The following is a 257,641-nucleotide window of genomic DNA, read 5'->3' on the forward strand; positions in this document are numbered from 1 at the left end:
AAAAACAGTATTATAAAATCTATTTTCAAAAATACAAAAAAAAAATTATTTTTTTAAAGCTGAGACAAACAGACCTTATATTTATTTTCAATTTCCACGATCACTTTCCTAATAGTCCGCATATTACAGGGTCACATCCACATATCTCTTTCAAAGCACACCTGATTTCATTTAACTTTTTTCTCATGATAAATTTAAGAGCAATGTTAATCGGTATATATGCATTGACAATAAACTTTAGAATCATATGCCGTCCATATACATATCTTCATAAGTTTTGGAATTAATATCATATTTTTTGAGAAAAGAAATCATTACATATATAGATTTTGAATCATATATCTTTATGAAGTTGTGAAGTCTCAATCTTAATATAAGGGATCGCCCTCCTCTCAAATTTAAATATGAAAATTCCACTTGTCTTGTTTTGTGATATTGCATTGCATGCGTGACAAAGAAAATTATCCGAAACAATAAAGTGATTGGACTTGTTAAATTTCTTTTGATCATCTCCTACCAAAGTTGTGGTCGTGATATATAGATAGACCAACATACCATATCCTTAAGTTTGAACGATATAGGTATAAAATAAATAAAAAATTACTATTTGTTTGAATGGATATATGTAGGATTTGGATACTTGTAAAAAGCGTTGAATCAAAACTTAGATGGATTTTTTAAAATAAATAAATGTAAGAGATTTTGATTTATGCCTTTTTTTAACAGCTCTATATAGTGACAATGGGAGCAGCTGCCCCACTCTTTTAAAGAGATTTTGATTTATGCCATTTTTTTAGTTTGTATATAAGATTTTGATTTTCATAATATCATTGGATTGCCTTTCTTCATGAGTGGAGAACATTTTTTTATTCTTTTTAACAAATGACAACTTTCTTTTTTTAAATAGTGAATCACTCACTTTAATGGTGTGTTTGGTTATGAGAAGAAAATGAAAAGAAAGAAATAAGTGAGAAGAGTGTATAAGAAAAGAGAAATAGAACAGAAATAGAGTAGATTTGATATATTGATTGGTATAAGAGAAAAAAACGAGAATTAGGAGAAAGATAAATGAGTTTAATATTTAAAAAGACAAAAATGTCCTTACATTTTAGTAGTATTTTTTATTTTAATGTAAATGTAGTAATATAATACATGTGTTCTTGTTCGAGAATCCGCTTCCCAGTCAACTGTGAGAGTGAAAAGAGCTTACGACGAATAGGCAGACTCTTTGATGAGGCATTATTGAGCCACTATAAATATCATACACGAGAAGAAAAAGGGTAAGTAAAAGAAAGACATACTACTATGCATTAATGACTTTTTAATACAATTTTTTTTTCTCTCATGCATTTCTCCTCAAAAGTGAAGAGAAAGATAAAAGACATCGGACCTATCACTTTTGTTTCTCTCTTCTCAATTTCTTTTTTCACTATCAATCAAGAGAATTCTTCAACTTCTCTTCTTTTTCTCTCTTCTCAATCTCTCTCCCCTCTATTTTTCTTAAACCAAACAAAGGCTAAAGGACTTAGGATCCCATTATTTTTGGCTGGGTAAAAACTCCAATTCCAGTAAAAACATTCAGGCAGGGGTATTTTAATAAAACTGCTATTCAACGCATGTGCAGAGGTGCGGGTAGCTTTCCCTTGCCTCCCCATTCTAATAAATATTAGAGAAGAAATGTGAGAATGAAATGTCAAAAAATTCTATTCCCACTCCCGTGTTTATTTTTTACCTCCAGTTTTTATTTTTGTTCTTGTATAAAAAACTTCGGAACGTGTTTTCTGAAGTTTTTCTAGTTCAAATTCGGGAAAAAGATTCCGAAAACATATTCCGAAGTTTTTCCAAGACACACAAAATCAAAAAATGTGTTCCGAAATATTTATCCAAATACAAAAATAGAAACCAGGGGTAGAAAAAAAATACGGAGGATGGAAAGAGATAAATTCATGAAGTCAACTAAAGTTTTCATGAGACAGACTAAGGTAATTAAGGGCTCAAATGGAAGTAATACGTGGGCTGTATGTGTATTGTGAACACTATCATTCTACCAATTTCTTGTGCACCATATAAATTTTTATTTTTACCCTTTTTAACATAAATATCTCAAAAACTATTTGTTTCTTTTTTCCAAACAGATTTTTTTTTTCTTCCTATTTAGCATTAGTTACAAGGCCACATCAACAAAATTAACCCCAAAATGGGATGGGGGATCAAAACTCAAAAAAAATGGAAAATAGGGGGACAAAAACACTGATTTTTTAAATAGGGGGACCAAAACTTCATTTTTTTTGAAAATAGGGGACCAAAAGTGCATTTAAGCTTTTCTTTTATTATTATAAGAATATAAAAATAACTATGATTATTATTATAAAAAAAAATAATATTGCTATGACACTTTCCACTAAAAATTTTCCTTTATTTTTGGATTAATTTATAATTCTTTTTTTTTTTTTGACACAATAATTTATAATTCTTTGGTATACTTAATTAAAGTATAATTTAATTTTATCATAATATATTACAATAAATTTAATTTATTTTTCCATTTTTTAAAATATTATTTTAATTAGTCATAAATTTATCAACGTCCTTCTATTTTTATTGAAAAACCATTTCCAAGAATTAATTTTAATTTGCCCCGTAATCAATAGACTAAAGTTACACTACCCATCCTTAACTTGTGAAACTATGGAGAATGTTCGGGCATGGTAGTATATTGCTTTTTTGGTTTTTGTAGATAACAAATTGACAAGCTATTAAAATATTGGGGACCGAGATTTGAATCTCGGTTATGACTAGGGCCGAAAATGAGTTGAGTCGAGTTGAACTCGCTTAAACTCGCCTCGACTCATTTATTTAATGAGCTTAATTTTCAACTCAAGCTCGACTCATTTTGTTTATGAATCAAGTTTAACGAGTTAATTATCGAATCGAATCGAATCGAGTCTCGAACTATTTTCGAGTTGGTTCGATTCTTATTGCCAATCCTAGTATAAACATACTATCATATATGAAATAGTGGTTTGATACATAGATCAACCAACCAATGCTTTCATTTTGTATGATAAAGTTGTAGTGTTATATTGTGTTTCATCCGGATAATATTGGAATGTGGACTTGAATTGTCCACATATATTAACAAATATGATAGTCACTAATCACTATGAAAGTAATAGATACATTGTGTATATCACTATCTCTTATAAGAGCTTTTTATTGGTCTCATATACCAAAAAAAAAAAAAAGCTTATTATTATATATATCGAGTTGCTCATGAACTAAACTAGTTAAACTATATATAGTTCAAGTTCAACTCATTTATTTAATGAGCTTAATTTTTAACTCAAGTTCGACTAATTTTGTTAATGAACCATATTCAACAAGTTAATTATCGAATCAAGTCTCGGACTATTTTCGAGTTAGTCCAGTTCATTGTCAGCCCTAGTTATGACGTTTAATTTAATAATTTTAACATTTTCACAATTAAGTATGGATTTATGGACATATAGTATTGCTTTTTATTATAAGATTTGGTGTTAATATTGTTAGGTGATCTTATAAAAATTTAAAAAAGTTGGTGATGATTTAAGTTAATTACTCAGTCACAACACATGAAAAAGAAAAAAAAAACTACTCCTCCGATCCTATATATAAGAGAAAACGTTTAGATACATTAGATTTTTAATGAATCTAAAAAATAAATTTTCTCTTATATATAAAACCGGAGGAAGTACATATTACAATATATCCTTGTTTATTTTTATATGGTGTTCCTTATTGTTCTGTATAATTCTCAATATATATAATTAAAAAAAAAACTTAGCATGTTAATTATTATATTTGAATGGTTTTAATTAAAAACGAATTTTATATATTATTCGGTGTACATTTTTTATTCTAACAAAACGCAACAACTATATAGTGGATTCTAGTCCGAATCAAATGTATAATGTAGGAACTCACACTTGAAAAAAGATTGTTAAATATCAAGTGTGAGTGATTAAGATACTATTTGATCCAACTTTTTTTAGGTGTAGAAACTATTTTAATCAGAAAGTTAGAAATAATAGCTTTAAAACTAAAATTAAAATTGTTTGGTAAATCTTACGTTTCTTAAATAAAAAAAAGGTTAAACTTTTTATTATTATTATTATAAACAGTTTAGAGACCCGTGCGATACTATTCGGTGTACATTTTTTATTCTAACAAAATGCAACAACTATATAGTGGATCCTAGTCCGAATCAACTATATAATGTAGGAACTCACTTGAAAAAAGATTGTTAAATATCAAGTGAGAGTGATTAAGATATCGTTTGATCCAACTTTTTATAGGTGTAAAAACTATTTTAATCATAAAGTTAGAAATAATAGCTTTAAAACTAAAATTAAAGTTGTTTGATAAATCTTACGTTTCTTAAATAAATAAAAAAAGGATAAATTTTTTTTTATTATTATTATTATTATTATGCTTTAATGCAGTTTTGGTCCCCCTATTTTCAATTTCTTGAAGTTTTGATCCCCTATTTTAAAAACCAACTTTTTGGTCCCCCTATTTTAATTTTTTTGAGTTTTAATCCTCCATTCCATTTTAGGGTCAATTTTGATGACATGTCAAGGTCATTAATGACATGACATTGTACACTTGGCAAAAACATTATCCATGTCATTAATTTTTTATTCTATTTCAATTTAGAAATTAGAAAATTTCTAAGAAGAAAAATAAAAAATGATTATGAATTACTATATAATAATAATTTATTTGTTTTACAAATTGTTATTAAAAAAAATTCATCTCAAATTGTTCATACCATATTATCGTTATCACGAGAGAATCATCATTGATTCATCATCTTTGTCAAAATTTCTAATCTTTGTTATTCAAATTCAAAAAAAAAAAACCTTAATTGATTTATTCTCAAATTGATCTATTCCCAAATTGATGTTGAATCTAAGAAAAAATAAATTTGAAAAATCTTAAGAACCCATACAACATCATCAGTATCAGACTATCAGTATCAACATCAGCATCGAAAATTACAGATCGTTCAACCCATTCACTCTCCCTCTAGAAGTCTTCGGCATCCCCTCATCCACATTAATGTCCTCTTTCTAATCGATACCGACATACAACATCATCGTCATCACTCTCTTTTTTATTGTTGTTATTCAATTTGGTATTTATCTTGTTTTATGGATTAAGGTTTGTTCTTCATTTATTTTCTGCAACTCAATATTAAAAATGTGATCTTCCATTATTTGGGTTTTGGGTTTGTTGTTGTTGATGAAACTTATTTTGATGGAGTGAATGATGGTGTTGATAGAAAAATATGATGAAGGATGACGATGGTGTTGAATATGATTAAAGAGAGAGATAAAAAAATATCAGTCACTAATTAATATATTTAACTTTTTTTATAAATTTTTTTAATTTTCTTAATATTTAAAATATATTTATTGAAGTGTAAGAAAAAGTTTAATGACATGTATATTATTTTGGCCAAGTATGCAATGACATGTCATTAATGACCTTGACATGTCATCAAAATTGACCATAAAATGGAGTGGTGGACCAAAACTCAAGAAAAACTAAAATAGGGGGATCAAAAAGTTGATTTTTGAAATAGGGGGATCAAAACTTTAAGAAATTGAAAATAGGGGGACCAAAACTGCATTAAAACCTTATTATTATTATAACTAGTTTAGAGACCCGTGCATTCGCACGTGTCTATAGACTTTTATCGATATTTTAGTTTGTCACTATATTAATGTAAAAAATTCATTTAAAATTAAATATTGAAATATTCATTATATAATATTATTAAAATATGTGGAATTATTGTGGTAATTAGTATTTCTCGTAAACTTATTTATTCAATTTTTTATGTTTCAGTAACAAATAATGGTCCCGTGTATATTTTTAATCAAAAATTAGAATTTTTATTAGGAATATTTATGATAATTTAGTAAGTTTGATAGGAATAAACTTTATTATATTATTATTAATGATTAGTAGTAAACTTTATAGTAATATTAGTTATGTTTCGTTTATAAAATAAAATTATGTCGCTTTTCTTTTTTTTTTTATGAAAAATATTGTATTGTTTATATTTTTTTATATTCCTAATTTTATGCGGGTTTTTTTCTTCTATAATTTTTTTATTGAATTAACTTTCTATAATTTTTTATTGTTGTATTGATTGTTCTGTTTTGTTCCTATTTTTAGGCATATATCATCTTTCTATATTTTTTTAATATATTTTTTAGTAAAATTAAAAAGAAAGATATAAAACTTACAATGTGGTTAAAAGTAATAAGGATAAATTAAGAACTTTGGTGGTAATCGATTTTAATATATTAGTAATAGATAAGGTTAAAAAATATATTTGATAATATATTATAATTTTTTTTTAAAATATAGAAGCAGTTTTGTTTTTCTTTTTCTTACCAGAGCTTTTAAAAATTGTTGTTTCACCTAACTTTTTGGTTCTAAAATAAAAGAAGAAAAAAAAAAGTCATGTCAAACAATACCTTAGTCTGGGAAAGAATATTATAGTCAATGGAAAAAATATCCTCTCTTATAGTTCAGGAATGGATGACCTGACAAATATACACAATTTTAAATTTTTAAATAATCGTTTATGTATTTTTTTTATATAAAAAAGACAACAAATTAAAATTTGAGAGCAAAACCAATAAACTTGCAAAAGCTTAGATTTTTTAAATTTAATTTCAAACATCAACAAGTCCATATTAACAAAACACAACTTATTAGGCAAAGAGCCATAAACCACATTATATATGTGCTTTCATTTCATGATCATTTCATAATGATCTTTATTACATTACAAAAGCATAGGGAGTAACTTAATTAATATCATAATTAAGCTATCTCATGATCCCATACTTATTTTTTTAGTCATCCATGCTCAAGTCACACCCAAGAGGTGGTGCCATGCCACACCTCATAGGTAATTTCTTCACCTCCATCTCCATATCATCCATTTCCTTCTTATGCACCTTGTCACTCAAATTCTCCATTATCTCTTGCAAAGCTTGACACCTACAATCCAACATTTTAACTTCACTAAGCTGAGAACAACACATCTCCTTAAGATCTTCTTCGCGGTTTCGATGAATATAGTTGATTCCCCTCATTTTCAGAATATCTTCATCCTCGTCTTCATCTTCGTCTTTTTGAATCCTCTTCATTAGGTGTTTCTCACAATGTTTTAGGTCTAAACTATCGAGTTGCTTGCGGCAACTTTCTGGCATTTCTTTTTCCCTTGAAGCATTAGTGTGAGCAATGAAGAGAACTAATGCAAGAAGAAAAGCTATGAGGATAATATTGTGTCTTGCCATTGTTTTGTGAAGGTTTGAGTTTGTGCTATTACTTTTTTTTTCTCTTATTTGATTTGATGAGTAATAAAGAGGGATAGAGGGTGGTATTTATTGATGAATTGAGGTGTTTGCATGTTACTAAGTTAGATATACGTGGAAAGGAAATGGGTGAAGGAGGGTTTTGGTGTCCATGTTTGATGCATCTTGGCATATTTTATAGGCTTCCACGTATGACATTTTCATGCCATGGGTCAGGTGGTTTTCTTTGGTGCAAACAGCTAGATTGCTTCATTTGGATTTTTTTGATAAACCACACCACCCAAATTTAATTAATAGCATGGATAAAATGTATATAATTAAGTGTGACAAAATTAATATATATTAATATAATTGAAATACATATATCTTCATATTTGTAACGTTGACACATTAAATTATTGAGTGACTCATATTTTTTAATTTATTCAATTTATTAAATGAAGGTTATTAAATGAAGATACTAATGAATTTATTATCTACCCCTTCCTAATTTTTTTTATTTTTTCTCATACATATTTAAATTAAGGGGCACAATTGTATTTTAAAAATATTTCAAATCAATAAAATATCATAATAATCAACTAAATTGTTATAGTATCTCATGAGTATTTTGAGTGTATTTCATTTATAAGCTTCACAACCGGTTTAGGTTTGCTTAAGCTTAGAGCCAAAGAAACGTTGCTAATCTTTATAAAGATCTTACTCAATTCAATTTGTTATAACTGTTTGAGGGTACATTGGTAAGGTAAATCAGGTTGTGATAGCTAGATAATTTGTGATCTTGGTTTAGATCATAAGAGGACTTTTTGATATTGCTTTAGATCAAAGGAAGAATTGTAATATGGTAACTTTTTTTGGAAATTTTATTTTATTTTTTATGAAAATTATATAATACTAACTGTATCATGCACCTCATTCAATCCATTTTATCTAATGAATAAAAAATATAGTACATTGGTGAGAGACTTATTATGATCTTCTAACAATCTGCCTAATTTGCCATCCACAACTTAAAATTTGGCAAACATGACCAAGCGTTCTTTCCAAGCTTCTCTACTCTTCCTTTCTAGTACTTAGTACTATCACGTATTGACATTTCTATCCTTATACAAAAACGTCACTCCCACCGTCTCAACCAAACAACTGAACCCCACTCGCCAAAGTTTCACCACCATATTTTGGGCCCCACCTACTAAAAGCTAGCGCGTGAACACCCTAACCCATTTTCGCAAGTAGAAATCTCTAATCCCCAAATTACCCCTTCAATTTTTCTCTATATTTTCTTCTCTCAAAATTTATCTCCCCTACTTTCTCTGCTTCCAAACAAATCAATCTCAACGAGAGAAGGTCGTTCCTTATCCAATTTTAGGGTTTCTATTCTTCGCAAATCGCCTATTTCTTCACGCATCGAAACCCTAAACTAGGATCAGGTAAAATCAGATCATTGTTCCTTTTTGTCTTATCCTTTTTAAGATCTAATTTTTCGTTTTTTAATTATAGAGTTTGGTTTAGGTTTATTCGCGATAAAATTAGTCTCAATTTCATTTCAATTCGTCTAAATTTTAGGGGTTTTATTTAGTTTCGATCAGATCTTGTTTCTTCCAATTGTGTATTTGGTTGGATTTTGGATATTTGATAATTTTTTAAGTCTCGGAGTTTTTCCTCTGTAAGTGTTGTGATTCAGATCTCGTCGATTATAGCTGTTAGCATTCAATCATAAATTTTTTAGTCGCGAATTGTAATTTTTTTTTGTCTGTGTCAATTTTTAGGCATGTGGTATAACATAATGAATAATTTGTTTTGTAATTTTAAGATTGTAAATGAAATTTGGGAGTAATTTGTTTCAAAGAAATATTGAATTTGATTTCAATTCATGTTAGTGAATACTAATTTTTTTGTTTTTGGGTACTGTTATGATATTGTAGATGAACTTTGGGGATAATTTGTTTTAAATAAATGTTGAATTTGATTGAGTTATTTGATTTCAATCATCGTGTTCAGCCCAGATTAAGGCTCTGTGATCTCTCTGGATACTGATTTGTTCAGGGTGTTTTTATTCCATTGTGTTTATTAGTGTTGATAATGATAGATATATTGTTTGATTGTTTCAGTTGGGTTTGTCGATGCTTATTGACAATGGTTTTGATGTTGTGTTAATGTGGAGCTTATATTGTTATTATTATAATTATTATGCTAACATTTTGATTCTAAATTCAGGTGTGAGCTATCTAGTTGGTGGGATATTCTGTTTCTGGGAGAGTTAAGTTTCATGTCTGAATTAGACGCACAAATTCCTACTACCTTCGGTAAGTTGCAACATCTTGACCTCTTTGATGAGTGTTGTCTGTCAGATTAATTGTTTTGTTGATGATATGCATTCTTTCGTGAAAGGGTAGTCATGGGTTGTGCAATTTTGTTGTGTATGGTTGGGTTCTTTGAAAATACTGGCTCAGATTAATAAAATTAGCATATTTTTGTTTTGAATTTTTAGTCAGTCAGATTATCTTTAGGTTTCATTATATATACATCACAATTAACTAATAAATGCTATTTGCTCTTTTATGTTAAATGTAGATGCTTGTTTATTGATATTTCTGTCACTTAGACTTCTTTGACAGTAGGCTGAGCTTATTTGTCACATTTAACTATTATCAGAGAATTAATATTATTATCCTGGCAAATGTCAATTAGATAACATTTCATCTTTGAACAAGAGGCTTGAAAGTTGCCATGAGTTGTACAGAGCTTTTCTCTGATATAGTTTTTTCGGGGTGCTTAAGGTGGTTGAAGATTGAGTTTTAATGCATTGATACTTTGGGTTTTAAAGTTTGTGATCGTAGTGGTTAACATGTAAAATTGATTCTTACAACCTCACAACATTTATATGTAGATGTGGAATAGAAATAGATGATTGCTGTGATAATCTGGTTTAACTGTTGATTATTTTATTACTATATAACATATTTATGATTCCTGTGTGGGGTGTGTGCCAACAATTTTAGATCCTTTTGCTGAGGCAAATGCTGAGGACTCTGGTGCTGGGTCATCAAAGGAGTACGTGCATATTCGTATACAGCAGCGAAATGGTAGGAAAAGCTTGACAACTGTCCAGGGATTGAAGAAAGAATTCAGTTACAACAAGATTCTTAAAGACCTTAAGAAGGAGTTTTGTTGTAATGGTACAGTTGTCCAGGACCCAGAGCAAGGACAGGTCTGTGTTGACACCCTCTTGTTAGATAATGATCTATCTACTCCTTGTTACTTCAAATAACATATTTTATCATGTAGGTTATTCAACTTCAAGGCGATCAGAGGAAGAATGTATCTACCTTCCTAGTCCAGGTAATGAGTGACTCCACATCTTTGGTTTTATCCTGTATGCTGTCTGAAGTGCTTATATTTTTTTTAAGACAAAAAATTTGTCCATCCTGAACTCCATGTGTATTTCTGGTTAAGTGCCCATCCTCTCTTCTAATTTTTCTGTTTTACCTGTGGCATTTTCAGTGGTGTAATTTATCCGAGTGGTTTTCTGAGATTAAGAGTCTATTTCTATTAGTATAAGAAGAGTCTGTTTTTAAAGGCATATAAGCTTGCTGCCTAGCTTATTGGAATTGGAACTAGCTGATAAACTTGTTAACCAAAATATAGAGGTGTTTGGGAAATGAGCTTATCCTACTATTTTTTAGCATATCTGCTAAGTATGTTTTTTCTCCTCATTGGAAATGATCTGGTAATGAAACTACTGTATGTGTTTTTAAAGGACTTAATGAGTTGTTTGATACTGCGATTTTTATCTTTGTTGGTTAATCTTTTGTGTAAATAGTCTTTTGATGGGAAAAGGGAGTGACGTGCCCATAAATTTATATTTAGTGGATGTATGCCTCTATAGTAAAAACTGATTCAGATAAATTGAGTGAACCGTGTTGGGTATGGTCCACAATGCTCTGTTATATTCTTATTGATTATTGATGGCTTCTCATATTTTTTCTGCCCTCTAGCGGCATACATTTATTCATGTCTTTTTTTGTATGGAAATCTGAATTTGAATATATCAGGAACTTTTTTTTGTATAATTGTTGCCTTTAATTTTCCTAATCAAATCCTTTTTCTTCTGCACTTGTCAACTTAAACAGGCTGGAATTGTGAAGAAGGAGCATATTAAAATTCATGGTTTCTGAGCAGCTGGAAACTTGAAACTGTTAAGTTGTATCTGGCTCACTTCGAGCTGGGTATATGATATTGTGATTGTGGTATTTCTTGTGTTCTGGTTTTTTCCGACAGTTGTGATGTGGTATTATGGAATTTATGACATTATGTGATATTTCCTTAAATAATATGTACCGATGGATTTTAATAGAGTTTTATAAGACTTCATTTAACATTTCTGATACTTGGTTGCGTTAGTGTATGTTTGGTTATGAGTTTTTTTACCCCCAAACGTGAGTCTGGTGCTAAACGTGATTTCAACCTTTTTATGTTATGTTTGGATAACTGCAAAAGTGAATCTCTAACGTGATTATGTAGCCCCAAATGTGAGTCTGCTCAAAGCTACAAATTGGAGCTTTTGTGTCAAAGCAAAATCAATTCCAAACAATTAATTTTCAATGACATGTATACTTACCTAAATACCCATAGCTTCTCCGATTTTCCTCACATAAACAACTTTCTTCTTCTTCATCACTTCAAGCTTTTGCAGATTTGGGGTGGAATAAAAATTAAAGTGGAATTGGAAGAGTGAGGAAAACACTCAATCCTCACAGAAGCTTCAACCAAATAGCAATGAGAACACAAATGAAAAATTTATCACCCAGATTCAAGTGCATGTTTTTCTTTCCCTCTCAAACCCACAACCATGTATATATGGGTCTTTCCCCTTTGCAAGCTTGTGGTCATTAAAAAAGTTCTGAGCAATGAAGAAATTGTAGAAATGAGAAAATATTGAGATATGGGAGGATAGAATAATGACAGCAGAATATTAAGAGATGAGGAGAGAGATCAATCTCCACAAATATAGAATGTTCTAGTTAGGACCGATAAATTGGATCGAGAATTTTATAGGATTTTTTGTTTTGTTTACTTACTATTGGGTTTGGGTTTTTGTTAATTTTGTTTTGTTTTTTTTTTACTATATTGGGTTGGATTTTTTTTGTCTCCCAACAAAACATGCATGATTGATTAATTTTAAAAATCACTGATTCATTATTTTTAAAAATTAAGGAGTATTTTTTAAGGATGTGATTATATTTAACTATCAATATTTTTTTTTGTTTTTATAATGTTACAAAAATGATCAGTAATTTATTTTTATGAAAATATACATATTAAAATTTAAAACCCAATATGGTAATTATGCATTTAAATGTGATTTTGGTTCAAATTGTCCAAACAACATCAAATATTGAGAATCACTTATATGTTAATTTATCCAAACATAAATCAATTCTACCAAACTCAATTTTATCAGAATCAATTCTACCAAACTCAATTCCGTCAGAATCAATTCTAGTCACCACTTAACCAAACACACACTTAGTGTATAGGTTTACCGTGCTAGGGCTTTTGTTGTTACCAGTCTCACCACATTCTACATTTCTACAATCCTTTGGAAAGACTTCTATTTTTTGATATAATTGGAAGGATTTTTATTGTTTAACAAATTAAAAAGTTTTATATGACCTAAAAATACTGGATTGGACAAATTTCATAAGCTTTAACTACAAGATCAGAACGGGGAAAAAATATGATAGAAAGTCCTCAACATGGATATCCATATGGGGTGGATAGTATGCTATTTTTGTCTCCCGTTGAATAAATATGATGTTGATTAAATATGATATATGTATCTGTTCCATATTTTTTAAGAAGCAAATAGATCTTTTAAGTACAAGAAATTTTTTAAGAAGCAAATAGGATATTTTTTAAGAAGCAAATAGATCTTAACTACAAGAAATTTTTCAAGAAGCAAATAGGATCTTAACTACAAGAAAAGAACGGAGAAAAATATGATAGAAATAACTTTATTTCTCAAAATAAATAGTCCTCGATAGGATGTAAGTGGGTAATTCATAAGCTTTGAGGTATTCGTGAATATTAACACAATAATTAACAGATATTCATGGATGATTATTTTAATTATCTAAAATTTCTTAAAAAAAGTAAAAAAACATTAACACAATAATATTCATAATGTTTAATTTAACAACAAAGTCTATTTGACAAAAAAAAAAAAATAACAACAAAGTCACCACATTTATTTTCCTTCTTTTGTATATAATAACTAACGATATTTAAATAATTTTATTATTTATTAACGGGTACAGATATCCGCAAGCGTGGATCCCATTAAATCCGCATCCGTATCTATTAAGTAACGGGTAGTTGAAATATCTATTTATTTCATCCGCGAATATTTATTAAGTTATCCATCCCGTATCCATGACGGGTTTTATCCGCGAATATCTATAGGTATGAATATTTTGTCTTCCCTACTCCTCAATTACTAATGTCCGAGTGAACAATTGTTTTTCTTTAAAAGGAGTGTCATAAAAAGAGCACATAAAAGTTAAGTTAAACAAAAATATGTCGTGAATTCTGAAAGAACATTACTATTTAGAAAGAAAAATTTAAAGAAGAAAGAGAAATATCCTTAAAATAGAGAATTAGACTAATTAAAAATTGGCTAACCTGAAAGAAAGAATAATTATAATTTGTTAGTGTTTTCTTTTTTTTTTTATCTAAGTAATTTGTTAGTGTTAAATATTGATTTTCTCTTTCTTAAGTTTCTTAGTAGCATTTTTCATTCTAAAAATATTTGCATTTATACACCAAAGTCCAAACACATAAACAATGAATGGAGCTCTATTAATTTCTTTCGGAAAAATAGATCCTAATTCGAGAAAACGACATCGTTTTGCTCAAGTAACGACTAATTAACGAGCACAGTTAAGACATTAGAAATCAATTACGAAAGAGAAAGAATAAAAACGAAAGGAACGAAGAAGAAGAACAACACAAACCGTTTCGTTTCGTTCCGTTCATTTGCTTCAAAAAATGGATGAACTATTCGTAGCAATACTATCGATGCTTCTGGTAGCAGCACTAATCCCACTCTATCTATGGAAACGCCATCACGATTCTCAATCTTCTTCTTCTTCTTCTCACGATGAACCTCAACAGGTTTGCAATTTCCAATCCAAAACCCTAATTTCACCATTTTAATTAACAAAATTCGAATTCTTAGTTCATTTATGAATGAATCATTAGGCTCCGGTAAGAGAAACTGTGGTACGTGCCACTGCTACTCGCCGCATGCGTCGGAGACCGGCTGCATCTGGTGCTAGCACTTCATCGGCTCCTCCTGCAACGCAACAAGGTTCATACTGAACTTGTTTGATTTAATTTGATTTTTTTGAAATTTGATTTTATTTGCTGTTTATCTTGCGTGATAATGTTGGATTCGAAAATAAATAATTGAATTACAGCTTAATTAAGTCCTTTTAGCATAACTGCTTATTTTATAAGTTCCTAAGTATAAGCTATTTTGATAATTAAGTGCTTGTTTTCATTTTCATATAAGGCATAAGCTGTTTTCATAAGCTATACTGAATTGCTCATGGAAATAAGCTAAAAACAATTTATGAGTTGTAAAATGGTTCCATAAGCTCTTTCAAACAGTCTTGCAAATGCTTATATCGGTATCTAAAATCAAATAAGTCAATCCAAACAGACGCGTAATTTGTGAAATATGCTTGAAGTTATTGAATTTGTATTAGTCGGACAAATTAATTGAAATTATGAAGATAATGGATTAATTGAAATTATGTTGATTTTGCTGGTCAAATTAGTCTTCATGTTAGGTGTTTTAAAGACTAATTTGAACAATGAGTATCAAATTCATGGACTAATTTGATGTATAAAGTGTAATTTAGAGAATTTTAACATGATTTCCATGATTTAGGGACTAATTTGAAAATGTTGTACTTTGGTTTGAGTATTATTTTGTAGATTTCTATGTTTGATACAATGCCTTGGTAAATAAAAATGATAAAAGATGTAATTTAGGTTAAGATGTGTTGTTTTCTACTAGAAAGGGTTGATGGACGTGAAAATTAAAACTACGATAGTTTGGCGGATCTTTGTGCATATTTCTTTAATTTGTTATTTCACTAGATATTTTATATTGTGGAGTCAATTACTTGCCATTGTTATATTGCTCTCTGTTTTTGTTATGTGGAAGTACTCTTGAACTAGAAGGTGATGTGATGTCAAAATATTAAATATATGCTGCCCAGTGCCTTGTGGGAACAATGTTAATGAATTGCATCTTGAAATTGAAATGCATCTGTGAAGTGATCAATTGCATACATTTGACCAGATTCTGCAGATGAAAGTGACAATGAAGCTGCTGGTGAGGAGTATGAGGCCAAAGCATCAAAGAAAAAGGAAATCAAAAGGCAAGAGAGGGAAGCTCGGCGGCAGGTATTCTTTCTTTATTACACATTTGCAACTGGTTGATTTTTTTATTGGTAATATTATTAATTATTAAAGATACTAGGATATACATTTGGCTGGCTTCTTGTTATTTGTAATGTGTTCATAACCTCTGTGTAATGTGTTTCTCTCAAAATGGAGGGTTTGTCTCAAAATATTTTGAATTTGACTAACCAAAATGGAGGGTTTCTCTCAAAACGAAAGGTGTAATGTGTATATAAAGGTTTAATAAGGATACTGACATTTATAATTGTGTAAACTATCAAACTATTGTTTAAACTGTCATGCACATGATAGGGTTGCGTTGATGAATAGTTGATGTGATATTCAGATATCACTATTAGTGAAAAATTTATCGTTTAAGGCATCATCCGAAAACTGTAGTGGATGGCTAATCGGCTTGGTGACCGATCCACTTATCCCATAGAGTTACCCATGAGTGCCAGCAGGAACCTCTTCTGCTCACTCTCGAGCTAAAAAACCAATGCCATTTTGTTCCAAAGCTCATCACTTGGAAGCAAGTGGGAGAGAGCTACAAGGACATTAATATTTTAATTTTGGTCATTTTTTTGAAAGGCTGAAGAAGCTACTCGAGAATCAAGGCAATCAAAACAAGACCGTTATTCAGAAATGCGGAGGCTGAAGGATGAAGAGCGTGAGGCACAGGAGCGTAAGTTGGTGAGTCAATATCCTTGTTCTGATTTAATATTGGGGTTGGCTTTCTTATGGTCTATTGATTGGCAAAGCTCATGTTCATATAGGAAGAGGAAGCCAAAGCACAAAAGGCTAAGGAAGAGGAAGCTGCTGCGTTAGAATTTGAGAAGTGGAAAGGCGAATTTTCAGTTGATGATGAAGGTACACTCGAAGAGGAGCAGGACAAAACTGAAGACTTGCTTACCAATTTTGTTGAATATATAAAGGTTATTTTCTGTTTTGCACTTTATCCTTACTTTCCTTATTTTGCCTTGATAAGTTGTCCAAAGTATATTTATTTCCAAATGGTATTGAAACCTATTGGAAATTAGCTAGGGTTATAATTTAACAATCTGGGAGGTTTTATAACTGTTCTAATTTAGGCATCAATTTTGTGTAATCATTCAGAAGCACAAATGTGTTCCCTTAGAAGATCTTGCTGCAGAATTTAAATTACGTACACAGGTATTCTTTTCCTTTATCTGGATCAGCCAATCTATTCCCTCTGTCACCTCTTAATTTTTTATTTTGTTTGTTGCTGCTTGTTTATGCGAGCAACAGTGTAACAGAATAGTAAATTCTGCTATGCTAGTATGTTTTATGATTTATATGCAAGATATTTTGCACCTAGTTTGATTTTTCTACTCATATATTTAGTCGGAGGATTTTTTAGTGGTGCTGAAAGAATAAATGTGTAAAGAGAGAGAGAGGGAAAACAAAGGGAGATGTAATAGAGAGCACATAGTATTCCACTATTTACAGAGATTGGTTATATAGATGACTTGTCCCTCTGTTTATATTAACAAATGTGACTAATCTTATTTACACACGGACTCTTATACTCCATAAGCGCCTGATAACTCACCACCATTCCTCCAAAATCTAATTACTTTTCCCAAAAACAATGGAATGAAAGTCAATATAAATTAGAAAGATCAGCCTACCCTGAGGACATTAAATATTTTTAAAAGTATTTTGAACTTTTTTATCATATTGTAATGGGAGCTGGGGAGAATCAAATGTTCAAGATAGATGATACCACTGATATCTTGTAGACAAAAGTTTACTGAGAAAGGAAAACAAAGGACTTGTGTGGCAGAGAACATAATAATCAATGGCTTAATTCATGGGTGATCATGTATTTATATTTATACTACGGAAAATGCTAACAAATGCCCCAAGTACACTTGTTAAGGAATCAATTATAGTAATAATATCTTGGAAATTGTGTAGTCAAGTCATAAAACGTCTAAAAAAGTGATCTTTTCAATACAAAACTTTATGTTTTGCTTCTTTAACAAGTGCCCTTATGGCAAAGGAACAAGTGCCCTTATGGCAAAGGGCACTTGTTAGCAGCCCTTAGGGCAGGGCACTTGTTAGCATGACCCTTATACTAATACTCTAGCTATGCAATGACTTGTACCATTTGATTTTTGTGTTCTATGAGTAACTGATAGTCCCAAAGCACTCCCTTGATTACTAGCAAGTACTTTAGAATTCAAGGATACCCAACGAGGATACAAATTTGGGTTGATTGCCAAATGCAAGACCAGGGTTTCCGAATGAGAAAGCTTTGGCACGTATGAGTCTGAATAATTATCAATTTGATGGGTGTTAAACTGACTTGGTCAGATCCTTTTTTAACGTTTCTAAGTAGGAACCATATTTATACCTTCCTTGGCACATCAATTTATTTATGTATCAATTTCTTATATGTAAGTGCTAGATTTTTCATCCATGGGCTTCCTTTTTAATGACACTGTAACCTCTGATGCAGGAATGTATCAATCGCATCGCTTCTCTGGAAAGTATGGGTAAGAGCCTTTCGTGTATCCTTTCCTTTTAACAAATGTGACTTGTCCCTCACTTTGTGCAAGGGGCTAACATAAATAACGATTTATTTATGTGTCCAGGTCGGCTTTCGGGTGTCATGGATGATAGGGGGAAATTTATTTACATCTCACAAGAAGAGATGAAAGCTGTTGCTGATTATATTAAACGGCAAGGGAGGGTTAGCATTTCCCACTTAGCTAGTAAATCAAACCAGTTCATTGATTTAGAACCAAAGACTCATTATACTGAGGACTTAAGTAACATTGAGGAGATAGCTGTGAACTAACATGGTTTTTGGCTTATGAGTGAAGAAAAATCATGTGATGTACATACCAAAAAGAATGCACTTGATTAGGATTTGGTACATGACTTTGAGCCTGCCTTAGCATATTACTCCAAAACTATACTTGCTGTATTTTATGGGAACATATATTAATATCCCAAGGCACTATTTTTGAAAGTTATTACATATCTTTGGCTTCACAACAATTTTACCACTTTCAGGGTGTGCCCGTACCATGTAATTTCTCAATTAATTTGAAACTTTAGACGGATGGAACTAAGAGCATGTTAAACAACAGACAAATTTAAACTTCAGTTCTTAACCTGATTGCTTGTACCTTTTCTCACTTTTTAATCTTGATATTGGTTTCGGTCTTTTAGGTTGTTAAGAAAATTTTGTGCAGTCACATTAACTATGAAGATGGGGTTTTAATTTCGTCATATGTTCTGTTGATAATTTAAGACATGAACTTTTTTTTTAAAATAAATAGTTTAGTGGTTAGAAATTTAATTTTTGGCAAGTGAGTAAGTGGAGAATCTCGTATTCGAACCCTGACCTTTGCATATAAAATATACCATATCAACTGAACAATACTTGAAGATGGGGTTTTAATTTCGTCATATGTTCTGTTGATAATTAGAGTGACATATTCCCTAAGAATAAATTAATAAACCAAGGTTAGTTTTGGAATAGATTGTAAAATTTTAGAATTTTTATTAAGAAAGATAAGGTTTCTTGGTATGTGTGTTTTTACCAAATTGTTCCTTATAATAAGGACCGGAGGGAGTAACAGATATAGAAGTGTACTTTGACCCAACTTAATGACTTTTTTATGATATTATTTCTACGTGGAAACAACAACTTCTAAATTTATCAGTTATGTAAGTGCTATAGAGATTGATGACAACAACTAAAAATGGAGTTTGGCTTTTTAAAGTGAGGAAAGTGTGTAGTTAAAAAATTTACAGTTGTTTTTCCGATAAACTCATAATTTATTTTGATTTATTTTACAATGGTTGAATATTTTTTAATGGCTGGTGATACTTATAGACTACTTTTTAATTATATATGGTAATAATTATATGCAACCTTATTTTTATTAAACTTTAGGATTAAATTTTGATTTTTTTTTTTAAATTAAACTTTAGATTAAATTTTATTAATTAAGATATGTATTAAGAACATATATTGATTAAATTCCTTTCATAAAAATTAACTTAATTTTATTAACATTGATATACCCCACTTAATTATAAATATAATTAAGAATCATAGAATATGTTTGATTATAAATTAAACCTATTTTGTTCTTTCATGAACAACTAATTATTTTTTTCTTTGATGAAAAAATAACTAGCTAAGTTTAGCTTAATTAATTTATACACAAACCACAAGTTAATGTTACCTTATTTCTGGAGAATAGTAGTTAACGGTTTAAACTAAAAATCACCATATTTTAGTATTTCACATAAAAGTGAAAAAAGTTTATTACTAACTTTCTTTTCTTTCCTTTATTGTTTCATTATAATAACTAAAAAACAAGTTATTATTAACACAAACAACCTTGTAAACACAAGTGTTTCTCATTAATTTCTTTCCTATTCTAAATATAGCACACACTTTTACCTGCCCTTCCTAAACAACCGCTAAAACTAGAGGAACATATCTTTCAGCTTGACCTTTCTTCTCCAATTTTCCCTCTCCATCATATAAATAAAACATAACAATAACGTCCTTTTCAGTTTCCTTTCCTCCTCAGCCGCGGCGTCTTACCGCGGCCGCAACATTCTTAATTATCAACCTTTTCTTCTCTCCATACAAAAGCAAAAGAGAAATAAATAAATAAATAAATAAATAAATAAATAAAAAACAATAGTTGCTGTTGTTTGAAAGGAGAGACAAAGCATGAAATTGTTTAAGGAAGTAAAAACTTCCTCGTACCAAACATTTCTCTTATTATTATTATTGTTGTTTATCTTGTCCGGTTTTGAAATTTGTCACGGACAAGCTGATGATGACTATGCGGCGCCTCCACCACCACCAGCTGAACTCGAAAACTGCGACGGAATATTTCTAACCTACAGTTTAACCTCAAGGGAAAAAGAATATCCGCACGTAAAAAATGTGACGGCACAGGCGTGGGCGTTTAAATCGGAAGCTACATTGATGAATGTTGGGGACGAGGAATTGAAAGGTTGGAAAATGTTTATTGGGTTTCAGCATAGGGAGATTCTTGTTTCGGCCGACGGGGCTGTTCTGGTTGACTCAGATGATTTTCCGGCTGAGGTAGGAAATGGGACTACACTTGCTGGGAGTGCTGCGACGGATTTGAGGACCGCCATTGAAACGGCTGGTGATTATACTCAAATGACTGTTAGGGTTCAGATGAGTGGAACTCAGTTTGGACTTGGTGCTGGTGGTAAACCTATGCCTAAAACTATTAAGCTTGTTAATGATGGCTTCAAATGTCCCGCAGCTAGTCGTCAAGGTATTTTAATGATATATATATATATATATATATATATATATATATATATATATATATATATATATATATATATATATATATATATATATATCTCTTATCTCTTCATGCATGCATGCATAATCTCATATAATAAAGATTTGTCGTTTTTTTTTTGAAAGATAAAGATTTGTCGATTGATTGAGGGTAGATCGTAGATTTGTCAATCAACCGGGGGTTGATCGATTGATGAGCCGCGTCATTCTTTTTAGATATAACACATTAATCACTTGTGTCCAATATGATAGTTGTCTTATGAATTTTTGCTCATGCATATATATATTACTCATGAAATAATTTTCTTATATAATGTGTTATGATTTTATTCTGGAATGTGTAGAAAGGAAATAGAGATTTTTGGACCATTTTTATGTTGGTTGATTAAAGGGATCATGTGTTAATTTTTATTAAACTTTTGTCATATGAAAAAAACATGTTACTAATTTTTTTCTTTCTCTTTTGACTATATTCTCTTAAATCTTAATTGTTATTTTTTTTTTTCCTAAGATAAAAGAGATTACTTCAATTTCATTGGTGATGTTTAATTTTCCTGTGCATAAGTAATGTCTGCAAAAGACACTACTAGCTATAGTGTATGAATCCTCCATGATCATTCATACTGCTGCAACAAAATCTCAGTTGTTGGATTAATTTAATGGTGGAGAGATCAACACTCTCAGTCGTTAAATTAATCCAACGCGTGAGAAAAAGTTTAATCCAATATTTGTATGTAGAAATATAAAATAAAATTTTATACCAGTGAAGAGAAAAAGATTTTGTTCACTTATTTATAATGTGGATTATTATGCAGGTCAAAGAATGTTTGTATGCTGCAAAAAGGACCCAAAATTCAAAGCCAAACTTGACAAGAAAACAAAGTTCCTTCCTCGTCGCTATGGCGACCTAACCATAGCATATGACGTACTTCAATCCTTCAAAACCAGCTACTATGTACAAATAACCATGGATAACAATCATCCATTAGGTCGTCTTGATCATTGGAACATAACATGGGAATGGCAAAAAGGCGAGTTCATTAACACATTAAAAGGTGCTTACGCTCGCATAAAAGACCCTTCTGAATGTTTATATGGTCCTGCTGGAAGATACTATGGTGACTTAGATTTCTCACAAGTTGCAAACTGTCAAAAAAAGCCTATTCTCTCTGATCTTCCTTCTGAAAGAAAAGAAGATGAAAAAGTTGGTAAATTACCTTGGTGTTGTAGGAATGGTACTGTTTTACCACCTATTATGGATAAGAACAAAGCAAGATCAATTTTTCAGATGCAAGTTTTTAAAATCCCACCTGATGATAACAGAACAGCACTTACACCACCAATGAAATGGCACATTGATGGTGTTATTAACCCTAAATACACATGTGGACCACCAATTAGAGTTGATCCACAACAGTTTCCTGATCCAAGTGGACTTAAAGCAATCTCAACAGCTTTTGCCAGTTGGCAAATAGTTTGCAATATGACAAAACCGAAGCCGAAAGAAAACCGTTGTTGTGTTTCGTTTTCGGCTTTCTATAATGAATCTGCTATCCCTTGCAACACATGTGCATGTGGTTGTGATGATACAAGAAAGTGTAATGCCAATGCTCAACCTTTACTTCTTCCACCTGATGCACTTCTTGTCCCATTTGTGAATAGAACATTAAAGGCGCGCGCATGGGCGAAACTCAAACACATGCATGTTCCGAATAAGTTACCTTGTGGAGATAATTGTCCTGTGAGTATTAACTGGCATGTTAGTTCTGATCATAAGGAAGGATGGACGGCTAGGATGACAATTTTCAATTGGGAAGATTTCTCTTTTGATGATTGGTTCGCTGCAATTAAGTTTGATAGGCATTTTGAAGATTTTCAAGATGTTTACTCGTTTAATGGAACGAGAATCCCCGGTATCAAAACCATTTTCTTTCAAGGACTTAAATATTTGAATTACTTAGCAGGAGAGACTAACGGAACTCATATTGGCGATCCAAGGGTGCCAGGGAAACAACAGTCTGTGATTTCTTTTCATAAGAAACACGCGAAAGATTTCAATGTTGTGCGCGACGCTTTTCCTTCTAAGGTTTACTTCAATGGAATGGAATGTGCACTTCCTCCACATAGACCTGCTAAAAGTTTAGGGCATAAATCTTCTATCAGTGTCATTACAGTCATTTTCACAGCTTTTATGACATTCTTGCTCATGACAGATCGCTTTTTCTAAGTCATTGTTGTTATAGTTATCATTTTGCAACCGTGGCTTTCGTAAAAAACTGCACTTTGAGTCTTATCATCAAGATGGTTTGTGTGCCTATGACTGAATGCGTGATGAGTGATGCAGCTTGTTTGTGTAAAAAGTACATAACAGTATATATGATCTGATATAAGATTGTGTGGAACTAATAGTTCATTACATATCTAGTTCATATTACAAATTAGATGTCCTTTTTGTGTATCATTAATTAGTTTAAGTTGATCATATGTTTGATCATATGATTTGAATTTAAAATTTTGGGGGTGGGGGGGGGGGGGGGGGGGGGGGGGGGGTGGAGGGGACTAATATTTCCTTTCTTTGGTTTCAAAAGTTTATATTATAAGTCAGATAATGAAATTTGGAAGAGAGCATACAAGAATAGAATTATGGAGTGATTTTGCTGTTGAATGCAAATGATATGCTGAGTGAAAGAATTTAGTGCATAAACATGCATTTTTTATGGCACAAAATGAGATTTTAGGATACATGATGCATTATTATGTTTAGGAGACACCCCACAAAATCAGTGTAGATTGGGATTACATGAACTTGATTTGGATCCTCATAAAGTCAGCAATTCACTTTAGAAGCTAAAATAATTTGAAATGTTAATGAAAAATTAACAGCCAGTTACCCTATACATCTAAGTTTCTATGCATGTGTATACTATATACTATCGATCGATGTTTGGTTTCATTAATAGTTCAGATTTACTTACTTTACCTTCTAAAGTAAATTACTCGTCTAATATACACGTTATCAACTTTTGTTTCTTATTTGATCGACGGAGTGTGTTGATATGAAATGCATCTTTATTCAATTGACCAATCAATGGTATGGAAGGAATTTCCTCTGGTTTATGTTTTCTCCTTTTGTAATAATACAACATAAATATGTTACAAAGTACATAGTTTGTACAACATTATATTATCTTACACAATTTTACATGTTCTTTTGGATACACAAGAAGAAAAAAAAATGAAATTAATTTGACATACAACAACAATTCCCCTCAGGGAATTTAATTAATGGTTGAAAACTTGGATCCTTTAATCAGTTATGCAAATCACAGTCGAAATTTGATGAACTCCATTATTGTCTCCCAAGGAATAATATTGACAGCATGCAAGAAGCATCACATCATTTAATCATCCCAAAGGGAAAAGAATCAACAGATATATTTGGTTTTAGGCTTTCTTGGCCTGCAGAAATTAGAAAAATTCTTGTATATTTAGAAGATAACAGTCATAAGCAATAAGGAGGCAAACATGCCATATGGTTTAAGACAGTAAATGCGGAGATAAATGCAATGCAAGATACAGATCCATGTCGTGGCAAATGGTAAAATATAGTATGTTTTGTTCCTGATCACTGTAATTAATGATCAATACTTAGATCTTGATTACAAATTTAATCATGCTAAAGAGGCTAAAAAACTAAGAAATATAAATTTTTTTATCGAAATGTACATTATTTAATAACCTTCACTGTAATATTTTTCATTAGATTTTTTGTGTGAATTCTTAACAAGTGACCTTAAATGCTAATTAACATTTTGCCTTAAAGGTTTATATAACCAGTCTAAGCATTTGCCTTAAACATATTGGAGATTATGACGTATCGAAAACATATAATAGGTCTGTGAGAGAATATTTGCAGCAAAATATACTGGCTATGAATAAATTTTCTTTTCCTCTCATTGTTATATAGAAATACAAAGATATGTAAAAGGAGGAAAAGTTGTAGAGAACACATCACCTTTCTTAAATATTTTTTGTGAAGCTTCACAGCCTCCATGCAAGCTTTTTTGGCATCTAGATTTCCTGTTGTGTCATTCAATATCTGCGCAGAATTATATGAAATTAACAAAACATAAGAAGAATTTTTCATCTTTCTTACAAAAAATCACATCTTAAACACAAATGTTATTATGAAATAAATGAAGTAGCACTGAATTTCATATAGATTGTTCACCAAATATGGAAAATAAATTTTTCATTTTTTTTGTTTGTTTCAAATTCAATGATTGCTACACATCAAATTCAATGCAGCTTACAGTTATGTTACATGACTAACCTTGACAACATCGTCCAAGCCTCGCGCTTCATCGAGTAGTTTTGTACTTTTATCTTTCAACACACTAGCAACAAGGAAAACAGATATAGGAAGAGGAGATTCAGAATCCTTTGCTCCATTTCTCATATTTTGTCTCTCGTATTTTCCACATTGTCGTATTGACTTTGCTTTTCCTTTGAAACCCTCAGCTCTTTCAGAAACTGATTGAGCTTCTTCATACATCAAGAACATGTGAGGATCATATTCTAGTGCCCACATCATCTGTTAAAATTTCAACCTATTATTCATCAATCATCATTTTACAAAGATTCTTAGAAAGTTGAGGTATTGTTGTAACTAAACAAAAAATAAAGTCAAATTGCTTTCATATAAGGTGTGGAGTTGTTTTCATAAGCTATCCTATAGAGCTTATGGAAAAAAGCTGAAGCTTATGGACATGTCATAAGTTGTGTCCATAAGTTCTCCAAAACAGTCTCACAAATGTTTGTGCCAGTAGATAAACTCAAATAAGGCAATCCAAACAGGAGTGAATTACGTAAAACTATCTCATAATTTAAGATACTACAAAATATATCAATTATTTGATCCAATAACTTATAATAGAAAATAATGTAAACAATAACTAAGGATGGCAAACCAAAATTAGAAATCATATCATATAGTTTGCACATCCATAATCCATGATTGCAGAAAGCAATTCAATGATCCTTCGTTCAATAAAATGTAATAGTATATATATAAAAAAGAATCCAAACATACCTCCCATAGGTACAATGAATCACAAAAGGAAAATTCTCGACGAAACAGAACCATTAGCATCCGAAAAGCAAATACATAGTCACCTCCACCAATATGTTCTGTGCTCCAAAATTAAAAGACAACATATGGTTACTTTCCATTTGAAATGAAAATTAAAATGGTCATATCATTTTCATTAATAATTTCTTGCAAATCATATCTTTAAACAACAATAATATAAAACCACCCGATTAAAATTGGAAAATCTCTTCTATTTTTCTATAGTTCACCATAAATAAATACAGAAGCACATGTGCAATAAAATACCTATATGTTTATGAAGCTTTGGATCAACTACTTGAGTAATTGAAGCCAAATTACTTAGTTGAGCCTCCACCCCGAGAGTGCGACCAATGCATCTGAAATTTCCTCGCTTGAAAATTGAAGAACATAAATCGTAAGAAGTTGAGAAAAGGCTGAATATCTGAAATATTCTTAATAAAATTTGTAAAAACCTATAGTGCAAATCAAAGTACTTAATTCTCTATAAACCCTGTGAAAGACGGAATATCTGATAACTGAACACTTGAATTACTTACCCTTTTTCCTATCTTTACAAGAAACCATTGCATTAAAATGAGCTAAAGAGAAGTAAAGATAAAAGAGAGCATCAAGATAAGATGCTTACATATCTACGCATTAGGCGTTCAAAGCACCAAAATGCGTCTGCTTCATCATCAAGAAGAATTATCATTGGAGAGCATAGGTCACTCATTCCTGTTCAGAATTATGAATTGTTAAAACTCTAAGCTTAGAGAAGTTGCAAATGGTGCATGAAACTTGCAATTATTTGTTACAAGGTTGCAAGAAAAAATGGAAGTAACATTAATGCATAATGAGTACGTTCTCGATATATTATATCTATTTTCCTTCAATGAAAATATGCTTCAAGATCTTATTTTAACTAACCACTTAAAAAAATGGATGAAGTAAAATATCAGAAATTGATATACATATAGTACTGGTTTATGTAAAAAAGAGGTCAAATATGTAACATTTAATGGATTAGTCGTGTTTAACCGACCTTGACCGTACCCAACTTCTTTATCTATCCAAGCATAAACCGCAAGAATATCCCATAATTTTGACAAGTTTTCTTGCTTCTCATAAAAAACCAATGTCCTATCAGTGCGAACCACATCAAGACCTGAAATGTGTTATATATATGCCTGAAAATTAATTACCATAAAATAGCAGAAATATAACACACAGTGCACAACAAAAAATTCACAAACCTATTTGATGGAGAGTTAACATCCACTGGATTAGTTTCTTGTCTGCCACATTTTCTAAAATATTTGCGGAATTTATACTTGAAATCCTATTATTATCTTGAGGAAGTACAGCCAATCCATTGGCTGGATTTGTTTCTGGAATAATCATGGGGTCTTGAATTGGCTGGCCATCATCGGTAATTACAGGTGATGTGATAAATCTACCACTTCCAACAAGAGGAAACAATTGGCGACATTCTTCTTTCCATGTAGCATATTGTCTCCTGATGACATAAACATAAAAGTGAAATTCAAGTAATGATCTCTTCGATCTAGAATTCAGAAACAACGGTTATAAGTTACACAACATTATGCAATGTTTTAATAACTGAACTGAACTAGACGGCTCAACTAGTTAAACTATGAACCGGTACTGTCAATGGTTAGGTTATTTGAGTGGTTCAACCGCAGTGTTGTTCCGGTTGGAATGGTTTAAAGCAGTTGAACCGTAACCTAGAGGTCTTGCCGGATCATATCTAGTTTGGTTTTTAGAACTTTGGTATTATGTATGGTCCCTATATATAGGATTTGGATGCAATTCTTGCTATATTTTTTAAGGCGTATCAAGCCCGTGTTAAAAGGAAGATCTATGCAAACGAAAAGTAGCACAACACAACACCCTGAAAATCATATAATGCTTTAGGATTTTGTGATATGTGGTGTGACAACAATACAAGGTGAAAAAAAGAGGATTCGTACAAAACAATTAGGAAATGGAGAACTGACTACCTTCGGTGTTGTCTTATCCGATCTCTTTCATCAAATGTACTCTTGGGATCGTAGCAACCAAGTAGAAATTCCCAAACTTCTCCCCTAATTGATGGATGGACTCCCTGTATGACAATTTTAATAAATTAACAACAACCTCACAACAGCACATACAGATAAATTCTTGTCTTTCTACACATGTGCACACAAGCAAATCATAGTCGTCTTGGTATAAAACCAATAATATCATCATTTTCGCACATGCATTGCTAAAGATCAGACATGTTTTTCAATAAAAACACAAACATTCACCATTTCCTTAAATCCTCAAACATAATGAACCAGGATTTTAACTGTATAAGAGAGAATACCCCTCGATAGATTCGTCTCAGAGTCCTGCCTATATCCAGATACCCTTCTTGACTCAACGCAGCATGCCATTTTCTTGGACTTAGTGTTTTACCAGCCTGGACAATGTAATAAAAATCTAGAAGTTAAAAATAAAAGAGCAATACACAATCATTATGAGATTGAAAATCCAAATAAATTTAGAACTCGTCATCTGAATACAAATGATTTTGTGTTAAGGTGTAATGTAAAATCATCGAATTGAGTTACACCATTTAATGTTTCATAAATAAGATGAAAATCCAACAAGGACAGTCATATCATCAATAAGATCAACATTCAATTTTGCACTTGAAATTCACGAACATCAAATTTCATTCATGAACTTCAATACTTAACAAGACTGCAATTGAAATTCATAACATGCAAATGAGACACTATCTTAAAGATCAAGATATCTTTCTCCGTTAACAAAGTAGCATAATATCACTGACAATTGGTAAAGGTCCACAACCCTTTTTACACATTCACCCTCATATAAATTTTCGGCAATCAGTTACCGATTTCCATGTGCAAGGAGGACTTCATGAACCCAACTTCACTACGCCCGATGCGGAACTCCCAGCTGGGTTCATGAAACCCTCCTTGCACATAGAAATCGGTAACAAAAACCACAATCTATCCCTCAAATGAACAAAAGTTTCTAAGCATGTGATTACATTGCATATGTCATTTTCTGAAATCATTACCGGTGTCTGTGCATAGTCTACAAGTTATCAACTTAACAAGCTAAAAATAGCTAATAAACATGGATAAACTATTTCTGGAAAAAATTAAACTTTTACATTATGAAATGAACAAATGCATTAACAAAATTTCATTACATACATTGCACTAAAAGACCAACAACAATTTCCATAAATCCAATAAATACTCTTCATAATTCATATACCCAACAGTTAATAACTTCATACCAAACAAAATTACAATAAACCCAGAAACAAAAAAACAAACTTGAGAGTAAAAAACAAACCTTGATCTTAAATCTTGTAATGGGAACATCAGTGCAATCAGGTTTGGTTTCATAGAAAGAATCAGCTGAAACTCCTGGATCTCTCCACATCACAAGAAACTGAAAGAGTTTTCAGGAACAAGAACAAGAAGAAACACAAGAAGGAACAAAGAAAAAAACAATGATTTTATAGTATGGAAAACGTGTTTGAGAAACAAGAAATTGAATCCTTTTGAAAAGATGAAAGCAGACCCAGAAACAAAACCTTGTCAACTCAAGAAAATGGGGTCCCTATACACTTAACAACAATGCAAAAGAAAAAAAAAAGAAACTTTTTTTTTTAGTATTTAAAGTATTTAATTATTGTATTAATTAATTAGATAATATGGCCAATTGGCCTGCTTCAAAGAAATATGAGACAAACAAAAAAACTACAAACAAGAAAAATATATAAGAGTGATTAATAAACTTGTGAAATTATGAATCGTTTGGGAGAATTTTTGTTTAATTTTTTGATAAAATTTGAATTTTTTATGAATAAGTTTTTTTTAAAGAAATTTTAGAATATTGGGACACTTTTCTTAAAAATTGGAGATTTAGAAATTAGTTTCTGTAAAAAAACAAAAGAAAGAAAAACTTTTTTTTAATGTTTTTTATTTGATTATTGATTAAAATTAAATATGTGGTTTGTTGGATGGATATAGATGAAAATTGAATGTTTGGTGGGGGCTTATGAGTTATGACAATGAAGAAAATGGATGAGTTCAAATTAAGACTCTTTCCATTTGTCTTAAAATATCAAAAGATCAAATTTCAAGTCATTTATTACAGAAAAAAAATATAAAAAGTAGATATTTTTGGTCAAAAAAATATAAAAAAGTAGTAGATATTTTTTGGTCAAGGTATACAAAGTAGATTTCATCAGAATAGGCATACAAAGTAGATTTATTTTACTAAAAAGTAGATAATATTTATTATTGTACTGTCTTATATGTGAAAAATTAGATCGAAGGCAGTAGTAGTATTTAGTTCTAAATTTTCAACCAAACATATCAAATTTTATTGATCCAATGCTTTTATTATTTATGACTGAAGGTAGTATTTATTAAAATGATCTTAAGATAAGATTTTAAATTTTAGGCAAATGCTAAAGAGTGTTCCACGAGCACTTGTTAAGGAGTTAAATTTGGAAAGTTTTGTTTTGAAATAGTGTAGTCAACACAACAAAGGTCCAAATTTTAATGTTTTCAATGAATACTTTTTTATTTATTTCTTCTTTTGGTTTCTTAACTAGTGTCCCGTGGCACTAGTCAGCAAGACCCTAAATTTTAATATAAAAATGTTCATATTTAATGACTGACATATATATTTTGAATATGATTTATTTTTAGGTTAACATTCTGGTATGCACTCTGGTATGCATATTATGTGAATATGTACCGGTATATGATTATTTTAAATATCTACCGGTATATTATCTTAAAATTATTTTGAATATGCATATTAAGGGAGTATATTATCTTAAAATAATCTTAATTATAAAATAATTTTAAAGTTAAGGGAACAATTTATAACATTAATTAGTTAAAAGATCAATTTATAACGTTAATTTGTTAAGAGAACAAAATGAAAACAATAAATAAAAAGGGAGTAATTATTTAATCTAGCCATTATTTGTAATGCAAGAGGAGTCTATGAGAAGCCAATAAAATAAAATACTCTTAAGATTATATATATCTTTTAATCTATTTAAAGAATTAAGAAAGGAAAGTTAGGAAAACAATTAAATGTTTGAAATAATAAGTTTATATATATATATATATATATATATATATATATATATATATATATATATATATATATATATATATATAAAAAACCACAGACGTCTCACTTGTTCCCGATCTCATGAACTCATCGACCGCCATCAAGATGTAGCCTGGCTCACGGTGTTGCGATAGACTCCTTGGGGGTCGCGATGCCGCCATGGGCTACTCCCATTATGTCGGTTTTCTTTTCGGCGAGGTTCATTGTTTCCCTTTTCGATCAGAGCCATTCTGAAAATTAGAGGGTTGTTTCTGTTCTGTTCGAATATGTTCGGAGGTGGTCTTTCTTCTGTTTTGGTGTAGATGCTGGTGGCCACTGTTGTCAGTTTCAGGTGACTATTTGATGGTTACTGTTTGTGGTACTGTTCGTGGTATTGTTGTTTTACTATCATTCAACTGATGGTTTAGTAGGAGACAAACAAATTTGGTTGCTCATACTCTTGCTAGGGCAGCCAATGTTTGGGCTAGTTTCCATAGATTTGATATTACTCCCTTATGTATTGAACATTTATTAGTTAATGATGTGAATTAAGTTTGTTTGGTTAAAAAAAAAATGATGGTTTGGTGGTTCTGTTGGTGTTTCAGACTTGTTTGGACCTGTTGTTGTCTTATCAGGTCGATTCAACAGATTGTTGGGCTCAAAAGAGTTGTTATAACTTGTTACAAGGAGTTTTAATTGGATCGTTATTGTGTTGATAGTCGATTCTTTCTACTCCGATACTATAATGGTATGTGGTAATGTCTATGCGCTGTTTTGTTGGAATCTTTCCACGAGATGGATTTATCAAGACTTGCTTCAACCTGATAATGCTCAAAAGGGCTAGGTGCGTAATACTATGTGTTGGCAGTAGTAGTCGATCATCGTGCTAATGGGTTTGTGGGGTTTTTTTTGGTAATTTTTGTGGTCGAGGGCTCAGTCCCGTTGATTGACCACCTTCGATCTGGCTTTCGACCAGTTCTAGGTTGTTTTGTATTCTACTATTATTCTTTGATTTCGGATTGCTCAGCTTGAAAAACTTTCATCGCTTGATGCTTGTTGCAGGGAGTAGCGGATACGTGAACTGTTTATGTGTTGACAGTCGGTTCATTCGACTCAAATTATTAAAGACTTCTATTTTATCTTTTTGGATTAATTAGAATTTAGAAGTTGGTATATTTTATTGTCAACGTGTCTTTGTGTGTGTTCATTGTGTTAAGTCTATGTCCGTCCAGTTTTTGTATATTTTTCTTTTTTCTTTTTTAATATAATAAATAGATATAAACAAAGGAGGGGGACAAAGTCTGCTTTATCCCCTGATGTCTAGATGCTCTTCGCCTTATAATTTTTTTTTTTTATAAAAGAATAAGTTTTTGTTTATTAAAATTTATTGTAAAATAAAATTTGCAAGGATTTAAGTACAAATTTTTTTATATAAAAAACAAAAGACTAGGTCTTAGACAAAGGACGTTTGACTCCACTTGGACCTAACATTTTTCCACACGTAATGATGGGGCACATGTTGGAAAGAAGTATTCAACTAGTTTGGTTTTTACATTTAAACCGATTTAAATAAAGGTTAAATATCAAACATTAACAAAATTAATTAAAAATCACTCAAGCAGAAATGTTGCACAAAGTTGTGTTTTTCTTTGTTCTGATTTTCCAATTTTTTATTTTGTTTTGTTATAACTCCAAGATGTTGGTTGGTATCATATTATTGAGAGAGCTGGAGAACATAGAGCAAGATGTTGGTATCACCAACACCAACTAAGCAAGCAATTTGTTTAACACTCACAAGTGTTATGCAACCAACAATGATGTTGTGTCTCTTATTTTGATTATTTTTTTTTACAAGTGTCTCTTATTTTGAATTAAAACTCATAATTGAAGCAAATATGTTGAGAACGATGGAGGAAAATGTCGGAATATTTTCTAATATTTTGTGGTTACGTTGTAAATTTTGGTTTTAATAAAAACAAGTTGATGTTTTGTCAAAAAAAAAAAAAACGGATTGATGTTATTGTGATTTATAATAATGGTCTTTGAACACTAATTTTGATTTGTGTAGAACACAATGTAGACCCAACCTCTAAAATCCATGATAGATGACACTAGGGTTATGATCTTATAAATAGATTGGCTAAATTTCATTTGTCGCCACTTTAAAATACGCTTGTTTAAGATTTGTCCCATTGGGGATATCCAATCCTTAAGCACGTACGTGATCAAACAAATGAAGACCTGATCTAATATATTGATAATTAGATATCGGCCATTTTGGTAAATATGCTTGTTGCTTCAACAAGTAAATTATTTTAAATTCATATAATATCGATCTCTAACTTCAATCTTACAAAAAAAAACATCAATGGACAAACTCATGGATTAGAGGGAGAAATAGAGAGATGAAGGGATCATAAATATCATCAATCGATCAACTCACATAACGTGCGCATGATGGGTGACTTGACTTCCTTAACTGTTTCATGTATTTGGTCTCTAATATAGACTAAATACATTAATAAAACAATAAACCTAAAAAGGAGTTTTTTTCTTATATAGTGTCACGGAGGGAGTAATATCTCCCTTGCGTAGTAAAATGTTCCCGTAGGAATATATAATGCCTTGATTCACCATAAATAAAAACTATTAAAGTTTGATTTCTGCCTCATACATATGGAGAAAATTCGGTTGGAAGGAGATAACCCACCTTGTATGCCGCGCAAATTCCCTATTGGAAATTAGTCATCGCCAACCACAGTCAAAACTTAGTACCAATATCATGGTAAAAAAAACTACCATCTCATATAGTTGTAGGTAAAGGTTACAACTACAATTGATGTATCAGTCGCAGGCCTATATGAAAATTGTAGGTAAAGGTTACATCTCATTTTTGTTGTGAAAATCATATCAGTATGAGACGTTGAACCGATTAAATTGAAAAATGACTTATAATCACAGTTTATTTTCAACCTCCTACAATCAAATCAAATTAGGTTGAATTTGTTTGAACCATGGTTCAAGAGTGATTGGTTCAATTGGTTTGTTGTTTTTTCTTTAAAATACTCTTAATAGTTTTTTATTTATTAATCGTTTGTTCAACCGTAGTTGAAGTGATTAATTAATTGATCCATCATGATTTGGAGGTTGTTTTGGTTCTATCAATGATCCAATGCTGCCAACATTGTTGAGAATAGGCTGCAAAGTGCAAACTAATTACATGGCAACATAATTAGGATTCAATGTGCATGCCAATTGCCAAGTTATAATATCATGTCATAAGTTTAATTTATGAAGATGAATGTTCCTTGTAGCCTAAAGTTTTCAATTCTCATTTAAAGATATTTTAAATCAGAAAAAGAAACATTTTCATATTAACAATGATTTAAACAACTAAAAAACTTACACTTTAACAATGACTATTGTATGACAATTGACACAAAGATACTCCTTGTTTTTATTATAAAAAAAAATTAATTTTTAAATTTATTGAATAACAAATGTATCTGATTTATAATATAGATCTCAAAAATCGAAAGAATTATAATATTTTTTCTCTAATAACAAGTCTCAGAATTTCACACCTCTATTTTCTACACCCTCTGGACATAAATATAAGGAAAAAATATCCGTTTACGCGGTGTTTAAGAAATTTAGTTAAGTGTAGTTAATTTTCTTGATTTAATGCAAAACATGGGTTAAATTTACTATATTACCCTTTGAAAAGTGATTTATGCATTGGAAATCACATAAACTTTTAAAAAGTGAAATGATTAAATAAAGGTATATTAGGAATAGTAGTATTAATTAGTTTAAAAGTAGTTGACTTTTGCTTATATTTGTGTCCAAAATTTGAAGTGTTTTTTTTCTTATATTTGTGTCCGGGGAGTATATCTTTTCTCCAATCGTGCAAGAGCATGAGATTTATACTAGTTAATCATTGACAAAAGTTAATGACATTTACGAAGAGGTGTCAAAAAGGAGAGAAGGCTAAAGGTTACGACTCTTAAAAATGTTCGAACAAAAAGCACAGAAAAATGCTTACATAGTGTTAATCTACCACCTATATAAGTCAAGCACAAAATGAATGAAATTGGGGACCCATCAATAGTCATCATTGCTGGCAAAGAGAAAGGCATCATGTTATTATTCCCATTCATATAAAATTAAATACAAAAACATAATTTTAGTCCCTCTATTTCTAAATCGCAATTTTAATTCTCTTATTTTTCAATTTAAGCAATTTTGATCCCTGTCCATTTTGACATTCAATATTGATGATGTGGCAGTATGATGCTGATATGATAAGGTGACGAGATACATAATGTTTGCGTGAGCTAATAAGTCATCAAACACGTGGAACTTATGTGACATTTTTAAAAAAAAAATATATTAAAAATTACTCGTAAATTATCATATGAGGGGCTTGAATCTATGACCTTGCAATCACAAAAAAAGTTCCGCGTGTTTGATGACTAATCATCAGCTCACGTTAGCACTATGTACAATGTCACCTTGCTATATCAGCATTACATTACATTGCTTAAATTTAAACATAGAGGACTAAAATTGCAAAAAATTGAAAATAAGGTGACCAAAATTGCATTTAAGTTAAACTTAAATGGAAAGACATAAAAGTTTTTTTTTACTCAAAGAGATGATAGTTTAGAAAATACAATTATTTTTTTATTATATAAAAAAATTAATGAGTCAACCACTATTTTTAATTATAATTATTTTTGTTAATAATTGAGTCAAGAAGAAGTGCATATCTTTCATTAGGATCGGAGGTCCTCTTGATCTTGTAACATGTTTGGAAATTGAAATTAATGATGAGATGATCTATAAGCTCTGCATTTTCTTTTATTTTGTTTTTTCTAAAAAGATGTCTATAAGCAAAGCATATATAAGTGAAAGATTCAAAGAGACTCAAACTCTAACAATGAAAGAGAACTTATGCTTTGCACCATAATCAAAGTAAACCAAAGAATAAGAAAAAGTTCCATAAGCTTCACTGCCACATTTTGTAAAGTTTTCATGCATCTGATACCTACAAAAACCCTTATCATGGTTCAACTTATTGCATCAATCTAGCTTCAACATTTCCATCATTTTGTTGCTATAGTCATCTTCTCAATTGATCCTTTCCAATGGCTACCATAGTTCAATATGCATTGGCCTTGTTTTGTCTCTTGGTGTTGATGCAAAAGGGTGATGCCTATGAATTTGTAGTTGGAGGCCAAAATGGTTGGAGTGTTCCAAGTGACCCTAATGCCAACCCTTACAATCAATGGGCAGAAAAGAGCAGATTTCAAGTAGGAGACTCCCTAGGTGAGTTTTTACTAAAGGCAGGGAGAAAATGAAACCATTTTAACTAGTTTTTAAATTATTATTTTAGATATGCAATTAACTATTTTGCTAAAACCATATAATTTTACTATCCTTCATTATTTATCTTGTTATCGTCTGGAAACACGAGTCAATCTCGAGGGAGGTCAACAAAGGTTGATTTGTCGGCGTGGGTAGCTTATGTGGTGGTGTAGGTCCGAGGAGAGTTACCTGCAAAAGACACTCTGATGCTAAAATCAGTTCTCAACATAATATGAGAATGAGAGATACCTAAAATAGGGTAAGTGATGCTCCTTATATGGTAAGTGAATGGATTCCCTCATGGACTTTATATTTTGGTCCATATGAATAATGGGTTCACATATTCGTTCAACTGGTCCAACGTCGTAGTACATCATCTTCATGCTCAGTCGATTATTAGCGGATTAACTGAGTAATTTAGTACATACATAGCCATTTGAGTAGCAAACCTTAAAAGGTGAATGTGTTTGCTAACTCCAACCGCAAACTAACTCAAAGGCCTGTGTGTAGCGTGATAGAGCACTCGATCTTTCAGGATGGAGTTGGTCTACTAATCGGCTGAGCCTAGAGCTGATGTACTAGGACGCTGGACCAACCAGAGGAATATCTAACCTATTATCTCCCTATGGCCCAAAACATAAAGACCACGAAGGAGCTTGTTCACTTCCTATAAAATGAAGCATCATTTTCCCTACTCGAAGTTCCTACCATTCCTTATTCTTTGTTATCTTATGTTCAAATTGATTTTGTTATCGGAGTAATTTTTGTAGGTACCCCTCTCAAACCGGTACCACGACCAGAGGCTGTGCACACAGACAAATCTATTTTCATTGAAACAATGTGTTCTTAAAGCTTTCCAAGACTAGAATGCTAAAATTCTAATAAGTAAAACAATACAATCATTCAGAAAAAGAAAAGAAAAAAGTTCATTTGTTTATAAAAAAAATTGTGCACTAATATTTCAATTTACACATATTTCAATTGCAGTGTTCAATTACCAATCTGGCCAAGATTCAATAATTCAAGTAAACAGCCAACAAGACTATGAAAATTGCAACACTGATGCACCATCTTCTGCAAAATCCTCTGATGGCCACACAGTAATCAAACTCAATAAATCAGGACCTCACTACTTCATAAGTGGAAACAAAAACAACTGTCTCAAGAATGAGAAGCTATTGGTGATTGTACTTGCTGACAGAACAAACAAAAACTCAAACACAAACCAAACAACCACTCCTCCTTCTCCTTCACCATCTGTTTCTGTTTCTCCTTCTCCTTCTCCATTATCCTCACACTCATCAGATGCATTAGTTCCTATACTGCCACCTTCTCAGCTAGAGGGTTCATCTCCACCGCCCTTTCAACCAGTAGGTTTAACTCCACCACCTATTCAGCAAGTAGGTTCATCTCCACCACTAGGGACTGATGTGACAAATCCAATTATTCCAACTTCAGCTCCTGTTTCTGAACCTCCTCCTCCTCCTCCTCCTAATACTGCTTCTTCAATCTTGGTTAGCTTTGGTTGTTCTGTTGGAGCACTCGTGGTTTCAGTTCTGGTTTTTTCCAAGTGAAAAGTATGAGTGGTTGAGTACGATTTCTATAACTTATTTATTTTTTCTTCTCATAGCACTCATGGAGAAGTGAGAAATAAGGTGGTAATCTATATAGTTATGTACCCTTTTGTGTGCTTCTTACAATGTAAGAATATTCAATAAGTTGAACTTGAAATAAATAAACATATTTTATGCAGGAGTTAGTGTCAGTGAATATGTCAGATGTTATTTGTTTCTTTTCCTTCTTTATCTTGGTGTTTTTAAATATTAATGGTATGTCAAAAGCAAAAGAACAATAAAAATCAAATCAGAAAACAATCAAAGCTGATATAACCAATAGCAGTAGGAATATAGGATCTTGAGCTAATAATGTATAAACAATGTCTTATAATCTCAACCAATTTCGCTGAAAGTGGCTACTATAGCCACAATGGAGTGACTAATCATTACTATGTAAGTCCAAAGATTTCATGATTGATTATTAAAATTACTAATTTTTTCTTTTCAAAATTAATTATAATATTGCTTTAAAATACACGTTTATCTATTTCAAACTATGTTTAAAATATAAACATAGATAAAATCTGTCATATAAACATGCCATTGCAGCTTATGATGGCACTGCCATAGTTAGCATTGCTTGACAAATTGCCTATGGTGGTTGGCAAAGATTTGTCACGCCATACCACCATGGCGTTGGCATTTACTAACACCGGTATCAGCTCTTAATTATTCTATTTACCAAAACGCTACCAAGTACAAAAATATGGTGGTGCTCGCAATACATGTCATGATCATTTTACCAAATGAAAAGAAAAACACTAACGCTACATTTTTATGCTTTATATATAGCGTATCTATAGATAACAATCTTCCGAAAGACCTCCTCATTGAAGTAGGTTTAGTGAATCAAGAACCCTAACCTAGATAAAAAATCCAACTATCTATCAAAAATTCTTGCCCAGCTCAACTTTTTTCATTAACCTAATAGTGTTGTGCAAAATCGATTCCGCAATTCCAGCTACCTGAAACCACAAGGAAACAAATAGTGAATAGTACAAGTATAGAGCCACAACTTGGTATATTGATAAAAGTATAGAGCCACAGTATCTGAGATACAAACCGTGAAAACACCCCCAATAATAGCACAAACGTTCGTAATAAAATGTGAAAAAGACTTCTGCTGTTCTGTTATCAAGACCTGCTCAATAAAACACAGTAAATCAACAATAAATTTAAAAGAGCAGAAACTCAATGAAACCGATAATCTTCGTATGCAGACCTGCATGGGGGAAAGCTCGAGATGGAACCTCGCAACAGGAATGTGTAAACTGTGTGCTACACTGCTATGCGCTGTGTACTCGTACTCCTCAACTAATTGATAATCTTTTCTAGTAATCACTTCTGTTTTAACTATCTGAAGGTAATGCTCCATCTGCACATACAGAAGTTAGATTAATGTGCAATACTTTGACATCAATAAATTTCCAAGTGTTGGAGATGCTCATATTTCTGTAGTTATCAGCCTTCATACAGAAAAACATTTTAGAGGTCTTTGCAAACTCATTGCAACTGCAATTGTGGCGGCATTGGTTGCATTTTCCTACACTTAGCTGCAAAATCAAGGTTCGCAGCGTAACCGCAACCACGACTGCAAGCACAGTTTAGAACCATACAGCGGAGAGGATAAGGGGGAAGACCCAAGTTGTCGTACAAAGGTGTTGGGGTTGGGATGGCATGAGGTATAATTTTAAAGAAGGGATTAGAGGACTATAATAGCCTCCAAAACTAACTAAAATATTATTTGACCCTATACTTTCATGCTATCTATTGCATCTCGCTCTTACAGATGCATGCAGTTCAATACAACCTGCCATTAACAATATGGATTCCTGATGCAGACCATAAAAAGTCATGGTCAGATAAAAAAGTTATTAAATTAGATTATTATGCAAAAATGTTAACTTACAGTAATATTTGCTCCTAAATCATGTGAATTGATGAATGACAGACCATTCAGCCTGTCATGGCTGTTACCAATATAAGGTATCAAACGCTTGAGATCACTCATAGCCCTAGGTGTCAATTTCCTTCCAAAAGATAAATGGTGTACGACATGCGACATGTTCATTTGAGAAGCATCAAAGGAATGGGTATCAGATCTTGCTGAGACGATCAAGTTTCCTGGAACCTGCAGAGTGCAAAACAACTTACATTTCAGCATAACATTTAAATTTAAAATACAGAAAGAAGGAAACAGAATAGGTTATATGCCTTTTATCATTTATATCTTCTGTTACAATATTGATAACTGAAACTTCTATTAAAGAGCAAAAGATAATTCAAAAACAAGAGCAATGTAAAGAATCCTGATCAACACTCACATCTGAAAACTAGGAAGCAAAAAAGGAGTTTTCCTTCCACATTACACTAGAAGGTTAATTTTATCCCTATGGAAGTTTACCTTCTTGACACGTACATATCCTTCAATTCGACATCCTCCAGCTGATGGTGCTGCTCTTTTTGCATTCTCAACATTTAATTTATCCTCCAAAGCTAGCTTCTGAGACTCTGAAGGGAGAGATGCTACTAAATTCTCCATTGTCTGCAGTGGAAACACTTCATATCAGGTATGTTGTACTTTAATGATAAACAGTGATGTTCAATACATTTAAAAGCATAAACACTTCATAATAGAGATCATGCAAATTTAAATTAAATACGTTTTGTACCTTAACAAGGCTATCTGTATCACGATCTCCATAATAGGACTCATGTTCATGATGTCCGTGATCACTTCTGGAATTGGATAAAGATTCAAAATACTTAGATATATTAAGAGATCCAAAACTTTAGAAACCCAATCATAGATCAAAGTGGTACAGGATCCAAATATAGAAAAACTATCCAGATATTAATCATATAGATCTTACTAAATAGTATTGACATTGCTTATCAAATTGATTCACTTGCTAGTTAGTGGAGGAATAGTAATGAAACATCCCAAAGTTAAGGTTAGGGTAATTCACATCCCATATCTTTCTTTCATTATTAAGCTGATCGACCAATAATAATTGCATCCTTACATCCTCCTAATGTAGCTGTCACTAAAATGCTTTTGATCACTACTCCCATTCTAGACACAATTTTGACGACCACCCCCATAAATTATTTTGAAAAGTAAAGGAACTTATATCATTCTCGTGGGAAAATGTGATATATATTAGAGATAATAAAGCACATGATATCCAAATAGGACAAGTGTTAATTCTTCCCCCATAAAAAGGATTTTTCATTGTACCTGATATCACTTCCTTTACGAAAGATACGAATGGACGGATACCCTTGTATGTGATGCCTGGATATTGGTAACAAGATACAAAAAATTAGTAAATAAGTAGCACAGATGAAAAATGAGAAAACAAAAATAGCAAAAGAAAGAAAGACCATAAATTTCTGGCTATTGTTACAAATTTTTCAGGCAAGAAAGTGAACTGTTCAAAAAACATAAGAAAAAAGGCACCTCCGGCACAAGTCTCCTTCTTGAGTGCAATCTACCTTCCCCATAAATATTCGACCATCCATTTCCGGATCATGTCTAAATAAAAATGCAATTGTACAAACAAAACACTGAATCAGTAAAGTGATGCCGAGTTAGTTACAAAATTTACGAAAGAGACAAAAGGTAGAGTACCTCTCTCTTATTATTTTAGCTGCCTTCTCCCATGAAGGTCTCTGAAAAGAAAGAGATAAAAGAATGATATATAAACAACCATCTTCAATCATTATACAGAAGTGAATGAAAGGAAAGAGATAAAAGTATATTATATAAATAAACTCCTTCAACAACCATTATACAGGAAATAATCCACTTTCAAGCATTGTACATGCATCTGAAGAACCTTATCTCCATAAAAAGAAAGAAATATAGTGTTGTTGCAAGGTCAGCAGCAGAAGCAAATTATGAAGCTAATTAAGTTGCCATGACATCAGCTATTTAAGCTCAGTTGGCTCAAATAGTTACTTTACGAGCTACATTGTGGAGAGTTTACATAGATAACATAACACTCATGTAATAAGCAAACTGCACTGCAAATTGTCTCAAATCCAGTATTTCACGGGAGTATATGCATATTGAGACAAACATAATTTCATTAGAGAAAATATTTTATTTGGAGACACTATGATAGGCCCCTGGGCACTAGCTGATGTCATGGTTCATGAGAATCAGGGGGAACAAAAGTGTGGAGGGTATATGTGAGAAAGAATAGAAAGCAAGGAAAAAAGGATAGGGGTGGTAGGTGGAGAGATTGGGCCGGGGGATGTTGGTGGAATTCTGTTATATGGGATAATTTGGTGAGAGAGGAGGTAACAAAAAGTATCATTTCTGTTCTGGCAGAAAATTGCATTTTCTCTGAGGAGCGTAGTTTTGTGGGTAGTATGGACTTGGGAGTCTTGTTCCCTTCTGCATTTAGCTTTTCATCAATAAAACACTGCATATTATCCATTCTTGATGGTTTGCAATACGCTACCAGCCTACCACTACCTTTGTTAGTTCAAATCATCAACTGGTAAATATTTTCACCAAGTAATTGTGGGGTCATCGCACAAGCTACATTTGGAACAATCATGGTGCAGATGATCTATATGGTTCAACTTCACAGAGAGTGATTGAAATATTACAAATACCGCAGCTATGGTTTTGGTACAGTAACATGTAAATATTGTAAAGTAAGGTAATGGTAATCTTTGTATTTATTGTAATCCATCATGTGTGTGTGTATATAGGAGGAAGAAAGAAATGAAGATGAAATAGTTACCAATCGTTGACTCCAGTAACACCAAGGAGCATAAAAATTTACAGCTGTAATTGGAAATCTGCCAAAAGATTATTGAAAACAGTGTAAACAATGTGCAACTATTGTGCAATTTGAGAGGAAAATAACTCTTCAACTTCACATAACTGAAATTCATAAAAATTGAATGAAATCGAATGAAATCGAATGAAATTCATAAAAATAAACTCTTCAACTTCACTTACTGATGAGCATATTTATCAAAATTGTCTGACGTGAATACAAAAGCACCTTCAAGGGATTCTTCATCCACTTTCTCATCATGCTTAATGACGTTGGTAGCCGGGCCTGGTTGAAACTCATGCCCCGTGGGTCTTAAATTTGGATCAATAGAAAACTTGCGAACTGTTTTTGTTAGATTCAGCCTGTTCTGAAATCAAGAAGTAACAAATTAAGGACAAGTAGCAAATATATTTTTCAAACCAGAAGTACAAATATATGTTTGTTAGCGACGATCAGATGGAATAATAGAAACTTACTGTTCCCAGCACATCACTCACATCGACCGATGCAAACTCACATGAGAGTGCAGGAAAACTACAAGATAACTTGATGCCATTAGCAAGAAACAACAGAGAGAGAAAAGGAGAGCTTATAAATAGCCAAAATTGACCAAACGTACTTAAAACAATACTACAACTAGCTACATGAATTGATCAAGGAATTGAAACTCAGAAAATAATCATGAATATGAGAAATGAAATTATCGCCTTGGCAATCCAGGATTTCATGTTAATTTCACAAATCATCGCAATACCGAACAAAATCTGGTTTCTAGTGTTTAAATATCCCATCGACTCCCAGTTGAAATAACCTTTAAAGGGAGAAAGAAGCTAACTATATCAACATCATTAATACAGAACAGTAAAGTTTTAACCACTTCCTTGATGATAATAATTTCTATCAAATAAGAAGTCTTACAACCATTTTCTGCAATGTATTAACCAATATTTACTTGAACAAACTTATCAAAACACCTAAGCAGGTACCCATCATAAACTTTCGAATAGAGTTATTTTGACAAAAAGAGCCACCACTCGTGAAGATTATGTAGCCCAAGGTCTATGCACTATGCCAAGCTCATTTTAGCAAAACATGAAGCCACAAATAATTTGGATGTACAATCACATGTAGACACCTTACGGTGTTTGGTTGAGGGTTTTGGAAGGAAAATAAAGGAAGGGTAAGATTTTTATTTTTGAATTAAGAGGGGTACAAAGTATTTATAAAAATTAACAAGGGGTCAAGGCAATAGGTTTCATTCTAAAAAATTCAAAATTTATACCATATTTAGTTGTAGTGATATATTTAGCATGTTATCCATCCTTTGATTTTTCTCCAAAACCCTCTCTTTCAAGCATACCCTTAGAGAAACATCATATTCAAATAAAGATCAGAATGACATATATAGACTTCTACCTGAAATTGAAATCTATCCTTAAAAAGTCTCCATCAGAACTCTTGTCAACAATCACAGATGTAGTGGTGGTGACAGATAAATATTCATTAAGTTCCTGCAACAAGTTTACATGATATATATCAATATGATATAGTACTTGACAACTATTTATGCAGTAAACTTTGACAAAACGAAATTCAGGCATAGAGAGTGTATATCAATCCAGAGCACATGCATTCAAATGTTAAGGGTTGACATGTCTCACAAACATAAAACAAAAGTTGTAAAAGCTACTGACCATTCCAAATAAAAACACCATGGCGAGAGCTGCAACTATGGATAACCCTGCTCCAGATAATGATGCCTCAGTTAAATCTCTTGGGATTTTTCTGTAAACAGAAGAAAAATGTTAAATGACTTATATCTATCCATAAAAAGATAATGTCAGATGAGCATTCCGAAATCAAACTTTACTTATTTTGAGTCCTTTCGCATGGGTGACTTATTATTTTCTTATTCCATTCTCCCCCAAAGAATAAGATATATATCATTCACAACCTTTCTTTTTACAATTTCAATATATCTGTCAATCTTAACCAATCATATCCTCTATTTCAGTCTCAGACATCTCTCTTTTAATCTATATTGTCCCAAATTCCAGCTGAATTTAAAAATAGGGAAGAAGTACAAATGACAGGATATTCACATATTGAAATTTAAATTGCTTCTAGCAAATATAGAGTGTATAGAAGTGCTAACAACACACATTTTCCAACAGAGTGTTGGTTAAAATTCATATGGATCCCACCAAATCTTGTGGGTCCCATATAAATTTTAACCAATGATAAAAGATACTCCCTCTGCTCTAAAAATGGACTAGATATATCGGTTATTCAATAAACCTATAACTGAATTTTTGCTTATATACACGAGACTGGAGGAGTTTGTTGAACATTATTTGTAGAGTCCTTTCTTTCCCAATTCTAAATATAATCACAATAGTAAATAAGCCATTTGATTTTATTTAATTAATAAGCCATTCATTAAATGAATGTAGATTGATTCAAAAAAAAAAAAAAAAACTAAATGAATGTTAGAACATGGTTCAGTAACAGTGTATAATCAGTTTATAGTGATAGTATATGAAAGATCAAATCGTTACTCTACCAAAAAAAAAAAAGATCAAATTAAATTAACGATAAATGCAAAAACCTTTAATCCATAGCAAGATAAAAAAAATCAAATTAAATTACAGACACAACGAAACACACGCAAATGCAACCAAGATAAATGGCTTAGGGTTTATGATAACCAGCAATCAATGAAATGCAATCAGAAACAGCATGATATATGATCAAATGATCAAATTAACGGCATTATAATAACTGAAGATTCGCAAGTGCATTGATCAGAAAATGATCCATAAACGCGAAATGAAAAAAAATTCGAAAATAATAATAATGATGATGATGATGATGATGATGGGGATTTTGATTGTGACCTGTAAAAATCGACGGATTTGAGTCTGCTTGCAGTGGTCATGGTTACGAGAAAGTGATATTTTCCCAGGAAAATGAAAATGAAAATGGAAATGAAAACTCAAATCTGAAGGAAGGAAGGAATGAGATTTGAGTGGTGAAGAATGTGAATGTAATGATAATCAATCGTGATTCGTGATAGATAGATCGAAGGAAGGAAGGAGAAGAATGAGCTTTTAGCTTAACTGCACACTCCGTTTGCACCAACGAACGAACATGACGTACTACTATTTTATTTATTATTTTTATTTTTTACGCAATTTATTATTTTATTTTTATTAGATTGCGTCACTTTGTCAAAAACAATTACTTACTATAATATTTTCCTAATATTTGTTTTGTAAGCTTAGCTCAGCTGATGGAGACAATATATTAATATTATTAGACGTCTTGTCCGTGCGTTCACGCACGAGTCATATTAGTCACATCAATGAATTGTGAATTTATTATAACATTAGAATTTTTAATAGATTAGAGGGGTGTACGTGGGCCGGATTTGATTGAGTTTGGTCAAAATCAAAACCCAAACCATAAAGTGTTCTCCGGATTGGGTCGGATTAGAGGGGTGTACGTGGGCCGGGTTGGATAAACCCACTAATTTTTGGGTTGGATTGGATTGGGTAGCGGGTTACCCAAATTATTTTTCTATTTTTTTATATTAAATATATAATTGTCGAATCATCATATTTTTTCATAAAAATAACTCAACCATTCTATTTTCTTGAAAGATAGTGTAAGTTTTTTTCACTATAAAAAATAATCACCAATTTTTTGTGTAAACCGATTAATTTATAGGTTGGATAGTGTGTTATGTTATCCAAATGATTTTTTTTTTTTTTTACTTTTTTTATTTAATATCAAATGACTAAATGATGAATCATCATATTTGTTTATGAAAATTATTCAATCTTTAAAAAAAAAAATAGTGCGATTAATTATCATATTTGTTTATAAAAATTATTCAATCTTTTTATTTTCATAAAAAATAGTATAATTTATTTTCATTATAAAAATATCAAATAATCAAATGACAAAATCTTTAATATTTTTATAATTTTTTTTTTCAAAATACATAGTACTAGTGGGTCAGTGAGTTTCATGGGTTGGGTTCAGTTTTAACCGAAATCCGATATTTTTTATGGGTTTTTCATTTTTGAAATCCATGTCCACCCACTAGCCTGACCCAACCCACTTTTTGGGATTGAATTGAGTGAGTTTGACCGGATTTGCCCAATCCATGTACACCCCTAGTTGCAATGTTCCAAAGTTTCTCCATGATTGAAGATAAAGATAAAGATACATGCAGAAGAAGGTCGGGTTTCAATCCCAGTCATTCACTTATCCATCTTAAGGTGAAATTTCTAGCCACTACGTTACTTGATAAAAAAAATAAATTCCTTAAGGTGCGTTTGATCTGCTAAAAAATATGGGACTGGACAGGACAACTTATGTTGTACCCTGTTTGATTTGCAACTGATTATGAGACTGGACAAATTATTATAGTCGGTTTAATTAATTTTTATAGTTTTTTCTTGCATAATTTGAATCAAATCAAAATAAGGAAGAACATGTTGGTTTGATTCGATTCAATCGAGTTGAAATAGTCGGTTAAAGTGCAAACTTTTTAACTTTATATTAATTACCCACAAACTGAAAAATAAATTATTATGTTATGTGTGTTAAATTTGGGAACAAACTATACTATTCACAAAAATTAAGCATGTTTGACATGAAATTGGTTTAATCCACATGCATTGTGTTTTTGGATTTTTAAAATGACCACTTTAGCAATATATATATATATCCCACCTAAAAACATGAAGGTCTATTTTAGTAAGGTGCACCTTTTCACTTTAGATCAAAACACCATTTTTTACTATTTTAATATAGTTTCAAGCCAAGAGTAGTTTAGTAAAACTGATTTGATGTTTTAACATGAAAATTTAAGTTAGCAAGGTGCACATTTTCAAAGTTGAGTAACATGTTTTCTTAAGTTGTCAATTTTTTGATTTCCTATGTTGTTTATTTAGATTGCATATATTTATAATTAAGTTGATGTAAATTAGTAAATAAGTGCACCAACATTTAATGAAATTTACCTAACTAACCCTTAATTTTCTAGTATAAAATAACTAAATGTCAAGATTTTTTTGTCTAAAAGTGAAAAGATGCACCTTGCTAACTTAGACCTTCATGTTTTTAGGTGAGTCTAAGTTAGCAAACCCCATATATATATATATATATATATATATATATATATATATATATATATATATATATATATATATATATATATATATATATATATATATATATATATATATATATATATATATATATATATATATATAGGCTTAATTACTTAATTGGTCCCTTAAAGACATTTATGGTTTCAAATTGATCCCTAAATTGGTCCCTTAAAGACCTTGCCGTTAAACATTTTGGTCCTTTCCGTCCAGAAACTGTTAATTTTTACAGGTGGGGAACTGGATGCTTACGTGGCTGCTCACATGGGTGCTTACATGGCTGCTTACTAGGTAAATTATTTAATTTTAAAATAAAAACTTAAAGTTAAAATTTAAAATAAAAAAGATTATAACTTCTCTCTCTTGTTTTTCATCTTCATCATCAACTTCATCAAACAAACCCCAAAAAAGAAACCAAATCCTCAAATTAGAAACAGAAATCCCTAAAAACACCCAAAAAAACCCCAAATTCACTCAAACCACTTTCTAACCATAAATCAAACCCCAAAACCTGCAAAATAAAAAAATAAAAACAAAACAATTTCAAAATAAAAAGCTTAGATCCATTCTGATTTCTTATTCTTTGCCACAAATCCAACTCAAAACCAAACCAAAATCAATATAAACATATGCACAACTTTGCCACAAATCCATTCTGATTTTATTTTTTTTGTCTCTGTTTCTCTTATTGTTTATGTTTTTTCGTTTGATTTGTGATGGATGTGGAAGATGGTTGTTGTGATTGTTGAAAGTGGAAGATGATTGTGAGTGAATAGGTGAAAATGGAGGTGTTTATGGTTACTGGTTTTTGTTCTCAGTTTCCTTTCTTTTTACTCTTTCAATTTCTCTGCCCGTGAATTTGTTTTTGAGTTTTTTTTTTGTTTTTAAGTGTTTCAAAATCTGGATTTGTGTTGATGAAGTTTATGAAGAAGACGGAAGGAAGGAGATGAAGAAAGGAAAATAAAACAAGGTGTTGGTAGTACATTATTAGATATAATAGATATTCAAGATCCAATGGTTTTTCTTTTGATAAGGAAATCCAATGGTTAATATTAAAAAATTATTGAAGTCTATGGTGGAGCACCTGAAGTGTTGGTCCACCTTATACTTTTGGGGTTAAAAGTTAACGGAAGAGACTAAAATGTTTAACGGCAAGGTCTTTAAGGGACCAATTTGGCCCTTTTTTTCTTTAAGGGACCAATTTGAAATCATAAATGTCTTTAAGGGACCAATTAAGTAATTAAATCATATATATATATATATATATATATATTAAAATAGAGTTGAGGATCAAACCTACGACCTTTAGCATCCCGTGACTTAGCAAAATATATTTATGATAGTAAGAGTATTAATAATAAAGCAAATATTGTACCAAAAAATGAACTCCGGGTACAATGAATTAGGACAGATTTATATTTATTTAATACAAGAAAGAATTGAAATATTTGGGACAGAAGTTTGTTTGTTTGTTCATATGCTCCAAGTGTAGCACCAAAGTGAAATGACAGAAGGTGAAAGTGATTGTGTCTTTGGGTGCAGCAGCAGGGTGCAAAATCAAATATTCAAGGGGTGCAAATTCTAATTAAAGTAGACTAGTAAGAATACTTTCCAAAAGTCAGGGTTGCACACCCTCAAAGGTGAATGGCTCCGCCCCTGCCGACGTCAACCACGTTGACAAAGGCTGGAGGAGGTTCAAGGAGCATTTGAGCATTAGCAAGGTGTGGAAGCTCTCTCGGGTTCCTTGCGTTTAGAGGTGGGAACAGGCCAGGCCGGCCTACATGGCCTTAAGGCCTAGCCTACATAGGCTCAGGCCAGGCCAGCCTATTTCTTTAAATAGAGCAGGCCAATGCTTTTTTATAAGCCTATTTAGCTAAAAAGGCCAGGCCGCAGGCCATTAAAAAAGCCTTTGAGGCCTACTAGGCCGGCCTATTTAAGTTAACATGAATAATATTTTTATTACGATTATTATTTATATATTAAAATTTATACTTTGATTAAATTATAAATCTATTAACTTTTTAAGTAATTTAAGTTTATTAATCTACATTGATTTTTAACATATATAAATGTATTATTATAAACTAGAATTGAAATATGATGACATATATAGTCAAATTCTCTAAAATATCAAATGGAACATTATTTTATTAGTTCATAAGTATATTTCAAAATAAATATAATTATTTATTTAAATATGTTCATATGAAATAGGCTTTTAAACAGGCTAACAGACCACATCAGACTTTCAAAAGGCCAGGCTCAGGCCTAGAATTTAAGCCTATGATAGGCCACAGGCCAGGCTCAGACCTTCGATTTTTTGACAGGTCAGGCTTAGGCTTGGCAAAGCCTAGCTCGGCCTAGCCTATTCCCACCTCTACTTGCGTTATCGTTTTGAAAACTGAACAATAACTCTTCATTACTCACCTTAATTAGCACATCTATTTTTTTTTTTTGGTTGAACATTAGCACATCTATTTTAGAAGTCTTCATTACTCTTCATATATTAAAATCTAGGCTTAATTAGTAAAATGGTCCCTTAAAGATATTTTTGGTTTTAGATTGGTCCCTTAAAGAAAAAAAAGGTTCGAATAGGTCCCTTAAAGACATCTTCGTTAATCAGTTTGGTCCCTAAAAAAGGTCCGAATAGGAACAAACTGATTAACGAATATGTCTTTAAGGGATCTATTCAGACCTTTTTTTCTTTAAGGACCAATGTGAAACCAAAAACATCTTTAAGGGACCATTTTACTAATTAAGCCTAAAATCTATTACTCCCTCCGACTTTATTTATAAGCAAAAGTTACTTTTTAGATACATCGAACAATTGATGTATCTAGTTTAAGAATAATACTAGCAACACACTCTTTAACAAACACACTCCAACACACTCTCCATATAAGTGCTAGGAACATTCATTCTAATACTTTATTTTTAATACTTGAGTAAGTGTGGAGAAAATGTTGCAAATACTTTTCAATAATCTTATTGTACCTTGTATATTATGTTTAGTTTTGAAATAGAGTGACATTTTTCAACAAAAAGCGCATCTGGTGTAGTGGTATCATAGCACCCTCCCACGGTACTGACCAGGGTTCGATTCCCTGGATGCGCAAATTATCTATTTTTTATCATTTTTATTATTCTCTCATTTTTTTTGGGAAAAGGTAAGCAACAAACCAGGAAATTTTTGTCTTGCTGTGTTCATTTCCATTTTATTTTGCATGCTTTGTCTACAGAACATTCTGAAAATATTTTAACTTTTATAGTTTACTAATTTTCGTTGAGAAATATGATTTAAACATATTACTACTTAAACCAATTCATCGTTAATTTTTACCTTTTCATTTAGTTGAATATGTTTGAGCATGTATGATGTGTGACTCACAATACGATTTTGATAAAAATTACACTTTGAAATGTCAACAAAATAACATTTTTATTATTTCAAACACACTAAATTAAAAAATTCAAAAATCGGTTAACTCCACCCACATTTTAATTTTATACATGTCATGTTAAATCCGAGAGGAGAAATTGGTAACAACACTCACACATCATGCATGTTATTTAACATATAGTTGTTACGAGTAGTACGCATGGTGTGTGAGTAAATTTTAGATTATCGATTGAGTTCAATTTTCAATTATATATATAAAAAAAGAAATTAGAGTACACAAAAATAGTACTACTTTGGTTGCCGGAAAATGTGACAACGAAAAATAATTATTCAACTCATTGTGTATATACAAAGTGCAAGCATGCACTAAATTAAGAAAAATGGTTCATCAGAAAGAAAGGAATACATATATGGTGGTGTTGTGTGATGAAAGTTATAATCAACCTAAATAGTTCATAACCATAGACATAGGAACTAAGCAAAGCCCTTTTTTATTAAGTTCTGTGTGGTCACTAATACTAGTATCCATTTCATTAGACCCCATTTCCTTCCTCTCATCTTTTTGTCCAAGGGTATTTCCTTTCTCCTACAAAAACAAAACACATTAAAATGACAACTTGTTTTTAGTAGAAAAAATGAGTAGTACTCAAATTGGGTCTCGAGCCGAGTATCTCGAGATTGAAGGGTGGATTCCTCAACCAAGTGACCTCTCGGAAGACAGGCATATGAGTAATACGTACCCTATTTCATTCTATATTAAGAAAAGTGGAAAAAGGAGAATGACACACCAAAATTCTAAGGATTAAATTTATATACATGATTAATTAGTGTAAATATACTTTAAATTGTCAACCGATTATAATTATCGGACGATTCAAAATGTTTGACTTTAGTTATAACTATTTCTAAAGTCACATAGATGATTGATTGTAATTTATTAATTGTGCAAGTTTTCTTTTTACATTCATATCATAAAAAGAGCACAAAATTAGTTGCGGTTTTTATTTATATGAATTTGGATGTGAATACAAACGAGCACAAGAAGTACTCAAATCCAGGTGACAAATGACAAAGTAGCCAAATGAAAGTACAACTTATATGAACACCAAATGATAAAAGCAAAGAGAGGAACAAGATATCAATCATCATGTCACCAAAACCAGCAGACACTACTTTTTACAAATATACAAACAAAGCAAGAGGGTCTACACATCATTAATATCAATATAACATAGACAAGGACCACACTTAATTATAGCCAAAAACCACTTTCAAACATACAAGTTTCAATGTGGTTGAACAACTTCAATAGATTAAGCAGCCTAGAAAATAATTATCATCAATGCAAATTGAATATTGATCAAACTAACCTGATAAAAGTGGTCTATTTCTTCCTTCTCTTTTGCCTTGAATACCTGGTTGTTCATATATAAAGCCTAAAATATTAATCATAAAATTCTTTTTACATGAACAATTATAAATATAACTAGGCAAAATCACTTTCATAGTCACTTAACTTAATTTTAGATAACGATATGGTTCTTTATCTTTTTTTTTACGTCATTTTTGGTCCTTCATCCCTGTTTTCATATGGTTTTTCATGCTTCAAATCCATGATTATCTTTTGAGACCAATCCATATCCAAACATAAAATGACTAGAATGTTGAGAAAAAAAATAAAAGACTAAATCGTTACTTAAAATTAAGTTAAGGGATTACAAAAATAATTTTTCCATATAACTATTTCTAATTCAAATTTGATGTAATTCATATATACAACCAATTAATCATAACCAAAAAATTATTAAAAACATTTAACTTAATCGTAAAAACTTCTAAAATCGCACATAAGATTAGTTGTCAGTATAAAACTTTTACATCGACACAATATCTAAATTAAACTCATCTAAAATTAGGAAGAAAAAAAAAATATTATATAGATGAAGAAAAATATATACCTTGGGGCTATTGATAGGAGAACTTGCAGTATCTTCCAAATCATGATCAACCAAACTAGTTATGATTTTCTTCCTCTTCTTGAAACTCAATCTCTTAATATACTCCATACCACCTTGTGCACTTTGATCAGCAATTGTTTTTTCAGCAGCATCAGGGACAAGGGAATAAGAGCCATCATCAAAATTAGAGAAAGAATTAAGAGAATATTTCTGATCATTATAATCATCAATATTATTATTATGATCATCATTGTTAAAGAAATCCTCAAAGTACTTAGTCCAACTACTCTCCTCTGAGGATTCAAAACTTAACATGTTATTTGATGGAGCTTTGCTTATTGAACTCATTGAAGCAACAAGAAAAATTAGATGAATGAATATGATGTAGTTTATTGAGTTTTGTGACTATTTTTAAAATGGGAAAGTCTCCAATATATAAAGCACATAAAAAGAGTATATTCTAAATTAAATAATATTAGAATATTATATTAATATGATGATGAAATATATGACGACTTTGGAATCTTGAAATGGAAGTTGGAGAAGTTAAAATTAGTTGAGAGTTTGACCTTTAATTATGGTGAGTGACAGATAGCCAACAAAGATTGTATGCCAAAGTTTTCTTTATGGTACACTTAACTTTCCACTAATGCTTTGAATTAGTCATTAAATAATTAATTTAATTAGTTATCATAGACTATAGAGAAGTTTGGAAATATGTTCTTTCCTTTAACTTATTCCCATGTCTCAAAGTCTAAGGAAGTTAATTTAACAACAAAAAAAAGTCTATGGAAGTTATATTCTAGTTATGATAATGGGGTTATAGTTATATTCTCACCATCATCAAATTCTAATTTCTATACCATGAGTCAACAATATGAATACTTTATTGGTTAAATATATACTACATAGTGACAAATATGAAAGATACTTGAGTCCCTCAATTATATTATGTAGCGAGTGTGAGAGGTTAAAAGTCTTGCATTGTTATGATTGGTGATGTACTTGGTAGGAAGAACCATTGTTCGATCCCCGCAATTGCGATCGGGAGGGGCTGTAACCACTTTGATGCCAAAACTGACCATGAACCAGATTAGGCGATCCAGTGGGTCAGATACTGGTGGTGAAAAAAAGAGACATAAATCTAAAGCTAGACAGACAACAAGAGGACCTCGAACCAACCTGAATCACCGAGACTTTAACTCCACACCCTAAGCAAATTCTAACAAGTCCAATATAAAAAAGGGTGCATCCCCCATCCATAGAAGGAACATGGGGTGCCATGAATTTTACATAGAAACCATTTTTAAGATAAAAGTTTCACCTTATCTATCGGATACTCAACATAAAAGGTTCCCTCCAAAATATTACATTGTTTCGAGAGTTGCAGATAGTCCACACAATAACATGTCAAATTAGTAACCATGTCAAATTAGTAATTGATTATATAACTCATTTTTAATATATTTATTATATTTATTTTAATAACAAGGAATTTTAATGTATTAATATTTATTATTTAAATAAAAAATGTTCCACCCACGCCTCTAAAAGTCTATGTATTGTGTATTTCTATTTCTATATATCATAAGATAAGAAGGAGGAAGAGGATAAAATCTAAAGCCTCGGCATCATCCTTTTTTTCTTGAAAGCATCTTGAAAATTTAACATGTATTGTGTACTTCTTGAAAGCAGCTATTGCCTATTGTATCGAAAAAAAATAAAATTAACTATCTATTATCTATATTAACATGTGTGTAAGTGTGTAACTTCTTAAAAAAACATGTGTGTAATTTTTTAACTAAAATGGCATATCTTAGAATAGAGAATATATTTAAGGATAAACTTTTAGGCACTTTAAAATTTAGTTAGATACCAGTATTTTATTTTATTTTATTTTATTAATTTTCACTATCAGTATCCGGTTCATTGGACTGTCTAATCTGATTCGAGGATCAGTTTTGACATCAAGAGTTTTCAGCCCCTCTCGATTGAAGTTGTAGGAGATCGAACCGTGATTCATCCTATTAAGTCCAACGTCAATCACCAATAAATCAACTAACGATTGGTCGGATACCGATATTTTGTAGGCAACATTCATTTAAAATTTATTTATTTTTTAATAATAAATCAACATAAAAATATCATTATAACATTACTTTTATCAACAATTAAAATACTTGATGACTTTGGCATTTGTCGTTAAACCATTTGTTTAAGGACTTTTTATCTGTATTAGCTGACGTTACTCTATTATTGTTTCATTATCTTGGCATGTCTACTCACTCTGTTGGGAGTCTCCACACGTAGTATTTTTTTTTCATTTCATTTTGTGAAACTAATGTTAAATTTTACAAGTTGATTGTTTTTATATTTTTAATATGTGGTCTAGATACGATGTATGTACCAATTCCCCAATTTAGTAGAGACATCTAATTTCTATTGAGAATCTATTGGCTAAATATGTACCAATCATATTAATAGAATATTTGATCAATTGATTGGAACAACTTTTATATGTGGCACCATACCAAACAAAAATTATTTGGGATCGAGTATACACTAGGTTTGGTATAATAATGAGTAATTTGAGTAGTCTGTTAGAGGTTTAGAGTTCGATCTTCCGCTCAATTGTAAACAAAGTGTAGATACATAATGGGTAGAGGACATTAGATATTCACTCATTCTAATTAGTAGAATACATTCGATACAAATACAATTTTAATATCACTAAAAATGAAAGCGGGTTAATTTGTGAAAAAAATTAAAATATCAAAGTTAATAGCATAATATGGAAAAATGTCTTCAAATAATGTGAGAAAATTAAAGTAGTAAGAATATTCATGTCTTCGGATCTATAATGTTGACGAACTAGTCATTAGTTGAATCTATATATAAGTATATTGGTGTATCAATCTGAATTAAACGAACATCGCAACAAAACAAAAAATTAAAAAACACCACTCCAGGATAAAAAAAAAAAAAAAAACTAAAACCAACATTTTCGGTGAATGAAAAAGAAAAAATTTAGAAAAAAATATAACATTATAAGAAAAATTATGGTCAACTCTAGAAGTATGAATAAAATAAAATCAATTCACTTAATATCAATTTGGATTGATACGACAAATTCAAAAACAAGATTGACCTTATATATTTAGTATCACGGTGAATATGTCAGAATTATATTGATTCACCGTAATTTTCCAAAAACTATACTATATAATTTATGTAAAATTACAGTTGATCAACGTGATTCTGACATAGTCACCGTAAAATTAATCATACATGAAGAGTTTTAAAGTATAGCGCATGAGTCCCCAACTGTAGCACTACTATAGTTGCATGGTAGTCTCTGGCAAAATGAAAGTACCATTACCAAAATTTATGAAATATTCATAAAATGATTCAATTTGCATTGAAACAGTTTCACTGAAATGGAGGAACCATCTAGAATTTAAAATAAACTATGTACAAAATAAATTATCACTTTATAATATGATGAAGAGGAAAAAGTAATTTGGCCAAAAAGAATTCATGGACCACACAACACACATGCAAAATTTCTTAAAGTCAATATTGAGTAATCATTTTGTCAAGAAAACAAAAAGCATGACAATGTTTCTTTGTCATTGAGTATTTCATGTCTAACACTTTTATTTTTTGGTGGAATCCCACTACTGTTCAGTGTAAGCTAAAATATGACACCAATGCCAAATGTCATGTGCATTTTAATGCATTAATTGGGGCATTAAATTAATATTTCAACAGCCATTGAACTTTAATTTTATTTTTATCACTCAATTCCTATTTATAATGTCCAAGGAGATGTTTTAAATATAAAATTAATATAAAACATAAAATGGTCATCTTGATATTAACATAAACATATAAATTGGTCAGATGTACAAAAATAAAATAGAAAATTTTGAAACGAAATAGAAGAAAAACTACACCAAATCTTGGTATCCCATACAAATATAATTCAACTATCAGATAACAGATTAAAGAATTGTAAATTAAATAATTTAAAGGCTTAATTACATTATTAGTACCTAGTTTTACAATTTACCATTTTTACACTTGCTAGTCCCACATGCACATTTTTACCCAAAAATGATGATATGGCTAATTTACTCTTCATTCTCCTCTGCTCCACACACCGTCGTGGCGTATCTCCGTCGCAGATTCTCTTCGTTGCCACCGTGTCTCGCCGTCATCTATAAATTGCGCAAGACAAAATCAATCTCTGAAAATCAATAGTACCTTATAGAAACACTTGAATTAATGTGATTTCAGTGAAAACTTCCTTGTTCATGTTTAAGGCTGATGTATTGATTTAAATGAAGTGAAAATGGAGCGAAAAACCGTCGGCGTTGTGTCTGGAGAACAAGGAAGAAAACCACCGCCGTTGTAATTGCCGGAAAGAGCGGCGGCGAGATGAAGATGAAAAGAAGAAGATGACGACGCGGATATTTGTTCTTTTGTTATATTTTTAATTAAAATATTTGATGCTTGCTATCTTTTAGGGTGTGTTTGGTAAGTCCAATAAGTTAGCTTATAGTTTATTGGACTAACTTATTAGCTTGTTTGAAAAAAATAAAAGTATTTGGTAAAAAGTTTTTCTCACGAGCTTATAGTTTTTTTTAGATGCTATTTCAAGTAGCGTTTGAGCTTATAGCTTATAGTTTTTTATGATTTTTTTCCATTTTTAACCTTTAATTTAATTTTATTATTTTTTATAAAATAAAAAACTACCCACTACATATAAATGTCTTTTTATGTCTTTATATTTATCGATCATTTAAAAAGCTAATTTTACCAAACACTTTAATTTCAATCAGCTAAATTTTTAGCTATCAGTTATAAGCTAGCTTTTCAGCTATTAGCTAGCTTATCAGCTATAACCTTAATTTTACCAAACAGAGTCTTAATCTCAATCATTTGATATATTTTTGCCACATGTCAATGATCTATGTAGTGAAAAGCAATAAAAGGAATTTCAAGAAAAGGAGCAAAGATGCACTCTAATTTTAATGACATGCGCCTTCATGTATATATCAATTGTAATTGTTATTTTATTTACAATTCAAAATTTAATTATCTGCATTATTACAATCTATGGTTGTGCTGTCTATTTTATTTTATGACCCAAGCTCGATCTTGAGGCTCTCCAATTTCTCTTTTTTATGCGTAGATAGGGTCCGTTTGAGTTTGGCTTACTTTTTAACTTATAAAAATAACTTATGCAAATAAATAAATTTTACATATAAAAGTTGTATTTTTTTATAAGTTGTTTTCTCATAAACTATCTTTAAAAAGCTTATAAATAATACATAAAAGCTTGTTTAGTTGTATAAGCTGTTTCGCATGAGCTCAAAAATAAGTCAATCCAAACAGACCCATATTTGAATATTTCTTGGCCGGCCACTAGACTAATAGAAAAATAAAATAAAATTTGTTCGCAAATTCTAACTCAACTAACAAACTGCTAAAATTGTTAAAAAGAGCGCCGTAATTGGGGTTCGAAAACCGATTTCTATGTGTGTGACTTTCTGGTGGCTATTGCCATTTTATCTATCTACCAAAAAAATTAATTTTTATATGATTTAATTATTTGATTTGATTTTTATATGATTAACTTTTCAAAAAAGAAAAAGAAAAAGAAAGATTAGATATGATTTAAAATTTAAATTAGGATTGTATTTGTTTTAGTACTGTATAGGGCCTGTAGTAAATTTTGATTTGATTAGATATAGTATTATACTGAGGCCATGTATCCTTATAAATGTATTACTGACGGAATGAGATCCTCCGCAGTGTAAAGTGTCTGCGGTGGAATCTTAACCATTGATATTTTACCGTTTTAATAAGTCCCACAGAATTAGATGGTTGTGATTACAACTGGACACTCTCCGTTGGAAAACACACCGGAGAGGATCCGTTCCCATTACACATTTACCTTCCTTTCAAAACACTGAATATAGGATCTTCATATTCAAGAGTTGTCTTTTTACCACCAGATCAAATCCTTGATTTCTTATTTGATTTTTATTTTTATTTGCTTTAAATTTATGATTAAATTATATTATTTGATTATTTAAAAAAAAGGAAATTTTTTTGCAATAACCAATTAACACCCTGATTAAAAAGAAGAATTGGAAGGGAAAAAGTTTGTTATAAATAAAAGGAGATTTCTTTGCTACCCATAACAAAAGTTGTGTATAGATGGCTCGACGAATGCTTCCGTAGAATTAGTAAAGATTTGACATTTAATTTTTTTTTTGGTATATTAACATTTGTAATATTTTTTTTTGGTATTAACTATCAGGAAGGGTCCACTAATCTAGAGTTCAATATGTTCTGAGTTTTTTTTTTTTTTTTATAACAGTAAATATTATATTAACCAGATCTCTACACATTAAGAAGATTAGTCAGAGTAAGAAGGTAAGTAAAACCTAACAAAAATATGTTTCTATGAGAGATAGAACTTAATTTTCAATGGTATATATATAGGTTAAAATAAAGTGGATGATTTTTGAACCCAGAGCATCGGAGTTTGTGAAAGTTTAATATTTAATTTTTTTGGTTTATTGATACCAACAAAACTCTAGGGTATTTTAGGGTTAGAAATTCAAAACTTTGTGCAAAAACTCCTTCTCCATGGCTTCACTCAACATGCCACGAGCAAGTGACCTTCTTCTTGGAGTCTCAATATTTGGTGAGCCAATCAAGACTAAAATCATTGATCGTGCAAATTCAGCTATGGAAGAATTGTGCAGGCTAGGGATTGCTGCTGGAGAACCTATATGGCATAAACATAAAGATAGATACGAAATTCTTGATGATGCCGAATATTTGAAAGCATTTGGTCGGGTTGATTCAACGTTAATGGATATCATTAGGTTGGCTGAGGTTGGAGAGCTGCAAGCTTTACCTAGTTTTGATTCGTGCCGAAACATGAATCCAATTTCGACAAATCAATGTTCCGGACAAGGTTTGCAGATCGAAGCTACACGCGATATGGAACTGATTAGCACCAGTCCAGTTAGTGTTGCTGAATTACTTATGGATGTGGTAGGGTTTTCGATCGGTCACTTTGTTTATACTTTTTTTTACTTTTTTTTTGCAGTGTAATCTAGGTTTAAAATCACACATGCAGGCGGTGGTGTGAATCATTGTCAAATGTTTTCGAAGCAACCACAATTGTAGCTGCACTGTGGTTGCAATCTAGGTTTAAAATAACACATGCGGCGGCACAATTGCAGCTGCACCGTGGTTGCAATCTAGGTTTAAAATAACACATGCGGCGGCGCATTTTATGTGCAAATATTTTTTATGCAACTTCAATCGCAACTGCGTTGGGGTTGTGAAGACATTAAATAAGTTGAAGTCATTGTTCAGATCACATACATTCATGAACTATTTTATTTTTTTTAATTTTTATAAATCTAAAATATCCAAAAAAAATCTTGAGTGTAACTTGAATAATTAACCATAATGATTAAAATCTCTCTATAGAATCAATGGTCGATGACATTTCACAACATTGTCTCAAGAGCAACGGTTCTAGGAAGCTTTTCAGATGGAGTGGAAGGAACCTATGATGGAAAATTGCATGTGGTAAGTTAAGTACTTATGGTATTAATTTTCCTTTAAGTATACACTCTTTTTAATAAAGAAAATATTGTTTCGTTCATAATAGGTGATGTAATTATTATATAGGGAAAACAATTAGTTGCAGTAAATGTTTACATTACATATAGGGAATTAAATATCATCAAGAGATTATATGATAGTAGTTTGATTCCATGAATTAATGCATTGCTATTTGCGATCAATGAGATTTTCATCCATTGATTTTTTGATTTTAATGATTTGGGTTGCATAATATTTGGGAGATCTTTATTATACTTTAAATTTAATTCCGTGAGAAAGGTGGAAGTGTTTGCGGATCTGCAATCACATCATGATATATTGTGTTTGAAGATTCTTAAAGCATATAATCAAGAGTTAATTATGTCTATAGTCCACCAACAATAGATTGGTATAAGTGGTCAGGAAATTTGGGTCCCTTAAGTAAGTTGTTATACATTCGATTTTCGACTCTTACGTAAACAACCAAGACATTTGGTTCAAGTGGTTAATTAATGAGCGCCCTATAGGATGGATCATTCGGGGGAATCCGAGTTCGATGTCTGGTGGTAACAATTCTTGGCTAGGCTTTCCTCACCTCGCGGCCGAACTCTGGATTACTGGAGGGCCCTAATTCCCTTAGGAACCAGAGGGCTAATGCCAACAAAAAAATACATTTTTAGTTGGGAGGGAAGAATTCACCTAGTGTGTCGCACAGTTTCCTCGAAGGACATTAGTCACCACTAAACAGCTATGGTTATAACTTCGTACATATATCATAGTAGAAAAAACCAAAGTTTTTGGTCCTATTAAATTACGTATCTTTCTGTGTCAAAAAAAAAAAAAAATTACGTATCTTTCAAGTTTAGTTCCGATAAAACTTTTGGTTATTTTGAGTTCATAGTTTTTAATCTCTATCTTTCATAAAAAAAATGTCGAGTTCATTTTTTGGCTTTTTGCTCTTGAAACATTGTGTTGTGTTGGGTTTCTGATGTGAAAAATTCTTGCTTTAATTTATTTGTCTTGTCCTCTGCATGTACTGCCAAATTAGGATCTCTTGTACATTTGTTTGGCTTTTCAAAAAGCATTCAACTTTACATAAAAATTTCAAAATTAACATAATGTTAATATATCTACTTTAACTTTATAATATATATATCCTTTTGTTTATTGTAGATGACTGCAGAATTTCATTTACCTAGTCCTGTTATACCTACTAGGGAGTGTTGTTTTGCAAGGTACTGCAAGAAATTCCCTTATAACAGATGGGCTGTTGTTGATGTATCGTTGGAAGACTTCTTTCCTTGTGCAACAAGCAATCTTCGAAAAAGACCTTCAGGCTGTGTCATTTTGCCAGCGGATAAAGGAGGCACCCAGGTTTTATTATCGCGATAAAATCTTTTATTCTTGCTAGCAAACAGTAGCCTTTGGATTGCCTGCAATCAGCAATCCACACATTCAGGTAGTCAACATAACAATGGTCGTTGAATTGTGATTAGATGAAATCTCCGATCTATGTCCAATGACGACTGATATGTTAACTGCGTGAATTGCTGATCGCAGAGAATCTAAATGATAATACCTTGGTTTGATGTTCTAACTTCTAACTCATTTAGGTTATATGGGTGGAGCATGTGGAAGCAGATCATAGTCAATTGAATGATCTTTTCAAGCCATTAGTTACCTCTGGTTTGGCTTTTGGTGCCGCACGCTGGATTGCTTCTATTGTCCGGCACTTTGAGTGGTCAGATGTACTGACGGCTACAACTCTTGCTGCAGATGCTGGAGGTACACACAAAAATTCTACTACTTGTTAGTTTTAAACTTTTTCTCTAGGTAAAGGATTATGGTTATTCAGAGTTCGACGGAGAGATAAGTAAAGTTTAACTATAGATTATTTCAGTTATGATTTGAACTCAAATTCTTTCAAACGACTCGTCTGTAACCTATGAAGCACTAACACGAGCACCAGACATGACACTGACACTTGACACCAAAAATAATTAGAGAATTGAGAAAATGACATAGTTAAATGTCACATGTATTGTTGTCGGACACTGACACGTAAATGTCAGCGATTGTGAAAAATCACCAATCACAATTTCTGCAACTTCTTGCTGCGTAGCCTGTGACTGTGTTACAATTTTTTCATCTCTTGATTGTCTTCAGCAAATTCCTCTGTCTGTACAAGTGATTGAATTGCGATGCCACTGCAACAACAATATTGCGGTTGTGGACCGCAATTTGAAACCATGAGCCCTTGCATTACTTTTGCACTAACCTCATGGAATTGAGATCCTCTTCCTTTTTAAAAGAAATTGTGATTTGCATTCGTGGATCTCATTGCCAATACGTCGTTGCGGCGCATCACTCAATATGACACATCACTAGCATGGCGAGAGCAGAGACGACTACTGGAAGGACTAATTTAATCAACATTTTGATTAGTTAATGACTATTTTTTATTTTACTAAATAAATAGTCAATTATTATTTACTTTGGTAAAAAATTTGTTTATCATAATAAAGCATGTTAAGTGCTTCCATTATTTATATTGTTTCTTTTGATACAAACAGTTATTATACCTCAAACTGGAAGGACAAGTTTCTTGAAGTTGGCAGATAGAATGATGAGAAAATTTTGTGCTAATCTTAGTGCTACAACTAGCAATCCATGGATGAGATTGGTTCCTTCTCATAATTCAATGGATGTTAGAGTTATGATTGATAATAATAGGAATGGTGGTACAAATAATCCTCTTGGAACATCAGTGGTTTTTAGTACTACTATTTGGTTTCGTGTCTCTCCAAATCGATTATTCAACTTCCTTCGTCATGAGAAATCCAGAAACGAGGTATGCTCAAAATTTCTATATTTTTCGATCAAAATACCATAACACTAGTATTTCACATTTGTTTCAGAAAACCACTAATATTTACATTCTTTGTTATATTGAATAATTATAGTGGGATATACTTTCAAAAACACTTTTTATTCAAGAATTTGCCTGCTTGGTGACCAGCAAACATCCAGAGACTCGTGTTTCTTTGCTGCGAGCAAGTGTAAGCTTAATTCTTATTTACCATACAGTCAGCGACATCAGAGTCGTGATCAAAGATCAGACAGTTCAAATTTCAAAGTCAGAATTCTTATATTTTAAAAATTTAAAACTGCATTAAAATTTGCGCCGTCTGACACACAACTCTGATCTGCTGACAACTGCACAACGGTTTACCTATTAAACTTTTACGGTACAATCTAAGCTTTGCTTCTTTGGTTTTTCATCCATAGAATTCTAAGGACAAGACAGAAATATTTTACCTGCAAGAGAGTTATGCAGACTCATCAGCTTCCTACGTGATTTACGCGCCACTAGACGAATCAGCACTGGCTTATCTTGCAAAAGGATCAAATCCAGATAAGGTAATTGCATATCCATCAGGATTTGCAATTATTCCAGGAGGGTTACACAGAAATGGTGATCAAAGCAATGGCAATGAAAGTCTTCTAACTATTTCATTTCATCTACTTGATAAAGCCATCACCAATGATGGAGCTATTCCTCCTGAATCAGTTCAAACAATTTATGGGATCCTTACAGACACTGTTACTGCTATAAAGGATGCTTTGACGTATCATACTCGACACAACAATTGGGCGCAAGATGAATTGAAAAATGGCTCGACAAACAAAAACTTTAGTATGTAGATACTATATATACATTGTGTTGTGACTCATTTTTTTAATGCATGTATTCAAAGCTAAATATTTCACTAAGGGTTATATATCATGGGGGGCTGCTTGAGCCATAACCCAAGTTATGTATGGCGTAGCATCTATGCTTCACAGGTTGTCGTTAAATTGGATGCAAGATGGAGAGTTCGTAGGGGCGAAAGTATTCCGGTTTGGAGAGCTCCATGGATAAGAGGTGGAAATTCATTTTTTGTAAATCATGTTGGATAATAAACTTGACTTGGTCCGTTGGACTATAAGTGTTAGGCCCATTTTGGTTTTAATATCATGTCCAGTCTTTAGGACTTTAGGTTAAAATGTAATGTTCAACTCTACGTATATTTGCTCTTAATCAAAAGTGAATGGTCCCCTGAATTTAACAGTAGTATTAGAGTTAATGGTTCAAAATGCCGGCTCACCTCGTGACCTAACAAGTGGCAGAGGGATTTAATTTACAAAAGCATAGTCACAAGTCACAACTTCAATTCAATAACAAGAAGACAAAACACAAACGCATGCAACATTTTATGTTACAGTAGCATCTCACATTTTTATTATTAAAATGCATAAAACCTGCATCAATTTGCACAAACTGTACCAACAATTTCTGTCACAATATAAGGTGTTTGCAAATTGCACTTATTATTTTGGTATTAAACCTTCTGGTTCCCAGGAAAGAAGATTCTGGTAATCCAGAGTTCGGCCGTGAGGTAAGTAAATCCTGGTCAATAATTGTTCCCACCAGGAATCTAACTCGGGTTCTCCTTGTTCTATTGGAAATTCATTAAACACTTTTGAGCTCAATGTCTTGCAATTATTTTGTATATGATCAGTGATCAGATTGAAATGCGACAACAATATAGCAAATCTTGCATATATTTAATTTAACAGCTTACAATTAAGACAAAATCCCTTCTTCTGATACATTTCCACCTTTCCCTGCCCACTACTACACATACACAAAATCAAAGCTGTAAAGCACATGAACCATAGTGAGCGCAAAGCAAAACTTTACTAGCAAGATTCATTATCATTCATTGTAACTTAAAGAGAAAATCATAAAGTTTTTGACAGAAACTATCAACACATGAAGATTCTAAATTACTGCTTAATAAAAATTTCCTAATTTTCTCATGATTTGTTCTCACTTCTCTTCCAACTTCATTCTCCTCATCCATCACAATCTTCACAGCTTTACACACACTTTCTTTTGTAAACAATCCATCTTCATCACCTTTCTCAACTTCCACACCAACCTTCAAATTTCTACTCATCATTCTTGCATTTATGATATGATCAGAACCTATACGCGGCAACAAGACCAACTGACACGTGTTAATGAGTCCTTCAGTTATAGAAGCAGCACCACAGTGTGTTATGAAACATCCAACAGAAGGGTGTTCTAAAATCACCTGTTGTTGAATCCAACTTCCATAAACAATCCCTTTTCCTTTAACTCTTTCATTGAATCCTTCAGGTAATGCTTCTTCAATAGACTCGAATCCATTAGGTGGCTTAAGTGCTGCAAGAAATGGAAAACCTGTTAATTCAAGGCCAAGTAACAACTCTTCAAACTGATTTTTTTCTAATGGACCTTCACTTCCATATGTACAAAAAATCACAGAACCATCTTTGAATCCTTTAAGCCATGAAACCCATTTTTCCTCCAAAGTAATTTTTGTAGGCTCAGGTAAGAGAGGACCTGAAAGCAGAACAGGTTTACCAAAAACAGTTTCAAGATAATCAGCATATAAACCATCAATTTCTCTGCAACCTTTGAAAGCAACTGCATCTGAAAGCCTCGTGCCTATGTCAGCACGATCATATAATAAAACACCACTTCCGAATTCTAGCTTCCTTGTCGAAGCTAGGAATCGAAGTTCGTGTGAATGAAACTTGATGCATGAATCAGGAAAACCTGCAGGTGGTTTCATGAGATCAAATTCAGTTAAATCTTTTCCTTGACTATTTCTTGGTATATTTCCAAGATAAGCTGATGATATTGGATTCCATATCAAGTATTGAAGACTTTTGATGCCAAGTTTTTTAGTCAAATTTGGTAGCCAATATTGAAAATCAAAGAAAACTATTTTTGGGTTTAGTTCCCTTAGAAGAATTTCAACTTGTTTCTCTGTTTGATCCATGGCAGTAGCTATAAGAGGGAATAGAGAAAAGGGTACATCTGAAGTTGTTTCAGCATTATGAGGAAGGCCATTAACATGAGGAACTGTGATAGGGACAAAGGTGATAAGATTTGGATGAAGGTTGAGATGTTGCAACTTTTTGAGTGTGTTTTTAGGGATAAAGAATGAGATTTTGTGGCCTCTTATTGCTAATTTGTTGGATAGCTGAAGATAAGGGGTTAAGTGTCCCATAGCAAACCATGGAAACATTGCTATGTGCAAAGGAGAAGGAGCATCCATTGTTGCTGCTACTGAATGTAATGAACTATAAGGACACATATATGCATATAAGCTGAAGGTAATAAAACTAAATTCGATTTTTTTGTTGCTTCGGTGGTGATTGACATTGGATTTGGTAGGGAGGAACATAGTTCGATCCTCCGCAACTGTGATCGGAAAGAGCTGGAACAACTTGATGTCAGAACTAACCTCCGAACCAGATAAGGTGGTTCAGTGGGCCCAATACTGTTGGTGAAAAAAGAAAAAGAAGATAATAAAACTAATCAAGTGATTAAACTCAAGTGGTTAACGAGTTTATTTAAGGAACAAATCGGAAAATGGAGTTTAATTCATAGAATAAACAATTATATTCCCATAACCTTTTCCCATATGAACTAAGAGATTAAAGAAAATTAATAATGTCCTTTCATTTGAAAATTTTGGTGTATTGAAAATGTTGTAGATATGATGGTCTACAAATGAAAAAGACTGAGATTAATACTCCAAAATGTGTTACGTCTCTTTCTTTAAACCTTTTTCACTCACACAAAAAGGATAATATTTTAAGGAATCAAATTTTGTTCTTATGATTAGGAACTAGCGAGAATTGTGAGGTAATAAATATATCTCTCTAGAAAGTAGGATTGTTGTCTTTTGGTATTTTTTGTGGTGTTAAAAGCAAAAGAGAAAAAATGAAAAAGAAAAAGAAACAAATATAGGCTCTGTTTCATAAAAAAAAATAGCGGATACATTTATAGCGAATAATCAATATGCTAATTTTTAGCTTATTGCAAATAAAGTAGCTGATTAAATTAAAAGTATTTGGTAAAATTAGCGGTTAAACTAACTTGCAAGTATGATATGACGTAACAAATATGTTTAATTAATATTTAATTATTTTAATGGACCGTGCGTATAATTAACAAGTGTCTTAAAACCAATTGTAAAAAAATAAAAGTCTCGTGAGCTTAGCTCAGTTGGCTGGAACATTACATTATATATGTAGATGTTAGGATTCGAATCCCGATCACTCATTTATCCACCTTAATGGTATGTTTAGTTTTGTGGACAAAAAGGAGAAGTAAAAAAAATTACGTGGCCACTTAGCTATTACTTGCCTCTTATTCTCACCAATTGGAATGCAAAAGTTCTGAAAATTGTATTATATCGCCTTTGGAGATTATTGTATAATTTTTTTGGTGAAAAGAAAAAAGCTGCATATTGTAGAAGACAATGAAATGAGTCCTAATAATCAAATTTGTTAATCAAACAAATCCTCCACTCAAAGATTTTCTCAAAGCATTGTTCTATACAATAGCTAAAAATTCAAAAGCATTTTTAATAAAGTATTGTTTAGCCACGATTTTCAGAAAAGATATACATCTAAACTGAAAAGAGAAAAGATAATCTCATAATAATATTGTATAGTACCATAATTTATTTCATTGCCAACATTGTAGAATACAAAGTCATAATTGCAAGGTCCATAAAATTATAAAACGAAATATTAAAGAAATACATTTATTGGGTGCAAACCAAATTTATTTTAGATTGCATAGATTTATTTTATTAGTATATCAACTTATTTTTCCCTGAATCACATTTGATTTTACAATCATCATCAATTTGGTACTAATTTTCTAGTGTCCCACCTTTAATAAGATAACATCTTTTCTTGTAACACAGATACTTATCAGGAATATCGGGTGTATCAGTTTTTGGACAATCATCATCAGTTTCACATCTCTGGAAACTTGCTGTAAAGAAATATGATAATAAAATAATATTACTGAAATTGATACAATATTGTGGATGAAATACAAAGTAAAGAAAGAAACATTAAAATGATGAAAAATGACTTACCATCAACGGTTTTTGTACCAAGTAATAGGGAAATAAATAAAAGCATGACATAAACAAAGTTGATAATTTTAGCCATATTTTTATCTCTTTAACAAAGAATATGTTTTTATCACTTTATAGTGTATAATGCTTATGTTATACTAAAGAAACTAAATATTTATAATGGTTCAGATATTGTAAAAATACTTTTATAATTGCAGACATTATTAAATGCCTCTTAAGTAGATTAATGTGTTGCTTCAAAAAAAAAAAGTAGATTAATGTTTTGTGTTTGCCCCTTTAGCACAAAAAGTATATGGGTAACTTAAGAATCTTGCGAATCATTAGAATTCATTAATTTTTAATTAAATTTTTAACCTTTGATGATAGAAGGGGTAAACGGTAAAACTAAAACAATTGTTGGACCATGAAAAGCTATTTGTACAAATAATTTTTTAACCGGCATGACAACATAAGTTAAGCACATGTGTCTAACATATTGTATAAGTTTTTAACCAACATTGACAACATAAAAGAATAGTCTAGGTCTTTACTGACCTAATTATATTTTTATATAAAGCCTACTACAAGGCTACATCAGTATATGACTATAATCTGACAAGTGCATCAGTCTGTCGTCGAGTAATAAATTCTTAAAATGAGTTCGTCTTCATAGGGATCGTGCCAAAACAATTAGTTTTGTTTAGGAAACTTATGTAGTTTGCTTTCGTTTTGGTTTTTGAAAATCGTTTTGAGATAGAATCAGATAATGTAAAGATTATGGAAGACAAATTAGAAGAATAGGTTAAGTGCTTTTGAATTCCTCCTCTACCCCTACTTGGTAACTTGATTTTATATTGCCTTGCTATTCTTTTTATTATTTGGCGGATTAATTTCTAAGTTGTAAGTTCTGCTATCGCATCCCTTACCCTATTGCAATTAAAGACGCTATTACTAAGTCAAGATAAGAGAACTCATGTTGTCACGTATTAACCTTACCATGTTCTCACGTTAGCCTTACCTTAATTGAATAGCTGTAAACATGCAAAATTTAGGGCTCGTTTGGATGAGCTTTATTTTTGAGCTTATGCAAACATCTTATGCAATATAAATTAGGTTTTATGCTATTTTATAAGTTCACACTAGTGAAAATTGTATTTTTATAAGCTATTTTATCATAAACAGCCTTGATAAACGTATAATAATACATAAAAATTGCATAAGCTCAAAAATAAGCTAATCCAGACGAGCCCTTAAATCCTTATAACCCCTAATATCGGGTACTAGCTTGTACTATCGTTCCTAGTTCTTACTAGTTATATTATCTTTTTAGTTCGAGATTAAAGTGGTGTAACGATATCACCTAATCCTATTAGTGCATCCAATAATATGGGCGGTATTACGAATAAAGCATTATAACAAGATAATAAGAGATAAAAAATTGAATAGTAATTATTTTATTTTTTTGAACAAGCAAAAATGATATATATATATATATATATATATATATATATATATATATATATATATATATATATATATATATATATATATCAAAAAAAAGAAATCTCCTCAGCACAAGACGTGCCAAGGGAGACTAAGTAAGGTTACATGAAAGTCAAAATACAAGAACCATAAAAAACTATACAAGGCCCAAATAAGGCATAGGGCTAGACCACCAGCTATGACAGTTTAAAGCTAAAGTACTATTCGTCGCTTTCAACCACCTATAGGAATTGAATAGTAATTAATATAAACTTATAAAAATCAAATTACATAGTATCAAAAATTCATAGAGGAGTTCATCTACTCGACCTAACCTAAAGATATTTTAACTACTCATATGCATATTAAACGTACAATAAAGGAAATATGCATAAAGAATAACCTCAATGCCTTGCAGAGGAAGTTTCATCTTCCTATGCTGTCGGGGGGGGGGGGGGGGGGGGGGGGGGGGGGGGGGAGTTGCCTTCCCTTCAGAGTGAAGGTGTGAAAAACACAATAAGGGGGGGGGGGGGGGGGGGGGGTTTTGAATTGTGTTTTGAAAAACTAAAACTTTCAGTCCCCTTGCACTTCCAAGGGAGTTAACAAAAATCACAAAAGATTACACAAATGCTCAAGCACACAACAAGAGACTTCTAATGTTCAAGTTACAACTAACAAGAGACTTCTCCAAATCTTACACAAAATAAATAAGAATAAGATTAACACTTAACAATCAGAGGTGCTATACAAATTTCTAAGCTTTTCTAAGACTCAATAACACTTAACAGAATAAAGTGTGTATAAAAAATTAAGAGCTTTCAGAATTTGTGTTCATAGTATATAGCTTAGAGTGTTGTGTGTTGTAGCAGCCAAATCTCTTGATGAAGTTCTCTATTTATAGCCAAAGAAAATAGAGACGTTCTAGATAGATAGCTGTGATATGCCATCCTTGAGGTGTAAAATTGAATTTCTTAACCATAAGAGGTAATTCAATTCCACAAACTTGTCCTTTTAAAATACGCTCTACCATTTAGGGTAAAGATAGTACAATAGTACTATACGCTTCATTTGTTGATAAGGTTAAGGATAAAGATGATGTACTATTTGATTATTCCTCAATCATGAGCTCTCATCATATAAAGAATGTTCTTCAATCATTTGCAAAGCAGAGAATCATATTTGAATAGCAGACTTATCAACACTTCAGATTCTGGCTTCTTCAGAACTTCTGGAAGTCTTCAGCTTCTGAGGTCTTTAAGAGGTTCTGAATGTCTTCAAATATTGTAACTCTTCAGAACTTGTATACTCTTCAGAACTTCACATTTCTTCAGAGTCTTGAGAATTTCATTTCTTCAAAGCTTGTATTTTCAGAGCTTGTAATTTCAGGACATGAAATATTCTCTTCTTAATAAGATGTGATCAGAGTGTACATAAAATTTTGACTTATAGATCTGCACACTAAATTTGAGTACTACCAATTTTACATTTAATACTTTTGTTATCATCAAAACTTCATGGGGTTTTAATATAAACACATTTTATTCCTTAATATAGTTGATTCCTTAATATGTTTAGAACATTTATTAATTTTTTTTTCAAATAGCCTATTTCATGGTTTTGTAGGTTGATTGACTCTCCATCATGGATTTAGTGCAGTCGTCCTTGATGCGGTTAGTGTATCACAGTGGTTTGATTAAAATTCAAAGGTTCAGATGTAAATGTCGTTAAAATATAAAAGTCTTATTTAAATATACATCGTCTGATTTCGATCGAACGGTCTTGATCTCACTAACTATATGTACATGTATGTACAATCATAGATGCTGACTGCACCCAATCCAGTTTCATTGAAGAAAGACGAGGAAAGTTACAAAATTAGGGGCCACTTAACTACTGCTTGCCTCCTCTTCTCACCAATTGGCATATGCAAAAGTTCTGAAATATTGCATTATATTGCCTTTGGAGATTATTGTATCATTTTTTTTATCATTTGGTGAAAAGAAAAAAGCGACATATTATAGAAGACAATGAAATGAGTCCTAATAATCAAATTTGTTAATCAAACAAATCCTCCACTCAAAGATTTTCTAGTTATTTTATTCCTACTGATTAATACCTGGGATCTACCGAATTATGTCACCATATAATTAATTCAAAAGCATCCTTAACAAAACACAAATTGTCTTATTAAAAACATACTTAAAGCTTTGTTCTATACAATAGCTAAAAATTCAAAAGCATTTTTAATAAAGTATTGTTTAGCCACGTTTTTCAGAAATTTTGAATGCCAACTGCTGAGTAAACATCCATTTAATTCGAAGTAGATGGAAGAGAGGGGGAATGGATCTCTCCAGTATGATTTTCATTGGAGGGATTAATGTCTAGATCTTGACCTTCCATTCCTTTTTTTAAACCATAGTGAACTTGCAACAAAAAAAACATGTGGCTAGGATTTTACGGGATCCACTTTCCAATGGAGAGGATCCTCTCCTGCAGGGGAGGTGAGGGGGTAATCTTCACCGAAAAATATTTTTTGTTTATTAAATCATTTTTGTTGACAGAATTAAATATTTTTTTATAAAAAAAACGTTGAATATTTTAAATTCAAAGAATATTTCCTTAATTTATTATTTTTTTTAAGAATAAAAAACGTTTTTTTTTTTAAAAAAAAAAATGATTTAATAAAAAGAAATTTTTTTTGGTCAAGATTACCCCCCTCACCTCTCCTCGCCTCCATCTACTTCAAACGAAACAGACCCTAATGGAACAACTAATTACTAATAGCGCAGTTACAAGATAAAAGAACAAGAAAGAACTTGGTTAACTTTCATATATATATATATATATATATTCATTCCTAGTTTACTCCATTTAGCATCAACCATCATGGATACTCCTCCTCCTTTGCATATAGCAATGTTTCCATGGTTTGCTATGGGACACCTAACACCATATCTTCATTTCTCCAACAAATTAGCAAAAAGAGGTCACAAAATATCATTCTTCATCCCCAAGAAAACACAAACCAAGTTGCAACATCTCAACCTTAATCCAAACCTCATCACCTTTGTCCCTATCAATGTTCCTCATGTTGATGGTCTTCCTCATGATGCTGAAACATCTTCAGATGTACCCTTTTCTTTAGTCCCTCTTATAGCTACTGCCATGGATCAAACTGAGAAACAAATTGAACTTCTTCTTAAGGAACTAAAACCTCAAATAGTTTTCTTTGATTTTCAATATTGGCTACCAAATTTGACACAAAAACTTGGTATCAAAAGTCTTCAATATTGGATATCTAGTCCATTTGCAATATCTTACTCATGGAATGGACCTAGACAAAGCCATGGAAAAGGTTTAACTGTTGATGATCTCCAAAAACCACCTTCAGGGTACCCTGATTCATATATTAAACTTCATCAACATGAACTTCAGTTTCTTTCTTCAACAAGGAAACTTGTGTTCGGAAGTGGCGTATATTTATACGATCGTTTACATATAGGGACAAGTTTAGCAGATGCAATTGGTTACAAAGGTTGTAGAGAAATTGATGGACCTTATGCTGATTATCTTGGAAGTGTTTATGGAAAACCTTCTCTGCTTTCAGGTCCTCTTTTACCTGAATCATCAAAAGCTAGTTTAGATGAAAAATGGGTTTCATGGCTTAATGGATTCAAGCATGGTTCTGTGGTTTTTATTGCTTATGGAAGTGAAGGTCCATTAGAACAAAACCAGTTTGAAGAGTTGTTACTTGGTCTTGAATTAACAGGTTTTCCATTTCTTGCAGCACTTAAGCCACCTAATGGTTTTGATTCTATTGAAGAAGCTTTACCTGAAGGATTCAGTGAAAGAGTTAAAGGAAAAGGGATTGTTTATGGAAGTTGGATTCAACAACAGTTGATTTTAGAACACCCTTCTGTTGGATGCTTCATAACACACTGTGGAGCTGCTTCGGTAACTGAGGCACTTGTTAACATGTGTCAGTTGGTTTTGTTGCCGCGTGTAGGTGTTGATCATATTATGAATGCAAGAATGATGAGTGAAAAGTTGAAAGTTGGTGTGGAAGTTGAGAAAGGTGATGAAGATGGATTGTTTACAAAAGAAAGTGTGTGCAAAGCTGTGAGAATTGTGATGGATGATGAGAATGAGGTTGGAAGAGAAGTTCGAAAAAATCATGATGAATTAAGGAAGTTTTTGTTGAGTGAGCATTTAGAATCCTCTTGTGTTGATAGTTTCTGTGAAAAGCTTCAAGATTTGATATAAATTTCTGAGTCATTCCATGTAATTGTATTGTGGCTTTTTTTTTTTATACTTTTGTGAACTTATTATGAACTTCTGTGATTTAATATAAACAGAAGAAGTGAGCTAGCTCCATAAAGAGCCAATGCACCACCACTGAACAACAACTAGGCCTAATAAACTGTCATCTGTTTACACAAATACCAGCCTCCCAATTCCATTCAATCTCTAAAATTTCAAAAGGGTCCATCTCTATACAATTGAAAACCTTATTATTTCTCGCTCTCCAAATAGACCAAAGTACCGAATGCCACACCAATCCAAAATGTAATCTGGCACGCAGTGAACACAATGCTGCACAAGATGCTATAGCACACGTTGCAGCAAGACAGTCGCAGAACACAGTAAATAAATAAATAAATTGCAGAACAATAAATAAGACAGGAAATTGTTAACCCAGTTCAGTGCAACGTCACCTACTCTGGGGGATACCAATCCAGGAATGAATCCACTATAATAGCTCTAGTTCAAAGCCCTCGACCAACACCCGGTACTTGACTTATCGCCTAGACACTACCCGTGCAATCCTACCTAAGAACCTCTTAGATAATGAGACCCCGTCCCAAATTCCCTCTAACAACACGTACCATGTTGCTGTCAATAATAATAATCAGGATGGAGACACTCTCCTAAAAACTAGACCACACTCTTGCTTAAAAGCTTATGAGTGAATCACACATACTAACTCCGTGCTTAAAAGCTTAGGAGCAGCTTACAATAAACAACACAAACACAGTCCTAAACTTGCATCAGATTGACACAAGAAAGGCTCACAAAAAGGACACACTAAACCTTAAAAAAAAACTCACGCTTTAGTAATACACGGTTTAGAAAATACATGAAAAAAATAGCTTGAGGCTTCACATATTTATAGTCTTCAATGTCTTGATGGGCAAGCTAGGGTTGCAGACAAAAACCCTTGCAACAGCTGCGGCCAAACCTAGATTAAAATTGAAAATATGTTTTGTGTTGTACCAAACAAAAAAAACGAACAAAAATATAATATAATTATATTTTTGTTTTTAATAACTTTCCTTAGGCCGACTTGGACAATTCTTGTGCAGTAAGTCTCGTCTTGCATATACACACGTGCTGGAATTAATATTTGAAGCAAATCTTGAACGAGATTGACAGAAAAAATTCTGCACTTAAAACAGAGCATCAGGATGCTGTACGAGGATGCTACAGCATCTCAGTCCAGCATCTGGCTGGTTGGCTTTTGCAAAATGTAGCCAATCAAAACACCAACAATCTCCCCCTTTGGCAAATTTTGGCTAAAACAACCTTAGGCCAGTGCATAGAGAGATACAGTCTAAACTTCCCTTCGAGTCAACATAAGCACACAACTAGGAAAGAAAGTAGAACGATGCTAAGCTATTTTAAACTTTCCTTCGAGTCAACATACGCACACAACTAGGAAAGAAAGTAAAAGAATTCATCAGATGAATAGATAGCTAGCACGTAAGCATCAGAGGCATGCAACAGCGGAACATAACACATCTTAGCCTCAAAGTACAGACAGAGAGAAATAAACTCTCACATAGTGGATTCAAGATAGGAGAAATAAACTCCGTAATATTTAAGCAATGCCACAGAGAATAGGAAAAATAAATTCCTATATGAATACTTCAGACATGCATATCATAAGTAGTAGAAAGATAAATTCTACTCCCCCTCAATACATGCGTAAATTCACTCTTCCTCAAAACATGCATGGACTTCACTCCCCCTCAACATATGCATCATAAAACAACATGCTATACTAGATGCTATAGCATTCTTCATCACATCATGCACAACAGATATTACTCCCCCTTTTTAGCCATAAATTCTGACAAATAAAGTCAGTATCACACAGTAGGAGCAGAACTTCCACAGAGTTATCAGATCATAGAGAAACATAGAGTGCAGAGAGAATCAGAGCATAGGAACTCATAAAGTGCATATTACAGACCATCATGGCAAAGAGAACCTGGAGTGTCGGAGCCAAAAGACATGGATTGTGCATGTTACAATCCAGAGAGCATCAGGGCGTAGCCCAACAAATTAAAATCCATAAGGACATGCAAATAAAGCATAAGTAGGTCACATAGAAGGACTTGAGTCAGAGTCCTCCTCCTCTACCTCAGTATCACCACCTTCAATGTCATTAAGAACACCAGGATTGACATTGAAAAAAAACACCTTGAGGTCAACAGTCATTTGCTTCCTAGGCAAAACATCAGTTTGACTGGTTGACAGATGATGCAGCACAGTCTGCAGCATGTGTACCCTCAAACAGTCATGTAGAACAATTTCATCAAGAATATGGAAACCAAGGTCAAGAGGTGATCTGGTCCCTACAACATTTATAAACCGAGCCAAACCTGTAGCCACAGTATTGGAATGAGTAGTTGAAGCCGGTTGCAGTTTTCTGCTTTAATCAAATCAACAAGCTTTTAGCATTGTAAAAAATCTTCACTTAAATTCCTTTCCACATCAAGCCTTCTTTAACCTCCTAGTACTAGAAGCAGGAGTCCTCTCAGTAAGGTTGAGATTGTCCACATAAATAACATTTGAATCTTTCTCAGCAGATTCATCAACATTCAAAGGAACAAACATAGTTTTACCACTATCATCAACATAAGGGATCACATAGATATCATGAACAAAAACATTATCAGTAGTAGTTGCTTCAGAACCCTTTTCTTTGTCAGGAACAATAACATCATCTGGAGACTCGGGTATCAAGATGTTATCCAAATTTTCCCGTGCTGCAGATGTTGTAGCATCATGTGCAGCATCTTTCTCAGGAACACTCTTCTTGACATGTTCCAACACAAAGTCATCTTTGACCTCAGTTGGAGCGCTAATATCATTACCAACAAATGTTAAACACAGCAGGGGGGAACACCACATAACTTTCTCTGACACATACTTTCTCACCACAAGAAACATCCTTATCATCAACAAACACACAATTCTTACCAAATCTTCAGATGTTTCAACATTACCCATAACAGCGTGCATTACTAAATAAGTTGAAGAGAAAACTGCACGCCACACTTGCAATAATTGCTATAACTCTTCAGATAGGCAAATCCCAAGTTTGCCTCGCAATTTTTCAAATTGGACCGCATCTAGAGCCTTAGTAAAAATAGCAGCCAGTTGTTCTTCAGTGGCAATATGCTCAAGAGTTATAATACCTTCTTCAACAAGATCTCTGATGAAATGGTGCCTAATATCAATATGCTTCGTCCTGCTATGTTGGATAGGATTCTTTGAAATATTGATGGCACTAAGATTGTCACAGTACAATGCCATAGCATCTTGTACCACATTGTACTCCAGCAACATTTGTTTCATCCATAATAGCTGGGAGCAGCTACTACCAGCAGCTATGTACTCAGCTTCAGCTGTAGATAAAGATACACAGTTTTGTTTCTTGCTGAACCAGGATATAAGATTGTTGCCTAAAAAGAAACAAGCTCCTGAGGTGCCTTTTCTATCATCTGCACAACCTGCCCAATCAACATCACAATACCCCTCTAGCATAGACTTGTTCTTGTACACCCACTTGGTACCAATCACATTAGTATTTTCTGGTCTAGGAACTAAGTCCCAAACTTCATTCTTCTTGAACTGATTTAGCTCTTCTTGCATAGCATTTATCCAAAACTCATCAGTGAGGGCTTCCATCACATTTTTGGGTTCAAACTTAGAAACAAAACAAACATTAGGAACTAAGTCAAGTGTCCTTCTAGTAGTAATTCCATGATTAGGATTACCAATAATCAGATCTGTAGGATGATTCTTTTGAGTACGAATGGATGACCCTTTCTTTAAAGTAGCAAAGATTGGTTCAGGTGTAGTAATCTCTGTATCATTCTTGAATTCGTCAATAGTTTCAGAATCTATACTACCTGGGATAGATGCTGTAGCATCTTCTGTATCATCTTTCACAACTTCACTTGAAATATCATCTATTACTACATTTATAGATTTCAACATGGTTTTGGTTCTGTAGTTATATACTCTGTAGGCTCTGCTATTTGTTGAGTATCCCAAGAATATGCCTTCATCACTTTTAGGATCCATTTTAGTTCTTGGTTCTCTATCAGACAAGATATAACATTTACTTCCAAACACATGAAAGTACTTAACAGTAGATTTTCTACCTTTCCACAATTCATACAGAGTAGATGTAGTTCCAAATCTCAAGGTGACACGATTATGAATATGACAAGCAGTGTTCATAGCTTCTGCCCAAAAACCATGAGAGAGTTTCTTTACATGTAACATTACTCTTGCAAACTCTTGTATAATTCTATTCTTTCTTTCTACTACACCATTTTGTTGTGGTGTAATGAGAGATGAAAATTCATGGATGATGCCTTCAGAGGCACAAAAGTCAGAGAATCTAGAGTTTTCAAACTCCTTTCCATGATCACTTCTGATCCTTAACACAACATTGTTTTTCTCTCTTTGAAGTAGAATACATAGATCTTTGAATACGTCAAAGGTCTCTGATTTCTTTCCAATAAAATTTATCCAGGTGTATCTAGAAAAGTCATCAACAACAACATATGCGTACCTTTTTCCTCCCAAGCTTTCAGTTTGCATAGGACCCATCAAGTCCATGTGTAGAAGTTCAAGAACTCTGGTAGTGGTAAGATGCTGCAGCTTTGGATGTGGCATCTTGGTTTGCTTTCCAATCTGACAATCTCCACATATGCTACCTTCTTCAATTTTGAGATTTGGCAGTCCTCTGATGGCTTCTTTAGATATTGCTTTCTTCATGCTTCTTAGATTAAGATGACCAAGCTTTTGGTGCCATAGTTTTACTTCATCTTCTTTAGTGATTAAGCATGTTGACATATTTGCTTCTTCTTGGGGAACCCATAGATAGCAGTTGTCTTTTGATCTGACACCTTTCATCAAAATCTCACCTTTGTTATTTGTAACCAGACATTCAGATTTGGTGAAGTTTACTTTCATTCCTTGGTCGCATAGTTGACTAATACTTATCAAATTTGCAGTCAATCCTCTTACTAACAGTACATTGTTTAGTTTAGGCAAGCTATTACTTCTGAGCTCCCCTATCCCAACAATTTTTCCTTTTGCACCATCACCAAAGGTAACAAAGCTAGCTGAATAAGACTTTATTCCAACAAGAAATTTACTTATTCCGGTCATGTGTCTTGAACAGCCACTATCGAAATACCAGTCTTCCCTTGATGAAGCTCTAAGTGATGTGTGAGCAATCAGAGCAGTAATCTCTTCTTCAGGTTGAGTTGTATCACTTTTCTTCTCATTTTCTCCTTTAGGTTTCCATTCTTGTTGAGTAGGAGCAGTTGTGGAAACAGGTTTGTGCTGAGGACGTCTGTTAGGGTACCCATATAGCTTGTAGCAGTAAGGCCTTATGTGCCCTTTTCTACCACAGTAATGACATCTCCAAGCATGGTGCTTTCTTCTATTTCTTGACATGGGATGCTGCTGATGATGCTGCGGCTTCTGATAAGGCATCCTTTGCTTTTGAGTTTCTTTAGGCTCCATGTACATGAGGTTAGGACTGTAATTTTTGAATTTGTTGACATTTTCATAGCTAAGCCCAATATTTCTAGGCTTTCGAACATTTTTCTCTAAGATTTCCTCCAGTTGTCCATCAGCCTTATGAAGTTTGTCAAGATGCTCATCATCTTTATACAACATGTCAGAGAATTTTCTCAGCCGCCAAATGTCAGTATTTAATTTTTCAATGACTTCTTTAGCTTCTTCAAGATCAGAGGATAGATAGTTTACCTTCTTTTGAAGTTCCTCCATCTTTGAGGTATTCTCAAACTTTTCTGCTTTTAACTCATTGATGGTTACCTTTTGTTTCTCAATAACCCTGCAGATCTCAAGATCAGAGGATAGAAAATTTACCTTCTTTTGAAGTTCCTCTATTTTTGAGATATTCTCAGATTTTTCTGCTTTTAACTCATTGATGGTTACCTTTTGTTTCTCAATAACCCTGCAGATTTCTTCACTTTTAAGACAAAGTTCCTTGTAGGATGCAGCAAGCTCTTCATAGGTTACCTCTCCATCATCAGATTCTGTATCAGATGTAACAATACCTGTTAAGACTGAGATATGTTTAGCAGTTACAGATGCTGTATCATCTTCTGAGTCATCATCCTCAGACCAACTGACAGTTAGTCCTTTCTTTGCTCTCTTCTGATATGTTGGGCACTCAGGTCTGATGTGACCAAAACCTTCACATTCGTGACATCGAATGTTTCTGTTTAAGTTTGATTTTTCATCACCCTTTGGTTTTCCTTGACTCTCATTGCTGCGCATAGTGCTTGGAGCATTGTTTTTGAAATTTGATCTGGGTCTCTTATCCATTCGTTTCAGAACTTTGTTGAATTGTTTTCCCAATAACACCATGGCCTCAGAGATACTCTCATTAGATTCTTCTTCATCCTCCAGTTCTTCTTCATTATTTTTAGATGAGAAGGCAATGCTCTTATTTTTCTTTTCACTTCTTCCATTTGCAACACTTTCATAAGTTTGGAGTGATCCAACCAGTTCATCCAGCTTCATCTTAGATATGTTTTTGGCTTCTTCCATAGCTGTGACTTTCATATCAAATTTCTTTGGAAGTGATCTAAGCATTTTTCTTACTAACTTTTCTTCGGGAATTTTCTCCCCCAAAGCATCAAATTGATTATCATAGTCTAGAATAGTCATATGAAAATCTTGAATTGTTTCCTCCTCCTTCATACGTAAATTTTCAAACTGAGTAGTAAGAATCTGTAATTTAGACATTTTTACCTGAGGAGTACCTTCATGAACAGTTTCAAGAATCTTCCAAGCTTCCTTTGCTGAGACACATTTTTTGATTAGTTTGAAGATGTGTTTATCTACCCCATTGTATAATGCATATAATGCTTTTGAGTTTCCCAAAGCAAGCTCATCCTCTTCTTTAGACCAGTCCTCCTCAGCTTTTAGTTTAAGTGTTGGCTTTCCATCCTTGTCAATGACCACGGGGGGGTCCCATCCTTTCAGAACAGCCTTCCAAGTTTTGCTATCCATAGATTTTAGGAAAGCAATCATGCGCGATTTCCAATAATCATAGTTGGAGACACCAACTAGAAGCGGTGGTCTGCTTACAAGCCCTCCTTCCTTTTCAATGTTGCCAGACATTTTCCCTGGAGCTCACCCTATAACCAGAAAGGGTGCCTGCTCTGATACCAATTGTAATCTGGCACGCAGTGAACACAATGCTGCACAAGATGCTATAGCACACGTTGCAGCAAGACAGTCGCAGAACACAGTAAATAAATAAATAAATTGCAGAACAATAAATAAGACAGGAAATTGTTAACCCAGTTCAGTGCAACGTCACCTACTCTGGGGGATACCAATCCAGGAATGAATCCACTATAATAGCTCTAGTTCAAAGCCCTCGACCAACACCCGGTACTTGACTTATCGCCTAGACACTACCCGTGCAATCCTACCTAAGAACCTCTTAGATAATGAGACCCCGTCCCAAATTCCCTCTAACAACACGTACCATGTTGCTGTCAATAATAATAATCAGGATGGAGACACTCTCCTAAAAACTAGACCACACTCTTGCTTAAAAGCTTATGAGTGAATCACACATACTAACTCCGTGCTTAAAAGCTTAGGAGCAGCTTACAATAAACAACACAAACACAGTCCTAAACTTGCATCAGATTGACACAAGAAAGGCTCACAAAAAGGACACACTAAACCTTAAAAAAAAACTCACGCTTTAGTAATACACGGTTTAGAAAATACATGAAAAAAATAGCTTGAGGCTTCACATATTTATAGTCTTCAATGTCTTGATGGGCAAGCTAGGGTTGCAGACAAAAACCCTTGCAACAGCTGCGGCCAAACCTAGATTAAAATTGAAAATATGTTTTGTGTTGTACCAAACAAAAAAAACGAACAAAAATATAATATAATTATATTTTTGTTTTTAATAACTTTCCTTAGGCCGACTTGGACAATTCTTGTGCAGTAAGTCTCGTCTTACATATACACACGTGCTGGAATTAATATTTGAAGCAAATCTTGAACGAGATTGACAGAAAAAATTCTGCACTTAAAACAGAGCATCAGGATGCTGTACGAGGATGCTACAGCATCTCAGTCCAGCATCTGGCTGGTTGGCTTTTGCAAAATGTAGCCAATCAAAACACCAACACAAAACATTTTCTAGACTTATTTGTTTGTGCCACATCACTAAAACAATCAAAGAGATGAAAAAGATTTGACGGCATCACGATCATCACACATAATCACTTAAGAATCTCGCACCAAACCAAATGGGCCACTTTACAATGGACTATACGATGAAGCACCTTTAGAGTGTCAGAAATGAGAATGCTTTTCAAGTCTTCGAGAGTAGACTCTCAAATTGACATATTGGAATCATTATTTGAACTCAATTTAGTAAACAAAATTGCACTAGAGTTGCCTTATCTTAGAGAATGACAGAGTGTGACATCTCAATCCAACTTCAACATAACACGAATGGTAGCAATGACTGCGCATAGCAGAGCGGAAAGGACTACGGCCCTTATAAATGAGGTCCAAAATAATTTGAGAGTCTGAATATAATAGTACATAATACAATCATAACCAAGGTCTCTAGCAATCTTCAAACCGTGATAGATTGTCATAAAGTTCAATAAAAGTATTATCCACAATATCGAAGAAAGTACCATTAAATCCAATGATCCAACTACCATCCTCTTTTCGAATCAAGCCACCTAAGCCTGCCAGAAGACAGCTCCTGTCAACATTCAAAATATAACCATCCAAACACGAAGGGTTCCAACAGATCCATCTAGCAGACACATTAAAAGGAACCGAAGAGGGAAAACAAGCAACAATTAGCGAGACAAGTCTGTTCACGTTGATCGATTCTTTTACTGAAGTTATTTTGAACACATTTCCTCCAACCCTTTTAACTTGAAATTATTTGTTTTTATATTTTAGTTAAGTCCTTTCGTTTTTATATTTTAGTGTATTATTAAAAATTTTGTACCCGATGGATCTCTATATGAGAAAGACAAAGCATGCAACAAATAATGTGTTGCATGGTTGGTTCCATTACACAGCAGTTGGCATTAAAATTTTCTGAAAAACGTGGCTTAGATATATACTATCAGTGAGTAGAGCTAGGTACATGTGTTACAACCAAGATATAGTAAAAAAATGATACAATAATCTGCAAAGGCAATATAATACAATTTTCAGAACATTTGCATGGCAATTGGTGAGAAGAGGAGGCAAGGAGTAGCTAAGTGGCCCCTAATTTTGTAACTTTCCTTGTCTTTCTTCTATGGAGAGTTAAAGCAACATAAGTGGACCTGACCCTAGTTAATCCTAACAAATGAACATTCGTAAAGAATGTGTGAACACTTATAAAACAACCGGAGTTTAAAAGTTTGTGAATAATTTGACTATTAACATAGAAACAGAATCCCATACCACAACTCCCTGCAAAGAACGGTAGCAAGCAAAAGGCTCTTTCGAACCAAGCAGTAACTGAATTCCACTTCCGGCACTGAAGCAAAATCATACACCAACCATTTACTATGAACAATAGCAAATTGAGGCTATTTCAATCCAACCACTCCTAATCTGGTCACAAAGGATTGAAGCGCATGATAAAACCTCAGAATTGCTGCCGCGCGCATGATGGGTCCAGAAGGAGTGAATCCAACACGGCACCAGCCTATGTAAGAATTGAATCCCTTGTCTTATTCATTGATCTGATTTCCAATATATACAATGTCTATATTCGGAAGCTAATAATATACAATTATGATTATAGTAAATACAAGGATATTCTAATATTCTAATACTCCCCCGCAGTCGAAGCGGGAGGTGGACGAATGCTGAGACTGTCCCGAAAATCTTGAAATAGAATGAGTGGAAGACCTTTCGTAAAGATGTCCGCAATTTGATGTTTGGAAGGAACATGGAGGACTCGAACTTGACCACGAGCAACCTTTTCGCGAACGAAATGAATGTCCATCTCAATGTGTTTTGTTCGTTGATGCTGAACTGGATTGCCTGAAAGATATATAGCACTTACGTTGTCACAATAGACCATGGTGGCCTTGTGAATGGGGCAGTGTAACTCGAGCAAAAGGTTGCGTAACCAGCAGGATTCGGAGACTACGTTTGCGACGCCACGGTATTCGGCTTCGGCGCTAGATCGTGAGAGTGTGGGTTGCCTTTTGGACGACCAGGAGAGAAGATTGTCACCAAGGAACACACAATAGCCGGAAGTTGAACGGCGAGTGTCCGGACATCCTCCCCAATCTGCATCAGTATATGAAATTAAAGAACTGGTGGAGGATGGATATAGATGTAAACCGTAGGGTGTCGTGCCCCTAATGTAGCGCAGTATCCGGCGAAGAGCGTGCATATGAGTGTCCATGGGATTGTGCATGAAGAGACAGATTTGTTGCACTGCATATGAGATGTCAGGCCGTGTAAATGTGAGATACTGAAGAGCACCTGCAAGGCTGCGGTAGAGAGAGGGATCGGCATAGGGGACACTATGTGTAGCACTGAGCTTGGGTTTGGTATCCACTGGAGTAGGACAAGTTTTGCATGAGGACATACCAGCGCGGGAGAGGATTTCTTCAGCATATTTCTTTTGAGACAAAAACAGGCCGTGTGCATGGCGTTGCACCGCGATTCCTAAGAAATAGTTGAGATGCCCCAAGTCTTTCATAGCAAATTCAGAACTGAGGAGAGATATGATGGACTGTCGCAATGTATCAGAGGAGGTGGTGAGAATGATGTCATCTACATAAAGGAGAAGGTAGGCAACATGAGAGTCTTTCTTGTAGATGAAAAGTGAATTATCACACTTGCTTTGACAGAAACCGATGGAGGAGGCGTAATCTGCAAAGCGTTTGTACCACGCTCTAGGAGCTTGTTTAAGACCATATAGTGACTTGCGAAGACGACACACATGATCAGGATGTTGAGGATTTCTGAAACCCAATGGTTGGTACATGTACACAGTTTCCTTGAGCTCGCCATGGAGAAATGCGTTCTTGACATCTAACTGATGAATATGCCAAGAATGAGAGATAGCAATGCTGAGAACGGTGCGTATAGTGGCCGGTTTGACAACTGGACTAAATGTTTCTCCGCAATCAATGCCAACCTGTTGACCTGCACCATCACCTACAAGTCGGGCTTTATGCCTCTCAAATGAACCATCAGAATTTTCTTTATGTCTAAAAATCCACATAGATCGAATAACATTAACATTAGGTGGCCGTGGCACTAAATCCCACGTCTCATTTTTAATTAAAGCATTATATTCATCATGCATGGCCATTTTCCAATTTGGATCTTTTAGGGCAGACACAGGATTCCTAGGAAGAGGAGATTTAGTGACATGGTTATGTAGGCCACAATATTTTTGGTTAGGTTTGAAAATTCCATGTTGGCTTCTGGTGACAGGTTTTGAGTTGGTTTGTGAGGTTGGTTGATATATAGGGGGAAGCGGATTCGGTAAAGGAGGAGGTGATGGTGGAGGAGGTGGTGAGGGAGGCCGAGTTGTTGTGGCCGAGGTAGGGGCTGGAGGAGGTGGAGAGGGATTCCGAGCATTATTGGCCGAGGTAGGTGGGGGTTGGTCTAGAGTCGTGATGTGGTCAATGAGATATGGTGAAATGTCGTTGTCAAGGAAAGTGTAGGTAGGTGGGTGATGTGTGTGCAGCTTTGCATACGGAAAATTTGACTCATCAAATAGAACATGACGACAGATAATGATTTTGTGTGTTTTCATATTAAGACACTTGTAGCCACGATGGTTAGGCGGATAACCAAGGAAAATACACGGTGTAGAACGAGGTTGGAGTTTGTGAATGGTGCTAGCAGGGAATAGAGGAAAACATAAACAACCAAAAGTACGTAGGTGCATGTAAGAAGGGATTTTGTTGTATAACATATGAACAGGTGACCTAGACTTGATTGTTTTGCTGGGCAAGATATTTGAAATATATGTGGCCATTTCTAAAGCATGGTGCCAAAATGATGGAGGTAATGAGGCATGAATTAGCAATGTGCGCATAATATTATTAATAGACCGGATTTTGCGCTCGGCTTTGCCGTTTTGAGAGGAGGTGTAAGGACAAGAAAAACGAATGGAGATGCCATTAAGTTCACATAGCTTTTGAAAATTATGAGATGAGTATTCACCACCGTTATCGCATTGTATTGTTTTAATTTCCCGTTGAAATTGTGTTTTGATGTATGCTCTTAGTTTTTGAAAAATAGGATAAACTTGAGACTTATTTGACATGGGAAAAGTCCATAAAAAATTTGAATAGTCATCCAGAAATAAAACATAATATTTGTGACCTGTAGAACTTAAAACAGGAGATGTCCATACATCACTATGTAAAATATCAAATGGCATCAAACTAGTATTATTAGAGCTGAAAAATGGTAATTGGATATGTTTACCAAGAGGACACGAATGACAAAACTGAGAATTTAACTTATTCGGTTGATTACAATCAATCAACTTATTTTTGCAAAGAAAAGATAAAACATGTCCGCCAGGGTGTCCCAGACGATTATGCCAGACAGACGATGACAAAGCTGCAAAGGTGGATGGATGCTCGGTCTTATCTGTGGATGTGTGATTGGTGATGGGATATAGGTTGCCTTGGCTTTCACATCTCATGATAGGTATCCCCGTCCGAAAATCCTTCACAGAAAAACCAAACGGGTCAAATTCAATGGAGACTTGATTATCAGTAGTAAATTGACGAACTGATACTAAGTTTTTGATTAAATGTGGAGCATGAAGGACATTGTTTAGGACAAGTGGTGGGTGAGGTTTTGCTAAATGTGTACTACCAAGACCGTAAATTGGAACGGAATGACCATTTCCGACAATGATTTTATTATGATTGCTTAATTTAAAATAAGACGAGAGATTACCTTGCGAGGATGTCATATGAGATGTAGCTCCGGTGTCCATGTACCAAGAAGGGTCTGGCTGAGCAAGGTTGAGTGTGTTGAAGGCACTTGCAATGTCTGTTGGACTGGTGGTATTAGCATTAAACGCAGCCTGTTGTGGTCCAGGTCCAAGAACTCCATTTTGTTGAGGCTGAGTATTGTTGTTAGGCCGAGCCGATGGGTAAGGGCAGGGAGGTAACATCCAAGGAGCGATAGTCGACCAAGCCTGCCAATTTTGCGGATTCCAATGTGGCCAATTCAATTGACCACGATAACCGCGACCACCATAATGCGGAGCACCGCTGTTCCTGCTATTTCGTCCAGAGGTGCGACCGCCGGACTGCTGTTTCCTGCCCCTGCCACGACCGCGATGGTTCGACGGAGGATTGGTCCTTCCTTCTCCCTCGTCGGCAGTAACACGTTTGGTGTTATCCGAGTTCACTGTGTTGGTGTGCAGCGCGGTCGGCACGGAAGAGGAGCGCGATTCACGCGTCGCACGTTGGAGCATAGTGGATTCTTCGAGTTCAAGCCGAGAACGAGCAGCAGGAAACAGAGGGAGGGGGTCGTGCTGCTGGATATAGGTCACGAAGCCAGAATATGCTTCGGTGAGTCCGGAGATCATTTTGAGAACAAGCCTTGTGTTCGATACGGAAGCATCAACGTTGGCCAGTTGATCAGAGAGAGTTTTGAGACGATCGCAATACGCCTTGGTGGAAGGAAAGTCTTCAAGGTTTGTATTGGCGAATTGATTTTCAAGTTGTACCGCGCGGGCATGTTTGTTGTCATTAAACATGGCAGCGATACGCTTCCAGCATGCTTCGGCAGAGTCATCGGCGACGAGAATGGATTGAAGTATATCGGTGGAGATTGTTGCGTACATCCATTGCAACACAACAGCATCAAGTCGATGCCAAAGGTTAGGATCAGAGGCTTTGAGGTCGGCAGATGCTTGAATGGACGGTGCATCGGTTGGCGTGATGATGTGGTCGAGCACGTTATGAACACGTGCTTGGACTTTGAACAAAGCAGACCAGGAGATGTAGAGATTAGAGTCGTTTTCCAACGTCACAGGAATGATAGTTTTGACGTTGTTAATAGCGAAAGCAGAGTGAAATTTGTTTTGCGCCGCTGGTGTAGGAGAGGATTGGGCTGATGAAGTGTCATCAGAGGTTGTAGGAGGGATGGCTGCCATGGTAGAGCAGTGGGTGGGCGGCGGCGGCAAGTAGTATTCTAGGGTTTGGATCGAGAAGGTGATACCATGTAAGAATTGAATCCCTTGTCTTATTCATTGATCTGATTTCCAATATATACAATGTCTATATTCGGAAGCTAATAATATACAATTATGATTATAGTAAATACAAGGATATTCTAATATTCTAATAGCCTACTCTATAGAGCCCAAAATCCTTCATGTCAAAATCTATAGTCAAGTTATCAAAAATTTACAAAATTACAAACTTAAATGACTTATTTGTTACTTAAAAAAACTTAAAAGGATCTTTCTGTTACAAACGTAAAACTTAAAGACCTATGAATGCATTTTTCCATTTATATAGCTTTGTCCACAGTTCATTCCATTCAGTGTCATCCATCACCATGGATGCTCCTTTGCACATAGCAATGTTTCTGAGGATGATGTTGGATGTTGATGATGTTCTTGATGTTTACAGGGATTTTTATTTTTATTTTCTTTTAAATTAATTAAAATGAATATAAAAGGTCTTTTAAATTAATCTTCTTTAAAAGATAAAATAAATATTATTATCTGACGTGGCTTAAAAATTAAATTAAAATTTTAAAAAATTCACGTATACATGTCAGGTCACCAAATATGCCAAGTCATAGTCCAACTTGTTCACCTAGGGGGCAAAAGCAAAGAATCTTGAGATTGCAAGGGGGGAATCCAAAAAAAATATTTTATAGGGGGTAATACAAAACTGGGCAATTTTGCAGGGGGGTAAAAGCCTATTTACCCTAAATAAAATAAATAAATATATATTATGCGGGTATGGGGCGGGGTGGGTACTAAGGTACCCGTACCCGCACTCATACCCGTTCATTTTTGCGGATAATTAACCATACTCGTGCCTGTATAAAAAATGCGGGTTTTTACCCTACCCATTGTGCGTAATTTTTGCGGGTACCCTCTGGGTATGGGTCAAATTATCATCCCTACTAGGCTTTCCTATTTGATCATCCCTATTCTTTTTCCTCTTTTCCATGACAATAGGCTTCAATTGGAATAAATAATAATCAGTCACAAAGTAATTAGTTTCCTGGTACACACGGTTTCCTGGTATATCAAAACGAAGCATTTTTGTCGTATTAGTTATTACTAATTTTCGTCAAATGCTTATAGTAATATCAACTCATGTAATGTTCTAATGGTTCAATGTCAATACAAATTATTATTTGTTTATTTATTCAGAATCATATTCTAAATAATTATGTGCTAGTTCATGCTTGTTCATGACATGAAGTTTCCTTTTCCTATTCAATGTTGGTTTTGGCCTAAATATTCAGGCTCATTCAAAACATACAAAAAACCAATAAACTAATTTCAAAAACCTAATTACCAATTTATGAAACCAAATCATGAAAAAATTGGATGAATCTTCAAGTTTGACGAATCTGAATGTTGAAGGTTGAGCGAACCTTGATAGATTGAAGACGAATTTGAATACTAAACGTAGATCTTGAAGGTTGAACGAAGCTTGAGGGCAGGAGTGAAATGTGTTGGAACGAAGCTCGAGGGTAGGAGTGAAGGTTGAACGAATTCGAAAAAACATTGGAATGAAGAAGATGAATTCATCGTTGTTCATTATGTTGGTGGATTGCTTGATAGCGCAACTGAGTGAGTGAAATAGATGGAATTTCAAATGGGGACAAGAAGATAAAATTAAGGTTAAATTTGTCATGGGTTTTCAGGCTCACACAATGATTTTTCAATTTGGGATTTAGGGTTTTCAATTTTGTCAAGTATTAGTTTTTTTTTTGCTAATGCCAAGTTTCGAACCAAGTATCTCTAGGTTGCAAAGTGACTCCCCAACCAAGGGGCTGAAACAGTCTGGTCAAGTATTAGCTTTACTTGATGCTAGAAAGGAAATAGATCGTTGAGGCTTATCACATTTTTTTTTACGCATGATTTGTTTTAATTGAAATAAAATTTGTTTTTTTTTTGTAATTTGTAAATGAATATTTACTTGATGGGGGACTCATATGCAATAAATAAAAGTTTGTTAAAAAAAAGGACTCACCATGGACTTGCGCTGATGTGGAATTAAATTGAATTATATTGGTAAAAAAAAAAGGATTTCACCAAAACAGTCCAAAAAGGGAATGCACCATAGAATCTCCCGTTTTAATTATAAACATCTTAAATTTTGTTTTTAGTTCTTATAAAACTAGACCCTTACCCGTGCGATGCACGTGTGTTATTATGCGCTATTTTATATTATAACGTGGAAAAGTTATAACTAAAAACAACAATAAAAACAACAATAAAAAATAATAATTATTATTATAATCTAAATATAATATATTGATATAAAATATGTGTTTATACATTTCGAAAAACTTCTCTATACACTACATTTGAAGTTACATTAGTATTTTCTTAATCATCATTGCTTTAAATAATTATATACTATACTTTGTGTAGCTAAATAAAAATAAACGATTATTGATTAAAGAATGACCTAAATGTAACTATGTTGCACAGTAAAAAACAATGTTCCTATGTTGCACCGTAAAAAAATAGAAAAAAAAAACTTGAAAAATAAATGTGAAGAAGGTTATTTACAAAAAAAAAAAAAAAAAAAAAAAAAAAAAAAACTTGAAAAGTTATCTATATAAATGTTATTAGTATACTAGCTGGACACCCGTGCGTCCGCACGGGAGTCGCGGCGTTGCCGCTCCTCACTTGCTAACATGAAATAATAATTTACTAGAAAGTAATTCAAAAGATAAAAAATAAATAAGAAAGGATATAATTTTTGGTAAAAAAAATAGAAAAAGAACAATGGTAAAACCATCACAAAAAAACCTCAGATATCCGTATTAGTATAATATGAATTTTGTTAAAAAAAAATATAAATATAGATAATGGAGAAATCATGAAAAAATAGGCTACCTTATTAATATATTAGTAAAAACATCGTCTTGTAAAAATAACCAAAAACTTATGTCTGTGTATTCAATATATGAGTATAAATATAGTCCCGTAAAAATTATTAGAAAATAGGCAACCTTATTAATATGTTAGTGAAAATATAGGTCTCACAAAAATCATCAAAATAATTAGGTCACCGTATTAAATATTAAATATGAGTATAACCCGTAAAATTGTAAAAAAAAAATAGACAACATAAAAAATAAGTTTACATGTTAATATATGAGTATAAATATAGGTTCCGCATATATTATAAAAGAACATGCAAGCTTATTAATATGAGTAAAAAACATAGGTCCCACAAACATTACACAAAACATTAGGTCATTGTATTAACATATGAGTATAAATATAGATCTCACAAAAAATAGTAAAAAATTGGAAACTTTATTAATAAGAGTAAAAACATATAACCCTGCAGAAATCAGACAAAAGATTATATCCTTGTGTTAATATATGAGTATAAATATATGTCATGTAGAAATTATGAAAGAATTGACAACCTTATTAATATATTAATAAAAAACATAGGTCTCATAAAAATAAACAAAATAATTAGGTCCCTGTATTAATATATGATCTATTATAACCCGTAAAATTATAAAAAATTAATTTTTTTTATTAAATTATGATTAAAAATATAAATCTTGTAGAAATTAAAAACAAAAAAGGTTCTGGTATTAATATATGAGTATAAATATACGTGCTACATAAATTATTAAAGAACGGGAAACCTTATTAATAAGAAGAAAAATATAGGTCCCTCAGAATTCACACAAAAGATGATGTCATCGTATTAATATATGAGTATAACTCGTAAAATTAATAAAAATATATACAACTTTATTAATATATGAGTAAAAATATAAGGCCCGTAGATATAACCAAAAAAATTATGTTCCCATATTAATATGAATATAACCTGTAAATTATTAAAAAAAATAGACAACATAATATATTAGTAAAACACAAGTTCCGTGAGACTAAATATAAATTCTGCATAATGTATTGGTCAATCTATTTCAAAAGAATGATCAATGTATTGATGACAAGTGAATTTTTTGTTCCGGTAAAATAAAAGGGAATTTATTTCTCAAAAAATTAATTTGTCCTTATATCAACAACAAAATATCTTCCAAAACAAAACTTCTAAAAAAATGTCATTTATTTTTTAACTTTGTATTTAATTTTTTTTTTTAAACTAAAAGTATCATCCGCACAACCCTGCAGAGACCAATCCCCTCGAGATGACTAAGAATTCTTATTATTTTAGTCTCAACATTTTTTCGGGAGTTTTTCAATTATATTAGTAAAACACAAGTTCCGTGAGACTAAATATAAATTCTGCATAATGTATTGGTCAATCTATTTCAAAAGAATGACCAATATTCTCATATTAAATTAATTAAATATAGGACAAAACTTAGAAACAGTTCCATAGGTACTATTGATACTGTTCACCAATTAAAATGCGACACCTGAATTAATTTATTCGTCATTAATAATTTATTAAACTCCGTCAGTTCACCATTATCTAAAAATCTAAAAGTGAAACTGGGTTTTTAATTTTCACAGTTGTTATCAACATTGATTGTATCATTGAAAGTGAAATCAACAATAACAACAATATAAACATGCCAATAACCCCCAACCATGGAGAGACTTTGATGAAAGGCCAACAAAGCCCGATTTTTTCCCGGGCTCGGGCCTTGAAAATCCTAGCCCGAATTATTTCCGGGCTTTTTAGCCCGGCCCGACAAAGCCCGATTAAAATATGGGCTAGCCCGAATGGGCCGCGGGCGGCCCGCAAGCCCGAAAAAATTAAAATTAAAAATAAAATAAAATATAAATATAAATATAAATATAAATAATTTGTTTCGGATGATTTGAAATTAGTTTGTAATATAAATTATAAAATACCGTCTGCTACTTAAGTAGCAGGAGTAAAAATAAGGCACCCAAGAAACTCGTAGGTAGGGGATGAATAAAAATAGGGCGCGCGAGAAACTCGTACGTAGCGGATGAGTAAAAATAGGGCGCGCGAGAAAGTCGTAGGTAGCGGATGAGTAAAAATATGACGCGCGAGAAAGTCGTAAGTAGCGGATGCGTAAAAATAGGGCGCGAGAAACTCGTAGCTAGTGGATGAGTAAAAATAGGCGCGAGAGAAACTCGTACATAGTGGATGAATAAAAATATGGCGCGCGAGAAACTCGTAGTAGCGGATGAGTAAAAATAGGGCGCGCGAGAAAGTCCTAGGTAGCGGATGAGTAAAAATATGATGCGCGAGAAATATAACATTAATATTTTATTCTTTTTAAGTAATTAGTATTGCCGGCTTATTGATGAAAACTTTTCATATAAAACTTTTCAAAAAATAAAAAAACGGAAACATAAAATAAAAGGACAACTATTTTTGTTTTAAGTAAGATGAAAAAAAAATATGTGTAGACAAATATAGCATTAATATTTTATTCTTTTACGTAATTAAAAAAATGGATTTGTAGATAAAAAGAAAAAAAATATGGGAGAAGAGGTAATTTAGATTAAAAAATAAATAAAAATAAAGTGATGTAATTTAATTTGGGTTACATACAAAAAATTGGATTTGTAGGTAAAAAGAAAAAAAAATGTAATCTACCTATATTAACAAAAACGTGGCAAGATGGTCGATGCCCATTTAATAAATATGTATAGGATATATCGATGCCCAGTTAATAATTGATTTTTATTTACTAAAAAATTGAATTTGTATAAAGTGAGGTATTTGAATTTGGGTTACATACAAAAAATTGAATTTTTAGATAAAAAGAAAAAAGCGTGAAAGAAGTAACAAATAAAGTGGAGTTTTGTGGTTATAATTGGCCATTTAACTCATATTGATTATATGTTGGTTCCAAAAATATAACAAATTAATTTATATGGCTTAATGGTAAATGTAATAAGAAGTGTAACTAAAAGGTTAAGGGTTCGAATCCCACGAAAAATTTTTTTTAGCAGTTTTCTACTAACTTTTTTTGATAAAGACAAAAATTAGCCCTGAATTGATTATGTGTCAAAAAATGAATAAGGGGCAAATTGGGAATTTCATTAGTATCTTCTTTTCTTATATAGTAGATGGTTCCAAAAATATAATTAATTAATTCATATGGCTTAGTGGTAAATGTAATAAGAAGTGTAAGTAAAAGGTTAATGGTTCGAATCCTACTGAGAAATTTTTTTAGCATTTTTCGACTAACTTTTTTTGATAAAGACAAAAATTAACCCTGAATTGATTATGTGTCAAAAAATGAAAAAAGTGATTTAATTGAATGTAAGTGGATGATGTGAATTAGGATTAGATTAATAGTTCCACAACTATTTAGGTTTTGGTCTCAAATATTTTCTGTCATGCTCCTTTATCCAAATCTTATTGTAACATCCCAAACTGCTTTCAGGATGACCGACTGACCCCACAAACCAACACAAGTCTTTTCAGCGTGTTTTGTCCTCACTCGCACGCTTTCCGGGAAAACTTCCCAGAAGGTCACCCATCCAAAGACTACTCCAAGTCAAGCACGCTTAACTATGGAGTTCTTATCAAATGAGCTACCGAAAAGAAGATGCATCTTGTTGGTATAGGTAGTACCCATCAATCCTTATAAGCCTTCCTTCCACCATGCAATCTGAAACCTGCACAGCCTCAGGATCCCTCTCATTCCGATGTGATTCGTTTTTGCCTAGAAGCTGCCAGGAGCCGCTAATTGTCATGCATCATGCACCGACAACCACTCCCCGCCCTCGTCAGACCCGGGCGTTACATGCCCACCAACTTCCGCTTGGTTCGTCCCCGAACCACATCGTACTGGGAGAGGTCTGCTCTGATACCATTTGTAACATCCCAAACTGCTTTCAGGATGACCGACTGACCCCACAAACCAACACAAGTCTTTTCAGCGTGCTTTGTCCTCACTCGCACGCTTTCCGGGAAAACTTCCCAGAAGGTCACCCATCCAAAGACTACTCCAAGTCAAGCACGCTTAACTATGGAGTTCTTATCAAATGAGCTACCGAAAAGAAGATGCATCTTGTTGGTATAGGTAGTACCCATCAATCCTTATAAGCCTTCCTTCCACCATGCAATCTGAAACCTGCACAGCCTCAGGATCCCTCTCATTCCGATGTGATTCGTTTTTGCCTAGAAGCTGCCAGGAGCCGCTAATTGTCATGCATCATGCACCGACAACCACTCCCCGCCCTCGTCAGACCCGGGCGTTACACTTATCATCTTATCACCTTCATCCAAATCTTATCACCTTTGCTGCCGCACGCATGATGGATCCAGAAGGAGTGAATCCAACACGGCCCCAGCCTACTCTATAGAACCCAAAATCCTTCGGGTCAAAATCTATAGTCAAGTTATCAAAAATTTACAAAGTTACAAACTTAAATGACTTATTTTATTACTTAAAAAAATTTAATGGACCATTCTTTTACAAACATAAAACTTAAAACATTCCATTTATATATTTATATAGCTTTGTCCACAGTATCCATCACCATGGATGCTCCTTTGCACATAGCAATGTTTCCATGGTTTGCTATGGGACACTTTACCCCATATCTTCACCTCTCCAATAAATTAGCAATAAGAGGTCACAAAATCTCATTCTTCATCCCTAAAAACACAATCAACAAGTTACAACATCTAAACCTTCATCCAAATCTTATCACCTTTTTTCCTATCACAGTTCCTCATGTTGATGGCCTTCCTCATAATGCTGAAACAACTTCAGATGTACCATTTTCTTTTTTCACTCTTATTGCTACAGCCATGGATCAAACTGAGAAACAAATTGAACATCTTCTAAAGGAACTAAACCCACAAATAGTTTTCTTTGATTTCCAATATTGGCTCCCAAACATAGCTAGAAACCTTGGCATCAAAAGTCTCCAATACATGATATTTAGTCCAATATTACCAGCTTACGTAGGAAATATACCAAGAAAGAGCCAAGGAAAAGTGTTAACTGAATTTGATCTAATGAAACCACCTTCAGGGTTCCCTGATTCATGCATCAAGTTACATTCACATGAACTTCGATTTCTAGTTTCGACAAGGAAGCTAGAATTCGGTAGTGGTCTTTTATTATTAGATCGCATCGACATAGGCACAGAGTTTTCAGATGCAATTGCTTTCAAAGGTTTCAGAGAAATTCATGGTTTATATGCTGATTATCTTGAAACTGTTTTTGGTAAACCTGTTCTGCTTTCAGGTCCTCTGTTGCCTGAGCCAACAAAGACTACTTTAGACGAAAAATGGGCTGCATGGCTTAAGGGATTCAAGCATGGTTCTGTGATTTATTGTGCATATGGAAGTGAAAGTCCATTACAGCATAATGAGTTTGAAGAGTTGTTGCTTGGTCTTGAATTAACAGGTTTGCCATTTCTTGCTGCACTTAAGCCACCTATTGGATTTGAGTCTATTGAAGACGCTTTACCAGAAGGGTTCAATGAAAGAGTTAAAGGAAAAGGGATTGTTTATGGAAGTTGGATTCAACAACAGTTGATTTTGGAACACCCTTCTGTTGGATGTTTCATTACACATTGTGGAGCTGCTTCTATAACTGAAGGACTCGTGAACACGTGTCAGTTGGTTTTGTTGCCACGTTTAGGTTCTGATCATATCATGAATGCAAGAATGATGAGTAGAAAGTTGAAGGTTGGTGTTGAAGTTGAGAAAGGAGATGAAGATGGATTTTTTACAAAAGAAAGTGTGTGTAAAGCTGTGAAGATTGTGATGGATGATGAGAATGAAGTTGGGAGAGAAGTGAGAGCAAATCATGACAAAATCAGAAACTTCCTCCTTAGTGATAATTTAGAATCTTCATGTATTGATAGTTTCTGTCAAAAACTTTATGAATTGCTCTAGAATTTTCAGTTACAATGATAATGCATCTTTCTAATTAAGTTTGATTATAATAAGAATGCTCTATCAATTGTTCATGAAATGTCAGCTCCGTGGTAAGAGTTTGACCATTTAATTTTAAGAAACGGAGTTCAAATCTCAATGATCAATTTTGTGAGCCATACTTATAGTTCTCTTCCCATTTCATTTTTAAATCTCAATAGCTATATTTGAGTTCAATAAAATCATGTGTTTTCATCAATAAAAAGTGTGCGTGTGAGCGCGGGCGTATATGTATATAACTCTTCCAAGTTCAGTGAAAGGGTTAAAGGAAAAGGGATTCTTTATGAAAATTTGATTCAACAACAATTAATTTTAGAACACCCTTCTGTTGGATGTTTCATAACACATTGTGGAGCTGCTTCTATAACTGAGGGACTCGTTAATACGTGTCAGTTGGTGTTGTTGCCACTTGTAGGTTCTGACCATATCATGAAAGCAAGAGTGGTGAGTAAAAAGTTGAAGGTTGGTGTGGAAGTCGAGAAAGGTGAAGAAGATGGATTGTTTACCAAGGAAAGTGTGTGCAAAGCATTGAAGACTGTGATGGATGATGAGAATGAATTGTAGTATTTTCAGTTACAATAATAATGAATCTTGCTAATTCAGTTTGCTTATAAATAAGAATGATCTATCAGTTCCAGTGTATTCCAATTCCACAACACTTTTATGCCTTGTATTTAGACACTAAACAATACAATATTATGCATTCTCAAATCTCAATTTACGCTTTTTTTAACTGAAATCTTATAATCATACAACAAGAAATCACAGTTGGATACAGTTTCTAATAATTAGAAAATTACCTGACTAATTCTTGAAACTTCTCAAACAAATCATCAACACAGGATGATTCCAAATCATGGCATAATAAGAGGTTCCTCACTTTGACATATGATTATTCCTAACTTCTCGACCAATCGCATTCATTCTCATCATCCATCACAATATGAACAGCTTCATAAACACTTTCCTTAGTGAAGAACCAATCTTCTTCACCTTTTTCACTTCAAATCCAACATCCAATTCCCTACCAATAATCAACATGAAGGATGAAATAGGGTACCCTTTTGGGGGTTTCATAAGATGAAATTCAGTCAAGTTTGAACCTTTACAAATCTTGGATGGAGATTCAGTATATGAAATTGTTTCTAGACTAACAATGAAGTATTGAAAAGATTTTATTCCTAAAATTTAGAGCAATTTTTGGTAGCCAAAAGGTGAAATCAAAGAAAACAATTTTCTTATCTTAACGATTTTAACTCAGACCATAAAGCAAACAGTTTATAGGCAAATCAAATTTTCTTCAACTTCTCTTCTCGTTAGGAAAACTGAATTATGGTGCTCTGTAAAAAAAAAAAAGGAAGGGATGAGGTAGAGCACCTGCCATCGCTCAGAACCGTAATTCCGCCGCCGGCATCCGGCACTCCAAGGTTGTGTCTCCATCGTGTGTGGATTGAGGTGAGGATTGAGGAGTGTTGTTTCATGTTTCCGGCACTCAGAACAAAATAATTTTGTGACCAATCGTTAGTTGGTTCAATGGTGATTGACGCTTAACTTGGTAGGGAGAACCACGGTTCGATCCCCGGCAACTGCAATCGGGAGGTGGCTGGAAACACTTTATGGCAGAACTGACTCCAAACCAGATTAAATTTGTGGTGAAACAAAAAATAAATAATTTTGTGAGCCATCTATAGATTTCTTTACATGTCATTTTCAAATCTTAAAAGGTATTGTTCTGATGCAACACACTTGGGTTTAAGTTTTTACTTTTTATCCAAAAATAGAACACTTATGTGTCATATCATAATCATAAGTTAGGATCATGTAACAGGTTAGAAGAAGTACACATAACTTTTATATCAATCCAATCAGATTAATCAAAATACACATTTTTTATTGAAACACAGTCATTCAACATACAACAATAAATTACAGTTGGAAACATTTCTACTAATTAGAAAATCACCTGACTAATTCCTGAAGCTTTTCACAAAAACCATCAACACAAGATGACTCCAAATCATGGCTCAATAAGAGGTTCCTCAATTTTTCATGATTAGTCCTAACATCTCTACCAGTCTCATTCTCATCATCCATTACAATTTTCACAGCCTCACAAATACTTTCCTTTGTGAACAATCCATCTTCTTCACCCTTCTTCACTTCAACTCCAACCTTCAACTCCCTTCCCATAATCTTTGCATTAATGATATGATCACTATCTAAATGTGGCATCAACACTATCTGACAATTATTTATCAACCCTTCCGTCAACGAACCGGCTCCACAATGAGTAACAAAACAACCAACCGACGGATGTTCCAAAATCAACTGTTGCTGGATCCATCCACTATGAACAATCCCTTTTTCCTTAACCCTTTCTTTAAACCCTTCTGGCAAAGCATCTTCGATCGTCTCAAAACCGATAGGAGGTTTAACAATTGCCAAAAATGGAAAACCTGCTAATTCAAGTCCTAACAATAATTCATGAAACTGAACTTCTGACAACTTCCATTCACTTCCAAGTGCACAATAAACTATAGAACCATCCTCAAATCCACTAAGCCAAGAAGCCCACTTTTCATCTAAAACAGTTTTCGGTTTTTCAGGTAAAACAGGTCCTGAAAGAATAACAGATTTACCAAACTCTTGTTCTAAGTAATCAACATAAGGCCCTTCAATTTCTCTACACCCTTTGAACCCAATTGCATCACTTAACCTCAAACCATTAAAAAGCCTATCATAGAAAAGTATCCCACTTCCAAATTCAAGATTTCTTTTTAAAGCAATGTACTTTGCTTCATGAGAATAGAGATTAAATGATGAAGTAGGGTACCCTTTTGGGGGATTCATAAGATCAAATTCAGTCAAATTTGCACCTTTATACATCCTTGATGGAGATGCAACGTATGAAACTGTTGCTGGATTAACAATTAAGTATAGAAATGATTTGATTCCTAAATTTTGAGCAATTTTCGGAAGCCAAAAGGTGAAATCAAAGAAAACAATTTTAGGGTTTAGTTGAGTGAGGAGAAGTTCAATTTGGGGCTGTGTTTGATCCATAGCTGTCATGATGAGTGGACCTAAAGAGAAAGAAACATCTGAAGTTGTTTCAGCACCAAAGGGTAGGCCTTGAATGTGTGGAACATTTAGAGGGTAAAATGTGATTAGATTTGGGTAAAGGTTGAATTGTTCTAACTTGGTTTGTGTTTTCTTGGGAATGAAGAAAGAGATTCTGTGTCCTCTTTTGGCTAATTTGTTTGAGAGGTGAAGATATGGAGTTAGGTGACCCATTGCAAACCATGGAAACATTGCTATGTGTAAAGAAGAAGGTGAATCCATGGCTTCCATGTCTGAACTTTCAACCCATTTGCAATGTCTCTTATGACGTATAAATTGTGTTCAGTGGACTAAGAAGATAAGTCTCGTCCACAAAATAAATGATAAGTGGTCCTACAGAAGTTATTAGGTACAGTACAAATTAAACATGTTTGTCACTTTCCTTTCCGGAGTGGGGTATGCAGCCTATTTTTAGCCGAACCGATAGAATTTGTCGGAATGTTAAGTTAGATTTTTGTGAGGTATGGTTGATTGGAGGCCTCATGTGTCTCTCTTTCTTGGTTGCTAACTAGCAGGACACCCGTGCGTTCGCACAGGAGTCGCGGCGTTGCCGCTCCTCATTTGATAACATGAAATAGTAATTTATTGAGAAGTAGATTAAAAAATAAAAAAATAGAAAGAATATAATATTTGATAAAAAAAATAGAAAAAGTACAATGGTAAAACTATCACAAAAAAACTTTAGATCTTCGTATTAATATATAAATATAAATATAGATAATGTAGAAATTATGAAAAAATAGGTTATCTTATTAATATATTAGTAAAAAGATAGATCTTGTAAAAATCGCCAAAAACTTAGGTCCCTGTATTAAATATATGAATATAAATATAGTCCCGTAAAATTATTTAAAAATAGGCAATCTTATTAATATGTTAGTGAAAATATAAGTCTCACAAAAATCATAAAAATAATTAGGTCACCGTATATTAAATATGAGTATAACCCGTAAAATTATAAAAAAATAAAATAAAAATAGACAACTCAAAAAATAAGTTTCCATATTAATATATGAGTATAAATATAGATCCCGCAGATGTTATAAAAAAAACATAGGTCTCGTAAAAAATTAACAAAATAATTAGGTCTCTCTATTAATATATGATCTAGTATAACCAGTAAAATTATTAAAAAAATATAAAACTTTATTTATATATGATTAAAAATTATGAAAGATTAACTTGTATTAATATATGAGTATAAATATATGTCATGTAGAAATTATGAAAGAATGGGCAACCTTATTAATATATTAATAAAAAAACATAGGTCTCGTAAAAATTAACAAAATAATTAGGTCCATGTATTAATATATGATCTAGTATAACCCGTAAAATTATAAATAAAAAAAACATAAATAATTTTATTAATATATGATTAAAAATATAAGTCCCGTGTAAATCACACAAAGAAAGGTTTTCTTATTAATATATGAATATAAATATAGGTCCTACATAAATTATTTAAGAACAGGAAACCTTATTAATAAGAGGAAAAACATAAATCCCTCAGAATTCACACAAAAGATTATGTCCCTGTTATTAATTACATAATCCGAGAACTTTATTTTAATATATGAGTAAAAATATAAGGCACATAGATATAAACAAAAAAAAACTAGATTCCCATATTAATATCAATATAACCTGAAACCCGTAAACTTATTTAGAAAAATAGCCGACATAATACATTAGTAAAAGCACAAGTTTCGTGAGAATAAATATAGATTCTGCAGAATGTATTCACGATCAATCTATTCCAAAAGAATGGTCAATGTATTGATGACAAGTGAATTTTTTGTTCCGGTAAAAAAAAAAGGGAATTTATTTTTCAAAAAATTAGTCCTTATATCAACCACAAAAAATCTTCCAAAAAAAAAATCTTCTAAAAAAATGTCATTTCAACTATTTTCAAATTTGTATTTTATTCTTATTGTTTTTTTTTTAGTAAATTAATGGTATCATCCGCGCGTAACTGCAGAGACTAATCACATCGAGATGACTTAGAATTCTTATTGTTTTAGTCTAACCATTTTTTTACGGGAGTTTTTCAGTTTTTCTCCCACCATAATCTCATATTAAATTAAATAAATGTATTTAGTTGAATTAAAAATTAAAAATTAACTTAGTTGAATATTGGATTGAAGTCCATAAATTAGGTATAATGGAAGAAACCACCTAAGAAAAAATAATAAAATATTAAAATTATTTACTAACTTTCAAATATGACACAAAATACCTTTAAAAATGATGATGTGTAAGATTAGATCCTTGTATTAATATATGAGTATAAATATATGTCATGTAGAAATGATGAAAGAATGAGAAAACATAGGTCTCGTAAGAATAAAAAAAAAATTAGGTCTCTGTATTAATATATGATCTAGTATAACCCGTAAAATTATAAAAAAAAACTTTATTAATATATGATAAAAATATAAGTCTCGTATAAATCACAAAAAAAAATTCTCGTATTAATATATGAATATAAATATCTACATAAATTATTAAAGAATGGAAACCTTATTAATAAGAGGAAAAACATAGGTTCCTCATAATTAACACAAAAGATTATGTCCCCGTTATTAACCACATAATCCGATAACTTTATTATTATATGAGTAAAAGTATAAGGCTTGTATATATAAATAATAAAATTAGATTCCCATATATAACCCGTAAAATAATCTACTATATAAGAAAAAAATATACATATGATCTACTATATAAGAAAAGAATATACATATGAAATTCTCATTTTACCCCTGCTTAAGAATGTGACACATCATCCATCAATCCTATGGTTCTCAAATATTATATTTTTTCTTTTTTTTTAGAAACTCTAAAATATTTTTTATTCATGGAAACTCTCTCAAATATATATAAATGTCTTAAAATCCAATAATTGATAAAAAAAAAAAAAAAAAGAGAATGTCTTAAAATCCCGTATAAATGTCTTCAAATAATTGTACTATTTTCCTCTTCTTTTTTTTTGAACAATTCTCTTCCTCCTCTTTATTATTGGTCTTCTCTTCTTTTTTTTTTGGTACAAATTATTGGTCTTCTCTAAATAAATAAAAAACTAATACATAAAATAATCTTAACCTAATCAAATAAATTTAATCCACTCTAAGAAAAGAATATCATTGATCCCGTCAAGTTCTATCGCAACCAACTTGGTATTAATTCATTCCTTTCATAGTCTTTCTATACATCTGCAAATAAAATATAATAAATAATTAAATCCAATATAAAACATTGCTTTGGATATTTTTACGGTACAATAAATATAATAAAATTAATGTTTGCAATAAAAAGAATATTCCTTAACGATGTGAATTTTCTGTACAACTATTAATAGAATGTTGCATCGCCTATTTCATTATAGAATGTTTTTAATAACGTCCAATTTGCATATTATTAGTATTAATGGTACAGCTATAAATCATCAACTTTCTATGTAGAATTTGAATTTTTGGTTTCTCATGTGAATTATGTGGATTAATTGTCAAAGCCATATGAGAAGAGAAGCCTTTTGGACATGGCATGTGTACAAAATTCTTTGAAAAAAATGACTCAAATCACGGGTAAAAACGTGTTTGTAAATTCTTTTTCCCATGAAACTTATTTCAAGCAAGTAAAACACAAAAATTCATATTTTAAATTATTCTATTTTACTTATCTTAATAAATATGAATTTTTTTATTTATTTATAATATAAGACGGAGGAAAATTTCAATACTACTATGAATTCTTTTCCTCAAATTTAACTTCCCGTTTATCAACTACTTTTTTTTACTGATTATATATAGTACTTTTTTACTAAATCTCTTTTTTAAATACTTTTTCTTTCGTCATTGTAGTATTTTCTTACCAAATATTTTTTTTTTAACCAATCCTTACCAAATATTTTGAGAAAGGATTAATACTCAAATTATAGCATTTAAAGCATTTAATTATATTAAAAAATATTATATTTTTTCTCTCAAATATATTTGGCTTATTAGTAATTTTTTGTAAAAAATTGTAAAAAAAAAGATATATTATTAGTAAAGATCAATAAATTGCAGCGTTTTACATTGAATGAGATTGATATTGCTTACGTGAATTTATTGTCAAAATCATATGAGAAGATGATCACTATCGAAATGCCATGTGTATAAAAGTCTCTGAAAAACAGCTATCAAATAATATATCAATAGATTTCAATAGCAATTGACGTTGCAATTAGAAATAAATGACCATTGCTTATTGTGAAATTTGAATCAAAATGTATAATGATAAAATAAATGATCATTGCTCTGTTTCCTTTTATTTTTTTGAAGCATATTAATGATAGAAAGATCAACTTTGTTATTAATTTGATTATGATAATAATGTCAAAATAATGCTAGAAGATGATCGATATGAGTGTGTCATGTGTACATTAAACCCTAAAAAAAAGTCCAAATAATATAATATATCTTATATTAGTTAATTTTCACATCAATATCCTCCGAATAACATAAATATAGAACCTAGTATATATTATAAATAAAAAATATGTCTCTGTATTAACATATGAACAAACATACGGTTCCTATAATAATTTTTTTTTTTTTGGTATTCGTTTACCAAAAATATATACTTTTTGGTATTTACCATCTTGTTCTTATGGGAAGAATTCTCTGATAATTAATAGTTCGACCGCCGTGTGCATATATATATCCCCAAATAATACATGTGCAAAATTCTCACATAAATAAAAAAAATAGATCATATATAAATAACAAAATAAAAAGAACACAGGCCACATAAAAATACAAAAAAATAAGTCTATGTATTAATATATGAATAAAAGTATAAAATCCCGTATAAATGTCTTAAAATAAAAGTATAAAACCACGATAAAAAATATAACAAATAAAATAGATAAAAAAAATAGGAAAATTAATAAAAAATAGGAGAATGTCTTAAAATCCCGTATAAATGTCTTAAAATAATTGTACTATTTTCCTCCTTTTTTTTTTGAACAATTCTCTTCCTCCTCTTTATTATTGGTCTTCTCTTTTTTTTTTGGTAGAAATTATTGGTCTTCTCTAAATAAATAAAAAATTAATACAGAAAATAATCTTAACCTAATCAAATAAATTTAATCCACTCTAAGAAAAGAATATCATTGATCCCGTCAAGTTATATCGCAACCAACTTGGTATTAATTCATTCCTTTCATAGTCTTTCTATACATCTGCAAATAAAATATAATAAATAATTAAATCCAATATAAAACATTGCTTTGGATATTTTTACGGTACAATAAATATAATAAAATTAATGTTTGCAATAAAAAGAATATTCCTTAACGATATGAATTTTCTGTACAACTATTAATAGAATGTTGCATCGCCTATTTCATTATAGAATGTTTTTAATAACGTCCAAATTTCATATTATTAGTATTAATGGTACAACTATAAATCATCAATTGTCTATGTAGAATTTGAATTTTTGGTTTCTCATGTGAATTATGTGAATTAATTGTCAAAGCCATATGAGAAGAGAAACCTTTTGGACATGGCATGTGTATAAAATTCTTTGAAAAAATGGACTCAAATCACGGGTAAAAACGTGTTTGTAAATTCTTTTTTCCATGAAACTTATTTCAAGTAAAACACAAATTCTAATTTTAAATTATTCTATTTTACTTTTCTTAATAAGTATGTATTTTTTTATTTATTTATAATATAAAACGGAGAAAAATTTCAATACTACTATGAAAAGAGAATAATTTAATATCTCCTAGTACCCAAACCCGTGCTAAGCACGGGTAAAAATGTGACTATATAAATAATATTTAAATATTAAAATTTTCATAAATAAAAAATAAAAAATTAAAAGTTATAATTATAACATAAAAAGCGAACATGTTTAATAAGTCACACAAAATACCCACATCAGTAAAAATATGCTTAATACTTGTTATCATTTTATTAATAAAAAATTGAATTAAATATAAAACTATTATTTGAGAGAAGAAAGAAATACTCCAATAAAAACATTAAATTATATTATGATATTTGATTCTATTCAAATCTATTTAACTAATTTTTTATTTTATAATAATACATGTATTTTATCTCCAAAAGTTTTTATAGGTTAAAAGACATCTCAAATTCAAACTCCATTAATTTATTTGTAAGTGTTCTTTCGGTCCTAAGACATTCATTATCTTAGAATGAGGTTTTCAAATACATTCTTTTTTCTACTTTACCCATTTTTAGAGCACACTTTAAAAATTCATTTATTATAGGGGCTTTTTAAAAAAATTGTATCATTTTGGTTTAACAAAATTAAATTCATTAAAACAACAAATCGTTCTCTATATAAATTCATTTGCTTGGAACAAAAACATTTGCAAATGCCTTTGGAATTGTAGTGTTAAGTCAAAAATATAATAATTTGAGTATCATTTCTTTTAAAAGCTTAAGGTAAGCAATATATCATGTATTATGCCCAGACCCGTTTTTATGATTTTGGTGGCCTATGGATAAACTTATAATTGGGCCTAATTTGAATTCTTAAAAAATATTGAATTCAACTGCTAATTTTTTTTTAAGGAAATTACTCTCATGTCAACAACCACCAAAAAATAATTGACTCTAAAAATTCTTCGGGTGATTGTATTCCTCGTCATTATCATTTTCGTCACATTGACTTTTTCTAAAGCCACAATGTTTTGTTGGCATATATAATATTAATATACTTCCGGATACTAAAAATCCGGATACTAAAAATCATAATTGGATGAAAGTTCATAATAAAAAAACTTAAGGATGAAAATTCATAATGAAAAAACATAACAATATCACATGAATGTATAATGTAATCATTCAACCAAAACAACACAACTTGACTGTCACTTAAAATTTACAATACACATTACACTTTTATGTAAAAATAATAATACACATTACATCTTTAAAACCAATTTACAACATTCATAATTATGTGGCAAAATAATCTTCACTTAAAACTAATCAATTTTAATCAATAGTGTCAGATCCAATATCTATAGAGTTCAGATACCATATTCTTCATCTAAGATCCATTTCTGCAAAAATTAAAAAGAATGATGAATATAGATTAAGATGAATAATAAGCGGAAAAGAGAAGGGTACAAAAAGTTTAAGAATTGTACCCGTGAATTTGAGACTGTGGCCACTTGGCAACATCCATTGTCACTGGATTCCTTATGTATTCATGTCAGCCTATGAATTTTTTTGGGTACAAAATCAGCATATAAGTTTTACTTGAGTTGTGAAATCCCAATTAAAAAAATGAATGTAACGATAGCCATAACCATGAATTTTCAAAAGTGAAGAATATGAGAGTGCATACATATCTATATATATTTGAGTCATTCTCATTCATACTCAGACTAATATGCTCATAACCTGATTTATTTGCTGTCATAATTAATATGTATTAATGCAAATAATACCAATATTTTATGATTAGATGTATTTGATATGGATGCAAGAATTAGGGGTGAAACATATTGTTAATCAATGAGCATTAAAATATTAAAATAATGGCTAAAATGAATTTCTATTGGAAGAATAAATTTGACGTGATTTTATGGGGAATGGTAAAAATTATTAGTCATTAATATTAGGTGTAAAATTTCTATGAAAGTGATTGGGATGGACATGATATGGACAAATTATTAGTCATTAAGTGATTCCGTTTATTAGGTGTAAAATTATTAGTCATTAATATTAGGTGTAAAATTTCCTTAATAATAGTAAACGATAACATGATATGGACAAATCCACTATTAAATGGTAAATTGATGCGATCCTTAATAATAGTAAACGATAATATGATATGGACAAAATTGAATAGGGGAATGAGTAATTGGACAAATCCACTATTAAATGTTGAATCAATTGCCATAAACGTAAAGACTAAATAAATTTTGCAAAAGAAACATTAAATGTGAGAAATGAGGTTGAATGAGGAGAGGAGAGAGAAAGGGAAATATGTCTGGCTTAAGAAAAGAATATACATATGAAATTCTCATTTTACCCCTGCTTAAGAATGTGACACATCATCCATCAATCCTATGGTTCTCAAATATTATATTTTTTCTTTTTTTTTAGAAACTCTAAAATATTTTTTATTCATGGAAACTCTCTCAAATATATATAATCACCAATAGCATCATGCATGATAACTCCGTTATTACACACTAAAAAAGTTACTCAATTTAAGAGATTTTGAAGGACAATTTGATGGTTCTAAGCTTTGGAATAAATGGAAAATTGCATTGAAAATAGAAAGAGAGTTTGTGTCACAATAAGAAAGGTTTTGTTGATGTATTGAGACTTTGTCATTGAGCAACATGTATGTTATTATCAAGTGGCTCTCAAAAGGCTACTTGGTGACCATTTGTCTTGCTGCTACATGCGTTTCACGTGAGCAAATATTAAGTGCCACACAGCTGCTTGTTTCTTGCCTTGATATGCTCCAGATTCTTGCGCAAAACGTGACGAGCCTGCGCATAGCGCAATTGATATTCATTTTGCCAAGTGGGTTGCTGTCTCTTGCGTTAAACGCAAGACTTGCTGCGTTAAACGCAGCTGCTGCCCTGTTTCTACTATAGAAGCAAATTCAACTCAGTTTTGAAGGGGACGAAATTTGGAGCTAAATTGGTTCTTGGGAGCTGAGTTCAAGGATCAAGAAGGTGGATCCAAGCAAGGAATCAAGTGTGGAAAGACATCAAATTCCTCTTGTCATGAAGATTGCAACCTTTTTCATCCATGTAATTTCTTCTTTCACTATGTTTGTATGTTTCTACCATTTGCATTAGTTAGTCCTTTCCGTCAGTTTTTCCACTAACATCGTTTAAACTATATACACATGTCCACGTGTATGTCCACATATGCAAATCGTCTGCCACATGTGACAAAACTGACGGAAAGAACTAATGCAAACAGTGAAAAGATAAGAGACCAAATTGAAACTTTTTAAACCCAAATTAAAAACTAAAAAAAACGTAGGGGACCAAATGTAGTTAAGCCTTATTATTTGTGTCTATCTCTTTCAGAAATAGAAAAAAAAACATGAAGACTAGTAAATAAAACAAAGTCACACTCACTATTATTGGTGTCTTAAGGTTCGAATCTCGGTCCTTGCAAATTACTCAGAATATCTCTATCAATTGAAAGAAGCGAAAATAGGAATTACATAAAAACTATAAGAAATTCTTTAAACATAAGAATAGCAAATTAAATGCAATTTGTATTTAATTTTATAAAAATAAATCTTAAAAATAATAAAAGTTAATAATTTTACTTATAATTTAGAAAGAAAAAAAAAGTTTATAAACTATAACAAAGATAGTAGGGTTGAGCACTGGGCGGTTACGGACAGTTTCGGGCTGGAAAAGCTAAAACCGACGAACCACCGATGGCCATAATAGTGACCCATCTTCGACCATGTGCATGCACGGTTTCTTCGGGTGCGGATTTTTCGGGTGGCGGGTTAACGAGCGAGTGGACTCGGGTAGCAACAAAGAGAAAGAAGGAAGAAGATGGTGTATCTGCACCGTCTCTCCAACAGCGACTTCCACATTCACACCCCTCTTTTATCAGGAAGAGGAATAAACAAGTTTTAACTAACAGTTTTATAGTTTTAACTAACAACAATGTCATGGTGCAGCTTCTCTCATGGGGAGGCGGAACGTAGAGAATAGAGGAGACCATTTTGCTTTCTCACAAAGAAGAAGGCTTGAAGTTGTTTTTATTTTAAGTAAAAGTATGAAAGCAATCAGTACTTCCTCCGGTCTTTAATATAAGAGAAAATTACTTTTTAAATACATTAAAAATCTAATGTATCTAGTCTATATTATAGGTCAGATACATTAGATTTTTAATAAATCTAAAAAGCAAACTTCCTCCAATATTAAGGATCGGATGAAGTACTTGGTAAGTGAAAGTAATTATTACTAGTATTAATTATTAGTAATATACTTGTGGGAGGTTGATTTTCAACGTGTCTGTCTTGTAAATGAAAATAATGGTTCGTTTGGTTTGAGGGAGAGAAAGTGCGAGGAAAGAAAATTACGCAAACCAATAAATGAACTTAGACTAATTTTAGTCAAAATTCATTCATTGGTTTGCGTAATTTTTTTTCCTCCCACTTTCTTTCCCACAAACCAAACGGACCCTAAGTGAGTCATAGGTATTAGGTGCTTTTGTTTGTGGGTCTCAAGAAATATAGTAATATATTATTATAGGACATTGGGACAGAGGAAGTTACGCTGGGAGAGGAAAAAGCATATGAAAAAACGAGACAAGTCTACTCCAACAGTATGACATGAAGAATAGTCGCCAGTCTGTGACGGATATCACGTTCTTCTTATGTTGTGTGTATACTTCGGGCGGGTTTAGACACCGGGATTTTAATTTTTTAAATCCGGACCCGACCATATTAACTCACTGGTAACTGAACTTTGCAATTTTTATACCCGAAATCCAAACTGCATTGCATTATTATTTATCGGATTTACCGGGTTACGGGCGGGTCCAGATCTTTTGCTCACCCCTAAAAGTGAGTACGATTTATCAATATTCAACTACTCAATCTTTATATATTGATCCTATAATCTTACCGAGATTATGCATGCATGCCATGAGGCTTACACATTTTGGAGCATTAATGATAAGTGGCCCTACAAAAGTTATTAGGTACAAATTAACCTTGGTTCTCCTGTTACTTTCACCGTGTAGGGTATGCTGTCTATTTTTTGCTGGAGGAGTGTTATCTAAACACAAAATTTATGGACACAAAATTGACACACATTTTTACCACTCACATGCACGGAAATCGATGAATATAAATAATATTAAAAAAAATAAAAAATGTATATTTGTTGTATTTTTGTTTGAAAATTGTGTTGGAATAACATTTTCCTTTTTGCTGGAACCGATTTGTTTGGTTGTAGTGAAAATCGACAAGTGTGGAATGAAGTCGGAATGAGAGAGTTTATTGAGTCTATATTACGTCATAACAACAGTGTGGAATGAATAGGTAGCCGTGGCAGGAACCATTGCTATGATTGTGTGGTGTATTTGGCACAACAGAAACAATTGGGTTTGGAACGGAATTAGAGACACGGCAAAGGACGTGGCGATGTGAGCGGCTCACATGATTAGGGAATGGCCTGCGATCAACATGAAGCAACAAACCAACCGTCCGACAGCTGCTGTTACACAGGGAACAGTGCTGCAGCGTTGGCAGAGGCCTCGCGAAGGGTGGTGGAAGTGCAACATCGACGCGAGTTTATCACAAAAAGTTTGTTACAATGTAATATGAACTTTAAGATTAAGTTCACTTAGCTACAAGCGAATATGGCGGCTCACACGTTAACTAGGTTTGTAATTTTTTGGTCTAGTTACACTTACTTTAACAATGTCCTCATTGTGTCCTCATTGTATATTGAATTTTTTATTATTAATGAAATGAGTTTATTGGTTTTGTGTAAAAAAATAAAAATAACAGAAACAGCAGACACATTCTGCAGTATTTATTGTAGACCCATCATGTACAAAATTTTCCCAACACATCAAAATATAGAAATGAAAGGACTTTATTATTTTTTCTTTCTTTGTTTGGTTAACCCTTGGCTTTAAATCATTTCATTGACTCTATTACCTGTCATTATATAATTCATTCCATTTCAGTAGCAGCAATGCCAACATCCACACATTTTGGAGTATTAATGATAAGTGGTCCTACAAAAGTTAATCAGTACTTCCTCCATTCCACAATGAGTGAGTCAGTTGACTGCGTCACGCATGCCACTACATTACTTTGACGATTAATATTTTTAGGAACAGCAGACACATTCTGGAGTATTTATTAGACCCATCATGTACAAAATTTTCCTAATACATCAAAATTATAGTTCACATTTCAATTCAGTAGCAGCAGCCATGGATTTACCTTATCCTTTGCACATAGCAATGTTTCCATGGTTTGCTATGGGACACTTTACCCCATATCTTCACTTCTCCAACAAATTAGCAATAAGAGGTCACAAAATCTCATTCTTCATCCCTAAAAACACAATCAACAAGTTACAACATCTAAACCTTCATCCAAATCTTATCACCTTTTTTCCTATCACAGTTCCTCATGTTGATGGCCTTCAACATGGTGCTGAAACATCTTCAGATGTACCCTTTTCTTTAGTCCATCTTATTGCTACTGCCATGGATCAAACTGAGAAACAAATTGAATTTCTTCTAAGGGAACTAAAACCAGATATAGTTTTCTTTGATTTTCAATATTGGCTACCAAACATAGCAAGAAACCTTGGCATCAAAAGTCTCCAATACATGATATTGAGTCCACTATTACAAGCTTATGTTGGAAATATACCAAGAAAGAGCCAGGGAAAAGTGTTAACTGAGTTTGATCTTATGAAACCACCTTCAGGGTTCCCTGATTCATGCATCAAGTTACACTCACACGAACTTCGATTTCTACTTTCGACAAGGAAGCTAGAATTCGGTAGTGGTGTTTTATTATTAGATCGCATCGACACAGGCACAGAGTTTGCAGATGCAGTTGCTTTCAAAGGTTGCAAAGAAATTGATGGTTCATATGCAGATTATCTTCAAACTGTTTATGGAAAACCTGTTCTGCTTTCAGGTCCTCTCTTACCTGAACCTCCAAAAACTACTTTAGAGGAAAAATGGGTTTCATGGCTTAATGGATTCAAACATGGTTCTGTGATTTTTTGTGCATATGGAAGTGAAGGTCCATTAGAAACAAATCAATTTCAAGAGTTGTTGCTTGGTATTGAATTAACAGGTTTTCCATTTCTTGCTGCACTTAAGCCACCTATCGGATTCGATTCTATTGAAGAAGCCTTACCTGAAGGGTTCAATGAAAGAGTTAAAGGAAAAGGAATTGTTTATGGAAGTTGGATTCAACAACAGTTGATTTTAGAACACCCTTCTGTTGGATGTTTCATAACACATTGTGGATCTTCTTCTATAACTGAGGGACTTGTTAATACATGTCAGTTGGTGTTGCTGTCACGTGTAGGTTCCGATCATATCTTTAATGCAATAATGATGAGTAAAATATTGAAGGTTGGTGTGGAAGTTGAGAAAGGTGAAGAAGATGGATTGTTTACAAAAGAAAGTGTGTGCAAAGCTGTGAGAATTGTTATGGATGATGAGAATGAGGTTGGAAGAGAAGTGAGAGCAAATCATGGCAAAATGAGAAACTTCCTACTTAGCAACAACTTAGAATCTTCATGTGTTGATAGTTTCTGTCAAAAACTTTATGATTTATTGTAGCTAGCATTTTCAGTTACAATAATAATAATGAATCTTGTTAATTCAGTTTGCTTTATGAATAAGAATGATTTAGAATCTTCATGTGTTGATAGTTTCTGTCAAAAACTTTATGATTTGCTCTACAATTTTCAGTTACAATGATAATGCATCTTTCTAATTCAGTTTGATTATAAATAAGTATGCTCTATCAATTGTTCATGAAATGTTAGCTCAGTGGTAAGTGTTTGACCGTGTAATCTTCAATGAAAATGTGTGTTCATGCGCGTGTATATATATATAACTCTTACAAGTTCAACCTTTACCTATATTCAAAAGTTAGGATCATATAACATCTTATCAATACACATAACTTTTATACGAATCCAATCAGATCAATCAAAACACAGATTTTTTATTGAAACCATACAATCATACAACAATAAATTATAATTGGAAAAATTTCTACTAATTAGAAAATCACCTGACTAATTGTTGAAGCTTCTCACAAAAACCATCAACACAGGATGACTCCAAATCATGACTCAATAAGAGGTTCCTCAATTTTTCATGATTAGTCCTAACTTCTCTACCAGTCTCATTCTCATCATCCATAACAATTTTCACAGCTTCACAAATACTTTTCTTTGTGAACAATCCATCTTCTTCACCCTTCTTCACTTCAACTCCAACCTTCAACTCCCTTCCCATAATCTTTGCATTAATGATATGATCACTATCTAAATGTGGCATCAAAACTATCTGACAATTATTTATCAACCCTTCCGTCAACGAACCGGCTCCACAATGAGTTAAAAAACAACCAACCGACGAATGTTCCAAAATCAATTGTTGCTGAATCCATCCACTATGAACAATCCCTTTCTCCTTAACCCTTTCTTTAAACCCTTCTGGCAAAGCATCTTCGATCGTCTCAAAACCAATAGGAGGTTTAACAATTGCTAAAAATGGAAAACCAGCTAACTCAAGTCCTAACAGCAATTCATGAAACTGAACTTGTGATAATTTCCATTCACTTCCAAGTGCACAATAAACTATAGAATCATCCTTAAATCCATCAAGCCAAGAACCCCATTTTTCATCTAAAACAGTTTTCGGTTTTTCAGGTAAAACAGGTCCTGAAAGAATAACAGGTTTACCAAATTCTTGTTCTAAGTAATCAACATAAGGCCCTTCAATTTCTCTACACCCTTTGAACCCAATTGCATCACAAAATCTCAAACAATTAAAAATCCTATCATAGAAAAGAACCCCACTTCCAAATTCAAAATTCCTTTTTAAAGCAAGATACTTTGCTTCATGAGAATAAAGATTAATAAAGGATGAATTAGGGTACCCTTTTGGGGGTTTCATAAGATCAAATTCAGTCAAGTTTACACCTTTATACATCCTTGATGGAGATAAAGTATATGAAACTGTTGCTGGACTAACAATTAAATATAGAAAAGATTTTATTCCTAAATTTTGAGCAATTTTTGGTAGCCAATAGGTGAAATCAAAGAAAACAATTTTAGGGTTTAATTGAGTGAGTAGAAGTTCAATTTGGGGATGTGTTTGATCCATAGCTGTCATGATGAGTGGACCTAAAGAAAGAGAAACATCTGAAGTTGTTTCAGCACCAAAAGGAAGGCCTTCAATGTGAGGAACATTTAGAGGATAAAATGTGATTAGATTTGGATAAAGGTTGAATTGTTCTAGCTTGGCTTGTGTTTTCTTGGGAATGAAGAAAGAGATTTTGTGTCCTCTTTTTGCTAATTTGTTTGAGAGGTGAAGATATGGTGTTAGGTGACCCATTGCAAACCATGGAAACATTGCTATGTGCAAAGAAGAAGGTGAATCCATGGCTGCTATGTTTGAACTTTGAAGTTTGAACCCATTTGCAATGTCACTGCTTATTAGGTATATATAATAGGAAAATGCTAAACAGTGCCCCCGGGGCGGGGGCACTAGTTAAGGATATAAATATAGAAGTTTTATCTCGTAAATTGTGCATTCAATGTTTTAATGAAGTGAAAAGTTATTCTCTCTCATCATTAACTTTATCATTTGTTTCCTTTTTTAGTATGCTTAACTAGTGCTTAGGGGCACTGTTTAGCATGACCCTATATAATATAAGATACAACAAATGGTGTCATTTGTTTATATTTTTGTATACTTTCAAAATGGATGTTAAGTAACGATAATCAATGTACCATTAAGAGATTTGAACTATTTAACCAAGATATTGAGATTACATAGTTAATGAGATTCTTTTAGGATAAATCATTTGGAAGAATTCGAGTTCCATTATTGGTGGAAATAATTTTTTGTCAGATTTACTTATCTCGAGGCCGAATTTTAGATTATCGGAGCCCTTCACCTAGAAACCGAAGGGTTAAAAAAAAATATCAGTGTGTTAACACATTTTTTATTTCATTAATAGTTGTTCAATGTAATAAGATATATTAATCAAAATTTAGAACCAGATACACATGTAACCAAAAAAAATACACATGTGACCGAGAATTCTAATCATATCCTCTTTAAATAATTTTAATGTCTAAAATTGTACATTATTCTCTCAATTTTTTTTTTAACAATTGGGAGGATCTCTCTCCATGTGACCGCTTCAATATTGCATTTCACCAACCTACTGGTCTCACCAGTCCTAGCTGCGTGGCAGCCACTAATTCAATAGTTTACATCAATGCTTATGATGCATATTACTATAATTTAATCTTTCCGATTTTTTTTGGATGAAAAAGTGTCTTGTTATTGAGTATTCCTAGAACATTATTTAAGCATTTCATTTAAGAGAATAATATATATAAAAAGTAAAACATTTCATTGCCTTCACATATTTCCATAAAAATTTTACAAAAATTTATTATGTTAAATGCTTAAAGAGTATCTAAAAACACTCGTCAACATTTTCTATATTTATTTATTGAATTAGAGATTACAAACTTCACATGATTTTTTGCTTGATCTATGGTCTCAAATCTGATGCACCACGTTCTCATTTATTTACAATACTCTTTTTTTTTTGTATATATAAAAAAAAAATCAATAAAAAAAGCACCACGTTCTCATATATAAATATAAAGCATCCAAACATGTGAATATTTTTTGTTATCATCTTTAAGATTTCTTTGTGGTGGGTTCGGTGTATTAGCTTTTTTATGATCTTCTCGAAATATTTTAAAAGCTAAAGTAAGGTGTAATGACATTTTGGTCAAACATAATTAGATGTACCGAAATGTATATTTTATTTTGGAGGCACTTTGAGAAATGACAATGGAGTTTGGATGCACAATTTTTTGAGTTCTTGTGCAGAGTGTCCAATTGAACAACTCTTCAAATTGCTAAGATTCCAAAATAATATACTATTTTTAGTTTGGATACACAATTTTTTGAGATCTTAGCAATCTGAAGAGTTCTTCTATTGACTTGAGATTTTGGCTATACATCTATTATTTTGGAATCAGATGTTAAGTTAATATTAGATTTGATTAATTCAGTGTACGGTTTTCGAGCGATAGATCATCGGTTAGTTCTTTTCATTGAATAAATGAGACATTAATGAATAATTGATTCATTCTTTTCATCTATTTTTGGTCAAGATTACCCCCTCACCTCTCCTCCCCTCCATCTACTTCAAACGAGACAGACCCTAATGGAACAACTAATTACTAATAGCGAAGTTACAAGATAACAGAACAAGAAAGGACTTGGTTAACTTTCATATATATATATATATATATATATATATTCATTCCTAGTTTACTCCATTTAGCATCAACCATCATGGATACTCCTCCTCCTTTGCATATAGCAATGTTTCCATGGTTTGCTATGGGACACCTAACACCATATCTTCATTTCTCCAACAAATTAGCAAAAAGAGGTCACAAAATATCATTCTTCATCCCCAAGAAAACACAAACCAAGTTGCAACATCTCAACCTTAATCCAAACCTCATCACCTTTGTCCCTATCAATGTTCCTCATGTTGATGGTCTTCCTCATGATGCTGAAACATCTTCAGATGTACCCTTTTCTTTAGTCCCTCTTATAGCTACTGCCATGGATCAAACTGAGAAACAAATTGAACTTCTTCTTAAGGAACTAAAACCTTAAATAGTTTTCTTTGATTTTCAATATTGGCTACCAAATTTGACACAAAAACTTGGTATCAAAAGTCTTCAATATTGGATATCTAGTCCATTTACAATATCTTACTCATGGAATGGACCTAGACAATGCCATGGAAAAGGTTTAACTGTTGATGATCTCAAAAAACCACCTTCAGGGTACCCTGATTCATATATTAAACTTCATCAACATGAACTTCAGTTTCTTTCTTCAACAAGGAAACTTGTGTTCGGAAGTGGCGTATATTTATACGATCGTTTACATATAGGGACAAGTTTAGCAGATGCAATTGGTTACAAAGGTTGTAGAGAAATTGATGGACCTTATGCTGATTATCTTGGAAGTGTTTATGGAAAACCTTCTCTCCTTTCAGGTCCTCTTTTACCTGAATCATCAAAAGCTACTTTAGATGAAAAATGGGTTTCATGGCTTAATGGATTCAAGCATGGTTCTGTGGTTTTTATTGCTTATGGAAGTGAAGGTCCATTAGAACAAAACCAGTTTGAAGAGTTGTTACTTGGTCTTGAATTAACAGGTTTTCCATTTCTTGCAGCACTTAAGCCACCTAATGGTTTTGATTCTATTGAAGAAGCTTTACCTGAAGGATTCAGTGAAAGAGTTAAAGGAAAAGGGATTGTTTATGGAAGTTGGATTCAACAACAGTTGATTTTAGAACACCCTTCTGTTGGATGCTTCATAACACACTGTGGAGCTGCTTCGGTAACTGAGGCACTTGTTAACATGTGTCAGTTGGTTTTGTTGCCGCGTGTAGGTGTTGATCATATTATGAATGCAAGAATGATGAGTGAAAAGTTGAAAGTTGGTGTGGAAGTTGAGAAAGGTGATGAAGATGGATTGTTTACAAAAGAAAGTGTGTGCAAAGCTGTGAGAATTGTGATGGATGATGAGAATGAGGTTGGAAGAGAAGTTCGAAAAAATCATGATGAATTAAGGAAGTTTTTGTTGAGTGAGCATTTAGAATCCTCTTGTGTTGATAGTTTCTGTGAAAAGCTTCAAGATTTGATATAAATTTCTGAGTCATTCCATGTAATTGTACTGTGGCTTTTTTTTATACTTTTGTGAACTTATTATGAACTTCTGTGATTTAATATAAACAGAAGAAGTGAGCTATAATTCCATAAAGAGCCAACGCACCACCACTGAACAACAACTAGGCCTAATAAACTGTCATCTGTTTACACAAATACCAGACTCCCAATTAGTGGAATCACTTATAGTGATTTGGGTCACTTAGTGCTTTGGGGCTAGTAGAATCTCTCTGCTAGTTTGTTACTTTGTTTCTTCATTCTGTTTTCATATTGTATTTGCTTATTTTCATCAATACAAACTCTATTTCCATTTCATTCCTTATTCATTTACTGTTTGATTCCATAATTCATACCCAAACCCATCAAGTTGTCCTTAGCCCAATGTGATGATTCCACCTAGTGAGCTCCCCCTCACGGCCTAATAGCCCGGTTCAACTTGATGGGGAGCCATAAGTGAGTGGTGTGGTGTCAAAAGTCATTTATGTGTTGCTCTTAGCCGAATGCGCCAATCCGACCTTATAGTTGTGTGAGTGTCGGTTGGTGTTTGTCACTTAGTACCCGTTTGGATTGGCTTATTTTTTAGCTTATTTGAAACAGCTTATTCAAATAAATAAGCTTTTATGCATTTTTCAAAGCTTTTATGCATTTTTCAAATAAATAAGCTTACAATTTGTTTGGTTCCAAAAAAAAAAAACTTACAATTTTTTTAGTGAAAACTTAGTAATTAACATAAAACTTTATTTATTTGCATAAGTTATTTTCGTAACCTCAAAAATAAGCCGAATCCAAACGGGCCCTTAGTCTAATGACAGAAAAAGATAAAGTTAGAGAAACTTACATGTCTCTTGTATCAAATCCAACTAAATTGCCCAATTCAGTCATAGCTTCCTGCCAGCGACCAACTTTGTTTACGTCATATTTGAACTTCTTAGCGTGTGGATTGTATGCATCTCTGAAAACCCCAATCTGCTTTCAAACATGAGACGGATCAACATCATAGAAAACTGGAATAACAGTGTGATTCAATTCACTGCGACATTCTGCAATAGTAACCATTTCATCCAAACACCATGACGATTCAGTATAATTTTCAGAGAAGAACCAACTAAAGATCGGTAATGAACAGTTGATTTTTTGCTGTAAAGTGTACACCCAATTTCACCCAATAAAACATCTCAGTCGTTGATTAAAGATTAAACAATTTAAAATTTAACTCATTTTAAACAATAAAATGGACCAAGACGTTAAGAAACTTTTCTCTCAGACCAATGTTTTTATTTATCAGAGACTTAGAGAAGGGAATTAATATGCAAAATTTATTTGCTAAACTTGGAGTCTCCTCGGATGTCAACTTCCATTGTTTCATATATTTTCACTTAAAAATGTGTTATTGTGTGCACCGAGATGCAGTTCTCTTAATGCATAAATTCAAGATCGAAACGTTGCTTGATCTTTATGTAGAAACATAAAGTGACGGTGGCGATATTTTTACTAGGGTTGAATGTAGCATAATAGGCTAGACATTTATAACATGGTGAAACAAAAGTTTGAATCTCAATCGAGACATTTATAACGATACACTTTTTTAAAACATTACATTAAAGTTTTTAGAAAGAGTTTGCCTCCCATTTAGGTGTCACAAGGCTAGAGGTATTAGTGTCTGCACTTTCGCGCAAAGGATACATCATGTACGAACACACCGAATAAAATGATAACAATTCACGCAAATAGAAAATTGAGCGAGAACATTTTAGTATAGTGTTATTGTTTATCTGAACTCCAAATATGCAGACTGCATGTAGACTGAAAAAATTGTTCAGGCAGTGATAAAAGTATTGGCTCATAAATTCTCAGCCTTTACTAATGGTTTCTGGTTTTGTTTACGTTGTTTGGCCAATTTGAACTAAATACATTAACTTTGTTTGACCAATTTTCCTTTATATTTTGTGACGGATGGAGTAATATATTGAGTCTAGAGAGATTGAGATTAGTACTTGAAAGTAAATAAACATTAATAAATAAACTAAGTACTTTCAATAAAGTAATTTGCATAAACAAACCCTAAAACCTACTTCTAAGAATGTCTAACAACTTTCTTTCAAGCTGTTCGATTTTTGGTTCATCGGCATTATCATCATCGTTACCGTCAAGTGTGATTTGATATTCCTTTGGCAGGAAGGTTCTGAATGTCTTGATCAAATGTGTATGCCCTCTAAGCAGCTTCTCCATTCTTGCTTTTATACCTCTTAAATTAGTGGCGCTGCGAGCGTCCTTAAGGATTGTAAGAAACTCATTATACTTATCTCTATTATCAGCAAACTCCATTCTTACTTTGTTCACAAAATCTATTACCTCATATAGAATTGGATCTTCTAATATAGAATATGCAGAACTCTTCATCAAAAGAAAATTATATAATTTAGTTTAATCATATTCAATTCAAAACAAAACCAAACATAGGAGGTAAAGGAGGAGGAGAAGAAGAGGAGGTACGTAGTAAGTACCATTGTATTTTGCACGGCGGTGGTGGCGGCGGCAGATCAAAGAAGTTCTTCAGAGAGGGAGGTACAGCTTTCGATGGATTTCTTTATGCCTTTCACAACAATACTCTTTTTTATAGCAACTGTTGGTTGGTACGTGGAGATGTAGTTTGTTATAAATATCTCAGCAATTATTTATTTTTATTTTTTAAAACAAAAATATTTTATTTCACTTTGCAAAATTGTTTGATGTTCCTCATTTCCAAATAAGAATATTATACAATAAAATGTGAAAAGTAAAAATGATTTATCATGAAAGTTTATTATTTTTTTATAAGCAATGTTAGTTGTTAATATTACAATGTTATGTTAACTTTTTCTCCTTTGTCGAGACCTGAACCCTGGATCTCCTGCTTCTAGTTGAGCTACCAATCCCTCTTCCTATCATGAAAGTGAAAATGATTTATCATTTTTCCATACAGTCGTTTAATAACCGTCCGATCGTGATCGGACGGTTTAAACAAATACAGTCAATATATAATAGTTTAAATCATAACCGTCTGATCTTGATTGGACGGCTATAGATGTCCTGACTGCACTAAAAAAGCGACCGCACGGAATCCGGATCCCTTTAACAACAATACTCCTTACTCTTTTTTATAGTAACTTTTGGCTGCTAAGTACATCCTTATTTTATTTTATTAATTTCTTATTTTTTTAGGTGATGATTTAGTTTTTTTTTTTGGACAGGAATGATTTAGTTTGTTATAAATAGCTCAACAAATATTTGGTTTTATTTTTTTAAACAGATTTGTTTTCACAAAATAAAAAATCCCTCAACAAACTTATATAACTTTGATTCTTTTCACTAAATATATTTTATTCTACTTTGCAAAAAAAAAAAATTAGTCAAAAAAAGAAGTCAAACTCATGGCATGACAAATATTGTTGGAACTGTTTTTTTTTTTAGTATTAGCCCCTCTGGTTCTCGGTGGAAGGGGCACAGTAATTCAGAGTTCGGCTATAAAATTAGGAAAGTCCGGCTAAAAACATGCTTCTCTTTTTTGTCGAAGACAAGATATTTCATTCATTCAATAAGCTAAAATAGCCAAAGATTACACTATGACCAAATCACTACCCACTTGATCACGGCAAACTTGACAAGCAAGAATGAACAAAGAAAAACCACTAAAACAACAACTATGTACTACTACCAAAAGACAACAAAGATACACGTAATTAGATCTAAACTAAACACTAGAATATCAATACTTTCATTTCTAACAGTAACATCTCCATATCATTTGAATCGATCAATTGGTCACTGAAGAGCAGCCTCAAAAGCCGTGTTACTGCCACAGCCTGGATCGATGGCCTTGGGGTCAGATCTGAGACTGTAAAAACGAAGAAGTACCAAAAAGTAAGAACATATGCTTGAACTAATGAGATGTTACAACACATTCAAAAAGGTCCTTCATTTTTGAAAATTATTAATAAAATGTTAAATGGTTACAATTCAACATCCCTTCGTATAATTGGAACTCACTTCAATGAAGTATGAAGTGATAAATCTTTTAATCACCTTTTCGTGCGTATAGGAAGTGGCGGAAGTAAACAAAATAAGTCATTGTCTGTTTGGTTCAAAATAGGGGGAGGGGAGGTGAGGTATTTTTATAGAGGGGAGGGGAGGGAAGGGGAGGGGAGGGAAATTTTTTAATTACATATGTGTTTGGTTCAAAAGAGGGGAGAGGAGGGGAGGTGAGGAGTTCAGGTTCCCTCCATTATTATCTTTCCATTTATTCTCCATTTAGAGAGAGATAGACACAAGAAAAAATTAGTGGGGTCCACAAATTAGTGTGACCCACTTTTAATGGTCCCACTAATTCTTAATGTGTCTATCTCTCTCCAAATGGAGAATAAATGGAGGGATAATAAATGGAGAGAACCCAAACTCGGAGGTGAGGTATTTTAATTAAATATATGTTTGGTTCACAAGGGGAGGGGAGGTATTTTAAAAGCAATTTACTTTTTTACCCTTAAAATCTTATAACACTCGTATTGTAAACATACGTATAAACATATATAATAAGATCAATATACAAACAACACACATGAAGAGTGAAAACGTGATGTTCCAGACATAAGGCATATGATGATATGAATATATATAATCGTGATGATGTTCCAGCAAGAATAAAAAATTGAAAACACGGTGTTCCAGAAGTAAGCAAAATTGAAAACGTGATGTTCAACAAGCAGCAGTAGAAGAATAGAGAACACAGTATTAATGTTCAATAGTTAGAAAAAACATACACCGGGTACAAGCAAGCAGCGGCAATGATAATGAGCAAGCAGCGGCAATGATGAGCAAATAGTGGCAGACAAGGAGTATAGGTAATACAGACAACAAAGACCTAATAATAAAAATGGTAATAAGGATAATATTGGAATTTTAAAATATATTGAGGATAATTTTGTCAATTTAATAAACTTTGAAAAAGCTTCCCTCCCCTCACCTCCAAATCCCCCCGATTTGGGGGGAAGCAAAAATTGAGTTTATGAGGGATTCTGCTTACCTCCCCTCCCCTCCTATCCCCTTCTAAAAATTGAACCAAACACAAAAAAATTAAAATATTAACTCCCCTCCCCTCACCTCCCCTCAAAAACCCCCGAACCAAACAAACCCTTAGTATTAGCCCCTCTGGTTCTCGGTGGAAGAGACTTTTGAGGTAAGTCCTGATAATCATCGGCTGTGGTAAGGCCCATATCCGAGAGATGACTTTGTTTAACATTCACTTCCCTATTCTCGATTTCCTCATCCTCAGTAACATGCCAGTTATAACGAAGCTGGACTTTAGGCTTTATCTCTTCCACAGCTTCATACCAATTATAAGGAAATTGGATTTCAGGCCTGCTGCTGCTGCTGCTTTCATGTACATGATCTAGGCCAAGATATTCTTGTTTATGAACTCCATTTATCCACAAATCAAATGGATCGATAATATCATGCTCCATAACCATGCGCAATCCCCATTGTGTTATCACCAAACCTGGGCGAGCTTTAAACGTGATTTGTGCTCCTGTAGTCACAAAATGGCAGTGGGACCTAGAGATATAGATTAGCCATAAATATTCTGCATCTGAGCCATCAACATCGTTTCGGTCTAACCGAATTGGTATATCAAAGGTTTCTTCCATTTGTTCACTTTCGAAAGAAAGATAAAGAGGATATGGAAGTTGTGATGAAAATGGATAATATGAACCAGAAGTTGTTGAATGAAATTCTACAAATGTCACACAAAAGGAAAAGCCAAGCCAATTGTCAAACTCATTAACACAGTCTGTTATCCTTATTCTTGAATTTGCCGTAAATTGATGAGGTAACCATTGTGGAATTGTGTTACCGGGAACAACAATGTCAAGGCCACACCGGAAATGACAAGGACTCTGGAATCAGAGATAAAAAGTAAAAACTATATCAGAATTAGTGAAAAAGAGGATGAAGGACAGGGGAAGCAATGTAAAGCGAGCACCTTAAGTAATTTCCTAAGCCACGAAAGTGCCAACTTATGACCTTCTGCAATCTCCAAGAGGGGGCAGTTGAAAAAATAAAATCCTGACCTATGATCGTGAGATCCGGATACCATTTTGAAATACCTTCCCCCAGATGTAGAAGTAGCACAGTCTTGGAGCTCCGGCAAATATTGAAGCCTGCTGCAATGCGCCAAGTTTAAATATGCTAGACTGGAAAGCCTCCCTATTGAAGATGGTAGGGAAACAAAGTTGTTTCCTTCAAGATTTAGCCTTTCTAAATGCCATAGATATCCAATAGCATCAGGGACTATACTTAGATTGCAGAAGCTCAGGTCCAAAAAAATCAAAAAATTCAGATTTAAAGAAGATATAGAGAGATCAATATTTTCTGCAGTTGCAAATATGATGTCAGTACTTTCTTCAGAGAACGAGGTGTTTGCAAACAAGGGTAGATTCTCTAGTTTTAAGCAGCCACATAAATCTATAGTTACAAGAGAAGGCATAGAATTTAAGATTTTGAGTATACTGACAAGATTCGTGCAGTGTCTTAAGCTCAAGAATTTAAGTTGTAGAAGATCCCCAAAAGAATGATCAATTGTTGATAAACTCGCACATTGATCAATATCAAGATACTCCAGATTTGAGACCCTGGTAAAATCTGGTATGGTTTCGAGTTTTGAGCAGCCAGAGAGGTGCAGAACTTTGAGAGAATATAAGTTAAATACAGTGTCACCATCAAGAACTAGCCTGACCAAACTGCTGCAGCCTTCCAAACTCAAGAAAGCAAGTTTTTCAAGAAGTCCAATGGACGGATGGACATACGACAGGTTTACGCATCCTGTAAAATCTAGTCGCTCAAGTCTTCGGCTTCCAGCAAAATTTGGAGTCTCTACAAGTAATTTGGAGTTGCTCAGATCCACCCTTTTCAAACAAGGGAGATCCTGTGAATACAGAATGAACAATCAAGTATTAGCATGTTGTATTCAAACTTGAATATCATTAACTGACTTTGGTGCGCTTTAATTTTCACGTGATATGTAGACACGAGTTCAAAAAATTATAACCAAATCATTTTAATAACAACAAGAGAAAATCATCATTTTCTCTGCAGTAGTCTGTGTTTCCTGATCATAATTGTTTAATTAGCTGTTAGTATAGAGTTTTTTATCTTGTAACTTAACCATGTATTGAAACAAAATTGAAGAGTGTGACCATGATAATTCACTCAAAAGTAAAAACCATTTAATAACTTGTCAATACATAATTGAGACTAATATTGTAGTATGCATCAACCTTTTATCCTTAATCCTTTAAAGATGAAAATTACACGTAAATTACAATACCTTGTGACCGTCCCAAAGTCGCTGGATGCTGCTACAAGGCATGTTCAATTCAACAAGACAATAAGGCTCAAAATTTAATGGCAAAGAAGCAAAAGGGTAACTAAACCACAGAAGATACTGCAAGCTGTTAGAAAGGAAATTGAGACTTCCTGAAAATTTTGTATGATACAATATAAGAATTTTAAGTCCCCTCATTATTGACAATCCTTCAGCCCTCAACCGACGATGTTCAGAGATATGCACTTTTTGGTCTAGAATTATGGCATTAACATTGTTTGTTCCCTGAAAACATCGAGAATAAATGTTAAAAACGGGAAGAACAAAAAATCAAACTGCTTGAATAAATTTAATCTATCTGATGGAAAAAGAAATGTTAATTTTTTAAATGTAACTTGTTACCGTTTCTGTCATCATGACAGAGTAAAAATCGTCATACAGCCACAATCTACTCCATGATCCAGGTTGGAAAGGAAATTGTTGCCGAACAATTTTCTTCCCCAAGTCTTGCAACATTTCATGCATAAGAATTTCTTGATTTATAACGGTTATGAGTGACCTCTCAATCAAACTTGGAATTCCAATGTGAGGGTGCAACCCACAAGCATCTAGAATTCGCTTCACATAATCTTCCTTCTCTCCTTTAAAGAAACAAGCAATGTGCAGAAATATTTCTTTTTCTTCAGAATGCAATCCCTCAAAACTTACCTGAAGCACTTCCATAACTTTGTTGTCTGGATTTTTCCTCAATCTGCTCAAAGCATCTTTCCATTGGTCAGCATTTCGAGTACACAAGAAAGAACCCACTACTCGAACTGCTAATGGAAGACCTTGAGCATATTTTAGTACCTCAGGAGTCAGCTTCACACATCTGCTCGAGGGACCCTCACCTTTGAAAGCATTTCTATAAAAAAGTTCGCGAGCGTCATTACTATTCAATAGTGGAACCTCATACACATCATATGATATTGGTAACCGTGCTCCAAACACTCTTAGAATATGCATATCCCTGGTTGTAATGATCATTCTACTTCCTTTACCAAGCAACTCAGGATTTATAGTCAACTCTTCCATCTGCTCTAATAGATCTACATTGTCAAGAACTACAAGAAACTTCCTGTTGCGAAGTCTTTTATGTACGATTCCAGATATTTCAGAAGGGCTGTATGTCTCTAGGTTTTTCTCATCTATGGTTTGCCGAAGGATTTGTTTCTTTACAGCAGTAGCACCACCGTCTTTATAGATTTTGCTTACATTCTCAATAAAACAGCTTGCATTAAACTGATAGGAGACTCTATCATACAAGACGGAAGCAAGAGTTGTCTTTCCAATTCCAGCCATCCCCCAAATACCTATAGCTCGAAATTCATCATCCTTTGAGTTTAATTTCAGAAGGCTTTCTAATTCTTCTACTCGTGGTTGTATCCCAATAAGGTCCTCAGCAAACCCTGAGAACTTATGACCCAATAATTTTATTACCTCCTGAACAATATTTTTAATCTCTCGAAACTCTGGCCTGAAAGAGAGGGGGAAATAAACACCAAATTATTACCTAAGAAAATAGGCAGAATGTTATGTAAAAAATATAACAGAATGAATATCATAAGGATTAATTTATATATTCCGACATGTTACTTAAATAGATTTGAAAAAATAACATGTCGATGAAATGAGTCAGTAACTTCTATTCATAATTAACCCATTTGGGTTGGCCTAGTGGTGTTGGCTCTGGACCTTGGAGTGTGCTCCTCTCAAGGTCCTAGTTTGAGCCCCCGCAAGTGGATGGTGGGATTGGACCTCTCGGATTAGTCGGTTCGTGGGCCGAATACCGAGTTTTCAAAAACAAAAAAATACTTCTATTGATAATATTCTACAATTTACTTCACATGGGCGAGAATAAAATAAACAGGCTTGATTTGTAAAGTAGTGTGCTGCACAAGAAAACTCGATTGAATACTACAAATTCATGTCAAACAAAGGGAGGGAATAGCATTAACACTTACTTGTTCCTAACATCCCAACCAACTACTTCAGTTAAATCAACCATAGCTCTCGACCATCTCAAAACTTTATTATGATCATGTTTGAATTTTTTCATGTGTGAAAGAAAAGCATTCTCATACACCCCAGTCTGTTTTCGTACAAGAGATGGATCGATATCATAAAAAACAGGGAAAACAGTCTGTTTCAAATCTTTACGACATTGAGCAATAGTAGCCATTTCTTCCAAACACCATGTTGACTCAGCATATCTTTCAGAGAAAACAACTATAGAAATCCGAGAATTTTTAATTGCTTGCAGAAGCTGCGGCGAAAGGGATTCCCCTTTCTCAAGCCTTTTATCATCCTTGAAGGCAAAAATACCCTTTGAAGTTAGATGAGCATAAAGATGATCAACAAAAGTATTGCGGGTGTCAGGACCTCTAAAACTGATGAACACATCATATTTATAGCTTTGATAGTTATTATAGTCCATGGAGGAATTGGAAGCTTCAACTCCTTGCCTCAAATTGGAAAACGACAAACGACTCAACAGGGCACGAAACGGTTGCAGGACAAAGGTTCTCAGTGAGAGTAAAGCATCTACAATACAATTGAAAATTCAACAAAAAGAAAAAAAGAATAATTATAAACAAAAGAAATGTGTAAATTATTAAATTTTGATAGTGGAAGCAGTATCTGAGTGAAGGATCAGCAGAAATTGAGGCCTAGTTATTCAACTAAATAATTAATAATCCAGCAAAAGTAAAAGCTCATGGTGTGGAACTAGTTAACGTTTTTACCTGAAATATTGGTGTTTGAATCCATCTTGACTCACGTCAGAAATTTGCTGCAGCACAGCCACTAGATTGAATGAGCAAGAAAGAAGAATTCATTAAGTAAATTTGTATGTTGAAGGAAGATGAATTAATACATGGTAAAAAGGAAAGTCAACAAACCGTGTGGGTTCCATGTACAAACCTCATTGCAAGATTATTTTGTTTTTGAGAATTTTTCAACAAACACAAGGGAGAATTTGGAGGTAAGGGGAATTTGCACAACTATTTCCTCTTGTTCATATTGTCCATCGAGGAAACTTCAGGTTGGAATTTCTCATAAAAATTCTATTCAACTTTGAATCCCAAATGCACCGCTGGTTCATTGCGTGTTAAAATTGGAAATTGCGTGTGTTGAAGTTTTTTCATACTTTTCATTCAACTCTTGCATACCATTTTAAAATTGGACAAAACTTACATGCATTTCCATACATGCATTTCTTACTTTTCCACTCACAAAGAGGTGGTTATTTGTGTTTTTTCATTTTGAAAAAATAAAAGAAAATTATTTTTAATAAAAAAAACTACCTCTTTGTGAGAGAAAAAGTAAGAAATGCATGTATGGAAATGCAGGTAAGTTCTGTCCTTTAAAATTTTATATTTGTTTTCTGCGGACATTGTTTAGTACTCCTTCCGGTCCTTATTATAAGAAACACTTTGACAAAATCACACAGACCAAGGAAGGTAAATTTTTTCATTAATGATTCTAACATTTTATGTTATATTCCAAAACTAACCTTTGACTAGCATGGGAAATAGACTTCTCTAATTAATGCACTAGCATTATAATGAATTATTTGATTGTATTTAATAAGGGTACAAATGGAATTGTGTCAAAGTGTTTTTTATAAAAAGGACCAAATAAAAATTCCAAAGTGTTTCTTATAAAAAGGACCGGAGGGAGTACATTATATGAATCTATGTTACAAAAGTTTAATATGTTTTTAACAAAAAATGAATTAAATATGATTTTTTTTAGTTTTTTGAACATAAAAATTCAAAAATAATTTATCTTATGTTAAAAAATTCTAAATTTTTATCATATATGTTCTTACAATATTATAAACATGAATACAAAAAATCATTCAAAAATGTGAAAGTATACACGAATTGAATGAAAAGTATGGACTAAAAACATTGACGAAAAATATTTAAGGGACTAAAAACTATGGAAAAAAAATTTCATAAACTAAAATAAAAATTTTGAGAAATTATAAGGACCAAAAATATATTTAATCCAAAATTCTATAAAATAGACAAAGATTACACTATGAGCATATCACTAACCAATAAAGTATAGAATTAATGCACAATAAAAAAAGTACCGGATTTGCTCCTGACTTATATATTTACTTTTTTATTTTTCTAAAAATATATATTCATTAATTCAAATTGAAAATACATCGATCTTTACAAACATTGTTAAAAACTGAAAAAGGTGAATCCACAAACAATCTTGCAGAACATAGGTTAATAACATATAACGGCATCATAAAAGTGACTACAAATATGACAAAATAAAAGTAACTGGAATCTTCATATTTCCGGATCTGTAACATTGACGTTACAGTCTTCATCAGATCTGTAATGAGTTGAGGTACATATGTCAATTTGAATCCACGAAATACGATACTAAAACGAAAAACCAACAAACGTCGCACAAGACGACGACAAACTTAAAAAAAAACGAAGAAGCAAATATACGTGGATAATCACTTATTTAAATGAAAAGGAAAAACAATTTAGAGGGGTGATTTGGAGTAAAACATTGACCCCTAAAACCACCCCTCCATGGTGGATGATCAAAAGAATAAACTAGGGTCAGGGGGAAAGGGGCGGCGATCGTGAGAAGAAGAAATATGTGAACTACCTAGTTTGACATGACTCATATATTTACTTGATCACGACAAACTTGACAAGCTAAGAATCAACAAAGAAAAACCACTACCACTCATCTTCGGCCCTCGAAGTCTACCTCTCCGTACTCCCGAAAAATGCTTGCATCCAATTGCCCTTGGAGTTTTAGGACAACCATCAAGCTACATCGTACCCTCTTTAGCCCCCGGATTGTAGCTTTCCGTCCTTTGAAAAATTTGCTTGCCTCCAACAAACCATGAAATTTTAGGTGGTTCTACAAGCTGTAACATCAAACTCTTCTTATATCCAACTACCTCCAGTAGTCCTACAAGTTACTAAGTCTAATCACCCTTGCTTTTAATTGCCTCCTTGAAGATCTTCCCAGTTTTGCACTTCTCATACCGCACTTATCAGTGTTGTTTAGTCATCATGATTGGGTGCGATATGGTAATCGACGATTGAATTGCTTGTAGAAGTTGTGGCAAAAGGTATTCTCCTTTCTCAAGCCTTTTATCATCCTTGAAGGCGAAAATACCCTTTTTTAGTTAGTTGAGCATAAAGACGATCAACAAAAGTGTTGCGAGAGTCAGGACCTCTAAAACTTATAAACACATCGTATTTATAGATTTCATAGTAATTATGATCCATGGAAGAATTGAAAGATTTAGTTCCTTGGCTCCAAATGTTCAAACTAGAAAACGATAAACAACCCAATAGGACCCGAAACGGTTGCATGAGAAAGGACCTCATTGAGATAAACATATCTATGATACCAGTTCAAAATTCTGCATTAAACTTATAGTCTCTCAAAGTTCTGCATCTCTCCGGCTGCACAAAACATGAAACCATATTAAATTTTACTGGTGTGTCAAATCTTGAGTATCATGATATTGATCAATGTACGGGCTTATGAACGACCGATCAATCTATTGGGGATCTTACCCAACTTATATTCTTGAGTTTAAGAGACTGCACAAATCTTGTCGGTATACCTGAAAGCATTAATTCTATGACTTCTCTTGAAACTCTAGATTTATGTGGCTGCTTAAAACTAGACAATCTCCCCTTGCTGGGAAACATATCAGTATCTTCTTACTATCTGGATTCTTTGATTTTTTTGGACCTAAGCTTTTGCAATCTACGAACGGTCCCCGATGCTATTGGAGAGTTGAGGAATTTAGAAAGGCTAAATCTTGAAGGAAACAACTTTGTTTCACTACCATCGTCAATGAGTAGCCTTTTCAGTCTAGCATACTTAAACTTGGGGCATTGCAGCAGGCTTCAATCTTTACCTGAGTTCGGATTCTGTGCTACTTCTACATCTGGGGGGAGGAATTTCAAAACGGTACCCGGATCTCACAATCATAGGTCAGGACTATATATATAGGTCAAAACGGTATCCTCTTTATCTTTCTTTTGAAAATGAACAAACAGAAGAAACCTTCGATATACCAATTCAGTTATACCTGAACGATGTTGATGGCTCAGATGAAGAACATTTATGGCTAATCTATATCTCTAGGCCCCACTGCCATTTTGTAACAACAGGAGCAATGATCACATTTAAAAGTCACCCAGGTTTGGAGATGAAACAATGGGGATTACGTGTGGTTTTGAAGAATGATATCTATAATCTGGTTTGGGAGCATGATATATATATAATCCATTTTTGTCTTCGATATATGAGGTTCATCGCTTGGATTATGCACATGACAGTAGCAGAAGCAGCAGGCCTGAAATCCAGCTTCCTTATAATTGGTATGAAGATGAGGAAGAGATTAAGCCTATATTCCAACTTCATTATAATTGGCATGTTACTAAGGAAGAGGAACACGAGAATACAGAAATAAGCGCTCAATCTATAACGGGAAATTTGTATTAAACTCACGATTTGCAAACACACTAACAGTGCACAACAATTAAACTCAATATTGTCCCGTGAGCTTAGCTCGGTTGACAGGGACATTGCATTGTATATATAGGGAGTCAGGGTTCGGTCATCCCACTTTTCAACCTTAAGGGTAGAATTTCTAGCTACTAAAAACTCAATATTTAATTACCCGAACTAGCTAGCAAATGTGGAATGCAATTAACATAAATCTGACGGCTAGACCTAGAATCTAGATTCTTCTTTTGATGACCTAATCACATCACATCACATCACATCACATCACATCACATACATGTCAATACTAACAAATTCAATCCAATCGCTAACTCTCACTCTCTTTATATACTCATCATATCCAACCCTACTTTCACTCACACCTCTCTAGCCGCTGCTGCCTTTACTCTCAACTCAACCACTTCCCAAACCCATGTCACATAAAGACTGTAATAATTGAAAGTTTGTAATAATTTGTATTTCAATTTTAATTAAGATCGAAACCGTACTACATTGCTAGGATCGAGGGGATCGAAGTTGATTCATGTTTGCTGGTAAGTTAGAATTTAGAAATAACATGTAGAAATTTTTATATTGGTTTCACAATCCTGAATTTTTCTCTAAGCAAAAAACCTCTAAGTATAATATATGCTTCAAATGACGCAGGATTTTTCAAAATAACGATTATTGAAGAACAACTGATAAATTATATTTGTTGTTTTTGGTCTCCCTCATTCACTATTCTTCTTTAAGGTTTTTTGTCACTCTCATTTCATAACCATGACTAAACCAAAAGCTCCAAAGCGAACCCTAGAGTCATACCTAGTCAAACATATGAACAAAAATTTCTTCCAAAGTTTGTCGCTCAATTTTCTATTTGCGTGAATTGTGATCATTTTATTTGGTTTCTTCATACCTGATTTTTACTTATGTGTCCATCTAAACTTTCGAAACCCTCATATGTTGCTAGGATCGAGGGGATCGAAGCTAATTCACAACGTGCTAATGTGAAAAATCATGTCGTTTTTATCGGCGGAGGAGTCGATCGGTGGCCGGAGACAGTTTCATTGTTCAAAGGAGGTTTTTCTATCGGATCAATTTGATGTTCAGGGCGATGATACAATTGAATGGAAGTGTATCAGCACTCTGAACGTCAAAATGATCTAGAGAAGATCCTCCTTTGAGCTATAAAACTGTCTCCGGCCACCGATCTCCTCCTTCGGCCGATAAAACCAGCGGACAAGAATTTTCACATTAGCACCTTGTGAATCAGCTTCAATCCCCTCGATCCTAGCAACGTATGAGGGTTTTGACAGTTCAGATGGGGATGGACGCATAAGCACACAATCAGCAGCTAAAAAAAATCTGGTATGAAGAAACCGAATAAAATGATCACAATTCACGCAAATAGAAAATTGAACGAGAAAGTTTTAGTTTTAGTTTACTGCATAGACTGAAAAAATTGTTCAGGCAGTGATAAAAGAATTGGCTCATAAATTCTCAGCCTTTACTAATGGTTTCTGGTTTTGTTTACTTTGTTGGCTAGTTTCCTTATCCTGTTGACAACTTTAAAGTGGTTTGAGTGTTTATGTTAGCATGTGAATAAGGATCAACGAATGACAACCTCGTCTGCTGTTTCCTCACCAGCATCATGAGAATTTGCAAGCCTGTTATCTAATTCTCGTTCAAGATATGGTACAGTTATCGAAACTTACGCCTCTCTTCTCGACCTTGCATTTTCTCTTGGATTATTTTCTGTTAGATAACAGGCTTTAAGTATTAAGCTTTATATGTAATCTAGTCCATTAGGTATTATTATAAATTCTCTTGTGATCGTTGTTTTATTATTGAAACCCTATTCTCCTTCTCTTTCTCCTATTTTATATCTCTGTTGTTAACAAATGGTAATCAGATAATTTCAACATTTACGAAGTTAAGAATGAAAAATTTGCTATAACAACACTGAATTTGGCCGGTGCAGATTGCTGAGCCTAGGATTAAAGTCATTATAAAGAAGCAACTAATGGTTCTTGTCATAACCGCCTATATGCTCAAATCTATCAAAGTACTTAAGTACACTACCAGAAGCATCACCACCGGAAGAATGCTTCTGGTAAACCCAATGTTGGCGGATTGAGAAACGGTCAGAAAAATTGAAATTAGTAATTGAAAGTAAATAAACATTAACAAATAAACTCAAACCTAAAACCTAAATCCTACTTCTAAGATTAATGTCTAATAACTTTCTTTCAAGGTGTTCGATTTTTGCTTCACCAGCCTTATCATCATCGTTACCGTCAAGTGTGATTTGAGGTTCCTTCGGCAGGAAGGTTCTGAATGTGATGATCAAATGTTTATGCCCTTTAAGCAGCTCCTCCATCCTTGCTATTGTGCCTCTTAAATCAGTAACACTCCGAGCATAATCATTTAGGATTGTAAGAAACTCAGTATACTTTTCCCTATCATCTGCAAACTCCATTCTTACTTTCTTCACAAAATCTATTGCCTCGTCGAAAGAATGTGCGAAACTCTTCATCAAAAGAGAATTATAATTTAGTTTAATCATATCCGATTCAAAACAAAACCAAACATGAGAATAGAGTAAAAGAGGAGGAGGAGAAGAGGAGGTACGTACCATTGTATTTTGCATTGCAGCAGCCGCGGCAGATCAAAGAAGTTCTTCAGAGAGGGAGATACAGCTTTCTATATATTTCTTTATGCCTTTCAGCTTTCTATAGATTTCTTTATGCCTTTCACTACAATCCTCCTTACTCTTTTTTATAGCAACTTTTAGTTGGTACGTAACATAACATCTTAACAAATATCTTTTTTTTTTTTTTTTACAAAATCTTAACAAATATTTGTTTTTATTTTTTCAAATAGATTTGTTTTCTTTCTATTTAGATACGTCTAAACAAAGTATTCACAAAAAAAAAAAAAATACTCAACAAACTATTTATATAACTTTGATCCCGGCATGTTTGGATTGGCTTTATATATATATATATATATATATATATATATATATATATATATATATATATATATATATATATATATATAATTGGATTGAATTATTTTTTAACTTATGCGAAATAACTTATGCCAATAAAAGTCACTAGGTTTGGTCTAATGGTGAGTGGTTTGGGTAGCACGCTATAGGTCGTGTGTTCGATCCTCAGTTCATTGTAAACCAAAACTTATGCAAATAAATAAGTTTGTAGGTATTATTCTATGTTTTTCAATGCAGTTTATGAGAAAATAGCTAGTAAAGATACAATTTTGTCGGTAAAATCTTATGAATTAACACAAAAATTTATTTATTTGCTTAAGTTAAAAATTAAGCTATTACTTATAAGCTACTTGAAATAGCGTCTGAAAAATAAGATATTGCTCTGTTTGACAACACCACATTTTGAGCTTATGGCTTATAGCTATAATATGACGAAAAAAGACCCATTTGGTAAAGTTTTTTCTCGTGAGCTTTTAGCTTATTTTTACTAGTGTATAGTTTATTTTGATAAGCTAATTTAATTAACTTATAGCTAATAACTTATCATTTTTTTTCTTCCAATTTTACATCTGTCATCTTACTTAAATAAAAATTAAATATTAATTAAACATATCTTTTTTATGTCATTTCATAATTATAAACTAATTCGACCACTAATTTTATCAAACACTACGAATTCAATCAGCTAGCTTATTCGCTATAAGCTAGCTTACCAACTATTCACCGTTGTTTACCAAACAGAGTCTATAAGTTAGTAAAATAAGCTATAAGCTCGTGATGAAAAAACTATTACCAAACAGGTCTTTGAGATTATAAGCTATTAGTCAGTTTTTTGGTCTTGCCAAACATACCCGAAATATGATTATGGAATGCTTAGCTTATATAAAAGGACTTCTGATCATTACTTCAATTGTTTTGGGCAGAATTTCAAAACTAATCCATCTTGAGGTGGATTCTAACATAGTAACATGGAACATCATTTCATTGAATTCATAATGGTTCATGAAATTATAAGTTGAATACGAATTTTTATTTTGCTAACTAGCCTGTAACTACAAACAATATTTAAATACTACTATTCATAATTAATTTCATTGTCTACTGTAAACCATTTTATATCTTATGTTCTTACTTTCCAGTCAAATTTAATTTAGAGGTAACAGAAACATTGACAGATCTTGAGTTGAAAATGATATAAACTCAATGTAGGTGTGGAAGAGAGCGATATATGCACAATTAGCAACACCACATTATGATGATTAATTAGACAAAAGCATTCCTAATCCTTGTGATACTGTAATATAATGTCCTAAATCATTTAATCACCTTTTCGTGCATATAGGAAGTGGCGGAGATAAATAAAACAAATCATTGAAGAGACTTTTTGAGGAAAATCATGATAATCATCGGCTACGTGATAAGGCCCATGTCTGAGAGATGACTTTGTTCCACATTCGCTTCCCTATTCTCGTATTCCTCTTCTTCGGATACATGCCAATTATAACGAAGCTGGACTTTAGGCTTCATCTCTTCCTCAGCTTCATACCAATTATAAGGAAGTTGGATTTCAGGCCTGCAGCTGCTGCTTTCATGAGCATGATCTAGGCCAAGATAGTCTTGTTGATGAATTCCATTTGTCCACGAATCAAATGGACTGTAGTCATCGATATCATGCTTCATAACCATGCGCAATCCCCATTGTTTTATTAGCAAACCTGGGTGAGCTTTAAACGTGATTTGTGCTCCTGTTGTTACAAAATGGCAGTGGGTCCTAGAGATATAGATTAGCCATAAATGCTCTTCATCTGAGCCATCAACGTCGTTCAGGTTTAACCGAATTGGTATATCGAAGGTTTCTTCCGTTTGTTCACTTGCAAAAGAAAGATAAAGAGAATAACCAGAAGTGGTTGGACGATAGTTTTCAACAAATGCCACACAAAAGGCAAAGCCAAGCCAATCATCAAACTCAGTCATATAGTCTGTTATCCGTAGTCTTGAATTTTCTGTAAATTGATGATAAAACCACCGTGGAACTGTGCACCCAGGTACAACAATGTCAAGGCCACACCGGAAATGACAAGGATTCTGGTATCAAATAAAAAAGTTAACAAATATATCAGAACTAAGGAAAAAGTGGATGGGGGAAATGGGAAGCAATGTGAAGCACACACCTTAATTAACTTCACCAGCCACGAAAGTGCCATGTTTTGACCTTCTGCGATCTCCAAGAGGGGGCAGTTGAAAATATATAATCCTGATCTATGATTATAAGATCCGGATACCATTTTGAAATACCTTCCCCCAGATGAAGAAGTGGCACAGAATCGTAGCTCCGGCAAAGATTGAAGCTTGCTGCAATGTGCCAAGTTTAAATATGCTAGACTGAAAAGACTACTCATTGAAGATGGTAGTGAAACAAAGTTGTTTCCTTCAAGATTTAGCCTTTCTAAATGCCTCAACTCTCCAATAGCATCAGGGAGTATACTTAGATTGCAAAAGCTTAGGTCCAAAAAAATCAAAGAGTCCAGACAGTAAGGTGATACAAGTTCACCATTGGAGAGATCAACATTTACGGAAGACACTGATATGAAGTCATTACTTTCTTCAAACACTGGTAGACTTTCCAGCAAGGGTAGATTCTCTAGTTTTAAGCAGCCACATAAATCTAGAGTTACAAGAGAAGTCAAAGAATTAATGCTTTCTGGTATACTAACAAGATTCGTGCAGTCTCTTAAACTCAAGAATTTAAGCTGTGTAAGATGCCCAATAGAATGATCAATCATTGATAAACTCGGACATTGATCAATATCAAGATACTCAAGATTTGACACCCCTGTAAAATCTAATAAGGTTTTAAGTTTTGTGCAGCCGGAGAGATGCAGAACTTTGAGAGAAAGTAAGTTAAATACAGTGTCACCATCATGAACAAGCCTGACCAAACTGCTGCAACCTTCCAAACTCAAGAAAGAAAGTTTTACCAGCATCCCAATGGATGGATGGACATACGATAGGTTTATGCATCCTGTAAGATCTAGCCGCTCAAGTCTCGGGCTTCCAGCAAAATTTGGAGACTCCACAAGATATTTGGAGTTGCTCAGATCCACCCTTTTCAATAAAGGGAGATACTGTGAAGACCGAACAAGAAACCAACTGTTAGCAAGTTGTATTTAAACTTGAATATCATCAATCGACTTTGGAGCGCTTTCATTAATTTTCAAAGACTAATTTGACCGACAAAATACAAACCTCGAGTATTTTTGTGATAAGTTTCGTCTTTTGGTATCTAATATGATAGTTTAACAAAATACTAAATGTTTGGCAACTCAACCTGATATCGTAGCAAGTCCTTAGACTTTTTTTTTTTTTTTGACAAAATAGTATGTCCCGAGATTAATCAAGTTATGTTACAAGTCCCTAGAATTTGTCAAGAGTTCCACATTGGAGAAAGATGACTTGAACATAAGTTTATCAGTGAGGGTGATTCTCAGTTCACAAGCAGGATTTGTAAGTTTAGAAGAGTTTTATTCAGAAAAAATAATCTACAACAATTCATGTTTTTAAATTATTCTTTAACTAAAAAGAGAGCATGAGAGACATGATTAAAATACCTTCTGACCATCCCATAGTCTTTGAATACTGCTACAAGGCATATTCAATTCAACGAGACAAAACGGCTCAAAATTTAATGGCAAAGAAGCAAAAGGGTAACCATACCACATAAGATACTGCAATCTGTTAGAGAGAAAACTGAGACTTCCTGAGAATTTCTCGTTGTATAATATAAGAATTTTAAGTCCCCTCATTATTGACAATCCTTCAGCCCTCAACAGAGGATATTCAGAGATATGCTCTTTTTGATCTAGAATGATGGCTTTAACCTTGTTTGTTCCCTGAAAACATTAAGGATAGACATGTTACAAAAGGGAAAAATATTAAATATTGTGAAGAAATTGGACTTTCTTAGAATTGAGAGTTGGGCCTAACTCAACCCTACAAAATCAGCTTGTAGGGTGTGGATTGTCTCTTACTAATAAAGTCATATTTAGGCCATCTCACATCCGATGTAACACTTCTTAACACACCCCCTCACGCCCAGCACTATTGGGCTTGGTGTGTAGATATAAATTGTGGGTGGCCCAACGGATGTTGGAGAAGATCTTATACTAGCTTAGAATTGGGAGTTCGGCCTAACTCAACCCAAGAAAACCGGCGTGTAAGGTGAGAATTGTCTCTTACTTATAAACCCATATTCAGGTCATCTCACATCCGATGTGGGACTTCTTAAAAGACTTTTTCAAGTTAAAAATAAAAACATTATCGATATATCTTTATTTTACGATAAACCTTTAAACCATCTAATGTGAAAAGAAGTTTTGATTATTCGAAAGCTATATTGTTACCGTTTCAGTCATCATGACATGGTAGAAATCATCATAAAGCCACAATCTACTCCAAGATCCCGGTTCATCAAGAAACTGTTGCCGAACAATTTTCTTCCCCAATTCTTGCACCATTTCATGCATATGAATTTTCTGATTTCTAATAGTTATGAGTGACCTCTCAATCAAATTTTGAATTCCAAAATGAGGATGCAACCCACATGCATCTAGAATTCTCTTGACATAATCTTCCTTCTCCCCTTTAAAGAAACATGCAATATGCAGAAATATTTCTTTGTCATTTGAATGTAATCCCTCAAGACTTACCTTAAGTACATCCATAACTTTGTTATCTGGATTATTTCTCAATCTATACATGGCATCTCCCCACTGGTTAACATTTCGAGTACACAAGAAAGAACCCACAACTCGAACTGCTAATGGAAGACCTTGAGCATATTTTAGTACCTCATTAGTAAGATTCACACATTCGCTAGTGAGATCCTTGCCTTTGGAAGCTTTTCTATAAAAAAGTTTGCAAGCCTCATTGTTATTCAATAGTGGAACCTCATATGACACGCATCTATCATGAGATAAAGATAACTGTTCTTCGTACACTCTTAGAATATGCGCATTCCTAGTTGTAATGATCATTCTACTTCCTGTACCAAGCAATCTAGGATTTATAGCCAATTCTTCCACTTGCTCTAATATATCAACATTGTCAAGAACTACAAGAAACTTTCTGTTGCACATTCTTTTACGCACAATTCCAGATATTTCAGAAGGGCTGTATGACTCTAGATTTATTTCATCTACAGTTTGCCGAAGAATTTGTTTTTGTACAGCAATAGCATCACCATCTCTATAGATTTTGCTTACATTCTCAATAAAACAGCTTGCATCAAACTGAGAGGATATTCTATCATACAAGACAGACGCTATAGTTGTCTTTCCAATTCCAGCCATCCCTAAAATACCTACAACTCGAAATTCATCATCCTCTGAGTTTAGTTGCAAAAGACTTTTTACTGCTTCTACTCGAGGATTTATCCCTATAAGGTCATCCGCAAAGCCTGAGAATTTATGACCCAGTGTTTTTATCACCTCCTGAACAATAATTTGGATTTCTCGAAACTCTGGCCTGAAAGAGAAATAAAAACATACATCATTGTACAACTTACTTCCATGGGGAAAAAATAAAATAAGCAAAGCTTGATTTGGAAAATAGCTTGTTGCACACTGAAAACTCAATCGAACACCACAAGTTCGTGTCAAGATTGTAAAACAAGAGAAAAAAATTATCCTCAAGACTTACTTGTTCCTAACATCCCAACCAACTAATTCAGCTAAATCGGCCATAGCTCTCGCCCATCTAATAACCTTATTTGGGTCATGTTTGAATTCCTTCTTGTGTAAAACAAAGTCATTCTGGTATACCCCGGTCTGTTTTCGTACATGAGATGGATCGACATCATAAAAAACAGGGAAAACTGTTTGTTTGAATTCTTCCCGGCATTCAGCAATAGCAGCCATCTCCTCCAAACACCATGTTGACTTGGCATATCTTGCCGAGAAGACAACAATAGAAATCCGTGAGTTTTGAATTGCTTGTTGAAGTTGTGGCGAAAGGGATTCTCCTTTCTCAAGCCTTTGGTCATCCTTGAAGGTGAAGATACCTTTTCTTGCTAGATGATCATAAAGATGATCAACGAAATTGTTGCGGGTGTCAGCACCTCTAAAACTGATGAACACGTCATATTTATAGTTTTGATAGTTGTTATAGTCCTTGGAAGAATTGAAATCTACGTCTCCTTGCCTCAAATTGGATAATAATAAACAATCCAACAGCGCACGAAATGGTTGCAGAACAAAGGTCCTCAATGAGCATAAAGTATCTATGATACGAATTGAAAATTCAAAAAGAAAAAATGAATAATTATCAATGAAAGAAATGTGTAAATTATTAAATTTTGATAGTGGAAGCAGGATCTGAGTGAAGGATTAGGCAGAAAGTGAGGCTTAGTTATCCAACTAAATAATTAATAATTAAGCAAAAGTAAAAGCTAATGTATGGAATTAGTTTAACGTTTATACCTGAAATGTTTGTGGTTGAATCCATCTTGACTCAATTAGTAAGATAAGGTCTCACTATTCTGACAAGAAAGAAGAATTCATTGGATTCATATGTTGAAGATTGTAAGAAGGAAAGTTAACAAAGTGTGTGTAGGTTCCAAGTACAAACCTCATTGGAAAATTATTGTTTTTGAGAATTTTTCAACAAACACAAAGCTTATTATTGGAAAATTATTGTTTTTGAGAATTCATAAGTTGTCATGGTACGTAGGGACAAGGTAGAATTTGGAGGTTGGGGGAAACAGGGAAGTTGACTTTTTCTTTTAGGATACTTTTTTTTATTGGTCTATAGAAGATAGGATACTTTATTATTTAAAAATTAATTTTATCTCTACTAAATCCAAAGCTTATTTCGAAATGTCACTTTGAAGACAAACCCATGAGAAATCCAATTTCTAAACATTTTAGATACAAAGCTTTTGATCAATTGAGTACAAAGTCTCTAAAAGATCTGGTTTTCTTTTAAAATATTTATTAGAAGCCTTGTTCAAACCAAGAACTTCATTCTCTACCATAGCTTATGATCATACTAAGTTATAGGCACCGGTTGAAACACACTTGAGATGCACCTCCAACTTTCTTCTAACATGTTCAAGTTCATGTTTTAAGTATAAAAAAGAGACAAATATTCCAAAATGACTCACAGTTGGACTCTTTCCTGACCAGGCTTCCTTCTTCAAGTGTGAGTGTGACTGCCTTTAGTCTCTTTGCTGATATTTCCTCACCAGAAAAATAAATTAGGCCCATTTCTTTCCTTTTCATCGTATTTCTGACGATATACAAAGTGTTCTATTCCTTTGCAAGGAGCATTGAGGCTCCATGGTCTGAATTATTATATAGACATTTGCATGATCAACTTCCTGCAAACTTTGGCCAATAGAAACTCCTACCATTGTACTATCAATAGCCAACTCAACAAATAAGGTTCCCAACTCACTTGTGAATTAGTTACCAATTCCATCATTTACTAACCTCAACATAGTACCTTGAAGATGAGCATAAGTAGGCATTGATATTCGGTCAAGAATAGCAACACTAACAGTAGAGATGGCTATCCAAACAGAGTTGTGCCACTGTGACATTTCATCAAACAGTTGGAGGGAAGTTTGCAAAAATGAGAATGAATATGCATTTGTAGGTTGGGTTTCTGCAAAATGCTTTGCGGTGGTAACCAACAAAGACAATTTGAATGACAATGTCATAATGGCTACCCAATCGGGTGGTTTCGGTGGCTGTGGATGCTCAACAAATGTGGCTCAGAGGGTGGAAGTTTGAAGTATCTGCCCATAAGGAGAACATAGTGTGGTAAGAGTTGAGAATTTATGAGCCAATGCTTTTATCACTGTCTGAACGTTTATTTTTCAATATCTGAATCCTACATATTCTTGCCTGAAAGAAGGATGAAATAATAACACTAAACTAAATTATCATCAAAGTGTCCCGTAAGTGTAGCTCAAATGATAGCCACCAGGGACATTATTGGAGTGGCCGAGGTTCGAACCCCGGATTCCACATTTCTCCACAAGTCCAGCCACTAGACTAATTGACAAAAAAAAATATTATCATCAAAGTTAGAGGTGGGAACAGGCCAGGCCGGCCTACATGGCCTTAAGGCCTAGCCTACATAGGCTCAGGCCAGGCCAGCCTATTTCTTTAAATAGAGCAGGCCAATGCTTTTTTATAAGCCTATTTAGCTAAAAAGGCCAGGCCGCAGGCCATTAAAAAAGCCTTTGAGGCCTACTAGGCCGGCCTATTTAAGTTAACATGAATAATATTTTTATTACGATTATTATTTATATATTAAAATTTATACTTTGATTAAATTATAAATCTATTAACTTTTTAAGTAATTTAAGTTTATTAATCTACATTAGTTTTTAACATATATAAATGTATTATTATAAACTAGAATTGAAATATGATGACATATATAGTCAAATTCTCTAAAATATCAAATGGAACATTATTTTATTAGTTCATAAGTATATTTCAAAATAAATATAATTATTTATTTAAATATGTTCATATGAAATAGGCTTTTAAACAGGCTAACAGGCCACATCAGACTTCAAAAGGCCAGGCTCAGGCCTAGAATTTAAGCCTATGATAGGCCACAGGCCAGACTCAGACCTTCGATTTTTTGACAGGCCAGGCTCAGGCTTGGCAAAGCCTAGCTCGGCCTAGCCTATTCCCACCTCTAATCAAAGTTACAGGAATGAATTGTGTATAATTTTATGATATGGTAGTTAAAGACAATAAAAGTATGTATTAAATGGAAACTGAACAAAGGCTCTTACAACAATCTGCGAAAATGCGCGGACTCCCTAACAGAATCTATAACAGATTCTCCGACGTAACTAACTAATTCTTTTTCCCTCCTACTGGCTCCACCCTACAAACCTTCTGTAAACCGGCCTTCGTTTATCGGTACGGTGCATTTTCAAGAACTGATTTACTTTGTTATCCACTTCCGTATTCTCGTTTTCCTCTTCCTCAGTAACATGCCAATTATAACGAAGCTATATTTTAGGCTTTATATCTTCTTCAGCTACATACCAATTATAAGGAAGCTGGATTTCATGTGTCCTTCTGCTGCTACTTTCATCTACATGATCCAAGTCCAGATAGCATTGATGACTAGCATCATCTGTCCCCAACTCAAATGGTCCAGAGATATCCTGCTCGAATACCATGTGCAATCCCCATTTTTTCAGCTCCAGGTCTGGCTGAGCTTTAAATGTGATTTGTGCTCCTGTTGTTACAAAATGGCAGTGTGGCCGAGAGATATAGATTAGCCAGAGATGTTCTGCAATTGAACCATCATCGCCCTTGTTCAGGTCTAACCGAAGCGGTATATCAAAAGAAAGATACACTGCAGATTGTAAGAAGGAAAGTCAACAAACTGCATGGGTTCCACGTACAAACCTCATTGCAAGATTATTTATTTTTTAGAGTTTTTGGACAAACATAAATTTAAAATGTAAGTTGGTTCGAGTTGGCTCCTACCGCAAGTGCGTGGATTCAACTCTCGTGTTCAAATTTGTTGGTGGATGTAGTTGCGTATAATTTGGTGATCAGGTAGTTAAACACAATGACATTTTTTCAAAGAATGTACAAAAAGCTGTGAGAATTCTTCATCAAACTCAATGTCATAGAATTCTTCAATCAATAAACCTTGCCTGGTTTGTCTTTGAATTCCTCGGTGTGAAGAGATAGATCAACATAATATAAAACAGTGAAACAGTTTGCTTCAATATTTAGTTGCATTCGTCAATAGCAAGAATCCACGAGTTACTCAAACTAGCATTAAATTTATACAACAACAACAACAACAACAACAACAACAACAACAACAAGGCGGAAACTAGTACATCTTGGTGCAGACTACTTCATTGATTTTGTTTTTCCTCGATTTATTTACGAGCAATTCTATAATCCTTCCTTTTGCAGGCGTTAATTTGAAGATTAAATAAGATCATGGAATAGATGATTCATAGGGAAGGTTTTCATACTTTAATTGCTTTAGGCAGAATTTCAAAACAATCAAGCTCTATGCAACTTGAGGTGGATTCATACTTGGACAATTCATGTGATGCAAAATGGTTCATGATATTAACTGCAACTGGCAGTTAACAGCAGATTTTTTTTTATTTTGCTAATTAGTCTGTAACTACAAACTATATGTAAAAACAAATTCATAGTTAATATCTTAATGGTAATCCATACTAAAATCCACCTCAATTTGATGGTATATTTTATGTTCTTACTTTCCTGTCAAAATTAATAGAGGTTACAAAAACATTGACAAATTTTGTGTTGAAAATGAGATAAACTCAATGTCGGTGTCTAATTTGAAGAGATGAATATATGTATAACTGAAAAGCGGCAACACCAATATGACCAATTACACAAATGCATTCCTAATCCTACTTAATGTACAATGTTATGTCCTCAACTATTTAATTACTTTTGCATGTGTATATAAAGAGGAAGGAATAAACAAAAATCATTGAAGAGGTTTTTTAAATGCATCAGCTACGTGGTAAGGCCCATATTCGAGAGACGACTTTCTTTCACATTCACTTCTCTACTCTCGATTTCCTCTTCCTCAGTAACATGCCAATTATAACGAAGCAGAATTTTAGACTTTTCCTCTTCCTCAGTAACATACCAATTATAAGGAAGCTGGACTTCAGGCCTCTTACTGCTGCTACGCTCATGTACATGATCCACGTGAATATAGCCTTGTTGTTGATGAACCTCATCTGTCCCTAACTCGAATGAACTAGAGATATCATGCTCGAATATCATGCGAAATCCCCAAGTTTTCAACTCCACATCTGGGTGTGCTTTAAATGTGACTGCTGCTCCTGTTGCCACAAAATGGCAATGGGGTCTAGAGATATAGATTAGCCAGAGATGTTCTGTATTTAAACCATCAGCCTTGTTCAGGTCTAACCGAAGCGGCATATCGAAGGTTTCTTCCATTTGTTCACTTTCAAAAGAAAGATAAAGAGGATATGGCAGCTGTGATGAAAATGAATACTGTGAAGAACTAGAAGTTGCAGGACGACAGTTTTCCACAAATGCCACACAAAAGGCAAAGCCAAGCCAATTGTCAAACTCGGTCATATAGTCTGTTATCCGTACACTTGAATTTTCCGCAAATTGATGATCAAACCACCGTGGAACTGTGTATCCAGGAACAACAATGTCAAGGCCACACCGGAAATGACAAGGATTCTGGTACCACCGATTAAAAAAAACAAATGTATCAGAACTAGAGAAAAAGAGGTCGGGGAAAGAGTAAGCAATGTGAAGTGCGCACCTCAATTAATTTCATCATCGATGAAAGTGCCAAGTTATGACGTTCTGCAATCTCCAAGAGGGGACAGTTGAAAATATATAATCCTGACCTATGATTATGAGATCCGGATATCATTTTGAAATACTTGCCCCCAGATGAAGTAGCACAAAATTGGAGGTCAGGCAAATATTGAAGCCTGCTGCAATGCGCCAAGTTTAAATATGCTAGACTAGAAAGCCTCCACATTGAAGGCGGTAAGGAAACGAAGTTGTTTCCTTCAAGATTTAACCTTTCTAAATGCCGTAACTCTCCAATAGCATCAGGTACTGTACTTAAATTGCAAAAGCTTAGGTCCAAAAATATCAAAGAATTCAGATAGTAAGAAGATATGAGTTCACCATAACAGCGATCAAAGTTTTCTACAGACGCAAATATGGCGTCATTACTTTCTTCAGACATTGACATGTTTGCCAGCAAGGGTAGATTCTCTAGTTTTAAGCACCCACATAGATCTATAGTTACAAGAGAAGGCATAGAATTAATGCTTTCGGGTATACTGACAAGATTTGTGCAGTCTCTTAAACTCAAGAATTTAAGTTGTTTAAGATCACCAATAGAATGATCAATTGTTGATAAACTCAAACATTGATCAATATCAAGATACTCAAGATTTGAGACCCCGTTAAAACCAGATATGGTTTCAAGTTGTGTGCAGCCAGAGAGATGCAAAACTTTGAGAGAATACAAGTTAGATGCAGTGTCACCATCAAGAACTAGCATGACTAAACTGCTGCAGCCTTCCAAACTCAAGAAAGCAAGTTTTTCAAGAAGTCCAATAGACGGATGGACATACGATAGGTTCATGCATCCTGTAAAATCTAGACGCTCGAGTATTCTGCATCCAGCAAAACTAGGAGTCTCCACAAGATATTTGGAGTTGCTTAAATCCACCCTTTTCAAACAAGGGAGATCCTGTGAAGACAGAATGAGCACCCAAGTATTAGCATATTGTATTTAAACGTGAACATCATAGATTGACTTAATTCATGTTGTTAAATTATACTTTAACTAAAAAGAGATAATGAAAGTCATCAATACAATACCTTGTGACCATCCCATAGTCGTTGGATGCTGCTACGAGGCATATTCAATTCAACAAGATAATAAGGCTCAAAATTTAATGGCAAAGAAGCAAAAGGGTAACCATACCACAGAAGATACTGCAAGCTGTTAGAAAGGAAGTTGAGACTTCCTGAAAAATTTGTATGATACATTATAAGAATTTTAAGTCCCCTCATTATTGACAATCCTTCAGCCATCAACCGAGGATGTTCCGAGATATGCACTTTTTGGTCTAGAATTATGGCATTAACATTGTTTGTTCCCTGAAAACATCAAGAATAAATGTTAAAAACAGGGGAAAAAATCAAACTGCTTGAATAAATATAACCTATCTGATGGGAAAAGTGTTAATTTTTTAAAGAAATCTTGTTACTGTTACTGTAGTCATGACAGAGTAGAAATCCTCATAAAGCCACAATCTACTCCACGATCCTGGTTGGAAAGGAAATTGTTGCCGAACAATTTTCTTCCCCAATTCTTGCAGCATTTCATGCATAAGGATTTCCTGATTTATAATACTTATAAATGACCTCTCAATCAAACTTTGAATTCCAATGTGAGGGTGCAACCCACAAGCATCTAGAATACGCTTCACATAATCTTCCTTCTCCCCTTTAAAGAAACAAGCAATATGCAGAAATATTTCTTTTTCCTCTGAATGTAATCCGTCAAAACTTATCTGAAGCACATCCATAACTTTGTTGTCTGGATTATTCCTCAATCTATACAAAGCATCTCTCCATTGGTTAGCATTTCGAGTACACAAGAAAGAACCCACTACTCGAACTGCTAATGGAAGACCTTGAGCATATTTTAGTACCTCAGGAATTAACTTCACACATCCGCTAGTGGGATCCTCATTTCTGAAAGCTTTTCTATAGAAAAGTTTGCGAGCATCATTGTTGTTCAATAGTGGAACCTCATACACATCGTACGACAAACATGTATCGTGAGATACCGATAACTGTGCTCCAAACACTCTTAGAATATGCATATCCCTGGTTGTAATGATCATTCTACTTCCTTTACCAAGCAACTCGGAATTTATAGCCAACTCTTCCACCTGCTCTAATAGATCAACATTGTCAAGAACTACAAGAAACTTTCTGTTGCGAAGTCTTTTATGTATGATTCCAGATATTTCAGAAGAGCTGTATGTCTCTAGGTTTTTTTCATCCATGGTTTGCCTAAGGATTTGTTTGTTTACAGCAGTAGCACCACCCTCTTTATAAATTTTGCTTACGTTCTCAATAAAACAGCTTGCATCAAACTGATAGGAGACTCTATCATACAAGACGGAAGCAAGAGTTGTCTTTCCGATTCCAGCCATCCCCCAAATACCTATAGCTCGGAATTCATCATCTGTTGAGTTTAATTTCAGCAGGCTTTCTAATTCTTCTACTCGAGGTTGTATCCCAATAAGCTCATCAGCAAACCCTGAGAATTTATGACCCAATATTTTTATTACTTCCTGAACAATATCTTTAATCTCTCGAAACTCTGGTCTGAAAGCAAGGGGGAAATAAAACACTAAATTATTTACCTAACAAAACAGGCAGAAAGTTATGTAAGGATGAATATAACAAGGATTAATTTATATATGTTGACAAATTACTTAAATAGATTTGAAGAAATGATATTTTGATGAAATGAGTCATAACTTCTATTGGTAATATTCTGTGATTTACTTCCGATGAGGGAGAATAAAAAAAAAAGGCTTGATTTGTAAAATTGCTTCTCAGTACAACTCAATTCAACACCACAAATTCATGTCAAGAATATAAAACAACAAAGAGAATAGCATTAACACTTACTTGTTCCTAACATCCCAACCAACTACTTCAGTTAAATCGACCAAAGCTTTCGTCCATCTCACAACCTTATTCGGATCATGATTGAATCTATTCCTGTGTAAATCAAAGGCATGCTGGTACAACCCAGTCTGTTTTCGTACATGAGATGGATCGATATCATAAAAAACAGGGAAAACGATTTGTTTCAAATCTTTACGACATTCAGCAATAGTAGTCATTTCTTCCAAACACCATGTGGACTCAGCATATCGTTGAGAGAAAACAACAATAGAAATCCGAGAGTTTTTAATTGCTTGCAGAAGCTGTGGCGAAAGGGATTCCCCTTTCTCAAGCCTCTTATCATCCATGAAGGAGAAAATACCCTTTCTTGTTAGATGAGCATAAAGATGATCAACAAAAGTGTTACGGGTATCAACACCTCTGAAACTGATAAACACATCATATCTACAATTATGAACACGGTTGGAATCAATGGAAGGACTGGAAGAAGCTGAACCTCCCTGGCCCAAATTGGAAAATGAAAAACGGCCCAACAGAGCCCTAAATGGTTGCGGGAGCAAAGACCTCCATGAGAGCAATATGTCTGTTGTATATGAAATGAAAATGCATTTCAACAAATCAAATAATAATAGGAGTAAGAGTGAACATTCATTTTAGTCACTAACTATCACTATAGTCCCTAAATTATTCTCAATCGATCAAGTATGATAGATTGAGAATAGTTTAGGGAATATTTATTACATTTATATACTTCAGGGACTAATATATACAAGGACTAAATTGATAGATTGAAGATTCAATTTGATAAATGAATGTTATTGTGCAAATTATTAAGTTCAGTTTACTTCGTGAGAACGTTTTCTATTTTCATTTCCTAAAATATGTGTTCATTTTTAACCTGTTAATAAGAGATGTGAGATTCTTGAAAATTGAAATGAACCATTAGAATCAAGAGAAGATGAAGTGTCAGCTAGGGATGATGCATTTTTCTGGAAATAATGAAAACAGTTCTTTTGCATTTTCATTATTTCCAAAAAATGCACATAATTGTTCCCTTAAAGAATCTACTTTAAACTTTTTGTTACCAAGTAAAATTTATTGAAGTTGTTTAGAGTTTGTTTGAAATCCTACATTGCTCAGGTTCTCGATACTAAGAGTCTCACATCGGTTACAAGATGGCCTGGATATATGTTTATAAGTGAGGACAATTATCATTTAACAAGCCGATTTTGTAAAATTGAGTTAAACTCAACTCCCAATTCTAAGACTCGGGTTGTTGGATGTATAAATGTGATCGGGGAAACTCATCTGAGTTAGCTTTTGGGATGTGATTCAAACCCATTTAACAAATGTTAACACAAATTTTAAAAAATGAAAAAATAAAATGTTTTCGGCCCACTAAACCGCCTAATCTGGTGTGAGTCACTTCTGACATCAATTGGTTTTGGCCCTCTTGCGATTGCAGTTGTGGGGAATTGAAGTGTGGTTCTCCCTAGTCCCAACTAACGATAAGTGTAAACAAGAGACTTTGATTATCCAATTAAAAATAATTACAATGAATTCTACATAACCAAACAAAACATGGTGATATGGTATGGTATGAAGTTAATTTTACCTGAAATTTTTGAGTTTGAATCCATCGTCTTTGAATTCCTTGACCTCAAAAATTCACTGCAAAGCTAGTTCCTGGAAGAATGATTCTGAGTATTCAGAAAAGATGAGAATGAAAGAAACATTTAGTGGGTTTGTTGAAGGAAGAGAAATGAATATATAATATAGTGGAGATTACTATTGTAAGAAGGAAATTCAACAGTGTAGGTTCCACATGCAGACCTGAGTAGCTTCCTTCTTGCAATTTTCAGACGACGAAGTGTAGGATAATTGTGTGACTTTGGTGTCTCTTAATGAGCTAAAACTACTTTACTAGAAAAATGTAAAGAAAAGCAACATAAATAAAAAAAGTGGCCTTCACTCGGGATTAAGTTTTCATTGACTTGCTTAATAATTCAATATTGGCATTATATTTCTTCAATCCAACCGTTGAATTCAAAGATCTTATTAAGTAGATCAACTCCACAATTTTTTATAAAAATTCAAAAAATATAGTTATGTATTCAAACTATTGAAATTCAACGGGTTTTTTTTAAAAGTTTGTCGAATGTTCAATTGATGTTATCAGAAAAAGTGTCAACCGGTTTTGAAATTCAACGGTTAGATCAAAGAAATATAATGTTGATATCGAGTTATTAAACGGAGTAAATCAATGGAGTAAGACTTACTCCTGGAGTCAACGAATTCGTCCTTTGAATAAAAACATCTTTATCTTTATCTCCAAGTAACCCTAATTTAACTCTAATCTAATCCTATTTTAATTATTAAAAATGCAAAAAAAATGTCCTCAACAAGAATTGAACTCATATCCTTTCTAATCCTTTCTAAATTAATTTGGTGGATTTGCCAATAAACTACATCAATCAATGTGTTATAATTTGGTAACCAACATATATTAATGGAGTATCATCATTAAAAGCAATGAAACTGGTGAGAAAAAATTACCTTAGCGGCGAGATTAACTCTCCGGGGAGTATCATCATTAATGGAGATTATGTACAATACTCTCCATTTGCTACTTAGCTCTGAAGAAGTACGATTTCTATGAACCTCTCATTAAATTGATGGTTTTATCGGCCGTGAATGCAAGTGGATCCTTCCTCGTGATAAAGCCGATCCATGTTCTTGAAGCCATCAGAATCATATTATGCTGGGGGATATTCACCGGCTTCATAGTTTATCTCATGATTGTAAGGTATAAAAACGGTCCAACCAAAGTCTGATCATCGTGGATACACGTCGGCGGTCATGGCGGCGACAACACCTAGAATTGAACGTCGCAAAGCACGCATCAATTTTATTTTCTGGCGCCTTTAGTGTTAGTTGTTAATTTCGTTTAATAAATTTTTTTGCCGGCAGTGTCTACAACACCGTGGTGGAATGAACGTCGTAAACATAGCGCCACAAATTTATTTTCCGGCATTATGCCTTTAGACTAGATTGTAACGGAATCGCCTTATTTCCATTTAATAATAATAACTCTCCGGCGAGTATCATCATTAATGGAGATTATGTACATACTCTCCATTTGCTACTTAGCTCTGAAGAAGCACGATTTCTATGAACCTCTCATTAAACTGCTGGTTTTCTCGGCCGTGAATGCTAGCGGATCCTTCCTCATGATAAAGTTGATCCATGTTCTAGAAGCCATTAGAATCATATTATGCTGGGGAATATTGACAGGCTTCATCATTTATCTCATGATTTTAAGGTATAAAACGGTCCAACTAAAGTCTTATCATCGTGGATACACGGCGGCGACAACACCTGGAATTGAACGTCGTAAAACACGCATCAATTTTATTTTGCGGCGCCTTTTGTGTTAGTTGTTAATTCCGTTTAACAATTGTTTAGCGGTTAATCGCCGGCGGTGTGTACAACACCGTGGTAGAATGAACGTCGTAAACATAGCGCAACAATTTTATTTTCCGGCCTTATGCCTTTAGACTAGGGGTCTGTTTCGTAAAAATAAGTTAGAAGCTAGCTGATAATTGAAAAACCTAGCTAATTGAAATTAAAGTGTTTGATAAAATTAACTTTTAAAGTGGTTAATAAATATAAAATGACATAATTGATAGTGGGTAGTTTCTTTTTTAGAGTAGGTAGTTATTATATTAAAGGGTAAAAATGAGATAAAGTGTAAAAAATTATAAGCTATGAGCTCAAACGCTACTTTAAATAGCATCTGAAAAAAAAGCTATAAGCTAGTAAAAAAAAGTTTGTTACCAGACACATCTAATTTTTTGAAACAAACTTATAAGCTCATATAATAAGCTATAAGCTAGCTTATTTGTGTTACCAAACACACCCTAAGGCTCTATTTGGTAAAATTAAGCTATAAGCTGCTAATAGCTGAAAATTCAAGTATATGAATATCATCTGGCATGTCAAGATTTGATTTAGCATAACTAGAAAAATCATAACTCAAATAAATCCAACTTGTAATCTTAGATGTTGATTCAGAATTCCAAAAGAAATAATAGTGTTTAAAAATTCAAGTGTATGAATATCACATGACGTGTCAAGATTTGATTTAGCTTAACTCGAAAAATCATAACTCAAATAAATTTTTACTTTTTCAAAAATTATATCCCACATATTATCATTTATTGCATCAACAATTATATTTTAAAATTATATCAGCGTCAATCACCACTGAACCAACTAACTATTGATCTAATTTATTGTCATTTTGATACATGTAAAAAATGATAAAATTTTTTTTTGAAAAATTTGGTATCCGGCCCTAGGACCGACTAATTCAAGGGGACCAATCCCACCGCCCACTTACGGGGGGCCATTTACTCTGTATGGACTTAGCTCACTGAAATTAGTATCAGGGAGAATCGAACCTGAGACCTTGAAATGAGCATTCCAAGGACCCAAGTCAACATTACTAGATCTATACCAACCCCAAGTAAATTAAAAAATTGATAATTAAAAGGAAATTTAATACACACAAGCCATGAATTTGATAATTAACTTCTGAACGTAAACAAAAAAATCTCAAAAAAATTAACAGAAAATAATTCATCTTATTTGTCAAATAATTTTCAATAAGCGTATTATATGGTGGTAACTAAAAATAAATTAAAAAAGGGGTTTTCTAACTTAGACCCTAGTTAGGTCTAAGTTAGCAAGGTGCACCTTTTGAGTTGGACAAAAATACCCATTTTTTTTTTTTTTAAACAATAGAGCAACTGGGGCATGTATGTAATTTGCATCATAAAATAGCGCGCCCCCCAAAATAGCGCGCCCCCCATGCAACAACAACAACTATTACATTTTTTAAATTTCTTCCAAATTTCGACCTCATTTTACGTGCGAATCGAACGCCGATTTCAAAAACTAATACCGGAAACCTTTGTAAAATTGAAAAACGATCAAAATCCATATAAGGAACGTCGAGTTTCGTTGAGTATTGAGGGAGATCGAACCGGGTCAAAAACCGGGTCGCGCGACCCGTTTCTGCATAAAACGGGTGGGGGGACGATGAACAGTGCGCGTCGCCCACGCCCACTCTCACCGGAGGCGCGTGGGGGCGCGTGCGGCCTCAGGGAGGCTCTAGTTTTTTTTTTATTTTTTCATAATAAAATATTAGATAATATTCTGGAAATTTTGGTATATTGTATGAAATTTTTGGAGACCTAAAACTATTTTTAGTTAATTAAATGATTAAAAAGGTAATTAAAAATATTATAATTCCATAAAAAATTTCCAAAATTTTATGTAAAGTACTGTGAATTATTTAAAACCCTCTTGTGTACCTCACTCTCCCTAGTTCAAGTCATGAAATTATTTTCACAAATTCCGCTGATTATTTAAAACCATTTAACAAATAATAATAATAATTTCATAGATTTGTACTCTGAAACCAATTGTTTTTTTATTTGTTTCTAATAAAATATTAGATAATATTCTGGAACTTTTGGTATATTTTATGAAATTTTTGGAGACCTGAAACTATTTTTCGTTAATTAAATGAGATAAAACGGTAATTAAAAACTATTGTTTGCTTCTGAAACCATTTAGCTGGTACTATGGTTTCTGAGAGTTGTACTTTGAAACCATTTTACTGGTAGAATGGTTTCATTGAGTTGATTCTTAGTTATTTGCTTATGAAACCATTTAGCCGGTAGAATGGTTTCAGAGAGTTATATTCTGAAACCATTTTGCTGGTATAATGGTTTCAGTGAGTTGATTGAGTGGTGCGTGTTAAATTACAACACACAAGTAACGTACTTAGTACGATACACATAATTTAAAATGCAATAGAACATATAAATAACGAGATTAAGGAAGTGAAAAATTATGTTTATATATTACTATGAAACCATTTAGCTGGAAGAATGGTTTCAGAGAGTTATACTGTGAAACCATTCTAGCAGTAAAATGGTTTCAGAAGCAAACAATTAAGAATCAACTCCCCTGAAACCATTCTATCAGTGAAATGGTTTCAAAGTACAACGCTCTGAAACCATTGTACCAGCTAAATGGTTTCAGAATGGTTTCAGAAGCAAACAATTAAGAAATTACTCACTGAAACCATTCTACCAGTAAAATGGTTTCAGAGAGTTATACTGTGAAACCATTCTACCAGCTAAATGGTTTCACAGTATTATATAAAGATAATTAAAGGTAGTGAAAAATTGAGTTTTTTTTTTGTGTCCAAATCAAACGAACCAAGTCTCTATTTGTAGACAAAAAAAAATTATGAATTTTGGTATAAAAATAAAAAAATAAAAAATTAATTTACAACGAAATAATTGAGTTTAAAATATTAAATGAAAAAAAAACACGCCAACCACCCAGCAGTTGACACGTGTCCTGCTTTTTTTAAAATAAAATTTTCTCTCTCCAGGCGCAGATCTAGTGTGGTGCACGCGCTGGCTTATCATGGAGCTGGATGATCTAGACTGTCTGATTGATCCGACAGCCATGATGAGATCATCTCTTGGCCGTCTGATGGAAATCAACGGTCTGTAACGGTGGTCCTGCGGTAGGCGCGCGACACTGGATCAGCGCCAATATGTTTTTTTTTTTTTTTTTTTATAAAAAGAAAATGTATTTTTGTCCAACTCAAAAGGTGCACCTTGCTAATTTAGACCCAACTGGGTCTAAATTAGCAGCCCCCATTAAAAAAAAAAGTATGGTTTTTTTTTATAATAGAAATAAATATAAATTATAAAAATAAATTAATAATGAATAAATAATTATAGTTGGAATAATAAAAAGGAGAAAAGTTTGGCTGGCTATCTACACGATCCCCACAATCCAGCGTGTGTGCATCCATTTTTTCGCAACGACACTTCTTTCTTTCTTTCTTTCTACTCTCTTTCATTTCAACAACAAAACAAAACAAAACCCTCAAAATTCAACTAATTTTCCAATTTCAATTCTCCCAAATTCCCTCTCATTTCAACACCAACATCAAAATCATGGCTGGATACAGAGCAGATGATGAATACGATTACCTTTTCAAACTTGTTCTAATCGGTGATTCTGGTGTTGGTAAATCTAATTTACTTTCTAGGTTTACTAGAAATGAGTTCAATTTGGAATCTAAGTCTACTATTGGTGTTGAATTTGCTACTAAAAGTTTGAATGTTGATTCCAAAGTTATTAAGGCTCAGATTTGGGATACTGCTGGTCAGGAAAGGTATATCTTTCTTTCCATTCTTTTAATCCTTCTTTTATTTTTTTGCTTATAATTTCATCTGTGTGATTGTGTTTGTTTGTTTGTTAGAATCGTTATTTTCTGATTTATTGTTTATATTCATTGATTATATTATTATATCATGTTATTTCAATTGCTTCAATTTTAGTTTTTTGTTGCGATGTTTTATGATTTGTGAACTTCCAAGGATTTCTCTAGTCTAGAATTCCAAGCTATTAATTAGGTTTAAATATAATTGTAGTCACTGCAATTGGATCCGGCTTCTGCAAATTTAAAAATTGTTGCTTTTACTCTCTGCGGTCAGCTTATTGGTCCATGTAGGATGATTTTATTGGACTACCTATGACATCAAGTAAAAGTAACGTATTTTGAATTTGCAAGGATTGAATCCTGACAAAAAAAACTCAATAGGACCTAAACCCAAAAACGCTATAATTGCAGAGGCTAAAGTAATTTTAAACCAAAGCCACTAGGTTTGGTCTAGTGGTGAGGGGTTTCAAGTTTCAATTGTCAATACCCGTCTCATTTGGTCAAAATTTCTTTTTGGTTTGTCTTGTGTGAAAATTCTGTCTGTGGCAGCGAAAGGCTGAAAATAAGTAATTTTGGACAGTTTGTGATTTAAGCTAAAGAGTGAAGAGGGGTCTGAGGATATATACTTTGGGGAATTTGGCAGTTTGTTTAGTTTAAGTAACATTTCACGTTAATGCTTAATTTACTAGAATGAGTGTATATCTTCCCAAGCATGCCTAAAATTAGTGCACCACATTAACTTTGGTTGCAGCACTAGGCTCCACTGATGTTTACTTACATCCAAACTTGAACTGTCTGTAAAATAGGCAGTGTTGTCAAATATCGGTCATGGCAGATTGCAGTGGCAGATTTGTGAACAATGGCAGAGCCATGACATTTATGGCTTTCATTTCATGGTTTGCCATCCGCAATCGATAACACCGAAAGGAGGTAAACGGTGTTATATCAGGTCTTAACCTAAAGTTCCTACCCCACTCTAGTCAAGCTGAGGTTCTGATGAAAAATTAATTTTGTCCAACATTAACCAAACATTTGCATTTTTTTTACTAAATTTGTGTTTTCTAGGAGGAAAAATCAATTTTGATACTCTCGACCACAAAATTAAACACAATATGTAAACTCTCGTTTTTAACAACTTTGGATTGGACCCACTTACATCTCTGCAATTGCACTATCTCATCTTTTATTATGTCATGCAAGTTTTATAACTATAACCAACCTTGACATGTTTGTGAAGGAAAACTAAGACATACAATCTAAAATAGCTTAGTTATCTTATCTGAAAATATGCAACTACTACTACCAGACCCTTCTTTAGACAACAAGCTAAATGTTAAGAAGTCTCACATCGGTATCGGTTGCGAGATGATGGTATCAGAGCCTCTCCACGATCAGCTGGGCCGCCTGCTTCCGGGTATCCGATCGGGCCATCCACCATTTATATCCGCGTACCAAGCCCAATAACGCTGGATGCGAGGGGGTGTGTTAAGAAGTCTCACATCGGTTGAGAGATGACCCGACTAAGTGTTTATAAAGTAGAGGCAATCCTCACCATACAAGTCGGTTTTGTAAGGATGAGTTAGGCCCAAAACTCAATTCTAAGATGGTATCAGAGCCTCTATGACTAAGTGGTCTAGAGTTCGATCCCTGCTGCCCTCACTTTCTAATTAAAAAATGGAATTTAAGCATATGGTAGGTGGGCCTATGCATTATCCATGCTTCAAGCCCAAGTGGGCTCTTGCGTGAGGGGGCGTGATAGAAATAATATAAAACCATGGATATGGCTCTATCCTAACAGTTTAAGCTTGTGGGATAATCGGTTATTTGACACTAAATCTCCTTATTTTTTGCAGTTGATTTTGTGAACAGTGTCTCAGTACTCTATAACCAAAAATACTTTTTACACTTTTTTTTGTATTGCATTCTATTTTCTTATTAAAAATAGGATTCTTGTTGAATGTAAAACAGTTGATATTATTAGTGATCCATGCTAATTTCAAGGTACCGCTTGTACCATTTTTAAGGAAACTCCCACCATTTTTAGTGATCCAGTGGCTTAAAATCCACAAATGAATTGCTTTGTATTGATGAAGGTCTTGATCTCATGATGCTGTTTGAGTTATCTGTAAAGAATCAAGTGCTTTATTTATGTACCTTTTTTTACTGCATGAGTATTTTGAGCCTAGCCATCTAATTTGTTGTCAAAATTTGTGTTAAAATATCACTTCTCTAATATAATTAGTGAATCTTAAGTTGTTAATTATGTACTAGTTACTAAACCCAACTGACCCTGAATATGCACCCTCCGTTTCAAACCTTATCTTTGTTATTGTTAAGCCATGTAACCTTGGTGAACTTGGCTTTAATAGCTAATACTACATAGTGCTTATGTGGTTGGTATGCTGCTGATTACTTGTTTCTTGTGTATTTTGTGACACCATATATCTACACTTCCTAAATGTATAGAGGATAGAGATAGGTCTGGAGTTGCTAAGAGCCCATTTGGTATCGATTAAAAAAAAGTGATTTTTACTTTGTATTTTTAAAAATGATTGTCATGAGAACTTAATAAAAAATAGTAAAAGTTATTTTGAACTCATTTGTTGTAAATTAAAAGAGTGGGGGTGGGGGGTAGCTCAATTTTTATTTTTATTTTTGCTAGCTAAGGGTTAAGAGTTAAAGGAATAGAGTGTTCAAGTTCTGGTGAAGCAGAAAAATGCTAACATTAACAACTAATTACTAGCTTTGGCCATTTAAAAAAAATAAAAATTTAAGAGGGTAATTTTGACATTCAGTACTTATATATTCATGGTTAGAGATTTTAACTTAATAAAACTCACTTTTTTAATAACAAATATTTCTCAAAAATTATTTTTTATGTGAAGCTATTTAAAGTAGCTTCTTATTTTAGAGATTTTTTGAAATTTTGTTATCCAAAAAAAGTTGTAACAAAATAATGAAATACTTAAACTGACTATATATGAGAAGTTATTTAAACCAATTTCTCATTTGACACTTTTTTTTAAAAAACAAATTGTTAAATTATTTTAATAAAAAGATGATACACTTTAAAAATCATTTTTAAAAAAACTAAAACAAACGGTCCCTAAATCTAGTTGCAATGACTTGCAGTAATTAATAGGAAAAAAGATAAAAGAAATAACAATGATAGTTAGCCAGCCATATGGGTCTGCTATATAATTGGTTTAAATTAGGAATAGGAAGTTCTATTAAGATCCCTAGCCCCAAATTCAGTGATGGATTCAACCATTGGAAAGCCATGGCTGATGCCCCTCCGACTTATCAGAAACTATATAATTGGTCTTGTTTTATTCTAGTGATTGGCTGGTTTTGTTTTGATTGTCTTACCTATATTCTTGTCTAGATATAATCAATCTAAATTTAGGAAATATATATCATTGACCAAGCTTTATCAATAAGTGTACATTAATATTATATAACACACACACAACAACATATTATTTAAACATTCACATGTTTTATGTTAATTTAACTATTTCCTCATATCTTCTTCACAATTTTCATTGTGACCTTATCGGCTAACATAGCAAAATTTGTCGTTTACCTTTTGCAATTTACTACATATCATGTAATTATTATAATTAATTTTCTTTTACTGGAATTTTTAATATTTAATTATTATTAATTATTAACTTTTTGGCCCCTGGTACGGCCGTAGCGCTATTGTGGTGCCACAATCACGGCCCGTATTGTGGGTGAAATCGTGGAGAAGAAACGCAGCATTGACTTGACATGCAAAAAGTCTAAAATACCCACAGTTTTTAACAGTTTAGAATTTTTTTTATAGGGGTTTTTGGTTTTTTTACTGTGGGGTAATTTGTTCAAGTCAACTGACTCACAGGCATGACCTTTCAACCCTCCTCTGTTTTGGAAATGCGATAAAACAAATACAACTGTGCCAATCCCTCAGTTTTTTCTTTCCCTTCTCAGCAACTCAGTGTCCCTTCTCGTTCTCTGAAACTCTGCGACCCTTTTGCTTCTTCTCTACAACTTTTCCTGACGGTATCCTCTTCTCCCAGTTTTCTGCAACTCTGCGACCAATCCCCTGTTTTTGTTCTCTGTAACTGTGGAGCTCCTCTATTATATGGCATCACCTCAGTCTCAACCAACACAATCAATACCTTTGCTATATTGCTTTATATATATATATATATATATATATATATATATATATATATATATATATATATATATATATATATATATATAGTTTTCTAGCTTTTGTATGGTATGGTATGGAGTGCTTCAATGTAGCGGCCATACTGCTACTGCTATAGCATTTTTGTGGGTTGGCTGCTACGTTACGCTATCTGATACTATAGGATGTAACAATAGTCAGTTACACTTCTTTTTATGTACAATAGTCCCTTCACCCCCTAACTACTTCAGAGTTCAGAGCCCATTATCTTCTGCACTGCCCCTAACACTCTTTATTTTCATGCAATTCCAATCTGTATGCAACTTTGCCAATCCTTTCTAACTTTGTAAGGTAAAAATGAGGGCTGAGTTTCCCATTAGATTTATTGATCAAGGAATGCAATTTACAATTCATATTGCTAAAACGTTAAAAAACCCTATACTGCATCTGAAACTCCAATTCTCTTTAATACATGTACTAGTTAGCTTGAGCTCATAACTGATCCTGAGCTTTTAACAAATTGTTTCTCAATTCTACTGCCACCAACTCATCTCTTCATTCCCATCATGTCCCAAGGTTCTCCCATATTACTGGAAGTTCTGGTGTTTCAATTCAAGTCCTAGCTGCAATTTGTGTTATGACTTTTCTCTCCTTTTTGATTTTTGTTGCTTGTTATTTGCCCTCATCTACATGCAACCATCAAGAACTCAACTTGTATAAAAGGAATATATGTCATAACATCTTATTGACTTCTACGAACAACTGCACATTTGGGTATGGATATACATTTGCATTTTGCAAACCTTATCCTTACCAATATAGTAAATGCACCCTTGGTGAACTAATGTTTATTACCTAGGTGTTCTTTAGCTATTTAGATGGCAATAGTAGTACGGAAATAAGGATATGGCTGATTACTTGTTTCACGTGTATCGTCCGTTAATTTGTATCTATACCTATAACTCACATGCATTTGACATGTGCTTGATTATATAATGTCACATCTACTCAATGATAGTCTTTCACAGAAACTTGTTTCAAGCTAAATATATTCGGCTTCTAATTTTGAAGCAGCTTAGTCTGTCTTGTTGGCTATTACTTGTTAGAATTCCTCAAAAATTTTGTAATGGATTTATTTGAAGGAACTGAGTTGGTCCATGCATTTCCGTGATATGTACCAGAAAGAAATTAGTTATGTCATTACAAATGGGTGGAGGAATTCTTTATTTATGTGCCAGTTACTTTATTGACTCACCTGAACTGTGTGTTTCTGTAATAGATACCGTGCCATTACCAGTGCATACTACCGAGGAGCTGTTGGTGCCCTACTTGTCTATGATGTCACACGACGTGCTACATTTGAGAATGCTGCCAGGTGGTTGAAAGAGTTGAGAGATCACACAGACCCCAACATTGTGGTCATGCTTATTGGAAATAAGTCGGATCTCCGACACCTTGTTGCTGTACCAACAGAAGATGGAAAGTCTTTCGCAGAGAGGGAGTCTCTCTACTTCATGGAGACTTCTGCTTTGGAAGCAACCAATGTAGAAAATGCATTCAGCGAGGTTCTTTCTCAGATATACCACATAGTGAGCAAGAAAGCAGTCGAGGCTGGCGAAGGTAGTTCCTCAGCAGCGCCATCTATAGGACAGACAATAAACGTTAAAGAGGAATCTTCGGTTTTGAAGAGATTTGGATGCTGCTCAAACTAGATGTTTCATGTATGGCAGTTGGTTTGGATAGCCTGTGTCATCTTGTAAATGTCTGCATGTGAACCGGGATTTCAACTTGTAGCATAAGGCCTAGTCTTACATATGGTTTTGGATAATGTTTAAAGCATCATTATTTGCAGGATTCGTTTTTCTTAATAGCGGTATTTTTAAGGTTGTACTTGAACAAATAGAACTACCCAAATTCATACAGGTCAAGTTTCATTTGCAGGATTTTGATATTTGCTATGGTGCAGCAAATAACAGTTTGAACCTTGAATCTCAATTGTGTTTATTTTGTTATATTTTTGAGAACATATAGATGTACTAGTTATTAAACTTAGCTTGGTAATTAACTTTGTCACGGTATTGAATCAATGGATTTATCAACAAATTATTTGTCGAACAATATGAATTATAAAACACAATGTATTATCATCGGTATGCAGACGAGTTAAAGTTTGTTTCCGTAACGTAAAAAGCAAGTTTTAAATTTTATTAGATTTTTTTTTTTTGAAAAACAAGAAAACTTGATTTCTGAGCTGAGCGTCCAAATAGAATTAGAATACCTTTTCTACCTATGACTAAAACTACACGTGCTAAACATTCTAGTCATCAATTGAATGTTATCAATTTTCCCACAGTCAAATGTTGTTCTTTCCTATCCAAAACACTAACAAGTAGTATTTGACAATACGATTCCAAAATCAGACGCAAGGAAACAACACTGGTGAGCAAACTCCATTGCTTTCTGCATCGCCGTTGCTTATGTTGTTGCATCGGCAAAGCCCTTTACTTTCCAAGTTGCTGCCATGATGGTACCATTAGCATCTTGGATCGTCGCCCCAAGCCCTAAAGTGTCGTTAACAGTCAAGTTAACATCATTGTTTACCTTATAAACTCCAACATTAGGTTTGCACCATTTCTGATTGGTATTACCTCTGAAATCTTGACGTCTGGTTTGATTATTCTCATTAGTTTGAATCATATCAGAATTGTTTAATTTTGCAAGTTGCTGATACTCGTCTAGTTAGCCGTATTGATAACAATGTCATCGCGCCAATGTCTTGATAACAATGTCATCGCGCCAATGTCTTGATTATGAATTTTTTGCATGTTCCTAGCATACCAAATGCCGTCTATAATGGTGGCCACCACTTCCATAATGTCCTGATTGGAATGATGCAATATAAAAATTAACCACTCCAAAAAATTAGTCTCCAGATTAGTAGAAAAATTTGTACCCAAATGTGAGACAAATCATATTTTCTTAACCCTAGGACATTGCATGAACATATGATTTATGCTATCCACATTGTTGTGACATCTATCCCAAGAGTTGATGAATTTTCTATCCATGATGTCATAGAACTTTCAAAATTTCGAAATTGTTAGATTTGGCTCAGAAATTTACAAGAAATTCATGTCATAGAAATTTCTATAGCCGGGAATTGTTCAGTCAATAGCTGGGTGGATCCTTTATTGCTTATCAACTTTTAAAGGTGAAACAAAATATCTTCTTAAAGCTCTCTAATGATAAGAGAGCCAAAAATGTTTTATTTTGCACAAAATTATTAATTGTCTCTATGAACCTCTTAACTATGTTGTTAGTTTTGTTAACGGTTAGCAAATGATGTAGCTCATTCACAAATCTTAGTTTAACTGATAGAAATTTCAAAATTGTTAGATCAAATACCATGATCGGAGTTTCTAATTACTTATCATTCCTTCTATCGAAATAAAAAATAATGTAGCTCATCCTTCTTCAACGAAGCGGCATTTGTTACAAATTCCCACTATTTTTATCATCGATCACATTGTATTCCCAACTTATTTTGAATAAAATGATTTAATCTTCATCGTAAAAAAATAATGCAACATCCCTATTAAATTGAAATTCTATTACTAGATCATTGTTTATTGCTGAAGGAATCTCAAACCAGTAACAGTACACTTTGAATTAATGCAATGCATGTGAAAGATTCAAATGTATTAATGTACAAAACAAGAAAAATCAATAATACAGAAATGTAGCTGCTAATAATCAATTATTTATTCAAATGTACAAAAAGCAAGATTATTAAAAAAATATCCATGATCTGTAAAATAAACATATTTAATTCTTTCTTTCTAATAATTCAAATTTCTTTAATACCGCACGATTTTCATCCCCTGAATATTATATTATAATAATATAATCACAATACAAAAAGGGTCCACAACATTATCCTGTGATGCCACTACACTGAATGGCACTCGGAATATTCCTCTTTCGGAAAACCGTTGAACATTCCGGCAACTCACCGAGATCGGCGAAAAGCGATTCATCTTCTTCCCTGATCGTCAGCGTCACGTCCTCCACTCCGCCGCAGATCGGACTTACAAGAACGCCGGTGGAAGCCACGTCGTCGAACCATCCAAACACGGCGTGGTGTTCGCCGGCGAAGTCGAAGTCAGGATGGGCGGCGAAAACAGTTGGATTCTCTGGCTGAGGAGGAGTAGCGGCGGTGCATTCGGCGGAAGAGTCATCGCCGGGAGAGTCGACGGTGGTTGTTACGGTGGCGGTTACGGCGGAGGAAGAGGAGTGAGATTTGGGGAGAGGGAGGGAGTGGTTGTGATCGTAGGCGTAAGTTACGAGGAGGTTGGTGGGGTCCACACGGCTTCGTTCAACTTGTTTTCTAGCGGGGCATCCTTTTGAACTGCTACATCGGTAATAACCCCTGCAATTTTCAGATTCAAGTTAATTAATTAATTAATGATTAAGAAATGAAAATTTGTAGTATTATGAAGAAAAAGATTGGATTAGAAAATGTTTAAGAAATACTTTGTGTGAATGTGATGTTGATTGGGATAATGATCCAAAATAACAAAGGAAAATGACACTTTTGTGGATCATATGTTACATCTTAAGCGCGTGTTTGTCAATTACAGTATAATCATAGATATTTGTTGAATATTTTAAAGAGGATATTTTTACATCCAAAATTATAAGTTCCATGCAATATTAACATCTGGTATCAATTGTCCTAATCCTTCACATATTATTTTTCTATGTTGTTTTCTCTTAAAAAGCAAAACAATTTAATGAGAAGAGACTAATCTTAATCACATTTTGTACTAAATATAGGTGCCTAAAGATATACCTGATTAACTTTATCTAACAACAGATTTTGCGTCAACAAACAACAACAGATTTAAATAATCCATCTAACTAAAACTATTACTTTCAATTACACTAGTATGTAGTGTATTTTTTATTTTTTTTATGTAGCCCTTTGATTCTCTGAAGAATGGGATGTTGGAATTAATTTAGCGTCACCTTTAGGATTCAACGAGTTTAACATTCCAACTCATGACGTTTAGGTGCAATTCTCTTAAAGAACTCTATACTATAAGTATTTTAAGTTGCGCTTTCACTAACAACAATTGTTTTTGGTGTAGTGGTAGGTACTTGGTCCTATAAATGGTATCAAAGCAAGCTCATAAATTTGAATTCCCCAACTGATACTAGGGAAGATTGTTGGAATTAATCCAGCGTCACCCTTAGGATTCGTTGGACTTAACATCTCAACCATGAAGCTTAGGCGCAACTCCTTAAGTTATGTTTTCACTAACGACAACTGTTTTTGGTATAGTGGTAGGAGCTTGGTCCTACATGGGTCTCGATAGTCTAAAGTTTGGTCGTGAGGTTAAAAAAATCTGACAAAAAATTATTTCAATCAGAAATCGAACTCAGGTTCTACTGAATAATCCGTCTTAGAAGGAGCTAATAATTAAACTAAGGGTCATGCTAAACCGTGCCCCCGGGACACTTGTTAAGTTTACCTAAAAAGGAAATAAAAAATAAAATTTATATTGAAAAGACAACTTTTTATACTTTTGAGGCATTGAATGCACGCATTTCGAGACAAAATTTCTATTTTAACATGCTTAACTAGTGCCCCGAGGACACTGTTTAGCATTTTCCTTAAACTAAATCAAAAGTATAATAACTAAACTAGCAATATAAGTGTGAAGAAATAAAAATTTAAACTTCAATCCCTTTAATAACGACCCTAATACCTATCAACTATATTCTTCTAGATGCGCCTGTTTTTTGATAGGTCAGTTCGATGTCCAACACCGAAAAAGAGACCGGTATATTCTTCTAGACGATAACATAAAAGGTCATGCTAAACAGTATTCCAAGATACTAGTTAAGCATATCAAAAAAAAAAAAAAAGATAAAATTATTGATATAAAAAAAAGACTTTTTACATCTTTAACATACTGACGCACAAATTTTAAGATAAAATATTAGTATGTTTAATTAGTACTCCGAAACACTGACATTTCCCTAAATAATAAACTTTAACCACAACAACAAAAATGGTTTCTTTGAGAAATTTAAATAAATCAAACTTAGAAAATGACAGCTTGGGGTTCAAGAAATTTATATTCTCTTAATTATTATCAATGCGTGACACCAACGCGATTTAAAGCCCGCGTGAGCCATCACAATAATCAAAGTTCCTAACTACCACCACAACAATCCATAATCTATAATGCGCATTTTAGCACAGCCGCCCATAACCAGCTTTTCTACGCTTAAAGGTGGCAACAACCACTATCCTTCACACAATTCCTCCATGCACTTCCAATTCAAGCATAATACATGATGAAACATTAAAATTCTAAATTTAATTCATATTCCAAAACACTATATATTTAACATTCTTCACTACAATTAAATTTCCATATATTGCCATAAACTTAAGCTAACACATGACTCAATTATCTAACTTTTTTTTTTTTTGACTAAGACTCAATTATCCAACTTAAAAATAACAATTATGAAAATCAATTAATTAAGATAAAAATTATGAACAATTTATGAGGTAGAAATAATTAGAATATATAGTACCTTGGATATGGGGAGCCTTTAATGGGCTTTTGACCGTACTTTCTCCAAGCCCATGAATCCGACGGTGGAAATGTCTCTCCTTTGCTCTTAGATCCTTCCACGTCACCGATCGGTATAGTAACTACTCTTTTCTTCATCTCCCTCCTAGAACATCAACGGTTAACTACTTTAACTTCCAAATTCACAAACCCAAAAATAAAAAAAATTTGAAAAATAAAAGGAAAAAGTATAAAACCTTTTCTTGGGTGATGGTTCTTCAATTTTTGTGTCTTCACAAGAAGAAGGAGAAGCTGGCCCGGCTTCTGAGATGAGCTCGAGTTTAGGCTCAAGCTCGAGCTCATGCTCATCTGGGTCAGCGACATACACTGGTTTGGTGTTGAATCTACGTTTGTACATGATTGGTTATAGAAAATAATTTGATTTTTTTTTGGTGTTGTTAACTAGTGTAGGAAATGGTGATAAGAATATTGGGCTTGCCGGAAAAAGAAGAGAACGGTGGTGGTGGTGGTGGTGAGGGAATTAGGAAGGTGAGATTGAGAGAGAAGAGAGAATTGAGATTGGTGTTTAATATGAGCCGCCATGGTGACAGATTGTCAATGTAACTAGTTTATTGTGGACGTGCGAGCAAATACATCAATTTAATAAACATTACATTAATGTAAGGCTTTTATTTGATGGAGTAAGGTTCATGATAAACATATAAGCTTCTATTCATTCATTGGTTGTTATGTCATGACTCTATTAACAATTGAGCCCAATGTATATAAAATAATCTAATGTGTAATGCATCATTAGGATTAGATGCAAGTATATGTCCCACATAATTAATGTATTTTGGCCATCCGATTTAAATCATGATTAAAATTAATTTCAAATCAATAGTTATGATTGCTTTCGGCGTAAACTATGTGTTGCAGATTACTGTAGATCTTTGTATGGTTATGGTTAATAGAAATCTACATATATTTATGATTTTATGTAATTAGAATTGACGTGGCAATAGTGTTCCTCTTCAATACGATGGTAGGTGAAGGGGAGAGGGGTTGGTGTTGTACCTGCAGATACTTCGACGCTCAAGTTAGTATTTGTGCAAAGTGAAAGTTTTAGAGAATGGGTAAAAATTTCCTAAGCCTTTTACATCAGAAAGGTTTATGTAGTCCCTAGCATAGAGCCACGACCATAAATATGAGGACGTCCTCGATAGTCGGCATTAATGGTTGTCAGATTAAATGTTGAGAAACCGTGATTGACAATAAAAATGTCAATCATTCTAATGTTGACCATTACAAAAGGCTAACTTCCATTACCTTTGGATAGGAGAGCATGACCTTGGACCTGTATTGTAATGGGCCGAGCTTGACGTACGGACAAATGGGTTCCTCAAGATTGGGCATTAGGCCCAGACAGAACAATTTATATAACAAAGCTATTATATACATATCTCATAAGTATAAATAAGATGGTAGGAAGGTGAAAGAATATTTGATTAACTAGTGGTAGACTCGGATATGTAATTTTCTACTTATTTATTAGAGTTAGAAATATGGTAGGCTGAGCTAGGCTTTGTCAAGCCTGAGCCTGACCTGTCAAAAAATCAAAGCCTGAGTTTGGCCTGGGCCTATCTCATAGGCTTATATATCTTTTAGGCCTAAGTCTGACCTTTTGAAAACCTAATGTGGTCTGTTAGACTATTTAAAAACTTATTTCACATGAACATATTTAAATAAATAATTATATTTATATTTAAATATATTCATGAACTAATAAACTAACGTCCTTTTGATATTTAACATGATATTTTAGAAAATTTGACCATATATGTCATCATATTTCAATTCAAGTTTATAATAATACATTTATTTATGTGAAAAGCGAATGTAGATTAATAAACTTAAACTACTGAAAAAGTTAATAAATGTAAAACTTAACCAAGTATAAATTTTAATATATAAATAATAATAGTAGTAAAAATATTATTCATATTAACTTAAATAGATCGGCCTAGTAGGCTAAAAGACTATTTTAATGGACTTGCAGTATGACCTATTTAACTAAATAAGCTTATAAAAAACATGGACCTACTCTATTTAAAGAAATAAGTTGGTCTGCCTGAGCCTATATAGATTAGGGCATAGACTCCTGTAGGCCGACCTGACCTATTCTCACCTCAACTTGGTGTAAATAAGTTTTACAGCTATAACAAACTCTTTGAAGAAAGATAAAAAACTAATGTGATGTGCTTTACTCCCTCTGGTCCTTAATATAAGAGAAATTTGACTTTTTAGATTCATGGAGAATCTAATGTATGTAGTCCATGTTATTGACTAGATACATTGGATTTACAATGAATATTAAGGACCGAAGAGAGTATTTTTTTTGTAAAATAATAATGTGATTGTCATTATCTATTGTCTTTTTTCAAATAATTGCGTACATAATATGTAGGTTGTTTTTGGTGGCGGGGTATCTAAATTGAGAAAACAATCCGAAACGACAATACAAAATTAGAAATGGTGTTTATAATGATGACAAATTATGTAATATGCAAAGCTTATTTGATTTTATATTAAAAAATGTTTGGATAAGATATTTAGTGTCAATCTCTTTTAATTTAATCAAAGACTTTATGTTTAAATTGAGTTCTAAAAATGTAACAACGTTAAATCTTTTGAGAGAGAATTTTAACGCCCATTGTAGTGCAGCTCGGTTGGATGAATTCTGTAAATGTGAGCCTGATAATATCTTATTAAAATAAAAAGTTTATTGAAATTTATAATTGCTTTTCCTCAACAAGACTATAATCAACTAGCTCTAGGCAGAAAATCTTTTCTATATATATATTTACGCATGACGTACAAATAATGAAAATGAAGCATTCCAAAAGTAAAAGCACGTTTTATTTTAGCAATTCACTAAAAAAGAGAACACATTTTAGCTTAAAGAAAACCATGTACGTCAATTATGCAGACCAAAAAAGAATGACCATGTGAATAATTTTCATCTTTTTTATTTTAGAATTTTAATCTATTATTTATTTATATATTCATTAATTTTTTAAGGCAAAAAGCACTTTTTGACTTTTTGTACTCTATGTAGAAAAACAAATCATACTTTTATTTAAAGTGATTTAAACAAAAGATCCGTCTTTCTCATGGTTTTCTTTTTCCCACTCTGATTGCTCATTTTTATATATAATGTAAAATTTATTATCAAAATTAGACGTAATGGTTAGGTAAATTTTTTTAAGTAGTAACCAATGTTTTAAGAACCGGACCGGAGGTCGAACCGTTGTGATAACTGGTTTAAGGGTCAACCGGTCGGATCGGTTCAACCGTTATTGAACCGTTTATATTGAACCGTTCATATAATTTTTTCACGTGTTTGAGTCTATGGTTGGAAAAGAAAGATTTTTGATTTTTTAACCTTTCAATTTCAATCCATCGTTTTTTTTAATTAAAAAATCAGTTTTTTTTTTTTTTTAAGTGAGAGAAAAATCGGCCGGTTTTTCCGGTTCACCGGTTCACACCGGTTCATACCGGTTCACACCGGTTTTTGACCGGTTCCACTGACTAGCGGTTCTTGCTAGTCGTCCGGACCGCCGAGGGCACCGGTTCGTGGTCGAACCGGTCGGACCGGCCGGTCCGGTTCGGTTTTTAAAACATTGGTAGTAACTTTAGAATTTGAAATCCTACTATTATGTGATGTACTTGCTACCTAAGATTATTCTGATTGCATCAATTATGTCTGGACATATGAATGTTTATTTTGATTATTTGCAAAAAAATAATAAAATTGCTACCTAAGATTCTCATAATATCTATATTAGAAATTTTTTAGGGCATTTGGTCCGTTAGAGAGCCTTCGTCTTTTTAGACTCGACGCTCGAGGTTGTACGTGTTAAATGCCTAGTACCCGACCAAAGAGTTCAACCAAATTTGTGTATGAGGACGATGCCACCATAATCAATGGACTAGAGGTTGATCAAATCAAGTGTTATAGTAGTTGTCTCACCTTAGGCTGACTACGCCTCAGGTAATTAGGCCTCAGGTAATTAGAGAAAGAACCCTGAAAGTGTCAGACTCGAGATTCTTATTATTATCACAACTTAAACAGTTTCCTTAATTTCTTTTGAAGAAAACATGATTGTCAATTTTAATTTATTCCCTTCTCATTCAACTAAATTGAAATTTACTCCACTTAAAACGAGTCTAATATTAATTACTCTCCAAATTAAATAGCCTCTTACTCGTTTATCTCACTTAATTACACACTCTTGTTATAGCTCATTTGTCATTATTAGTCGATATCTCACAATATTCATATTCGCTGTGTCATAACTCAACCGATAATAAACTTTTTACATTGTTCGCAAACTTATGTGCGTTTCTCTACACAACGGTGCCTCTTATGTGCCATGGTTTGGTTTCAAAAGCTTGCTTTGAATTTCAAAATATAAATGTGAAAAATATTGTCGGATCTAGTAGAATTTATTTTAAAATATTTGATAAGTTGTATGAATATTTATAAAACGTAATTGAATTGTTTAAATAATTAAGAAGTGTGAGGAAAAAAAAAATCAAATGGAACCCATTAAAGAACCAAGTGGGGCATGGAGGTGTTCTTAGCAAACTGTTCTTAGCAAACTTCTTCTCATGCAGCACACACATGTTTTGTTTTAATTAGCATCACATTCCTTTTTTCCATTTACTCATGATTTATGCAATGGTCATGCTAAACAGTGTCCCTGGGGCATTAGTTAAATATACTAAAAAAAGAAACAAATAATAAAGTTATTAATGAGAGAGAATAACTTTTCACATCATTAAAACATTGAATACACAATTTACGAGATAAAAATTTTATATTTGTATCTTTAACTAGTGCTACGGGAGTAATGTTTAGCATTTTCCTTTCTGCAAAATCAAACTTTCCGTAGCTTAATTTAACTCATCCACCGTTTTGTTGACCACTCACTTAATTTTACACTTTCAACATTAATTCATAACAGTCTTCAAAAAAAAAAAAATTAATTGATAACATTTAATTCCAAACAAATTATTTCCACCAATTTGCTTCCACAATATTGAAATTTGAAATTGAAGGGTTTGAGACCCCCCAATATTGTCACGTGAGTCAGTTATCCAAATATGACATTGGTGTGACACATCCCTCTCAGGCTCTCACCAATGCATTGAGTTGAAATTTTTTAAATATCAACAACACATGTTAAATATGATGCACTTTTATTTGGGTATGCAGCCATACGTTAAAACTTTTAGGGAAAATTTATCATTTATTTGGTTCTCACAAAATTTAAGGGATTGGTCTCTATATTTTCACGCAAAGAATATATGGTTTACGCCAAAATACATAAATAATTTATATATTTCCTCCGTCTCAAAATTATTGTCATAATTTGACTGTGTGCACCATTCATACAAACTACTTTGACAATATTTTTTTTATTAATGTATAGAGATAAATGTTAGCATATGAGATCTTGTTAGATTTGTCTCAATGAGTACTATCAAAATATCATATTTTTTTTCAAAATTTAATAATACACAACTAAAGATAATGATCAAAATTGTGTATCAGCAAATGTGCAGTAGTAAAATGTGACAATTATTTTGGGACAGGAAGTAATAACTATCACTTGTTAAATAATGATATTTTTTTTAGAATATTATTTGAGTAGTGCATAGAATAAACAATATTATATTTGTATTAAAACATGTCATGAAGATTTTAGAATGTAGTATATTGGTCGTGGAAATGTCATCCATATATTTCTAATCAAGCCCTCTTTATTAGATCATATACTATTTTCAATTTATCAATGGTGAAATTTATGATTTTTAGAGCATTTCAAGAATATCTAGACATCAGAAGACAATGCAGTCATCACTCCCTTTCTTGTCTATATCTCCTTATTATATTATTATTATTATTATTATTATTATTATTATTATTATTATTATTATTATATATACAAAAATTGGGGGGACATAGACCTAACCTAGTGAGTCCATACAAAAATGCATAGGACAATGACAAACTTCCTTTTAATCCTAAAAGACAAAATAAAAGTTCTAAAAATTTAAGGCGAATGAAACGACTGTCAACATGAAAACGGCTCATGTACACACTACTTCTTGCAGCAAGCAACAAATGATGATTGCTTTTTCAAGCTAAACAATCCGAGATCAAAAAATGATACGTATATTAAGATAGATAAATACTGAAAATTTGTGGGACATTCTACACGAAGATTCACTATTTCCGTAGTTAAAACCCCAATGTAGCTCAGAAAAGGATAATAAATAGAAAGATCCAAAGACAATGAAAGAAAAGTTTTAAGACTTTTAAGACTAATTAAAGTGTTTCAAAAAAAAAAAGTTTTAAGACTAAGAAAAACTTTATGGTTGAAGCAAGCTCCTTGAGCTCTTATACATACACTCAATTGGAGTGTGGTATATAGTAATAGTAGTTGATTTGTTTGTGTTATTGAGCGTGGTTCAAAATTAAAGTTTGAATCTATAGACTCAAACACTCAATCAATGATAGTATGATACACTTTTTTTTTACAAAATCAATGATAAACACTTTAGTTTCTTTGTTCCTTTCCATTTTCATCACAAACTCGTTTGTTCTTCTTTTTATTTTAAGATTATAGATGTATTTTAATCTTTCAAATTCATTATTGAAATTTTTATACTGATAACAAATTAGTCCATAGTTCGTTATAACAGAGGGCCTAATTTATTCTTAGTATGAAAATGTTATAGATTAACTTGAATTTTATTTCTGTTAGAGACTGAAAGACTAAAATGAATTTTCACTTTTATTACTGCAAATAATATGTGGTGATTTGACCAAATGATCGAGTTCAAACGATTAATATTGAGACAAATCTCGTAATCAAGTGCAAACTATGTGATTAGAGAGTTCACACCAAAAATAAAAATAGGTGTTAATTTTTGTCGGCAACATAATTGAAATTTCATTTTTACTATATATGTGATTCCTTTCCACTCGATCTAATATTTGTTTAAAAAACTAAATTTGTTCTGATTGTTTCCTTTGCTTGAACTTCAATCCATTATTGTATGTATGTCCTTTAGTTAATTAGTCTATAAGTTTTATATATTTATTTAATTAGTTTAATATATACAGTTGCAATCTTATCTTATAACTGTGCCAGCTAGTTGTACAAGATCATACATAATTTTCCTTACGTACTCAATAATAATATAATAATAATGCGTATGCATAATATATACATATGCATAATTAATTTAATTAAAATATCAAAGTCTTGGCTTTTTTTATTTATTTACTATTCACTCTAATTAATGAATCAAACTTGTGATATATATATAGTAAATACGACTAGCTATAGTACGTACTCCATTATTGTAATACTAGGTCTGACATTTCTTATAGAAAAAGTACTAACATGAATGGTTTTAGTTGCTTGAGATTTGGAGTTTTTTAAGAGGACTTGTGATTGGGATTAAAATAGTGATTTGCTTAAGTAAGAATGTATTTGTCCTTTTTCCTTAGACAGGGTAGTTGGCAGAAATTAAATAAGAAAAATAATTATTCTAAATTATTAAAATTGATAAAAATTGATATAATTCTGAAGTCCACCTAATTCTGTTTGAAATGACTTGCACAAAGAAGTTAGAAATGAGCCAAAAGTGATCCAGACTTCCTCAAAAGATAAAATGAGGAAAAATGTGTAGCACAATATGCAATGCTTCCTTTTATCTATTTCAAACTACATTATATTAACTTGAACATCAAATTGTTATATCATGTATATATCACCACTTTGTTATACATTTAAAATGATATTTTAGCAATCAATCGTTAATTCAATGATGATTGACGCTGAATTTGGTAGAAGCATATGATTCGATCTCTGCAATTGGGATCGGGAGGAGACTGAAAAATCACCTGATTCCAGAACTGACCTCTAAATCAGATTAGACGGTTTAGTTAATCAGATACTGATGATTAAAAAAAAGAATTTTTAGCGACTAAACTAAAAAAATCACATTTAAAGAGGAATCTACACAAAATACTGAAATAGTGGTTGTATTAATCTTACAACTTTATTAGATGTATTTGCTGGACATTTATACATCTCATTTAAAATATTTTCTCTTTATAATATTAGTGAGATTGATTAGTTTTTCTACAATTTTCTACAAATATATTTAAAAATTACCACAAAAATTATATTAATGATATTGATTATGTTTTTTCTTGTACCACAAAGAGTTGGTAAGTTTGAATGGAGGAAAATATGTTTATGGCTTTATGCAATAATTTAGTGCGTTCATCCACAAAGTTCACGTGTTGGCTAGGCCTTTCACAAAGCAAAAGATTCGACAATAATTACGAATTTGCGATTATGTAAATTTACTCTTAATATTTTTCTATCACGTGCATATTAGTATATGAAAAGGATAATTAATAAAGAGAACATGTGATTAATATTTTTTTATGGTTACTTTAATAGCAAATATTTAGACTGTGTTACTAATCGTTAATTGATTTAGTGGTGATTGACGTTGAATTTTGTAGGGAGAACCACGATTTGATCTTCGCAACTGCGATAAGGAAGGGGCTGAAATCACTTGATTTCAGAACTGACCCTCAAATCAGATTAAACTGGTGGTGAAAGCCAAAAAAATAAAATATATTTAGATTGTGTTTGGATGAAGAAATATTTTGAGGTACATTTTTTTTATTAAAAGTTACAAGGAAAAATTAGTATTCCATCCAAAAATAATTATATTACCTCAAAATAATTCCCCAATCCAAGTACACTCTTAAAATAATCAATACTAACTAACAAGTGGTAAGCGGTTTGATATATATAACTTCGTGTTTATATGACAAATATTCGGTCAAGAGTGAAGAATATATTTCATGTGCTACACAAATTTTTTGACAGAAATTAGTCACTGCTAAACGACAGTGAAAACTTCATATCAAGATAACGAAAAATACAAACTTGTATCCTAATTAAGATTATTTTTCACAGATCAATAAATGACTTAATTTTAATTAATAAATAATCTTGTCTCATAAAGAAATAATTTAGTTTTGATTAATAAATAAATTCTAAACATATCTTTATCTTTTGTTAATTACTTTCTTTATATGATTTTGTTTTTCATCTATGTGATTTCAAAGAAAAACAGTTCTAACTAGAAGTGTCAATTTATGGAGTTTGGGTTTCCTCCGTTTGTTATTCCTCAATTTATTCTCCATTTAGAGAGGGATAGACACAAATGAATATTAGTGGGGTCTACAAATTAGTTGGACCCACTTTTAATGAGTCTCACTAATCTTTAAATGGAAAATAAGTTGAGGGATATCATAGATTTGGCGGTAAAACGTTAATAGCCCTTCCAAGGCATATGGGAAATGGATTTGTTGTTGTAACTGCGTGACACAGTTACAGTTGTGAACCGTCCGATTTGAATCTACGGATAAGATCATTTAACTTATATTTAATTTGATCCGTCTGATCTAAATTTAATGGTTGAGATTGAAAATGGTGGGAAAAGCAACAATAGTAAATCCTAGTCCAGGCATATGGGTTACCCACTAATTATTATTCATTAAAAAACATATTCATGATGTAAATGCTACCCCAACATAAATACTTTTATTCATGAACCCTTAATCACAAAACCACCAACTAATCCTCTCCTCTCCAACCTTCTCACATTTAATCACAATGTCAGCAGAACAAGTTTTGAAATTATTTGATATCAATTGGTTTGAAACATCAATTTTCACCAACAACAATAAAACTTTACATTCAACAACACTTCTAGATTCAACAGCCTCAATGTCCCAAGTTGAAGAACAAGTTTTTCTAGACACAAAACTCCTAAAAATTCCAACAATTCATGTAAGGTCTTTTAGCCACGAAAACTTAGGTTCAAAAATTGGTTCTTTCTATGATTCTCTCTCACCAAACTCTGTCCTCACAACACATAAGCTGAAACCAATTCTCTCAGGCAAAGAAGTGGAACAATTCACACTAGAAAAAGAATCAACTGATGCGAAAAAGGTGAGTCGTCATACTCAACGAACGAGACTCAGAAAAGGGAAAAAATTTACTAGGAGTTTATCGGAGCTCGAGTTTAAGGAGCTAAAAGGGTTCATGGATTTAGGATATGTTTTCTCCGAGGAAGATATGGATTCAACATTGATTTCTTTGATACCGGGATTGAGCAAAAAAGAACACAATGTTGATGAAAATGTTATTTCTAGGCCTTATTTGTCTGAGGCTTGGGGTCTAAGAAAGCAAAAGAAAGTTGTGAATAAATTGAATAATTGGAGGGTACCAACTCTTGGCAATGAGATTGATATGAAGGATAATCTTAAGTTTTGGGCTCACACAGTTGCATCCATTGTAAGATAACAATAACAATAATCAAGTTTTTTTCTTCATTATTTTCTTTTTCTTGTGGATGTTCCAAGTGCAATCTTCTTGATTTTCTATGGAAAAGTCTTCATTGTACATATATTTGATATTTGATTAATATGCATTTCCTAAGTTATTTTTTGTACCCAATTTGTATTGTTTTTTCCCAAGGGTAGTTTTAAATCTTCTTTCATAATGTAGCATACGATATTTAGGGTAAAATATACTTTAGGTTAAAATTATCTTTGCAGTCACGGTTGTAGATACAATTAATATAGACATTTTTATTGTGGTAAAATGTGGTCGACATAGTCAAAATTGTGGTTGTGATATCGCTGCAGATTACGACTAGGGTAAACTATATAGAGTATTTAGGGTAAAATATATTACGACTACAATTGTAGCTGTCAGTCGCAATTTAAAATCATGCTTCTGATTAATTGGATAAGAAACTTCCTATAAAGAATTTTGTTTTGGTTAATCCAAGTGCATTAAGAAACTTACCTTTCATGCTTAGTAATTATTTGTTTTCTTAATTCTTGATAGTTGAACAATTCAATAGGGTAAACATAAGGGTATCAATGATATGGTTGACACAGTCTTTTCATGGTACCAACCCAAATTGGATAAATAATATTTTTTTTAGTTAATAACAAGAATGGTTGGGCCTAAAGGATAGAGACATGAAGATAGGAACAAAGGTCACTAGGAATTATTTTCACTTGAGTGGAGGCTACCACTTATAACATAGTGTTCTACTAGCTAGTAGCAAAACTTAAGATCCTTTGGATTTGCACTTTAATCAAATGTGAAAATAGCACCACTTTCCATCCACTCATGTGCAATTCAAAGGGAAAAATGGGGTCTAATGATTGCATGGGGCAATATTGAAAAAAACAAATTTTTTAAAGTTGTTACATTCAAACTTTTTAATGATTATGTTTTTGAATTTTTTTGGTGGGGTTTAGCATGCACAAATTGTAGAATTTGTGCATGAATGCACAACTTTATACAATTAAATGTGGACCATTGATATAATATAAATATATTTTAATGGTTGAGATTTATTTTGCTTTTTGACTTGTTACTTTTTTGGTGACTTATTGTTGATAGGGAAAAAAAATTGCGACCCCACCAATCCATTATTAAAATGACATAAAATTCTGTTTTTTTTTGTGTGTGTGTGTGTTGGGCTAAGAATTTTTTGAGCCCAAATATTTTTATGACGCCATAGTTTATGTTTGTTTTTAATCTCAATTAAATTGCTATATAATTATATGACTAAAAAAAATATATATATATTATTGTACTGTTTTTCCATATATTCTACGCCGCCGACGAGGGCAACTAAATTTTAAAAAATCATCTATAAGATTGTTTATAATATTTGGTTGAAATAGTTTAATTTTCCATGTCACATTAAGAAATTGGAGTGCATATTCATTTTTCTCTAATTTATTTTATTATTACTAGCGGGCTATAGCATGCATGTGTCTAACTTATATCAAAAAAAAAAAAATCCTCTAATTTATTTTGTTATTACTAGCGGGCTAGAGTCTGCCTGTGTCTAACTTGTGTCCAAAAAAAGATATGTCTTATGTTATGGTGAGTTTGTTAATAAAAGATTTTTGCTATTAAAAAATGATGTGTTATGATGAACTTGTTAATAAAAGATTTTTATTGCTAAAAGGAATAAGGATATTGTTGGTATTTTGAAAAATCGACACCAAAAATATTTGTAAGGATTTGTTGAAAGTACAAAAGTAAGTATGTTTTTATCGTCTCCACAGGGACTGATGCGATATCGATGTCGTTCAACGATTAATATAATTTCAAGTAAAGGATTTCAAAGATTGGTTGATTACGAAAGTTGCGAATACATGAAAGTAGTAAAGATGATTAATTTGACAGAGAGATTAAATTGCTGGGATTAGATTTCAATTACTCATTCATACATATTCCCCTAATCAGTTACACAGGTTTTAGTCATCTATCAATATTATCACGTATCGCTCGTCGAACGTTTCCGTGTCCAGATAACATTGAGATATCTATTGCATCTATTAACATCCGATGTCTCGGGTCATCAATCAATACAATAGCATTAAGATTCGATACTCTAAGTAAATATTAAACCTAAATCTATGTCTAGAATTTAGAGTTCAATAGATATTATCCTAGTTCTTAGATTCAAAATGTATATGTCTATAACAATTCAAATCAAAGATTAAAACAATGAAAACAAAGATAACATCAATATTGAGAGACAACTAAAACCATATATAAAACCATGATCAATATAAACACATACTAATAGAGTAATTTACACCTAATCCCAACAAAAGAGAGAATTAGTTATACATAATAACCTTACAATACATAGCTAGAAGAGATGAAAAGATGATAAAGATGACTCCTCTGCTCTTCTTGGTAGCTCTCAATCTCCTCTGCCTTCACCCTCTCTCGTGAAGTTTTGTGTGTTGTTATAAGAGTGAATGAATTGCTTTTTCCCTTAAGCTCATGGCCTCTTATTTATAGCAATTCCTTCACCGCCCCATTTAGTTTTCTTCACTCTTTGGGTTTCCTTAATCCCAATATCTTAAGAGACATAATCATGAAGCTTTGGGTTGGTGCATTGGTATTGGCTTGGGACCTGGGAGTGTGCTCCTCTTGAGGTCTGAGGTTCGATTCTCTCTGGCGCCAATTTGGGTGGGCTAATTTAGCTTCTTCAAAAAAAAATTGGTTCGTTATTACAATCAGTCTATATATTCGAAGTCTGGTTATCAAAATTATCATTCTCATTTGTCTTTCAGTCCAATTATGTGATATTTAACCGTCACATTGAAAAAATATTTTAACCAAATATTATAAACGACCTAATTAGGGATGGCAAAAAAACTCAAACCCGAGAGACCCACCCGAATCCAAACCCAAGTCAACGGGCGAAACCCGATTTGACTGGGTTTGGGTTCGGGTGACACCCGATAATATGGGTGTGGGTTTGGTATCAGTCAAACCCACACCCGAAACCCATACACCCACCCGAAATATTTTATAATTACCTAATTACCCCCATAGTCTCCCTCAATTTCCTTGAAAGACCTTAAATTTTAGTTGTAATTTAATTTCTTGAAAGTCTATGTTGTAATTTCTTGAAAGTTTATGTTTGAATTTCCTTGGAAGACCTTAATTTTAGTTGTAATTTAATTCAAAGTCTATGTTGGAATTTAATTTCTTAAATTTGCAAATTATTTTCAAATGTGCTGCGGGTTTGGGTTTGGGTGGAAAAAACCCGAACCCAATAGGCGTGGGCGTGGGTGTTGTTTTGCCACCCGAACAACCTTTGGGTTTGGGTGATGATTTCGGGTGTGGGTTTGGTAAGTGTCAAACCCGCACCCATGGGCGCCCGTTGCCATCCCTAGATCTAATAGCTAATTTTATTTTGAGCCCAAATTCATTTACGTGGCCATTTTTTTTAAGTAAAACTAAATCAATTCATTTCATCATATCATATATAATAGTATCAATACAATGAGGATGATAATAAAAAAATGTTAGGTTAACTAAAATATAGACGCTCTAACTAGATTATGAACATTTCTACGTGCCCACTTTTTTTTACCGTACTGTTTGTCCATATATTCTACGCCAATGATGACAATTAATATAAAAAATAATATTATGTCTGAGTTGACTTAAGAGTGGTTTAACTAGAGTTATGATAAATTAGTACACTTAAAATTAGCTCAATCAAATTATGCAATGTGGCAGTGTAAAGTGTTATTTTTAAACTCAATTAAATAAAAATAATTTATTTTTTATTTTATTATAATAATTATTATTATTTTATTAATAATAATTATAAAAAAAGGTAAATATGAAAAACGTGAAAAAAGGGGCAAAAAGGTAAAATATAAGTAGGGTATGTATTACTTCTTGCACAGACAAGAGAGGTAGGTTTAAATAGCAAAAGTTAAATTTTTTTTATAACCGGTAATAAAAAAGTGTGCACTAACACGTGTCCTTCAAAAAGTTTTTGTGCACAGTGCACAAATTGTACAATTTGTGCAGGCTAAATGGCACCAATTTTTTTTCCCACTTTTAAGTATTTTTGCAAAACTTCTAAAATTACAGATAACCCTATGTTATAATTAAACGAAATATTTCTTCTGAGTTTCGTATAAGACAAACCATAAGATTTAGAGAACATTCACATAAGTAATTAGAAATTATCCATTAAGGTAGTTCCCATTTTTTTTTTTAATCAATACATAGTTCTTATACTATAATAGCTGAAATTAAACATACATTCTTGCAAAGATTGAATCAACTTCTTACTAACTAAATCAACATTCGTTTGATATTTCTCAAGAATTTTAATACGTCTGAATTCAAACTCGAGATTATTTGTTAAGTTAAAAAAAATTGTAAACCATCTTATCAAGCATCATTGAATATGATATAAACAATCCTGTTTTTCAAGCCTTTCAACTTAATCAAAGAATTAAAAAGAAAAGGTAAAGTGCTTTTAACCTATGTTAATATGTTATATATATATATATATTACATGATATAACACTTTTGGACTTGGTCCATCCATACATCAATGAATGTTACTGTATATTATGAAAATTGTAATTATAATTGTTGAATGTGTGTGATATGAATCTTTGACCGAATACTCTGTCCCAAAGGATGCATACCTGCCATGGCCAACTTAATAGAGTGTTTGTATAATTTAAATTAGAAAATAAATGAGCCAAGTTGGTTTTATATTACTCTTCATACCATGTCTCTTTTACTAAGTTCCATACATAAAAATCAAAATTTGGACGTCATTGATGGTGACATAATAATTACTATATTATTTTTTTTGAAAAATAATTAGTATATTATTTCCTTGTTTGCAATGGAAGTTTGGCCTGCATAATTGAAATTTGAAAAATAAATAAAAGAGAACCCATTTGAAATTTATTTATAGATCATGGAGAGGAAGTCAATGCTAGGATACTTGTCAATGGTGATTTTGCTTCCATAATTCAAGATGAAGCTATCATATAAAAATTTAATTATGTGCTTAAATAAATTAATCAGTTTGAATATGTATTATTTTATGATTTTGCTCATGCCATAGAGATTTATGAATATCATGTGCTATGCCCATCCATTCACACTAGTCTTATCTGTATTAGCAAGAAGAATTTACTATTCCATATGTAGTGGGTCTTCATATTAATAAAATTGTAATAACGTTTAAGATCATTGCTTATGTATATATACATATATATAAAAAAACTTAACCAAGACATCATGAGCATCCCTACGACGGATCGTTCGGAAAAACTCAAATTCAATTTTTGGTGGAACAATTCTTGATCAGACTTTTCTAATATTGCGGTCGAATTTTGAATTACCAAGTTCTCCTTCCTCTGAAAATCAGAGGGCTAATGCAAAAAAATAATCAATACAAAATCAACTTTAGGTACTAAGATTGTGTTTGGATAAGAAAATTTTGAGGCGATAAAATTTTATCGGGTAATTCAAATTTTTGTAATTTAAGTTATATTATTTTAATGATGAATTTGGTGAATTTTTAAAATGAAGAGATTTTATAACATATTTTTAAAATTTAGGAAATTTCAAATATCATTTAAAAATTTGAAATTCATTATTTACTCTATAAATTGTGAAACTCAAATTAGGGGTGTACAAGGATTGAGCAAATCCGGTCAACCCGGTCAAACCCACCAAATCCAGCCCAAATAATTGGGTTGGGTCGGACAATTGAGTGAATATGGATTTCAAAAGTGAAAAATCCATTAAAAAAATCGGGTTCCTGGTAAAATCCGAACCAACCCAAAAAATCCACTGACCCACTAATGCTATGATTTTTTGAAATATTTCAAAAGATTGAATAATTTTTATAAACAAATATGATAATTATTGCAAATTGGTTTGTATATGTTAATTTTAAAATATGCACATTAGTCCTCATATTTAAAACATTATTTTATAGATTAGTCCTATAAACTTGTAAAAATTTGCATATAGGTTTTTGTTTCAGGTCCTCAACTATTTTGAAATTTCAAAGTCGACCCAATTTTTTTAAACTCTCATTTTGAATCTCTTTTCATTATATATTTATGCTTTTACTGCCATAGCTCATAATCCTCGCAAAGTAAAGTTTTATCTACCTAACATATATAAATTCACCGTCCCGCGAGCTTAATTCAGTTGGTAGAAACATTGCATTATATATACAGGGAACCGGGGTAAGAACCCCGATCATCCCACTTATCCACTACAAGGATATCTAAATTCACATTTCTATCAGATATTTGAGGGTTATGAGCTATGAAACATGAACACGGACAATGATATCAGACACGACACTGACACGTCGATACTGATAATAATTTGAGAAAAATAACATAACTTAATGTAATCATAAATGTAGTAAGTCAGACACTGATATGTCCGACTCCGGAACACATCTAATCCGATGAATGTTCATGTATCATAGGTTATGATTAATGACAAATGCAGTGGCGGATCCAGAGGCCTAACTCAAACTTTTGAGTTCTTGGACCTCTTGGGCTAGTACCCCAAAAAAAAATTAGGAGATTCAAAATGCAGAAATATATAGGGTATGTGTGCAATTTTTAAAATTCAAGTCTTTCAAATTCCAAGAGCTTCCTCCACCCCTGGGCAGATGTGAAGTGATTTATGTGGCCCCAAAGATGATGATTCAATAGTGACACTTCTAAAATTCTTCTATAGCCATTCGTCAAAAAAAAAATTCTTCTATAGCTTGTGGTACCTACATAAGTTTCTTCTTCAAGTAAACCTAGTATTTAGAAGGTTATTTAGAAGATGCCTAGAAGATTAGTAACATGATTAGAAGATTATGTTCTTATGCTAATACCTTGAATAGACCTATTATAGATATCTAATCTTTTGAATAAAAATGCTTTCACAATTCAATAGAGATGTTTTCTCTTCCCACCTCCCATGAATCTTTTATACCCCCAATATTCCAATTTTGCCCTTGCAGAAAAATTCGGTTCGCAGAAACCGAATTTTTTCTAATGCAAATTCAGAGTAAATTTCGGTTTTTAGAAACCGAAATTTGTTTTCAAGGCAAAAAAAAACTTCGGTTTCTACGAACCGAAATTTTTTCAAGGGCAAAATTGGAAATCCAGGGGGATAAAAGATTCACGGGGGGTGGGAAGAGAAAACATCTTCAATAGAAGGATTAAACCAAGTTTGTTCACATAGGAACTTTTGGCCCATGAACTGCTAGTGGTCCATCAGATTGTGTTTGGGTTGAACAAACTCCTCCTAGGCTTCTCAATCACTTTGTCTTGATAAATAATCTTTGTGTGATATTTTTACCAAAGATTCTTTGCAATTTTCCAAAGAATTTACCACATAGGAACATAATTACAAACTACTTTTGTTTAAATTTTCCTTGAATCACTGTAATTCATCTATGAGTATGTACAAAGTACAACTATGACTTGTTGAGTGAGAATTATCTCATTAGTTTCACTATTAATTACATAAGACTTAATGCTATAGAAGGTTTAGGGAAAGTTTTGGTCACTTGTCCTTGTTAAGGCCTGCCTCTGGAAGTTTAAATCTTGGAGGCTTATCAACACCCTTCCTTGAGTATTCCCTCCAACGCCATGCCGCTGCAGCGGCTCTTTTTGCTCTTTCTTTAACTTCATCTTCTACAGAATGGTTACAATTTGAATGACTTTAGTAGATTGATGAAACAATAATCCTCATCACACTAATTGTCACAAACATATTAATTGCAACATTAGTGGAAAATTTTCTTCTTAGAAGTATAAAAGTAGAGGTATTAGTTATACTCCCTCTAGTCTTTTTTATAAGAGACCGTTAATTTTTCAAGATTCATCGAATAAATTATGTATTTGGTCTTATAATATAGACCAGATACATTATTTATTCAATAAATCTAGAAAGATAACTGTCTCTTATAAAAAGGACCAAAGGGAGTATGATGATTTCCAATAGTTTAAAACAGAAACATTTGGAAATAGTTATTATGATTTCCATTAGTTTGAAGTGTATATCTCATTTTGGCGCTTTCGAATCTGCAATACCTGAATTTTGATAGTCTTTTGGTTCACCACCCCAAAGTTTGTTCCAGAAAGAATCTGTTGTATCATAACTTTCCTGCCTCATCATTCTAAATTTTGCTTGTTCCTACAAGAAACTAGATAGTAAGTATTTGATTGTGCTATAAACCATTCTAACTTGTGCACGAAACCAAATATATATACACCTGAGAATTTGTGGTTAAATCTGATTAGTGGATGATTAATGAGTTGTTGTGACACCTTGTTATATCATTAACAATCCACTGAACGTATTGAACCACATATTTAAATTGTGTTAATCATCCAAGTTGTTATCAAGTTTGAGCGCACAATTCTTCATTTATTAAACAAAAACTAAATTGAGTGAGAATATGAGTTCTTACCAAGACTTTTGACTGTCTCTTTTCCCATCGGGAACTCGCCTATCAACCGTACATACAGATCATTAGATATTATGAGAATGAGAACATCACTTTCATACATTGTGAAGAAAAGATTTTCAATCAAAACTAGAAATTTAAGACATAGAAAATCTAAAAAACTTATGAACATTAAATAACCATGTCGCTGTATTATTGTTCTTACCATTCTGAAAACATTGAATGAAGCTGATCCCATTCCTGAAAGCATTAGGGCAACCTGCTCATATTTAAAAGACTTGGTGAAAATCATTAGCAGGAAAATCATTAAGAAACACAAATTTTAAAACATCAAAAGCATTGTTCTAAAAAAATTACAAGGAAATATATGTTATAACGAACAAGGCCTTACGTTTACTCTTTCTATACGACGCATTTCATCTTCGAGTAATGATAGTTGTGCAGCAGATGTCCAATGAATGCAGTCAACAGGGCTGGATTCAAGTAACCTTCATTAGCTTAGTTGCTTCACAAACAATATCATTATGATACCAAAGATTCTAAACCTTAACTATCTAACAGCAGCAATGAGAAATTAAGATATATACCATAGAACTTGAGCAATAACGTTGCTTCCTATATACTGTGTGACCAATTTACCAAATTTGCAAAATAACTAGTTGCTAATGTTAGTGACCAATTTTACGTTTTCGGTCTCTAAAAACTGTCGCTAAATTACAATAGTAGAAATGACTGATAAATAATGGTGACTAATGTGATGCATATCGACATACCAACTGTCAATTGCCTGTTGAACTAACTCAGGGTTTCCGCGCTGATTGAATACTCTAGCTCTTCCGAAGTCTTCCTCTATTGCAAACACATCGCATGCTACATTGGCACAATTTTTGCAGCCTGTTGAAGGATTTGGCACAATTTTCATATTCGAAGACCAAAACATGCTTATAAGATTTGTGTGAGGGAGTGAAGTACCTATGCAAGTGAACTCGTCAACAAAAACATGATCCTTTGGGCTAGAATCATCCATGAAAGGATTGATTGAAGTTAAAGAATATCCATGAATTTCATCATAAACCTTCCGCTGAATCGGATCACTGAGCACCTATAACACTACAATAATCAGTTTGCAATAAAAGCACAGAAAAAAATATAAAAACTTCAACAAAATTTTCATCTAGCTTAAAAATTCAAGAAATTCAAAATGGAACATACTGCATAAACTTCATTGATGAACATGCAGAAATTAGTAGTCTTGGGATCATTGCCACTCAAATCTGGGTGACAAGCTTTCATGCAATCATAGTATGCCTTCTTGATCTCCTCTGGTGTAGCATCTGGAAGCTAGTCAAAATAAACCGACGAATTATTAGAAACACAAAGGTTTTAAAAACTATATGCAATCGCAATTGTGGCCATTATGCTAAGATTTTTTATGTCTCTGCCATCACATCGCAATTGCATCCACGTTAACTTGTATATGAATGCAATTTTTCATAATATTAAGGATCACATTCACAACGCAACTGCAACACGACTGCAAATGCATATTATTAAAACATTGAGAAATACTACATATTGTACAAAAATGATATTTTGACAGACAACCATCCACTAAACGTAATTAACCGAATTTTGTAACATCATTAACCACGATTTTCAGATGTTCAAATATACATTATTTCTATTAACTATCCAATTCGTGTTCAAATATACATAATTTTCAAGTGTTCAAATATACATGATATACATTAACCGTGATTTGGGTTCAAACATGCAATTGAAAATCATGGTTTTAAAGTCGTGGTTAATTTCAATCGATGATTAATGAATTGCGACTCCTTATAATTATATTCATAAACTATCCACTGAACTTGATTAACCCGGTAATCCAGAATTGGTCGCGAGGTAAATAAAACATGACCAAGAATTGTTCCCACCAGGAATCAAACTCAGGTTCTCCCGAACAATTCATCCTAAGGGAACTCATTAACCACTTGAGTTCGATGTCTTAGTTTTGTGTCTAACTATATTAGACTATAAGAAAAACAATAAGATCATACATAATTATTAATGAAAACTTGAAACTTTTTTAACAGAAAATGACAGAGAAATTAGAATTTGAAGTATTACCAGACCAAGAACTTCATAATAATCATCTGCAGTAGTATCAATGGGAGAAACTGAATCCTCAGCAGCAACTCTTAACCTACCACACAATTTTCTCTTACCACTTTGCATGTCTAAAGTACAAGGTTTTGTAGACTTTGCAAGATTCCTCCATGATGATTTTGAGCAAAAATTCAATGATGGGTTGTGAATTTTTAGAGACTCAGTGTACACTGAAGACAAGAATTGTGCCATTATTCTAAGAACAATTCCAATGAATAGAAGGAAATAACAGAATGGTGTAGTTCAATAGAAAAATGTATTAATTTTTTTCACTCCTATGTTAAATTAACTTAAATGACGTAATATATACTAATTTATTTTTTACAAACTACTTATATTAATTTTGCATGAGTCACAATTCACAAATTATATATTTCAATTTTATGCTTCAAAAAGAAAAAAATTTATTATGTAAAAATATATGAATATCCACTTAGCTAGCTCAATCAATTTATTTGGGGATTGTAACATTCCAGACTAATTTTAAGTATTGCAGACATAAGTGGCAAAGGCAGAAAAATTATAGAGGATAAACAAAATTTTACATATGATTTATTATATAAATCGTTCAATAAAATTTTTAGTTTTGTCTTAAATTATATTCTTAAAAATTTCAGTTTTACTCTAAACTAAACCCTGAAAATATATAAAAATAATGGTCAGAATCCGGGCAACTGTCCAATCTTATTGGGCCTTGGCTCCACCTATATTAGACACTAATTTATTAAAGTCTTTTCAGTGTGTTTTGTTTTTATTCGTAAATTTTCTAAAAATTTGTTAGAAGGTCACTCATTCAAAGATTGCTCCAAGTCAAATACGCTTAATTGTAGAGTTCATATACAATTGGCTACCAAAAAGAAGATCAATCTTGTTGATATAGGTAGCGCAAATCATTTCTTATAAATCTCTTTCTACCATGCAGTATTATACTTGCACGACCATATGATCTTCTTATTTCGATGTGAATTCGATTCATTTATGTACCATTTTTTTTACAGAAGCTACAAAGAAATGCTCTTTCTCTATACATATTTTTACACCATCGGTCACTCTTCACCCTTGTCAAGTGTCACAGGATGATATCTAATACAACAAAAAAGTATTTATGTTTATCTTCTAAAATATAAGAAAGTACGAATATAAGAGATTTTGAACTCAAAATATGTCTTTTTACTACTAATTCAAATATTTGGAGTTTGATTTATTTTTTCTTTTATTATGATTATCTTTTTTTTCTTTGAAACAGCATTAAGATAATCCTTATGTTATAGGTGTTTAATTAAGTTAAAGTATTTATAAAACAAGTACTAAGTTGAGAGCAAGATCTATACCAAAAAGGTCAAAGAAAGAGGATCAATCATCAATGTTTCTGGATTGCACTCTTCATTTTCTGTTTTGGATCATTGAACCGACGAACCGTCACACTTGTCATTGCGTGTGGTATGGGTCTTTGGGTCGGTTTCTTTGTTGTGCTAACTCATACGATTCAAAATTTCAATGTTTATTCAATGGAGTTACTTTTGCCGCCCAACTAATTACACAAATGTTGTCCGCTACTTAAGTAGTAGATGATATTTTTTCCTAAATTTTTTTTATTTTATAATATCCGCTACTTAAATAGCTGATGTGTAAAAATAGGACGCGCGAGTAACAAGTAAAGTGGGAAAAGTAACTCCTTATTCTTTTTGCTATTACATATTGTATACTTCAATGTTTATTAGATAAACATAAATGAAAATAATAGTTAATAAATTCGTTAAAAAAATTATGTTATCTTTAAAGTTGTATGTTTTATCATGTTGATTTAGATTAATTCAGGTCAAAATAAAATTTAAATTTACATTTGTAGAGTTAGCTTGATTACAATTTTTATCAAAATATTCAATTGAATTTATAAGTCATAAGTTTATCCGTCCCATTCAAATACCATATATAGTCATAGTCATATCGTGCACGCTACTAGCAGCTTTGTTCTCCCAATTATTTTCCAAATTAAGAGAGTCCAAACCTATTTAATATGATGTACCAAAAAAAAAAAATACTAATAAGAAGAATTTTAATATATTCCTTAAAAAGTAAAAATATATGTTAATGGATTCAACATATTAGTTTGGTCAGCAAACTGATTCAAACTAAGGTTGAAACCATTGTCCCCAGCAACATTAAAACTTTCAATGTACTCCAAACTTCTTCCTTGAAAGTTTGCAAACGCTTTTCTTTCTCAGAAGAATCGTCGTAAGATTTACCATGTTCTTTCATCCATTTCTCATATGTCTCCAACAATGTCCTGCTATAAGTATAAGGAGAATAATTGCATGCCACTAGAAATCATGGGGTCGTTTGGGTATAAACATTGCAAAGAGTAAAAGACAAATAAAAAGTAGATAATGTCAATTTCTAAACTTTTGTTCCACATTGTTTGCAAAGACCCAGGTTCGGTTACAAAATTTTCCAGAAAACGTGGACTAGAAGAAGGAAGAAGAGGGGATATGAATGTGAAAGACTGTTTTTTTTTTTATTTAAATTTAATTAATACATGTGGCAAAAATACAAATTTTGATCGGTTGAGTGTGTAAATGTGATATTACACTGTCTGCTTATATTCTTTAAATCCTAGTTTTAATTTATTTAATTTAATTAGATAATTAGATTTTTTTTAATCAGTTAATTAGATAATTAGATTAGAAACTATTTTTTGGTGGAAAAAAAATTAACATTTAATAAAATATTTACCTACGGAATTTCTTGAGGTAGTAGAATCCGCAGAAAAGGGAGTGCCAAAATCCGTAGGAAAGTCCTTGGAAATACCGGCAGAATTTCCTGAAGTAGCAAAATCCGCATGAGAGTGCTTTTACCTACGGAATTTCCTGAAACAAAACAATCCGTAAGAAATTGCTCTAAGTGGCAAAATTCGCAGGAAAATCCTTGGGAATACCTGCAGATTATTTTCTGCAGGAAATTCCGCAGAAAAGAAGCAGATTTCTAGTAATTAGAGTTCATATGAGTTGCTTAAAATCATAGACTAATAATTGTGACGTCAGATATTCTAGGGACTAAAATTTAATTAAATTATGTACATTAGAATTATATCCACAATCAAATTATTGAATTAGATCCACAATCCAATTTGATCTACAAATACAAAGTATAAAATTTTATTGGTATGCTAATACACTACTACATATTCAGTTTTAGTAACATTTTTTACTGAAGTCCATTAGAAATAAGTCATTAGTGAAAAAATTTCCCCACTTTCCCAAACCCCAAAACTTGCGCAAAGAGGAAAAAAAAACTCCAAATCTATTTACCATTGTTCCCAATCCTGTTTGAATTATATCCACAATCATATTATTGAATTAGATCCACAATCCAATTCGATCTACAAAATATAAAATTTTATTGGTATGGTAATAAGGCATACATGAGAATTTAATTTAAGCATGAAGAGGCTTAAAGGAAATGAGGTTCCTAGAGTACTTGACTGGCTCGTCTAACACAAGGGCTTCATAATTGTTAGAAGCAGAACCGTCGTTGGCAGAAAGAATGAGGCGGTAGTTGATCCCTTGGACAAACTCCAATTCACCCTTGATGACCTTCATGAACTCTAGCTTTGCCCCTTCTCCTCGCTTGTTGTACTCGGTGATGGCGAAATGAGCAATTCCGATGATGTATGGGTCATTGATGTTCTTGATGGGGTGATAACCGCCTGCTATAGCTTCATTTCTAGCCATAGAGACCAACAAAACAAGGAGGAAGGGAACAAGAGATTCAAATTTCATCATGCTTATTGTATTGTATATATTTAGTATTTACTATCTTTTCAAGCTTCAAAAATCACGATATATAGTGTGAATTACTCAATTAGTCTTAATCGGTTAGTTTATATATATTGCATGCACACAAGTTATGCCATAATTTGAGACTTTTTTTCTAGGTTTAGTGTACACAATGGTACTCCCAAGTCAATCCTATTAATTTCTAGCATTGTTTTGACAATAAATAGTCATAATCGCTGCTTTTATATGTTGATATATTCTTTATTTAATCATAGCATAATCCGCTGCTTTTATGTGTTGACTATCACAAGCTTTAATTGCAAGAATATCAAAGAAATAGAAACATACATGCATGTTGCTGTCTTTGTTTATTTGCGATTTATTTGTTACTCTTTGCATCAGAATCTTGAGTCTCACTAAGCTTTGTTTCTTGAACCATTAGTAAGATCTCTCCCTTGTCATCAAACTCAGCATACTCAGCATAGTTTGCATTGTCTTCCTCCCAATTAGGATACTCTGATTGAAAGTGACCTAACTTATGACATTTGTAGCATTCAACCAATTCTTTGTTGAATTTTGTTCCTCTTCCACCTCGAGCTCTGCCTCTACCACGACCCCTTGCATTAGAGTTATCTCCTCTACCACATGAGCCTCTTCCACCATTAGAAACCTTCAGAATCTGCTCTTGTTCATCTCTCTGATGCTTCATTCTTTGTTCTTGAACAAGCATACTACTTTGCAACTGATCCACTGTCATTGTGGTGGTATCATTAGACTCTTCAATTGAACACACCACATAGTTGAATCTTGAGGTTAAAGAACGCAAGATCTTCTCAACTATTGTGCTCTGAGTGATGGTGTCACCATGACTCGCCATCTTGTTTGCAATACTCAGTGTTCTTGAAAAATAGTCATCAATAGATTCACCAATTCGCATGTTCAGCACCTCAAATTCTTTCCTCAGAGCTTGCAGCTGAGCTCTCTTGACTTTGGTGGATCCACAATACTTTTGACGCATTGAATCCCATATCTCCTTCGCAGTACCTCGAGTGAGGATTGTTTCAAGAATTGATCTTTCAATTGCTTGAAACAAGTAGTTCTTTGTTTTCAAATCCTTCAATTTGCACTCCTTCGCAGCTTGAATTTGATCTTGTGTTGCTCCTGCAGGAGCTTCAATTACTCCATCCTCGATGAGACTCCAATACTCTTTGGATCTCAATAGATTCTCCATTAATATTGACCAATGATCATAGTGTCCATCAAACTTGGGAATTGATGGTTGCAGATAATTGCTTGATTCCGCCATGGAAGCTTCAAGCAAGAACACGATGAAAAACTTTGTAACTAACTACGGTTATTTCAAAGAACCGGATCTTTAGAAGGTAAACTGATACCAATTGTTAAGGCAAATGGAACCTCTCACCTTTATTGATCATAGCAAGGCCTTATATAGCCAATGTACAAGCTTACAAGTTAGTTACAACAAACTTAACAAACTCTAAACAGCTAACTTGCGCCTTAAGCTACAGCTGCAGCACGCGCGTGCCTTGACAGCAGGCCTGGCTCATAGGCTTAGCAAGCTTTCATGAGCATTGCATCTAACTAGCTTACATTTGATCAACACATATCTAATACAACCGCCCCGACAAGTGCAATATCTCTCTCTCTCTCTGCGTGTTTCTGTTTATGTTTCTTCTTTCCTCCAAACTGTCGTACCAAAGTTTTGTTATCTTCTCATCTTGCATCTTCTTTATCATCCAGTGAGAGGGGAACTTTCAAGCTAGAGTAATTTTAAAATGAGAGGGTGAGAGGGTTAAATATCATCCATCAGATTAATCTTTACAGTGGCCTTTCATTTTTTAAATTGTAGGTAATCTTTTCATTCTGCCTCGTCAGTGATGGTTGTTTTTTCTTGACATTTACATATATCATTCTTAAAGCGTTATTGAACGGTGTAACATTACTCAAATGTTACATGCACTGATGTAATTTAATCCCTTCCCATATATATATATATATATATATATATATATATATATATATATATATATATATATTTGCCATTAAAAAAAAACATCACACCTACACAATTTCTAAAGTGATATACCATTTACATAATTTTAATCATTTTACAAATTGAAGGACATTATTTGAGAGCATGACTTCCAAGATATACTTTTTCATTCTATATGATGAACCGCATGAAAAAATTAACTTCCCATATTGCAACACCATAATCTTTGTATTAACATACATTGTAACAAAAATCCTCATCAATCAAATCAAGTAAGGGAACTTGTCCTCCTTCAAAATTTTCAAAAAATATCTACAAATATGATATTAGTCCTTCCTGATTTTTCAAGGATAAAAGTCACATGGCAATAATGTTAAATAAAATAAGGACTTGAACTATTATTCAGAAAATATTAGTGTCCTAATCAAATGGCAAAAAAAGTTGACCGGAGACTCCTATGTTATGGTGAATGAAAATTAGAGTCCTCGTAAAGCTTGGATCAAATATGAAAATTGGAATTGAAATTGAAATTAGAGTCCTATGTTATGGTGAAGAAAAAGGTTGTGGTTGTAAAGCTGGCGCATATACACTACCGATCGCTGACTCTCTCTGTACCGATCGTGGCGTACCCACACACGTCCAAAATAAAACAAACACGAATTACTTATCTTTTTCATTATTCCAAAATATACTACTTTTGTTGCCATATATAGAGTTTTTTTTTTTGGTACATGTCATATAGATATATAAGGATTAGGCAATCCATAGACATAATTTTTTTTTTTTTTTGGTTGGAGTGGAATTATAAGGATGTTTAAATTTTTCACTCTTTATGTTATGCATTTTTAAATTATTTTTACAATTTTACTCGGGTTTTACCCGTTGACTTGGATTTGGATTAGAGTGAGTCTATCGAGTTTGGGTTTTCCTATCATCCCTACCTAGATATTCAAAAGCCCAAGAACCGTTAGACCCAGGCAGAAGATAACTCTGTCTACAATGCAATTGTAAAAAGGCAAAATAGGCATTCACGTAGTAAAATTAAAGAATGTTATAGATTTATTTTCCGTTATTTATTTTATTTTTTATGTTATGTCACTGATTATTGTGTTTTGGTTGAAGTGGAATTTTCCTTTTGCAGAGTAATGTCATTATTCATTCAAATTATAATTTTATATACACTTTGGATGTTCAATGAAATAGGAAAGAGAGAAATAGTGAAGAGAAAAATAAAATAGAGAGAAATAAGAGAGAAGTTGAGTGAAAATTCTATATTGTTTGGATGAATAGAAATAGAGAAGATGATGAATAGAAATATGTATAGAGAGAAATAAATAAAAAAGAAAATGACTAATTTATCCTTCATATTTTAAAAAAATAAAAATAAGAAGAAGGACATTGTGGGAAGGAAACTACATCTTTCCCCTCGTTCAACTCACAAATCTCACCTATTGAGAAGAAATTTCTTTTGGTATGGGACCCACTAAAAAGAAATTATCTCTCCTTATTTCTCTCTTCATCCAAATTAAAGAAATACTTTATTTCTTTACTATTTCTCTCTTCTTTATTTCCCTCTCTCATAAATCTATCAAAACAAACATAGTGATAGTGTTTAAAAGAATGAAATAATCTCTCCTTTTTCTGCCGCTTTCTCTCCTTTTTCTGCCACCGGTAGAAAATTTCTTTACTTCTTTGTTTGATTTTATCTTGGTTTATAGATTAGAGAGAAGTGGTTTAGGATCAATTTTGATCAGAAATCACCCCTCTTGATCGTTTTTTGTGTCTTAAAATTTAAGCAAGTGATATTCACATACTTTTTAGGTTTTAATTGAGTTTTCTCTCTTGTGATTGGTTCATCTGGTGTTATTTTAATCCCGTCTTAATACGGAGTTTTTGTTTTGTTTGTGTCGTCTTAGTAGGGTGTTTTTTTTTTTGTTCAGATTTGCAGGTGTGTTTCGATCCAAATTCAGCGCAGATTCAATGACATTAGCATCATCAACGTTGCAGATCCGGATACATGATTACTCCGAACATTTGAAGGCTGTCAAATCAATTGTAGGCTTTGTCAAATACATTAAGCCGTATTATGCTATTAACTCAGATGTTGTGGGTCTGTTTGCAGATTCATCCATATTAGTTTTTAACGAAATTGAATATGTAATAATTTTGATTGATGTATTCTCTGTGAATTTGAATGAATATTTGTTTTTGAGTTAAAAAAAAATTGAAATAATCGACTAACCTAATTTGAATGTCTTGAAGTGTTTGCTATGCAAACGGGATTTTGTTGAAAACTTTGGGTTAAATATCTTTCATATTTTTGTATAAGTACTCACTGAAGAGGTTTATGCAAGTTTGGTCAAACTTTGCTCTTTATTTTTCATTGTATTGTATTGTCCAATGGTCAAATCATCAAACCATCAAACCATCAAACTATCCTTTCGTTTTAAGAGCAAGAGGAGATTTATGACATTTTCCTGTTAAAGTAATGTATGTTGCTTCCCATCTTTCTTTACAAAAGTTTTTGCTATTATTTTCTACTTGTCGAGATAGCATAACTTCTATATATTTTAACAAATACCTTCTATGAATAAAAATATCAAATTGACATAAGTGTTCGTGAACTTTAAACGAGCTGAAAAAAATATCGCGTTAAATTCCAAACAAACTTTAAGTTGAACTAATTTCTATTGTGTTGAGTTGAACTCAGACAAATTCGACTCAGCTCGATTCATTTCTAGCCTAAATGCAGATGTAGGGTCTATGTGTTTCTTAGGATCTATAGCCCTGGGCCATCCTTTTTTCTTTGTAACCTAGTAACTTTTTATGTTTGTTTCCCAGGTCTTATATGAGTCTAGTAGTGAAGTTTGATTTTTATGATTTCTAGTGGGTGTAGTCTTCTTTTCCATCTATTTTTATTTTTTCTTGGCTTCTTGTTCTTCTCTAGGTAGTGTTGATTTAGGGTATCCACTTATTATGTTTATTTTGATTTTCCGAATTTCTTTATATCTTTTTCGTTCAAAAACTAATAATTAAAAGATATATAAATTTTTCGATCCCATGAGCTAGCTCAGTTGGCGGGAACATTGCATCATATATGTAGGGATCAGGTTCGAACCTCGATAATTCCACCTACCACTCTAAGGATGAAATTTCTAGCCACAAAACTACTTGACAAATATATATATATATATATATATATATATATATATATATATATATATATATATATATATATATATATATATATATATATATATATATATATATATAACTTTTTCAACTTTTTTCTTTATACTTTAAAACAAACACAGCAAGCCATGAGATTTTATTTTATTTTTATAAGAGTGAGGATGTTAGGCCAAACTACATATGAGTTATATGAGATCATATTTTTAAACTATATTAAATTTTTTTTTGACTTACTTAAAAACTATATTAAAAACTTAATATTAATTGAATTTGTAAGATGGTTTCACTAAGGTAGTATTTTCATGACCGATTGAAACGTACGAGAAAGGATCCTCTGTAGTAATTTATCCCCTGCAGTTGAATTATGTCCATTCATTTTATTTTTTTCATTACATATAATTTTATTAAAGACAATAATTATGGATGGATGGGATATAAACTGGACTCCCTCGAATTATATTCCCACTCGAAAGGATCTGCTCTCGAAACATACATCTTGCGCCACGATGAAAACTATAGTTATCAACCCGAACCCCATAATTTACTCTCTTTTTTTAGTGAGGACTCAGAGGGTTGTGAGTATTTATGATATTTGTTAGTCCCTCTTGAGTTTATCATGTGGATTATTTATTCTTACCATATTTATATAATTATGTTATTTATTCAGCCTCAATTTCATAGAATTTAGAATCATCATTGGAGTAATTCTTAATTGAATCTTTCACACTCACAAAACAAGTTTTGTTTCTTATTACTTTCTTGCTTATAGAACCTCCATGGATAGCTATTGGTAATTATTGAACTTCCCATCTTTCTTTTCAAAAGTGTTGCTATTATTTTTTATATTTTACTTGTCATGATAAATTAACTTCTATATATTTTAACAAATATCTTCTATGAATATAAATATCAAAATGACAGAAGTATTCGTGTACTTTAAAACGAGCTGAATTGGTACTGAAAAAATAAATTGCGTTAAACTCTAGAGAAACTTTAAGTTGAACCAATTTCTATCATGTCGAGTCGAACTCAGACAAGTTCGACTTAACTCGATTAATTTCTAGCCTAAATGCAGGTGTAGTGTCTCGGTGTTTCTTAGTTTCTATAAGCCTAGGCCATCTTTTTTTATTTTTTTTTGTAACCTAGTAAAATATCACACGAGGTTTTAGGAGTTTAGTGGTGAAGTTTGAATTTTATGATTTTTAGTGGGTGTAGTTTTCTTTTCTATCTATTTTTGTTTTTTCTTTTGCTTCTTGTTCTTTACAAAAAAAAAATATCACACGAATATGATATAATATTACATGTTAATGACTCTAAAATAAATAATATATATTTAAAAAATTGAATACAAAAATTTAATTTTTTAATATTTGTCTCTTTATCTGAAAAATTGAATACACAAATTTCTTTAAAAAAAATTATTGAATGTACAACGGTAGAGAAAAAAGGTTGTAGTTATAAGCTGGCATATATTACACAGTATCACAGAGCCTTGTTTAGCTAGTAAATCTGACTCTCTCCGTAAAGTTAGGTAGTGGCGTACCTACACGTCCAAGATAAAACAAACTGAATTTAAACAGACAGATGTTATTAGTCCTCCCTCTAGACATACTGCGCTTAGTGTCAGAGCAAAACGGATGCTGCTGCTGAGTGGGTGGCGTGCCTTGCTCACTAGACTCCAAAATATAAACAAACAAATACTAGTACTCCTCTTCTCTTCGATCTATCTTATAAGTTTCATACATTTTTCATAAATTTCATACTCTTCTTATCTCATAAATTTCAAAATTCTCACAAACATTTTTTCATCATGCCTCTTTTCTCTGGCAATGGCAATGGCAATGGCAAGGAACAACTCTATGCCATGAAGGCTGGATTTTTGAAAGATTTAATTCAAATTGCAAACTATAATTTTAGTTTTTTGACAACTTTTTTAGGTGCAAGAATGCAATTTGATATTTACCAACACTTCACCACCACCCAGGTTTCGTGGCTGATCAATTTGATACACTTGATTTTTGCTCAAAACTTGGTTTTCTTTGTTGCTGCTAATTCTACATTGATTGATGAAACCAATAGTTCCTTTGAAATCTTTTGTTTCATGCTGACTTTTGCTGCAGGATCAGAATTCATGATTGCTCTTGTTCTTAAGGTTAAAAATGGTTACCCTATTAAGGGTTTTGGTTCATTATTATTTTGGGCTCTTGCTTTTTTCCAGTACTGTTTCCCAGCTTACTTTTCAAAAGTTCTAGCCGTGATCAAGTCTCTTTATGACAAGTTCGTCTCTAGTGCAAGTCTTGTTGCTCTCACGATCCACATCACCTTTGCTTTTAGCTTATCTTATTTGGCATATTTTTATCCAGTATTTGTCTTCAGACATGATAATATTGAATTTTAAGTCTGTTTAATTAGTCAATTTAATAAAAGCAATATGCTTTAGGTTTTAGTTTTAAGTCAGTTTTAAGTTAGATTAAGTCATTTTATTTCAATTTTAAGTCAGTTTAGGTTAGATTGAGTCAGTTTAAGTTAGATTAAGTCAGTTTATGTATTGAGTCAGTTTATTTTTATTTCATCATTATGTACCACTGGATTAATCAGTAGTTTATTTAAATAAATGAGTTTTTATTGAATGTTTTAGTTTTTTATTTTTATTTTTACAGTATGTTTGTTTACTGCCAAATTATAACAAAAAAGCTTAAGAATATGTGAAACCTCTATTTTCCTATAAACTCATATAATCATTTTTTAACTTTATAACAAAGTAACAAATTATCTAAACTTTTAGTAGTAATTTGATTAGATGGATTCTATGGACTATGGTAATAAAAAAATTTGGCTATAAAAAAGTGAGTCTAAGCTTGAAGGCTATAAAAAAAGTGGATTGAATGTTTGCCAAAGAAAAGAGATAAAGTGGTTATAGATTAGAGGGATCATGATGGGTAATTGCAAGCCATATATTACTTAATTTTATTTCACATTATTTCAAAATATAATATTGATGCTTAGTATATTTAATTTATGCACTACCGAAGGCAACTCATTAAGGGGAACAACGACATTATTTTTGTAATCAAAATAGGAAGTTTATCCTATTCTCAAAATTCCTTGAACAAGATATATTGATAATGATATTGCAAATTGTGCTTCTTCAATGTGTTTCTTCCTATTGAGCAACATGGCTGAAATGGAAAGGAATTGCAAGCCATAGTCTCCCCCTCATATGGCGATCCTAATTTTTTTTAAAGCTTGTGTTTTGTTTGCTAAATTAAATAAAACTTTTTTTTAACAAGCCAAAATGTTAATAAAACGAAACCAACTGATCTCATCAGCACAAGATATACCGAGATAAACTAAAGAGAATTACATAAGAGTCAAAACCTAAACAACAAATTATATTGCACTATATATAGTGTTAAATAATGCTTGATTTAAAAGGTGTACTTTGAGAAGGCGTACGATTCGGTGGATTGAGGTTTTTTGGATTACATGTTGCGGATGTTTGGATTTGGTGAGAAGTGGCGAGGGTGGATGAAAGCTTGTATTTGCTCGGGGAATATGTCGGTTTTGGTAAATGCTTGTCCTACGGAAGAAATTAACATTCGAAGAGGTTTGAAGCAGGGGGATCCACTTGCTCCTCTTCTTTTTCTGTTAGTGGCGGATGGATTGGGTGCTCTTATGAGAAAGGCAGTGGAACGAGGTCGATTCAAACCTTTCATGGTGGGAAGGGGAGGTGTGCCGTTGTCGATTCTCCAATATGCAGATGATACTCTCTGTATCGGGGAGGCATCAGTGGATAACTTGTGGGCTCTTAAAGCAATTCTAAGAGGGTTTGAGAAGGCCTCCGGGTTGAAGGTTAATTTCTGGAAAAGCTGCCTAGTGGGAGTGAACGTGTCAGATGAGTTTCTTAATATGGCATCTGATTTCTTGAATTGTCGGATAGGCCGAACACCTTTTAAGTATTTGGGGCTTCCGGTGGGTGCAAACCGGCGTCTGTTTTCTACATGGGTGCCTATCAGGGCCGGTCCCGAGTATTTGGAGGCCCCTGTTTGAAAATTAAAAATGGATCTTTAATAAAAATATAATTTTTTTTTTTAAAAAAGTCATTCTCTATTTAAATTGTAAATAACATAAAAAATAGTCATCATAATAAATAACATGTAAAACCGACATATTTTAATCAATAACATTAAAATACATCTTCAATCTAATATCATTATCAACTTTACATTTCCTTCGGGAAAAAAAAAACTTTCTTGTAATGTTGCTTCGTTTTTTACAATTAACCGCAAGTTACTTATAAAATTAAGAGTGTGTCTATTAAATTTTATTTTTCTTGAGTAATAAAATATTTTTTGTAGTAACAAAGTCATTAATTTTTTTTACATATATAAATTTTTTAATAAACCGATATAAACAATCGGAGGCCCCTAAATGTTTGAGGCCCTACGCGGTGGCTCACCTTGCACACCCACAGGGCCGGCCCTAGTGCCTATGCTGGATGCAATTAGAAGGAGATTAGGTTACTGGGGAAACAAATATATTAGTCTTGGCGGTCGGATAGTTCTGATAAATGCGGCGCTATTCCAGTATTTTTTCTGTCTTATTTTAAGATGCCAGTCAAGGTATGCGGGAAGTGGTTAAATTGCAACGTAACTTACTATGGGGAGGATCTGTTGGCGCAGCTGAAGCAAGAATGCTTGGTTCACCAGCACAGGCTGCAGGCTTAGCAGGCTCAGGCGCGCACGCTGCAGGCACAGGCAAGGCAAGCTCATAGGCGAGGAAGGCTTGAGCTTGAGCACACACACAGTTTTGCAAAAACTGTGTTGAACAAGATGAAACTTTTTTACTTGATGATTTTGATAAGAACTGATTATGAAACTTAGGGAAAATAGAGAATTTTATTATTCCTTATTGGGCCACAAAAGTATATTACAAATGAATGCACTCTAATGCATTTATAGTGGTTGGCTTGTACAACAAGTAAGCTCAACCACTAGGCCTAACAAACTCCTAACTAACAAAGTTAGTTTCTAACAAACTAACCAACTTCAAGTTAGTTGTAACTAACTCTTATTTAACTACTAACTAACAAATTCAAGATGAATTACATTTTAACACTCCTCCTTAATTCATACTTGAATTACAAGCAACCAAGCCTAAGCTCCTCCTCAAAAACTCAAACCTGTCAAGTTTTACTGCTTTAGTAAAACCATCTGCAAGTTGTACCTCAGTTGGACAATATTGCACCTCAATCATACCATTTGTCACTTGTTCTCTGATAAAGTGAAATCTGATAGCAATGTGCCTGCTCCTGCCATGTGAGATTGGATTTTTAGCAAGACTTATAGCAGACTTGTTATCAATCCTGAGGACTACAGGCTTCACTGGTTCACATTTGATCTCTTTCATCACTGAATTTAACCAAATGGCTTGACATGCTGCAAATGTGCCTGCTATATACTCAGCTTCACAGGATGAGAGTGCAGTCACAGCTTGTTTCTTTGTACACCATGATATTGCAGCATTATTGAACTTGAAAACATAACCTGATGTGCTCCTCCTATCAGTTATGTCTCCACACCAATCACTATCAGAATACCCTATCAAAGTACTCCCTGCACTGTTTGTACCAATAGGGAATAGCAAACCAAGTTCCAAAGTACCTTTAAGGTATCTGAGGATTCTCTTAGCAGCTATCATGTGAGGCTTCCTTGGATGATGCATAAACCTGCTGATAACACTTACAGCATAGCATATATCTGGTTTGCTGTTGCAAACATACCTCAATGAGCCAACTATTTGCCTAAACACAGTTGTATCAATCTTCTCTTCATCTGAGCACTCATCAAATTTTGCATTTGTCTCTGATGGATTTGACAATGAATTGCAGCTTTCCATTTCAAATTTTTCAAGTAATTCACCAATGTACTTCTGCTGGTGCATTACTATACCATCTTCTCTTCTCATTAATTCCATTCCCAGAAAGAATGAAAGTTCACCAACATCAGACATTTCAAATTCACTTTTGAGCTTATCTTTCACTTTTGCAATTTCTGCAATTTCACTTCCAGTTATGAGCAAATCATCAACATACAAGCAGATTATGACAATATCTTCATCTTTAGGGCAATGTACATATACACCAAACTCAGCTGCACATTTTTTGAACCCTATCTGAATCAGAAAGTCATCAATCCTCTTGTTCCATGCTCGAGGAGCCTGTTTCAAACCATATAGTGCCTTATACAACTTATACACCATTGCTTCTTTCCCTTTTATTTCAAAACCTGGAGGCTGTGACACATATACCTCCTCATCAAGTGGACCATTCATAAATGCTGATTTCACATCCAGATGGTACAGGCTCCATTTGCTCTTACAAGCCAATGCTACAACCAACCTTACAGTTTCAATTCTAGCAACTGGTGCAAACACCTCATTGTAGTCAATTCCATGCTTTTGTAAGAACCCTCTAGCAACTAACCTTGCTTTATGCTTTGAAATTGAGCCATCAGGGTTCAATTTCACTTTGAACACCCATTTCACATCAATTTTCTTTTTCTTGTCTAGCAAGGCAACTAGCTTCCAAGTCTGATTCTTTTCAATTGACTTAAGCTCTTATTCCATAGCCTTCTTCCACACATTTCTTTTCAAAGCATCTCTGTAATTCAATGGTTCAGAATCAGCTAGTAATGCAAAGTGAATGAGATCACCCTCATCATTCACTGCATTGTCTTGAGTAACTTCACAGTCATTCAATCTAGCTGGCACACGTTTGGTTCTCCGAGTTCTTGCAATCATATGAATTTTATCATCATCATCACTTGATAGATTCATATTACCATCACTTTTTGTACCTTGATTCTGAATAATGTCAGCAGCTGGTTCACCTTCATCACCTCCATCAGATTCATCACTTGAACTTGGATAGATGAATGGCGATTGTAATTCACTGCTGTATACTGGTTCTTTCTCCCATTTCCATTTCTCTTCTTCATTCACAATTACATCTCTGCTGATGTGAACCTTCTGAGTAACTGGATTGTATAGCTTGTAGGCACCAGTTGGATGATACCCTATAAGTATCATTATTTCACTTTTATCTTCAAGTTTGGTTCTTCTAGCATCTGGCACATGCTTATAACACAATGAACCAAAAATCTTGAGATGTTTCACACTTGGCTTCCTTCCACACCAAGCTTCCTCTGGCACAACTTTAAGTTTCTTTGTAGGACACTTATTCAGAATGTAGGCTGCAGTAAGCACTGCTTCACCCCAGAACTTGTGTGGCAAATTCTTCTGCTTAATCATGCTTCTTGCCATATCTAACAATGTTCTGTTCCTTCTTTCTGCTAGTCCATTGTGCTGTGGTGTATATGGAGCAGTAACTTCATGTGTGATGCCTTGATTAGTACAGAAGTTCTCAAATTCTTTTGAGGTATACTCTCCACCACCATCAGTTCTCAAAATCTTAATTGATTTTTCACTTTCTTTTTCAATTAAGACTTTAAATTTCTTAAACACTTCTAAAGCTTCACTCTTCAACTTCAAAGTGTATAACCATATCATTCTACTGTACTCATCAACAAATGTAATGAAATACTTGCTTCCCCCTAATGAAGCAACTTCAAATGGACCACAGATGTCACTATGAATAACTTGCAATACAGCACTAGCTCTCTTAGGCATCTCAGCTACAAAAGGTTTTCTAATGTGCTTACTCTTCACACATATCTCACATATGGACTTCTTTGTCTTGAAGTTAGGCAAACCATACACCAATTCGTTAGAATTTAAATCACTGAGGCTTCTATAGTTCAAGTGTCCATACCTTTTGTGCCAAAGTGCTTCAATCTCATCAATCACTGTGGTAGACATGCACATCATATCTACACTTGAGATTTTACACTTGTAGGTTCTGTTGTTTGACAAGCTGCACATCAAGATCAAGTTCTTCATTTTGTCAAACAGCTTCAGTGCATTGTCCTCCATGCTCACAGAGAACCCTCTTTGCACTAATTGACCTAAACTGAGTAGATTGCAGTTCATACCAGGGACATATAACACTTCAGAGATGATCACTTTGCCTCCCTTCTTGCTTTTGATCACTATGTTACCAATACCTTCAGCAGCAAGTTTTCTGCCATCAGCTAGCTTTATACTAGACATCTTGCTTGCATCAAAATTGGTTAACCATTCTCTATGTGGTGTCATATGATTTGAGCACCCTGAATCAAGAAACCATTCTTCATTTTTCTCACATTCATCTCCTATAGTAGCCATCATCAAGACTGACTTGACATCACTTTCTTCTGCTACATTAGCCTCTTGTTGATCTTTCTTGTACCAACACTCATCTGCAAAATGGCCAGGCTTCTCACAATTGTAGCACTTCACCTTGCTTTTATCAAAGTTCTTCTTCTTGTTTTTATTTTTGACAAAACCTCCTCCTTTAGAAGATTCAGCTTTGTCATAAGTTTTTGAACTCTGATCTTTAAGCCACTTTGGTTTATCTTTCCCTTTCTTTTTATAATTCTTGCCATTATCATCTTTCTTGTTGGTTTGAGCTTACAGGGCTTGTTGATTCACCTTTTCTGAACCTCTACTTAGTACTTTGATCTCATGTGCTTCCAAAGCACTTTGCAATTCCTCAATTTTCATAGTAGCTGTATCTTTCACATATTCTATAGCTATTACTAAATTATCAAAGTTTGGAGTTAAGGATCTGAGAACTTTCTCTACTACCATTTCATCAGTGACAGTCTCTCCACAGTTTTGCATTTGATGTACAAGTGCAAGTAGTTTTGAGAAGAAATCACTTACTTTTTGATCCTCCTCCATCACCATAGACTCGTATTGTCTTCTAAACGCCTGCAATTTCACCTTCTTGACCTTGGTACCACCATCATGGTAACCCTCAAGTATATCCCAAGCTTCTTTGGACTTAGTAGATTTTGAAATCTTTTCAAAATGCTGTGCATCAGAATTCTGCTGGATATAGAACAAAGCCTTACAGTCTTTCTTCTTATTTTCTTTGTATGTGTTTCTCTGATCATTGGTTGGATTTGCTCCCAACTCATCATATCCATTTAGAACAACCTCAAGACACTCTTGTGCTCCAAATAAAGACTTCATCACTGCACTCCATCTGTCCCAATTCTTTCCATCAAGAATCAGAATGTTCGTACCAAAACCTTGAGTATTCATCTTGAATCTTCAAGAAATCAATCTACACAGCTTCACTTAGTGTTTCTCCAATTGATTCCTTCACAATTCACTCTTGTTTCCTGTGATTGAACCAGGCTCTTGATGCCAATTGTTGGCGCAGCTGAAGCAAGAATGCTTGGTTCACCAGCACAGGCTGCAGGCTTAGCAGGCTCAGGCGCGCACGCTGCAGGCACAGGCAAGGCAAGCTCATAGGCGAGGAAGGCTTGAGCTTGAGCACACACACAGTTTTGCAAAAACTGTGTTGAACAAGATGAAACTTTTTTACTTGATGATTTTGATAAGAACTGATTATGAAACTTAGGGAAAATAGAGAATTTTATTATTCCTTATTGGGCCACAAAAGTATATTACAAATGAATGCACTCTAATGCATTTATAGTGGTTGGCTTGTACAACAAGTAAGCTCAACCACTAGGCCTAACAAACTCCTAACTAACAAAGTTAGTTTCTAACAAACTAACCAACTTCAAGTTAGTTGTAACTAACTCTTATTTAACTACTAACTAACAAATTCAAGATGAATTACATTTTAACAGGATCATCGAAAAGGCGACGAATTAGTTGGGTGAAGTGGACGGACATTTGCAAAACAAAGCAGGAGTGGGGGTTGGGAATCCGCGACATACGACTGGTCAACATCAGTTTACTTTCAAAGTGGCGATGGAAGTTGCTTGAAGAGGGTGAGGAGATGTGGAAGAAGATTGTAGTGGCGAAAAATGGATCGGGGGTGTTGGGCAAGGTGAGGCTGGATACGGGGGATGCTATGGCAGGGGCTTCCTCTTGGTGGTGTGATATTTGTAGGCTTGATAGAGGTCTCGGGTGGTTCAGCCAACTCGCAGTCAAATAATTGGGTAACGGCAATTCAGTATAGTTTTGGAATGAGGTGTGGATAGGGGATCAATCATTACAGCAAAGATTCCCTCGTCTTTTCGGGATATCCGTCCAAAAAGAAGATGTTGTATGGGATGTCAGGAGCTGGGTGAATGGTGTGTGGACGTGGGGATTACGGTGGCGAAGAAACTTTTTCGTGTGGGAGGAAACTTTACTTCATGAGTTGATGCTTCTAATTGCAAATGTTAATTTGGTGGATAGGCATGACAAGTGGATCTGGTGTCTTGACAGGGGCAACGGATTTTCGGTTAAATCCGCGTATGTTTTTCTTGACAGAACCTGCTGCCTTGGTATGAGAGAACGCCGTTGGAAATTTTCACTTTTAAGAATATTTGGAAGAGCCTGGTTCCCTCTAAGGTGAGTGCTTTGGCTTGGCAATTGTTATTGGATAAAATTCCTACTAGACAGAACCTGTTCCATGGAGGGGTGATTCGGAATACAGATGTCATGTGTCCTATGTGTGGTGGCGAGGCTGAAACGCAACACATCTGTTTTTGCACTGCCAATATGCGGCTGCGATCTGGTATGCTGTTGCTAGATGGCTAAGGTTGGTTATGGTGCTTCCCTCCAATGCATTGATGTTCTATGGTGTGTGCTTGTTGGGAGTGGAACAAATAAAAAAATCAGGAAAGGTTTCTCTATTGTCTGGCTCGCTTATGTTTGGTCAATTTGGAAGGCGAGAAACAATCGTGTCTTTAATAATGTTGTCATCAATACGGAAGATGTGGTCGATTACATTAAACGCATTTCATGGCAATGGTTTATTAACAAGACTGCAAAAGGACCATGCTTACTATATGAATGGGAATGGAATCCGGGAGATTGTACGATTCGATGAGGCTCCCACGATGTGATTTTTCTGCTATCTGCTATTGCTCTACTGCTATTGTTTTTGTTTTCTGTTATTGGCTTGTCTCTCTTTATGTTTTTACTTGCTGCTGTGTTAGTAATTAGTTCTTTTGTTACAAGTTATGTAATTCAAATTGCATGTTATCTTACAAAGTACTGTAATTAACTAATTCCGGCACATGTGTTATTTGAGTGATCGATCTTTGAGCAAACTTCACAAAATAGCAACTAGATCCATGTTTTTTATCATAAAAAATAGTGATTCATGTTTTCTCGTATGCATTTTTTATTACGTTTCCACTTCGTCTCCCTTCTATGCCTGGACGGCCTACATCATGTGTGCACATAAAAAATAATAAAGGTTAAAAATGGAAGAAAAAAATATAAGCTATAAGCTATAATCTCATAAGCTTATTGAAATAGCGTTTGAAAAATAAGCTATAAATTCGTAATAGAAAAAACGGTTCATTATCATTTTGAGAGCTGGACTAAAGTTCAAAATGCATGCACAAAGAGCCAGCTTAAGAGCTTCATTATCAGGGATAGTAGAATTTCTACATTCACAAGCACTTTAAACTATAGGAATGAGATTACAAGTTAGGAATGTTGTATATTTACCTTTAAAGAGTTTAGCTTTATACTATTTGTAGTGATTTTTTTTTTGTAGTGAATAAAAGTGATTTGTATCTCAAGATATTTAATGTATTTGTTTTAAATAAATTTGATAATTGTCAATATTTAATAATGTCCGAGATACAAGAGTGAAAGTACAATTTTGATAATATAAGAAATGTGAATTAAAAGAATAGTGTGTAGCAACGATTTTTGAAGTGTGGGATAAGTGAATAGGCAACGCTTTAAACATCACATCTAAAGCTTATGACAACAGTGTTAACAATCAGCAAGAGTTTAGGTTGTAGCGTATACATATAAGCTGATATGGTATTAGATTGGTGATCGATCAACATCATGAACATATATTAAATTTTGAATAAAATATACTCTTAAATTAGAGAATTTATGAGAAACATAACAAAAATTAGAAAAACTCTCGTGAGTCAGTTTTTTTTTTTGAGATAGTGCAATTAAGAACTTAAAATGTGCACTATGCCATAAATAAATATTGCAAACTAGGGAAAGGACACAAATAAAATAATTGGTATCATGAATTTGTAAATTCTATTTGAGACCGGAGATCTCTTTCCAGTTAACATGAACAATGATCATAATTAAGATCGCCCATGAGATAAAAATGGTGGTAGCAGCAATCTGCGAAACAAAGCTCAATTCTATAATTGTTGTTGCACTTGATAGCAGTAGTATGTATAAGATTGCGAAAATGTTGTTGTCAATAGGAGGGTGGTATGTTGTTAAATAATACATGTTTAGTTGATAACATAAAACAGGCACGATGACAAAGATTATCACGAAAGTTTCACGAAAGATTGTCAGAAATCGATCATCAGCTAATTTATCTAGTACTGGATAGAATAGCAATAGAAAACACATCATCATTGAGTTCACGGCTACTTGCGCAAGCCTCTTTTCGTTGCTAATCAAGCACCTACATATACATACATACATAGTTACATATGTTCATGAGGTTTCACATATATATATATATATATATATATATATATATATATATATATATATATATATATATATATATATATATATACTTCCTTCGACTTTCATTATACTCCATCCGGTACTTTTTATAACATATGATCAATTTTTTAGATTCATTGCAAAATTGATGTATTTGGTCCATATTATAGCTCATATACATTAATTATTGAATGAATCTAAAAAGTTAATTGTCTCTTATAAAAAAGACTTGAGGGAGTAATAAGTAAAAACAAATGTTCTCTTTTCATTTAATTCATTGAATAAGTGATTTATCTAGTTTTTTTTTATTCATGATACTGGTACGAAGTTTCCACCGTTATTAGTGATGACTAATCTCCGTCGGAGAATTTATGGGGCACATAAAGTGGGTTATCCTCTTCCAACTGTATTTTTTTCCATAGCATGCCAAAAATTAACTCCATGAGAACACTTGGTTATCGTAAGAAATGAGAACAACGGCCAAGGAGAATGTTTTTGTTAATGAGAAGTGCTAGCAACACACTCTTTAACAAACACAATCTAACACACTCTCTTCTATTGGTTAAATTTTATATGGATCCCATAAAAGTTATATGGGTCCACATTTTTTTATGGGACCCATGTGAATTTCAACCAATAAAAGAGAGTGTGTTGGAATGTGTTTATTAAAAAGTGTGTTGCTAGCATTATTCTTTTGTTAATATATCTCATTTTGTCTTGTTAAAAAAAAAAACACATTGAATTACAATTAATGAAAATTAATGGTTAGATCACAACCACTCAATTACGTTTATTAAGGAGAATCATTAAATTCAATTCCTATCTTTCACGATTAAATCTCGTATGAAAACCTTCATTGCCGCATATTTGTTCTTCTTCTTCTTCTTTGAAATTGCTAAATATATTAATAAATCTATGTCTCTCGTGAAATTAAGCCACTGTCATTAGAGATTGTCACGACTGATTAACAATTTTGATAACTTGTAGAGGTTAGAGATTACTCAAATACCCGTGCAAAATTTTGCTATTGAAGCATAATCACGATCCATGAATTTCTTTTACTTATTTTTAATACATATACAACAATGGAGCTTATATGAGAGTATATTATTAATTAGGTCACGAGATTTCAAAAAAAAAAAAAAAAGAAGGAATTAATTGAATTGGATGAATTGAGTGATTAACTCTAGTCGTATATCTTTTTTTAACAAATATGATCTAACCATTAATTTGTATTGATTGTAATTTAATGATTGTGATCAATTGTTCTCATTTCTCACAATAACCAAGTGTTCTCATTGGAGTCGCTCTTTTATATATATAGGGAGAAATCAAATTACATCAATATAACATTTAAATGATGTTATACCGCTCAATAACGCTTTAATGAATATAAATTTTACAAAATCCACTGTTTATATCATACGGATCATCTATGTTAAGTTTTACAAAAATCTATATGTTATTAAGATCAATCAAGATTAACGGTTTATGCGTTTTTATTAAATACCGTCGATCTTGATCTTCCTTAATGAGATATCAAACGATTTTAGAATTTTGTAAAACTTACATAAATGATCTATATGTTAATTTTTTAAAATTTGTATTCATTAAAGCGTTATTAAACGATGTAACATTTGAGGTGTAATTTGATCTTCTCTATATGTGTGTGTAGAATTGCCGAAAGGTAAATTAAAGGGATCGAGTACCTTGGATTCATTGGCTGAGACGATTTACATTTTTCCATGCTTTTTTTTTTATTGATATTGATGAAGAATGAAAAGAACCCAAAAAGGGTTTTGATTTTGCTTTCTTCCATGCTTTTTTAACTATTTATCACAATAACAACGTATATATGCATGTTCATCAGATAATATACATCATACATTTATAAAGAGATGAGGGTAAACATAAATTTATTTTAAAGAGATGTAGTACCTTAAATTAATTAATGCAGGATGGCTTGACTTAGATACTTCTTCTTCTTCTTCCTTCTCAATCACTTATCACTTATATTACATCTTTTTTGCGGAATGAAGTATATAGAGTTGTGTGTTGTAATGTTGTAACGTGTTCGTTTGATCACAAATTCCGGAGAAGTTAACATTCGCAATTAATGTGTTCATTGATTTGACTTGACTGAGTAATTTATTTAAAAATATTATTGTATTATTTAATACGTATATTTATTTTCAAATTTTTTATTTAATGATTTATTTATTTTCAAATCGTATAAATATCTCGAACTTTGTTTTTAGTTCCTATAAATTTTTTTAACAAGTTTTGGTTCCATAAACATCTCGAATTTTGTTTTTTGTTCTTATTCTCTCCGTCCCAATTTGATCGACACAGTTGACTGTTGTGCACTATTTACATATGTTGCTTTGACCTTATTTATCTACTAATAAACAAAAATAAATATTAGCATATAAGATGTTGTTTGATTCGTCTCGATGATTATTTTTAAAATATCAAATTTTTATAATTTTCACTATAATACAATTTAAAATATTAATCGTTAAAGTTATGCATCGACATGCGTGAAATAATCAAACGTGTCAATCAAATTGGGACGAAAGAGTACTTCTTTGTCTCGGAATAGCACTATCTTCTACAAATTCCATAAGAGATTTCATCATACTAAAGCACTTTAAGGTAGGTAACTATTCACCACCCTAAACCTCATGTAATTAAAGAAAGGAGAATGTTAACATGTGCATATATGGCACATGTTATGGCACATGTTAAGGTAGTAAAAATAGAAATTATGCCTTAGAATTTGTGCATTTTAACTTTTCAAGCATTAAATGTCTTGTATCATTAAATATTAAATTTCTATATTAAGATACCTTATCATGTGCCCTATATGCACATGTTAACAAGACCCTTAAAGAAATTATGTGGCAGCCTCCCTTATTAAATGGACCAAGTGCAATATATAGACGGAGCATCTAAGAGAAATTCAGGTATTCCTTCTTGTGGTGGAATTTTTAGAAATCATGATGTCGGGTTGTTATTTGCCTTTGCTGAACCCTTAGGAATTACTTCCTCTTACCAAGCAGAACTTTGCGGTGCTTTGAATGCCATTGAACGGGAATGGATTCTCTCGAGTGTAATTTATACTTGAGAGAATAAAGTGTGGTTTGTTACCATTGATCAAGCGAAAAAAACATATAAAAATTTAGAGAAAATAAATTTAGATGGTATTATATTACACTTTATTTTCTCAAATATAAATCACAATTGAGAGAACCAATTCCCCATTAAACTTGCATATCAGATGAATTGGACTAATCTTAGGATTGAAACAGACTCGGCCCTAGTGGTTTTGGCTTTCAAAAATTTTGATACTCATTAACTTGAGCTCTAAGAGCATCTTTCAATACGGGTATCTAAGAGAGTTTCATATATTAATGATACGTGGCCTTAATTTTTTATCATTGGAGTTCCATGACGTGACACATAGGATATCAAAATTGATGATACTGGTACCTTAAATAAGGTATCGTATCATCAATTTAATTTTTTTTTTTTTGGTATACAAATTCAATTAAATAGTTTCCATATGTGTCACAAATATTACCGTTGACATTCAATGCTTGTTGATCTTGGTTTTCTTTCTTCTTTTTTTTTTCAATATAGGAAGGTTTTATTTCTTTGGCATCTTTCATTTCATAAGTTTTCTTTCAATTTTGTTTCTTCCACAACAGTGCAAAAAAGATTTTTTCTTCTTATAGTTGGATGTTAATTTGATGATATTTCTAATATGTATAAAAATTTGCAATTGGAATACTACAAGCCCGGTTTTCAATTGTTCGTGGTCCGGCACGCGCTTGGCACATGAATACTATGAAATATATAATGTATGCATGCATCATATTGCAAAATTTATTTATTTATATATTTATTCAATTAAATTAATTTTTATTTTTATTTAGACAAAATAAAAAAATAAATATAGAAGGGACCATTTTTTTTATTAATGTATGATACTCAAAAAGTGGTATTATCATTGGAGCAAAATATGTATGAGTTGCATAAATATTACATGACATTGTAGGGACAACTTTTTATTGAAGTATGATACCTAAAGTAGTATCACCGTTGGAGATGCTCTAAGGAATAGGTTGCACAATGCTATGATTCTTCTCAGACAGATGAATTGTATGATAACTCACATATATATAGAGAAGGTAACCAAGTAGCTGATCTCCTCGCTAATCATGGCCTAGCTTTATCTCCTTATTTATTTGAATCTCAACTTGGTACTTCTACCTAACTTCTACAAGTATGCCATGGTGAATAATTAATAAATTTGTTTCAAGTTTGAATTGATGCTTCTAACATAACAAACAAATATTTGAGGGGTTAAAATTTACTGAAATTTTTTATAATGACTAAAAACAAATGGAAATATTTATATGATCAAAAACATATTCAATCCTTGTTTTTTACCTCTAGAACTTGTATGATTTGAGTAGAACATGTTAGTGTGTGTGGTATTTGACCAAATTTATGTTCATAATTATTTTTTGCTATTAGTCATTGGATATGATAGTCATTGTCATCCATGTCTATCTAATTTTACACTGTCGTTATTGGCCTCCTCAATAACCATAGAAGTGTCACTCTCGTGGCATACCCTACGTACAACAAATAAGTCGTTTTCTCTTCTCTTGTCAACATTTTGTACTAATTCCTTTTATCGTTTAAAATAATCTGATTCTTTTGTAGAATGAAGAAGCTACTTAAGCGTAGACCACTGAATAATTAATGGCTAAATTTAGCTTCAAATCAAGATATCATTGCATGTTCAAACAAAAAATAATCTGATCACATAAAAAGCAAGCTAAAATACTAGCTCGACCCTTCAAAACTTTTTATGAACTATAGCTAGCCATAACCATACCATTGTAGACAACACTATTTCGACTGCTCCTAACTTAATGAAATTGACAGATAATGTAAAAATGCAAGGTGTAAGCATTCTTTAACTAGAATGAAATATTAGACAGAATCAACATTTTTCAGGTTACATTGAGCAGCCAGTACATGTATACATACATCTTCGGGGAGAGGGGTGATTCGGGTTTGGAGGAAAACTTCATATATAAGGCCTGAATCCTAATCTATTGACCATAACGGGGACCTGTATTTAACATTAATAACTAGAGGGGTTGACTCATTGTTTCATTAATTATCTCTTTACATTTATGTGCTAGCCGGGATATGGGAAAAGCCGAGACCAGTTTGCCGCCTGACATGCTCTGGGATCAGTTTATTGATCAGTTCAGGGGATGCTCCAGATAACTGCAGTTATAAAGTTTAAACATATCAGATACATTAGCTAGTTTAAAAGCCTCACTTCTAATTTAAGATGTGTTTGGAACTGCAATGACAGCTGCTCCTTCAATGCAGTGTGTTTGAAACTATAACTTGAAGCTTCTGCAGTGCAGACCTTCCACCGCAGTTCCAAACATTTTATTGATAGAAGAAACCGATTTGGCAACTAGATACATACTTCCTGTTTAAAGTTGAAAAGAGGAGGCAGAGGACGACCATTAGGAAGCCGAGCACTGGGCTCTCGAAGCTCATCAAAGAAAGGATGTGTACATGCTTCCAGCTGAATAATAAAATCCATGAGTAATTTCAAAATAATATACTCCCTCCGTCCCAAAATATAAGCAAAAGTTGGTCAACAAAAGTGAATGTATTTGGTCCAAATCTTTAACCAAATACATCAAGTTTCATTGACTCACTTTTGCTTATATTTTGGGACGGAGGGAGTACAATATAATGAGTAAAATGAAACCCCATTGTGAAAACATCACAGAAACTAATTATCGTACTAAAATATGGCATACTAAGGCACGTGGATCTAATCCTCATAGCAATGAGAAAGAATTAATGGAATATTTCATATGGGTTTTCCCTACTTACTGCACTGCAACGAAGACTTGGTGAATATTGAAGAAGCCTTGATGCAAGGTCAATTGCTTCAGGAGGCATGCGCTTGTGAAAAACCTGAAACATAGATCATTCAACAAATTCCATCAATCACCTATTGACGACAGGCTATTGTTAAAAAGCAAAAGGAGCACTGGCAAAGTATGCAACTACCTTGTGCCAAGGATGAGCTTTAATCTGGGGGAATCTAAAATCGGAATAATTAGGGTTCATACAACGAATTTCTTCTCGAGTTGGAGTACCAAGAACCTAAAAGAAGATGCCCGAATAAATAACTTTGTAACTAGACTCATACATTTAGGCACCGTGAACATAGACAGGGCATTACCTTAATAATTTCCACAAGTTGGTCCACCTGATTCTCTCCTGGGAATAGTGGCTAAAGAAACATTTGAAACTATGAGAACTCAATATAACATCTCTCATGACATAGAGAAAACAGTTATTATGTACAAGAAATGTGTACAAGTTTCCAACAAAGTTTAACAACCTGGCCTAGAAGAAGCTCTGCAAGGACACAACCAGCTGACCAGATATCAATAGAAGTTGTGTATTCTGTCGCACCGAATATTAGTTCTGGGGCCCGATAGTACCGTGAACATATGTATGAAATGTTTGCTTCACCCTTGACCTGACATAGAAGTATTATCATTAGGAAAATTCTATGGTGCAGCCCCTTATTTGGACTGTTTTGGTGCAGTCTTAATCTAACCAATGAGGATGAAGTATTGACTAATTTTAAATTATATAGTACAAACCACTTATATGGTACCTACCATGTATCTTTATATCAAATAATATTTCAACTAAGTCCATAACATATTAAAAGTTATAAAACTATCCCAATATTTAAATTGTTTTTTGTAAAAAAAACAAAAAACAAAGTCACCTGGCTTTCTACGATATCAAAAAAAAAAAAAAAAAAAAAAAAGAAGGAAAAGAAATTGAAACTTCTCTGTTCATCATCACCTGCTTTCATCTCTAAGTCTCAAAATCACTAAAATTGAAACTTCTCTGTTCATCACCTGCGCTCATCATCACTAAAATTGAAACTTCGTTGTTCATCATCTGCGTTCATCATTGTTTTCGCGAACGGAACTCCATTCGACGGCAAGATTGGAAAATAAGTTTGTGTGTGGTCTATCAAAAAGACAATTGCTAAGGTAAATACGAAACTGAAATGTTTGTTATATGGAATGTTTGTTATATTTATGTGTAATTATTTATTAAGAATCAATTTGATTTCAATTTGGGAATTAGGGTTTATGGTTTAATTTGTTTTTGAATATAATTTGTTGTCTTTATATAAATTTGATTTTCAATTGCGAGCCGGGAATATGTTTGAATAGATATAGCTGCTCTTGTGTTTGGTCAAGTTGTGCGGTGTTTTGTCTCCGAGAAAAGTAGGTGATGATCAATCCCATGGTTTAGTTTCCACACATGATCAATCCATTCAATTTATAACTGCAACACATTGAGAATAGCCTACCTGCACTGCATCTTTTTCTGAAATCATTTTCTTAAATTTTGCTTTTATATTTGATGAGGTTCTGTAGATATACTTTTGTGTGTATTGCTAGCTGCAGTGGCTGACTTTCTGAGCACAACGGTGTTAACAACACCATAGATTAACTCCAGCTCCATTTAATTATATCATAGTTGAAATTTTGTTGAGTAATAGATCGCTGCCGTACCAACATATATATGAAAATATAATTAACAAAAGATGCAAATATAATTAGGTTTGATCAAATTTCAATCGGGTTATAAGTCTGCCATAATTTTCAGAACTAATAGTACTAACTTATCATAGACTTGGTAAATTATTATTTTTGTTTGTAATTTGTAAATGAATATTTACTTGATGGGGGACTCATATGTAATAAATAAAAGTTTGTTAAAAAAAGGACTTACCATAGACTTGCGTTGATGTGAGAATTAAAATGAATTTTATTGGTTAAAAAAAAGGACTGCACCAAAACAGTCTAAAAAAGGAATGTACCATAGAATCTCCCTTATCATTATACTTTATCTTTTCTAACCAAATAACTAGAAACACAGTCCCAAGTAGGTAGCCCGGTTGGTGAGTTAAAGGACGCTGAAATAGTTCTTACTAAGAGGTCTAGGATTAAAATCTGGAAACTCACAACCACCGACTTAATAAACATTTACCTATAAAAAAATAGCTAGAACCAAAATTGGCATCTAATTCCAACTAATATCCTTTCAATTTATTCTCATTATAGGAAAACAGAACAAAACCGGGGTCCAGATTGATAGCAACATTGACATTTTAATGAATAATTATTGAAATGTCATTATCACTAATGCAAACTTGTTCAAAAAAAACTAATGCAAAATTAAGAGTGCACTTATGGATCTTAATGAGCTTTTCTAATGATGATCGATGGCTAGGTAGCATATGACTTCAATATTCCAACCCTAAAACAGTAGCATACATATATAAGTAATCATATGCACAAAAAGACTGAAGACCGGCATACCAGAACTTTTGCACTCCCAAAATCGCAAAGCTTAACTTGGTGAGTGAGTGGATCAACCTACGGTACAAACACACAATAGGTTGAAAATATAAAAGAATACAGCTCATCTGACAAAATATATAGCAAATAAATAACTTACCAATAGATTTTGGGGCTTGACATCCCTATGGCAAACTCCTGGAACAGTATGGATATATGCTAGTCCTCTGAATATCTAAAGTTCACATGCAACACAATAATTACATAATTTCAAATGAAAAAAGTGAGAAACAACATACAAAACCTAAATGTTAACAGAGAAGACCCCATACTTGGTATGTATATAATTTCACATAGATTAGGGGCATTCTTTGGTTGATATTATTGTAGTGCTTTAGAACTCGGTACATCGTCTCAGGGACATATTCCATGACCAGGTTCAAAAAAAGTTCGTCTCTGCTTGTTGTAGAGAAGAAACAGTGCTTCAAGGAAATTACATTTGGGTGATCCAATACACGCATTAACTGCAGTTCACGATTTTTGTACCGCTTGTCTTGCAAAACCTTCTTTATAGCCACCGCCTCACCAGTTTCCAAGCACTTTGCCTGTTTCATGTCAAAAATGTAGATACACACCCCGGGGGTGTAAAAAAATATTAGATACTTGACATAAGAGAAAGCAGAGGAGTTATCACCTTGAAAGTTAATACTTCATTTATCCTTACCTGGAAAACAATCCCAAATGATCCCGTCCCAACAACACGTTCAGCCATGTAACTGATTGTCTGCAAGTGGTATTAGAGCAAAAAATGAGGAACCAAAAACTATGAATAAGCAAAAGAAGCTGAGGAAAGAGCCTACAAGATTAGATAGGAACCGATGAAATAACCCAATTTCTAAGTGACTACTAACATTTTTAGATGGACACTCTATCAAAAATATTAACTTATAGTAAGGCTTAAAGTACAAAGATGGTTTTTAGAAATGCAAAATTAAGAATGAAGAAGGTTAAAACATTGCCCACACCCGTTTAGGTTCACCATTTTTGCCTCCAATGGTAGTTGAGATTATGTGACCAGTGACTGCATCATTACTGTCAACGACAGTAGCCGACATTTCCTGCAATTAATAGCAATATATAGATCTTTAATTTGGTAAATCAATTCTCCTAAAATAGAAATAAAAGAACAAACTCTTTCCAATACAATCCCCGTAATTGCTTATCGAGTTAATAACTAATTGTCAAAATTTGCTTAATAACTTATCATCAATAAGACGTTTCCTACCGGATAGTATGATTCAGCAAATTCATTAATGGACATGACTATATATATACACAGACAATTTAGTAGTCAAAATTTTGGACTCACTCCTGCGTAACAAATTAAGATCAGATGTTGCAAGTTTATCTACAAAAAAATTAAAGACATTGGTATCTTAAAATCCTGCATTAATTTAACGCATATGACAAGAGAAACGCACAGCAATGGAACTTAACCAGCAGAAGCGGACAACAGCCACCAATTAAAACGCAAAACCGAAGAAGGGTTAAGTGTAAAGAATTCAAAGATATATGCACAGATAAAGTCATACGAGGTTACCACAGTTCACAAGAAAGCATCACATGGCAAAGAAAAACTTCAATATCAATTAAGAGACAATGCAGAAAAAAGAGAGAGAATCTAAAGACACTAATTCCCTGAAGCAAATTAAAAACCATTCGAAACAACAATCCACCAAAAAATCAAGGAAACTCCATTTTAAGCAAGGAACCAAAAATATAAATAGAAACTATACCAAAATAACATAACAAGCCTAAATTACAATATTTACCAATGTCATTTTAATTTCACATTTAAAATACAAATTAACTGAAAAAACAACTTAGCTTAATTACAAATTAAGCCTAAATTAATTAAAGCATATGATTCCACATTTTCATTATTTTTTCTTTTCTGGACCAATTAACAAAAAGCACCATGAACTAACTTCAAATTTTCAACCCTAAGATCTCAACCGTTAAAAGCACAACAAAAATTACAAATAAAATTTCCATGTTTAAATTTCACGATTCCTTAAGAATAATAAACCATCATTACTAATAGTTCACCGTAGAACTACTCCGATCTTGGCCGGGGAAAATCTTCTCCGGCGAAGTAAGTTAACCTTCCGAAGTAACAAAAATTACTAGATCGCCGACGAGGAAGCTCAAACGGAGGTTTACTTAACGGATCAACAACGATCGAAGAAAACTGAACTGTAACTAAAAAAGGAAAACTGTTTACAATGAGAAATGAAAATTTACCTTATCGGTGTTCATATCGGAGACGCCATTAGCCGCGGTCGTTTTCATCGGCTCATTCAGTGTTTGTGGTTGCTGTAACTGTTGCTGTGGTAACGGTAACGGTAGCGGTAACGGTGGTTGTTGCGGTGGTTGATGGTGGTGCGGCCCCAACGGCATGGCGGCCATTTCAGAAAGTAACACACAAAACAAAACACTCTCACACACACTGTTTTTCTTTCTCTCTCTAGTTTCTCTCTCTAGTTTCTCTCTCTAGAATCTCTCTCTCTCTCTCTCTAGAAAACACTTTCTCTTATTTTCTCGCTGTGTTTTTTTGAGGGAATAGTGTTTTGTGTTGAGGGATAGATAAAGGAGTGAGCGAAGAAGAGTGAGTGTGTCTGAAACTACTTTCTTTCACGCGCGTTTGATGGAGAGTGAGTAGCACGGTTTGATATAAACGGTTGGATGTTTGTTTGTGATGATGTGGATGTGGGATCTTGTGTGGTAGGGTGTAGGTGAAAGTTGATGGGTTTGATTACGTGGAGAATCAGATGGAGACGATGTTTGTAGTTACGTATTCCGGAGTTAGTAATGATGGTGATGTAATGAATGAAGACATTAAATAATTTGATTTAGTATAGTTAACTCATTTTTTATTCTTAAATTTATTGAGTTTCAATCTAAGTTACATTTACATTAATGTTTTGCAGGGACTAAAAAACTTATTAAAATTAAGGACTAAAATTAGAAGATTTCTATGTTGTAGAGACAATAAAATATTTAACCCTAAAGAAATAAGTAATATGGAATAATATAGTTGCATTATTATAGAAAAAATCAAAATAATTTTATCAAAAGTAACAAAATTTAGTAATTTAACAATGCTTTTATATGCGTATAGAAGATTTTTGAAACACGACATTGTAAAAAAGTAATTGTAATTAATAAAAGTATGTAGTTCATTTAGCGAGTACAAGAAAACAAATATCACCGAGAAATTTTTCAATGAATTAGCGAGTACGTAGTTCATTTAATTAGCTGGAATATTGATAACGTGAAGTAAATTGCGCTAAATAGCCTTTGACGTGATACTCTTAAATGTATACTGACTTTTTTTGAAAAAACGACATTGTAACATTAATTTGAATAGATAAATATAATATAAATAGATAAATAAAGTTAGAAATTTTCCAATAAATCGGCCGATAAAACTGCAAAATAGAAAAATATATGACGTGAAAACTAATTAAAATTTAAGATGTAATGGAAGCAACACGGGAACGGATAAGCATGACATGTTAGTAAGACATGAATTAGTATTATTTAGGTTGAACTACAGATTTGATCCCTTATGTTTATTTTATGTTTCAATTTGTTTTCTTACGTTTATAAAGTATCAATTTGGTCCTTTACGTTTCCACCGTTTACATTAGTTAGTCATTTCCGTCAGTTTTCCACTAACACCGTTTGAACTCTCTACGTGGCTGACGGATTGCATATGTGGACAGACATATGTGGAAACGTAAGGGACTAATTTGAAATATAAAATAAACCTAATGGACCAAATTAAAACTTAGAATAAACGTAAGACACTAAATATGTAGTTAAGTCAAAATATTATTAGCTAAGTGTCTGTCCACATATGAAATCCGTCAGCTACCTTGGAGTGTTCAAACGGTGTTAATGGGAAAACTGAGGGAAACTGATGTAAGAGACCAAATTAATATTTTGTAAATGTGAGAGATTAAACTGAAACATAAAATAAACGTAAGTGACTAAATTGGATAATTTTTACTGCTTAGAGTCCCGAAATTTTTTCTACCTTATACACCTCTTCTCTATGTGTGTTTCGACACACCCCCTATCTAACACTGCCTTGACTTTCCCTCCAACTCCGCCAACATGACTCATCCAGAAATAGTAGTGAAGAAATAATTCTTTCAATATGATATCTTGCATGTCCCTAACATATTATATGATTCTACAACATCGTGAGAAATAGATTTGCCTATATATATATATGGGTCTTGTTAACTTAAGGGCACATGTTAAGATATACCAAAATAGAAATTTAACATTTAATGATACAAGAAATTTAATGCTTCAAAAGTCAAAATGCACAAATTAGCATTTAATAATTTCTATTTTTGCTTCCTTAACATGTGCCTTAAGGGCACAAGTTAACATTCTCCTATATATATATATATATATATATGAGGAGTGCTAGCAACACACTCCAATAACAAACACACTCTAACACACTCTTTTTTATTGGTTAAAATTTATATGGGTCCACATTTTTTTATAGGACCCATGTGAATTTCAACCAATAAAAAAGAGTGTGTTGGAGTGTGTTTGTTAAAGAGTGTGTTGCTAGCATTATTCATATATATATATATATGAGTCAGGATCCGTTGACACCAACTAGTTTGACACCAAATGTTACACCTCTCAATAACGTTTTAACCGATATAAATTTTATAAAATCCACCGTTGGATTGAAAGTTTACATCATATAGATCATTTGTGTAAAATTTCAGACAAATCCAAAATCATTTGATATGCTATTGAGACACATAAAGATTAACGGCATTTAAAAAAATACAAAAACCGTTAATTTTGATGTATCTCAATAACATATCAAATGATTTTGGATTTATTTGAAATTTTACACAAATGATCTATATGATGTAAACTTTCAATCCAACGGTGGATTTTATAAAATTTATATCGGTTAAAACGTTATTGAGAGATGTAACATTTGGTGTCAAACTAGTTGGTGTCAACGGATCCTGACTCTATATATATATATATATATATATATATATATATATATATATATATATATATATATATATATATATATATATATATATATATATATATATAGGGGTTTTCTAACTTAATTAGACCCTAGTTAGGTTTAAGTTAGCAAGGTGCACCTTTTCAATTGGACCAAAATACCCATTCTTTTTAATTAATTAACCAAAATACCCATTAATAGACGCGGATCCAGTGTCGCGCGCGTACCGAAGGACCATGGTTACAGACCGTTGATTTCCATCAGACAGCCAAGATCTGATCTCATCAAGACTGTCTGATCAATCCGACAGCCCAGATCATCCTGATCCATCAGATTCCAGCGCGTGCGCCACACTGGATTACACCCTGGAAAAAAAAATTTGCTTTTTAAAAGTAGGACACGTGTCACACAATGGTTGGCTGGACGTGATTTTTGTTCATTTAATACTTTGAACTCAATTATTTCGTTGTAAATTAATTTTTTATTTTTTTATTTTTATACCAAAATTCATAATTTTTTTTTCTACAAATAGAGACTTGGTTCGTTTGATTTGGACACCGAAAAAAAATGCAATTTTTCACTACCTTAATCTCATTTTTTGTCTACTAAATACGTTACTTGTGTGTTGTAATTTAACACGCACCACTCAACCAACTCACTGAAACCATTATACCAGGAAAATAGTAGATAATATTCTGGAACTTTTGGTATATTTTATGAAATTTTTGGAGACCTGAAACTATTTTTAGTTAATTAAATGAGATAAAACGGTAATTAAAAACTAATGTTTGCTTCTGAAACCATTTTACTGGTAGAATGGTTGCACATAGTTGTATTCTGAAACCATTTTACTGGTAGAATGGTTTCAATGAGTAATTTATTAATTGTGTTTGCTTCTGAAACCATTTATCTGGTACAATGGTTTCAGAGAGTTGTAATCTGAAACCATTTTGCTGGTAGAATGGTTTCAGTAAGTTGATTATTAGTTATTTGCTTCTGAAACCATTTAGCTTGTAGAATGGTTGCACATAGTTGTACTCTGAAACTATTTTACTGGTAGAATGGTTTCAGTGAGTAATTTATTAATTGTGTTTGCTTCTGAAACCATTTTGCTGGTAGAATGGTTTCAGTAAGTTGTACTCTGAAACCATTTTCCTGGTAGAATGGTTTCAGTGAGTTGATGTAAGGTAGTGGAAAATGAGATTAAGATAGTGAAAAATTGGGTTTTTTTTTCTGTGTCCAAATCAAACGAACCAAGTCTCTATTTGTAGAGAAAAAAAAATTATGAATTTTGGTATAAAAAAAAAATAAAAAAATTAATTTACAACGAAATAATTGAGTTCAAAGTATTAAATGGAAAAAAATCACGCCCAGCCAATCAGACAGCGACACGTGTCCTGCTTTTAAAAAGTAGATTCTTCTCTCCAGGGTGTAATCCAGTGTGGTGCACACGCTGGAATCTGATGGATTCGGATGATCTGGGCTGTCTGATTGATCAGACAGTCTTGATGAGATCAGATCTTGGCTGTCTGATGGAAATCAACAGCCTGTAACCATGGTCCTGCGGTACGCGCGCGACACTGGATCCGCGTCCATTGATGGTAATTTGGTTAATTAATTAAAAAGAATGGGTATTTTGGTCCAACTGAAAAGGTGCACTTTGCTAATTTAGACCCAACTGGGTCTAAGTTAGCAGCCCCCATATATATATATATATATATATATATATATATATATATATATATATATATATATATATATATATATATATATATATATATATATATATATATATATATATATATATATCTTTAATTAGGAACTCAAATATGTAACATCCCTCTAGAATTATTATTATCATTATATTATAAGTACGGAAATTTTACTTTCATTTAGTGGTAATTAATTTTCATCAGAGAACTCGTAGAGCACATAAAATAAATTATTCTCTTCTATTAAATTTTATCCATACATAAGAGTTGGAAATCAAATATTTAGCCAATGACTTAAAAGAGCCTATAACCCTTATCACTTAATTCATTGTTGGTTGTGAAGAATATTTAATCCCAAGCAAATTGAGCAACTCTATTCAAAAGTTTATGTTTATTCTCAATTGATATTACATTATTAAGCCTTACTTTCTGTCATTAATTTATTAGATGATATTCCTAATAAAAATTAAATGTTGTTGAGAAATCGTGGTTACAAGAGATAATTTTTCAGTTGGTAGGAACATTGCATTATTTATATAGGAAACCGGTTTGAACCCCGAATACACCACATATTCACTTTAAGGACAGAATTTCTAGCTATTAAGTTAGTAAATGATAAGCTTCGTTAATTGAATACCCTTTATAAAATTCAGAAGACCCCACTTCCAATTATCTTGATCATCAATCAACAAGAAAAAGTGTCGATGCCATATGCACCCCTCTTTCCCCACACCCCACCCCCTCCTATACATGCCCGCCGCAATATTTTTATCAACAGTTAGTCAAATAGCTAGTCTAGTCTAAATCAGACAATAAGAGGTTCCTCACCTAGCAACTTGTCTTTCCAAAAAGCCGTTTCCTCATTATTATCCACCTTTCTACTAATGTTATTTTCAAACCACTGCCCAACATTCAAGTCAGGGAGGCTGTGCAATTTGAAATGGAGGCAAAAATTGAAAAGTGATTTGTACCCACTATTACAGGGAATTAGTGAGGACTATGGTGGACATTAAACAAAGGGGTCTATATTAGAGGTTTCCTATTTACACATATTTATTTTTTATAAGGTGTCTGTTAGTAAATTATAACTAAAAAATAATTAAATACACTTAAGATGCATGTTACTAAAACATTCTTCTAAAAAAAGTAGATATAAACACTCATTTAAAAATGTATGTTGCTAATTCACACCGTTGTAAAAAATAATGGATGAACTTCAACATTTCTCTATCGAGAGGTAAACCCACTTTTATATTTGTTTTGCATCCTCTAAATACTTTATTTTGCACCTAAGCCAGATACTCCATCTCCTCAAATATAGGAGCCCATATGGATACACCTTTGTACAGACTTTGCTTGGCCCATTTGTTTTTTTTAACTTTTTTTTACCTAAACTTTCTTATAAAAAAAACCCTTTAATTTCATTTTGCATTATAATTTTATTATTACACTCTTTAGTTAAAGCTCAAAATCTCATTACCTTCTTACATGCCAAGTGATGGAATGAATTGTTTATTTTCTTGACAAAGTATATGAGTAACATGCATTATGAAAAAGTTTCAGGAATAAGGGAAGTAGTACTAGTTCAATTTTAATGTGAATTTATTTAAATTGTAAGTGTGTAAGTTTGTTTTCTTTTAAATTAAAAGAGCACTTATAATTTATTTATTTTTAAAATTTTTGCCTTTAAAGGATATTGTGACTTTTGGACAGAATTTGTAAGAGTGAAACATGAGAAAAAGACAAAATATGTTTTTATAAATCGTTAGTGATGGTTAAACTGTTTGGAGCAATATAAGTGTGATTCTTACCGAAAATAAATTTGTTCGAGTAATAAGATTTTGAACTCCTTAAACAGATGGTTAAAAGTTTAATTTTTGGCTTCGGTATATGAAATAAAATCGGTTAAAAGGGAAGAATCTATCTTGTATACTTTATAAATTTTTCGATAAAGATTAATCATTACTAAAAGGTACTGTTGAAAACTTCATACGTTTGGTAAAAAAAAAAACTTAGTGGGAAATGCTATTTTTCTATATTTTGTGTATGATATTTTCAACAAAGTTTATAATGAAATCATGTGATGAAGTATCTTATACCCGAGTAAGACACATTGACATTGTATAATGTGATATGAATATGATATTAACGTTCTTTGATTGTACAATACAAAGATTATTAGATTAGATAGGCATAAGTGATAAGTGCCAACTAAGTCACTATTTGAAGTCTATGAATTTTGCAATATGTGATGGGATGTGTCATGCTTGAGGGATGCATTGCGTGAGATTAAAGGACTCTAATCCTAGCCACATCTAGTGATCGAAAGTTAACTACTCGATAATATGAATTTATAGCATTTAAAATTCAAAATACAATGTTTAAGAAAAAGTATTATTTGATCTTGTCTTCTTGCTTATGTAACTCTTTGTAAATTAAGTTTCACTTTAGATTTTATCTCATAAATTTGTTTGCATGTTTTCAATGCAGATATATAAAGTATCAACTTAAAAGAACTAAACTAGAAATCAAAGTCTCTTGTTAATAGTTTAAATATGCTACTTTTGCTCATCTCATGAATGGGAAAAGCATGAAGATAAGCCTTATAAATTATTCCATCTAGTCTTTTTATAAGATCCACTTCACATTTCTAGATTAATTGAATACATAAGGTATCAGCTATATACTATCAAATATATTAATTATTCAATCAATCTAGAAAGGTGAAATGTCTTTTATAAAAATGACCGGAAGAATATATTACTTTTATCATGTAACCGTTGCTTGAATATTTTGTAAAAATTATCATCCGGTACAGTTGAAATCATATCCAATCAATATGAATAAGTCATTACTATTATGATCATATTGTCTTACGCTTATTCTAAAAGCATTTAATTGAGTTGTTTATTCAACTAAGGTTACAATTGAGAAAGAAAAAAAATATACAGACAGATATGTGAAACAAGTGTGAAAAATAACATAAAATTACTTTGATCCATTCATTATTTAAGACAAGCAACATACATATAACAACTTGAATGTATTTGTGGATATACAAACATTCATATTTGAGAAGCACCAGCATCAACATTAATACTACAATTGCCAATGTGTCCAATTGATCTTGTCAAACTTTATGACTTTGATGTGTAGAGAAGAATTCTCAAAATCAATTGACAAACCTGCAATCCTTTCTAATCTCTCCTTTAGTCCCGGTGAGAGGACTAATTTTACTCAATTTCACCATAGCAGCAGCAAAGTCTCTAGCAAAAGCATTACCATCAGTACTATAAGTCCTAACCAAAGAAACTTGAGAACCAACACCATTGAAAAGAATTTGATCAGAATGAAGAAGTCCTTTTTTAGCAATAAGGTCATTATAGTAATTGTTGTCAAACTTGGTTGGAGTGACAGAATCAAGAGGTGCTAAGTTGGTGTCACCACCAGAGGTAGGACAGTTTCTTTTTCTTAAGGTGGCAAAGTTTGTGTCAATGTTGGTTTCATTGTATATGCGAGTTCGGAAAAATTGACATTCTGTTTGACCTATGGTGTGTGCACCAGAAAGGACAGTAAGGTCATTTAATGTTAGACCTTTGTCTTTAAACATTTTAGTGAGAGTTGCAAGGTCAGATGATGGTCCAGGAATTTGGGTGTTGGCTGCATTTTGACTTGCTGTTCTTGCATCTCTTCTTCCAAGTGGCACTATCCATGAAGGTCCTCCAAGCTGTAAATTAATTGGAACATGGTTAATTATTGAAAATAAGAAAGTTATGACTTATGAAGTTATGATGAATCAAAACTGAAATTAGAAATCGTCACAAGACATTAGTTTATATTGGTGCTTATTATTTTTTTTTTTTACCATTAGTATCCGGCGGACTAGACTGTCAAATATGGTTCGAGAGTTAGTTATGATATCAATTGGTTACAACCCCTTCGGGTTGAAGTTGCGGGGATCGAACTGTAGTACTCCTTACCAAGATCAGCGTCACTCTTATGTTTTAGTTGTCGAATTTCATTTAGTTAAGAGTTTGACTTGTAATTAAAAGTTCTGAGATTGAATTCCCTTAAAATTATTGTAAAATAATTATTAATGCACTAGTGAAAAAACCACGATGTAAAAATCCTTCAATAAAAATGTTTTTTCCATTTTAATATTTTTTTATTAGATGGTTAATTAATTAATTTAAACCCACATAGGGTTGGTATAGTGATATTGGCTTAGATCCTTAGAGTATGCTCCTCTCAAGGTCTCATGTTCCATTCCCACGGTTGCCAATTTCGGTGGGCTAAGTCCATATATAGAGCAAAAAAAATTTGGCTTTAAATGGGGCCCCCGCAAGTGAGCGGTAGAATTCGTCCTCTTGAATTAGTCGGTCCTAAGACCGGGTATCAAGTTTTTAAAAAAAATTAATTTTACTAGCTAGCTCTATATAAAAACATCACATGTATCCATTTTACTTTTTTTGGTCTATTATGTATATATTCATTTTATTGTCTCTTTTATCAAATTCAACATGAATTCATACGTACTCTTCATTTTATACCCCACAAAATATCAAGTTGACATGATTACGATCAATTATATTTGATAAAAAGTTAAAAACAGAGAGTGGGTGACATGGTGTGAAAACAAGCCCATGTCAAAAGTGGAATGATATGAAAAAAACAAACATCAAGTTAGCTACATGAGAATGACTGAATAAGATTGGAATCTTATTTTCAAATATCAAAGCATTTTCAATAGGAGTAAGAAACAAATCTATAAAAACAAATGGCTTTTCCATATATTTTTCATGTTTAATAATTTTTTTTCACTTTTTTTTCTTTACTTCTTCAACCAAAAATAGAAAATACGTGAATGGTACTCCAATTGAAGAAGAGCTATAATACATCTTTTCTCAAATAAAATAAATGAAATAATTTTTAGCCAAGCATATATATATATATCTATGCAATTTTCGAATTGGTTTTACGATCCTCTGACTTGTATGCAAAGCATATTATAATTTGCTTTGAGTTGTAAGGGATTGAGTATCCCTTATACTCCTTTATAATATATTTTGCTTATAAAAAAAAATATATCTATTCAATTTTTTTTTCTTTCTAAGACCCCAAATATTAATATGGATGAATATACGCACATATTGTGTACAAAATAACACATGATATTTTATAAAAAATAACATATGACAACTGATCATTCAACCTTTATTACTTTGATTAATAAAAAAAGTAAAAATACCATGTCCAACAAAAGAAAATGTTAAGAAAACACAAAGAAATCAAATGTGTCACTCACCAGAGCTATTCCATCTCTAGTTGCAAGTGCTAGAATATCAGCACAAGAGACAGTGGCATTGCAAGAAGCTTCAACACTAGTTTTAATAGTATCAATAATTTCGAAACCCCTAGCTGAATTTTTGTTAGGTCCTGCATTTTTCTCACCAGTAAATGTCGCAGTGTCATCCAATAAAATAGATCCATCACATCCCTACAAAATATACAAAACAATAAAATTAACATGTGAGTGTAAATTACATATGTTTTTGAAGAAATATAACCCGTGACTTTTATATACTTTTTAGAATAAATAAATGATTTTTAAACATTATCTTAAAGTAGAATGCATACATTGACAAAGCAATCATGGAAGAACAAACGAAGTATAGAAGCACCAATCCTAGCTTCATTATTGATAGCTTTGGTCATTTCACTACGCACAATGGATTGAAGGGTAGGACAAGTTCTTCCATAGAAGTTAGGAGAAAGTTGTGCATTGGTAAAACAAGCTAAGAGAGAAACTAGAATGGAAAATGTAACACATAATTTAGTAAATGTAGCCATAGAAAATAAAATCTAAAAATATCTAGAGCTTGAAGAGAAGAGAAGACAATGAAGTGTGTGAGTTGTGAATGAAGAAGCATATGAAAGATTATGCAATATATATAGATAAAATGTGACGGTAAGAAAATAATCATGTGACTCAATACGCGCTTTTTACTTCTTTTTTTTTTTTTTTATAAAAATAAAAAAGGAAAAAGGAAAAATTTGGGAGCAATTAGTGAAGAAAATATGTTACCCATTACCATTAGTTGACTTACTCCCAATAACGAAACAAAGAAAAAGCTGTATATAATTGAGATTGTTAAAAAAAAATTTTAAAAAAAAAGTGAAAAAGAGATTAAAGTGTAGATGTAGTTATTGATGGGTCGACAATGACATTGCATGTTTAAAGTAGAGAAAAGGATTTAATAGTGCAATAGTTTTTTCATAAAACAAACGTACTTATTAATTAAGCAATGTTTAAATTTGGGGAAAACGTCTTTTTCGATAACACGTACATCACCTCTAATTTTTTAGTAGACATTAAATTCACCTAATCCTTTATATATTAAAATAGAAAACACATAATCATTTTAGCCGCCTAAACTTTACATAACCCCGCCCAAAATCCTTTCAATTCCTTCTCTGATTTTTTCTTAAAAAAAATTAAAAAAGATTTTTGCTATTATCCCTGCTTTTTATATGCCCCGTTTTATTTGGTTAACCTTTTATCTTCCCTATCTATCAGTAGTTAGTTTCTTAGACAATATCCCACTTTTGATTTTTTCTTTTTCTACATTTTTTTGAAAGGTAACTCAAATATTCTTGCCATCATTAATTTCTTTTTCACATTATTTTAGCCACTAAATTATTGAAAGAAAAAATTATTCGTCAAATATATATATATATATATATAATTATTTTCTTAGTTAATTAATAATTAAATTAAACCGAACGTGATTTCGGTTTTGATTTTTAGATTGAGAAGATTGGGAGGTTTATGGCGCCATGAATCCTAGGTTCTGTTCTGCGTTCATCGCTTTTGTTTTCAACTGGTTCTATTATGCATTTATGGTCTTTTAACAATTTGTTTAACCTAATTTTTCTTTTTCTCAATTTAATTATTAATTAATTAAATTTATTTTAGAGGAGTGCTAGCAACACACTCTTTAACAAACACACTCTAAAAGAAAGTGTGTTGGAGTGTGTTTGTTAAAGAGTGTGTTGTTAGCATTATTCTTTTTATGAATAATGCTAACAACACACTCTTTAACAAACACACTCCAACACACTTTCTTTTATTGGTTGAAATTCACATGGGTCCCATAAAAAAATGTGGACCCATATAACTTTTATGGGACCCATATAAATTTTAACCAATAGAAGAGAGTGTGTTAGAGTGTGTTTGTTAAAGAGTGTGTTGCTAGCACTCCTCTTATTTTATTTATTTTCCTAAATTCTTTCATTCATATAAATTTGGTTATAACAAAACCATTAGAGAAGAAATTGCAAATAATTAGAAAAATTTTCCCTTTTAATTGAGATTGGGGTGCCAAAAAAACTGAATTTTTTTTTTAAAAAAAAACTGGAAAAAAAATTTAAAAAACTAATCGGTGACATGACAAGGCAAAAAAATAAAAAATACACGTGGCAGTGCCACGTCATTCTCCATTAAAAAAACAACTAAATTAAAAGTGTATTTTTATAATCAACACATAATCTTAATTAAATTAGAAGGGGTGTATCATCTCATCTAAACGTTATTGTCAGGGTTACTTAAGATCTACTAATTATAATATACAACCAACCTACTTTGCATGTGGAAGAGGTTAATGACGTTAATTATGTCGATGGACCCTTGTTACTCTGTTGTACACGTGTATTAATGTTAAGTTTTTGGTGTTTGGTTAAGTAAAATTACAATATTTTAAAATTATTTTAGTTATTAAAATTAGGGATAATGCTTAAAAATCACATATATAAGAGATAATGTTACACCTTATGTGACTTTCTAGCAAATTTCCTATTTATTAATTGGATGAGTTTTTTTTTCTTCATATTAATTCTCTGGTTCTCAGAAGAAGGGATATTCAGTAATCTAGAGTTTGACTGCGAGGTAAATAAAGTTTGGTAAAAAATTGTTCCTGTCAGAAATTGAATTCTAATTCTTTCGAATAATTCGTTTTAAGGGAAACTCATTAATCACTTGAATATAATATCTTTGTTAAATTGGATGAGTTATTGTTCATAAATTATTCGGGACAAAGCACCATTCTTTTTTTCTTTTAATCAAGTAGTCTAGTAGTTAGAAATACCACCCAAATAAGTGGGATGAATGGGGTTCGAACCCCAATCCAATACATATATATGATACAATGTCCTACCAACTGAGTTAAACTCACGGGACTAAATAACACCATCTAAAATTAGAGTTTCTTTTTATTAAGGATACAATTTTTAAAATTAGAAACAAAAAAGAAATATTTAACATGGGGGTTTAATTTTTTTGTTATCAAATAGTCTTATGGCTGCTAATATTTCTATTTCTAATAGTTTCCAATTGAATTACCGTTAGTTTTTTTTTTTGTCAAGTAATTTAGTGGTTAAAAATTTTACTTTAAAAATGGATAAATAAGATAATCGAATTCGAACTTGATCTAATTTTTATATTGTTACCAACTAAACTAAACTCGCTGGACCTAGTCAGCTACTACTACATTAGTTTGACTCTAGTTAATTGTATGCATGTGTGTACTACATTACATCAACTTGCTTAGAGTTGTTAATTAGTCAATCACAATCACATATCCATCTTTGTGTTATTTTCCCAGCTGACTAATTAATATTGCTCAATTTTTCTCTTATACAATACCTACTCTATGTCTTCTAAATTATTTTGCTTTGTGGCACGGACAAAATCATTTAAAATATGACAAGTTGACAACAGTTAATTATCAGTATTTTCGGGTCGGACAAGAGTATAAATTTATTTATTTATTTTTTAAAAAATGTATATAATCATATACTTTAAAAATCTAAATTTTAGTTTTCTTAATAGATATACTTTCTTTTATTTCTTGTCTCCTCGAATTGACACTAACTAAAATCTTCAAAAAAAAAAAAAAGACAAAAGAGAATAGAATCAACCTTTCATCATGAAAAAGACGAATCTAATGCTATAAACCTTCTTCCAAATTATAATTTTTTTATATAATTGTCTTTATAAAAAATAATTTTTAACGCAGAAACAAGTTCAAATCTATGTAACTTCAAATATTATATTTCTAACTAGATTTCTATTCTACATGTCTAAACCCAATGTATTTTATTAAAGTTGGTGGTATTTTAACCGATAACTAAATAAGTAACTTTTCTGTAAAAAAACTAAATACGTAACTTTCTTTGGTTCTTAATAAAAAAGTAAATTACTTTTGTAAAAAAAAATAAAAAAGTAAATTACATAAAATATATATATAAAGACTTTGTTATTTCAAATATATCTTCTAGTGTTTAATTATTGGGTGTGTTCAAATTCAAATCAATATAAAACAAAAGCCGTCGATAAAAAAATATTGAAAACTGAATAAAATTGATATTTAATATGTTTTGATGTCCTTTTATAAAAATTTCTCGATTCAAATAAAGATTATGATTACTTTTTAAACGAAACAATTATTTATTTTTATAATAGTTCGATATATTTTATTAACAAGTATGTTTTAGATATTTAAAAATCAACTCCAAATTATACCACATTTAATTGGATCGGACCCAATTGATTTTTTTAAATTGACATCAAAATTAAACCTAGTTTAACCTAACCACATACAGCTTGTATTTTGAATCAAATAGTTTTTTACTTTAAAATCGATTCAAACCACATCACTAATATCAAACTAAACTAACTACCCTGATTTAGTCAACTATTTTAAAAAATAAAATAAATTTTATTTATAAATATTCTAGAAAAAAGTATGAGTTGATTGACAATTTTAGTGGGGGGTCTATTATTGTAGAATAGTCTTAACAGGATAAGGATATACTATTCGTAAACTAGATCATGGCATGTCCATATGCAATAAATACCTTAGAAAATTGCTTTTGCTTTTAGGTTTGTGAGACGAACAAATGGTTTTTCTATGAATGGAATCAATCGATGGTCAAAGACTCGAAGGTAGGAAAGCAATGGTTTGATCACGGATATTTCTCATTCATTTGCATATAATATAATTAAAAAAGAAAGAGGCATGCTATTTGAACACAATTCTGATCAATAAGTATTTGACACAGTATCAAATATAGGAGAGAAAAAGAGTGTGCACGCAAACCGAGACAGAAAATATATTATTTAAAAAATGAAAATAGTATACCAACCGTATATTTGTTGGTTTTGTGTTTTAAATCTGTGTCTATGAAACATTTCCGTAAAAAAAAGAGGGATGTTATTTGAACACAATTCTGATCGACAAGTATTTAACACAATATCAAATATAAGAGAGAAAAAGAGTGTGCACGCAAACCGAGAGAGAAAATAATGATTATGCTTCTCAATTAGAAATTAAGACATTAAATATATGTAAATACAAGTTAGTTTGTAGTTTCACTACAAGAAAATACGGGATTAGCTACGATCGCTTTTTTAGGTAATCCGTAGCTAATATCTATTAAAACAGAGTTAGCTACAAATTTGTTGTGAATTAGCTGTTGTATAGGGCGTAGCATGGATTGGGTGGCAAATCACCTATCAAAAAATTTCCTAGCTAATTTGCAACTAATATACAGTAAATCCTAGTTAGTTCCCAAGTAATACCTAGTTAAATAACGTTCAAAAGTTTGTGTTTCCTAACTAAATCGCTAGGATATTGTCATAACAATTTGGCAATAAATCTCTAGCTACATATTCCTAGTGATTTCGCAGCTATATCCAAACTATGTACATATGCATGCTTAAGTCACTATACAAGTGGAAAAAAGTAGTTCGTGGTAATATACAATAGGTCAAATGTATCCAAAAAAAAAAAATTAAGTTTCAAGTTTGTAAAAGTTAGATAACAAGTTCTTAAGTTTTTTAGTTAACAAATCGATCATTTAAGTTTCTAATTTGTTGCATCGTTATTCTTCTTCCAGTTAATTATCCTCCAATGCAGTTAGGCCTCAACTGTCTGGGTATCGTGCTTCACATTAAATTGAGTCTCAAATTCATAATTGTTAACATCAAAATTAACGGTCACGTCAATGTTTCTATGAACGTGTGATAACTGAAAGGATAATGGTGCAACAAATTGAAAAACATATCACTAATTAAAAACTATTACAAACGCAAAATTTAAAGACATCCGAATGTGTTTGGCCTATACAAAATTACTTTTTAAATTATAAATAGAGATAAAATTTGTAAGTGCGTCCCATGATCTTAACCCAAAAAAGTAGTATGCCATGCAAAAACTCTAATCGTATATTTATTCAGCATAAGTAGTGCTATTTTATACTAGGGAAATTCTAATATGGATCACTTCATCAAGTGGTCCATGGTGGACCAGTGATGAATAACATTATAACGAATACAAATTTTACAAAATTCACCGTTGGATTGAAAGTTTATATCATATGGATCATCCATAGAAAAATTGAAAATCATTTGATATGTTATTGAGACACATCAAGATTGACGGTTTATTAAATAACGTAAATTTTGATGGGTCTCAATAACATATCAAATGATTTTCAAAAAATTTTAAAAAATTTATGGATGATCTATACGATATAAATTTTCAATCCAAAAATACAGTAAATTCTTTCTGGATTAACTGTAAACAGCACTTAAGAGACAGACCTTCATTGACTCTATTTGTATCAGGGATGGACCCAATTGGTGAGAGCAGCAAGCAAGCCAAATACACCACAGTGAGTACTAACTAATATTACTTGATCTTTCAAATTCCTTGTTTAAATTTGATTTTAAAACGTGACGAATACATGTTAAATACCTAATTTAGTGAGTCAAAGATTGTCTTTTCATTTTTTAAGACTTTTTGAACAAAAGGGTCATAAACAAGGGCTATTTATATATATCAACCGGCTGGTGTCATATCAGCTAGAAGAGAAACATGCATGCATAGTATTTAATTATGCGTAATAGAAATAAGAGAAATACATGAGGCAAAAAAGCCCGTGGATTTTGAATGTGATGCTTGGCATTCATATTATAGCGAATTAAGGTTGATCTTTGCAGGTTTGCTAGTCACTAATGTGCTTTGTTCCCTCACATTCGTTTGGTTTATAACGTACGTGTAAGTGACCATTAATCTTATGCAGGTGTTTCTTGCTTACCCCAAAGTTGTTACCAGATCTCCAATATAGTGAGGCTTGTAGTATATATATTGAATGTAATGAATGGCCCTTGGATTGAACAACCCTCAAAGGGTAATTTCTCATACCGAAAACTACATTATCCTCTCTTTTACTGTTGATATTGCTTACAATAGATTTTCTCTGTGAATCAGTCTGGACTACTGGTGATCGATGGAGTACTATCACTGGGCATGTTGGAGAGACCCGATGTTAAAGTAAAAAAAACATGTTGAAGTTGCAGCGATTGGGATCAATAGTGCTTAATTAATTAGCATTTTGTATAGTTTTGTGGAGATAGAAAATTAAGTTTGCATTGGAGGGAACTTGCTTTTGTTTCAATGATAGGATTGGATATACCTAACAATGTAAAAAATATCTTTCCTATTTGTTTTTGTTGCTGATTTTAGGATTAACACAGCAGTTACTCCTACTATTGCTTGTGCAACCGTGAGGTTTTGTTACTTGCTTATGTAATTTCTTATTTACTCAATCATAGAAAAAGATAAAACAAACCAGCATAAGCAGATTAGTTGAATGAAAAGAAAAACAAATGCAATAGACAAGAAATTTTGGGGTTCTACTAAAAAAGCCAAAAGAAACATTGGGGTTACTGCATATATTGTAGTTTTAAAATGCAATCCATTAGTTATATTTATATTTATTGTTTTATTATTTTTTAATTTTTTTGTTGTGTTAGCCCTCCGGTTCTTAGGGAGTGGTGTTTGGGTAATTTAGAGTTCGTCGCAATAAAAGATCAATGGGTGGGATGACACAAAAAAGTGTGTCACCTGTGATAACAGTCAAGTCTTATCTCAATATTTGGAGGTATCTATTAAACTTGTAGTTTGTCTAGTGTGTTTTTTTTTTTTTTTTTTGCTATTGATATGTTTATTCATTTGATGAATTATTTCTTTCTTGTAGAAACATCCAAAAGTTGGCAACCATGTCAACAAAGAGTTTAAAGAGTTTGAGAGGTTGCAAGGTATTTTTGGCAAAGATCGTGCAAATGGACAGAGAGCTGATGAAGGAGTAAAAAATGAAATAACTGAGAATCAAGTCGGTGACAATGATAAGTTGGTCAATGAACATGATAATTCACTTGCTTCTGTTGGAAAGATTTTTGTAGAACCATCTTCTAATCGACCCCAACTTGTTCAACTAGCCACTAAATTTTTTGAGAGTTTTGAATGTAACATGGAAGTTGTGACAACTGATTTTGCAAAAGTTGTAGCCAAACTTCCGGATAACACTTTATATATATTAGGAAATTTTTGTATATTAGGAAAATTTCAAAAGAATCAATAAACTTTAATAAAAGAAAATATATTTTTTTGGGAATACAAAGATTTTAAAAAAAAAACCTTACATTTTTTTGTACGTATATGTTTCTTTTTTTGTTTTATACATTTTTACGTATGCAACGTTTCTAATCACCAATAAAAAGGTTATCACCACCACCATTGATGGAAAATAGAAGCAGATGAATATGACAAAAAAAATTGTTTGCCGTTGTAATTAATCAAAACTTTGTAAAAAATATGTAAAATTTGTTAAAATATTTTTTGCAAAAAAACATATTTGATAGGTAAAGAAGAAGAATAAGAAGAAAACCGGTATAATGATGATGAAAGTAAAAAGTATTGAAGAGTTTGAAAAATTCTCAAGGCTTTTGGGGAGATTGTTGAAAAAGTGAACAAAGAAAAGAAGAAAAAACCGGGTGCAGTGATGATGAACTGCGAAAGTAATAAAGAAGAAGAAATTTGATACAGTGATGATGAAAGTAAAAAGTCTTGGAGAGTTCAAAAAAGTCTCAAGGCTTTTGGTGAGATTGTTGAAAAAGTCTGTCAAGTGTATTTTCAACTAAAAAGTCTCTCAAAATCCATTCTAAATAAGAATCTATTTAAAATCGGTAGACTTTTGAAATACCAATAGACATTTTAAGTAAGAACAAATCCTAATTGAATACCAACGGATTTTGTTGCCTCGAAAAAAAAACGTATTTGTCTTGATTGAATACCACAAGATTTATTTAACTTTTTTAAAAGTCTTGATTGAATACCTCAAGATTTTTTTGTCATAAAAAAGTCTTTTAAAATCCCATGAAATCACAATTCAATACACCCCTAAGAAACAAAAGTATATAATTAAATAATGATTGATAAAAAAATATAACTAAATAATTTTTTTATATTGTAAATAAAATATTTTTAATAATTACAACATCAAAATAAGTTGAGTAAAAAAAAAACCATCAAAATAAATTTGCACTAAGAGGCATTGTTACGGTTTTTTTTTTATTTAAAAAAAACACCTTTTTTAGAAAATTAATCACTTATAAAAATATTACTTCTATTGTATTACTCAAGTATTTATTCTTCATATTACTTCTTGATATATCGTCCAGCTCCGTTAATAATATTTATTGGCTTGACCATAAAAGGCATGATAATTCAAATAGTTACCGTATTTAGAATTTAGAATTACTAATATAGGAAATATCAATTAGGTGAATTCTTCGGTGCACATATTATGTGAATATGTACCGGTACACCGCTGATGTGGTTAATAAAGGACAAACATTTAATGCAGATTTTATTTCTTTATTAAGTTTTTTATTTTAAACATTATTTTTAAATATTTGCAAATATATCTTTTACATAAATATAATCATCAATCAAGTTCCAGAACAAATCAAAACATAGATTAAATCTTTCAACCTAAATTTTCATTTTTTTTTGTTAACAAGATTCAAATATTTTAATTAATAAATTATTAAAATATGCATCCTTCAATTTTTTTACGTTTGATTTATGTGTGCTTGAAATATTTTAATTCATAATAAGCTATTAACATGTGTATCGTTCAATTTTTTTAATATTATTAATTTATAAAAGTTTACTATTTATTTACCTGGTTTAATCATTTTTTTTTATAAGCACCTGGTTTAATCATTAATACTACCGGATAGACACACACTAACGTGTCTTTCTGCTTTATTATTGCCCGCACATAATTATAAGAAAAAAATTATTTTTTAGGTTTGTTGAAAAAATAATGTATCCAGTTAATAGTATAGACTGGATACATTATTTTTTCAATGAATTTAAAAAGTATTTTTTGCTTATAATTGTGTCCGGAGGGATTATCTATTTTCTTACACCGGGTTATAATTATTTTTGGTATATAGTCTCTCTGTCCAAAAATATAAGGGAAAATTGGTCAAAGAAAGTATTTTGTGCTTAGGATAAAAAATGAATCGAGTCATAATTATTTAAAAATTGGTGGTATATATCAAATATTTTATAATTGATTGCATTAAAATATATATTCAAATGAGAATAATAGAAAAGTAGAAAAACATTGATGCTTATGTTTCTGCAAATAAAAAAAGAAGAAAAAAAAATTAAAACTATGATAATAATAGTAGAATACTCCGTATTATCTTTTATTCATAAAGGAAATTATTGCATAACAATATTGAATACTCAAGTTGTAATATAGTGTATTAAACTAGCTAGGTATGTTTCTTAGTAGAAGATGGTGGTGGTGAAAAACAAGAACACTTCCCACCAAGACATTTTCCTCTCTGAATTCCACATAAATAATTACAGTCTTCATCAGTTTTACATGGGAAGGAAGTCGGGGTAAGTCCTCTTCCTTCTATTGCCATGCACATATCTACATATTCAAACAATACAAATATATAAAATTAATGTTATTGTAAAAAAAAAATTAAAAAAATTGAAGTGTAAATTAACTTATTAGTTTCAAACCTGATGTGAAGATAAAGAAAGATAATAAGAATATCATTGTGATAGCAATATTCCTTGTAGTATTCATCTTGTATAAATTACTACTATAGAGATTAATGAAATGAATTTGAATTGTATCGTGAGGATTGATAAGTCTCTGTATTTATAGAGAGATATACACTTCACTTGTTCATTGAAATTTTTAGCCACCTGACCAAAAAGGAATATACATCAATGCAAATTAATTATTACATTCTATAAAATCGAGATGTGCAATTATTTGAGTCAAAATGTAGTTATTATGTACATGATATGTGCCTTATATCTTGATATGTTCCATGATGATTCGTGATTAACTATTTTCAATACCAAAAAAAAAAGTATAACATTTTTCTTCCAATACCTTGGAGAATGTTAACTTGTGCCCTTAAAACACATGTTAAGGAAGCAAAAATAGAAATTATTAAATGCTAATTTGTGCATTTTGGTGAGATTGTTGAAAAAGTCTGTCAAGTGTATTTTCAACTAAAAAGTCTCTCAAAATCCATTCTAAATAAGAATCTATTTAAAATCGGTAGACTTTTGAAATACCAATAGACATTTTAAGTAGGAACAAATTCTAATTGAATACCAACGAATTTTGTTGCCTCGAAAAAAAAAACTTATTTTTCTTGATTGAATACCACAAGATTTATTTAACTTTTTTAAAAGTCTTGATTGAATACCTCAAGATTTTTTTGTCATACAAAATTCTTTTAAAATCCCATGAAATCACAATTCAATACACCCCCTAAGAAACAAAAGTATATAATTAAATAATGATTGATAAAAAAATATAACTAAATAATTTTTTTATATTGTAAATAAAATATTTTTAATAATTACAACATCAAAATAAGATGAGTAAAAAAAAACCATCAAAATAAATTTGCACTAAGAGGCATTGTTACGGTTTTTATTTTTTATTTAAAAAAATCACCTTTTTTAGAAAATTAATCACTTTTAAAAATATTACTTGTATTGTATTACTCAAGTATTTATTCTTCATATTACTTCTTGATATATCGTCCAGCTCCGTTAATAATATTTATTGGCTTGACCATAAAAGGCATGATAATTCAAATAGTTACCGTATTTAGAATTTAGAATTAATAATAGGGTCTTGCTAACGAGTGCCCTCGGGGCACTCTTTAAGCATTCCATTTAAAGGAACTTTTTATTCAAAAAGTTAAACACTACAATTTTCAATGTGTTGACTTTACGCATTCCGATAAAAATTCTATAAAAAACTTACTATTGAAGGGCTTAAAGAGTGCCCCGGGGGCACTATTTAGCATTTGCCTTAATAATATAGGGAATATCAATTAGGTGAATTCTTCGGTACACATTATGTGAATGTGTACCGGTACACCGCTGATGTGGTTAACAAAGGGCAAACATTTAATGCAGATTTTGTTTCTTTATTTAGTTTTTTATTTTAAACATTATTTTTAAATATTTGCAAATATATCCTTTACATAAATATAATCATCAATCAAGTTCCAGAACAAATCAAAACATAGATTAAATCTTTCAACCTAAATTTTTTTTTTTTTTTTTGTTAACAAGATTCAAATATTTTAATTCATAAATTATTAAAATATGCATCCTTCAATTTTTTTACGTTTGATTTATGTGTGCTTGAAATATTTTAATTCATAATAAGCTATTAACATGTGTATCGTTCAATTTTTTTAATATTATTAATTTATAAAGTTTACTATTTATTTACCTGGTTTAATCATTTTTTTTTTATAAACACCTGGTTTAATCATTAATACTACCGGATAGACACCCACTAACTGTCTTTCTGTTTTATTATTGCCCGCACATAATTATAAGAAAAAAATTATTTTTTAGGTTTATTGAAAAAATAATGTATCAAGTTAATAGTATAGACTGGATACATTATTTTTTCAATGAATCTAAAAAGTATTTTTTCAAATGTGCAGTAATAAAATGTGACAATTATTTTGGGACGAAGAAAACAAATAAATCTAGAAATCAAATTTAAAACTCAATTGCGGAGGAAATTTTTATAATTCTTTTAATAAGGTTGCAAAAGAATTATTAAAAAATGCTAACTTAACACTAAAGATTAAAATTATGTGCAGAGAAATTTTGTAGGGACTAAAAAACTTATTAAAATTAAGGACTAAAATTAGAAGATTTCTATGTTGTAGAGACAATAAAATATTTAACCCTAAAGAAATAAGTAATATGGAATAATATAGTTGCATTATTATAGAAAAAATCAAAATAATTGTATCAAAAGTAACAAAATTTAGTAATTTAACAATGCTTTTATATGCGTATTGAAGATTTTTGAAACACGACAGTCTAAAAAGGTAATTGGAATTAATAAAAGTATGTATTTCATTTAGCGAGTACAAGAAAACAAATATCACCGAGAAATTTTTCAATAAATTAGCGAGTACGTAGTTCATTTAAAATTAATTAGCTGAAAATATTGATAACGTGAAGTAAATTGCGCTAAATAGCCTTTGATGTGATACTCTTAAATGTATACTGACTTTTTTGAAAAGACGACATTGTAACATTAATTTGAATCGATAAAAATAATATAAATAGATAAATAAAGTCAGAAACTTTCCAATAAATCGGCCGATAAAACTGCAAAATAGAAAAATATATGACGTGAAAACTAATTAAAATTAAGATGTAACGGAAGCAACACGGGAACGGATAACCATGACATGTTAGTAAGACATGAATTAGTATCATTTAGGTTGAACTACACATTTAGCTAGCAATTTGTCTTTCCAAAAAGTCGTTTCCTGATTATTATTCACCTTCCTACTAATGTTATTTTCAAACCACCGCCCAACATTCAAGTCAGGGAGGCTGTGCAATTTGAAATGGAGGCAAAAATTGATAAGTGATTTATACCCACTATTTGATGTAATTAGTGTGGACTATGGGTGGACATTAAACAAAGGGGTCTATATTAGAGTCTTCCTATTTACACATATTTATTTTTTATAGAGTGAGGACTATGGGTGGACATTAAACAAAGGGGCCTATATTAGAGGCTTCCTATTTACACATATTTATTTTTTATAGGGTGTCTGTTAGTAAATTATAACTAAAAAAATAGTTGAATACACTTTGAGGTGCATGTTACTAAAACATTATTCTAAAAAAAGTAGATGTAAACTAGGAATTTATATAAACACTCCTTTAAAAATATATGTTGCTAATTCACACCTTTGTAAAAAATAATGGATGAACTTCAGCATTTCTCTATGAAATTACCAAAATATGCTTCCGCTACTTAAGTAGCGGACGTTATAAAAATCAAAATTTTTGAAAAACAATGTCCGCTACTTAAGTCGTGGGCGTTATAAAGGTAGGGTGTTTTGAAGGATGTCCGCTACCTAAGTAGTGGACAAGGGTATTTTGGTAATTTTGTAGGGTGCGCCCCATAATTGGTAGGGTGGCAAAAGGAGGTCACTACTTTATTTTGCACCTAATCCAGATACTCCATCTCCTCAAATATATAGGAGCCCATATGGATACACCTTTCTACAGACTTTGCTTGGCCCATTTTTTTTTTTTACTTTTTTTTTACTAAACTTTCTTATAAAAAACCCATTAATTTCATTTTGCATTATAATTTTATTATTACACTCTTTAGTTAAAGCTCAAAATCTCATTACCTTCTTACATGCCAAGTGGTGGAATGAGTTGTTTATTTTCTTGACAACGTAAACGAGTTACATGCATTATGAAAAAGTTTCAGGAATAAGGGAAGTAGTACTAGTTCAATTTTCACGTGAATTTATTTAAATTGTAAGTGTGTAAGTTTGTTTTCTTTTAAATTAAAAGAGCACTTATAATTTTTTTTAATTTTTTGCCTTTAAAGGAATTGTGGCTTTTGGACAGAATTTGTAAGAGTGAAACATGAGAGAGGAAGACAAAATATGTTTTTATAAATCGTTAGTGATGGTTAAACTGTTTGGAGCAATATAAGTGTGATTCTTACCGAAAATAAATTTGTTCGAGTAACAAGAGTTTTGAACTCCTTAAACAGATGGTTAAATGTTCAATTTTTGGCTTTAGTATATGAAATAAAATCGGTCAAAAGGGAAGAATCTATCTTGTATACTCTATAAATTTTTCGATAAAGATTAATCATTACTAAACGGTACTGTTGAAAACTTCGTACGTTTGGTAAAAATAAAAAAAAAATTAAGTGTAAAATGCTATTTTTCTATATTTTGTGTATGATATTTTCAACAAAGTTTATAACGAAATCATGTGATGAAGTATCTTAACGAAATCATGTATAATGTGATATGAATATGATGTTAACATTCTTTGATTGTACAATACAAAGATTATTAGATTAGATAGGCATAAGAGCCAACTAAGTCACTATTTGAAGTCTATGAATTTTGCAATATGTGATGGGATGTGTCATACTTGAGATATGCATTGCGTGGGATTAAAGGACTCTAATCCTAGCCACATCTAGTGATCGAAAGTTAACTACTCGATAATATGAATTTATAGCATTTAAAATTCAAGATACAATGTTTAAGAAAATGTATTATTTGATCTTGTCTTCTTGCTTATGTAACTCTTTGTAAATTTGTTTGCATGTTTTTTCAATGCAGATATAAAGTATCAACTTAAAAGAACTAAACTAGAAATCAAAGTCTCTTGTTAATAGTTTAAATATGCTACTTTTGCTCATCGCATGAATGGCAAAAGCATGAAGATAACTTAAGCCTTATAAATTATTCCATCTAGTTTTTTTTATAAGATCCACTTCATAGATTAATTGAATACTTAAGGTATTTATAGAGAAGGAAATACTTGTGCAGACAGATTAGCTAATGCGAGATTTTTTGTTGATGGGTTAGTCTGGTGGAACCAATTATCAAGTTGCTCTAGAGAGAGTTTCTTTAGAGATAGAGTTGGTTTGTCTAATTATCGCTTTCGTTAATCTTGTTTTGGTGGGTTTGGTTTATTCCCCCCATTCATTATTTAAGACAAGCAACATACATATAACAACATGAATGTATTTGTGGATATACAAACATTCATATTTGAGAAGCACCAGCATCAACATTAATACTACAATTGCCGGTGTGTCCAATTGATCTTGTCAAACATTATGACTTTGATCCTGAATTAATCAATCTCTGAATAATCTCCGACACAAATATTTATTAAATTGCTGACATGCCCTCTGATTATTAGCCCCACCAAATTACATAAAAAAAACAAAACAAATGGTGAACACTCAAGTGCACATTTTATTTGGATATGTACTAGTATACTGTTGAGGTGGATAATTCTGATAGGTACAAACATTAATAAACACTATTTGTGAACATATCAAAATTATTCATTTTAACAGTGTACCGATACATAATCAAATAAGATGTGTACTGAAGAATTCTCAAAATCAATTGATAAACCTGCAGTTCTTTCTAATCTCTCCTTTAGTCCCGGTGAGAGGACTAATTTTACTCAATTTCACCATAGCAGCAGCAAAATCTCTAGCAAAAGCATTACCATTAGTACTATAAGTCTTAACCAAAGAAACTTGAGAACCAACACCATTGAAAAGAACTTGGTCAGAATGAAGAAGTCCCTTTTTAGCAATAAGGTCATTATAGTAATTGTTGTCAAACTTGGTTGGAGTGACAGAATCAAGAGGTGCTAAGTTGGTGTCACCACCAGAGGTAGGACAATTTCTTTTTCTTAAGGTGGCAAAGTTTGTGTCAATGTTGGTTTCATTGTATATGCGAGTTCGGAAAAATTGACATTCTGTTTGACCTATGGTGTGTGCACCAGAAAGGACAGTAAGGTCATTTAATGTTAGACCTTTGTCTTTAAACATTTTAGTGAGAGTTGCAAGATCGGATGATGGTCCAGGAATTTGACTGTTGGCTGCACTTTGACTTGCTGTTCTTGCATCTCTTCTTCCAAGTGGTACTGTCCATGAGGGTCCTCCAAGCTATAAATAAAAAATAATTTAAACATCGTAAGACAAAAGTTTATCGAAATCATTCACCTCAACAGTGTACAAGTATGTATATATATATATATATATATATATATATATATATATATATATATATATATATATATATATATATATATACTCCCTACGTCCCAAAATATAAGCAAAAGTGGGTCAAATAAACTTGATGTATTTGGTTAAAGATTTGGACCAAATACATCCACTTTTGTTGACCAACTTTTGCTTATATTTTGGGACGGAGGGAGTATATATATATATATATATATATATATATATATATATATATATATATATATATATATTCAAATAAGATGTGTATTCGTTTAGTTATTGTTAGAAGTCTCACATTGGCTAGAGATATGACAAAGATAGCCTTTATAAGTGTAGTGCAAACCTCAACTCTCAAGCTAGCTTTTGTGGTGGAGTATAGGCCTCTCAAATTCTAATATGGTATCAGAGCCTATCCTAGATCCATTTGTTGTTTGTTGTGGAGACCTCCTATATTTGGGCCACCCGTTGTTGTTGATCCCACGTTCCGCTTGTTCAGTTCTGGACGTGAGGGGGTGTGTTAGAAGTCCCACATTGGCTAGAGATATGACAAAGATAGCCTTTATAAGTGTAGTGCAAACTTCAACTCTCAAGCTAGCTTTTGTGGTTGAGTATAGGCCTCTCAAATTCTAATAGTTATGTATTCTAATTTGTTGTAAAAGAATATCAGTTTAATGGTAAGGATTTGATATTGTATTTTAAAGCAACAAAATTTAAAATAATTATTAGTGACACTGTTATTTTATTGACGTTAACATACATTTCAATACAGAGAAGCGAGACTTTAGTAATTTTGATTTTGGCTGTTAGTAAAATTTGATTAATGTTAGTTCTAGCAAGAATTCAAATTCAAACAATGGTTCTCTTAGTTGTAACAAATTGACTTGGTTTGATTTTTTAGTTTGGTTTTTACTTTTACAATCTTTTAGTAGTTAGTAGAATATGGTGAGTGATTTGATTTTGATCTTTGATGGAGACATGGTTGATAAAAGACTAATTGTGTGTAATGGTACTTGTGTTTTTTAATGTCAAATATTTTTCGATCTTGTTGTTTTATGTGATGTATTTTTAATTGCAAGATATATATTTAAATGGAGGAGCCCATAACAATAACAAGAGTTGACATGAATTTGTGATCAATTATATGTGAGAACAATTTAAAAACATAGAGTGAGGGACATGGTTTGAAAACAAGCCCATGCCAAAATTGACATGATAGGAAAAATAAACATGAAGTTGACATGATTTAAAACAATGATTTAAATAATTATTTATAAATTATAATCTCCTCTCAAAAGAAAATATGGCAACGGTTTATAAATTATAATATCATCACCCACCCACCCTTGCCCTCAACGAATGTGGGTTTTTCTTACCTCGTAATTGTATATCTAGTTGGATTGCATCTCTATCTTCAATAAAAATATATTAAAGTTATATTTTTTTTTTATTAAAAGGAGATTAAGATTATAGTATATAATTAAATAAAATGAATAAATTTTGTATATAATTAAAAATATAATTTTTACTAACAAGGCGATTTTGGGAATATATATCAACATTTTCATCCCCTATATTTTATATCGGGAAAAAACCCAAACTCGCATCCACATTCAATTAAAGTACGATTATAAAATGACACACATATATATATACTTTCAAAAAGATGTATCTCTTAAAATTGAAAATTGAGTGTCACTCACCAAGGCTATTCCGTCTCTAGTTGCAAGTGCAAGAATATCCGCACAAGAAACTTTGGATTTGCAAGCAGCTTCAACTTTGGTTTTAATAGTATCAATCACTTCGAAACCCCTAGCAGAGTTTTTGTTAGGTCCTGCATTTTTCTCACCGACAAATGTTCCAGTGTCATCCAATAGTACAGACCCATCACATCCCTACCAAAATAAACAAAGAAATAAAACTCACATGTTAATGTAATTTTTTTAAGATTTTAAGAATATATAATATTTCCCATGGTTGTTACTTATAAAAAATAGTCACCGTAGTCTAGCCCGTGACTTTCATTTTTATTTTTACAAAAAATAAATAATCTATTTGTCAAAAAATAAAATAAAATAATAATCTAGTTTACGTACTATAATTTATATACATATAACATATACATAGTATTTATTACTTTAACCTCATTATAGGAGATAGAGTAGTTCAATGTTTGATGTTAAAAATTTATGATAAGAATGTCCATTTCTTCTTACGTTCAAAAAAAAATGTCCATTTCTTTTTGAAAAAAATATATAAAAATAAACTTCTGTTTCATACTCAATTAATAATTTTTCTTCTAAAAGAAAATATTTAAATTGGTATGATACTTTAAAAACAACACAAATTTAATGTTGTTAAACTTAAAAGATGAATATGCAAACAATTTGGTAGCACCTAGCTCAATAGTATAAAATGACAAAATATCTACAAATATGATAAAATCAAAGTGATTGAAATATTAACGTCTCTCGATCTGTAATATTGACACTTATGTCATTGATCGAATAAACACCACAGTAAGACAAACTCAAAAAACCTATATTAAGACAATGAATAAAACAAGAAACAACGTAATTAAAAACCCGATAAAAATAAAGAAAGATTAGATCTACAGTGAACCACTTATATATAGCTCAATAAAAAGAAGGAAAAATAATGTAGATGGGTGATCTCAAAACCAAACATATGATGATGGAGCTCTCTTTAAAATAGGGTCGCCTTTCAACATTATGTTAAAGTTGGCAAAACACCAATTCTATAAATGTTAATTATATTATTTAAATATCAAAATATATACACCATATGTCTGTTTCTACATATCTTTTACTTTTTATTATCTTTTGAAACTGACAAATATTTTAAAAATATATACAATAATCAAAGAACACTATCAAAGTCATTTCGCCAAAATTATAAGGTAAATATATAATAGAACTGACTAATAATAAAGATGCTAGTTAGAATGTGAGAACAATTTAAAGTAAAATAATATATAATGCATGATGCATCAAATAATTAAATAAATGATATATATATATATATATATATACTTACATTGACAAAGCAATCATGGAAGAACAAACGAAGTATAGAAGCACCAATCCTAGCTTCATTTCTAATAGCTTTGATCATTTCATTGCGCACAATGGTTTCGAGGGATGGACAAGTTTTGCCATAGAAGTTACTAATAAGTTGTGCATTGGTAGAACAAGCTAAGAGGGAAACTAGAATAGAGAGTGTAACAAAGAATTTAATAAAGGTAGCCATATATTAAATCTAAAAGTATATCTAGCTTGGAGCTATTCCAATGGAGAAAAGCAAAGGTAAGTGTGAGTTGTGAATGAAGAAGCATATGAAAGATTATGTAATATATAGAAAAATTGTAGGTGTTTGACAGTGCATGCATTGCATGTTGGAATATAATATGTGTTCTCATTTGACCCAAAAAAAAAAAAAGTATAATATTTGTACTCATCATTCAATTATTAAATGTCATATATACTTGTAGTTAGTTAGTTTAGTGATGATTGACGTTAAACTTAGCAGAGAGGATTATGGTTCGATCACCTGCAACTATGATCGGGAGCGGACTGAAACCACTTGATGTCAGGACTGATTCCAGAACCAAATTAGACGGTTCAGTCCAGTGAGTCGAATACTGGTGGAAAAAACCAATTTTTTTTTTATTAAATGTCATATTATTTTTTATATTTTATTATTTGAAAGAATTTAATTTTTGAATTATTTTTGTCTATTAATGTGTCTATTCAACAAAATTTTAGGATACACCCAGTTCTTTTTTTATAGTTATTTTCCTAATTTTCAAATTTGTCTGCTCAATATGTGTTTTTAATTTATAGTTTCTTTTAAAAAATTGGGATTATTCCGGGAAGAGAATTTTTTTGAGATAAAGATGAATATGATGGTTACCCATTAATTAGAGTAGTTGAATTATTAGTCTCAATAATTGAAGATCTTTCAAAAGAAAAAAATTCGAAGATAGTGAAACATTAACAAAAAGGGGACAAAAGGAATAGAGTGTGTGAATATTTTAGGGACACACGCTACAATATATTTCCAAAAATAAGTACCGTAATGAATGGTATATTTCTTTAAATGGTCATATGCTAATATGTCTTTCAAACACTTGTCAAATATATATTTTTTTATAGAAATTAAAGTAGTTTTTATTAATTTTGTAGTACTTTTTTAATAATATAAAATATTGGTATATAAAAAGGAAATAAAAAATGGGAAAACTACATCTATAGCATATTAAAAAAAATAAATTAAAGTATAAAAAATAATTTTTTACATTTTTAATATATTGAATACAAAGTTTCAAAATGAAAATTTCTTATTAATATAAATTTAATAAATGTCAATCAATCGTTAGATAATTCAATGTTAATTAACGCTAAACATGTCAAGAAAGATCACGGTTCGAATTCTCATAATTACAATCGAGAGGGGTTGAAACCACTTGATTTAAAACTGACTAGAATTAAATTATGCGATTAAGTTGGCATATTGATAATAAAAATAGGGTCATGCTAAACAGTGCCCCTGGGGCACTTGTTAAGCATACCTAAAAAGGAAATAAAATATAAACTTTATATTGAAACGACAACTTTTTGTATTTTTGAGGCATTGAACACACGTAGTTCGAAACATAATTTCTATTTTAACATGCTTAATCAGTGCCCGGGGCACTGTTTATCATTTTCCATAAAAATAAATAAAAAAAATTGACAAGTGCCTTAGACACGTTTAGCATTACCCTTCTTTAAAATGACATTAACTAATGAATTGTTAGCTAACAGTCAAAGAACACACGCACCTGTTCAAGATCTGTCATGTGCAATTCTGCATTTTATTCCATTATGGCTCGCGGTTGGACATGAATGTTTGAACGTGAACTAAAGATTAGTGCTACCTTAATTTATTTTTGTCCACCAAAAACTATAGTTTAGTTGAATATAAGTATTAGTTTAGTGAAAAAGATTTGAGGTTATCACTACACAAGAAAAAGATTACTATAACTTTTTTTTTTCTTCTTTAATAGCACTTTTAAACGCTATTAAAGCCGACGCTATAATAAGTCTAATGTCAATTATAACATTTTTAAGACGTTATTCTATGTTCTATCTTTAATAGCACTTTGTACACTAAACCGTTGTGTTGGTTTAGAGTGCAATTTAACTCCTATAAATATAAATTAATGTATTAAGTTACTCCTTCTGGTCCTTTTTATAAGGAACACTTAGGGCAAAAAATTTGGTCATTTTTATAAGAAACTTTGACCAATTTTCATATGTTTTAAATGTTCAATTTCACTTATGCCCATTTATTATGAGAGAAAATTTAAAAATAAATAAGTTAGTTGAATAAAGAGTAATTAAATAAGGGTATATATGAAATAAATTTAAAATTATAAGAGTATTAAATGAAAATAACTATGTTAAATGTGCTTCCTTAATCTATGCGATTTTTTGAGATTGTTCCTTATAAAAAAAGACCGAAGCGAGTATCTCTTTTCTTAGAATTTTCAACCACCATTGCATGATAAAAGTACTACCACAAAACAACCTAGATTCTAAGCAGCTGTATCATCACAGAAAATATTCACGCAATCCATTATTATAAACTGGGAAGGAATTTAAAGTATAACAATATATATGAAGTAACAAAAATCCAAACTCACTTTCAACAACAGAAAAATCTAAAATGTAAAAGTCATCAACAAAAAAATAAAATAAATGGGGATAAAATGGATATAAGAAAACGAAAAATATTTACCTCCTTCAAGTCTTCAACAATGGTAACAATCATTCAATTTGAGATTTAAGGTTTAACGAGTTTTGGGGAATGATGGAGAGAAGAGCGTTTAACAGTTGATGGTGAACAATGGAGGGCTCAGTAAAGAGAGGAACGATGATGAAGAGTGACTAAAGAGAGGAACAATGGAGACGGCGAGTTCGTCGGAACATTGAAGTGAAGAGAGGAACAATGGAGATGGCAAGTTTGTCGAAACGGTGAAGTGTGACGAGGGTATTTCCAGGTTTCAATTTTCTGGGGTCGTCGGTACAGTGGTTCATCGGAACGATCGTGTGAGAAGACTGTGGTTTTGGGTTTCTCACGGCACTTAGGCGCAACCCCATAAAGAACTCTATATTATAAGTATATTAAGTTGTGCCTTCACTAACAACAATTGTTTTTAGTGTATAGTGGTAAACACTTGGTCCTACAAGTGGTATTAGAGCAAGGTCATGGGTTCGAATCACCAGGTTAACACTGGGGGGAGATTGTTGGAATTAATCCATCGTCATCCTTAGGATTCGACTGGCTTAACATCTTAACTCATGACACTTAGGCGCAGTCCCTTAAAGAACTCTATATTATAAGTATATTAAGTTGCGCCTTCACTAACAACAATTGCTTTTGGTGTAGTGATAAGCGCTTGGTCCTACAAAAGTACCACAAAGCGTTTTGGTTCCGTTTTCAAGCGCCAACCCCACTTACCTAATAAAGCTAAATTAAATAGTTTTAATTCTGAATCCCCAGCCCACCCGATTCTTTTGGTTTACAAATGTACTCCCCCATTTTATCCAATGTATTTTCTCGATTTCTCACTCCCTTCTCAAATGAATTTTTTAAATAAGGATTCAATTAAAGAAATAATACATGATGGCATTTTGAAGAAATAAAGATAATAAATTGGAATGGCGCGCATTTGAGAAACAAGTGTTGAGAAAATAGTATGGAAACATCTACTATAAATATAAGAAAGAAAGATGATACCAAAAAATCGATTTTGCCCTTTAGGCACTTTTTTTTTCATTTTTTTTCCTCCTTCATTTAAGGGCATATTTGGAATATTTGGCCTAAAATTCTCTAATTCATTCTAACACACTTTTTTGAGTCTTGACTTATTTGCCCTTCACTAATTACACTAACAATTTTTTGGTTCAAGGGCAAGACTTTGTACAATCTTGGAATTTCACATGATATCTACACACTGTCCAAAGCATCTACTATAAATATAAGAAAGAAAGATGATACCAAAAAATCGATTTTGCCCTTTAGGCACTTTTTTTTTCATTTTTTTTCCTCCTTCATTTAAGGGCATATTTGGAATATTTGGCCTAAAATTCTCTAATTCATTCTAACACACTTTTTTGAGTCTTGACTTATTTGCCCTTCACTAATTACACTAACAATTTTTTGGTTCAAGGGCAAGACTTTGTACAATCTTGAAATTTCACATGATATCTACACACTGTCCAAAGCACTTTAATTTGAATTTTAACTCAAATATCTCTCTCTTTATCAAAGAAAAAAAAAAACTCAAATCTGTCTTGCATCTCTCTTTACAGTAAACATCTCTCTCTTTCTTCTCATTCTTCTCACTTCTCATTCTTCATCTCTTGCATCGCTAGATTTGTTATGGAGAAAGAAAACATAGCTGCGGGAGACGGTAAAAAGAAGATCCATGATAGAACCGGTTACGTTTTCAAATTTTCGTATGCACGGATATTTCTTCATTTTTTTTGTTTGTTTTTTTATAAAACTAAGTTTGTTTGATGATTTGTTGTTTCAATTTTTTCGTTCATTATTTTGTGTTGAAGAAATCAAAGCTTTGTTCTACATGAGAGAAAGAAGAAGATCCATCAAAGTAGAAGAAGAACTACATGGGTATTTGATTTTCTCTACAATCATCTTCATTATTCTTCCTTCTAGGTATTTGATTTTTCTTTCTTTGTTATTTTTCAATTTTGAATCAGAATTTAGAAAAGAGTTATCAAACCTGAATTTAGTTGTTGTTGTTGTTCTTTATTTATTTTATTTTTCTGTTTTGTTTATTTGTTTTACTCATCACTTTCATTTTCTATATGCACATGCACCATGTGTTTGATTAAATGTTGTTGTGGCTTCCCATCAACATTAGAAGCTATGGTGCAAAAAGGCAGTCAAAAGAGATGATTTTATTTTACCATTTTCATTCTATATTTACCTAACCATTCATTCTATCTTTGGAAAAAAATCTGCAAATACTAGGTAAGGTTTCTTTCTCTCCCTTTCATTCATTCTTCTTTCCTTTGTCATTTTAATTTTACTTTGATTAAATTATAAATTTATAAACTTTTTCAGTAGTTTAAGTTTATTAATTTATATAAGTTTTTTCACATATATAAATGTATTATTATAAACTAGAATTGAAATATGATGACATATATAGTCAAAATATGACTTTTTATTATAAGCTTAAAATTTCTCACATGATGTGATGCGGTTAAAGTCTCACTCTAAAACATTTTTGCAGTAGCTACTTCTCTTCTCTCCTACAACAGGAAGAAACAAAACTGGTAACATCACACTCCTTCTTACTTAAAAAAA

At 32.5% G+C, this 257,641-nt stretch overlaps 26 protein-coding genes, 2 long non-coding RNA genes, 1 other non-coding gene and 1 pseudogene across 39 annotated transcripts; 12 read left to right on the forward strand and 18 right to left on the reverse strand.

Annotated features, from left to right (window-relative positions):
* Positions 1-6,812: 6,812 nt before the first annotated feature.
* On the reverse strand, positions 6,813-7,394 carry LOC123898798 (2S albumin-like). Its single transcript, XM_045949814.1, has one exon. It carries the CDS (start codon positions 7,359-7,361, stop codon positions 6,915-6,917), a length of 447 nt encoding a protein of 148 aa, XP_045805770.1. The 5' UTR covers positions 7,362-7,394; the 3' UTR covers positions 6,813-6,914.
* A 1,259-nt stretch (positions 7,395-8,653) lies between these two features.
* On the forward strand, positions 8,654-11,764 carry LOC123898189 (protein translation factor SUI1 homolog). The gene is made up of 5 exons (XM_045949081.1): positions 8,654-8,809; positions 9,597-9,685; positions 10,382-10,590; positions 10,668-10,721; positions 11,513-11,764. Exons 2-5 carry the CDS (start codon positions 9,649-9,651, stop codon positions 11,555-11,557), a joined length of 345 nt encoding a protein of 114 aa, XP_045805037.1. The 5' UTR covers positions 8,654-8,809; positions 9,597-9,648; the 3' UTR covers positions 11,558-11,764.
* A 2,466-nt stretch (positions 11,765-14,230) lies between these two features.
* Positions 14,231-19,000, forward strand: LOC123897961 (DDRGK domain-containing protein 1). Its single transcript, XM_045948798.1, has 8 exons — positions 14,231-14,555; positions 14,643-14,751; positions 15,754-15,857; positions 16,446-16,547; positions 16,631-16,789; positions 16,971-17,027; positions 18,340-18,376; positions 18,476-19,000. The coding sequence occupies exons 1-8, from the start codon at positions 14,430-14,432 to the stop codon at positions 18,679-18,681; spliced, it is 900 nt and encodes a 299-aa protein (XP_045804754.1). The 5' UTR covers positions 14,231-14,429; the 3' UTR covers positions 18,682-19,000.
* A 1,389-nt stretch (positions 19,001-20,389) lies between these two features.
* On the forward strand, positions 20,390-23,925 carry LOC123899588 (COBRA-like protein 10). The gene is made up of 2 exons (XM_045950757.1): positions 20,390-21,166; positions 22,014-23,925. Exons 1-2 carry the CDS (start codon positions 20,584-20,586, stop codon positions 23,423-23,425), a joined length of 1,995 nt encoding a protein of 664 aa, XP_045806713.1. The 5' UTR covers positions 20,390-20,583; the 3' UTR covers positions 23,426-23,925.
* Positions 23,926-24,306: 381 nt separating this feature from the next.
* Positions 24,307-30,106, reverse strand: LOC123897713 (rab GTPase-activating protein 22). Its single transcript, XM_045948452.1, has 11 exons — positions 29,693-30,106; positions 28,683-28,778; positions 28,333-28,436; positions 27,565-27,827; positions 27,354-27,476; positions 26,958-27,046; positions 26,597-26,702; positions 26,291-26,388; positions 25,532-25,792; positions 25,214-25,297; positions 24,307-24,657 (listed from the first exon to the last, which is right to left on the reverse strand). Exons 1-11 carry the CDS (start codon positions 29,780-29,782, stop codon positions 24,643-24,645), a joined length of 1,329 nt encoding a protein of 442 aa, XP_045804408.1. The 5' UTR covers positions 29,783-30,106; the 3' UTR covers positions 24,307-24,642.
* A 6,362-nt stretch (positions 30,107-36,468) lies between these two features.
* On the forward strand, positions 36,469-38,602 carry LOC123899946 (early nodulin-like protein 3). The gene is made up of 2 exons (XM_045951214.1): positions 36,469-36,808; positions 37,835-38,602. The coding sequence occupies exons 1-2, from the start codon at positions 36,628-36,630 to the stop codon at positions 38,419-38,421; spliced, it is 768 nt and encodes a 255-aa protein (XP_045807170.1). The 5' UTR covers positions 36,469-36,627; the 3' UTR covers positions 38,422-38,602.
* A 519-nt stretch (positions 38,603-39,121) lies between these two features.
* LOC123897813 (protein disulfide-isomerase 5-4-like) lies at positions 39,122-46,404 on the reverse strand. Its single transcript, XM_045948600.1, has 15 exons — positions 46,160-46,404; positions 44,957-45,047; positions 44,679-44,773; positions 43,739-43,796; positions 43,445-43,629; positions 43,224-43,281; positions 42,098-42,138; positions 41,927-42,001; positions 41,705-41,761; positions 41,136-41,202; positions 40,868-41,008; positions 40,373-40,594; positions 39,686-39,838; positions 39,527-39,604; positions 39,122-39,428 (listed from the first exon to the last, which is right to left on the reverse strand). Exons 1-15 carry the CDS (start codon positions 46,198-46,200, stop codon positions 39,351-39,353), a joined length of 1,440 nt encoding a protein of 479 aa, XP_045804556.1. The 5' UTR covers positions 46,201-46,404; the 3' UTR covers positions 39,122-39,350.
* Positions 46,405-51,486: 5,082 nt separating this feature from the next.
* On the forward strand, positions 51,487-51,557 carry TRNAG-CCC. The gene has a single exon. It is a non-coding gene; the product is annotated as a tRNA-Gly (tRNA).
* Positions 51,558-52,134: 577 nt separating this feature from the next.
* On the reverse strand, positions 52,135-54,201 carry LOC123898496 (vascular-related unknown protein 4-like). The gene is made up of 3 exons (XM_045949469.1): positions 53,801-54,201; positions 53,213-53,257; positions 52,135-52,428 (listed from the first exon to the last, which is right to left on the reverse strand). Exons 1-3 carry the CDS (start codon positions 54,146-54,148, stop codon positions 52,282-52,284), a joined length of 540 nt encoding a protein of 179 aa, XP_045805425.1. The 5' UTR covers positions 54,149-54,201; the 3' UTR covers positions 52,135-52,281.
* Positions 54,202-60,478: 6,277 nt separating this feature from the next.
* LOC123893750 (homeobox-leucine zipper protein MERISTEM L1-like) lies at positions 60,479-65,208 on the forward strand. The gene is made up of 7 exons (XM_045943551.1): positions 60,479-60,877; positions 61,322-61,423; positions 62,612-62,812; positions 63,052-63,223; positions 64,012-64,289; positions 64,402-64,497; positions 64,727-65,208. Exons 1-7 carry the CDS (start codon positions 60,479-60,481, stop codon positions 65,141-65,143), a joined length of 1,665 nt encoding a protein of 554 aa, XP_045799507.1. The 3' UTR covers positions 65,144-65,208.
* An 806-nt stretch (positions 65,209-66,014) lies between these two features.
* LOC123899016 (cyanidin 3-O-galactoside 2''-O-xylosyltransferase FGGT1-like) lies at positions 66,015-67,997 on the reverse strand. The gene has a single exon (XM_045950073.1). The coding sequence runs from the start codon at positions 67,717-67,719 to the stop codon at positions 66,202-66,204; it is 1,518 nt and encodes a 505-aa protein (XP_045806029.1). The 5' UTR covers positions 67,720-67,997; the 3' UTR covers positions 66,015-66,201.
* Positions 67,998-68,978: 981 nt separating this feature from the next.
* On the reverse strand, positions 68,979-69,675 carry LOC123898601. The gene is made up of 2 exons (XR_006805355.1): positions 69,433-69,675; positions 68,979-69,326 (listed from the first exon to the last, which is right to left on the reverse strand). It is a non-coding gene; the product is annotated as an uncharacterized LOC123898601 (long non-coding RNA).
* A 4,070-nt stretch (positions 69,676-73,745) lies between these two features.
* LOC123897847 (cyanidin 3-O-galactoside 2''-O-xylosyltransferase FGGT1-like) lies at positions 73,746-120,285 on the forward strand. The gene is made up of 2 exons (XM_045948636.1): positions 73,746-75,238; positions 120,086-120,285. The coding sequence occupies exon 1, from the start codon at positions 73,783-73,785 to the stop codon at positions 75,157-75,159; it is 1,377 nt and encodes a 458-aa protein (XP_045804592.1). The 5' UTR covers positions 73,746-73,782; the 3' UTR covers positions 75,160-75,238; positions 120,086-120,285.
* On the reverse strand, positions 83,422-101,726 carry LOC123897843 (cyanidin 3-O-galactoside 2''-O-xylosyltransferase FGGT1-like). 3 transcript variants are annotated; one of them, XR_006805133.1, is made up of 5 exons: positions 100,282-101,723; positions 99,696-99,943; positions 99,119-99,342; positions 84,691-84,766; positions 83,422-83,972 (listed from the first exon to the last, which is right to left on the reverse strand). XR_006805133.1 is itself a non-coding variant. In XM_045948633.1 (2 exons), the coding sequence occupies exons 1-2, from the start codon at positions 101,664-101,666 to the stop codon at positions 99,255-99,257; spliced, it is 1,473 nt and encodes a 490-aa protein (XP_045804589.1). In that variant the 5' UTR covers positions 101,667-101,726; the 3' UTR covers positions 99,022-99,254. The 3 variants fall into 3 exon arrangements, 1 of the variants encoding a protein (XP_045804589.1); XR_006805132.1 differs by lacking the exon at positions 83,422-83,972 and having other exon boundaries at positions 84,305-84,766; XM_045948633.1 differs by lacking the exons at positions 83,422-83,972; positions 84,691-84,766; positions 99,696-99,943 and having other exon boundaries at positions 99,022-99,342; positions 100,282-101,726.
* On the forward strand, positions 96,795-98,437 carry LOC123897849 (cyanidin 3-O-galactoside 2''-O-xylosyltransferase FGGT1-like). Its single transcript, XM_045948638.1, has one exon. The coding sequence runs from the start codon at positions 96,828-96,830 to the stop codon at positions 98,277-98,279; it is 1,452 nt and encodes a 483-aa protein (XP_045804594.1). The 5' UTR covers positions 96,795-96,827; the 3' UTR covers positions 98,280-98,437.
* LOC123897844 (cyanidin 3-O-galactoside 2''-O-xylosyltransferase FGGT1-like) lies at positions 113,200-114,865 on the forward strand. Its single transcript, XM_045948634.1, has one exon. The coding sequence runs from the start codon at positions 113,351-113,353 to the stop codon at positions 114,788-114,790; it is 1,440 nt and encodes a 479-aa protein (XP_045804590.1). The 5' UTR covers positions 113,200-113,350; the 3' UTR covers positions 114,791-114,865.
* Positions 114,908-116,673, reverse strand: LOC123897846 (cyanidin 3-O-galactoside 2''-O-xylosyltransferase FGGT1-like). The gene has a single exon (XM_045948635.1). The coding sequence runs from the start codon at positions 116,627-116,629 to the stop codon at positions 115,247-115,249; it is 1,383 nt and encodes a 460-aa protein (XP_045804591.1). The 5' UTR covers positions 116,630-116,673; the 3' UTR covers positions 114,908-115,246.
* Positions 118,531-120,285, forward strand: LOC123897848 (annotated as a pseudogene).
* A 3,200-nt stretch (positions 120,286-123,485) lies between these two features.
* LOC123897841 (disease resistance protein RPV1-like) lies at positions 123,486-138,331 on the reverse strand. Of its 4 annotated transcripts, none has more exons than XM_045948629.1 (8): positions 138,222-138,331; positions 129,328-129,907; positions 127,727-128,840; positions 127,328-127,609; positions 125,984-126,925; positions 125,166-125,897; positions 124,033-124,080; positions 123,486-123,844 (listed from the first exon to the last, which is right to left on the reverse strand). In XM_045948629.1, exons 1-7 carry the CDS (start codon positions 138,265-138,267, stop codon positions 124,075-124,077), a joined length of 3,702 nt encoding a protein of 1,233 aa, XP_045804585.1. In that variant the 5' UTR covers positions 138,268-138,331; the 3' UTR covers positions 123,486-123,844; positions 124,033-124,074. The 4 variants fall into 4 exon arrangements, with proteins under 4 accessions (XP_045804585.1, XP_045804586.1, XP_045804587.1 ...); XM_045948630.1 differs by lacking the exon at positions 138,222-138,331 and adding exons at positions 130,108-130,168; positions 130,286-130,509 and having other exon boundaries at positions 123,486-124,080; XM_045948631.1 differs by lacking the exon at positions 138,222-138,331 and adding exons at positions 130,108-130,168; positions 130,264-130,489 and having other exon boundaries at positions 123,486-124,080.
* On the reverse strand, positions 135,638-136,611 carry LOC123897850 (paired amphipathic helix protein Sin3-like 2). The gene is made up of 2 exons (XM_045948639.1): positions 136,518-136,611; positions 135,638-136,412 (listed from the first exon to the last, which is right to left on the reverse strand). The coding sequence occupies exons 1-2, from the start codon at positions 136,530-136,532 to the stop codon at positions 136,092-136,094; spliced, it is 336 nt and encodes a 111-aa protein (XP_045804595.1). The 5' UTR covers positions 136,533-136,611; the 3' UTR covers positions 135,638-136,091.
* LOC123897842 (TMV resistance protein N-like) lies at positions 138,123-143,639 on the reverse strand. The gene is made up of 7 exons (XM_045948632.1): positions 143,520-143,639; positions 143,372-143,430; positions 142,593-143,172; positions 141,296-142,418; positions 140,504-140,785; positions 139,067-140,020; positions 138,123-138,980 (listed from the first exon to the last, which is right to left on the reverse strand). The coding sequence occupies exons 2-7, from the start codon at positions 143,394-143,396 to the stop codon at positions 138,306-138,308; spliced, it is 3,639 nt and encodes a 1,212-aa protein (XP_045804588.1). The 5' UTR covers positions 143,397-143,430; positions 143,520-143,639; the 3' UTR covers positions 138,123-138,305.
* A 3,668-nt stretch (positions 143,640-147,307) lies between these two features.
* Positions 147,308-153,078, reverse strand: LOC123897851 (TMV resistance protein N-like). Of its 4 annotated transcripts, none has more exons than XM_045948641.1 (7): positions 152,987-153,078; positions 152,769-152,853; positions 151,154-151,736; positions 149,713-150,844; positions 149,321-149,602; positions 148,239-149,189; positions 147,308-148,153 (listed from the first exon to the last, which is right to left on the reverse strand). In XM_045948641.1, exons 2-7 carry the CDS (start codon positions 152,791-152,793, stop codon positions 147,446-147,448), a joined length of 3,681 nt encoding a protein of 1,226 aa, XP_045804597.1. In that variant the 5' UTR covers positions 152,794-152,853; positions 152,987-153,078; the 3' UTR covers positions 147,308-147,445. The 4 variants fall into 4 exon arrangements, with proteins under 4 accessions (XP_045804597.1, XP_045804598.1, XP_045804596.1 ...); XM_045948642.1 differs by having other exon boundaries at positions 152,769-152,839; positions 152,943-153,078; XM_045948640.1 differs by having other exon boundaries at positions 152,943-153,077.
* A 4,932-nt stretch (positions 153,079-158,010) lies between these two features.
* On the forward strand, positions 158,011-164,663 carry LOC123896738 (ras-related protein Rab11D). The gene is made up of 2 exons (XM_045947098.1): positions 158,011-158,423; positions 163,931-164,663. The coding sequence occupies exons 1-2, from the start codon at positions 158,203-158,205 to the stop codon at positions 164,361-164,363; spliced, it is 654 nt and encodes a 217-aa protein (XP_045803054.1). The 5' UTR covers positions 158,011-158,202; the 3' UTR covers positions 164,364-164,663.
* Positions 164,664-166,358: 1,695 nt separating this feature from the next.
* LOC123896737 (probable WRKY transcription factor 69) lies at positions 166,359-170,043 on the reverse strand. The gene is made up of 3 exons (XM_045947097.1): positions 169,499-170,043; positions 169,264-169,407; positions 166,359-167,080 (listed from the first exon to the last, which is right to left on the reverse strand). The coding sequence occupies exons 1-3, from the start codon at positions 169,657-169,659 to the stop codon at positions 166,585-166,587; spliced, it is 801 nt and encodes a 266-aa protein (XP_045803053.1). The 5' UTR covers positions 169,660-170,043; the 3' UTR covers positions 166,359-166,584.
* An 8,915-nt stretch (positions 170,044-178,958) lies between these two features.
* On the forward strand, positions 178,959-179,906 carry LOC123898235. Its single transcript, XM_045949138.1, has one exon. It carries the CDS (start codon positions 179,024-179,026, stop codon positions 179,714-179,716), a length of 693 nt encoding a protein of 230 aa, XP_045805094.1. The 5' UTR covers positions 178,959-179,023; the 3' UTR covers positions 179,717-179,906.
* A 7,114-nt stretch (positions 179,907-187,020) lies between these two features.
* On the reverse strand, positions 187,021-190,674 carry LOC123898012 (chaperone protein dnaJ C76, chloroplastic-like). The gene is made up of 9 exons (XM_045948855.1): positions 190,359-190,674; positions 189,441-189,569; positions 189,201-189,330; positions 189,002-189,122; positions 188,620-188,701; positions 188,434-188,487; positions 188,232-188,270; positions 187,852-187,954; positions 187,021-187,452 (listed from the first exon to the last, which is right to left on the reverse strand). Exons 1-9 carry the CDS (start codon positions 190,587-190,589, stop codon positions 187,322-187,324), a joined length of 1,020 nt encoding a protein of 339 aa, XP_045804811.1. The 5' UTR covers positions 190,590-190,674; the 3' UTR covers positions 187,021-187,321.
* A 3,091-nt stretch (positions 190,675-193,765) lies between these two features.
* Positions 193,766-194,292, reverse strand: LOC123899062 (cysteine proteinase inhibitor 5-like). Its single transcript, XM_045950116.1, has one exon. It carries the CDS (start codon positions 194,177-194,179, stop codon positions 193,832-193,834), a length of 348 nt encoding a protein of 115 aa, XP_045806072.1. The 5' UTR covers positions 194,180-194,292; the 3' UTR covers positions 193,766-193,831.
* A 17,533-nt stretch (positions 194,293-211,825) lies between these two features.
* LOC123895388 lies at positions 211,826-213,993 on the reverse strand. The gene is made up of 3 exons (XR_006804336.1): positions 213,897-213,993; positions 213,668-213,787; positions 211,826-211,911 (listed from the first exon to the last, which is right to left on the reverse strand). It is a non-coding gene; the product is annotated as an uncharacterized LOC123895388 (long non-coding RNA).
* Positions 213,994-216,944: 2,951 nt separating this feature from the next.
* LOC123897701 (shaggy-related protein kinase eta-like) lies at positions 216,945-223,027 on the reverse strand. The gene is made up of 12 exons (XM_045948437.1): positions 222,713-223,027; positions 221,434-221,526; positions 221,133-221,192; positions 220,741-221,013; positions 220,569-220,643; positions 220,430-220,486; positions 218,416-218,556; positions 218,254-218,304; positions 218,079-218,174; positions 217,899-217,982; positions 217,480-217,581; positions 216,945-217,268 (listed from the first exon to the last, which is right to left on the reverse strand). Exons 1-12 carry the CDS (start codon positions 222,875-222,877, stop codon positions 217,170-217,172), a joined length of 1,296 nt encoding a protein of 431 aa, XP_045804393.1. The 5' UTR covers positions 222,878-223,027; the 3' UTR covers positions 216,945-217,169.
* A 7,147-nt stretch (positions 223,028-230,174) lies between these two features.
* LOC123898636 (peroxidase P7-like) lies at positions 230,175-252,678 on the reverse strand. 3 transcript variants are annotated; one of them, XM_045949650.1, is made up of 3 exons: positions 252,299-252,580; positions 232,509-232,700; positions 230,175-230,930 (listed from the first exon to the last, which is right to left on the reverse strand). In XM_045949650.1, exons 1-3 carry the CDS (start codon positions 252,509-252,511, stop codon positions 230,376-230,378), a joined length of 960 nt encoding a protein of 319 aa, XP_045805606.1. In that variant the 5' UTR covers positions 252,512-252,580; the 3' UTR covers positions 230,175-230,375. The 3 variants fall into 3 exon arrangements, with proteins under 3 accessions (XP_045805606.1, XP_045805607.1, XP_045805605.1); XM_045949651.1 differs by lacking the exon at positions 252,299-252,580 and adding an exon at positions 232,841-233,123; XM_045949649.1 differs by lacking the exons at positions 230,175-230,930; positions 232,509-232,700 and adding exons at positions 248,149-249,166; positions 250,945-251,136 and having other exon boundaries at positions 252,299-252,678.
* Positions 252,679-257,641: the final 4,963 nt, after the last annotated feature.

This window comes from Trifolium pratense, linkage group LG7 (genome assembly GCF_020283565.1).
Source record: "Trifolium pratense cultivar HEN17-A07 linkage group LG7, ARS_RC_1.1, whole genome shotgun sequence".
Lineage (NCBI taxonomy): Eukaryota > Viridiplantae > Streptophyta > Magnoliopsida > Fabales > Fabaceae > Trifolium > Trifolium pratense.

Coding starts and splice junctions, on each gene's coding strand:
- LOC123898798 (XM_045949814.1), bottom strand. CDS start 7,361: ATGGCAAGACACAATATTATCCTCATAGCTTTTCTTCTTGCATTAGTT.
- LOC123898189 (XM_045949081.1), top strand. CDS start 9,649: ATGTCTGAATTAGACGCACAAATTCCTACTACCTTCG. Junction 10,591..10,667: donor AGGACCCAGAGCAAGGACAG/GTCTGTGTTGAC, acceptor TTTATCATGTAG/GTTATTCAACTTCAAGGCGA. Junction 10,722..11,512: donor TATCTACCTTCCTAGTCCAG/GTAATGAGTGAC, acceptor CAACTTAAACAG/GCTGGAATTGTGAAGAAGGA.
- LOC123897961 (XM_045948798.1), top strand. CDS start 14,430: ATGGATGAACTATTCGTAGCAATACTATCGATGCTTCTGGTAGCAGCA. Junction 16,548..16,630: donor AGGCACAGGAGCGTAAGTTG/GTGAGTCAATAT, acceptor ATGTTCATATAG/GAAGAGGAAGCCAAAGCACA. Junction 18,377..18,475: donor CGCTTCTCTGGAAAGTATGG/GTAAGAGCCTTT, acceptor TTATGTGTCCAG/GTCGGCTTTCGGGTGTCATG.
- LOC123899588 (XM_045950757.1), top strand. CDS start 20,584: ATGAAATTGTTTAAGGAAGTAAAAACTTCCTCGTACCAAACATTTCTC. Junction 21,167..22,013: donor TCCCGCAGCTAGTCGTCAAG/GTATTTTAATGA, acceptor ATTATTATGCAG/GTCAAAGAATGTTTGTATGC.
- LOC123897713 (XM_045948452.1), bottom strand. CDS start 29,782: ATGTGGAGAGATCCAGGAGTTTCAGCTGATTCTTTCTATGAAACCAAA. Junction 27,477..27,564: donor GTTAACTCTCCATCAAATAG/GTTTGTGAATTT, acceptor AACACATTTCAG/GTCTTGATGTGGTTCGCACT. Junction 25,793..26,290: donor ATTCATTGTACCTATGGGAG/GTATGTTTGGAT, acceptor AAATTTTAACAG/ATGATGTGGGCACTAGAATA.
- LOC123899946 (XM_045951214.1), top strand. CDS start 36,628: ATGGCTACCATAGTTCAATATGCATTGGCCTTGTTTTGTCTCTTGGTG. Junction 36,809..37,834: donor TCAAGTAGGAGACTCCCTAG/GTGAGTTTTTAC, acceptor TTTCAATTGCAG/TGTTCAATTACCAATCTGGC.
- LOC123897813 (XM_045948600.1), bottom strand. CDS start 46,200: ATGACCACTGCAAGCAGACTCAAATCCGTCGATTTTTACAG. Junction 45,048..46,159: donor AAATCCGTCGATTTTTACAG/GTCACAATCAAA, acceptor TTCTGTTTACAG/AAAAATCCCAAGAGATTTAA. Junction 42,139..43,223: donor GTTACTGGAGTCAACGATTG/GTAACTATTTCA, acceptor CTTTCTTTTCAG/AGACCTTCATGGGAGAAGGC.
- LOC123898496 (XM_045949469.1), bottom strand. CDS start 54,148: ATGAGTTCAATAAGCAAAGCTCCATCAAATAACATGTTAAGTTTTGAA. Junction 53,258..53,800: donor CTCCTATCAATAGCCCCAAG/GTATATATTTTT, acceptor ATGAACAACCAG/GTATTCAAGGCAAAAGAGAA. Junction 52,429..53,212: donor AAATAGACCACTTTTATCAG/GTTAGTTTGATC, acceptor TTGTTTTTGTAG/GAGAAAGGAAATACCCTTGG.
- LOC123893750 (XM_045943551.1), top strand. CDS start 60,479: ATGCCACGAGCAAGTGACCTTCTTCTTGGAGTCTCAATATTTGGTGAG. Junction 62,813..63,051: donor CGGATAAAGGAGGCACCCAG/GTTTTATTATCG, acceptor TAACTCATTTAG/GTTATATGGGTGGAGCATGT. Junction 64,290..64,401: donor ATGAGAAATCCAGAAACGAG/GTATGCTCAAAA, acceptor GAATAATTATAG/TGGGATATACTTTCAAAAAC.
- LOC123899016 (XM_045950073.1), bottom strand. CDS start 67,719: ATGTTCCTCCCTACCAAATCCAATGTCAATCACCACCGAAGCAACAAA.
- LOC123897847 (XM_045948636.1), top strand. CDS start 73,783: ATGGATACTCCTCCTCCTTTGCATATAGCAATGTTTCCATGGTTTGCT.
- LOC123897849 (XM_045948638.1), top strand. CDS start 96,828: ATGGACCATTCTTTTACAAACATAAAACTTAAAACATTCCATTTATAT.
- LOC123897843 (XM_045948633.1), bottom strand. CDS start 101,666: ATGGAAGCCATGGATTCACCTTCTTCTTTACACATAGCAATGTTTCCA. Junction 99,343..100,281: donor AAGCTTCAGGAATTAGTCAG/GTGATTTTCTAA, acceptor GATTATTGGTAG/GGAATTGGATGTTGGATTTG.
- LOC123897844 (XM_045948634.1), top strand. CDS start 113,351: ATGTACAAAATTTTCCTAATACATCAAAATTATAGTTCACATTTCAAT.
- LOC123897846 (XM_045948635.1), bottom strand. CDS start 116,629: ATGGATTCACCTTCTTCTTTGCACATAGCAATGTTTCCATGGTTTGCA.
- LOC123897841 (XM_045948629.1), bottom strand. CDS start 138,267: ATGATTTGTTTTATTTATCTCCGCCACTTCCTATATGCACGAAAAG. Junction 129,908..138,221: donor CTTCCTATATGCACGAAAAG/GTGATTAAATGA, acceptor ATTGTATTGTAG/ATGCTTTACTCTCACTGAGA. Junction 125,898..125,983: donor GGCTTAGGAAATTACTTAAG/GTGCTCGCTTTA, acceptor CTCTGATTCCAG/AGTCCTTGTCATTTCCGGTG.
- LOC123897842 (XM_045948632.1), bottom strand. CDS start 143,396: ATGGATTCAACCACAAACATTTCAG. Junction 142,419..142,592: donor GGTTGGGATGTTAGGAACAA/GTAAGTCTTGAG, acceptor TTTCTCTTTCAG/GCCAGAGTTTCGAGAAATCC. Junction 138,981..139,066: donor GGCTGGTGAAGTTAATTAAG/GTGTGTGCTTCA, acceptor ATTTGATACCAG/AATCCTTGTCATTTCCGGTG.
- LOC123897851 (XM_045948641.1), bottom strand. CDS start 152,793: ATGGATTCAAACTCAAAAATTTCAG. Junction 151,737..152,768: donor TTCAAACTCAAAAATTTCAG/GTAAAATTAACT, acceptor CATATACAACAG/ACATATTGCTCTCATGGAGG. Junction 148,154..148,238: donor CGATGATGAAATTAATTGAG/GTGCGCACTTCA, acceptor CGGTGGTACCAG/AATCCTTGTCATTTCCGGTG.
- LOC123896738 (XM_045947098.1), top strand. CDS start 158,203: ATGGCTGGATACAGAGCAGATGATGAATACGATTACCTTTTCAAACTT. Junction 158,424..163,930: donor GATACTGCTGGTCAGGAAAG/GTATATCTTTCT, acceptor TTTCTGTAATAG/ATACCGTGCCATTACCAGTG.
- LOC123896737 (XM_045947097.1), bottom strand. CDS start 169,659: ATGTACAAACGTAGATTCAACACCAAACCAGTGTATGTCGCTGACCCA. Junction 169,408..169,498: donor GAACCATCACCCAAGAAAAG/GTTTTATACTTT, acceptor TTGATGTTCTAG/GAGGGAGATGAAGAAAAGAG. Junction 167,081..169,263: donor AAAGGCTCCCCATATCCAAG/GTACTATATATT, acceptor TGAAAATTGCAG/GGGTTATTACCGATGTAGCA.
- LOC123898235 (XM_045949138.1), top strand. CDS start 179,024: ATGTCAGCAGAACAAGTTTTGAAATTATTTGATATCAATTGGTTTGAA.
- LOC123898012 (XM_045948855.1), bottom strand. CDS start 190,589: ATGGCACAATTCTTGTCTTCAGTGTACACTGAGTCTCTAAAAATTCAC. Junction 188,702..189,001: donor CAACAGGCAATTGACAGTTG/GTATGTCGATAT, acceptor ACTTGAATCCAG/CCCTGTTGACTGCATTCATT. Junction 187,453..187,851: donor AAAAGACTATCAAAATTCAG/GTATTGCAGATT, acceptor ACCATTCTGTAG/AAGATGAAGTTAAAGAAAGA.
- LOC123899062 (XM_045950116.1), bottom strand. CDS start 194,179: ATGATGAAATTTGAATCTCTTGTTCCCTTCCTCCTTGTTTTGTTGGTC.
- LOC123897701 (XM_045948437.1), bottom strand. CDS start 222,877: ATGGCCGCCATGCCGTTGGGGCCGCACCACCATCAACCACCGCAACAA. Junction 221,193..221,433: donor AAAATGGTGAACCTAAACGG/GTGTGGGCAATG, acceptor TACCACTTGCAG/ACAATCAGTTACATGGCTGA. Junction 217,983..218,078: donor AAGCTCATCCTTGGCACAAG/GTAGTTGCATAC, acceptor TCTATGTTTCAG/GTTTTTCACAAGCGCATGCC.
- LOC123898636 (XM_045949650.1), bottom strand. CDS start 252,511: ATGGCTACCTTTATTAAATTCTTTGTTACACTCTCTATTCTAGTTTCC. Junction 232,701..252,298: donor TCCATGATTGCTTTGTCAAT/GTAAGTATATAT, acceptor TATATTTTGTAG/GGATGTGATGGATCTATTTT. Junction 230,931..232,508: donor CTAGAGATGGAATAGCTCTG/GTGAGTGACACA, acceptor ATTAATTTACAG/CTTGGAGGACCTTCATGGAT.